General features: G+C 34.1%; 47 protein-coding genes, 2 long non-coding RNA genes, 1 other non-coding gene and 1 pseudogene across 64 annotated transcripts in view; 24 read left to right on the forward strand and 27 right to left on the reverse strand.

Moving 5' to 3' along the window:
* Window positions 1–1,147: 1,147 nt before the first annotated feature.
* On the reverse strand, window positions 1,148–3,949 carry LOC108860322 (endoglucanase 16-like). Its single transcript, XM_018634223.2, has 8 exons — window positions 3,562–3,949; window positions 3,279–3,491; window positions 2,860–3,060; window positions 2,698–2,775; window positions 2,448–2,597; window positions 2,254–2,362; window positions 2,010–2,173; window positions 1,148–1,735 (listed from the first exon to the last, which is right to left on the reverse strand). Exons 1-8 carry the CDS (start codon window positions 3,781–3,783, stop codon window positions 1,412–1,414), a joined length of 1,461 nt encoding a protein of 486 aa, XP_018489725.1. The 5' UTR covers window positions 3,784–3,949; the 3' UTR covers window positions 1,148–1,411.
* Window positions 3,950–8,508: 4,559 nt separating this feature from the next.
* Window positions 8,509–9,430, forward strand: LOC108860055 (protein OXIDATIVE STRESS 3 LIKE 2). Its single transcript, XM_018633963.2, has 2 exons — window positions 8,509–8,836; window positions 8,916–9,430. Exons 1-2 carry the CDS (start codon window positions 8,652–8,654, stop codon window positions 9,274–9,276), a joined length of 546 nt encoding a protein of 181 aa, XP_018489465.2. The 5' UTR covers window positions 8,509–8,651; the 3' UTR covers window positions 9,277–9,430.
* A 3,240-nt stretch (window positions 9,431–12,670) lies between these two features.
* Window positions 12,671–13,614, forward strand: LOC108862813 (calmodulin). Its single transcript, XM_018637061.2, has 2 exons — window positions 12,671–12,833; window positions 13,136–13,614. Exons 1-2 carry the CDS (start codon window positions 12,758–12,760, stop codon window positions 13,507–13,509), a joined length of 450 nt encoding a protein of 149 aa, XP_018492563.1. The 5' UTR covers window positions 12,671–12,757; the 3' UTR covers window positions 13,510–13,614.
* A 1,996-nt stretch (window positions 13,615–15,610) lies between these two features.
* On the reverse strand, window positions 15,611–21,662 carry LOC108862812 (uncharacterized). Its single transcript, XM_057011068.1, has 16 exons — window positions 21,456–21,662; window positions 21,306–21,373; window positions 20,975–21,130; window positions 20,632–20,799; window positions 19,996–20,146; window positions 19,516–19,595; window positions 18,957–19,229; window positions 18,690–18,833; window positions 17,956–18,087; window positions 17,450–17,548; window positions 17,254–17,316; window positions 16,815–17,019; window positions 16,591–16,709; window positions 16,412–16,480; window positions 16,183–16,281; window positions 15,611–16,021 (listed from the first exon to the last, which is right to left on the reverse strand). The coding sequence occupies exons 1-16, from the start codon at window positions 21,565–21,567 to the stop codon at window positions 15,794–15,796; spliced, it is 2,166 nt and encodes a 721-aa protein (XP_056867048.1). The 5' UTR covers window positions 21,568–21,662; the 3' UTR covers window positions 15,611–15,793.
* A 4,915-nt stretch (window positions 21,663–26,577) lies between these two features.
* LOC108861733 (uncharacterized) lies at window positions 26,578–32,699 on the forward strand. The gene is made up of 14 exons (XM_018635669.2): window positions 26,578–26,851; window positions 27,037–27,702; window positions 27,928–28,125; window positions 28,212–28,523; window positions 28,975–29,099; window positions 29,177–30,289; window positions 30,433–30,574; window positions 30,670–30,826; window positions 30,907–31,070; window positions 31,230–31,312; window positions 31,625–31,724; window positions 31,956–32,017; window positions 32,128–32,278; window positions 32,391–32,699. The coding sequence occupies exons 1-14, from the start codon at window positions 26,699–26,701 to the stop codon at window positions 32,565–32,567; spliced, it is 3,603 nt and encodes a 1,200-aa protein (XP_018491171.1). The 5' UTR covers window positions 26,578–26,698; the 3' UTR covers window positions 32,568–32,699.
* Window positions 32,700–33,050: 351 nt separating this feature from the next.
* On the forward strand, window positions 33,051–38,165 carry LOC108861735 (indole-3-acetaldehyde oxidase-like). Its single transcript, XM_056986012.1, is given in 12 exon segments — window positions 33,051–33,406; window positions 33,488–33,520; window positions 33,523–34,721; window positions 34,724–35,311; window positions 35,534–35,743; window positions 35,820–36,038; window positions 36,116–37,072; window positions 37,149–37,244; window positions 37,328–37,351; window positions 37,353–37,430; window positions 37,544–37,733; window positions 37,837–38,165. Coding segments are annotated over 12 exon segments (3,954 nt in total). The 5' UTR covers window positions 33,051–33,273; the 3' UTR covers window positions 38,064–38,165.
* A 128-nt stretch (window positions 38,166–38,293) lies between these two features.
* On the reverse strand, window positions 38,294–39,441 carry LOC108861734 (protein FATTY ACID EXPORT 2, chloroplastic). Its single transcript, XM_018635670.2, has 3 exons — window positions 38,969–39,441; window positions 38,705–38,839; window positions 38,294–38,595 (listed from the first exon to the last, which is right to left on the reverse strand). The coding sequence occupies exons 1-3, from the start codon at window positions 39,363–39,365 to the stop codon at window positions 38,456–38,458; spliced, it is 672 nt and encodes a 223-aa protein (XP_018491172.1). The 5' UTR covers window positions 39,366–39,441; the 3' UTR covers window positions 38,294–38,455.
* Window positions 39,442–40,408: 967 nt separating this feature from the next.
* On the forward strand, window positions 40,409–50,362 carry LOC108861523 (brefeldin A-inhibited guanine nucleotide-exchange protein 5). 3 transcript variants are annotated; one of them, XM_018635402.2, is made up of 33 exons: window positions 40,409–40,561; window positions 40,656–40,779; window positions 40,983–41,236; window positions 41,357–41,478; window positions 41,553–41,611; window positions 41,727–41,784; window positions 41,861–41,945; window positions 42,048–42,242; window positions 42,634–42,692; window positions 42,900–42,969; window positions 43,055–43,123; window positions 43,465–43,587; window positions 43,667–43,720; window positions 43,810–43,898; window positions 43,996–44,092; window positions 44,188–44,286; window positions 44,424–44,618; window positions 44,695–44,805; window positions 44,877–45,061; window positions 45,212–45,832; window positions 45,973–46,390; window positions 46,722–46,961; window positions 47,072–47,195; window positions 47,301–47,449; window positions 47,666–48,022; window positions 48,221–48,387; window positions 48,464–48,699; window positions 48,790–48,956; window positions 49,077–49,190; window positions 49,290–49,426; window positions 49,511–49,769; window positions 49,871–49,966; window positions 50,062–50,362. In XM_018635402.2, the coding sequence occupies exons 2-33, from the start codon at window positions 40,677–40,679 to the stop codon at window positions 50,125–50,127; spliced, it is 5,178 nt and encodes a 1,725-aa protein (XP_018490904.1). In that variant the 5' UTR covers window positions 40,409–40,561; window positions 40,656–40,676; the 3' UTR covers window positions 50,128–50,362. The 3 variants fall into 3 exon arrangements, with proteins under 3 accessions (XP_018490904.1, XP_018490905.1, XP_056842017.1); XM_018635403.2 differs by having other exon boundaries at window positions 40,436–40,779; window positions 49,080–49,190; XM_056986037.1 differs by having other exon boundaries at window positions 40,437–40,779.
* A 757-nt stretch (window positions 50,363–51,119) lies between these two features.
* Window positions 51,120–52,958, reverse strand: LOC108861524 (uncharacterized). 2 transcript variants are annotated; one of them, XM_018635404.2, is made up of 3 exons: window positions 52,859–52,958; window positions 51,517–52,723; window positions 51,120–51,433 (listed from the first exon to the last, which is right to left on the reverse strand). In XM_018635404.2, exons 2-3 carry the CDS (start codon window positions 52,700–52,702, stop codon window positions 51,249–51,251), a joined length of 1,371 nt encoding a protein of 456 aa, XP_018490906.1. In that variant the 5' UTR covers window positions 52,703–52,723; window positions 52,859–52,958; the 3' UTR covers window positions 51,120–51,248. The 2 variants fall into 2 exon arrangements, with proteins under 2 accessions (XP_018490906.1, XP_056842018.1); XM_056986038.1 differs by having other exon boundaries at window positions 51,517–52,905.
* A 2,557-nt stretch (window positions 52,959–55,515) lies between these two features.
* LOC108805411 (kinesin-like protein KIN-7B) lies at window positions 55,516–60,284 on the reverse strand. The gene is made up of 15 exons (XM_018577451.2): window positions 60,127–60,284; window positions 59,568–59,815; window positions 59,386–59,475; window positions 59,203–59,303; window positions 59,006–59,119; window positions 58,836–58,917; window positions 58,553–58,620; window positions 58,380–58,439; window positions 58,181–58,305; window positions 57,881–58,079; window positions 57,571–57,708; window positions 57,393–57,479; window positions 56,480–57,304; window positions 56,098–56,387; window positions 55,516–56,025 (listed from the first exon to the last, which is right to left on the reverse strand). The coding sequence occupies exons 2-15, from the start codon at window positions 59,794–59,796 to the stop codon at window positions 55,695–55,697; spliced, it is 2,739 nt and encodes a 912-aa protein (XP_018432953.1). The 5' UTR covers window positions 59,797–59,815; window positions 60,127–60,284; the 3' UTR covers window positions 55,516–55,694.
* A 410-nt stretch (window positions 60,285–60,694) lies between these two features.
* On the forward strand, window positions 60,695–61,579 carry LOC108860399 (SKP1-like protein 13). The gene has a single exon (XM_018634282.2). It carries the CDS (start codon window positions 60,747–60,749, stop codon window positions 61,326–61,328), a length of 582 nt encoding a protein of 193 aa, XP_018489784.2. The 5' UTR covers window positions 60,695–60,746; the 3' UTR covers window positions 61,329–61,579.
* A 1,000-nt stretch (window positions 61,580–62,579) lies between these two features.
* LOC108857272 (peroxiredoxin Q, chloroplastic) lies at window positions 62,580–63,997 on the forward strand. Its single transcript, XM_018631231.2, has 4 exons — window positions 62,580–62,903; window positions 63,247–63,384; window positions 63,464–63,553; window positions 63,635–63,997. Exons 1-4 carry the CDS (start codon window positions 62,688–62,690, stop codon window positions 63,851–63,853), a joined length of 663 nt encoding a protein of 220 aa, XP_018486733.1. The 5' UTR covers window positions 62,580–62,687; the 3' UTR covers window positions 63,854–63,997.
* A 334-nt stretch (window positions 63,998–64,331) lies between these two features.
* LOC108860878 (pollen receptor-like kinase 3) lies at window positions 64,332–67,063 on the reverse strand. The gene is made up of 2 exons (XM_018634729.2): window positions 65,538–67,063; window positions 64,332–65,145 (listed from the first exon to the last, which is right to left on the reverse strand). The coding sequence occupies exons 1-2, from the start codon at window positions 66,877–66,879 to the stop codon at window positions 64,577–64,579; spliced, it is 1,911 nt and encodes a 636-aa protein (XP_018490231.2). The 5' UTR covers window positions 66,880–67,063; the 3' UTR covers window positions 64,332–64,576.
* A 1,314-nt stretch (window positions 67,064–68,377) lies between these two features.
* Window positions 68,378–70,583, forward strand: LOC108805330 (uncharacterized). Its single transcript, XM_018577346.2, has 3 exons — window positions 68,378–69,223; window positions 69,723–69,891; window positions 70,045–70,583. Exons 1-3 carry the CDS (start codon window positions 68,453–68,455, stop codon window positions 70,503–70,505), a joined length of 1,401 nt encoding a protein of 466 aa, XP_018432848.2. The 5' UTR covers window positions 68,378–68,452; the 3' UTR covers window positions 70,506–70,583.
* Window positions 70,584–71,104: 521 nt separating this feature from the next.
* LOC108860894 (uncharacterized) lies at window positions 71,105–71,966 on the forward strand. Its single transcript, XM_057011052.1, has 2 exons — window positions 71,105–71,360; window positions 71,637–71,966. The coding sequence occupies exons 1-2, from the start codon at window positions 71,247–71,249 to the stop codon at window positions 71,793–71,795; spliced, it is 273 nt and encodes a 90-aa protein (XP_056867032.1). The 5' UTR covers window positions 71,105–71,246; the 3' UTR covers window positions 71,796–71,966.
* Window positions 71,967–78,980: 7,014 nt separating this feature from the next.
* Window positions 78,981–80,634, reverse strand: LOC130512521 (uncharacterized). Of its 3 annotated transcripts, none has more exons than XR_008946061.1 (5): window positions 80,501–80,634; window positions 80,332–80,413; window positions 80,143–80,218; window positions 79,370–79,823; window positions 78,981–79,298 (listed from the first exon to the last, which is right to left on the reverse strand). It is a non-coding gene; the product is annotated as an uncharacterized LOC130512521 (long non-coding RNA). The 3 variants fall into 3 exon arrangements; XR_008946059.1 differs by adding an exon at window positions 79,952–79,982 and having other exon boundaries at window positions 80,332–80,634; XR_008946058.1 differs by having other exon boundaries at window positions 80,332–80,634.
* A 2,353-nt stretch (window positions 80,635–82,987) lies between these two features.
* Window positions 82,988–86,139, forward strand: LOC108856186 (heterogeneous nuclear ribonucleoprotein Q). Of its 3 annotated transcripts, none has more exons than XM_018629932.2 (9): window positions 82,988–83,124; window positions 83,865–84,204; window positions 84,279–84,395; window positions 84,501–84,641; window positions 84,722–84,901; window positions 84,992–85,199; window positions 85,292–85,470; window positions 85,561–85,646; window positions 85,745–86,139. In XM_018629932.2, the coding sequence occupies exons 2-9, from the start codon at window positions 83,878–83,880 to the stop codon at window positions 85,890–85,892; spliced, it is 1,386 nt and encodes a 461-aa protein (XP_018485434.1). In that variant the 5' UTR covers window positions 82,988–83,124; window positions 83,865–83,877; the 3' UTR covers window positions 85,893–86,139. The 3 variants fall into 3 exon arrangements, with proteins under 3 accessions (XP_018485434.1, XP_056842319.1, XP_018485433.1); XM_056986339.1 differs by having other exon boundaries at window positions 83,009–83,124; window positions 83,449–84,204; XM_018629931.2 differs by lacking the exon at window positions 82,988–83,124 and having other exon boundaries at window positions 83,147–84,204.
* Window positions 86,140–91,619: 5,480 nt separating this feature from the next.
* On the forward strand, window positions 91,620–93,031 carry LOC108856742 (uncharacterized). The gene has a single exon (XM_018630614.2). It carries the CDS (start codon window positions 91,747–91,749, stop codon window positions 92,524–92,526), a length of 780 nt encoding a protein of 259 aa, XP_018486116.1. The 5' UTR covers window positions 91,620–91,746; the 3' UTR covers window positions 92,527–93,031.
* A 7,447-nt stretch (window positions 93,032–100,478) lies between these two features.
* LOC108857763 (alpha carbonic anhydrase 1, chloroplastic) lies at window positions 100,479–103,254 on the reverse strand. Of its 2 annotated transcripts, none has more exons than XM_018631776.2 (6): window positions 103,147–103,254; window positions 102,932–103,044; window positions 102,232–102,553; window positions 101,704–101,806; window positions 101,403–101,585; window positions 100,479–100,689 (listed from the first exon to the last, which is right to left on the reverse strand). In XM_018631776.2, the coding sequence occupies exons 2-6, from the start codon at window positions 102,999–103,001 to the stop codon at window positions 100,522–100,524; spliced, it is 846 nt and encodes a 281-aa protein (XP_018487278.1). In that variant the 5' UTR covers window positions 103,002–103,044; window positions 103,147–103,254; the 3' UTR covers window positions 100,479–100,521. The 2 variants fall into 2 exon arrangements, with proteins under 2 accessions (XP_018487278.1, XP_018487279.1); XM_018631777.2 differs by having other exon boundaries at window positions 102,932–103,047; window positions 103,147–103,176.
* A 2,552-nt stretch (window positions 103,255–105,806) lies between these two features.
* On the reverse strand, window positions 105,807–107,328 carry LOC108859375 (cytochrome b-c1 complex subunit 9, mitochondrial). The gene is made up of 3 exons (XM_018633274.2): window positions 107,102–107,328; window positions 106,789–106,836; window positions 105,807–106,034 (listed from the first exon to the last, which is right to left on the reverse strand). The coding sequence occupies exons 1-3, from the start codon at window positions 107,192–107,194 to the stop codon at window positions 105,984–105,986; spliced, it is 192 nt and encodes a 63-aa protein (XP_018488776.1). The 5' UTR covers window positions 107,195–107,328; the 3' UTR covers window positions 105,807–105,983.
* A 2,272-nt stretch (window positions 107,329–109,600) lies between these two features.
* On the reverse strand, window positions 109,601–110,311 carry LOC108859571 (protein BIC1). Its single transcript, XM_018633480.2, has one exon. The coding sequence runs from the start codon at window positions 110,121–110,123 to the stop codon at window positions 109,704–109,706; it is 420 nt and encodes a 139-aa protein (XP_018488982.1). The 5' UTR covers window positions 110,124–110,311; the 3' UTR covers window positions 109,601–109,703.
* A 2,791-nt stretch (window positions 110,312–113,102) lies between these two features.
* Window positions 113,103–115,869, reverse strand: LOC108863591 (cell division protein FtsZ homolog 2-2, chloroplastic). 2 transcript variants are annotated; one of them, XM_018638066.2, is made up of 8 exons: window positions 115,648–115,869; window positions 114,771–115,406; window positions 114,405–114,704; window positions 114,224–114,314; window positions 113,795–113,919; window positions 113,602–113,694; window positions 113,469–113,534; window positions 113,103–113,396 (listed from the first exon to the last, which is right to left on the reverse strand). In XM_018638066.2, the coding sequence occupies exons 2-8, from the start codon at window positions 115,377–115,379 to the stop codon at window positions 113,259–113,261; spliced, it is 1,422 nt and encodes a 473-aa protein (XP_018493568.1). In that variant the 5' UTR covers window positions 115,380–115,406; window positions 115,648–115,869; the 3' UTR covers window positions 113,103–113,258. The 2 variants fall into 2 exon arrangements, with proteins under 2 accessions (XP_018493568.1, XP_018493567.1); XM_018638065.2 differs by having other exon boundaries at window positions 115,621–115,869.
* Window positions 115,870–118,984: 3,115 nt separating this feature from the next.
* On the reverse strand, window positions 118,985–120,328 carry LOC108860483 (protein LITTLE ZIPPER 3). The gene is made up of 2 exons (XM_018634354.2): window positions 119,590–120,328; window positions 118,985–119,473 (listed from the first exon to the last, which is right to left on the reverse strand). Exons 1-2 carry the CDS (start codon window positions 119,596–119,598, stop codon window positions 119,243–119,245), a joined length of 240 nt encoding a protein of 79 aa, XP_018489856.1. The 5' UTR covers window positions 119,599–120,328; the 3' UTR covers window positions 118,985–119,242.
* A 3,411-nt stretch (window positions 120,329–123,739) lies between these two features.
* Window positions 123,740–125,578, reverse strand: LOC108860720 (uncharacterized). 2 transcript variants are annotated; one of them, XR_008946309.1, is made up of 4 exons: window positions 125,013–125,578; window positions 124,511–124,625; window positions 124,264–124,375; window positions 123,740–124,165 (listed from the first exon to the last, which is right to left on the reverse strand). It is a non-coding gene; the product is annotated as an uncharacterized LOC108860720 (long non-coding RNA). The 2 variants fall into 2 exon arrangements; XR_001950739.2 differs by having other exon boundaries at window positions 123,740–124,375; window positions 125,013–125,571.
* A 3,269-nt stretch (window positions 125,579–128,847) lies between these two features.
* On the reverse strand, window positions 128,848–132,028 carry LOC130512724 (probable purple acid phosphatase 20). Its single transcript, XM_057010992.1, has 6 exons — window positions 131,691–132,028; window positions 130,590–130,887; window positions 130,012–130,255; window positions 129,394–129,724; window positions 129,240–129,328; window positions 128,848–129,142 (listed from the first exon to the last, which is right to left on the reverse strand). The coding sequence occupies exons 1-6, from the start codon at window positions 131,823–131,825 to the stop codon at window positions 128,959–128,961; spliced, it is 1,281 nt and encodes a 426-aa protein (XP_056866972.1). The 5' UTR covers window positions 131,826–132,028; the 3' UTR covers window positions 128,848–128,958.
* A 7,790-nt stretch (window positions 132,029–139,818) lies between these two features.
* LOC108805207 (zinc finger A20 and AN1 domain-containing stress-associated protein 6) lies at window positions 139,819–141,025 on the forward strand. 2 transcript variants are annotated; one of them, XM_018577179.2, is made up of 2 exons: window positions 139,819–139,979; window positions 140,248–141,025. In XM_018577179.2, exon 2 carries the CDS (start codon window positions 140,288–140,290, stop codon window positions 140,816–140,818), a length of 531 nt encoding a protein of 176 aa, XP_018432681.1. In that variant the 5' UTR covers window positions 139,819–139,979; window positions 140,248–140,287; the 3' UTR covers window positions 140,819–141,025. The 2 variants fall into 2 exon arrangements, with proteins under 2 accessions (XP_018432681.1, XP_018432682.1); XM_018577180.2 differs by lacking the exon at window positions 139,819–139,979 and adding an exon at window positions 139,986–140,172.
* Window positions 141,026–141,714: 689 nt separating this feature from the next.
* LOC108858567 (uncharacterized) lies at window positions 141,715–142,260 on the forward strand. The gene has a single exon (XM_018632478.2). The coding sequence runs from the start codon at window positions 141,715–141,717 to the stop codon at window positions 142,258–142,260; it is 546 nt and encodes a 181-aa protein (XP_018487980.2).
* Window positions 142,261–147,327: 5,067 nt separating this feature from the next.
* LOC108859613 (purple acid phosphatase 22) lies at window positions 147,328–150,751 on the reverse strand. Its single transcript, XM_018633524.2, has 6 exons — window positions 150,473–150,751; window positions 149,610–149,901; window positions 148,537–148,931; window positions 147,993–148,166; window positions 147,829–147,917; window positions 147,328–147,746 (listed from the first exon to the last, which is right to left on the reverse strand). Exons 1-6 carry the CDS (start codon window positions 150,617–150,619, stop codon window positions 147,539–147,541), a joined length of 1,305 nt encoding a protein of 434 aa, XP_018489026.1. The 5' UTR covers window positions 150,620–150,751; the 3' UTR covers window positions 147,328–147,538.
* A 9,618-nt stretch (window positions 150,752–160,369) lies between these two features.
* On the forward strand, window positions 160,370–164,329 carry LOC108862987 (vacuolar-sorting receptor 1). Its single transcript, XM_056986697.1, has 12 exons — window positions 160,370–160,780; window positions 161,483–162,175; window positions 162,279–162,367; window positions 162,460–162,529; window positions 162,622–162,705; window positions 162,831–162,907; window positions 163,017–163,098; window positions 163,253–163,335; window positions 163,417–163,483; window positions 163,580–163,708; window positions 163,790–163,902; window positions 163,988–164,329. The coding sequence occupies exons 1-12, from the start codon at window positions 160,483–160,485 to the stop codon at window positions 164,078–164,080; spliced, it is 1,878 nt and encodes a 625-aa protein (XP_056842677.1). The 5' UTR covers window positions 160,370–160,482; the 3' UTR covers window positions 164,081–164,329.
* Window positions 164,232–165,415, reverse strand: LOC108862988 (mediator of RNA polymerase II transcription subunit 28). The gene is made up of 3 exons (XM_018637273.2): window positions 165,128–165,415; window positions 164,588–164,703; window positions 164,232–164,502 (listed from the first exon to the last, which is right to left on the reverse strand). The coding sequence occupies exons 1-3, from the start codon at window positions 165,345–165,347 to the stop codon at window positions 164,368–164,370; spliced, it is 471 nt and encodes a 156-aa protein (XP_018492775.1). The 5' UTR covers window positions 165,348–165,415; the 3' UTR covers window positions 164,232–164,367.
* A 336-nt stretch (window positions 165,416–165,751) lies between these two features.
* On the reverse strand, window positions 165,752–168,697 carry LOC108863493 (monodehydroascorbate reductase 1, peroxisomal). The gene is made up of 10 exons (XM_018637936.2): window positions 168,539–168,697; window positions 168,040–168,111; window positions 167,911–167,962; window positions 167,738–167,818; window positions 167,440–167,558; window positions 167,132–167,351; window positions 166,926–167,044; window positions 166,575–166,700; window positions 166,352–166,492; window positions 165,752–166,241 (listed from the first exon to the last, which is right to left on the reverse strand). The coding sequence occupies exons 1-10, from the start codon at window positions 168,587–168,589 to the stop codon at window positions 165,918–165,920; spliced, it is 1,305 nt and encodes a 434-aa protein (XP_018493438.1). The 5' UTR covers window positions 168,590–168,697; the 3' UTR covers window positions 165,752–165,917.
* An 11,480-nt stretch (window positions 168,698–180,177) lies between these two features.
* Window positions 180,178–184,297, forward strand: LOC108862243 (serine/threonine-protein kinase KIPK1). Its single transcript, XM_018636310.2, has 3 exons — window positions 180,178–180,382; window positions 181,063–182,779; window positions 183,310–184,297. The coding sequence occupies exons 2-3, from the start codon at window positions 181,140–181,142 to the stop codon at window positions 184,163–184,165; spliced, it is 2,496 nt and encodes an 831-aa protein (XP_018491812.1). The 5' UTR covers window positions 180,178–180,382; window positions 181,063–181,139; the 3' UTR covers window positions 184,166–184,297.
* Window positions 184,298–184,490: 193 nt separating this feature from the next.
* Window positions 184,491–185,452, forward strand: LOC108862245 (uncharacterized). Its single transcript, XM_018636312.2, has 4 exons — window positions 184,491–184,790; window positions 184,874–184,984; window positions 185,069–185,149; window positions 185,217–185,452. Exons 1-4 carry the CDS (start codon window positions 184,566–184,568, stop codon window positions 185,289–185,291), a joined length of 492 nt encoding a protein of 163 aa, XP_018491814.1. The 5' UTR covers window positions 184,491–184,565; the 3' UTR covers window positions 185,292–185,452.
* A 7-nt stretch (window positions 185,453–185,459) lies between these two features.
* LOC108862244 (growth-regulating factor 4) lies at window positions 185,460–188,173 on the reverse strand. Its single transcript, XM_018636311.2, has 4 exons — window positions 187,760–188,173; window positions 187,491–187,685; window positions 186,869–187,181; window positions 185,460–186,157 (listed from the first exon to the last, which is right to left on the reverse strand). Exons 1-4 carry the CDS (start codon window positions 187,974–187,976, stop codon window positions 185,734–185,736), a joined length of 1,149 nt encoding a protein of 382 aa, XP_018491813.1. The 5' UTR covers window positions 187,977–188,173; the 3' UTR covers window positions 185,460–185,733.
* A 19,154-nt stretch (window positions 188,174–207,327) lies between these two features.
* Window positions 207,328–209,240, forward strand: LOC108838557 (NADP-dependent malic enzyme 2-like; annotated as a pseudogene).
* Window positions 209,241–213,559: 4,319 nt separating this feature from the next.
* Window positions 213,560–215,790, forward strand: LOC108857838 (uncharacterized). 2 transcript variants are annotated; one of them, XM_018631861.2, is made up of 4 exons: window positions 213,560–214,585; window positions 214,923–215,033; window positions 215,190–215,270; window positions 215,377–215,790. In XM_018631861.2, the coding sequence occupies exons 1-4, from the start codon at window positions 214,361–214,363 to the stop codon at window positions 215,455–215,457; spliced, it is 498 nt and encodes a 165-aa protein (XP_018487363.1). In that variant the 5' UTR covers window positions 213,560–214,360; the 3' UTR covers window positions 215,458–215,790. The 2 variants fall into 2 exon arrangements, with proteins under 2 accessions (XP_018487363.1, XP_018487364.1); XM_018631862.2 differs by having other exon boundaries at window positions 213,563–214,585; window positions 215,386–215,790.
* Window positions 215,791–216,390: 600 nt separating this feature from the next.
* Window positions 216,391–218,383, reverse strand: LOC108863280 (fructose-bisphosphate aldolase 8, cytosolic). Its single transcript, XM_056985963.1, is given in 4 exon segments — window positions 216,391–217,397; window positions 217,643–217,714; window positions 217,717–217,869; window positions 218,230–218,383. Coding segments are annotated over 4 exon segments (1,074 nt in total). The 5' UTR covers window positions 218,258–218,383; the 3' UTR covers window positions 216,391–216,576.
* A 9,943-nt stretch (window positions 218,384–228,326) lies between these two features.
* Window positions 228,327–231,337, forward strand: LOC108860530 (bifunctional enolase 2/transcriptional activator-like). Its single transcript, XM_018634395.2, has 15 exons — window positions 228,327–228,435; window positions 228,697–228,760; window positions 228,921–228,985; window positions 229,080–229,127; window positions 229,224–229,310; window positions 229,400–229,480; window positions 229,567–229,668; window positions 229,747–229,827; window positions 229,948–230,085; window positions 230,178–230,255; window positions 230,365–230,559; window positions 230,649–230,699; window positions 230,782–230,922; window positions 231,016–231,072; window positions 231,166–231,337. Exons 1-15 carry the CDS (start codon window positions 228,370–228,372, stop codon window positions 231,244–231,246), a joined length of 1,335 nt encoding a protein of 444 aa, XP_018489897.1. The 5' UTR covers window positions 228,327–228,369; the 3' UTR covers window positions 231,247–231,337.
* Window positions 231,338–231,741: 404 nt separating this feature from the next.
* TRNAL-UAA (transfer RNA leucine (anticodon UAA)) lies at window positions 231,742–231,826 on the reverse strand. Its single transcript has one exon. It is a non-coding gene; the product is annotated as a tRNA-Leu (tRNA).
* A 185-nt stretch (window positions 231,827–232,011) lies between these two features.
* LOC108860539 (CBS domain-containing protein CBSCBSPB3) lies at window positions 232,012–234,225 on the reverse strand. 3 transcript variants are annotated; one of them, XM_057010454.1, is made up of 2 exons: window positions 234,087–234,218; window positions 232,012–233,780 (listed from the first exon to the last, which is right to left on the reverse strand). In XM_057010454.1, exon 2 carries the CDS (start codon window positions 233,768–233,770, stop codon window positions 232,154–232,156), a length of 1,617 nt encoding a protein of 538 aa, XP_056866434.1. In that variant the 5' UTR covers window positions 233,771–233,780; window positions 234,087–234,218; the 3' UTR covers window positions 232,012–232,153. The 3 variants fall into 3 exon arrangements, with proteins under 3 accessions (XP_056866434.1, XP_056866433.1, XP_018489905.1); XM_057010453.1 differs by having other exon boundaries at window positions 232,012–233,786; XM_018634403.2 differs by having other exon boundaries at window positions 232,014–233,800; window positions 234,087–234,225.
* A 1,547-nt stretch (window positions 234,226–235,772) lies between these two features.
* On the forward strand, window positions 235,773–236,682 carry LOC108856360 (peroxiredoxin-2E, chloroplastic). Its single transcript, XM_018630140.2, has one exon. The coding sequence runs from the start codon at window positions 235,865–235,867 to the stop codon at window positions 236,558–236,560; it is 696 nt and encodes a 231-aa protein (XP_018485642.1). The 5' UTR covers window positions 235,773–235,864; the 3' UTR covers window positions 236,561–236,682.
* A 693-nt stretch (window positions 236,683–237,375) lies between these two features.
* On the forward strand, window positions 237,376–241,103 carry LOC108805101 (pyruvate kinase 1, cytosolic). The gene is made up of 16 exons (XM_018577066.2): window positions 237,376–237,562; window positions 237,657–237,753; window positions 237,835–237,932; window positions 238,040–238,195; window positions 238,296–238,373; window positions 238,494–238,625; window positions 238,721–238,801; window positions 238,932–239,003; window positions 239,092–239,181; window positions 239,280–239,424; window positions 239,512–239,600; window positions 239,701–239,796; window positions 239,908–239,975; window positions 240,077–240,176; window positions 240,386–240,445; window positions 240,678–241,103. The coding sequence occupies exons 1-16, from the start codon at window positions 237,494–237,496 to the stop codon at window positions 240,828–240,830; spliced, it is 1,584 nt and encodes a 527-aa protein (XP_018432568.1). The 5' UTR covers window positions 237,376–237,493; the 3' UTR covers window positions 240,831–241,103.
* Window positions 241,104–245,691: 4,588 nt separating this feature from the next.
* On the forward strand, window positions 245,692–247,596 carry LOC108856535 (F-box protein PP2-A15). Its single transcript, XM_018630363.2, has 3 exons — window positions 245,692–246,269; window positions 246,350–246,468; window positions 246,914–247,596. Exons 1-3 carry the CDS (start codon window positions 245,937–245,939, stop codon window positions 247,383–247,385), a joined length of 924 nt encoding a protein of 307 aa, XP_018485865.2. The 5' UTR covers window positions 245,692–245,936; the 3' UTR covers window positions 247,386–247,596.
* Window positions 247,441–250,597, reverse strand: LOC108856536 (probable carbohydrate esterase At4g34215). The gene is made up of 2 exons (XM_018630364.2): window positions 249,791–250,597; window positions 247,441–247,976 (listed from the first exon to the last, which is right to left on the reverse strand). Exons 1-2 carry the CDS (start codon window positions 250,394–250,396, stop codon window positions 247,725–247,727), a joined length of 858 nt encoding a protein of 285 aa, XP_018485866.1. The 5' UTR covers window positions 250,397–250,597; the 3' UTR covers window positions 247,441–247,724.
* A 5,103-nt stretch (window positions 250,598–255,700) lies between these two features.
* LOC130512912 (60S ribosomal protein L24-2-like) lies at window positions 255,701–257,091 on the reverse strand. The gene is made up of 5 exons (XM_057011393.1): window positions 256,974–257,091; window positions 256,571–256,646; window positions 256,376–256,477; window positions 256,123–256,271; window positions 255,701–256,015 (listed from the first exon to the last, which is right to left on the reverse strand). Exons 1-5 carry the CDS (start codon window positions 256,982–256,984, stop codon window positions 255,865–255,867), a joined length of 489 nt encoding a protein of 162 aa, XP_056867373.1. The 5' UTR covers window positions 256,985–257,091; the 3' UTR covers window positions 255,701–255,864.
* Window positions 257,092–257,327: 236 nt separating this feature from the next.
* Window positions 257,328–259,541, forward strand: LOC108832246 (uncharacterized). The gene is made up of 4 exons (XM_018605741.2): window positions 257,328–257,787; window positions 257,920–258,744; window positions 258,812–258,859; window positions 258,946–259,541. The coding sequence occupies exons 1-4, from the start codon at window positions 257,590–257,592 to the stop codon at window positions 259,351–259,353; spliced, it is 1,479 nt and encodes a 492-aa protein (XP_018461243.2). The 5' UTR covers window positions 257,328–257,589; the 3' UTR covers window positions 259,354–259,541.
* Window positions 259,542–260,978: 1,437 nt separating this feature from the next.
* Window positions 260,979–263,514, forward strand: LOC108832245 (nicotinate N-methyltransferase 1). The gene is made up of 3 exons (XM_018605740.2): window positions 260,979–261,793; window positions 261,927–261,991; window positions 263,093–263,514. Exons 1-3 carry the CDS (start codon window positions 261,073–261,075, stop codon window positions 263,390–263,392), a joined length of 1,086 nt encoding a protein of 361 aa, XP_018461242.2. The 5' UTR covers window positions 260,979–261,072; the 3' UTR covers window positions 263,393–263,514.
* A 49-nt stretch (window positions 263,515–263,563) lies between these two features.
* Window positions 263,564–265,356, reverse strand: LOC108857321 (UDP-glycosyltransferase 73D1). The gene has a single exon (XM_018631295.2). It carries the CDS (start codon window positions 265,222–265,224, stop codon window positions 263,710–263,712), a length of 1,515 nt encoding a protein of 504 aa, XP_018486797.1. The 5' UTR covers window positions 265,225–265,356; the 3' UTR covers window positions 263,564–263,709.
* Window positions 265,357–268,674: 3,318 nt separating this feature from the next.
* On the reverse strand, window positions 268,675–270,316 carry LOC108832249 (UDP-glycosyltransferase 73D1-like). The gene has a single exon (XM_018605743.2). The coding sequence runs from the start codon at window positions 270,247–270,249 to the stop codon at window positions 268,747–268,749; it is 1,503 nt and encodes a 500-aa protein (XP_018461245.2). The 5' UTR covers window positions 270,250–270,316; the 3' UTR covers window positions 268,675–268,746.
* An 814-nt stretch (window positions 270,317–271,130) lies between these two features.
* On the reverse strand, window positions 271,131–272,714 carry LOC130494943 (uncharacterized). Its single transcript, XM_056985799.1, is given in 5 exon segments — window positions 271,131–271,151; window positions 272,110–272,307; window positions 272,310–272,465; window positions 272,467–272,595; window positions 272,664–272,714. Coding segments are annotated over 5 exon segments (555 nt in total).
* Window positions 272,715–273,725: 1,011 nt separating this feature from the next.
* Window positions 273,726–273,787, reverse strand: part of LOC108861354 (UDP-glycosyltransferase 73C7) — a 1,860-nt gene continuing 1,798 nt past the window's right edge. Inside the window, exon 1 of the mRNA XM_018635193.2 lies at window positions 273,726–273,787. This exon is cut by the window's right edge and continues 1,798 nt beyond it. The gene's annotated coding sequence lies outside the window, so the exon portion shown is untranslated.

The raw sequence follows: 273,787 nt of genomic DNA on the forward strand, positions 1-273,787 counted from the left end.
AAAATTCACTTTGAAATTATGTAATAATTATTTTTTAAAAACTAAACTTCGTAATGTAAAAAAACATAAGTTTTATATCAAATTTTGTATTACAATAAAAAACACAATTCGCGCTTGGAAAGTGTTATTTTTACATACGAAAGACAGTTTTGATATTGTTTTTTAAACACAAAATTGAATTATACAAACTCGATACTACATAAACTAAACAATATAGAATACATTTTAAAAATAAAACCCCGTGCGGGTGCGCATGGCCTTTGCGAAAATCGTAGATATGTTTATATAATATATAAATATATTATGTTACAAATATTTTCATATAAATAATACCCCAATGTAAGTTTTATATGATAAATGTTGAAAATACAAAATATATAGCACTATATATTTTAAATAATATATTAAAAATCTACTTTACGTTATCATAAAGTTTAAAAATCAAATTTAATAATTAAACACGTTACTTATTTAAATACATTAGTACACACTGTTATTTATCAAAATTTTATATTAATACACATTACAATGATTCATGGTATAACATTTAGTACAAACAAAAATTAAAAAAAATTGATTCCCGCTCGGTCGAGCGGGTCACGATCTAGTTGAATATTATGAAACATATATTCGCTGAGGTTTGTACCGAATTTGGTGATCTTCGTTACCAACCACTGAGTGATATAATATTTATAAGGTTAAAAGATAAATTAATGATCATGTGAAGTATTTTTCTATACTCGCTTCTCATGATTCCCTTGTGAATTGTGAACCGTGACTTGACTTGGTTGTTGCGTGGTGGCCTGTGACAGATTAAAAGCACGAGACACGGAGGAACAAGTTCAATACCTATGACGTAATTTGTCGATCAAGAGCACGACGACGATGATGGAATTTGTAGTTCTAATTACTTTCAAATTAATAATTTATATAACCAACAAATAAGACTTGGTTGGCAGATTCACCTCCACCACACATCTGGCAACGATCATCTGTTTACTTAGATATAACTATTAATTAACATTTTTCTTACTAAGCATATATGTTAGATAATTATTTGACCACATATTTGAAAATTCCATAGAGACTGCATTGAAATTAATATCAGAACGTTGTTCTTGTAATCTTGTTACAAAACAAAAGAAAGTCCAAAAAATATTCGTGAAATGGTATGAATTTACCATTCCAGCTATTCATTAATTTCACTTAATTATTGTTTTATCATCAGGGCATATTATTATACCCATGACAATTTTATATTTTCGGGAAACCATATTTCCAGAAATCTACCTACAAAGGTAAAAAGAATGAAAATAGATTCACAATAAATAGCCACAGGCGTATGCAAATATATTAGGCAGAGGAAACCTAGAATAATAATACTTTTGTATCAAATGTGGTATATATGACTTTAAGCCGTGGCGGCGAGCTTAGCGAGAACACCCACGGCGATAGAGTTGATGTAAGTGCAAGGCTCCGTGTAAGCGGAGGTCCACCTGAAATCTTGGAAATTGTCTTGACGGTCGGGTCCTCCCACGATGGCTCCTGTCAGCTCGTTAGCGTTAGGCACGTTCTTGTTGAACCATTTCACAAAGCTCACTGGGCAGCTTAATGGCTCGTTGCCTTCAGCCACTGGCACCGACGCTCCTCTGTGGTGGGCTTGCATTGGCGGGTTTGGTCCGAACCCAACCATGTACGATCGTCCTCTTGGGTTATGCCCTAATATGTAGTCAATCTGAAACGTGCAAAAGGCATAAAGAGATTCAGGCCATTTCTATTGTTTCGTGCGAACTACAAGCATTTCCTTGCATCTACGTATATATATATTATCACTTCGTAAGTGAAAAAAAAACATTTGAAATTTCCAGTTCCCAAATCGTGAGGTAGTGCCTCGTATAGTGCTCTTTCGTATAACTCTTCATACAAACTATGATTGTTACTTGTTAGGAAAGAAAAGAAAAACGAAGGAGAGGGTAAAGAATATCTAAAAGAAAGAAAAAAAACGTTACTTGTTTTTTCGCGAAAGCCATGAGATTTGTAGAATCAAATTGTTTGCTTCCGCAAGTGATCTTTTGGTTGTGTTTCTGGAGAATATCGGCGTAGGCCGAGAACAAGAAGGCTGTGCCCGTGACATATTGAGTGTTCGCTCCATCCCTCAAGTGAATCATACCACCTATTATTAATCAAGAAGATCACGTTGTGAATCAAAATATAAATATGTTTCTAATGTATGTTAATATATGTAGGCAGGACCTGGGGTAGTGAAGACTTGGTGGTACTGACTCTCCGGGAGATTTGAGCAGATGAAACTATCAGCTTGTTGTTTGTATATGTCAAGTCCTTTTGCGCCTTCGAATATCAGCTGCATGTATATACATAAATACCCATATTTATGCATGAACATGTTTCACCAAAAAAATAAAACTTTAACTGTGGCCATGTGTTACCTCGAGAATGATCATCTGCGCACCGGCGTATTTGAGATCCCAGCTAAACTCAGCGACATAAGCACTTATGGCTTCAAATTTGAGATAGCTAAGGTATACCTCAACCCTTGTTGCTTTGTATAGCCATGTTGCCGCCCATAGTAACTCGTCCTTCAGATTTGTGCCAAAATTGATAAATTACAGTGTGAACAAAAACATATTAAAAAGAGAGAGAGAGTTGATATTTGGAAGTTAGAGTTTTGAGATTTACATTGTAACCGGAGTTAGAACAGTAGAAAGGGCATGCTCCATCGTATGTACCCTTGTGGCTCTTGGCTAGCTTGAAGAGCTACATATTGAAATATTTATCAATCTTTAATTGATTTATTAATATATATATGTGTGAAAATATGTATATATTGATAAGCTATACCAATTTGGCTCTGTTGAGGAGCTGGCGGGAGTAGGCGTGGTCGATTTGGCGGAAAACGATGGAGGAAGCAGCCATTGCAGCGGCAGTTTCGGCCGCGATTTCTGTGCCAGGATCTTTATCACTTATCTCCAACACCGTCCTTGGCGTTTGCATGTTCTCAGGCCTAGCCCAACACTTGTGATCCGCGTTTGGATCACCAACCTATATGATCATATATTCATAGGGCACAATTATACCTAGGAAATGAGCACTTTCATCTTTCTTTTTTTCTTTTTCCGAAAAAAACTTTCACTTTCATCTTTCTTGCATGATGCAAATTGATGAAAACGTAAAACAATGTTTGATATCTCTTAGAATCATATTTAAAAAATTAGGTTTAAAATGTTTACGAGTTTCTTAAATACATAATTGGTTCGGACCTGAACATAGAGGTGGTTCTCGCGAGAAGCACATTTGAGGAGATAATCCGTTCCCCAACGGATTGCGGCACGAGCGTTTTCGAGCTCTCCAGCGGCTTGGAGTTCTTTTTCATACTTAATGACGGACCAAGCCAGCGTTGTGATCGTGAACGCCATTGGAAGACCATATTTCACATTGTCTCCTGCGTCATAGTACCCTCCCGTCAAATCCACCTATAAGGATACACTCATATTATTAGTTTATGTTGGGTATGAATCTAATAAATATAGCACAAAAACTTACATTTGCGAGTTTGCCATCATCAAGAGCAGAATCACCTCTCCACGGAACCCTATTGTTAGGAGGAAGTTTGCCTGATCTTTGAGCCTCCAAGAAGATTAGGGATTTGGTTAGAGCTTCTTTGTAATTAATAATTGTACCATTCACACACACAATGCTTATGAGACCCAACAATATGGCCATAATCACAACATTTCCTCTTCCATTATCCCCATGACTACCCATATTTTCAAAAGTTACTTTTTGTAATAAAAATGGAAACTGTTTCTCATATATAAGAAGTGATCACAGAAAAAAAACACAGAATCTTTTTCTCTTTTTGTAAATTTATTTTTAACAGCAACAAAAAAACGAAAAGAAATTGCAGTCTTTTCGCTTTTCTTGTATTTCTTTATTTATTTATTTTTCGTATGCTTCTTCTACCTCAGGTTTTATATTAGATTTCAGATTGCGCAATGATTAGGGACTCAAAATAGAATCTCTTTGAAAGTTAAGTATAGATTTACCAATCTTTACTTAGGTATTCAAATCCATTGGTCACTATTTTGTGTTTTTTGCTTTGTTTTCTTTTCTAATTTTTATAATCCTAAAAAAAGTTTTCGGATTGTTCTTTTGCCTCAATTAATTTATAATCATACATTAATCCTCCATTACTCGTCACAGAGACTACATCACTCCGTATATTATCCCTTCTTGGTGAAATGATTATCTTAAATTAAATTTCTATTAGAGGATATATAAAAATAGAGGCAGATTATTTGTCAATGAGTATAAATTAGTTTCTACATAATTAAAAAAAAGAAACAGAACATTGAAAATAGGCTGAACGCTTTAAATCAAGAATGGTTTTATTTATCCAACACAAAAGAAGATACTAAACGTGACCTCTCCAAACAGAAGAATTGGTGATAAAGGTCTCTTTATTTTTAAAAGTTGTTATATTTGGCTAACTCGAGATGGAAGAGACCAAAAAAACTTCTGGAATTCGATTTGATGATTGAGTTGGATTTAGAGATTGATGGGCTGATGAGAAGAGAGCATGTGGAATTTAATAGCATCGCCAAATCAATTAAGTGAAAACTCAAAATTTGTACGATCTCCGAAACGAAATGATGGGGTCAAAATCTTATGACTGAGAGAATGTAAAAACAAAAATTATATTTGCTCAAAAAAAAAAAAAGAAAAAAAAAACAAAAATTATGAACTAACCCTTATAAATCTGAGTTAGCCATTTCGTTTAATAAAAACCTGAATGGATGTTTATATCTTTAGTTTATTTTAATTTTTCAAATAAATTGTTTTATATTTTGAAAAAGCAGATCACTCGAATTTGGTGAAACCCGATAAAAATAAGGTTGTTTCTCTTTTCGAAAAAACTATCATAATCATATGATTGTTGGTTATTATTTTATATTTTGGTATAACTTGATATGAATAATTCAAAATATAGTTCAACTATGTACAAAAAAACAACATATGTTCTATTTCAAATATGTACTAATAAATCATAAATGTGTTATGAATATTTGACATCTTCTTAGCAAATAAATTCATAAAGGTTACATAGAGTCTTATTCTTAGATCATTTATATTATACTTTTATAGTTAGTTTGTAAATCTTAACCACATTATTGTGAAACAAACAAATAACATACTTTTACATGTGTAGCATATGGTATATTACTATATGTAGTTATACTAAATATAGCTTAACTTCCTAATTTCAAACCTACAACCATGGATTTTTTAAGTTAAATTAAAGTGAAACTAATTGTAAATTTGAACTGTCAAAATAACAACTAAAATTCTGGGGTACAACTATTTGAAAGTTTCATTGACACATAGTTAAAGGAGTGATTCCTATTCATTTTAGAGAAATTGCACCCCATACATTAAAACTAGTATTTTTAATCAAAAGAAACACTAATTTAAGAACCAACTAGTATCACTTGTAAAACACACATAACAATGATTTCTAGTAAATAACTATATACTATGGGAAGTGTATAATCTTTCACCAATTTATTTTTAGCCTTTACTTTTCTATAACTATGGATTTTTTTTTAAATTATACAAACCAAAATAATGACTTTATATATTGTATATAAAACATTGTCATATCTATTTTTTTTTTGAAAAACTCATAGTTACTTTATAAATTCATTTAGAAAATTTATAATATCACTTATAAATATTTATATAACAAAAATTATTCTCAAACATCGATGATGATAATGAAATGAATAATTATATATTTAATTGAATGTGCTCAACTTTCTAGCATATAAATTATATGTTTCATATTTTTGTATATAAATATTCATAGAAACAACATAATGATGTAAACTGAATAAACTATGAATAATATTTAATTGTTGTGATATGTTAACATAAATTAAAAGTACTAAGGAGATCAATATTACCCCAGTTAGTTTAAAAATCATAAGCCTCAATATTTGATAAAATGTAAAATTAATTATTCTAAAAGTAAAATGAAACATATATGACTATTTTTATAATTTTCAATAAAAATATAAAAATATTACTATATATTAAAATAGAAATCACTTTATAGACATGTTGCCTATAGGTGAAATTTCAGAAAATTGTCTTAATTGATTGGATAATCACTTATATCTATATTAATCAAAATGAAAAAATAGTTAAAGAACCAAATAATATCACTTGCCAAACATTAAAAAAAAAGTTTTATAGTAAATATAAAACTATGGAATATGTATAATACTTCATCAATTCCTTTTTGATAATTACTTGTTTATACGCTAAAGAAATTTCTTTTAAACAATTTATAGAAACCGACATAATAAATTGATATTTTGTTTATAAGACATTGTAATATATATTAATTTTAAGAAAAAAACTTATAAGTAACTTATAGAATAATTTATAAATTTAAATATTTTCTACTTTGTTTATCAGGATTTATAAATTCATTTATAAGGAGAGAAAAATCATATAACATGACTAATATATCATTTTAGGGGTCTAAGTTTCATTAAATTTATGAAAATTATATATCATTTATAAAGGGTATATATTTTATTTTTAAAATTAAATAAGTAATATGAATATTAATTCACTTATAAGAATTTAAATTATATCATTTTATTTAATTGGTCAAGTTATGGTGTTGGTGAGACTACAACACACCTATTCTTGTATGAATTATTTATGAATTCATCAGTAATTAAACCCACAACATTGAGTAAGTTATTTTTAATATATAAAAACAATTAAAAGTAATATATTTTAATATGAATATCAGTGACATATCTTAGAGTATTTCATGTGTAGTAATAACATTCAATATATTTGATATTTATGGAATACCGACTATAGTTAAAATAATTACTCAAAGCTTAAAATTTTTATAAAATGAAAAGGTTCAATTTCTATCATTAATTTCTATATTTATAATATTAAATATATACGCTATAATATAACCCAAATTTTTATTTCAAATACCATCAATAATATGAAATGGAATAATACGATTATATATGTAAACGGTTTTGCCCAACTTTATATTTTCATATCTTTTTGTATATAAATATTCATAGAAACAACATAGTGACACAAATTGAATAAACTATGAATAATGTTTACTTGTTGTAATATTTTGACATAAATTAGAAGTACTAAAGATATCAAATTTAACCCCAATTATTTTTAAAATCACAAGCCTTAATATTATTATTATATAACATATACACTTAATTAATTGAAAAAATAAGATGAAACATATATGACTATTTTTTTATATTTCAGTACAAAATATAATAAAAATATCTTCTATATAGAAAAGAGAAGTGACTTAAGTGACTTTTCTCTTTATCACTAATATATGAAGTTAAAAAGACTTATATTAATTTGATTGGATGATGATTTATTTTAATCTTAAAAAAAACTAATTAAAAACCCAAAAATATCACTTGCCACCACCCAGAACAAAATGATTTATACTAACTATATTAAGAACTATGGAAAGTGTATAATTTTGATCAACTCCTTTTAGCAATCACTTATTTATAAGCTATAATTTTTGTAAACAAAATTGTAGAAACCGACATAATGACTTTATATTTTATATGACTATTTTATAACATTTTAATATATATTAGTTCTTAGAAAAACTCATAAGTAATTTATAAAATTTAAAATATTACTTAAAACTCTTTAAACTAATTTTATAAGGATTTAGAATTCATTTAGAAGGAATAACATATCATGTAAAAGGACTAATATATCATCTTAAGGTCTAAAACATATTAAATTTTATAAAAGGTTTAAAGTTTATATTTTCATATATTTTTGTAAATAAATATTCAGAGAAACAACATAATGGTGTAAACTAAATAATATTTACTTGTTGTGATATTTTAAGTTTTAACACTAATTAAAAGTACTAAGGATACAACTTTTAACCCTAGTTAGTTTAAATACTATTAGCCTCTATATTATAAAACATATATACTTTATTATTTTTAAAAACTAAAATAAACATATTTGATAATTTTGCTATAAATGTCAATACAAAATGTTATTTAAATTTATAAGTAACTGTACTTATTCATTTTGAAAATAATGAAACAATTAAATATATAAAATTTAATTTTCAAAATATATAACAAAAACAATTATACATAACTCTTACAAGTAGAGCTATTTTCTTAGAATATATGCATTTTTGTAAAATATTTATAGTCGCGTAATCATTTGTAAATAACTAGTATATATATATAAAAACTTTGGGAAATATTTATAAAATACACAAGCATTTTTTCTAGTGGGCCACATAGATCCCCTGTAAATAAAATGTGCATAAATTTTTATGGGGAATGCATATAGTAAGGCAAGGAAGGAGTGAGCTGGCTGAGGATAAGGGCAACAAAATATATTTCAATTCTTATCTTCTTCTCCTTTGTAATAATCATAAGATTTTTATTTCTTTATTTTCCCACAAAGGAAACCAAATAAACAGAGCACAGAGTCTTTGACCAGAAAAAAAAACAGAGCACACCCATATATATATATTAAAGACATTCAACGTTTCTCTGAAAGTATTCATTCTGATGGAGCTTGATAGCGGCCGCGGCGTGGAAAATAACATCAAGGAGAAGTTTGGTTCCTCATCGACTTCTTCTTCTTATTCCATCGGCGTGAACAGCGACGATGAAAGCGGGGACAATGAAGCTGAGTCTCCTTACAAGGGTCCTCTTGATATGATGGAATCTCTCGAAGAGGTTTTACCAATGAGGTTTGAGTTTTTGTCTGATTCTTTGATGTCTGAATATTAAAAACAAAAAATATCTGACTTGTGAAAACAAACAAAGCAGGAGAGGCATATCGAAGTTCTACAAGGGAAAATCAAAGTCTTTCAGGAGCTTAACGGAAACTGAATCCTCTCCGATGAAAGATTTAGGGACACCAGAGAACCTTTACAGTCGCCGTCGGAGAAACCTTCTCAGTCACCGGCTTTGTAGCCGAGGTGGGATCTCGAAGAAACCCGTCAAGACTGCTGCCTTTACGGTGGTCTCTTTCTCCGGCGATGATTCGCCTAAAGCCCCTCCTCTTTCGAAGAGAAATCTCCAGCCGTTGCAGAGCAAAGAGTGTTCTGGTAATTGTGTTCCCGTTGTTGTTTCGCCGCGTTGCTTCCAGTCGGTGGCGAATAGAGACATCCATAATATTATTTGTTAGAATATTTACTATATCGATTTTGGCTAAGTGAGTTTTGATTTGAAATAAAAAAAAATTGTTACAGTTTAATTGGTCAATGACTTTTATTTTTAGTTATTGTAAACAAGTTTTAAAAAGTAATCTGGAAAATCATTGGTCCACTAATTTGACTAAATATTCATTAATGCTTTTTACACTCAGATTTTGAATTCAAATATTAGAAAATGTCAAATTAAGAAAATTATGGAAAAATAGATTATAAGAGATCTCCAGCTTGATGTAAAATATAATGTCAAACATGAATCTTAATTAAAACGGTTTGGAATGGTGCGTGTATGAATTCTTACAAAATGGTAAAACTGTTATTTTGTCAAATGACACCAATATTTATTATCAGCAAATACACATTGGTTACTTTGTATCAAACTTATGAAAACTTTGCAACTAAGAATTACTTTGAATCAGAGTTAAATGTGTTGATAAGTATGATAATGCTTTGATTATAAAATGATTTAAAATAAACTTTCTGATTCAGTGATCATGTGTTTGTTAATTATTTGATCAAAATTCATATAAAATAAATATTTTAGAGATTTGTGTTTCAAACTTTTTTTAGAGATCTATTAGATTAATATCATTGAATCATCACTTGATCTCATGTTATTTTAAATAGAATATTTAAATTATAAAATTTCAAACTATTTTTAGTTAAAAAAAAACTATTTTGAGTTAAGATTATCTTTTATATTTCTAATTATTATTCAAAATTTATGGCATTGTATCCATTAAAATTTGGAAAAAAGTTTTTAAAAGATGCCAAAAACTATTGTTAGATTTTTGTTAAAATAAGCATTTATAATTCAAATAAAAATAAAATATTGAAAGATATTATAACTAAATTATATAATACTTGTTAAACTTTTTAAAGAATGGTCCAAATAAAAACACCACATATGAAATAACGTAATTTTTGTTTTAATAGTATATATTAGGTGGTTGTCTGGAAATTCACAAATTTAAACTAATAATTATAATTATAATTATAATTAATTTTGAGTCAGTTTCACGGCTCACTCTCGATCTCTCCAGCTCATACATTTCTTATTTGATCCAGAGCCGGTCCTAAGTGTAACAAGGCTCGAAGCAAAAAAAGATGATGGTCACCTTCTAAAAAAGTGAAAAATCTATTATATTAAAATAGAAGTCACGATTTCATTTCATATGTGATATTTTAAGTTGACTATTATTTAGAAGATTTATAAAATACACATAACTTAACTATAATATCTTCAATTCTATTTAAAATAAAAATAAATATTAATTTAAGAAAATTCTAACAAAATCTTTGAAAAATCTTTGAAGAATATTTTCAAAATTTATTTTCAAAAATTGATTAATTTAAATTTTAGTTGTCATAAAATATAATCAGAAATTAAATTTAATTTAGTTTTGATTTAAAAAGATTTTGTTGGAAAGCAATATCCATTTCTGTTTAATTATATAACATGTATAAAAAATTAACTTATTTTAAAATTTTATATATACAATAATCTATTATATAAACTGAAAAAACAAAACAAATTACTAAAAAAATCTAGCACTTTGAATTACGTGTCGGGATCATAATAAATTAAATACAAAATAATTCTAAAGTACGCCATTTCTAACGAATCTATCATTTTAATTAAAACTATTATATTGAACTAAATATGATAAAATTATTTTAAATTGATAATTTAGTATTTTTTGTTTTCATAAATATAAAACATTTATCCTAAACATATAATATGTTGGTAGAATGGTTTAACATTAATAAACTATATAATACATGTATAAAAAATTAACTTTTCTTAAACTTTTATATACATATAATAATTTTTATATAAACTGAATAAGCAAAACAAATTTCTCAAAAAAATCTAGCACTTTGAATTACGTGTCGGGATCATAATAAATTAAATATAAAATAATTCTCAAGTATGTCATTTTTAATCATCAAAATCAAATTTTAATAGGAAAACTTAAATACATAATAAGAAGCAACATATATATATATATATGATCATTTGAAATAATTAGTTAATTAACAGCATAAAACTATAAAATTATTGCAGTTGAAATAGTGATTTATACATTTAAATATATGAATAATCTTAAAAATATATATTAATTAAATATAACAAATATATATATAAACATGAAAACAAATACACGCACGATTGTATGGGTCAAAATCTAGTTTTATATATTAAAATATAAGCCATGACTTATTTCATGTGTGATTTTTTAAATTTGGACGACTCCTTAAAAAGTTGTTTCAATTAATTTGTGTATAAATATTTAAATTAAATTAGTTATTCTAAAACAAACAAATCAAATAGACATTCCTATATTTATTCTGAAATTATATATGAATAAAATCTTTTCATATCTTTTTATTTACAATATAAATAAATATTCTATTTTTCATTAGAATAGACCTTTTAAATATTTAAGTAATTTCGTGTTTATTTAAAATAAATGTATATTTCATTTTTCACTTAATGTTTTTAATGTTTAGTTAATGGCGTTTTTATTTTAAAATCAAATTTATATTTCATTTTAACTAAACAAACTTTTAAAATATCTAATTATTTTTTAATTATAACTAAACTCATGTACAATTTTATATAAAACTGTGATATTATTTAATATAATATTTTCAATAAAAATATATTTAACCAATAAGATTTTTATTTTAGAATTTTGTATCGCATGATTTAAAATATGTTATCACTAAAAATTTAAAACAAATAAATTAAATTATTGCATGTGAACTATAAAATTGTTGTGTTTTAAAATGTTATACTATATAATTATTAACATGATAAATAGTACGATTAGTTATATAAAATGATAATTATATATGTAAAAATAAAATGATTATCCATATAATAGCGCGGGTCAAGATCTTGTATGTATTAAAGCAACTCAAACCCATATTGCTCAGATGAAACCACTTTCTAGAGTTTATACCACTATACTAAAGCAGGTTTTAAGAAAAGTGTAGCAAAAAAAATTGTTTATAAATAAATCGGCAGAAAGCATGAGTTTTATTGGCTTGACTCAAAAACGGATTCTAATTTGATCATACGATTATTGAGTCCAATGGTATCATATGCAAAGAGTTTTTTTAGAAATTTAATTTGAATTTTCTAAAAGGTAAAAGATAGTAGTTTTCCAAATCTCCGCTAAATATAGATTGTTAATTTTATATTTAGCTTAAAACCAGTAAAAAACGAAGAATTTTGAAAAAGTTGGAGGCTGTAAAAAAACTGAATGAAAATAACAGAAACAAAGAAAATAAAGAAAAGAAACCATAAAAAAGAAGTTGGGAGGGTAGGATCGTCAACTCAAAAATAGAATCGATCGCTCATTTATAAACAACAATTCACTCACCAGTCACCACGCGAATAGGGAATCGAAGAAGAAACAAACAAACAAACAAACAAAAGAAGAAAAAATGGCAGATCAGCTAACCGATGACCAGATCTCCGAGTTTAAGGAAGCCTTCAGCCTTTTCGACAAGGACGGAGATGGTCTCTCTCTCTAATCTCTCATCCTTATTTTCTATTCAGTCTGTGTGTTCTGTTTCATGTGATTCCATGAAGATCTACTTTTTCGATTCGCCCTGTCTTTAATTGCTTTATGTCTGATTTCAATTCTGAACCAACTAACTTTCTGTCGGATCTTCGCGAATTGTATCATTCAGATTTTGATTTTTTTTAGATGCTTTCACCCAAAAAAAGAGACTTTTTATATGAATCCGAAATCAATCTTTTTTTTTCTTACATTATTGCGATCGTGACATATGATCTTGGGTGTTTGGTTCTTCTTTCAGGCTGCATCACGACAAAGGAGCTGGGGACAGTCATGAGATCGCTTGGTCAGAACCCGACAGAAGCCGAGCTCCAGGACATGATCAACGAGGTTGACGCGGACGGCAACGGAACGATTGATTTCCCCGAGTTCTTGAACCTGATGGCCCGCAAGATGAAAGACACTGACTCCGAGGAAGAGCTCAAGGAAGCCTTCAGGGTCTTCGACAAGGACCAGAACGGTTTCATCTCCGCCGCTGAGCTCCGCCACGTCATGACTAACCTCGGTGAGAAGCTCACTGACGAGGAAGTCGATGAGATGGTCCGTGAGGCTGACGTCGATGGTGATGGCCAGATCAACTATGATGAGTTCGTCAAAGTTATGATGGCTAAGTGAGATTCTTCTTTTTTTACAGACTTTGCTTCCTTTGTGTTTTGTTTTTCTTGATTCTGACCTTCGTTTTGCTTTGCTTTTTATTATTTATTTGGGTGGTTACTCTGATTCGTTTTTTTTTTGTTTGAGACCTTTCCTACCGTGCCTCGCTGAGATCTTTACCATACACAAACGGGTGTTCAAAAAAAAAAAATCATACACAAACAAAAACCACTTCAAGTTCAACGCTTAACACAACATTCTTTACCAAAAACCTTTACCGCCTCTAAATAACATTTGTGATTTTCAAAAATTCACTTAAAAGGTATCATTGATATGTTATAGCATTGACCCTAAGATCTTTTAAAGACATTCTAAAAAAACTTTGTAACAAAAAGTGAGAACTTTTTTAAAATAATAATATTCATTAAACAAAAAACTTTATCATAGAACAAAATTTACTCTATAATAAAATTATTTTATTTTAGAGAAAATAACAGAGGAAAAATAGAATGCTATTAGAGATGGTATAAGAATGCTATTTTGAATTCGTTTTCTTCTGTGTGATTTTGAGGGCATTTCTTATATTTTAAACGAAAACCAAACTTTTTTTTTTGGCATCGAAAACCAAACAATTTATGTGTTTGTTAACATTTTTTCTTTACACTAAGGTAAGCTGTTTTAAATTTTTATTGCACAAAGATTTGATATTTGGTTTTGTGATGAGATAAAAGTGTTGACCGTTCCTAAATATCATGTCTTATCTTTTCGGTTTTCTTCCCTACGTTAATTATCTGTAAGTTTTTACTCTTTTTAACAATTATTTAAATTTTGTTTATATTATATAAATAATTAAATTATTTTGTAGGTTTTATGTTCGTATTTGAAGTATTTTTCCAACTTTTATATTACTTTATGGTAAATGAAGTTTTGGTATATAGAAGTTTAAATTTTCAATGAAATAATAAAATTATACTTGTAAAATATTTTAATAAATTTCACATCTAAACTACTCCATCCGTTGTAAAAATAAAAACTACTTGTTCTCAAAGAAAACAATATATAAAAAAAAACAGAAGACTACTATCCTAGTCATTGACTCGCAACCTTTTCCCTACTACTGATACCATCCTAAGTCCGTTGTAAAATATTTTAAATCTGTTCTGTGTTTTGTTTTGAGAAATTTCTTTGGATAAATTTTTAGTTTATATTTATAAAATAGTTTTCAAAGAGGAAAATGACAAAAGAAATTTTATCAAATGATAAACATCCATTATACTTTTAGGGTTAAAATTTTTAAAATTATAGTTTAGAGTTAAAGAGTTGGATTTTGGGATATGGTTTCAAATTTTTTTTTTCAAATAAATATTAAAAATTCAAACTAAAAAAGCTATTTTGGTCATTTTATTTTTTAATGCTATTTGTGAAAATTTTAAAAATAGCTATTTGAGAAAAGTGCTTTTTTGTTTTCCTTGTGTAAATACTCTATTTATTTTCTGGTTTATTTTTTTTTCATTTCTAAACCTTAAAAACAATGAGGAGACCAACTACGTACTCTTTTCCATTGTTTCTTGTTCTCAGCAAACTTCGGAAATTCGCAAGTAACAAGATAGAGAAGAGGGAGAAGAGGGAGAAGAAGAAGAAGAAACCAAAGAAGAAGAAGACAAAGAATGCAAAACAAAATGAGAAAGAAATGATCAGACCGGATCCCGAGTCAAACTGCATTCCTGTTCGTAGCTGTATGCCTCGCTTCTGCTACCGCCCTTCTTTCAGCTCAATTCGATAGTACTCGTAGCTGCAGCAGCTCAAGAGATATAACCTGAAACAAAGAGGAGTTGGGAAAAAATGTTGTGTGTCTTATTTATCTTGCTCTCGAAAGATATATGGTAGGCTAGTGAGTGGTTAAGCTGTTTGGCTTTGTGCCGACCGACATCAGAGAACAATTTCTGGTGTAGTGAGTTACCGCTTCGAAGCTCAGCTGGTTAATGCATTCTCGTTTGAGTAATGGATTTAGGTTTTGCTAAGATGAACGACGATTCATAAACGCTTATTCGAGCTTTTCTTAACTCACTGCTTAGAACATTCGTTGTACCAATTCACAAATCGTCACAAACACATCACAAAAAATTATAGTGAAAATTTTTATATCAAAGTTTTTATAATATAAATAATAATATTGTAACCAAATTTTAGAAAGCAACAAAATTTTACAAGAATAGTAAAATATAGGGATGGTATCATATAACCTTTAGAGAAAAGGGAAAAAAAACACATGATTCGAAATCTAAATAGGGTAAGATAGAGATATTCATGATCGACGAACAACAGCAGTGGCGAAATGAGGATGATGGATGAACTCAAAGGAGACCTTAAGAGAACGGTCTTGACAGAGGAGGTTTACAGCAATAATATTGTGTTCCGCTACTTGTTCTAATCCAACTACTTCTGCCAATTTATCAGGGTCGTTCGCGTAACCCACCTTTATCTCTTTAGCCATCTTTTGTGCGTCTCGGAAGCACTCATACACAGGCAGGTACTGCAGTAAACAAAAGTAATGGATACAACTTTTCAATTCATTTACCCAACCATATATACACGTTCGTTACTAAGAGACTTCATTATTGTCTTACAAAATCATATTTCAACTTCCAATGAGATTTGACTATAAAAAAGAAAGGTTGTAAAGATTAAACTTACATCGAGACGAGCATGACAAGTGGATTCAGAGAATGATTCATATGCATCATATTTGGGAAGCGAAGCCTTCTGGAGAAGTCCAAAATGCTGAACAAATTTCTGCAAGACAAGGCAAATGGAAAGGAACTCGACTGTCATACACGGGAAGACATAGAAACCACACATCTATTACAGAAGCTGAAAGTCTGCATATTAAACCTATGCAACAGAAAACAGATTTACGCTTTACCTCATTCTCGGTATTAAAAGGTCCTTGACTCTTTAAAACCATTCCTTCATTTCTTAAAGCAGCAATCATCTATGATTTACGAACGAAGTTTTGTCAGGTTGGGAAGAAAAAATGTATCTGATGACATTTTAATCAAACGAGCATGAAAGCAAGAGATTGAAAAGAAAAGAAAAAGGTACCACTGTGAGCCCTTGTGCAAGGCTAGTCTGACACTTGAGAAGTAATACCCATAGACTAATCCTATCTTCCCGAGCCATATCCCTAGAATAATCCTCCTTCTTCTTTGCCTTCCGTTCCTCTGATCCAAGTGAAGACGCGTACGTGAGTTAACAAAGACATACAAAATACAGTATCCAATTACGCCAAGGATACAAAAGGGAAAAAAGAATGTACGAATGCTTACCACTGTGAACAATAATTAAGACCCTGAAGTGTGCTTTTTCAGCAAGCTTCCAGAGTATAATGTACATATACCAGTATACCATACAATATTCACTTGGAGAGTAGAGCTCTAGATCAAACCCCAGCACAAGAAAGCGAAGTGCCACCCAGTGAATTTGCTCCTCTAACCAACCATAAATATGATTTAAAATGAGCAGAGACTTATCCTGAAAGGTACAAAAAATTATGCACGTTAACACAATATTCCATCTCTACTTTTCACTAGCCAAACAAAACTCAAAAGGAGAAAAGCAAGAAATTTAGAGGTTAGGCTACTCGTTAGTTTCTGCTAAAAACAAAAGTGTAATAGTAACCCTCATCTGCCAAAGCAAGAAATTTAGAAATAGGTGTTTGATTCAATGGACCTGTCATCGATGGCACAGTAATGGTAGTTAACATACCCCGTTTTTCGGAGTTCGCGGTGTTGTAACTTGCTGCATCATATGACCAACAGTGATCCCCATCTGCCAAATACAGGACCAGAAATGAATTGAGATGTTAACACAAAAACCTAAATCAGTAGGCAAACAATTTTTAGCAAAAACACTAAGAGACAAAAACGTTATACTGTGATTTCCTAATCGTAAATGGTATAACCTGCACGTTGAATACGCTCCAGTCGTTTAAGATTTTCCCAAGCTTACGCCTCTGCCATGGGGTATTAGCACATAGTATCTTAAGCAGATTAATCATCAACTGCACATCAAAATCAGAACAGGGATCAAACAGAGCTTTCTATGTTAGAAACCAGTTGATTATTTCATCCATTCGTTACATCTTTCCAGAGGCTACCAAAAAATTTAAGGTCAGGCATTATGGCCAAAGTTTCCACAAAAACCAATAGTCTATATTTATTTACATAAGAAAATTTTAGGGTTTTATGAAGTTTTTAAACCCTTTTCCAAAGTAATTTGCTATCCATTTTTTCTCAAACAACTGAATAACTACCAAGAAATCAGAGTCCAACGCTGACTTTAGACAGAGTGCCTCATTAGGAAACTAAAAAGTCACCTCATACTACTTTGTAGGTGAACAAGTGAATCCTTTTTCACATTTTCTATACAATGTAAGTGCCTCCACATTATTTTTTAATTACTATTTACCTGATTAAGTTGAAGAATGTGCTCATTCAAATGAAGTCCATGGTTCTTTGTGACGTCCAATGCAAGAGATCTTGCGCAAATAGTCAAAAAGGTATCACGGCCATAAAGTTTCCCATCTTGCACAAGGAGAAGCTGTAGAACAAAATCTTTTATTTGAGTATAAAAATAAAGGCATCACGCTAGCTTAGCACGTAATTTATTTTACGAGTATTGCTTACATCATAAAAAAAAACAGACTACCGTATCAGTGCTCAGCGGAAATTACAAGTCCAGAATCAACCACAGTTATGTATATCAGATCTTAATCTTATAAGGTCACCATAGGGAAGTCAGAAGGGAATGCCAGGAGAAGATTCAACAGGTCTCTTGGGGAAGGGGACTTTAGTTGGAAAAGAAGGCTCCCTAGAGTTGTATATTCTCAAGCGATTCTAGGTTCATGGAATTTGGAAATCTACTTTACAAAATACTGAGATTACTGGCATATCTACATGGTTCAATCATTAAACTCTTACTCAGAAAATGAGATCTTAAAACAAAAGACCTGCGAGGCAAGGAAAGGGGCAAAAGAGACAATACAGGAATACGCAAACATAACTCAAAGGATGTATGTGAACAGCTTCAGTGCGATCACAGCCACAATATTTGCGCAAAACATTAAAATGTGAATGCATTGGTATAGGAAGGCGAAAGCATAGAGCTGCGAGACATTTATGTAATAAGTTATATATCAGCACCTGAAGATGAGCTCTAGCAACCAAATCAGGACGAGATTTTTGAAACTGAACCACAAACTGCAAGACGGCATCTAAATCTGGTTCCAATTTGAATGCACAGATCTGATCCAGATTGTGAAGAAGTTTCACATAATAGTCGATAGCCTGGAGAACAAAAAAGGTGTAAGAAAGATGTTATCAAACAAAACTTATTCTAGCCTCTCTCCTACATATATATATTTACACACACAATATATATTATGCATAAGAGAATTTGGATGTCCCAACCTTTTTCCAAGAAAGAAGTTTAATGGCACGTGGTGGAGTTGGAGCTGATAATCGTTTGTTTAAAGTAGGCTCAAATCCAATTGGGTGACGACCCGATCCAGTTGTACTTTCTTCCATCTCGTTTTTGCCATTTTCGACAGTCTCTGAACCTAGAAATTCCACAGAGCTCAGAACAGACTCTAGCTCCGCTATGCAATACGCTATGTGTTTCCTTGCCAATTCTAGGCCTCGTCCTTGTGGTCTTCTCATGCAATTAAGAGCGTGTAGAAAATGCTGAAAGTTATTGAGAAAAAGTTAAGAGGACTAGCAATGCAACAACTCCATTACAGCTCTAATAAGACATAAAAGACAGTTACGGAAACAAAATAACAAAGTCGTAACATGTTTGACAAGTATTTCTAACCATAAATGAAACAGACTTTATCATAAAACGAACAGAATCGGTACTATACTATACACTAGTTAATATAACCTCCAAATGTTAAATTGAGAAAATCTGTAGATAACAAATAAAAAGTAACAAAACTTATCAAAGAAGTAATTAAATAAAGCATGAGACCTTACGAAAACGTATCCTGCATAACAGAGCTTTGCAAAAGCTCTCTTCCAATTGCGGATTAGTTTGTAGAGGTTCCAGTTCTGTATCATTCGACATACAAGAAAAAGAACATCATTGGCCTATCTTCGTGCTGTTATGAAGTTGTTACAATTAATTAAACAAAGGATCATATAACTCCAGAGATGGTAATTTTCCAATAGAAACGCTCAGCAGACTTTACATATATCATTACTCAGTAGAAGACTCAAAATAATCATATATAGGCCAGAGAGGACATGTTGTTATATGTTTAGGGAGCAGTTGCACAATATCTAGTTCCAATTCACGATACTTTCTCCAAATCCAAATCCACCATCATACATTATCAACAGCATATCAAGGAAAAGAAGAAATGAAAGACTCTTCAATTCCATCATATGAATACTCTCTTCACATCTCTATGCAAAATAAAAAAGAAAGTAATGGAAAGCAAGAAAGTACCGTCCAACACTCTCCTCTTTGATGATGTAGCCTTACAAGCACGCAGCTGACGACAGATTGTTTCTTCGACCGCATTTAAGAGTAACAAGCCCTTCGCATCTTCATCTCCACTAAAAGGAAGACCATATGTCATGGTAAAAAGATCCTCTTCCTGTTATCAAACAGGCAACAGGTGAATCATTCAGTGTAAAAATTCATGACAGCAGGAGCAGATGTTTAGTCAAGAGGAGATAGTTCAATGCGAAAACTTAGAAAATATAACAAAATAATCTTAACTAGCTTTTATATGCCTTTACCAACGCAATGGTGAAATTTTTTATATCTATACAAGTTGTAGCATCTTAGGCTAGACTAAACGAATGTAACGACTTAATTAGAAGAGGAGAGTGAAGTGAATCCAGTGTTCATCTCCCGTGTCTCCAAGCAGGGAAATATGGCTTCTAAACTATAGTGGAGGAGCATTAACATTTTAACATAGATAAGCAAGCTTAAGTATATTGAGAAAAATAAAATTCAGAAAGGGTATGCAACAGTTATTTCTTCAAACAATTGAACACAAACTACACCACTAATGAAAAAGCGGGACATTAGCAACGGACGAAAAGAAAACAATAATAAAGAGGGGCAACATTTTACTTCGTTAGTACGTGCATCTGAAACAACAGAAACAAGAGCCCTGCAAGTTGCTCGGATGACTCTACAAAAGGAATGCAACAGAGCATGTGAAGATGTCCTCTCAGGTCTCAGAACATAGATGCATGAAAACACAGTTTGTGCCAATGAATGACCCATGTGCCACGTTGCCTGCGAAAAGAGTAGAAAGTTCATAATGAAGTGACAAGCGATCAACCAAAAACTAAAATGCAAATAAAGAAACTCCAAGTCGGAGGTATTAGCTACAACGACCTCCTTGTCACAGGTTTAAGCTATTACAAATGTATCAAACAACTAACAGTATAATATAAATAGAGAAAAATACCTCGCAAGCCAAGAGATGGTCCATAATGTCAATGATGCACTGCACATCAACGGTCCGATCAGAACTGATAGGGACGGGCGCGAAACCACTTTCGATGGCTTCGTCAATCGAATAAAATGTAGACACCATACCAGAATCCATCTTCGGGTCCATTATCTAGTAGATGAAATCAGTTAGACAGTGCACATATGGAGCTATTAAGTAACAGTATATATATATATATATGCATTTTCTAGGATGCTTTAAAAACTAGTGGCATTAGGTTTCAATCTCAAGTGAAGAAAAAAAAGACTATCAATGAGTTGTAGAAATAAAAGAAGAGCAGAGGAACCTCCAAGGCAGACATAGCAGCAAAAAGATTGAAATTATCTCCATGAATGAGCTCGCCCTCTTGGAGATCTGAGGCATGAAGAGAAAAGAAAATAGTGCACAGAGTCTAACCCAAAGAATCGAGAGAGAGAGAGAGAGAGAGAGAGAGTACCATTGCAAGCGGCGGAAAGGAGAGGCGATACATGGGCCCAGACAGAGTTATCGCCGGAGCTTGTAGGATCGTGATCAATCGATGACGATTCAGCTTCGGTCACTGGTTGCATCGCTAACTCGGCAAATCGCCTTGTGGGTATCGGGGGCTGAACACTTGCCTGAGCAGTTTAGGGCAATTTCCCGGCAGGTTACTACTATACGGTCGGGAACAGTACAATATCATTTAACTTGGGTTTATTGGGCTTTCGTGTTTACTCATACCTTAGCTAGTTTAAGTCCATTTAGATTACATATAGTGTGTGATATTCCTTCATTTATATACTAACCGGTGACCATAAAAAAATAATGGGAACAACTAGGAAATGAACTAAGAAGAAAAAAATAATAGGAATATTGTTCTCTATTGTTCCTTTCCGGATTTCATAAGGAATATATTTATTCTGTGATTCCTTAAATTAAAAGGAATGAGAAAGAATATTGAAAAAAAATATTCCTTATAAATGGTGTCAAATTTAAAGAATGAAGAGGAATTAATTATTCTCATTCCTTATAAATAGTATCAAGTTTAAGAAATAAAAAGGAATTAGATATTCCCACTCATTCCTTTGGTCACCAGTTAGAGCTATGTTCTAAATCATCTCCACAGTGTGTTATTTGGTCAATGTTTGGGAGATACGATACAATCGTAAAAGGTAATCACTTTGTATCGATTTTTCTTTTCTAAAAAGTTTTTTTTTCTTTATAACCGTGAAGATCCAGAGATCGAGGTAAACCTACTAGTTCCACGAAGTCCACAATACTTCATCTATTCCTGCAATTTAACGCTAACTTTGATGACTTTACGAAATTTCAAAGCCGAATCTGTATTAGGGTTGTATTAGGGGTGAAACTCCTTCAAAATCATTAGTCCACCAAGCATGTAGTTTCTAAAAAGTGTTTTTGAATCATGCATTATTGTTATTGTCGTGAGTGCAAGAGAATTATATATGATTCATATAATTATTTTTCGTGATTTGATGTAAATAACATTCGTATATTCATGTTGTCGTTTTAAAATAAAAATTGAGTATGCTTTTAATATTTATAAGTCGTTTCAGGTTTGAAAAAACTTTAGTAAAGGTCGCTCCAGAGACCTATCAATTTGAAACGAACATAGGAATCTCGGGTCACACCAAAACACATGCTTTCATCTGGTATATTTACTTATTATCTATTATAAATCTGCAAAATTTTATTGTTTTCTTTTTCTATATACATTTAGAAAAGTTGTAATAGATTGATCGCCAATTTGTCGTCCAAATTAATTACCATATTCATGAATTACCAATAAACTTAAGAAAATCCATGGAAAATCAAAATTTATGTATTTATTTATCTGTAAAGAAAACATAATTAGTGATATATTTCTTTTTTTTTGATCAAATTAGTGATATATTTCTGACAACCATTTTTGGTAAGAATAATTTAATTTAACAATCACTTTGCCATGTGTAGCAGGGGCATAATATTAATACTAATAACAGTCAATAATTTACTTTACACAATATACTAGCACGTAGTTGATTATAATGATTTGTTTTAATGTGAAAATTATGAAGTGTTGCTTATTAAAATTTGTGAATACTTTTACCAAAAAGAAAAGTGAAATACTAAGCAAGACACACGGTAACTTGTTTATTCCATCCACCTACAAAATGATTTATATACACATCTACCAAGAACCCAAACTAAAGCAAAAGGCAACAATCAATAAATAGAAAAAAGAGTGAAGGCGTTAGCGGCCGTTTTCAACATTGTTGCCCTTGTTGGTCCTGATAAACTCGATACAGTCGGCCACGGCTTCATTGTGATATGTGTCGGTTGAGTTATAGTACTTTTGGGAGTTTACTGTAATCGGCTTACGACGGCGAGGAGTAGGATTGGATGTGGCAGAGATCATGATGATGCGGAGAACGGCTTCGCGGAAACGGTCTAGGAGAGTCAAGGGAGTGACACTAATGTTCCGGTCACCCGCCGTGGTTCTTGATGACCTAGTTTTTACACGAGGGACACAAAATCCGCCGCCGGAGTTCTTCTTCATCTAAATAAAGAGAATTGATTATGAAGATGTGTTGTCGATGTGTGTCGTCCTCTTCAGCTGGCGCTCATGTGGGGTTTTATTTATACACGATACTCTAATGATGGAAAAGAGAGAGAGTGGCGCAGTTTTATATCATCGAATAGTTTTGTATTCGGCTTATTTGTTTTTCTTATCCAAAGTTCCAATATAAAAAAAAATTCTAATGCCGGTTAATTTCAAAATTCAAATATTGGTGAATGGTAACATTTAATGTGAGTGTGTCTATTTATTGTAACATGGTCGGGGCATTTTAAGACCACATGTCGTTGGCAATGCAAACAGCCTATTTAACGCAATTTTTGTTAGGTGTCTCATATTTCCTTTCTTGGTAGACGCAACGTAGTTATACATAGGTATGGATTGAATGGGCAGAAGAAGAATTGGTCTATGAATGGATTTACAAATTACAACACGGGACAGAGTTGAAAGGAGTTGTCTTAAGGCGCTGCTACATAATAAATAGAGAATGCAGGAGTTTGTCTTTACTGACGTCTGTTCTCATGGTTTTCCACATGGTCTCACATGTGCAAATTCTCATCGAAATATATATATGTGGAGAGAAGAAAATAATTATATATACTTTTTCTTTTTAAAGAAATAATTATTTATACATAAACACAACATATTTATACATTTTAATTGAGCCGACTCACCGGCCAATACCAATTTTGAAAGAGATATTACTATTTACTGCTCCCTCTGTCTCAATTTATGTGATGTTTTAGATTATTTCACATAGATTAAGAAAACACATATTTTTATGTAGTTTATCTTAGTAACATAAAAATACGTTAAATAAAACTATTTTAACCAATAATAAAAATGTACAGTATTTTATAATTGGTCATAAAATTTAAATCATATTAATTTCTACCTAGATTAGTGAGAACATCACTTAAAATGAGACAAAATAAAAATCCTAAAACATCACTTAAAATGGGACGGAAGGAGTAATTGATATATAAATGATTTTCTTAATTGTGTGATGTTTTGTGTCGAAAAGTACAGCTCAGAGATATCCAAAATATAAAAAGATTCGTTTTGTATTTTATTTGGAATTGACCATGTACAGTGGTTTGTACCAAAGAGTTTCGTCTCTATCGAAATGGATCGATGAATCTATTAGACTCAATTTGGCAGACATACGAGGTGCAATAACCTATAGTTAATTACTTATGTAGTCTCCGTTTATTAAAAGTATTATTTTAATATATTTTTTTTTTGGTAAAAAAAATATTATTTTGAAATTTTAGTAATTTATACTTAATTTCAGCTTAATAGTGATGACTAAACTGGTTTTATAAATAATTTATTTATCTCAAATACCATTATTCAAATAAATGTAATTTAATAGAACATAAATATATATCAATCATTTTTTAATTTATGTGAAAATATCAAAATAATACTATCTATGAAACATATAAAGTAATATATTGTATTAGGATAATCAATTCCAAAATGCTTCACAATTAATTGATTGGTTATATCTCGACAAAAGCTGAATTTTTCTCCCAGACATAAGTCGTCTTTTTTTATTAACCTAAATTAAACTGATTCTCCACCTTTTATAGACCAAGCTAATGTTTAAATAACCATTTACGATTTTAGAAAAATACTTTAAAATTGATAGTTTTTGTATGTAATTCAAAAATTAGAATTCTTTATATGATTTTTGACATGGATTAAAAGTCATGTGCGAAAAATCCAGAAATCTATTTTCCTTTTGTTTTTGTAATTTTTGGCATAGTTCAAAAGTTCATGTACGAAAAATCGGAAAACAATTAGTTCATAGCAGTTGACACTCCTTTCTTCTATGTGGATCCTTCTCTAGGATTGTTGACGAGTCTTGCAAAGCATGTATGGTAAGCAGTGTCGTGCCAGCAATTTTAGCTACCATAAGCGAATTAAAATAAAATATCTAAATTCAGTTATAAATATAATCGTAAATGGTCATATAGTAGAAAAAATTAAAAGCTAAATTACGAAGCAAAAAAAAAAACCAATGAAAAAAAATAAAATAAATTACGAAGCAAACTAGATTTTATTTTTCAAAAAAAAACGAATAAACTATTAAATTTAATTTTTACCAGCTCTATTAAAATAAATAAAACAAGCAGAGTATTAATATTTTATGTGATAGAAATTTTATGTATAACGATGTTTATTTATTTTATTGTATTTTGATAGCTAAAATGAGTATATATAGTTTTGGTTGATTAAGTATGAAAACCATAAGTTTACATTGTCTTCTTTATTTTAACTATATTGTAAAACCTTTAGGCATTTATTTTATATATTTTTAACTGAGCTTAAATAGATGAAACTAGAAAAATATGTCCTTAATAATTTCTAAAAAATGATGCCATAAGCCACTGTTTCAAAATCTAGCACTGAGGCACGGCTCTGATGGTAAGCCTTTGGTATCCTTCGGGCAACCTCCTTTGCTCACTCCAGATACTAAAAGGCTCAAAAGAAAAAAACAAGTCTTCAGGATATTAAGCAAGAAAGAAACATGCTAGAAAAAGTTACATAAAGGATCATAAGACGAATTACATTGCGATATATGTTCAGAGCTTCCAGATCAGTCACAGCGGGCAACTCCTTGGCAGTTGGCAGCACTCTTCAACTGGTCGAACAAGTCCACACGTGATTCACTGTTGTTGTTCATAAAAGAAATAGTGTTGGGGAGACTGAAAATTCTATTGCACTAGTCTTCTCTTTAGAGCTGGTTTTACATTCTTATCGTGAACCGTACATAGTGGCTCCTTCCTTTGTGATAGAAAAAAACCCTGATTTTCGGCGAGGTAGACAGGTTCTCCAAAATCCAGCTTGTGAAGTCTCAAGAGGTAACTTGCCTTTTTTTTAAACTTGAAAAATAAGGCAAAATAGTAGCCCCAAAAAAGGCAAAATGAAAAAAAAAAGAAAGAAATATATGACCAAAAAATAAAAATAAAAATAAAAATAAAAAAGGAAATAAATCTGCTTTTCATTTGAGATATACAGTACCACCAAATGAGTAATCGACTCGAAAGCTACTATAGAATTTGAATACTTTCCGGACCAACTGATTGATTTACAAATCTGCTGATTGTTTCTCTCCTCCATCGTGATTCTCAATAATGGCGGTGGCCACGAGCCTCGCTTCGCTTCTGGAGAAGCTCAAAGTCGAGGAGCCGTACCTTCCACCAAGGAACTGGGAATCCTTACATTCCCAGACCCGCCGACTTCCTCCTCCATCTCGTGCCTCTCCTCCCTCTTCTTCCTCTGTCTCTGTAAGTTTACGATTCACGCTTTTCATGTGTGGAAGCAGGAACTCGCTTTTAGCTCTTGAGTGGCTAGGATCGGAAACCTAATAGGGGATTTTGGGGAAAAAAAAACAATCCATCTTATTGATTTGAGTTTACGTAAGATAATGCGGCTAGTAATTGAGACTGCTTCTCCTTTCCACTTGTAATAGGAATCAAGCTTGGTTAGGCTGGCGTTGAATGCTCTGCAAGGTGTTGAGTCTTCTCTTATCAGCATACAGAAGCTCTCTTCTCTATTATGCTCTGAGCCAGCTGATAGGACCACACACCACATACCAAGCCTTTGGCATCGCTTGTCCAGCACCGACGCATTGGGGCAGATTCTTAGAAACATTGGCTGCTTTGGTTCTTTGGTCTTTCTTCTCCATAGTTTTGTAAGCCATTTCACGAGCTTGAATCTGGAAGTTGAGGGAAAGGGGAGCTGTAAACAGGGGAACAGATATACTCTTGTTAATCAGGCTTTTGCTATTGCTGTGAGAAAGGTCCTAGAAGGCTATATATCTGGTCTGGATACGCTATGTGCATCGGTAGAACTGAGGCGTTCTTCTAACATCGTGGACGGCTCTAACCGTGGTCCCTCTTCGCTTGGCTGCCTTACCAACGTAGTTCACCCAAATGTAACATTGTTGGAAGTTTTTCTACATACTAGAGAGTTACGAACACAGATTGAAGCTCTTTCCAACATATGTGGCTTGTATGATATATCCCTATCTTATTGTGGCTCTCCTTGGGAATGCCTGATTACTGAAGCAACCGCACGATTTCATGGGTTCTACAGAGGAAGTCACCTGCTTACTTACTTATATTCACAGCTTAAGGTTAGGCTAAGTTATATTACTCATTTAGTAACTCCTGGATTACATGTTTTAAAGAAACTTGGAAGAATATTAATGCATGGCATTTAAATAATTATTTGCACCTTGTGATGTAGACCAATTTATTTGGTGCTTACAGGTCCTAGTTATGCTTACAAACTATTCGTACTAAACAATTTATACCAACTTTTTTTTCTGACTGACTTTTCCCGACAATTTGTGTTGTAGGTTGCTGATCCTGCTCATAGTGCTATGCTCAAGTTTTTGTTCCTGAAAACATGTGAGCCATATTGCGAGTTTATAAGATCTTGGATTTATAAGGCAGAACTTAACGATCCTCATAAAGAGTTCATTGTGGAATGTGTCATTGAATCGACATCTTTATCTTGGAATAGGCCTGGCATCTCCCCATTGAAGAGGGCCAGGGTAATACTCTGTTCTCTTTTTCTGCATCGTTGATTTTAGTATCATTTATCCACTGATAGCATATTGCTTCTATTTCTGCACGCTAGGAGCAAGAAGGAGGGCTTGTTCCATGTTTCTTGGATGGCTTCTTGGAACCTATACTAAGGGCTGGTCAACAGCTCCAAGTAATTACAAAACTTCTTGAATTGTGCAATCTTTCTGCATCTGGACTCAGAAATTATGCAGATCTTCTTCCCTGTTGGACGCATTATTCTTCCTCTAGTCTAGTGTACCCATCTCCAATAATTTTCAGCAAATTGCATATAGAAGTGATGATACAGAAAAGAGACGATTACTACAGAAGAATGCAAGAAAAACTTTGTGACCTTTCAAAAAAGTTTGAACTGTTCCTTGGGCAGGTATCGTGCTTCTTTTGATTTTTGTTTACTTGATATTATTTTCGAATATATGGTCTTTTTGGTTTATGTTTCTTATGATACTCTCTCATTGCTATTCTAGCTCTGACTTTAGTCGTTTTGTTGGCCATACGTGGTTTTACTCTAGTGAAAATAAGTTTCCCTTGGTAATCATTTTTATCTTACTAATAGCTCAGTTTTCTTCTTTCTAATGTGGTGTAGTTCTTTATTCCGGAAATCATGAGTATTGTATATCCCGAACAAGATCAACTATTTACTTTCTATCCTACATTATAAATCTATCAGATGATTTAAAAAACACACCATTGTAGAAGCGTCTCATTAACGTCAGTGTTACCCTCATGCTAGCGTCAGTTCTGTTTGCAAAGCTATCGGTAAACTATTTCTGCAAGATTTTTTTCAGTTTTATCTTGTATTGACATTTGAAATTTAGGTTCCTGGAGCAACATTTTTGCCAATTTCCTTTGGAGACGGAGAAAGACCTGGGAAAAGTTCTGTTAGTTTCACACTGGATGAGAGTCTACTAGTTCCTTCAACAGTTGCAATGGACTTGACCAGGTGATTTTCCTGATTATACATATCATTTACTCCCAGCCTCCTGAACGTGAATTGATGGCATTTTCTTGTGATTTTAGGGACCAGAGTGGTTCAGAGTCTGATGACCAGAAAACAGAAGACAGATGGTTTTCAGAGATAGATGCGTCATGCTCATCTGAATGTTCATCGACTAGGGACTTTTCTGAAGCATCTGATGTTGGAATGCTTGATTTTCAAAGTACATTAGTGGGGCCTTTACCAAATTATTTATCAGCTCTACGTTTTTCTGTTGCCTCTGATGGGAAATGTGATGAGAATCTGGCTCAGCATGGTGAGTCGGGTTATATAGACAATACTTTTGTGACGAAAGGGGAGAAAGCAGATACTCATCGCCAGTGGATGGATAATGAGCCAGAAGAGTCAACTGAAGCATGTGAGGTTGATAAATTTAGAGGGCCTCTTTCTATTAAGTCATGGCCCCTCGGCGGATTACCTAGAAATCCATTTAGTGTTGACAAACACGCGGAAGATGACATAGAATATCCTCCAACTGATTCTGGAGATAAGATGGAACAGAGGGACTCAATGAATACTGACGAAAGGACGCTTTTATTAGACAACATTCCCACCGGCAGTAGTCGTCTAAAACAGGAGATAAAGCATGACTTGCTGGAAAACTGTTCCTCATCAAAATTATTTATGTTGAAAGAAACAAAGGTAAACTACCCGTACGAGGTGCTTAGTATGAATCCTATGCTGAGATGTGATTTCCTGCGCAAGAATGGAAACATAAACAGAAGGGACCAGGCAAATTTTTTGCCTTGGTTTGACTTTTCTGCGGTGGATAACCCTTCCAAGACATGTCTAGCCCGGATACCTGTAGGATTCCCTGTTGATTTTCCCTTGGAATCTCACAGTTCTCAGACTGATAGAAAGAGTTATTTCCATGCCAACCAAGAATGTGGCATAGATAGGCCTGATGTTGAAGATCCAAAAGTTTCTTGCAGTCATTTATCTTCAGGTTTGAAAGGTCCCGCTGAAGAAAATAAGTCAAATGCATCTGGGGGAAGTAGATGGGAGGGTATGCTTCTCAGATCAAATAACCCTGAAACTAGTGCACTTAGTGATTGCAGACAGAGCTCCTCTGGCACATTTGAATTACCACTAGATTTTGTTATAGACAAGTGTTTACTGCAGGAAATACTTCTTCAGTATCCTTCTCGATTCTTTCATTTGCTATTAGATATACGTATTTAAGTTTATCATTCGGCTGTAATTTCCTTTTCTAGGGGTGTTTTCTCACGAAAACATGTCATGACTATTCACGTATCACTTTTCCCTTAACAAAGAACAGATATAACTTCGTCAGTAAGCTAGCTATCAAGTTGCTGGAAGAAGGATTTGGCTTGAAAGAACATCTGCTAGCTCTACGTAGATATCATTTTATGGAGCTAGCAGATTGGGCAGATGTGTTTGTAGTGTCCCTTTGGCATCATGTAAGTAATGCTGTCAATCTATTTTGTTGTGATGATTCTTTTTCAATATCAACAGATAATGCTTATGTATATTTCCCTTCATTTGGATTCCTCAGAAATGGCTTGTTACGGAGGCAGATAAGAGAATTGCAGAAATCCAAGGGTTTCTAGAATCATCAATACAAAGATCATCATGTGAACGAGACACTTGTAAAGACAGGTTATTTTTGTACAAAAAACAAGACACAATGCATCTCCGGCCATCAACCATTGGTATGGTCTTCCACATCGCGAACTTATTAATTATGTCTGTTGGATTGTTGATCTGATTCTCTGATGTGTGCAATCTGCAGGAGTTCGTTCTTTTGATTTCCTAGGGTTGGGGTATCGAGTTGACTGGCCGATCAGTATAATTTTAACATGTGATGCGCTGAAAGCATATGCTGATGTATTCAGCTTTCTGGTTCAAGTGAAACTAGCAGCCTATGCATTAACTGACGTCTGGTGTTCACTGAAGGTAAAGGTTCAGCTTTGTTGATTCACTGCTTGTGACATATCACCTCTTTACGTAACATTTGCTGCAGTTTTTTTAAATTCTTCATTTCTATTGTCCTGCCTGATATATCTTGTAGTCTTCTGGGATTTGATGCCGCAGTGACTGTAATGTCTTTTTTAGGATGTACGACACACGATGCATGAGAATAAAGAGGGGATAGCGAAGCAAGAACTCCGGTGGTTAAACATATTGATGAAACTAAGGTAAATTTAAATAGAAAATCTTCATATTTAACATAATTTATTGGTGAACTCGTTGAGCGAAGTATCTATGAGGCAATGCGACTGCATGAGCTTAGGTATTGTAATCATATTTCGTCCGGCGCATGGCCGTTTATAAGAGCAACAGAAAACATTGATCCCAATCCATGCAATATAGGTGGAAAATGCTAAATGCCGTTTGATAAATGTTTTTGTATTGTTTATTCATCTCTGTGCTTGTATGATAACACAAAGCATTTTTTAGATAATGGATGTTCTCCGGGGTATCTTTGACGTCTTTATTCTCTGTGTCAGGCATCAGGTCAACCATTTTGTATCAACACTACAACAATATGTGCATTCGGAATTGTCTCACGTATCATGGTCCAAGTTCCTTCATTCCCTGAAGAATAAGGTCTGGGCTCTACACTCTATTTTGGTCAAAGTATAAAATATGCTTCTCTTATGGCCTGCTGAAATCTTATGTTACCTGAAAGGAAGATTCTTTGTTTGATTGTTGAGTTAGAGCGCATCAAAGCGAACTTCTGTATGATTTTCTTGTAAATCCAGTGGCGGGTTTTTTCACTTGAACTGGTATCCTGCATCATAAGAATTAAACATGACACGTACTCTGTTTTCTTTTCAGGTGAAGGATATGATGGATCTTGAGTCTGTGCATATGGTTTATCTAAGTGAAGCTCTGCGCATGTAAGTCTTGTAATCTATCGGTTTTCAGAAGAAGCCATAATTCATTTGCAGAAGCAAAAAAAAAAAAACATTTGCGTCTGATCTGATTATACAACATACACATATGCCAGATGTTTCCTATCTGACGAAACCCTAGTCGTATCAGACGTCATAGAGAACATATTACAGTGCGCACTGGACTTCCGGTCTTGTCTTCCCCGAGGCACAGGTCGAGTTCCAAACGATTCATGGACAAAGACGTTAGGCATAGACACATGTCAGGTAAAAGAAGAAGCTACCAAATTCTTTTTTTTTTGGTTGTTGTTGCTATTGTTGTTGCGAGAGGAGCGTTGTGTTTTTTTATTTTAAATATTTTATTCAAAACATGAAACAGGTGATGATGGTGAAGCAGAAGTTTGAGAAAGAGATGAAGGATCTGTATATGTGTCACCGGAGATCACCAAAACATGGGATGTTTGGGCTCTCTCGCTTCTGGGATTGCCTCAACTTCAACCTTTACTATTCAGAGATCCTTCATGACTCTAGTAACATCTTCCCTCTTATTCCTTAGAAATCCAATATCTGATATTCTTCTCTTGTAACTTGTGTGAATTCTCTTGAGTTTTAATTCGCACAATTAAGTATCAAATTAGTTCTCTTGCTAATGGTCTTCTTTTAAAAAAAAATATTTAAGTTTCTCCTAGCCGTTAAAAAAGTCGTTTTGATACTACTCTCGTTCGCTTAACTGTCACCTCCATATCTTTTTGTGCTTTGATTTCAACACACTTTTCACACAGAGAATCACACACTTTTCACACACAGAATCATTGTGCTTCTCTATTATTACTAAAGCTGTTCTTTTTTTGTATTGTTTAATCAATAAAGTTGTTTTTCCCCCGTTACTTTGAAAAGGTATTCATATATGATATGATTGCTCTTTGCGTTGTAGCCCATAAAAAACCTTAAAAGATCAAAAATCAATCATAATTTTATGGTAGGAAGGCATCTATTTGCAACGTGTGATAAGATAAGCTATTACATTTTTGGTTAAAGATTTGTACATATACATATTGTTTCCTTTAGTTGGGGATTAAACCATTTGGAAACGTAACACAAGTGTAGGAAAATATAATATAGGAAAAGTCAAAATAGACTCAATTTAGTGGTGAAAGCGATTGTCCTGAAAGATCTGAGAGTCGGTAAGATATCTCTTTTAGACGTGGACAAAACAGGAGTCAGACTAAGTATGAACCATAAGTGAGAGAGAGAGAGAGAGAATGAGCTTGGTTTTCGCCATTAATGGACAACGGTTCGAGCTTGCCCTCTCCTCCGTGGACCCTTCAACAACTCTGTTAGAGTTCCTCCGCTACCAGACTCCTTTCAAGAGCGTCAAGCTCAGCTGCGGCGAAGGTCAGTAACTAACTACTTCATTACCCTTTTCGTCTTCCTTCTTTCACAACACTTCTTCTTCTTGTCTGCTTTTTTTTAAAGGAGGATGTGGTGCTTGTGTTGTTCTCCTCTCCAAAACGATCCCATCCTCAAAAAAGTGGAAGATTTCACAGTCACCTCTTGCCTCACACTCCTCTGCACCATAAACCGTTGCAGCGTCACAACATCAGAAGGACTTGGAAACAGCAGAGACGGTTTCCACACCATCCACGATCGCTTTTCCGGTTTCCACGCCTCTCAGTGTGGTTTCTGCACGCCCGGAATGTCTGTTTCTCTCTTCTCTGTTCTCTTAGACTCTCAATCTTCCTCCTCCTCTTCCTCTGAGTTCACAGCTGTCGAAGCAGAGAAAGCTGTCTCCGGGAACTTGTGCCGGTGTACCGGATACCGTCCGATCGTCGACGCTTGCAAGAGCTTTGCTTCTGATGTAGACATCGAGGATCTCGGTTTCAACTCTTTCTGTAAGAAGACTAGTTTGCCACGGTTTGATAGCGAGGACCGTGTCTGTACATTTCCAGAGTTTCTCAAGGAGGATGAGAGTAAGTCTATTGACTCTGGAACGGCGCTTAGATGGTGCAGCCCGGCGAGTGTCGAGGAGCTTCGAATTATACTTAAAGTTTGTAAGGCTAATGGTGATCATGTAGTACTAGTTGCGGGTAATACTAGTACAGGATACTACAAGGATGAAAAAGAGCGGGATTACGATAATAAATACGTGGATCTTACTCGAATAGCCGAGATGAGAAACATAAGAGAAAGTCACGATCGGGTTGAGATAGGAGCTGCGGCGACGATATCTAAAGTGATCGCTGCTCTAAAAGAGATCAATAATAAGCACAAAATGTTTGGGAAGCTCGCTTCTCATATGGAGAAGATCGCCGCCAGGTTTGTCAGGAACTCTGCTAGCGTTGGAGGAAATCTTGTTATCGCTCAGAGGAAAGGCTTTCCTTCCGACATGGCCACTATACTTCTTGCAGCTGGCGCATCGGTTAACATCATGAGCTCTTCGTCGAGAGGAGGAGGATGCGAGAAGGTGACACTTGAACAGTTTCTCCAGGGACCTCCTCTCGATGCTTATGATCTGGTTCTGAGTATCGAAATACCGTTTTGGCATCGTCGTCGTGAAGCAAACTCTGGAGAGTTGGTGTTTGAAACCTACAGAGCATCGCCTCGTCCGCAGGGAAGCGCTCTGGCTTACTTGAACGCTGCTTTCTTAGCTGAAGTGAAGGATGATAAAAAAGTGATTAGCTGTAGACTGGCTTTCGGAGCTTTCGGAGCTTACGAGCTTACACCTAATGGCGTAAGGAAGTTGAGGATTTCCTCTCCGGTAAAGTAATCACTTACAACGTTCTGTATCAAGCTATTACCTTACTTGGCAACATCGTTAAGCCACAAGAGGGTACAAGCAATCCTGCTTATAGATCAAGCTTAGCTCCAGGCTTTCTTTTCAACTTCTTTCACTCTTTACTAATAACAGCAGAGAAACATGTGTACCACCACATGGATCAGCCGATGTTGTCTTCTTCACAGCGTCTTCCTCCCATAGACAAAGAATTTTATCCGGTTGGTGATCCTGCTACTAAATCAGGAGCTTCACTTCAAGCTTCTGGGGAGGCTGTTTATGTGGATGATATTCCAGCGCCCACGAACTGCCTCTACGGAGCTTTCATCTACAGCACAAAGCCATCCGCAAAGATAAAAGGTATTCGTTTCAAGGAAAACTCGGTACCTGATGGAGTTGTTGCAGTCATTTCTTGCAAGGATGTTCCTAAAAGTGGAAAGAATGTCGGTTTTAAGTTTGCATCTTTCACTGAGCCCTTATTCGCGGATGAGTTCACCGTTCATGTTGGCCAATGTATCGCACTCGTGGTAAGTCTAATGGTCAATGATGAACACTATAGATAATTTATTAAAGATTCCAACTAAATTTTTTCTTTTTTTTTTTTACAAATTTAGAGGTTTAAATTTTCTTTTTTTTTTTTGTTTTTGGTTAAGACCAGTATTTCATTAGGCTTTGCGCAGAACTGGCCGTCCTGGCTTTAAGTTATGTTCCATCATCACTAGCATCAAAAAACATAAAAAAAATTGAAGGTTGCGGATACGCAGAGACATGCGGATACTGCAGCTAGTCTTGCGGTAGTTGATTACGAAACAAAGGATTTGGAACCACCCATCTTGTCAGTGGAAGAGGCTGTTAAGAAATCTAGCATGTTTGAGATTTATCCTTTCTTATACCCACAACAAGTTGGAGACACATCAAAAGGAATGTCTGAAGCTGATCATCGAATTCTCAGCTCCCAAGTATGCATTGTGATTCTAGTCTAGCTCTCACTCTTTCTCTCTCTCTCCATCACATTTTTTTTGTAATATGAAACAGATAAGACTTGGGTCGCAATACTTCTTCTACATGGAGACACAAACAGCTCTAGCAGTGCCAGATGAAGACAACTCCATTGTAGTGTATAGTTCATGTCAGATCCCTCAGTACGTACACTCCACGGTCGCTTCTTGCCTAGGCATCCCTGAAAACAAGGTCCGCGTCATAACAAGACGTGTCGGTGGAGGTTTTGGAGGCAAAGCTGTCAAATCAATGCCGGTTAGTTTTCATGTGTCATCTCATAAAAGTAGTACCAATAAATAATTTAATAATTTTTTTTTTTTGCATTGTATCAGGTTGCAGCAGCATGTGCTGTTGCTGCTAACAAACTGCAGCGTCCTGTGCGGACATACGTAAACCGTAAGACGGATATGATCATGACTGGTGGGAGGCATCCAATGCAGATAACCTACAGCGTTGGTTTCAAATCCACAGGGAAGATCACAGCTTTGGAGCTAGAGATACTCATTGACGCAGGAGCCACTCTAGGCTTAAGCATGTTGATGCCGTCGAATATCATAGGGGCGCTGAAGAAGTACAACTGGGGAGCCTTATCTTTCGATATCAAACTCTGCAAAACGAACCTCGTGAGCAAAGCAATCATGAGAGCGCCAGGGGATGTTCAGGGCACGTATATCGCCGAAGCCGTGATCGAAAACGTAGCATCTAGCCTCTCCTTGGAGGCAGATACCGTAAGAAAGATTAATCTCCATACGTACGAGAGCTTGGCTCTCTTCTACAAGAATGCTGCTGGGGAGCCAGACGAGTATACTCTGTCTTCCATGTGGGATAAGCTGGGCGTGTCTTCCAAGTTCGAAGAGCGGGTTTCGATTGTGGGAGAGTTCAACGGGTCTAACATATGGAGAAAACGAGGGATATCTCGAGTACCGATCATTTATCCGGTTTCGATGTTTGCAACTCCAGGGAGAGTAAGCGTTTTGAGCGATGGAACGGTAGTTGTTGAGGTCGGTGGGATCGAGCTGGGACAAGGGTTATGGACAAAGGTGAAGCAGATGACTAGCTATGCTCTCGGTTCGCTCAAATGCGATGGAGCTGAAGAGATACTGGAGAAGATAAGAGTTGTACAGTCAGATACGTTAAGTATGGTCCAAGGAAACTATACAGGAGGTAGCACAACATCCGAGGGAAGCTGCGCAGCTGTTCGTCTCTGCTGCGAAACCTTGGTCAAGAGATTGAAACCTCTGATGGAGAAATCGGGTGGTCCCATCAGCTGGAATAAATTGATTTCTCAGGTTTTTTAAAGAGACTCACTGATTGCTTCTTGATTTTTTTTTCTTTCATTAATTATTCTTTTATGTACAAACGCAGGCCTATGCTCAGTCAGTGAGCTTATCAGCTAGTGACTTGTATACTCCAGAAGAAACTCCCACAAAGTACCTTAACTATGGTGTTGCAGTTAGCGAGGTAAGCTTCTTTCTCTCTTTTGTGTATTCTCCCAGAGAAATCGAGTAACTTTTGGTAATATTAATTATCAATCAAATATATAGGTTGAGGTAGACCTTGTGACCGGACAGACAGACCACGGTTCTACAGACAGATATCTTATATGACTCCGGAAAAAGCCTCAATCCGGCTGTCGATTTAGGACAGGTGAATTATTATAATAATAATAGTAGAGCACACAAACACATACACACTGATGATATTCTTCTTCCCTTACAATTGTGATGGTTTTTTTTATTTTTTTTTAATTCGGTCTTCAGATTGAAGGAGCTTTTGTGCAAGGACTTGGTTTTTTCATGCTTGAAGAGTACTTAACCGATTCAGAAGGACTGCTTATGACGGACAGCACATGGACATACAAGATACCGACTGTAGATACCATCCCAAGACAGTTCAACGTCGAGATGCTGAACAGTGGACGCCATGAAAAGCGTGTACTCTCTTCTAAAGGTCCGTAGTTTTTACACACACAAAAAATTAAAAAAAAAACATTTTCAGATATTTAGGAATCAACTTTTCAATCATATAGTTTTTTTTTTGTATGTAAATACAGCTTCAGGAGAGCCTCCTTTGCTACTGGCAGCTTCGGTGCACTGCGCTACAAGAGAGGCGATTAAAGAAGCGCGGAAACAGCTAAGGATGTGGAAGGGTGAGAATGGTCCGAGTTTAATGTTTCAGTTGCCAGTTCCAGCTTCAATGCCCGTTGTCAAGGAGCTATGTGGTTTAGACGTCGTTGAAAGCCATTTGGAGTGGAAATCCCTAGTTAACTCGAGTTTATGAGTTAACAGAAAATCTTTATATGCTTAAGACTAGGTGTTTCGATATAATTATCTTATACTTAATATACATAGCGTTACTAATTCAAACACCAGTTGATTGTTATGCTTTCAAAGAACGACTAAAATCACAAAGACATAACAATTTATAAGGTTCTTGTCGATTGTTTAGCAAAATGGGAGATCAAGCGAGTGGCGTCTACTACCTAACAGTATATAACACCACTGCCAACAAATTATAAGGTTCTTTTCTTATTTCTGGTACGGTTCAAACAAAACAAAGCATAAAGCTGTTTTTACATAAGAACGAAAAAAAACAGTCTCCAATTTAAGCCCGAGAAAACGTTTAGACACAACTGCAAAGCTAAGTGATGCTGCTGCTGCTGCTGCTGCTGCTTAGTGAAGGCTGCGCATGATGCCATGAATGTATCCTCCGGTCATAATGAAAGACATGAAGGACACGACTCCAGCCGGAAATATCTTCTTGGAACCCATGTACCGAGTTCCCATCACCCACGTTAATGCACCCGCCATCACTTTTTTGTTTAACAAAACACAATTCTCAGGCGTTATTATGAGAGAATATAGTTTTTTTTCATTCATAGAGAAAAAAAGTAAAAAAAAAAACCTCTGTTCTTTCCTTACCTACACCAATGGTTGAAGCAAGAACAGGTTTAGTAGGGAGCTCACGGAAGACAAAGAGCAGAACAGCAGCTGAAACTCCACCCGCAATCGCTGATTTCTGGCTTCCGCTCTTCACATAACCCATCAGCCCACCAACTGTTACATATTGAATCATCACTTTTAGAGGTAAAGCATAACGGATTGAATACATTTCTCAATAAGTCAACTTCATAGTTTAGATAAGCCAAATTCAAAAAAACAGAAACCCTAAAAAGCGAATCTGACCTCCGACAAGGAAGGCGTAACCGAGAGTCAACTTCTGCGACATGGACAAAGGCGTCTTCCCACCACTCTCCTCTTTCTCCTCATTATCATCGCCGCCTCCCCCGCCGCCGCCGAACTTGTCCCCTCCGATTCCACCATCACTTCCTCCTCCGCCGATCGCAGGTTCAACTTCAACAGATTTGGCTCCCGAATCTACTGCGCATCTAACCGTAATAGTCTTGGCACCGAAGGGGAGTCTTTGGTGACGACCGGATTTGAACGCTAGAGGATGGAAACCTTTGGAGTTAGTGAAGGCGAGACTTTGGATCGGTGAAGAAGCAGAAGGGGTGAGGAGGAGCCTGGGTCTCACGTTAAGGAGAGAAGACTGTGCCGGCGAACTCAGTAGCAACTCCGCCATTTTCTTCGTTTTGACAACTAAATAATTTGCCAAACAAAGTCAAAAGAGATGGCGATCGATTCTGAAATGGTGCGACTCAAGGAAGAAGAACAGATACACTTTTTGGGCTGATTACTCACTCTCTTCGTCACAATTTCCTCAGGCTCTTGCATTTGGGCCAACAATAATGGGCCTTAAAGGTAAAGCTACGCACTATTCAGTATGACCCACCATATATAGATTTGACAGCATGGTCGTTCCTTAGTATAAGAAAATTACTCCATGTGCACATAAAAATAACTAAAATTCAGTATCTGACCAAAAACACCCCTCTTTCTCTTCCTATATCTTTCTAATCTCTCACTGAAAATCACTAAAAATCTAATTACTCCTTTTTTTTTGTTTTTTTTTTGGCAAATAGGCCCTAGATTATAACACATTTGTTGTTGTTATTTTCTTAAACATTACATTTTATTAAGTTTGGACTTTTAGTTTAGAGTTTTCAATGGTTTAAATAACAAGCATCATATTTTAATACATCTAGTGATAAAAATATAAATTATCAACATATTTTACTAGTAACTAGTTACTGCTTTAAAATAATTTATTATATTTATGTAAACTATAAACACATCAAATTAAAAAAAAATTAAAAACTTAAAATAAAATATGAAAAACAAAAATTAAAATCTAAAAACACTTATGTGTTAACTATTTTCAGGTTTTAACAATCAAAATATTTTGATATATTTTAGTGGTGATTTCTAAATATTTTAATAGTTTTTGTATACTTTAAATAAATCAGTAGTTTTTAGAAAACTAAAAATATAGCACAACCAAAATATAAAAAATAAAATATTCAAAAGTCAAAACCAATATCTGTAAATTAAAAACCAAAATCTAAAACTTTAAAATCAAAAAGGTAAAAGTAAAAACTACTAGTAAAAAGTTAAAGCCTAAGTTTTTTTTTTTTTTTGTAACCATAGCCTAAGTTATATAAAACAAAAGAAAAATCTGACAGAGAAACCGGAATAAATAAAGCTTGAAAATTCCGGTTCAAATGGGCGTGACATCGTTTCGACGAGTAAGACATTTCCTTCCTGTTATTTAAAAGGAAAAAAACGAGAAAATAGATCTAGCTAGTGGCTCGTTTCGCTGCTTCAGATCTCTCTTCCTCTTCGGTCAATGGAATAAATCAAAACAACCAGAGAGCACAGGCATTTTCTCTCTCCAGAGAGAGATTCAATTCCCTCGACGATCTACTTCTATTTCTATTTCGTTCGATCGATCGAAGTGTTTGATTGTTTTTAGGGGGAATTTCGCGAATAAGATATGGCGGCAGGTGGATTCGTGACCCGAGCATTCGAGACGATGCTCAAGGAATCTGGAGGCAAGAAGTTTCCTGATCTCCAGAAAGCCATTCAAGCGTATCAAGGTTCAGATCTCCCTCTCTCATCTGCTAGTTGTTAGGCCTTAGATCAACTTTGTATCTGTGAACGCGCTATGCGAATTAGGTTGCTTAGTTCTACGGTAGGATAAGGAGAAGTCTGCTTAGGTGTCAATTGATCTTTATACTTCCTTTGAACTTCCGATATTTTTTGCTAACTAGTTTAGCTCCCATTTTGTGATTTTTTACAGATGGTTCCAAGGTTGTTACACAGCCTCCTGCATCCTCGAGCGTAGATGAAGGTGACGGTGCAAAAACTGGAGGAGAAGCAGATCAACCGAGTGGTGAAGTGGCCGAGTCAAAAAGCGGGACTATCAACATTTCCTTAGCAAATGCTGGACACACATTAGGCGGAGCTGAAGTGGAGCTTGTTCTGAAGCCTCTACGCCTTGCATTTGAGACGAAGAACTTGAAGATTTTTGATGCTGCTTTGGACTGTCTTCATGTATGCCTTTTTTTTTCTTTCTTATTTCTTTAAAATTTGCTTTTCTAAGATTCCTGTAAGTCTGTTATGTATCTCCTCCAGTCCTTCTATTGATGTTCTGTAAATGTTTGTTGCAAGCAGAAACTCATTGCCTACGATCATTTGGAGGGGGATCCGGGTTTGGATGGCGGGAAGAATTCTGCACCTTTCACCGACATTCTAAACATGGTTTGCGGCTGTATTGATAATTCATCACCAGATAGGTATGTGCCCTCTGTGTTTCCAAAACTTCTTGAGATTGTCCACACCAGTTCTTAAAGCTGAAAATTTTGTGCAGCACTGTACTTCAAGTGCTGAAGGTTCTTCTTACAGCTGTTGCTTCAGGAAAGTTCAAAGGTAAGCCCCTGATGTAGAAAGCTATGTTTTGTAACTCTTAGATGGCTGAACCGGTTTCGTATTTATTGTTCTTGCAATATCAAATTAGATTTCTTATAATATGTTTTGATCGCAGTACACGGGGAACCATTGCTGGGAGTTATTCGAGTTTGCTATAATATTGCTCTAAACAGGTATACTTTCTCTCCTTTTATCAGAGTTTTTTTCATCACTCCAGTTGTAATCTCTAAATGCAGTTTTTACATGTAGCAAGAGCCCAATAAACCAAGCAACGTCTAAAGCAATGTTGACTCAGATGATAAGCATTGTATTCCGGAGAATGGAAACTGACATTGTAAGGAATTTGAATTTCTCAGTGTGGCGTTTGTTTTATTGATTGCGTAAAAACAAAGTAGCTGTTGTATGGATGCGCTGATAATTGAATGTACAATTTTAGGTGTCCACATCATCTTCAGCGTCTCAGGAAGAACATGCTTCAGGCGACCGTTCAAACCTTAAAACTGAAGAAATTATTGCAGCTGACCAAAGTGAGAAAGAAATGACATTAGGAGATGCACTCACTCAAGCAAAAGACACAACTCTGGCTTCTGTTGAAGAGTTGCAGACCCTTGTGGGCGGTGCTGATATTAAGGTTGGTCTTGAGCTTATATCTCAAACTTTTCTCAGTTGCCGTGGTGCTTTACAGTTTCCAGAAAAAGGATTATTAAAAAAGGTTATAAATATAAATTCCTAGTAAAAGAGAAATGCATATATTTTGTAGCGTTTCTTTTATAGACCGACGTCGTATACTCGTTGTTTCGTTTGGATAAGTAGAGATATTTGGTAGTCATTTGTCTTCGCACGCCCCGCTCATTATATAGTTCTGTGACGTATGCATCTCGTATGCTCTATAGAATCTCCTGACTGAATTTTGTAAGAAATATAATTTTGTGAGTCTGGAAGAAGTTCTCGAAGATTGTTTCTTCAGTCTTGTATATTGTTGTTGGCTTCTGCGGAGATGAAGCTCTTAATTCTTTGATCAGGGTTTAGAAGCCGCCCTTGACAAAGCTGTGCATCTTGAAGATGGCAAGAAGATAAAACGGTACTGTTCATACCACTCTGCAGAATATCTGAATTTAAGTTTTTCCTAAACAAGTTAACGCACATGCCTGTCTTACACCTATAATCTTACTTATGACTGAACATACTTTATGCCCATACTTACCTGTTACGATTAGGAAATAATGGGTTCGGCTTGTTTGCTTTGTAAAAGGCATGTCTTCTTATTCGATTCATTTTAATTCCGTAGGGGCATCGAGCTAGAGAGCATGAGTATTGGACAGCGTGATGCATTGCTAGTTTTCCGCACCCTTTGCAAGGTTGGATTTTTGAGGGTTCCATTTCTCTATCTTTGACTAGCTATATGTGGTGCTTCTGTGACATATTTTCCAAGTTTTGTATCAGATGGGCATGAAAGAAGATAGTGATGAAGTCACAACCAAGACCCGTATATTGTCTCTTGAACTTCTTCAGGTAAACTTAGTTACATCATATGAACTTTTATTATTGTATAGTCAAATAGAGCTGTAATACATGATTGTTCTTACTTCTTACTATGAACTGTCTGTTGCATTCTGCCTAAATATCTGAGACATGCCTTGTGTTCTAGGTTGTATTTACACTCATAACAGTTACTGTCCATCTTCATAACTTTAATGTTGTGCAAGGCCTATATTCACCGCTTTGCTTACGCTGAGCTTCAGAAAACATAGAAGGATTGATGACATTGTTACTAATGTTGCAATTCTCTGAAGGTTCTTTTTGTTTGTTAGTTTGACCATCTTTTCTGCAACATATACGTTTGCAATATGCAGGGTATGCTAGAAGGAGTTAGTCATTCGTTTACGAAGAACTTTCACTTTATTGATTCAGTGAAAGCGTACCTCTCATATGCATTGTTGCGAGCTTCAGTTTCTCAGTCTTCCGTCATATTTCAGGTTTGATTTTCCAATTCTTGTAGATCTTTGAGGATTCACTTTAGAATGTTGTATCTAACTAGAATTTATCTTCTGACAGTATGCATCTGGTATATTCTCCGTGCTTTTGCTTCGGTTCAGAGATAGTTTAAAAGTAAGCATCTGATGTCTCCTGTTTAAAATTTCTTCTTTGCGATGATTGTTACCTTTTACCACATTTCTGATCCTAAATCTCATTTTTAGGGTGAAATTGGTATCTTTTTCCCCATCATCGTCTTACGATCATTAGATAGCTCAGAGTGTCCCAATGACCAAAAGATGGGTGTTCTTAGGTAAAATGTTATTCTGCTCTGTATTATCTGTTAAACCAATATACTATCACTTTTTCTGTGAATTTGACCAATTTTTTTTGTGTTTTGTTTTTCGCAGGATGCTTGAAAAAGTCTGTAAAGATCCTCAGATGCTTGTTGATGTTTATGTAAACTACGATTGTGATCTAGAGGCCCCGAACTTGTTTGAACGCATGGTGTGTTCCATTTTCTTCTTGTTTATATAACTACTGTATGTCAGCAATGTGACTAATAGCTAGGGCTCACATTGCATCTTTTTCCTTTCTTCTAGGTAACAACGCTCTCCAAAATTGCTCAAGGGACTCAAAGTACTGATCCCAATCCTGCCGTTGCTTCGCAAACAGCTTCAGTTAAAGGTTCTTCCCTTCAGGTAGGCGTCATGTCACGTTTGCTATACCTGCACCCATAAATAAATTTCTAAATTGCTATTAGTTTGTTTATTTGATCTGGTTCCTTGTGAAGTATTGGATAATCAATTAGGAGAACCTTTTTCTTAAAATTTTCCAGTGCCTGGTGAACGTTCTTAAATCACTTGTTGATTGGGAGAGAATAAGGAGAGAGGCAGAAAATAGTACAAGACATGTAAACGAGGACTCTGATTCTGCTGGGGAGCCAATTGAAACCAAAAGTAGGGAAGATGTGCCAAGCAACTTTGAGAAGGCTAAAGCTCATAAATCCACAATGGAGGCTGCTATCTCCGAGGTTATTATTGTTTAACATCCTGATGGTTGTCACTATAATAATGACATTGCTAACGCATTGGTAATGATTTTTGCAGTTCAACAGGAATTCTGTGAAGGGTATAGAATATCTAATAGCAAACAAGTTGGTCGAAAGGAATCCTGCTTCAGTTGCTCAGTTTCTAAGAAGTACTTCGAGTTTAAAAAAGGTGCGACAGTCGTATTGTGCAGAATTTATGTTCCGTATTTATAGGTGGGGTATAACCATTCTTATGTGTAGGTCATGATTGGCGATTACCTGGGCCAACACGAGGAGTTTCCTCTTGCTGTTATGCATGCATATGTTGATTCAATGAAATTTTCAGAAATGAAGTTTCATACAGCTATTCGTGAATTTCTCAAAGGTTTCAGACTTCCAGGAGAAGCTCAAAAAATTGATCGCATTATGGAAAAGTTTGCAGAGAGGTAATGATATGTTCTCCTTAGATCGTCTTTTGAGTTAAATACAAATATTAAGCTTTTATTTATTACTTGATTTGAAAATCTATATTTGTCTATTTATCTTTTTTCCCCATTGGTAGCTAACATTTTCTTTCCACTGTTTTCTTTGAGTAGATATTGCGCAGACAATCCGGGTCTTTTCAAGAATGCAGATACTGCCTATGTTCTAGCCTATGCAGTTATCATGTTAAATACAGATGCGCATAATCCAATGGTTTGGCCTAAAATGTCAAAATCTGATTTTATACGTATGAATGCTACAACTGATCCCGAAGATTGTGCTCCAACTGAACTTCTGGAAGAGATATATGATTCTATTGTAAAAGAAGAGATAAAACTCAAAGATGATGACAGCAGCATAAGGAAAATCAACAGTCAAAGGCCAGGAGGAGAAGGTGGTCTTGTCAGTATTCTTAATCTGGGTTTGCCAAAACGAATATCAGCAGCCGATGCTAAGTCTGAGACTGAGGATATTGTTAGGAAAACACAGGAAATTTTCAGAAAGGATGGAGTGAAAAGAGGAGTCTTCCACACTGTAGAGCAAGTGGACATAATAAGGCCCATGGTTGAAGCTGTTGGGTGGCCTCTGCTTGCTGCTTTCTCCGTTACAATGGAAGTAGGTGATAACAAACCAAGAATTCTTCTCTGCATGGAAGGATTTAAAGCTGGCATACATATTGCTTTTGTTCTTGGAATGGATACAATGCGCTATGCCTTTCTAACATCGCTTGTCAGGTAAACCTGCAACGCTTATTTCATACTGCCTTTTATGTTTTAGTGTGGAGTATTTATTTAGGTTTCGTTGTGTATTGGCTATTTATGTAAACTACAGAAATCTGTGGCATATTGATTATTTTTCGCCAAACTGTCCATAGGTTTACGTTCTTGCATGCTCCAAAAGAAATGCGGAGCAAAAATGTTGAAGCATTAAGGATATTACTGGCTCTGTGTGACTCAGAACCTGATACCCTTCAAGATACCTGGAATGCAGTTTTAGAATGTGTTTCTCGGCTTGAATTCATTGTTTCTACTCCTGGGATTACTGCAACAGTAATGCATGGATCAAACCAGATATCCAGGGATGGGGTTGTTCAATCATTGAAGGAATTAGCTGGGAGACCGGCTGAACAAGTTTTTGTAAACAGTGTGAAGCTGCCCAGCGAATCTGTTGTGGAATTCTTTACTGCTCTATGTGGTGTTTCAGCGGAAGAACTGAAACAGTCTCCTGCCCGGGTTTTCAGCTTGCAGAAGCTCGTTGAGATCAGTTATTACAATATAGCTCGTATTCGAATGGTACTCTTCTGATAGTCTTCTAATCTTCTAAGTGCATGGTTACATATGATAGGTGACAACACATACCGAATCCTTGCACCTCATGCAATGTATACGCTAAGAATAAGCAGCCTTAACCATAACATAATCAGAAAGTCAAGTGGGAAATATGTTAATGTTGCTCTCTGTTCTGTTTTGGTGTCTGTTATAAAACTGTTTTCCGACTCCCTTGTCTAAGTAATGTTGAAGTGCTGTTAGATTTTGTGTCTCTCGTTTAAGTAATGTTGAAGTGCTGATAGATTATGTATCTTAGGCTATATGACATAATTTGTGTTTGCTTTTCACATACCAGGTCTGGGCAAGAATATGGTCTGTCCTTGCTGATCATTTCGTATCCGCTGGTAGCCATCATGATGAAAAGATTGCAATGTATGCCATAGATTCTCTTAGACAGCTCGGGATGAAGTATTTGGAACGTGCTGAGCTCACCAATTTCACCTTTCAAAATGATATTCTCAAACCGTTCGTTATTATCATGCGGAATACTCAAAGTCAGACCATAAGGAGTTTAATTGTTGACTGCATCGTTCAGGTTGCTTGCTGGTCTTTGCTAATTTGAATATTAATATGTTTCCTTTGTTTTTGTTACTCAGTTGTATGCAGCCATATTTTCATCACCTAATCAATCTTTTTTTCTTTTAGATGATCAAATCTAAAGTTGGAAGTATAAAATCGGGATGGAGGAGTGTTTTTATGATATTTACAGCAGCTGCAGATGACGATGTTGAATCCATAGTTGAAAAATCATTTGAGAATGTGGAGCAAGGTAACAAACTGTCCATCAAACTCTTGAAATTTTATCATAGTTTTAGTGTATTTTCTCATTCCATTGTTTGGATAGACGTTTTTGTAACCACTAGTTTGTTTGCAGTTATTCTGGAACACTTTGACCAGGTGATCGGTGACTGCTTCATGGATTGCGTCAACTGTCTCATCCGGTTTGCCAATAACAAAGCTTCAGACCGGATAAGCCTGAAAGCTATTGCCCTTCTCAGAATATGCGAGGATCGGCTTGCAGAGGTATGATTTCAAGTTAAATGTAGCTTGACATTTCAGCATTTAACTCTTCAGTTATAACTTTACTCTTATATCCCACACTCCTTTCTGTTCGTATCTACTTTTTGCTCTGTCTTTAAATTCCCGCACATTTCTCGGTCTTCAGATTTCCTCACTTTCTTGTAAGTTCTCCCTCTGGAACTACATTTACTCATTTGGCTAGCGTGTGATGATTCTTAGGGACTTATACCGGGTGGTGTTCTCAAGCCCGTCGATACCAATGAGGATGAAGCTTTTGATGTGACAGAGCATTACTGGTATCCGATGCTTGCTGGTTTATCTGATCTCACATCAGATTTTAGACCTGAAGTTAGAAACTGCGCACTGGAGGTGTTGTTTGATTTGCTGAATGAAAGAGGCAAAAAGTTCTCCACGCCTTTCTGGGAAAGCATCTTCCATCGCATCTTGTTTCCAATTTTCGATCATGTGAGTCATGCTGGAAAGGAAGGTTTAATATCGTCGGGGGATGTTCAATTTCGTGAAACAAGCATTCATTCCCTTCAGCTCCTCTGCAATCTCTTTAATACATTCTACAAGGTACTGATGAAGATTTTTAATTTGTTCTCTCTGTCCGCATCCAATCCATTGTTTCTCAATTAATTTTCACACCTGCTGCAGTATATGTCATGTTTATCACACGAAACCGTACAGAAAATGTTTCTTCTTGACATGCAAAGTTAGAACATATTATTGTGTGCTGCGAATTTGACCATTGGATTTTCACCTTTGGAGCAGGAAGTTTGTTTTATGCTGCCACCACTTTTAAGCTTGCTCCTTGACTGTGCGAAGAAATCAGATCAGACGGTTGTTTCAATTTCTTTAGGAGCACTGGTTCACCTCATAGAGGTTGGAGGCCACCAATTTAGTGAGGGCGACTGGGATATGCTCTTGAAAAGCATAAGGTCACCCATCTTTCATCACCAAAAAGTTCATCTACAAATGTTGCTATCTAACTTTTTTTTTTCTTTCGGTTTCTAGAGATGCATCATACACAACTCAACCGCTGGAGCTATTAAATGATTTGGGTTTTGACAATCCGAATAAGAACCTGGTTGTGACAGGAGATATAGAGGCTGATGCCACTGCTTCTCCACGAGTTGATCATAATAATCCGGATAATAATGGGAAAGGCTCCCCCCAGGCATCTCCAAGGGTTGGTACTCCTGGAGCTTCCCAAGAATCTGTAAAACAGTTCAAGGATGATAATTCTGAAGGTTTCCTCTTTAAACATTTTAGAATAGTTGAAAGACAATTGAATTTTGTGTAACGCCATGTTTTTTTGACTTTGATGTTCCCTCGTGAAGGTCGTCCTTCGTCATCTGGAAGGTCACAAAAAGAAGGGGATGATCCGAGTATCCAGCGGACTCAGACTTTTGGCCAGAGATTCATGGACAATCTCTTTCTCAGGAATCTCACATCTCAACCAAAGAGCTCTGCTGCAGAGGTGTCTGTACCCTCTTCTCCACATAAGGTAATTAATTATGCACGAGCACACACCCTGGCTGGCTTGTCATACATACTTCTCTCGTTTCGCCGAGTAAATATGATAAATAGAGGAATACTCATCAATAATTACTACTTCCTCCTGCAGCAGGTGGATCCTGCAGAGCCCGACAACAGAGAAGAAGAGAGCCCAGCTCTTGGAACTATTAGAGGCAAATGCATCACACAATTACTACTACTTGGTGCTATCAACAGTATCCAGGTATTAAGATGTCTTCTCTATTTATAGCTATATACTGTATGGTCTTAGGGCACAAACTCTTAACATTGCATCTTTCTGTGTTTGATGTTAATTCTGCAGAAAAAATACTGGAGTAATTTGAAAACAGCACAGAAGATAGCCATCATGGACATCTTATTCTCTTTCATAGAATTTGCTGCTTCCTACAATTCATATTCTAACCTCAGAACCCGAATGAATCACATTTCCGCGGAAAGGTTAGAGGAACAAAACAAAGCCTTTGGACTGAGTTATATAGTTTAAGACATTATTCATCTTCCAACAATTCGTTTATACTACAGGCCACCTCTAAACCTTCTCCGACAAGAGCTAGAAGGAACCAACATATATATGGATGTCTTACATAAGACAACAACTGGGCTTGGGGATGCTGCATCCGATGACACTGAAGATAAACTCGAAGGTGCAGCTGAAGAAAAGCTGGTGTCCTTCTGTGAACAAGTGCTGAAAGAAACATCTGATCTCCAGTCCTCTTTGGGGGAGTCTACCAACATGGATGTTCACCGGGTACTTGAGCTACGTTCTCCCGTGATTGTCAAGGTAATAAATTAATAAATATAATAATAATAATAATACATCGCTAAGATTATATATAAAATAAAATAAACTAAGGATAATTTGCTGATGTCATCTTGTTCCAGGTTCTGGAAGGAATGTGCTTCATGAACAACAAAATATTCAGGAAACACATGAGAGAGTTCTACCCTCTCCTCACGAGGCTTGTCTGCTGTGAACAGGCAAGTTCCACCTTTAATTAAACATGTTCTAGTTTCATCTATAGACAAACGTTATTATAACCGGTAGAGTTTTTAATTTTATTTTCTGTTTGCAGATGGACATACGAGGTGCATTAGCCAACCTTTTCACAGCACAATTGAAGCCACTTTTACAACAGTAAATGATCGAAGCCTGTGAATTGTGACAAAGCATACTTGCTTCCCACAGTTTGGGTCATTGTTTTTTTTCCCTCTCTTTTCGACATTGGAGTGGTTCTTCTCTTGATCAGAGATGATGCTTGTTCCTGACATATCGATTAATCTGTACTTAGACCCTATCAGCTGTTTTTGAGATTCTTATGCACGTCAAACTTTAAAACCTTGAGAACTTTTATTATATTTTGGGTTCACTCTTAATTTTCTATTACTGTTAGACACCTGCCCGCTTACGTATCCGTTACACTTTTTTCTTTCGCTTCTTAGACATTGTGTTTCCGTTGCTATCTTTCCTTCTCGATTTCAATTTTTTCTGTCGCTTGGACCAGGACCAGTTCTTAATCTAATAATGTCTAAGAAGCGAAAGAAAAAAAGTATGACCTTTTCTAAGACACTATGAGACATATTTACTTGAGTATTGAGTATGCCCGTGATGATGTAGATGGAGAATGTTGCTTAATATGTCGCCGGTTACATTAAGAACCACTCAACTCTATATATTCTTTCACGTCAGGATGGATGTTAGTTAATAAGCTTTCTTGCTTGTGGTTGAAGAAGTAGCACCACAGGTGACTGGGTGAACTGTGGATCGTGTGGAGAGTGGGCTCAATTCGGATGTGACAGAAAGCCTGGCCTCGGTGCCTTCAAGGAAAGCAAACAAACAAGCCACTCAATGGCCTGTGTGGTATGTACTGATTAATGATTATTATTGTGACAGGATTATGCGAAAGCGGACGGGTTGGAACATGTGTGCCCAAACTGTAGAGTCTTTCTAATTAGAGGCAGAAGACCTCTAATGGCTCGCTTGTCCCTTAGCTTCACGTTTCTTCTTTCTTTGTACCTTTTCTTTTTCTATAAAAAAAAATGACATCTCCTCCTCTGCAAGATTTTTTTTTGCAATGCAAGGTTTTTTCTTTCTTCTTTTCATTCTAGTTATCATAAATATAAATTTGTTGAATGAAAGACGGTAAACAATCCTTAATTTAAATTAAAACAAATACTAAAATTTCATAAGTTCTAGAAAGAAATAATTGCTATGTACATGTACAATAAAAAGTTTTTACCACACTGAGTTGTTTGAAACTGACTACTGACGCAAACCTGCGTAGAGGTCTTTGAGAGCAGAGTACAATGGTTGAGCCGCTTTGGGTTGATCAACCATCCCAAGTAGAATGTCTGAGGTGCTTAGATACGGATCACCATAGAACTTCACATTCATGTCCCTTCTCGTCATCACCACATTCCCTTCAAGCGATACTCCCACAAATGCCCCTGATAACAAAAATCATTCAAAATTCTCCTCTAATATATAAATCCAAAAAATACTTATAAGATTGAGATGGACAATTAACAACCTTTGCTACGGCTGTAAGTATAGCAGAGGCCAGAGCCTCTATCGCCAGCTCGGAGGTCAGCCTCCAAGACTCTCCCTACGGGTCCAGCCGCCGCGCTGCACCCCGCGCCTAGAGAGAAATGCATCCTGCTGCAGAACGTCTTCACAGCTTTCAAGTCATGCAGCACTATTATAAAATCCATCAGCTCCCCTCCAACCTGAGCGCCCCATCCAAGCCCCACCGAAAGCAGGGCGGACGGAGCCGACCAGGACCCGTCTGATCTCCTCGAGACGACCAGACCGGTCCCGACACTGTACGACACGAAAGCCCCAGCTTTAGCGACGGTTAGGATAGCCAAACCCTTAGCTCGACCGAGAAGCGCATGAGGTATGGACTTCTCAGGGTCCGATCTAGCCACGTGGCAGTAACCTCTCAACGTATTGGCCGCCTTGTAGATCTCGTCTTCCATGGATAAACCAACGGGCAGATTCAACCACCCTCTCGCACACGTCCAATCAACAACGTCGTGCTTGGCGACTTGCACGGCGTTGCTGATGGAGTTGATGAGGAGACCCTGGAGAGGATCGAGCCTCTCGTAGCAGGAGTCGCAGACCCGCTGGGGGCTCCGTTGGCGGAACCTCGCGGGCATGAGGCACCTCCCTCGGGAGCAGTTTTTGCAGAAAATCCCACCGCAGAAGCGGCAGTGGTGCCTGCCGCGGGTGAGGGGGGTGAAGGGGAGGGAGCAGTGCATGCAGGTGGTGGTGGAGCTGTCGGGGAGCCAGTGGGGAGGCTCGGCTTCGAGGAGGTCCTTGTAGACGCTGTAGTTGGGCTCGAGGAGTGGCGGGGCGCTTGGTATGTAGACGGAGGAGCCGAGGAAAGAGACGTTGGAAGATGAAGAAGAGGATTGAGTTTTCTCATCGAGGGGCTTGTTACTACCGGTGACGATCGCGATCAAACCGGTTAAGACGTTTTTCAAGTTGACGTCTACTTTTTGTTGAACGGTTTCAGGTGAGTCGAATCCGTCATCGACGTAATCTTCTTCTTCTTCTGAGTGGTCGTGGATGATGGGGTAACTAGGCTTTGTTTTGGTTGGGATTGAATCAAGAGTGGACGAATCTTCTTCATAGCCATAGCCATATCCATCATCATCATCATCTTCATACTTGAAATTGATCTTGTCTTTAACTTTTCCATTAAAAGTAGCCATATATATGATGAAATCGAAAATCTGCAAAAAGGGATTTATATAGAGAGATGGGAAACACACAAACAAAAGTTTTTTTTTCGATTAGCTCAAAGAACCCTAGCTAGCTTTGATTTCAATTAAACAAGGAAAATCAACGGATCGATAAGAGGAAGAAACCTGTGCTTTTGATCACGATACAAGCAAATCACGTTACCACCTATCAATTATCGGATTAAACAAGATAACCAAGTCTTCTAGGGTATTATTCTTATATTGGTGGGCCCAGGAGGCTTTACGTGTTCCTCTTTCTTTTTTTTTTCTTTTGAAAGGCCTCGATATTCGGGTCCTCGGATCGGGTTCGGATCTTTCGGATCCTAGAAATTTAGACCTATATATATATTTAAAAAATTTCGAGTCAGATTCGGATCGATAAAGATTTATAATTCCAATACCCGTAAAATATTCGTAATTTTCAGATGTATTTCAGGTTCGGATATTTAAAACTCCAAAAAGACCCAAGTATCCAAGTTGGACTCGAAAACTCGAAAGAAACCCGAAAATTCGAAAAATAGCCGAAGAACTGCAAAAAAAAACCGAAAAAATATTCGTATAACCGAAAATTAGCCAGGAATCAGGTCCGAAACCCAAAAGATATCCAAAATTTTACCTGAATAGCCGAATTATATTTTCTGAAAATCTAAAATCTTACCCAAAACCTGAAATTATACCTAAATACCAGAATCCGAAACTTAAAAAAATATCAAAACACCAAAATATACAATTACCCAAATATACCTAATATATACAATAATTTTCATACCCGATCAGATCTCAGGTAGGAACCAGACCCAAACCGAAACCCACAGATCCGGAAAAAAAACAAATAAGTAGTTAGCATGGATTCGGACCCAGGTCTGAATCTGTATTTTCGGATTGGTTTCGAATCGTGTCTTTGGATCCGAATAAAATACCTAAACCTACTTTCAATGTTGTCATTTTTTTATTATCAAAAATCTTTAGCTAAGTTCTAGAGAAATTAGGTATAATAACAAAAAACACACACAAATTAACTTAACTAACCTTGTGTATAAAAAAAACAAAACCTTCATTTCTCTTCTACTTTCTTTTCTTAATTCTCTTTATTTTCTCTCTACAAATCAAATTTTTATTTATTTTTAGTAATTTGACATAACTGCACGACTATTGTCATTCATAAACTCTTTCTTAAAATGTAATGAACTCTGATGAATCTAGAAAACCTAGAAAAAATGAGCTTCGTCACTTAATCAAAATTTAATTATATGTATTATGTTTCTTCATTTTTAATTCTTTATAACTAAAAGATATTGTTTTCATACAACAACATTATATATATATGAAAATAAATCTTTTATTTTTAAAAGTACTTTGAATAATATTCTTTTTTAGATAATAAAATAATATATATAGAAATTATTTTTGTCTTTCTATTTAGTTTTAAAAAAATTGCCTAATTTTTATTACATCAGTTTTACTGACTTATCTAGTTAAATAAATTTATAATATATCTTTTGACTAATTTTTATTATATTAATATAATCAATAGCATGATCTAATAAATAAATGTAACTATTAATTAATAACGATTTTAACCAACTAGGTTTTAATGCACGAATTTACAGATAAAATTATTTGTAACTAATAATATAAATAGATTGTATTGTATTGAAATTTTAAAATAATGAAATTGTGTAACTAGAAAAAAGTAAAACTCCTTATTTACACTAGAGGAGAGAGAGGAAAGAGAAAGTAGATCTCTATCTTGGGTCCGGCGCACGGCCGCCGCATGAGCGCGTGCTGTCGTCGGAACCCGTCGTCTGTTAGAAAATAGCATCCGTCCGTTGTTTTCTCTCCGCCTCCTCCGTCGTCCGCCTTGTGTGAGTTCTGAGCAGTTTCCACTCGCTGTGGCTCTGTTTTTGGAGTTAAGAAGCGGCCGTGAAGAGGTTAAGGTGCGGTGGAAGCGTTCCGTCAGCTTGATTTTATCTCCGGGAGATGGAGGCTCCTATAGCTCCGTCGACACCGGTCCTGGTCTCCGGGTGGTGGAAGCTCTTTCAGTTTCACCATTGTCGGCTCTTGTCTCCGTAAACCGAAGGCTATAACAGATTCGCATTGTCAGCTTTTAGTTTTTTTCTTTTTAGTTTCAGGTGTTTGGGTGTGGTTCCGATTAGAGATCGCGTTGTTCTCGTTTGTCCTTCTAGGATTTGATTAGTTGTTAAAACGGGTGAGATCTCCTTTTCGAAGATGATATCCGACAAGAAGACAAAGGATGAAGTTCAGAGTTGGTATCGTCGGAGTTTATGCGGGTGAAGAGCTCCGACGGAAAGAGGTTATTACGGCGGCGTTTAGAGATGGGGTAGGTCAAGTGAGGCGGTGGTGTTGACTTTCGAGCCGACCATGCAGATGCATCCACGTGTACATCCGCGTGCCTCCTTGACGCGAGCTTCGATTTTCGTCGGCCGGGTTTGGTGTTAGGCTTTTGGGCCTTTTAGTTGGTGTGAGGAGTGGCTTTGGGCTTTTGGATTCTGGTGTATTCTTGTTTGTAGGACTCGTTTGTAATCTGGGCTTGGCCCAATTTAATCTATAAAACATTTTGATGGAAAAAAAAAACTAGAAAAAAGTGGCAAGGTAACACTGTTTGTAACAGAGAGAGTATATCCATCACTTATCTCATTCATCTCGAGCCCTAAACAGGTCCAAAGTAGGCCATTTTATATATCAGCTTACAAATTTGTGTTTAGCAGTGATTTTGCTATGCTCGTGACTGAACTTGAAAACTAAAAAATCAGACAGACATCTTGCTCCCAAACTCACATTGACTTGATAATTTCAAGGTAAACGATCTATTATCAGGAATGAAAATGAAATAAGTTTCAACGTTTAGCTTCAAAAGACTCGGAGAATCTAAAGTATCTACAGAAGGAAAAAAAAGGAAGAATCTTAAGACGTGTTGAGAAGTGAGAACTACGAGTTGGCCTTAGAGATGCAAGAAACTTGAAATGAAGTTCCAACCCATCATCCATGTCTTCTTATCCGCAGGAGAAGCAAAGTTGAGCTCAAACATTTCTTTCCTTATGTTCTCCCCCGAGTCACAGAACCCCACAAGCTTCGCCACTATCTCTGCGCTCTCTTTCACGTGCTCCGTGTTGTGTGGATCTGTCCACAGTTTATTGATCAACTGTTGCCTCCTCTGTTTACCCACAGGCGCTACGTCCCACTTCAGGTACAGCATCTCTCTTTCCTCTGCTCCTAGCTTCGTGTTTACCCGTTTTGCCAAATACTCTCTCTCTTGCTTCAATGCTCTTATACTGCGCCACCAGCGTATGATTCTCAACTCAGTCCAGAAAATACAAAAAAAAAAAAGAGGAACTACGCGTTACCTTGATGCTACGTAGCTTGCTGGTTCATCGCCGAGCAATGCTGGACTTGCGTTTCCCAACTCGGCCAGGTGCTGCTCGAGCCACGTCAGCCTGCGGAGCTCTACTTCCATGTAGATTTGATCAGCTGGGTCTCCTTTGAACAGCATGTAGAACTGCGTCCTGTGAATGATTGAGATGTGGCAAAGATGCCATAACATTATGATTTGCTTTCTCTGCTCTTCAAAACACAAGGGCCCTTCCGTTTGAGATTCATCGGACTCAGCTGTCTCGTTTCCCTCCAGTTCTATCACCTAAGGACAAACTCACACATAAAAATATATATATGAAAAAGCTTCCTCCTCCGAGTTACTGATTTGCAGTTCACGAGTTTATAGAAACTGACCTGGCAAAGAAGAAGCTGCTTCTGGTATTGAAGCTTCGCCACACGTTCTTTCAATCCATTAACATAATCTTTGATGTTACGTATATTTTCTTCCGCAGCATTCTTAAACATACGCTTCATTCTCTTAACATCGACTGAATTAGCTTGTCGTGATGATGATGATACAGGGGTTCCTCCTTCCTTTGAGGGGGTTCGAATATCCCTATCCCTAGCGGAAACGACATTGCTCTCAGGAGCCTTGTTTTCAGTCCCCGAAGACGAAAGAGGTGAGCATGGTGCCCGGATCATATGCTGTAAGTTTGGACTATTACTTAATCCAAAGGGAAGAACTCTCTTCTTTTTCATCTGGGTCCTGAACTCCGGAGTCTCTTCATCTGTCTGGTAAGACGACGCAAGCGTGTCAATGAATTTCTGAACACGCTCAATCTTCTTCTCCATAGCTGCAATTTCTTCAGAGTTGAGCCGGTTTATCTCTTCTTTCAAGCTGGCCTTATCACCAACTACAGTTTCCTCCGGTATAAGGTTGCTCTTCTGCATGTCACGGATCTCTGAGAGCATTTTCGCAAATTTCTCTGCAGCTTGTTGATCACCCAGTTTGTGAGATGTCACTTCTTTGTGAATAAGATCTAGCGCTTGGTTTGCTTCCTCGCCTAACTTCTTCTGATTTTTCTCAAACAAACGGATCTCTTGGGCTAGCGCTGTTCGATCCGCTGATGTTAGAGACTGCCTCGCATTATCTTTTCTACGACTTGTTCTGCGGCTTTTAGGAAAAGATTTGCTTGGAGTGGACTCCTCCTGAGCATCGTAGGAAAGACACCTTGCTACCTGAGAAAAAGGTATTTGACCCCTGCAATCAATTATACAGGCATCTCCCAGTGAAATTTTGGTATCTCATATATATCCGTGCGCATACCTTCTGCTCCTTTCCTTTTCTTTCTAGTTCAAGCTGAGATTGTGCAATGTCTCTCTGACGCTTTAACTCTTTCATCTCCGTTTCCATCTGCAATTAGATTAACATGAATAAATAATCACTTTTAAGTTTCCTTTTTTTTTCACACTAAAGCACCATTTAACAACGTCTGGGTCTCTACCTGTTGGATTTTTATCTCTCTCTCAACTAACAGAGACTTTAAGCAGGTAGATGAACTAGACTCTGGGATTCTTAACTCTGATTCGAGTTTTGCTACTTTTTGCTGCAGATGTTTCAACATTAATTTTTCTGAGACCACCTAGAACCCAAAAACAAAAAGAAAAATCAGCTAGAATCAAATCTCAGAAATGAATACCAATAGAAGGGTACGTTTGCTGTCAAGAACAAGCAAAAGCATTTTTTATTTAATGAAGTATATGATCAGGCACTATAGACGTTTGTAGCCAGAGGAGTAAAGATAACTGACATACCATGTTTACTTTAGCGCAGTTTTTGACTTCCTTTGCACTGGACGCAAAAGAAAGCGTCTTTTTCGTCTGCTCAACGTGGCTCAGGGCTGGACTAATGGTGCATATTATTGCAGTTCTCGAATTCCCACCAAGTGAATTTTGCAGAATCCTTGTAAGCTTCGAGTTTCTATATGGTATGTGATCATTTTTTTTTCCAGAACTACATCCAAATAATAACAATAACAAAAATGAATGTGTTACATCAAGTTGAAAGATAGTTTAGATGTGCCCAAAGACAATCATGTGTTAATAATTTCTTACCTCAGCTTTCTAATAACTGTCGTAAGTGTCAGTAAGCTTCGGTTAATATGATTCCCCTCCTTAAATCTTAGACCATCTGCGTTTGTTTGAGAAGCACGTTCGCTTCCAGCAAGATCAACAAGATTCTGCACCAATTAGAGTGTCTTAGTATCTTAGATGGCAAGTGAAGCTTTAGCCAAAACATAATAAAGTGGCGTACCAAAGTTGCCATGAAAGACTGCACACGGCCTGCTATTTCCCTTAGACTGCTCTGAATGGTCTGAATATCAAAAGCAGAGAACATGAGATAATGTTATCCACCTCTACCTTATCCATGTTTAAAACATAAGGGAATAGATTGTTAATTCTATCATGCATGAGGATAAATCATACCAGCCGAATAATCTGATGAGATCTTGAACTTTTGTCGTTCAGAGCAGTTTCACCTACTTGCCTTTGACCTGAAAAAAGCAAATGCTAAATCACATAACAAGAAAGTAAATGAAGATACCACGTCTGATTGAAGAGAAAATGTGTCATATATTATGCATGCTATCAAAAGAGTTCGAAGCATTGAGTTACTCCGTTAATCTATCACTAATTTGTGTTGCTCTACCAAAGGTGTACGCACCAAGAATTGAGAACAAAAGTGATACTATTGATAGGAAGGATTTACCTTCACAAATGCCAATTAAGTGCTGTAAATGTTGCCTGCTTTCAACCACTTCCTCAACCAGATTTTCTACAATGGTTCCTTTCTGCAAGATAGACAACATTCTCAATCAAGCCAAGATAATGAATGCGTGTTTCAGCATTCAATGTAGTGGTTTCCGACCCTTTACATACCTCAGGATCATCTAACAGTCTAAGGGGCCCAGTATCACGATTCAAAAGGTCAACCACAGTCTCGTTATAGATCTCCAAAGCTGATACTTTCAAGACAAAGCTCCTTTCTTGAGTCTGCATAGATTTGAGTAGATCTATATCAGTTGGTAAACAAACAAAACCAAAAGGGATAGGGACCTTAAAATTTGATCACTCACTTTACTTATATGCTCGTATATATCTTTAACTACACTGTCGGTGACCCCTCTCATTGTAAAGGTCTTTCCACTGCTGGTCTGACCATATGCAAAAATGGTTGCTGCGATAAATATAGAAAAAACAATTCACATCTCTAAGCTTTTATCAAAAAGGGAAGATATCCGATTATCTGCTTAATTTACCGTTGGTTCCTGCTAAAGCAGAAAGTGCGACATCCCTTGAACCACCTTCATAAACCTCCTGAGTTGCACAGGTGGGCTCATATACTTTGTCTATAAAAAAAGTCAAGGAAGAGAAGATAATGATCAACAGACTTATATACAAACAAGGAAAGGAAGCGAGAGAGATTCTTATGAAATATTACCATATGAATATTTCGCTGAACCTCTCTCAGGATTGGGGTTTTTAAAAGCAATGGTGTGATCATCTGGACAATCCCAAGCAATGAGGTCATATTTGGCATGCTCCCTCGAGTTCAATGGTCTCATCCGTACAGTGACGAGTATATTCTCCTCTGTGACTCTGGAGCCGCCAGGTGTAGACGGATTGGCCCTGTTTATCTTGCTTGCGGGCGTCCTCGGCAGGCCCATCATTTTCTTCTACACACTTTAACTAAAACCAAAGCGATGATGTTACTATACAATGATTAGGCCAACCTTATCCCCAATCACATAATCAAGAAGCTTATCAATCTAATATACATTTTCAGTTTGGTAAGATGACGTCATCACCGATTAACTCAGATCAAATTAGGAAACTTACAAGCAAGGCCTAGATGTAGCGAATCTACAATACAATATTTTCCCTAGAAATCGTTTGAGTTCTTCGTCACTAACTGTCAAGAAAGCCTAAAATAGAAACCCTATGAACTTATAATCAATCAATCACCTGAAAGGAAAGAATCTGTACAATCAATCACTTACGGAATGCAAATGCGGCGGTGGCGGAAGAGAGGAGAATCTTTGGAGACTGAGAAACTGGATCGACGATCGGAGAAGAAGAAGAAGACGAAGTTTAGGGATTTGCAGAGGAGGAGGAGAGGAAAGATATGTGTAACGGAAACTATTTCTTTCTTTTATTTTTGTCTTTTTCCTCCTGAAAATTGTTTTGAACTGAACGGTCGAGATCTATCAGAGTTCTTCGCGTGCCACGTGTACGATTGTGGCTTCACATTTTACAGAGCGCCCTTTTTTTCTTTCTTGTGCACAATAGATATTTTATTAACCTTTAAAATAACCGAACTTTGTATGATTATGATGGTAAAGATATATCTATGTGATGATGATAATGATTATGGTATCAATTCATTCGGTTCATATAGTAACTGATTTGGTGCTGAGCAAATGTGTACGTTCTATAGAATCTCGGCTAGGTTTCTCAGTCAATTATTTTTGTTTTAATTAATAAAAGTTATTTGAAGAATGTTTCAGTGAAATTATGTAATCCAACGATATAATTGACCCCTCATTAATTAATAGATAAATATTTTTGTAAACTTGATGCGCTTCTACTAAACGCCTATAAATACACCAAAGAGATATGCATGGGGCTGTCACGTTCATTATATTCACCACCGTTACCATTCATTCGCTCTCTCTCAGTTCTTTCATCACCACAACGCAGCAAAAGCACGACGACGATGGAGAAGGAGAAGAAGATGATCACGTTGAAGAGCTCCGACGATGAATCCTTTGAAGTCGATGAAGCGGTCGTACTTCAGTCTCCGTGCTTGACGAATGTTGTTGAAGATTGCGACGATCCCGTATACAAGATTAAGGAAGTCACAGGGAAGATCCTCGCGAAGGTGATCGAATACTGCAAGAACCACGTCGCCGTCGTCAACAGTGCCGATTCTTCCTCTTCCTCCTCTGGTGATGATGCTCTCAAGAAGTGGGACGCTGAGTTCATCAAGGAGATGGATCTGTCCACGGTCTATGATCTCCTCATGGCTGCGAACTACCTAAACATCAAAGGTCTAATTGATCTCGCTTGCCAGAGAGTCGCTGATGAGATCGCAGCATGCAAAGACCATAAGGAGATTCGCGCAAAGCTCGGCATCGTGAGTGACTACACAGCAGAGGAAGAAGCAGAGGTTCTCAAGGAGAACGAGTGGGCTTTTGATTGAGTGGAGCGGGTTAAATACGAACCCTAACTAGTTTTTCTTTGTTTTGGTGCGTGTGTGTGTGTTTTCGAATCTTTAGATCGGATATTAGATGAACATTTGCTTTCTTGATTTGGTTTTTGTGAATGTGAACCTTTCTTGACGCTTAAGCAAGATTGAGGATGATGATGATAAACTGCATGTATCTATCTAGAAGAAGTTCTGTACATGTGAAGAAGCCTTGCGTTTTAAGAAATCTTTCTTTCAGCTCTCTATCGATTTAAAGTACTTTTGTCATTGGCTTTCCTATGCACAAACTCAAAACTTGTATAGCTCTCTGCAACTAAATAGAACTAGATTTGTTCTCACTAATATGACGTGTGACTCTTCTTCTGGTGCTGGATAAGTTTGAATCCTCAGATAAGAACATTCTTTAATCTGCAGAACGTAAAAAGGCAAGAAAAGGGCATTTCAAAACTCTAAAACACACACAAAAGTATATGATGATTATAATGTGTACATATGTAGAAGAAGGTTGTTTTATACATTAGAAGACTGCTCGAGTTCAAAAATCTTGTGTCAATGATCCTTCTCTTCTACTCACTCACTCTTTCTAATTCTGATACCAAATGATCCATATCTCTTGTACCTGAAGAATCTTTGACATGTAGTTTCCAAACATCTTGTGTAATGCTTTCCATTAAACCTTAGAAGCTACAACAAGTGATCATGAGTAGAGCTTTTGTTCAGAACGAACAACTAGACCGGAAAATTATGCTTTGGAATACTGACAGTAGTCCACATGGCTGTCTTCCTCCTCCAATAGGAACAAAGTAGTTAAGTGAATATGTACTTGGAGCAATGCTTCAGAATGTGGGGGAGGGAGACCCAGCTACCAACATCATGAAGATCAGACAAGATATCATTGAGGGAGATTCATTGTCTAGGAGTTCAAGAAGCAGCAAAGTAGTCTTGAAGAGATCCAAAAAGCGACCAGTTATCAATCCAGAAGCGATAATTCGCTCCATCTACTTGACAATATTCACTCTATAAGCGACAATGCATTCCAATATTTAGATGGTTTTTAATTTGCATCTGATCAGTTGTCAATCTAGAAGCGACAATTCACTCTAATTTGCATTGCTTCCGTAGCATATGGTTTTTAATTTGCATAAGAGCCCATAAAATTTTTAACCCATCAAATTGACCAAAAAAAATAAGAGCCCATCAAGAAAACGACATAACTTTGGAAACGCAGTGACGACGTGTTACCACAGGCACCAATCTTTCCCTATCTTCATCATCTTCTTCCATTTCACAATTACTTGAAGGAAGTGCGTGAAGCTAGTGGCAGACGTCATTGATAGAGAGAACAAAACAGACATGGCTTCTTCTTCTTCTTGTTCTACATTTTTAACTTTCTCTAGTCAGGCCACACTGCACTCTCTTCATCACAGAAACACCATTCTCACCAAAACCCAGTTTCCAGTTCCCACAAAGTCATCAGAATCTAACTTCTTTGGTCTCAGACTCTCTCCCTCCACCTCTCTCTCTCCCCTCTATTCTCCTTGTTCTTTCAAAAGCTCAATCTCTGCGAAGGTACATTCACGAATCTTCCCATTTCCTATTGATAGATGTTTTGTTTGGCTGTAACTAGGTAACGAGTTCTGTGAATTAAGTTATTATTTTCGAAAAATTATATACATAAGTTTCTTGAGTTATGTTACATCTCGGTTTAGGTGTTGCATGATTAAATAATTAGCGCGCGATGGTCAGAAACATGAAGGTCTCAAATGTATACAAAATTTTGAGATTTATGTGCTAATATGTATCGAAATCTTTTTTTTTTGGTTACGGAAGTAAGATTCTTGAGGAAACATACAATGTAAAAATTGAGTTTAAGCACATATTCATCAAATGACCAATTATTATTCGTAAGCAGGTTAACAAGGGGCAGACTGCACCAGACTTCACACTAAAGGATCAAAACGGAAAGCCGGTGAGCCTGAAGAAGTATAAAGGGAAGCCTGTTGTTCTATATTTTTACCCTGCAGATGAAACCCCTGGCTGCACCAAGCAGGTCTTTTTCTTTTGCTTTTAGTTTCATTCTGCTTCGGCTTTTTTGGTGATTAATGGTTTACTTTTTTTGGGTACAATAGGCTTGTGCTTTCAGAGACTCTTATGAGAAATTCAAGAAGGCCGGCGCAGAGGTCATTGGCATAAGTGGTGATGATTCTGCTTCTCACAAGGTAACAACATTTTTGATTTCTGAATCTAAAACCGGCCATTTCATTCTCGGAATTTTTAAAAAAGAAAAAAAACATTTGCAGGCTTTTGCAAGCAAATACAAGCTTCCATACACATTGTTGAGTGACGAAGGGAATAAGGTGAGGAAAGATTGGGGAGTGCCTGGAGATCTGTTTGGGGCATTGCCAGGGAGGCAGACTTATGTTCTTGACAAAAACGGTGTCGTTCAGCTCATCTACAACAACCAGTTCCAGCCTGAGAAACACATTGATGAGACCTTGAAGTTCCTCAAAGCTGCTTGATCCTTGTCTTCTTCCTCTTCTGGATCTTTACAAAACAACAACTCATGACCTTCCTTTATTGTTCTCATTGCTGTTTTCCCAATGACTCCAATTCAAAACACCAAATTTGATAATAAAACAAAACATAAGAGTTTAATTTCACAATTTTTTTTCTAAATTACACTTAGTCTTCTAAATTTTTCTAATTTTAATGTGATTTTTTCTTTATATTTTAGCTAAAAATATAAAGGTCGGTATCCCGCTCAAAAGCATAAGTAATATCTTCCTGAATTATTTGTTCGTAACATATATTCTGAAATATGAAAGAATACTATTCTATATTTTCACTAAGTTAATTGTGATTTTCTCTTGTATTACAATTATTTATTATAGTAGATCAAATATATAAAACTTCTTTTAAAATGTGTATACATTCAAACCGGCATTGGTAAAAGTTCTTTGTATAGAACACAAAACAGGGATTTATAACCAACAAACTTCCTTGAAAAATAAACGACTCTAACAAAGAAAAAGGGGAAAAAGTTCTATGAAACAAATAAAAAGGAAGAAAAAGGTGGGCATTCTCTCTTGACCTCTTCCTAATGAACACACAAAATATGATTTTTGTGGTTAAGAACAAAATGATCTTCACTCCTATTTATACAACATACCTTGCCTCTTACGTTTGTTCATCTAAAGATTCCGAAGGCTTTTTATAACTCTCTCTCTCTTTAAAAAGTCTCGTCAAATCGTTACTCGTTCTATCCTCTTAACAATTTCTTTCAAGTTTTCCCTCTCATCTGGATTACTTGCGATACAAGCAGCGCCGATCCGCACCAATTCCACCATCTGTTGCAACGAATCAGCACTACTCGATATCTCCGGATCAATAAGCTCTTCTTCTTTACCCTGCGCAACCGAAGACTGCACCCATTCGATGATATCCGTCCCGCCTTTACCGTTGCTTAGGTACTGCGAAGGGAACTTCCCGGTCATGACCTCTAAGAGGACGACTCCGAGGCAGTACACATCAGATTTCGGCGAAACCTGCTGGCTTTGAGCGAACTCGGGGGATTTAAAAGCGAACAACGCCTGCGAGGCGCTGTCGGGCTGAAGAAGCGGGAGGAACGCGTAATCGCTGATCAGTGGCTCGTAGGTTTCGCTTAGTAGAACGTTACTGGACTTGAGGTTTCCATGGGGGAGTTCGTAGGATGCGAACTCTTCGTGCAAGAACTGCATCCCTAGTGCAACTCCTTGTATAATCTTTAGCCTTGTTGACCAAGTTAGCTCGGAATGAATAGTCCCTCTATCTCCTGATAATTGAGAAACAGATTCCAACTAATGGATCAATATTATAACCTTATTATAACCTCATTAGTAATTATATATATGCGCATTCGCGTGGACTATTAAGTTTTTTGCTAAATTTTTAATTTATTTAATATACTAAAAAGTATTTTATATTTTTATTTATAATTTAATCTATTTTTTTCTTTATAAAATTGTTATGATTCATTTTTCTTAACTATATATCTTTATTTACACAAGTTTGCAAAACTTACTATACACATATGAAATATTAGTTTTATATATAGATATACACATTTTATATACTAAACAAAATGCAAAGTAGCATTCTCAAAAAAAAAAAAAGTATGCATCTAAAATCAATTGAAAAATAAAATAAAATAAAAAGAAACAGTACCGTGCAAAACGTAGAGGAGGCTGCTTTTAGGCATGTATTCGGAGACGACAAGCTTCTCTTCGCGACGGTAATGATAAGCCAAAGGGGTAAGAACGTTAGGATGTCGTAGTTTCCCCAAACGTCGTAGCTCGACATCGAACGCATCGCGTGGCAGCTTGTTCATATCCCTAATCCGCTTTACAACCACGGATAATCCGTTGGCCATGGCGGCCTTATAGGCCGACCCGAGGCTACCGTTGCCTAGCACCTCGGCCGCAGCCTTCATGAGATCGGGCAAACCAAAGGATCCTTTCTCGCTGTTCACCATTATAATGTCTCCCATGCCTCCTCCTCCTCCTCCTCCTCCACCACCTTTCGTTGAACCTTTTTTAGAGGATCCGTCCGCGTTACTACTACTACTCCGCTTCTTACTGCTTCCCTCGGCAGGCTTCTTCACCGAGACCGGCATGCGCACTTCCACGCTCTCGTTGTCGCTTAGGTGGTCCTTGCTGAGCATCCTGAACTCGGGCTGCCTCTTCTTATTCCATCTCGTTATAATCGCCACCAGGATCAAGAATATCAAGAGGAAAAGAATGACCATGAAGACGGCTTTCCCGGCCCCGTCCACGTCGTTAGGGTCTTTTCCTAACGTTTGTTGGTTACCATCGCATTTGGTATCCAGCGGCTGTCCGCAAAGCTTCTGGTTCCCTTGGAAGTTCATCTTCGCGATATTTCTTTCTGCTATGCTCTTCGGGATCTCTCCCTCCAGGTTGTTGTTTGAGAGGTCTAGGGATTTAAGACTCTTGTTACCATCCGAAAGCAAAGGTATCTCGCCTGAGAACTGGTTGCCTTGCAGGTGAAGCTCCTCGAGGCCCGTGAGTTGCATCACGGACGCGGGGATTTTCCCGGTGAACTCGTTGTGGTCTAGAAACACGCGCTTGAGCTGTGTCATATCCTTGAAGAAATCATCAGCGATCTCTCCGGAGAAGGTGTTGTTTGACAGCAAGAGCGATCTCAGGCCGCGGAGCTTGAAGAAAGGAGGGAGTGGGCCCGAGAGAAGGTTATTGTCGAGCCTGACTGTCCTCAGGTTTGGGAGATCCTTTAGATCGTCTATGTGGATGGTCCCGGAGAGACCGAGCTTGGTGACGTGGATGCCGGAGACTGTTTGACCCTTTTGGCAGTAGATCCCAAACCATTTGCCGTTGCAAGGGTCGGTTCCAGTTCTCCATGAATTCAGGTCCCCTTTGGTTATATTCACCGAGGTTTTGAACCGCATTAGCGGCTCAGACTCGCTGACGTGTTGCAGAGAAGGGGTGAAGGAGAAACAGAGGAGGAGGAGGCAAAGAAATAGAACAGCAGTCATGGGTTAAAGCTGTTCTTTGTTGTTGTTGTTGTTGTTTTGCTTTTTCTAAGAGTTTTATCACAAAGATGATGTATGGAGGTGCTGTGTCTTCTTCGTCTATGAATGTTGTTTTGCTTTGGATTGTGTTTATTGTTCAAAACGTTAGACATTGTTTTTGAGTGTTCATAAGAAAAAAGAGAGACATTTTTTCTTGTCTCAGGGAGTTTTTTTTTCTTGTCTGCTCTTGTCTTAGGGAGTTAGCTGGCAAAGTTTAGGTTTGTCCTTACCAAAATAGCTTTCTAAATTAAAGATGGTTCTTCTTTTTTAATTAAAAGGAATTTAAGATCCCAGAGACTTTCTTGGAGAATTTCTTACGACCATGGGTTCTAAAGGTTTTACCTCGTTCCCACCACAATTCTCGGGTGTCTATTTGTGCGTCATCAATCAGTTTATATATGATTTTATTTTGTCAATACTTACTAAATTGCGATGTGGGACTCTGAGAACCATCCACAAAACATATGTTAGGTAAACATATAACTTGCGAATTAATAATATATGGTGATTGTGCTTCTATAGTGTCACTATTGCATTTGTCCAAACCAGTTCAGTGGCGGAGCCACATAGTTCAAGGATGAGATAAATGCCCCATATGGTTTTTAAAAATTACATGTAAATTTTTGGTATTGTTCTTCACTATTAGCAGTTATATACATAATTCTTTAAACAATTTTGACAATGTCTCCCATAACATTTATCTCTGCATCGGCCACCGCCTCAAACCACAAATATTTGTAATATGCCTTGCTTTGTAGCTCGCCCGGTCTGTGATAGTATTACTAATGCAACATGGTACGTGTTCGATGCTCGAGCAAGGCACATGAGATAGAGGTTGGGAGATAAACACACACAACGACGACTACAGCTTGTCATATTTGAGGTATTCTTTTTTCTTTCCTTTTTTTGGCTCAACATCAAACTATTTCATTAATCTATAGTTTGATATAAAATTTTTGACCACACCAGTTTTACCACACGTACAACAATACAACTTAGTAACATCTTCGAACACTGCTAAGTGATCCCTCACTCAGTGCGTGACCAACCACAACCTCACCGAGAACAGCTTAGGAAACTCCAAATAGTCTGGAAGTAAGGTGTTGTAATCTTGTAAGGGAGCCATAGAACAGCTCGACAGAACCCGTGACCATAGGCTCACGCGATCCTTGAACTAGTGAATGTCGCTCTGAAAGTCGGGTTGATGTATTCTAAAATACTTCTTTTTCTTTTTGCTCAAAAAACAATAATCAAATATTTGTAATATAAGGAAATAGCAATGTGTAAACTGGGAAATGCAAAATCATTTTTAAAAAAAATTGCAAAATCATTCAAATACAGTATGTAATTGCTAAACCGGTAAAACACAATACAGTATGTAATTGCTAAACCGGTAAAACACTGAACCGGAATAAAGGAAAAGGTACGTGACAGTATCTTCCCATATTAGCCAACAAACAGACTCACTCGAGAAACAAAACAAAATCACTTTAGAATTCCTCAAAAGCGAAAACACAATCTCTCTCTCTCTTCCACAATGAGCCATCCGAAACGGGTACCCGAATCCACAACCCGACCCGTCGGAGGCACCGAGTACAGCTGGTGCAGAGCCATCGACGGCGGCACAGGCATCGCCGTCATAGCTCTCTCACTCTCCCGGACCCCGAAACTCGAAAATCTCCAAAACACCCTCAACAAACTCCAGATTCGCCATCCCACCCTCCGCTCCACCTTCCGCTTCGACGCCTCCGCCAACTCCTTCTCCCTCGCAACCTCCCCCGGCTCCCGCGTCGAAATCCACCCCTTCGACTCATCCTCGACGGCTCAGATCGTCCGAGACAGCGACGATCCGCACAGGATCATCCTCGAGCACGAGCTGAACAAGAACGCGTGGATCGATCCCCACCGTTGGATTAACGGCGAGTGCGGCGTCTTCTTCGTTAGTCTCTACGATCTGGACGACGGCGGGGAGGAGAGAGTGCTGACGCTTCGGCTGCACACGGGGGCGTGCGATCGGACTTCGGCGGTTACGCTTCTGAGAGAGTTCATGAGAGAGACGACGGCTGATGAGGGACACGTGGAGGAGGAGGAGGAGGAGGAGGTTGGGTTAGGTAAGGCGATCGAGGAGATGGTTCCGAGTGGGAAAGGGGATAAACCGTTTTGGGCGCGTGGGATCGACGTGCTGGGTTACTCGTTGAACGCGGTCCGGTTTTCGAATTTGAGTTTCGTGGACGCTGAGGATTCTAACCGGAGATCCCAGGTGGTTAGGATGAAACTGGAAAGTGATCAGACTCTTAAACTTGTGGCTGTAAGTCTCTCTTCCCTTCAAGCAACTTCTATAATTGCGTGCGCACAATTTGTTTACTATTATTCCGTATTTAGTATAATAGATACTTTACTATTAATATATAAAAATAAAGTTTTTGGCTTTTAAAACTAATATAAAACATAATTGAAAAAACTTAATATTATAGATAAAAATCATCTCTATATATGAACATTGATCTCATATTATATAGATGCTCAAGATGACAAAATCTAAAATAGATAAAAGTTTTACTTTTAGTGGAAAATTCAAAAATTGTATAATTTTTTAGATAATATTATGAGTTTCCACATTTATTATTATGTTCAGTTTCATTTACATAGAGGAAGAAGAAGAAAACATAAATTGGGATAGTGACAAGGAAGTTGTTAATGTTTGAAAAATATTTCATATGACATCACACTATATGGATACTTTGATTTTGCAACACAAAATAGGAGTAAGAGGATGTTGGTGAAACATTGAATCACGTTGTTTGCAGGGATGCAAGGCAAGAGGGATCAAGCTGTGGGCTGCAATAGCAGCAGCAGCGATGATCTCTGCGTATTCTTCAAAGAACTTACCGCAATACCAAGGAGAGAAATACGCAGTGGTGACTCTCTCAGACTGTCGTCCCATTCTTGAACCCCCTCTTACTCCTAATGACTTTGGTAAAGCCCATTTCTTTATATATAATATATTAGGGATGATGAGGTGTTGCCATGAGCCAATGCCTTGAACGTTTCAGGCTTACTAGTTATTATAATGCATGATAGTTTTCTTTAATCCAGCTTGATGATACGTGTTTTGTTCTTGTTCTTAAGGTTTCTACCACTCAGGGATCCTTCACACACACGACATAACAGGAGAGGAAAAGCTCTGGGACTTGGCCAAGAGATGCTACGACTCGTTCACGTCGGCAAAGAACTCAAACAAGCATTTCACGGACATGTCAGATCTCAATTTCCTAATGTGCAAGGCCATAGAGAACCCTAACCTCACTCCTTCATCCTCTCTGAGAACCGCTCTCATCTCCATATTCGAAGATCCAGTGACAGACGAGTATTCAGAACAAGCATTGGCCTCCGCAGGAGTGAAGGATTACATAGGATGCGCGTCTATCCACGGTGTTGGACCGTCTGTTGCGGTTTTCGACTCGCTTAGAGATGGAAAACTAGACTGTTCGTTTGTGTATCCTTCGCCGTTGCATTCGAGAGAGCAGATGGATGAGCTGATTCAACATATGAAAGCTATTCTTTTGGAAGGATCTGTTTCTTCCTTTTGATTTGTTCCAAAACTCTCTGTTACGTCACGTCCAAAGAAAGAGATGGTCTCTCTAATAAATAAAAAAATCGTGCTGATAGTTCCCGTTTCTCAAATTTACCAGTAACACATTAAAAGAAAAAACATATCATTACAATCTTCTTGGTAGTCGCTTCCGCAAATCATGACTTCTAATTTGTAAAGACTGTTGCTAAGTGAAATAAACTACTCATATGTTGTATTGATGCATTCATTCACTTCCTCAATAGCTCTTGAAAGAGTTTTCCTTCTCTGAAAGAACTTATCGTGAGTTGTAATTCGTTTTATCCGTTGAAATGTCAAAGACTAACCTGTCTTCCAAGTGAACCAAAAGGTTTCTTGGATTAACTTATCTGTCTCTCTTATCTTTATTATGTTAAAAATATATTTTGTTTAGGGTTAGAAAAATAAGGTGAAAGTCATAAATCTTTTGAGAAACAAACATGGGAAGATAGAAATAGTTGCACTATTTTATTTTAGTGGAATCAACGAGCTTGGCGGATAATAATTTACAAAGAGCGGTAAAAAAGGCTTATGGAATGGCTGAAAGAGATCCATAGCGCAACACAACAAACCTCAAACTATTTTTAGAAGAGCAAGACTTTGCCGCAGATCCAAACTTAATTTACTTGCCTAGCAACCTTCATTTTGCATTGTGCTCGAAGCATTAATTCTCTTACGGAAAGAAAAAAGAATCAAAACATAAAAAAAGTGAAGTGTGAAAATGGCAACGGATGGGACCACTTTTCCAGAAGGCGACGCAGAAGCAGAACTCAATCCTGGACAGAACAAGAGTTTTGAAGTAGATCCTGTTTCTTCAGAGATCGCTTCAGATAAGGTATAATTATGTCTTCTGTACGTTTTATGCATATGGTACCGTATCTACGAGATAAACACTTTATTACAAATGAAATGGGAGAATAGCTAGCTAATTAGATGAAATAAGATTTGCTTATTTCTGTTTGATTTCTTTAGTTTCTGACACGAATCTTAATCTGAAAAGGTTATTGAAATCAAAAACAACATACTAATGAATGGGTTAATCACCTCATTACACAAATCCATGCACACATGAGTTTGTATTAACATCCTTTTATGTTTTGTGTGTTAAAAGATGGCGGAAAAGATACAACAAAACTTGGAAAGGAAGGAAAACGCAAAGGCCAGGAGAGACGCAACACAAGCGCTGAAGAAGACGATTATCATATCAGCCGTGATCGTTGCCGTAGCTGGAGCCGCCTTCGCCATCACCAAAAAACTCAAAGAGAAATGATTTTGATTACATAATTTAACTTCAGTTTTCCTCTTTAATATGTAACTACTATTACCTTTTCAGAAAACTAAGAAAATACGTCTATTATTATATACCTATATTTTTTGTCAAATGTAATTTTGTAAGAATAATAATGCAATGGACTATTAATTAATATTTATTTAGTTTCTTTGAAACGATCACTATTTTTTTTTTTGGGTTGATGCGTTAGTGAATGTTAATAAAGTTGATATAATATTTCTGTAAATTCTAATTTAGAATTCGACTTTATAATAAACTATGCCAACATCATAGCTAGGTATGTAGTTCTCTTGGTGAAAACTGACAAGTTAAATTTTGGGAACTACATATATAAGTCTGAGTCTTGCTTTAAAGCTTTTGTGATGAACAACTTGGCAGCTAAAATCTCCACATAAGCCAGTGTTGTGACTGTAACACCCGCAACAACCAACAAGGAATGCATTGTCGTATGCTGAGTGCTGAACCGTGTACACATGCACCCTATTATTGTGTCCCAGTTGCTTTCAGTCCAGACCGGATCAAACATCCCCATAGAATCCGATTTGTTTTAGGGAAGAATCTTCCAAGCTCCATTGTCATGCTTCAACCGGGTTGAGTATGCTGAAACGTACCCGTCACAACTAGGACTTCATATGTGTTAGGCCATAGAGATCTGATAGGATTACCTTGTTGCTCTCTGGTTTGATGCACACTTGGTCGGTTTTGCTAGAGGTTCCTTTAGGAAAAACCGAAGTTGTGTTTCTTTTTTGGACATATGTTTTTTCAGCCAGAATCATATGTTTGTGTCTTTTACCAAAATTGGACTACACAACGATTGGACAAGGATCTTCGGATTCAGCATTTAAGCAGAATGCTTAAATTTTATTAAGATGATCAACAAATCCGGGGATTGATCAGTATTTAAGACATAGATAGAATATATTTATGCTACTGGAGAATCGTATGAGAGTTGCATCTTATATCTTATCTCTTAAATCCATTTTGTGCTAGTTTTCTTGTTTTTTCTTTGACAGCGAAAAAGTGTTCCAAGTTAAAAAGATCTTTATAAAAAGATTGCGTAGTCTTAACTAATGAATCAATACTTGCATTTGAGTCTAAGGTATGTAAAAAATCTTGAAAGATTGAAGTCTTCTCTGTAACGCTGATATCTCATTCAGCTCTGTTGAGAAGTTTGACAACACATGTGATTCTTCAATCATAGAGATAAAGTATTTACAGTTCGATCCAAAATTCTAGCAAGTAGAATGATCCATCATGCTTTTTATCGCCCAACCAAATATTTCTAGCTCTGAATGCAAGGATGAGATTCTTTTCTTCTTTTTTTTCTTGGTTTTTGGTGCACATTATTTGGATTTGCTCAGATGTATCTTTCCATACCAAACTGCACCCACTATAGTGTGATCTAAAAATCCATAAACCATTCAACATCAAAATGTCTTGTAAGCATATATCTTGTGGAACCATTTTGTCTAGTGTTACATCTTTGTTGTGGCTGCTCTATTTTCCTCGAACCAACCTTTGCATTCTCATTCCACATGTTTAATTAGTTCTAATGAGTTTCTTCTAGTGAGTTTCTATCAATCTCTCTGAATAACTTGTCATTCTAAACAGAAATATCAAACTATTCACGTATAAAACTTATATTTTGTTCTGGATTTTGAATATTTTTTATACCAGAAAAGGTGATCCAAATTGGTATAAACACTAGAAACAAAATATATGTCAAAATTGGAAGGTGTAGACGAAAAAACCTATAATTGTAAAGTTAACAGAGTTTTATAAATATCTAGAGTTACAAATTTTTCAGATTCAAAGGTAGCATGTGTAAATATTCTTGTTAAAAAGGCTAGAAACACAATTTTTTTTTTGGTAAATCACACTCTTTGTTTAGATAATTCATCATGTAGTTTTCTTAAATGACCATAACTTTTCTTTTTGTAAATTAAAATTATTTTATATTTATTTTATTATAATATATTTGATTATTTTTATGAAAGTTTTAAATATAACTGACTAAAAGAATTTCTGTCAAAACATAAGATAACAATGTTGATTAAATTTTTAATTTTAATATCTAAATAAATTTGTTAACTTTTCTTATTGTTTAGAAATAATTTGAAACTCACATATAAACTGTTTTTAATAATATATATTTTATACAAATGGTTTACTCTTGCCATTCACTTTTCTTTTTGTAAATTCATGGAAAATCAAAGGTGACTCAGTAGAAAACAGTAAGCTATAAGTAGGAAACAATGGCACAAAATATTATGGCACAAAATATTATTATTTTTTCTGTCAAGTTGTTTTTAATTAATAAACGGGCCAAGCCCAGTACACTAAACCCAATATAGAAAAAGAAAAAAGCCCACAAACGTCCAGCGGGCTACACCAAAATAAATAAAATCGGCCCACTGGCCCAAACCAATAAACCATCTAAACCGGCCATCATCGATCGGTCGATGTCTCAAGGAAGCTTGCCACGTGGGTGAATCCTCACCGTCAGAACGCAAAGCATTGCCCTAGCCTCGACTTGATCGTCACCGCCTTGATACGACGCCGGAACACCAACACCGTCACACTACGTTCGTCGGAGCTTAGAAACCTAAGAGCCTCCACCGAACCCAACTCTTTCTCTCGATTCACTGTCTTCACGCCGGATATCTTCATCGAACCATCGCGATTTCCACCGGCTCTGCACTGCGTCAAACCTAGACAAGCGAGATACGAACCATCACTTTCCTCCCTCGAAAGTCACCACCGTCACCGGCACTCATCCTCATCTGCGGAGAGTCGAAACGCCGTGACCCAATCTACCACCTTTACGGCAAAAGAAACGCGCTTGAAACTAAACTAAAAAGAAGCCTTAACCCAATCAAACTCCGGGTTCCTAAACGGCAGCGTAGACCTTTGTGAGCTTCTATTCTCCGTGACCAAGAGCCGGCAAAGGCGAAGCCGGAAGAGACTCCCCTTTCCGGAAACTAGAGACGGCGTCGGTGGATCTGAGTGAGCCTCCACCCCCCGCAAAAAACTGGAGACGATGGAACTAGATTAGCCCCCATCTCCCGGACCACACCAACTACACATGTAAGCCACTCCCTCTCCACCGGAGACCTCCAAGCGGATGCGTCGTTACTCCAATACCGAGGCCACCGACAGCGATGGTGACGAAATCAGAACTCGGACAAGGCGAACCATGGAAGAACGGCAAAGAGGAGGTAAGACGGAATCATCTGACGGAAGAGAAAGGATTCTGACGGTGACACGGCCGCTCACGCGCCGGCCAAACCGTCGGTCCCCTATCTCCCTTTATCTCTCTTTCTTTTTCTCTCTCGGTTTATTTGGTGTGTTCCTTATGGCACAAAATATTATATTTTAGATACTTTCATAAAAGCCGGGTCAGCCTTAGTCTAGTGGCTAAGTGGCATCCAAGGCACCGGGGTTCGACTCCACCTTCAGGGGTTCCTGGGTGTGAGATTTTCCCAAGTGGCAAAAAAAAAAAAAAAAAGATACTTTCATAAAAAGAAAAATTATGTAATTACATTATATTTTAGTAATTTTTTAATTTTCTTACTAACATTTAACTAAATTATTCATATAAATTTGTGCGTAGTATGAGTTAGAAATCTAGTATATGTGTTTAAAAATAGATTAACAAAACAAGATGTGTCTACAAATTGTAAAAAAAAAAACGAATTGGGAATTCAATATGTGGTGTCAGCTAAGATTGACAATATGAAAAATTAGTTACTTTAATTAATAGAAGATAGTTGTTTTGATGACTAAAACATATAATACACCTAAGTTTACAAAAATCAATTGATATATATACTTAATTAAGAAATTACCAATGTGACTTTCTAACAAATTCCCAAAAACAGGTAAAACTATTTCTACTATAAAAATCATCTTGATCAATCAAATATTATCACCAGGACTCGTGTTTCACACTACAATAAACAAATAAAAAGGTTACACTTCAAAAATTTGCGTTGTTATAATACTTACAGTATGGCAATTCAAGTGTCAAAGAAAATTTACAGTGCTTTCATTATTGTAAATTTACTTACAATTTTGTTTTCAGCACATGTATATGATTCTATCGAGATAAAAGCATGCATAAAAAATTGTATCGTAAATAAATGCATGCGAGGATCAACAAAAGCGACTGCAGCAAAATGTTACATACCTTGCAAGATAATGTGTGATCCAAAGAAGAATGGGCAAGCCATTGCCAATCCTTACGTTTATAATACTCCTCTAGTGAGATTCTGCCTAAACTTTGGCTGGATATTCAATAAAGCATGCCAAAAAGCTTGAAAGTAATAAAAAAATCACTGCATGAGTTTTATATCTATATTTTGTATTTTTAATCAATTATAATTATTGTATGTCTTTTTTTGTTACAAAAGTATGTAAGAATAAATCTATAAAGATATCTCAAATCCATGTGTTTTACAAATTTTGACATAGTTCTTATATTTCAATTGTTTAAGAATTTTGTGGAGTCTTGAGTACTTTGAGGTAAGTTGGCAAAAAGTACAAAGAACAACCAAAAATATATTATTGGCAGATTTAGAACCAATGTCTCAGGCCAGTTGAAATACTTTATAACCATCATCAAATGATTAAAAAGTTATGACAACTTTACTAAAAAAATTTCTTTTTTTGAAGAATGTTAAATTTATTCATTTACTAAAGATATTTTATAGATACTTAGAAGATAGCAAGTACATCATGAAATTGTGTGAAGACAAAATAACTCAAGACCAGTTAAGATGATTTGCTACAACTCCAAAGGCTCATTCCTTGCCTAAAGAGAAAATATATTTGTGTTACAAACCATTTCGTACAAAGCTGAACTTAAAGCTTATATTATACCATTTTCAATAGATTTTTTTTTTAAAAAATACTATAAGAGAGTTGGATTATATTCGAACGATACTCTAGTTCATAACGGAAAATAAATGCTGATCAAATGATTAAATGGACTATTCTATTAGTAAATATACCTGTTTTATTGTATTATAAAGTGAAAATATAGTAGTGTTGAAATATTTTTACCTTAAACTCTATAGTGAAAAGATAGAATTAGAGTAAAGATGCTCTTAGTTCTGGATGTTGTGAAATTACAGATTATGTGTTAAACTCGACCTAATATATGCTGATTTTTGATAAAAAAAACAATTATAAAATGTGTAAACCAAGTTTAAATGGTGATGATTGCTTGGACTCTTTTTTAAGATTTAAGATTTAATTATTTTTTAAAAGCTAACCATAACCAATTATGATGTAGTTTTATTTTATAAGTTAACTATGATAGGCTCGTCCTACGGACGGGATATACTTTACTTGTGATTTACGTTTTTATATTTTATATGATTTTATGATTTGTTTTTAGGTTTTCATTTGCAAAAGATATGTATAATAATGATTTTTGTAGTTTAAAAACTTTTAAATCATGAGAGATATTATATTCATTTTACTTGGCGTTTGATGTTCGTTTATTTTTCTAACTTGTTTTTTATTTGTTGTCAAATATATTTTATGACGTGGTACTATTTTTGTTATTATCTTTCTTTTTGCTATGTTTTTATAATGAGAACACTTTTTTATATCATCTTCGTATATGTCTAATTAAAATTATTTATTATTTATTTTTATAAGTCTTGTTAGAAATTAGAAGTTTGTGTTTTCATGATAGTAATGGTATACATTTTCTTAAATGTTTGCCCAATTTTTTTATTTATAGTAAGTAGATTTTTTTTATTGTTGTGGTTAGATTTAATACTCAAAACATTAATTATTATATATTTTGTATATATTAAAAGTACTTGTAGTTTTATTTCTTTTAAATATTTTATTTTAAATTAATAATTAAATAATTTAACATGAATATATAATTCACTATGATAGGAAATTATTTGTTTAAAAAAGAATCAAAACATAATATTAATTATCAATATCTAAAGAATATATGAGTGAATATTTATATGTTATTATATTTTAAGACCAAATAAAAATATTATCCCAATAACTTATTAGGTTTTAAATAAAATTCACCCGTTAAATTTTAGACTATTTTTAAATAATGGCTTCCTTATATATAACTAATTTATTATATGTTTTGAGAAATTTATTATATTTTTATTAAATAATTTTGTCTAATTTATTAGACTATCATTTATTGATAATAAGAATAACCTGCCCAACAGACGGGTAAATTAATGTATAAATAAATTAAAATATAAATTTTAAATTCATTATCAACTAAAATTAATTTTCATAATTTTGTCAAGACAAACTTGTCTATTTATTTGATAAATTATAAACTTAATTAATTACAAAAATCATTAAATATAATTATTATTATTTTAATAGTTTGTTCCAATATATAGTCAAATTAAAAAGTCAAATAAATATGAAAAACAGCTCTCTTAGCTTCATCATTTAAAATATGGAAATGTTCCTTTTTTTGTTCAAAGGAAATGTTCCTTTTGATTAGATTTGTCCAAAGCATTCAGTCAATTTGATATTTAATAATTTTCTTTTTATTTTATCTTCTTAGTATTATTTTTTCTTGCTTAAATCTTCTTAGTATATGAAGTTGGTGTTTATCGAGCACTTACCCAAAGCCATTTGAGCTGTTTTTATTAAAAACAATTGGTGTTTATCGAACACTTATCCAAAGCCGAGCCATTTGAGTTGTTTTTATTAAAAACAATTGGTGTTTATCGAACACTTATCCAAAGCCGATCAAGTTGTTTCTGTCCTCTGTATATTTAAATGTTTTGATGTTTACAAATGTCTTCCATTAGGAACTGAGTAGATTAACTTTGGGTTTATTTGTAAAATAACTAAGAAAAGAAAAGAAAGTTAGTTTTGTTGAGAGAAGTTAGAGAGAGATAGTAAGAGAAAAGAGGATAAATGGTGTAATTTTAGTTAGATTATGAATTATTACTTTTTTGTTAGTTATACCACCACCTAATTTCCCATTAACTTTCCAGTCAGTTTCAGTTCAAATAAAAAAGAAGAGGTGTTTGGCAACTAACAAAAGAATCTGATAACACCAAAAGAGTAAAGATGCTACATTACTCTTTTTTTTTTGTAAAACAGATCTCTACATAACTCAAAATATCGTTGATGTGTTGGAGCGCATGCGTATAAGGTAATAGTCAAAACGAATACAAACAAAGAGACAGCAGAACAAACTGTGTAGCTGTAATAAACGATACGGCATGATGCAATCCCACTTCCAGGCAGATCATCTCCAAAAAAAAAAATCTAGAAGTCTCTTCCGTGTTTGAACCACAAACGAAAACCGAGAAAAACAGTGGGAATTCTCAGAACTGGAGAAGCTTCTTGAAGAAATCAACAGTAAGGTAATTGTACTTCTCCATGTTCACCAGCTGCAATGTTGCTATCTTCGCTCCTATTCTTTTTTCCAACGACGCTATGGCCGCGTTTGTCACCTCAGTCTGTCTATAACAATGGACCAAAGTAAATTAATTGTTGGAGATAGTATATATTGCTAACTGAGACAGAGAGCGTACCACCGTATCAATCACAGACTTGTGAACCCAATCCTTCAAAAAGATCGCATGAGCGTAGAAATATTTAACCACACAAAGGAAAAAAAGGACACATGTTTTTGGATGGACACAATAGAATACTCAATGGACGATAGTAACCTTGCTAAGGAGCAATCAAGTGAGGATGGTAACCATTGTCTCAGTGACCATCTAGGGGATACTCCTAAAATAAATTGGAACTACCGAAGATCTTAGCAGCACTGATTTATATAAGTTAAAGACAATATAAATTTTAGAAACTGATTGGTTTACTGAATTATAAACCATATATTTTGAAATTTAAAGCAATAAGGTGAGAAACCTTTTTTATCAACACTTCACCTGGTCAATCAAATCTGGATTTGTAACACCCCAACCTTTGTTTCTAAATGTGTCACAAACATCCTCACATGAATGGGCAGCAGTCATGCTCTTCCTGCAAGGAAAAACAACATAGGTCACATGAAAGTAGGAAAGCAAGATTGAAAACACACCATCAAGTATTCTGAAAGGATAAGTCATGTTTATGCTACGAAAGCAAGATCCATTATATTTTGCAGCTACCTATAGTTTCTCTCCTTGTTCAAGGTCAGGTCTGCATAAATCAAAGACATTCCATAGGGAATTACATGGTCTAAGTAATGGAATAAGTGAAAGACGCATCTGAGATTCAAGCAAAGAGTATGTCCAACACATTGCACTGCAATAGAGGTATGAGATTTTCTTTAAAATGTAAATGGTGCACTGACGTTTACCTTGTTCTCGTAGTCAATTAAACCCGAAACAGCAAGTGTTTCACATTCTTGCTAAGGTTCGTAATACTTCAGATAGCTGAGCAAATAACATTCAAATAGAAAAATAAATAAGTCTCTGTTTTAAATTCTACCAAAAAGAAGACTCTGATGTAAAACCAACGAAAGAAACAAACTTGAAGAGAATCTTACATGGGTTTAGGGTTTAGGTGTAGATACACCGCCTCGCAGAGGGGTAACTCACATTCAATGTCAGATCGTGATTAGTGCATGTCTATGGAGTTAAGAAGGCGATAAAGGAGATGAATCAGTAACTCGTCAGTTGATTAGAACAAAAAACTAAACAACGCTATTAACAGACCCACAAAGATACTCTCTTTTTTTTAGCAATCCCAAGATACTCTTCATGTTGATTTGAGCCATTCAATCTCTAGAAACTCCATTGTTGATGTCAGATAACATATAAGTATATATCGTCGTTGTCAGAGTCGAAGAGAAGAATGCACCCTAAATTTCATGTGAAGCTGATAAGACAATAAGCGTTTTTCGATATTGGGCTCAAATGCTTGAGTAAAACAAAAAGCCCACAAAACAGTAGCCTACAGATTCTAAAGCACACTCACGCAAACAAAACGCACCGTCTCGACTAAAAGGACACATGTCAAGTTCATATTTCACTATTTGATGAGGTGGCAAGAGGAAAAGAGAATAATATTCTTCTTTTTATAGTATAAAAAGTCTTGCTACATCACTTATAAGTTATAACTAGGTGACTGGTCTGCAATCTGTGCGGAGGGATAGATGCGGACAGATAGAGGCGGATGTTTTTAATAAAGGTGCAAATTATGTACAAATAAAAACACAAGGTTAAGATATCTAATAAGGAAAATAAGCCAAGCTTGAAGTCACCTTTTGAGACCAGAACCTTTTGGGATACCAGAAATCCATTTTGATGTTTAACAAAAAAATTATTTATGTGCATGGCGTAGAAAAACACCTAGTATTATTGTAATCCTAAAATATTTTTCGGGAACTTCACTTGGAGAATCATCAATTTTTGCAAGAAAAATTGTTGATAGAAATTATTTTTGAAACAATATGTGCAGTGTGATTATTTAATAATCACCAACAGCTGTGTACACTTTGAATAACTCTATGACCATAGCATCACTCTTAGTTATATCGTTTCAAATTTTTTGATGAACTGTTCACCAACTGAAACATGAATTTTTGTCTCCTGATTGAACATTTAAAAGTTATGAGTTAAAAATAAATAAATGATAAGAGCAGCGTCAAAACAGAATAAATAGTTATGAAGCATTATTACAATTGTAAATATTAGTTGATTACAATAAAAATAAAAGATGATTCCGAGTTGCAAAAAAATAGTAATATCATTACTTCTTTATGAACAAAAATCATTTCAATGATGTTTCATGATTCTTTGATATAATTTCTACATAAGCGAATATGTTATCAATTTAAAGAAAGATATTAATTTTTTAAAAGATATTAAAACTATTTTTCATAAAGTGGTATGCAATTAGTATGATATCAAGTAATCTATATTCGAGATAAGGTAAATTATTAATATCACCAATTAACTAATTAGAATCATTAATGTAAATTACATAAAAGCAATGTAATAAATATGACATCAACTTGCAGGTAATCTGTATTCAAAATAATATAAGTTATTAATGTTTGATATTATTTAAAAATAAACGAGAAAAAGAATTCCGACCAATGAAATTATAAGAATTTTTTTCAAAGTGTCTGTATGAGTGACATGTTAGTAAAAGTCACTAAGTGACTTCTCGATTACATAAGGGGATGAGATTCCAAAATAAGTTTTATAAATTAATTTATAAGCATGCATAAGTGACTTACAACCTCTTATAATAATTTAAAACATATGATAAGCCAATATAAATAATTTTATAAATGTATTTATAATTTTTGTAAATGATTTATAAAGCATGTATGAACTTTATTAGATGTAAATATTTATAATAATAATTTATATACAAATATAATGCTTTATATAAGAATATAAAAGCATTATATTTGTATAAACTCTTTTTAGTTTACTATTTAATTTTATATATTTTATAAATATCTAAATTGATCAACATTATTATTTTTTGACAATTTCAACGATTAGTTAACATATCTTTTCTTTTTGATAATTTCACAATTTCAACGATTAGTTATTATTTTTTGACAATTTCAACGATTAGTTGTATTAATTTGCTATAAACTTATCTTATCTTTTCTTTTCAGATCTAAAATAAATAAAAATTGAGAACCATCGATCAATAAAATTATTAATGATTTATAAAACATGTGAGGATTTTATACAATTCAAAAATTTTCGTTTTTATATTATATAGTGTATAAATATTATAAATAAGAAATCAAACATTATTAATCTTTCCATAATTTGAAAAATTAGTTACCATAAATTTTTATTTGTAATATTCTTTATATTATTTCTGCAAGTGATATTAAATTATCTTAGACTTACAATAAATTTTTAGATCAAATTAAAATAAGTAAAAATTATAAAATCAACGACCAATCAAATTATAACAATTTTCTGAAACCTCACCAAAGATTGACACGTAAGCAAAAGTCACTATTCTCATTTAATGTATAGGAAGATTTTATTATTATTATTGGTTCATGTTTTACCCTTTTATTTAAACAGTTATTAGAATGCTTTAGAAATTATAATATTTTCCTACATCAAAATAACATACACCTACAACAATAAAAACTATAGACTAAAAATAGCTGTATTTTATATTAAAAAAAAAGAAGACAAAAAACAAAGGGTTAACTATTTGCAACAGGCCGAGCTGCTGCGCTGAACAAACACTTGCTCTTCCTCCCTCCGCTCCCTAACAATTCTTTAAAATTAGGGTTTTCTTTCCGGCAGCCTTCTCTCTCTCTCTCCTCTATTTTTCCTCTCTAGCCTTCCAGGTACTCTCTCTCTCCATCTTCTTTTGCCTTGTTTCATCTCATTGCGCCTCAAAGTCGTATTCTTTCGTGAATCTTTTGGTTTGGGGGAATCCGATTATTGAAAAAATGGGATCTGGAGCTCATCTTATCTGAAACTTAAAAAAAAAGTGATTCTCTTTCATTGTCTACCCAATGATTGCTATATAGCTTAATCAGCATCACTGTTGGTTTTTTTTTTTAATTTCACTTTCTCCTGTTTGTTTGTCTGATTGATAATCCTAGAGAAACCAAACATATTATGTGGTGTCTTTCATGTCAATATCTGAGTAGATTTGTACTTAACAGGTTATAGATTTAAAAAAAAATCTGTCACTTGAACAATGTGTGTTGGGATTCCTAAACATGGAGCTGGTGGAGCTTCTCTTAAGTGCTAATAATATAATTTTAAGCATCTCTTTTTGACCCCATTGCCCAAGTTATTACCTTTTCTTTCCGCTTTCAGTTTTCATTCATACCTTTTTTTTTTGGGGTCTCATAAGCATTTCATCACCCTCTTCTGTATTGGTCTCTCTTTCTCTCTTACTCTGTTGTTTGTGTAACTTCTTTGGCATATTCCTTCTTTTTTTAGCCGTTATTGATGGCAGAGTCTCTTGTTTCTCTTTTTCTTTCATCTTCTTATTGTTTCTTTTTCAAACCTTTTATTCCCCCTATTCTGTTCTCTCTCCCCCCCTACACATGCTTCTGTGTCTCTTCTTCCACAGTTGCATTCTCACCATGTCGAGGACTAGGACTGCTGCTTCAGAGGCTCGTGATTCGATGGACTCTGAGGAAAGAGTAGACCTCGATCCCGAGGAGACTCTCGAGGAGGAATATGAGTACGAAGAAGTCGAAGAAGAGGAGGAGGTTGAAGAAGAGGTGGAAGTTGAAGTTGAAGTGGATGATGACGAGGAAGAAGAAGAAGAAGAAGAAGAGAAGAAAAAGCATGATGAGCTTCTAGCTCTTCCTCCTCATGGCTCTGAGGTTTATCTTGGTGGGATTCCTACTGATTCTACTGAAGGGGACTTGAAGGGTTTCTGTGAGTCCATTGGCGAAGTTACTGAGGTAATGTCTTTTTTTTTTTACATAATACTCAAAAGGCTGTGTGTTAATTTTATCTGGTTGTTGATGGTTAACAGGTTAGGATAATGAGGGAAAAGGAGTCTGGTGATGGAAAGGGGTATGCTTTTGTAACTTTCAGAAACAAGGACTTAGCTTTTGAAGCAATCGATCATCTTAATAACACTGAGTTCAAGGTAAAAACTCTTCCCCCACTCACAGTTCAGTGAATAAAGCTTGTGTCTTGAAGTTAGTCTTCTGTTGGTAACTTCTGTTTACTTTTTTTTGGTAATTTTAAATAGGGTAAAAGGATAAAATGTTCCACGACCCAAGCAAAGCACCGGCTCTTTCTTGGTAACGTTCCTAGAAGCTGGACAGAGTCAGACATTAGGAAAACAGCTAGTGGAGTTGGTCCTGGCGTTCAAAATGTCGAACTCCCTAAGGTTTTGCCTCCTTCTTCCCCAAATGTTTAGTACGTAAACATACACACCTTACTTATTTACTGAATCACTTTCCATCACAGGATCCACAAAATATTGGGCGGAATCGTGGATATGCCTTCATAGAGTATTACAACCATGCATGTGCTGAATACTCAAAACAAAAGATGTCAGATCCGAGTTTTAAGCTTGATGATAATGCCCCAACTGTTAACTGGGCTGAGTCAAGGAATGGAGGAGGAGGAGACTCTTCTGCTACGCAGGTATTAATAGAAGCAGCTACAGTTTATCTAACAACAAATTAAGTGATCTTCTTACTATTAGTATTATATTGTGTGGAATTGATGATGCAGGTCAAGGCATTGTACATCAAGAACTTGCCTAGAGATATAACACAAGAGCGTCTAAAGGCATTATTCGAACATCATGGGAAGATCCTGAAAGTGGTCATACCACCAGCTAAACCAGGGAAGGAAGACAGTAGATATGGTTTTGTGCACTATGCGGAGAGGACAAGTGTCATGAAAGCTTTGAAAAACACTGAACGATATGAGATTGATGGTACATTCATAATCTATCTTTTCTTTCTTCCTCTTCTTGTATATTCTCTCTTCCGTCCGTTAATGTGTATGCTCGTGTTATTAATTCTACAGGTCACACGTTGGATTGTACTCTTGCAAAGCCTCAAGCAGATCAAAAGGCGAATACAACAACATCACAGAACATGCAGAACTCACTATTGCAGCCAAACTATCCTCCTCTTCTTGGTTATGGCATGGCTCCCAGTCCCTTCGGTGCTCTTGGTGGATTTGGCGCTCCTGCTTACCCACAAGTGAGTTTCTCATTAGTTCACATTTCTTTTTCTTTACCTTACTAAAAGGCTTTCTTCCTGAGTCTTAACTTCTGTGTGGGGATTGTGCAGCCGTTAATGCATGCGGGAGGTCACGCAGCTGGTGGGATGGCGATGATGCCGATCATGTTACCTGATGGAAGAATCGGCTACGTCTTGTAAGTCTCTGTTTCTATACACATGTGTGTAGTGTGATCTCATGCGTTATGCTGTAAGACGCATTGAGTACTGATATGATGTGTTTGACCATGATTAGACAACAGCCTGGACTAGCAGCAATGCCACAACCTCCACCAAGGCATTCACCACCGTATAGGGGAAGCGGTTCGAGCAGTAGCAGCAGTGGCAGCAAAAGAAGTAGCAGCGACAATGGTAGAGGACGAAGCCGTTACAATCCTTATTAGTTGGTTTCATCGTTCTCTTTTCTTTATTTGGAAAAAAAAACATTTCCAGTCAACTCCCCCCCCAAAACAAAAGTCAGTTTTAATTTTTAAGCATCATGTTTTTTTCCTCTTCTTTCTGTTACATGTGGTTTTGTAATATTATTTGTTTATTTATGTTTTCATCTTTTTTTTTTCCAATTGTTTATGTATGATCCAAAGCTTACTTTGGTAGTCGGTATGAATGAAAAATCGCCATCACTGTCTTCAAGATTATTTTCAGAAGATTAAACGTAATGAATATGGTTTTACTTTACATGACACAGTTCGGTTGGTATGTTTAGTTCTTGTCTATTTAGTTTTGGTTATATGAAGCACTCGTGATCCCTCTTTTTTTTTATCAACAAGGAATAGTGTTTGTCGTTGTTTCTCTATGTAGATGGCATGATTCTTATATATGGACAGTGATGAAAGTTCTAACTAAAAGTTTCTTCCATCTCTTGGTAACAAGTTCAGAAGGAAATATATGGATCATACGAGCTACTTTTTGTCATTCAAACTCAGTTTTACACTCACTTATCTATTTTTAAATCAAGAAAAACATGAAATAGATATGCCCAAAGGTGCATGGATGCTAGATAATGGTCCTATGCATTCACCATTACCCATTCAGCTCGTTCAGAGTACCTCATCCATATTACCTCTTTTCAGACCCTACCTATTTTATAATACTTTCAACAAAAATATCTCACGCGCAAAAGACCTGATATATAGTTTACCATCAATTTTGTTTATCTAAATATGCATGTTTTCTTATATCATACTTTCTCTCTTAAAATGGCACTTCTCTATCTAAAACTTAAAAAGGCAAACTGACCGTGGGGCTCTACGTCTCTTGAGATTTAGACTCAACACTTAGAGCATAGATCGACATTAACTAGATAAGATGTTGAGGAATTATGAGATCCACTAGTAGCTTATGTATATCCGGACTACAATATCATTAGGGATGTCAAACAGGTTGATCCGTCCCGTCCCGTCCCGTACCGCAGCGGGCTCATCTCTTTGCGGGTCACGGCGGATCAGGCCCGCGCGGGCTGTGGTCTCCAAAAGGTCATCCCAAGCCCGTACCGCAAATTGCACACTCCTTTACAGGCTGTCCCGTGCGACATACGTTAATGTAATATATCCGATCATGCTTGACACTGCAGGCCGCTCCAGAACACTTCCTGATGCTGCATGCTGCTCTAAGATGCCTCAGGCTGCTCCCCTACATAACCAAGTTCACATAATTAATATACATGAAATGTCTACAATGAAAATTCTTCAAAATTTGTAATATATTATGCATATTTTCTCTATTAAAAGTGCATATAGAACATGAGATGATTATATATATATATATATATATATATATATATATATATATATATGAAGTCATAACCAAACAAAAAGTGCATGTAAAAATGAGATGTTAATGTATATTCTATTCTATTGATGTAACAAGATAACAATGATAAGTAACGAGAGAACATGAAGAATAAAATACATATCGAAGAAGGCTCTAATCAGTAACAAGACTAACTCTTTCAGCTGAACGACATCATTGTTATAGAATTAAATAGCTTAGTCGATCAAGGCTCTAACCATAGCTTATTCTCGTTACCGCTTTGATCAGAGCTTAGTCTTGTTCATGTTATCTTAACCAAATAAAATAGTTATAGTTAATTTTGTCACACTCAAACATATTTACATACCAATTAAAGATAATTTCAGAATATGTTTTTCATTAGCTTATAACTCTTAAGTTCATAACCAATTTTTTAGTTTTAATGAATAAAAACTAAATATAATCAAACACCAAAACTAAGCTGCTAATCCCAAAATTAATTAAAAACACCAAACTAAAACACTAATGGAGCTCAAAACATCATCGTCGGAGCTCGAATCATCATTGCTGAAGCTTTTTTCTTTTTTCAGAGGAAAGTCATATAAACTACCTTTTTCACTCTTTTTTTTTTGAAGTAAAACAAGAATTGAAGAGGAAAAAAATACGGGTCTTTGTAATCCCGCAGACCCACATCGTCCCGTCCCGCAAAAGACCCAGTCCCGCAAAAACCCGTCCCGCAAAGCCCGCTAATTTGCGGGTATGTAAAATCTCGGCCCAATCCCGTCCCGCGACAGTTTTTTACGGGCCAAACCCGCGGTCCAGGTCCATGATTGACATCTCTAAATATCATTCAGAACTGGGACAAGACAATCAACTTTCTTATGGTCATCAATCAAAGCAGAGTACATGTCTCTCGTTGACATGGCCATGAAATGGTCATGGATCTCCTTTTTAGTCGTGATGTTTGTTGGGATTCACCAAGAAATACCTGCAAATCTAGTTCTTCACAATAAACAGAACACTTTAGACTCATTTTGCACTATGCTCAAGAGAAAGTTTTGTTTTGGTCTTCTAGTGATCAAACATGTTCTTATTACACAACAATTAGACGATATATTCACTAAGTCGTTACTTTAAGCCATTTCATATTTTTTCACTTTACACAACAAACTAATTAAGTTATTTTTTTGTCTTCTAGCGACTTTTGTTACAGCACAAAAACTGGAAAAGTTAAATAGAGATTTAGAGGAAAGAGATATTCGTATCGTGGATACCTTAATCAAAGAGAACAGATGAGACTTTTCCGCCTTTTGCATTGCCCATTTAGTTCCATTTAATTGAGAGAAAATAGGGAAAACATATACTATAAGGGGGTATTTGATTGGGTCTTCCAACGCTGGCGAGCTCTGCTCCCTCCCAATTTCACTTTAACACCTTGATAGTCCGATCTTGGTACTCTCGCTAAAGTTTGTTGACATTTCGCCCTCTCTTTGGATAAAGGAAGATTCTGATATTCATAGCATACTTCGGGGATCTGAACGGCTTCCCCTCAAATGTGAGCCATTTAAGTCATTTTAAAAGAGTCTTCGATATCTCATACAAGATTTCTGCCTAAACGTACTTTTTGTTTTCAAATCCAAGAAGAGACAATAATGGAGTAGTTTTCCTTTTGTCAATATCACATCCGATACTGGTCCTATCGGCCTCTCTGAGATTAAAATAGCCCTGACTTCTGCCAATAAGAAAAGTGAATCAAAGCTATGGTTGAGAGCTCCAGTTCTTTCCAGATTAGATTATAGCTAGGATTTCCGTGCTTGTTTAGTATTGCTTTGGCTTTGCTGTCCATAGTTTGCTGGCGCTGAAGCTACCAAAACTAAAAGAAAATAAATAAATGAAGGAAGAAGGATTAGAAAGACTATCAAGGCATAGGCTGACTACAATACAAGTCATGAACGATAGCAAAGCCAAGCAGTCAACGCATCTCCTCAATGTTTGATTCTACTTTATATTGTAACATTTCTGTGAATGCTATTGCATTCGAGTTATAGAACAGTTTATCACGCATCCTTAGCATCTATATACATAATTATGATTGTCCGAAACCATAAGTCTAGGTATTTTCGCATATATTCTCACAACCAGCTTATTACTTGTTTTCTGCTGTTTAGTGCTTATTTATTATTGATTGCCTAGTTTAATCTTTGTGTGCACATGCTCCCAAGGAATTCAATCATTAAATACTACAACTGAATATTTTATTTGAAAGAGAAAGTTCTCTAGGGAAATTTTGAATGATATCAAGATACCAGAGGAAGAGAGCTTCATATTTCCGAGTAGCTTGTGTACTTTTAAAACACTTGAAATTTTGAAGCTCATTAATCAGATTGAGAGAGTTTATGATACTTGTCTACTTACCCAATATATATATATATATATATATCCCACACACATGGACAAAGGATACACTTTGTAAAATGTAAGAACTATGTCAATAAATTTAACACATGGATTTGGGATATCTTTGTAGAGTTATTCTTAAATACTTTTGTAACATAAAAAAGATATACAATAATTTTAACTGATTAAAAATACAAAATATAGATATAAAATTTGTGAAATGAAAAAAAAATGCTTTTAAGCTTTGTTGCAAGTATCATTGAATATCCAGCCAAAGTTTATGCAGAATCTCACAAGAGGAGTATTATAAATGTTAGGATTGGCAATTGCAAGCCCATCCTTCTTTGGATCACACATTATCTTGCAAGGTGTGTAACATTTCGCTGGAGTCGCTCTTTTTGATCCTTGCATGCATTTATTTCTGATACAATTTTTTATGCATGCCTTTATCTCGATAGAATCATATACATGTGCTGAAAACAAAATTGTAAGTAAATTTACAATAATGAAAGCATTGTAAATTTTCTTTGATGCTTGAATTGCCATTTTGTAAGTACTACAACAACGCAAAATTTTAAAGTGTAACTTTTTTGTCTGCTTATTGTAGTGTGAAACGAGAGATTCTTTGAGAATGTTTGATTGATCAAGATGATTTTTATAGTAGAAACAGTTTTACCTGTTTTGGGGAATCTGTTAGAAAGTCACAATGTTAATTTCTTAATTAAGTAAATGTATCAATTGATTTTCTGTAAGCTTAAATGTATTGTTTGTTTTAATCATCACAACAACTATATTCTATTATTTTAAAGTAACTAATTTTCCATATTGTCAATCTTAGCTTACACACCACATATTTAATTCCTTTTTTTACATTATATAGATACATCTTGTTTGAAAATAATATTTTTAAACACATAATACTAGATTTTTAATTCAGGCTACATGCAAGTTCATATTAATAGTTTAGTTTAAAGTTAGTCATTGTTTCCTACTCATGCTTTTTTTTACTGAGTAACCTCATTCTTTGATTATCCACAAATGTTCTAAAAATATATATATATACTTTAAAATGTTTGATAATAGTAAGCCACTTGTGTAAAACACATATAATTAAAAATAGCTTATTTGTGAGTTTCAAATTATTTTTAATCAATTAAAAGTACTTAACGAATTTATTTACATATTAAAAATTAAAATTTTAATCAACATTGTTATCTTATGTTTCGACAGAAATTCTTTTAGTCAGTTACATTCACAACTTTCATAAAAACTAATCAAATAAGTTATAAAAACAAATATAATATGAGGGTAATCTACAAAAAAGTAATTTAAACAAATTGCATGATGAATTCACTTACATCTTTAATATGTTAAAATAATGAATATGCATTTATCAGTATGATACTATACTATCTAAATATGTTAATTAACAGACTTAAAACAATAAAATTTGAAACTTCTAATATTTAGAAAGGAAATAGCGAGATACAAAAAATGCTATCTAAGAGATTTATGGTTTATTGTTAGCAATTAGCAACTATGAAAAATTGTCAGTTTTTTAAAAGTTTTTTTACTTATAAGTTTTTGGAGAGAAGATCGAAATTTTTTTAGAGATTTTTATTGAAATTCCAGTTTTTTTTACCTTTATTCTATTTATGTATTATATTCAAATTATTTTAATGTTTTCCTTAATGATGTTTGAGTAGTTTCCTTTGTTAGATTTAGGGTTTAAGATGAATTACTGAAAGATTAATATTCTTGAGAGATTTTTGGTATATGTTTTCGACTTTATCTAAAAATGTCATCTTAGTATATTGTACATTATATGTTTCTTTTTGTCATTTTCGAAGATTAATATCTTTCGCATTTATCCTACTTGTGATATTTTAGCTGAGAAAACACTCCGGACTTTAGTGAGTGAAAGTCAACCACCTATTGTAATCAGAGAAAGAAAATATAATAAACATTAAAAAAAGAAATCAAATAAATCGGCAAATATAAAAGAGGCTACTGGTTCAATTGTAAGGAACCCAATTTTGTATTATCTCCTCTCTTCCTTGAAACTCTCATCACCGTCTCTGTTTCGCTCTAATGCCCCAAGTCAATCTTGAAACCTCGGTTCCTTCAGCTCACGACCCGATGATCCGACCCGTTCCCATCTCCGTCCCGAGTCCAGTCGATTTTCCACCCGAGTCTTACTCCGTATCCAAAGAAGCAGAGCTCGAGTGGTTCAACGAGAACGCCTTCTTCGAGCGGAAAGGATCACAGAGAGGAATCTCATCTTCTGCTCAGAATGTTCACAACTCAAACTCTCAGAGGGTTTCTTCTCTCAAATCCAAGACGTCGTCGATCATCAGACTGCCGAAACCGCAGAAGACGTGTTTCAACGAAGTGACGAAGCAGAGGAGAAACTGCAGAATCGCGAGGACTCTGATGATACCGAAGCGGATCGGGTCGCGGTTGAAGTCGGAGCCTTCTTCCCCGAAGGTCTCTTGCATTGGTAGGGTGAGGTCAAAACGCGACCGGAGCCGCAGAATTCAGAGACAGAGATCCGGTCGAACCGATTCGTTTAAGGATAATAAACCGGTTCCGGTCAAGAAACCCGGGTTTCTCGCGACCTTCAGAGCCATCTTCAGAACCGGAGGTGGTTGCAAAAGCCTCACCGCGACTGGAGCACACGCGCCGCAGAGGGAGGTCGCTGTTCCGGCGAGAAGGTCCAGCGATATCAGAGAACGGCTTCCGCCGGGAGATGTCGGGAAATCTTCTCCGCCTAGGAAATCTCTCGGCCGTGAGGAACCGGTATTACCCGGTTTAGGAGGAGTTACGCGGTTTAAATCGGGGAGAAGACCGGATTTGTTGGTAGAAGTTTGACGTTGCCGTGACTTGCGGCGTTTACAGCGTGGACAGGTGAGAATCGGTGGGGCCCGTTCCCGCGTTTCAAGCTTATTACGGAGTAAACAAGGATGGTGATTGGGTTGTTGGCTGTTCGTGTGCTTTTATGGGGCCCATAAGCGTGTGTTATTCAGAAAGTCGTTAGCGTTGACGTGGCAACCGGTTTAACTGAACACGGCATAGATAGAGAACACGGCGCACTTTTGATTTGATATCTTGCGTTCAAACCTAACTTCCACCGTTTTGTATATCTTACTAATATTATATTGTGCCCCTTTTTTCTTCTTAAGACTTTTGATTTTGATTAGTTTTGCTTTTTTTGGGGGGCCTTTTGGTGGTACATAGGTGTTGTCATTTGTTTGTGTATATGTGTTTTTTTGTAGAATTGGTCAATAAATATAGGTGTTGTCATTTATTTGTGTATATGTGTTTTCTTGTAGAATTGGTCAATAAATATATAAAATACTTCATGAGTAAACGGTCACTACTCTGTTTTCTACGAATGAGCTTGTCCTCAAATGAAGTCAGTTAAATAGTGCTATAATACCAGAAAAATAAACATCATAAAAATTCAAAACAATGAAAGTGAATAGTGGGAGCCATAAACATTTTCAAAAAAAATTGACGTGTTCAAGTCCTGCAAAGAGACGAGTTAAGTAAAATTAATCGCTAGTGTCTTTTTATGTATTTAAATTTGTATCTTACTGAAAAGAGAAATTTGTATCTTATTGTTTGTTTCGTTTTCAAGAAAAGACAGGACATTCTTAGCCATCTTTTTTTCCTCTAAAGAGTTGTATCTTAGCCATCTTTGATTCTATAATATAAAGTTATAAACAATAACAATTAATTTGGAAAAGTCAGTCCTTTGAACTGGCATTTTAAAATTGGTCTTGCCTACATAATGGTGTATTTGGACAATTAATACGAGGTTTGATAGTTGTAAGTTTTTGTTCATTTCCTGGGGGGATTAGTAATTGTTTAATTTTAGCTGCCTTTTGTGTTTTTCTTCAAATGTATTGCTAGTTCTATTTATAAATTTCACAGAAACTATATAGATTAGCTTTTACATATTTAGCATTCAGCAAACTACTTGTAGTAAGTATTCTTAATACTCGTTTTCCAACTGTACTTCTAAATAAAGGTGTTCAGAAAGTTTAGCAGGGATCACAATTTCTTGTCGTTGCTGACTTTTGGCCTCATGCGTCTTTGTTGTTATATTCGTCGGTGAGGAATTTTTGTTTTTATCAACGCGTCGCCATTGCTTCTCTCGTCATCGTGTTGGTTTTACGGTTAAACTTTTACCATTTAAAATATAATTACCACTGCTTTACTCGTCATTCGCCAATGAGATTAAGGGATCGAAGTTCCAGGTTCAATGTCTATATTAATGTGATGTGATATACTCGGTTACAAATTAGCTTTCCAATTTGAGACCGACGTGAGAATGGTTCCATACTCAAAGACTTTGACTGGCAAATATGTTGAAACAGAGAAGTTTTGACAGCTTTAAATAACCAATTACACAATTAAATGCTTTCTATATGTTCGGACGACATTTCACAAACTAAATACAACAATTGAACTATGACATCTATAACTTTTTAACATAGTTTATTTTAACAACTATGACCCCGATCGAAGATTAAGTCCAGTGAGACTTATAAAAGGAGATTATGGAGGAAAAAATGTTTGGCTGCAAATAAGAGAGGTCCACAGATTTTTATAACATATATTTTTCCTCTTATAACAAAGCTTTGTAATATACACATAATACATAGTATAGTTTTAATTCTAGTTACGAGAATTGTTGTTTGTTTGGAGTTGGCAGGAAAGACAGTGACAATAAATATCTCTCCTTTTCAATTTACTCCTAGAAACAATTATTTCTAACCAATATTGAAACAATCCCCTTTTACATTTGTTCTCTCCATCATGATTCCTGATCCAGTTGCAATAGTTAAGATACATGTTTCTTTTCCAATATACAATAATAATACTAAAAAAACATTCCAAATGTATCAGCTTACAAGAGATATACTCCATTTGTACAATTTTAAGTGGTGTTGAAGGTTTTTATAGAAAGATTAAGAAAATATAAATTTCTACTCAATTTATTTTGGTTACACAAAATTGCATTAAATAAAATCAGTTTGACTAATAAAAAATATGTAGTATTTTGTAATTGGTTGTAAATTTCAATTGACATTAAATCTTATCTAGAAATATGAGAGCATCATTTATTATGACGTAGGATAATCATAGTATTCATAATATATTGTTTTCTAGAAGTTTTCCTTTTATTTGGTTTTCCTTTTATTTGGTATTTTCCTTTTTATGTTTTAGACTATCTCTATATAAGAGAGTCTTAGGTAATCTGTTTTAGACATTCTTTTTAATTTTATCAATAGAAGTTTCAAACTTTTATCTTTTCTGGTGGATTCCAGAGCTTTATAATTCAAGTTCTTGCTTGAGAGCTTGATTTTAACCTAAGGATTAGTGTTTGCTAAACCTTTGTGATTTCCGACTGTGTCAAGTGGTATCAGAACAAGGTCTTCTCCTTCTCTTTTCGAAGCTTGATCAGCCATGGGTGATCAACCAGTAACCAGAGCCGACTTCGAGGGTTTTGCAGAAGGATTAAGGGAGGCAACTACAAATCTCACTGCTGTAACTGCTCAATTGGCAAATCTGGTAATATCGTTAAATAATCAGGTTGCGGCTTATCCCAATCAGGTTAATAACGTCGGTCAAAGAGGTGGAGAAAGAATTCGGGGTCAGCAAGGTAGAAACAATCGTGATGTTGTTGTTGATAATTCTAGTTCAGATGAAGGATCATAAGAAGAACTAGCTGAAGAATACCAACAAAACAATCATGATTATCGGGTGAAGGCCGATATTCCATTGTTCTATGGAACTATGGGAGTGGAGGAGTTCCTTGATTGGCAAATTAATGTTGATCGATTCTTTGATGTCATGGGTGTTCCTGGGAGTAAACAAGTTAAGATGGTAACAGTCAGATTGAAGAAGACGGCTGCAGTATGGTGGGATAAACTCGTTGTCCAAAGGCAGAGACAAAGGAGAGGACCAGTAAGGACCTGGCGTCGAATGAAGCAATTAATGCTGGAGCGATTCTTACCGGAAGATTATGAACAAATTCTTTACAAGATGTATCTCGATTGTGTTCAAGGAAATAGAACGGTGACTGAATACACCGCTGAATTCTTGCGTTTCTCTGAACGCAATGAGTTAGGCGAAACAGAGAATCAAAAGGTGGCTAGGTACATCAGCGGTTTAAAAGGTTCTCTCCAAGGAAAGATGGGTTTACAAACCGTATAGACCGTGCATGAAGCTTCCAGTCTAGCGATGAAAGCTGAGCTAATGGAGAAGTCATCACGAGGATTTTCAACATTTAGAAGAAACACGGCTCAGACCAGTTTTGAGCCCACGAGTGAGAAAGAAAAGAGCGTAGCCAATAAAGACTCCAACCCGGGAAACAAATGAGCTAGTAGCTCTAATGCTGTACAACATAACAAAACACCAGCTCAGAGACATAACAATTCTTATGCTAAGCCTTCTCTTGACAAGTGTTTCCGTTGCCAAGGACATGGTCATAAATCCAATGTCTGTCCTAGTCGGAAAACAGTCGCTATAATAGAAGAGGAAGATGAAGAGGATGAAGAGGATTTCGCTGGGAATAAAGAATATGAGGGAGCTGAATTCGCTGAAGAAGAATCCGGAGAGAGGATAAACCTTGTACTGCAACGAGTCTTGTTGTCATCTAAAGAAGAAGGCCAACGTAAGAATTTGTTTAGAACACATTGTTCTATTCAAAACAAGGTGTGTAATGTGATTGTGGATAATGGAAGTTCAGAAAATTTAGTTTCTCAGAAGCTGGTGGAATATCTTAAGTTACCCACGACCCGTCATGAGAAGCCGTACGGCCTTGGTTGGGTAAAGAGAGGATCACAAGTTCGAGTTAGCATGACTTGCAAAGTTCTCATATCTATAGGTAAACACTATAAGGAGGAGATCACTTGTGACGTCCTTGACATGGATGTTTGTCACATTCTTCTTGGTCGACCTTGGCAGTATGATAATGATATCACATACCGAGGTCGAGACAATGTGATAATGTTTACGTGGGGCAATCATAAAATAGCCATGGCACCTGTTAAGGATTTCTGTAACAGTGCAAAGGAAAAGAAGTCAAGCTTCTTGGTTATGACACATGACGACAAGGTGCTTGATGGGGATGTTCAGGAAGCATAATGTTTTTATCCTTTAGTGGTTAAAGGGGTGGTGAGCGCCGTAACAGAGGAGGCGTCTACTCCACGTGAAGTGTTAGAAATTCTAGACGATTTCAAAGAGTTGATTGCGGAAGAACTTCCTAATGATCTACCTCCCATGAGAGATATTCAGCACCATATTGACTTGATTCCAGGATCTAGTCTACCGAATCTTCCCCACTACCGTATGAGCCCGAAGGAGAATGAGATTTTAAGAGAACAGATTGAAGATTTGCTGAGAAAATGATTTATTCGTGAGAGCATGAGTCCATGTTCTGTACCGGTTCTTCTAGTTCCTAAGAAAGGTAACCAGTGGCGGATGTGTGTTGATAGTAGAGCCATTAACAAGATAACCATTAAGTATCGATTCCCTATACCTCAGTTGGAAGATATGCTTGATGAGTTGTCAGGTTCTAAGGTGTTTTCAAAGATATATCTTCGGAGTGGTTATCATCAAATTCGAATCAGGCCGGGAGATGAGTGGAAGACTGCTTTTAAGAGTAAAGATGGATTATATGAATGGATGGTGATGCCTTTTGGGTTGTCAAATGCTCCTAGCACTTTCATGAGATTAATGAACCAGATTCTCCGCCCTTTCATTGGTTCTTTTGTGGTGGTTTACTTTGATGATATTTTGATATACAGCAAAACCAAAGACGAGCATATGGAGCATCTGAAACAGGTTTTGCAGGTGTTACAAGAAAACCAATTGTACATCAATCTTAAAAAATGTACGTTCAGCACCAACAAGCTGTTATTTCTTGGATTCATCGTTGGTGAAGAAGGGATTCAGGTTGATGAGGACAAAGTGAGCGCCATAAGGGATTGGCCCGTTCCTAAGTCAGTTACTGAGGTACGCAGTTTTCATGGTCTAGCTACTTTCTACAGGAGGTTTGTTAGAGATTTTAGTACCATTACGGCGCCTCTCACTGAGTGTTTGAAGAAAAGGAAGTTTCACTGGGGATCCAAACAAGAAGAAAGTTTTGCTTTAATCAAAGAGAAGCTTTGTACGGCACCAGTACTAGCCCTGCCCGATTTTGACAAAGTGTTTCAAGTGGAATTCGACGCTAGTGGTGTGGGAATAGGTGCTGTCTTATCGCAAGAAAAGCGCCCGATAGCTTTCTTTAGTGAAAAATTAAGTGAAGCTCGCCAAAAGTGCAGTACGTATGATCAAGAGTTCTATGCGGTTTTTCGAGCTCTACGACAATGGGAGCATTACTTGGTTGAGAGAGAGTTTGTTCTATTTACGGACCACCAAGCTCTAAAGTATCTTCACAGCCAGAAAGTGATAAATAAGATGCATGCTCGTTGGGTAAGTTTTCTGCAAAAGTTTCCTTTCATTATTCAGCATAAGTCTGGAACACTTAACAAGGTGGCGGATGCCTTGAGTAGAAGAGCTTTCTTACTCACTATCTTAGCACAAGAGGTTGTGGGTTTCGAGTCTTTGAAGGAGTTGTATGAACGCGATGCTGAATTCGAGGAATTGTGGGGTAAATGTAATGGGAAGCATCCTTCATCAGATTTTCACATACGAGATGGCTATCTTTTTAAAGGAGACAGGCTGTGCATTCCTTGCTCGTCACTACGAGAAAAGTTGATTCGAGATTTGCATGGTGGCGGCCTTAGTGGTCATTTGGGAAGAGACAAGACCATTGCTAGCTTGGAAGCAAGGTTTTATTGGCCACATTTAAGGAGAGATGCGGGTGCCATAGTTAAAAGGTGTTATGTCTGTCAGGTTTCTAAAGGACAATCTCAGATCACTGGTCTTTATATGCCTTTACCGATCCCAGATGATATCTGGCAAGATTTGTCCATAGATTTTGTGCTAGGCTTACCTCGTACACAGCGAGGCGTTAATTCTGTGTTTGTGGTCGTTGATAGGTTCTCCAAGATGTCGCATTTCATCGCCTGCAAGAAGACCGCAGATGCCTCTAACATCGCCAAGTTGTTTTTTCGGGAAGTAGTACGTCTTCATGGGGTTCCTAAGACAATAATTTCAGACAGAGATACCAAGTTTCTCAGTCACTTCTGAATTACACTTTGGAGGATGTTTGGAACCAGTTTGAAACGAAGTTCTACAGCTCGCCCACATACTGATGGGAAAACCGAAGTAACAAACGGAACTTTGGGGAATATGATTCGAAGTGTTTGTGGAGATAAACTGAAACAGTGGGATCTAGCTTTACCTCAAGTGGAGTTTGCTTACAACAGTGCTGTGCATTCATCTACAGGGAAATCACCTTTTTCTTTGGTCTATACTTCTATTCCGAAGCATGTGGTCGATTTGGTTAAGTTGCCTAAAGCTTCAGGAGTTAGTATCTCAGCTGAGGCTATGGCAGAAGATATTTTAGCAACTAAAGAAGCCGTTCGAGCGAATTTAGAAGCAACTGGTCAAAAGAATAAAGAAGCAGCAGACAAGCATAGAAGAGTCAAGGTTTTCAAAGAAGGAGATGAAGTGATGGTGTTTCTACGGAAAGAAGGATTCCCGGTTTGCACATATCGCAAACTACAGCCTCGCAAATATGGGCCATTCAAGATTTTGCGGAAGATAAATGATAATGCTTATGTGGTAGCACTTCCAGAAGATATGAACATTTTAATACATTCAATGTGGCTGACATCTATGAGTACCATGCTGATGGTGTTCTTTATCAAGAAAAGAACTCGGGGTCGAGTTCTTTTGAGGTGGAGGAGACTGACGTAGGAGAATCATAGTATTCATAATCTATTGTTTTCTAGAAATTTTCCTTTTATTTGGTTTTCCTTTTATTTGGTATTTTCCTTTTTATGTTTTAGACTATCTCTATATAAGAGAGTTTTAGGTAATCTGTTTTAGACGTTATTATTAATTTTATCAATAGAAGTTTCAAACTTTTATCTTTTCTGGTGGATTCCAGAGCTTTATAATTCAAGTTCTTGCTTGAGAGCTTGATTTTAACCTAAGGATTAGTGTTTGCTAAACCTTTGTGATTTCCGACTGCATCATATTATGTATGACATCTACACATAGTTTTCTATAAAAAGTAAGATATATATATTTAAAGTATTGCTCGAAAATATATAGCCACATCATATGATTCTAGCTAGACATGTCTACATTTTTTATGTAAATTAATTAAATTCGACAACAAAATATATTTTCTACAAATGCAACGTTTTAGAAAGGACGGCATGACCTTGAGGGAAGACGGTAGAGAGCTTTACATTCTTGTGTATGCTAGACCATCAATGGTTAAACAGATGCATACATCGCGATCAATAGAGATCAACTTGGCTTGGATCATTAAACTGGTCAGTAGATAACGAGGATAGATGCCTTGACGTTTTCAAGTCAAAACGTGTTATAACACTTTGTGGGAACTTATGTTCGTAACTGTAGTTATCAATAAAAATATTAAAAATGTGGATCCAAATGAATTAGGTGCGACATTACTTTTTTTTAACACGTTTTTTTTGGAACACGCTGTATAACCCATTACTAAATGAGATATTTAGTTGATGCACGTAATTTTCAGCGTAGCATAGAGCTCTCAACACCACATTATCAAATTTGGAAATCGAAGATCAAGTACAGCAAACAACAGATTAGTACCACATACAATTATTTTTTTTCATTACGATTTTACAAAACCAGTTTTTTGGGGGGGGGGGGGCTAATTAGGTTCTGAACAAATCGATATGCAAAAATAGTTTAATTGGGATCTTTCTTTTTGTTTCCGGTTTCCTTTTTGGTGACGCGCTCGTGGAACATCTCAACTCGCCGGCCGTTTAGGGGTTGACAAGGTCTTGCATTTTTCTTGTAAGAAATGTCCAATGGAGATCGTAGTAGTTCTACTTGTTCCTTTGACATTGACCTCACCTGCATTAAATTTATCATACACGGAAATTAGAAATCAAGAACCAAGATGTCACATTAATTTGGACCGTTTCCATGCAAAAAATGTCAAATGAACATGAAAGTAGTATAGCTAGGTCAAAAAAAAACAATAGTAGCTAGTTATCCATCACATACATTGAAGCCGTCTATTTTGTTCTAACGTATATAATAAGTTTGACATAAACACATAAAAGCAGGGACTTGTCACACATAAAAGCATGGACTGTGGAACCCTCAAGACACTCGAGCCGGTTAGAAATGGTCAATACTATATAGATGATTTTGGATGAGAATTGAAACTTGGAATTTTACGTATACTATACGCTCTAAAATTCTACGTATATTAAATTATTTATATTTAGTCGGTAGTCTTGATATATATTAAAAACAAATACAACATAAAAGGTGGTAATTTAGGGAGCTTTTGAAAAGTAGATATAGTTCAGAAAATTTACTTTAGAATATGGATTACTATATTCTCACCCAAAAAATCATTCAAATAGAGTGTAGTATTAGAATTTTTTTTATAGAATATCAGTTTAAATAAACCACTTTTATGCATAATCACAAGGTTTTCTTGGTAACTACGTGGTCGTCACACACTAAAATATTACCAACCAAACGAATATCATTTTAAAACCTTTTTAACCCGAAAGGCTCCTAATTACAATAAATGTACGTGTCCAAAAGGTTACCTTGCCAAGAATGGTCCAAGATACGTTTTCGGAACAAGGAGGAGTGGTGAGTGAGCCATAGTATCTGAAGTACTTTCGAGTCTTACGTTCGATATGTCTTGTGTTTATTTTTCCAACTTCCACTTGTGCTGTTTGGTTCCCTTTGAGCCTCTCATCCTTTAGCTTCATTAATTTATCCTTCATCTAATCATGATTTTACTTATATTGTTATTAGCATCATACATGTAAGAAAACCAATATATCAGTCACGTCAACAGTTGTATACATAATATACATATACCTAATACCTCAAAAAATATACCTGAGAGAGGAAAGGCTCTTCACTGCCGATTTTGAAGAGGCTTGCTACCACAGCAAAGCTTCCATCTTTTGCTTGGTGTACCATGTGTAGTTCAGCTGCATATCTACGTTATTTTCCCTTTTATTTATTACTTTTCTTAAACACCATTTCTTAATAAACAAACCAAAAGATAGCACAATCCCAACTCCAAAAAAAAAGGAAAAAAAAACGGTATTAACAAAATAAGACACAGTTCACATGGGCCTCACAGGTCGTACTAATTCACGAGAAACATTTACTCTATGGGCTAGACTGAAACTGGGATTTTTTAACTTCAAACAATTTCGGACATTTCAGAAAGGTTGAGTGACAAGTTGGTGGCATATAATACTAGATCATCTGAAGTCCAGCCTAGCTAATTCGGTAAATAATCAAATAAAAAGGTGTGGGTTGTTTTATGTGTCACAGACCATGATAAAGTGAATAATGATTATAATATATATATATATATATATAATAAAGAATAATCAAAAAGGAATTGAGGCTTACTGGACACCATGGAGATGATGTTCGGAAGGAGTATGCCAATGCATTTGCAGTAAGGTATAGTTCTTATCGTTTATTACCACATCTCCTGCTCCTTCCGCAAAGAACATGGCGACATTGCAGACGTGGTTCACGAGTGTTGCATTTGTGGTGTAGTAATCGCGGTGAAGCGGTTCTAATGTGCTGTTGTAAAAGGTTTGTCCCCTTTGGATATCAATTGGAGATTGCAATTTACCGACCGAGCATTCAGTGTAGTGAGGGTTTAAGTGTCCCCATTGTTTTGGTCCATTTCTACCTCCATATCCAAACCCTATTCCTTGTGTCTCTGCTCATATAAATCACCAATGTTTGTAGTGTTAAGAAGTTATATTCACTACTTCACGTAACTAGTTGAGGATGAAACCTCCGAAGAATTATTTTTTTTACAATTCTATGATCAATTAATGTCTTTACTATTTTTAAGCATAACACATCTACCTAATCCTGACTCAAAACTTAAAACCCACATAACTTTGTTAAAATTTCTAATTTTTTTTTGTTAAAGTTTCTAATTTTTTTTACCCATTGTAAATAAGCTTATATACATGTGCATGCATGATCATATATATGTGTATATAAAAACGTAAATATCATTATATTCTAATAATTATTAATTAAATGCGTGTATATAGTTAGAGGGAGAAAAAAAAGAGTTTAGCATTACGAGCATTCGCAGCGACAGTACAGAGGGGGGCCATGGCGAAGATGCAGAGCTTAATAATCAGCATCACCATCTTCTTCTTGATCTTGTGTGTTTAATTCCTGTTTTGTTGGAATCTGCTAAAAAACGGGAGGAAAAGGGTTTGCGTTAAAAAAAAGATTCAGAGAGGACAAATATTCCAAATCTGGAAACTGGTTAATGAGATTTCAAAGTTAAACCTGTGGAGATAGCAAAATGTTTTATTAGCTTTACTTCATGCCTGACACGAGCGAGACTGCTTCTGCTATTTATAGCCCTCTCTTCAAACCAGTCCTGCTTCAAACATTAGTTTTTTTTTTCCTTTCAAAAAGAAGCAATAAAGAAATAAAATTGAAAAGATAAAAAGTACCTAAAATCAAAACAAATGTTGTCCAAGTGATTTTATGTGGTTATATATTCGTTAAAGAGAGCATTCGGGTTGAGGAGTCATGATAAGCATAATATGTTTTACATCGTGTAGATAAAAATAAGGAAACTTTTGTATTTGGTCAGCAGTAGAAATAGTAATTGTGTCGTGAAACTATTATACATGAAAATATGTAGTCAACTTTTTGGCCAAAAAAAAAAAGAAATATATGGTCAACTTTTGAGTTCAGTGTAAGATTAGTAACAATAGAAAGGTAGAATAAAACATTCAACAGTTGAAGTAATAGTGAGTATGGTAAAAATTAAAAATCATGATGTAGATTATTTAGTGTTAAAAACTAATGATGATAAAATAATGATAAAATAGAGACCATCAACGCCATAATGTCACATTATAATTTTTTTTTTTTTTGATATTTACGTATCAACTTGAATATTTAAAATCCATTATTTCACTAGAAACTAAATGATTTATTTTTATTTTATATGACAATCTGTTATTTTGTTTTTCTATAAACAGAGAGTAAATTTATTTAAGTTGGACGTAGAAAAACAATAGTAAAATATGGATACTCTCTGGTCTCCATATATACATAAGTCAATAAATATTAAGTCTCATATATTGTAGAATTTCTAAGAATTATTCGATAATTTAATAAACACGATAAATTAATTTAAAAAAATTCGTCGCAAATTGAATTGATGTAAAATATGACATATTTCTAAAATCACAAACCAGTGATTAATATATATATAAACAAAGTAATTTGTTGTTTATTTTAAAATAAATAAATTTCATCTCTGTTTTTCATTTAAATATTTTGATGTTACTTTATTTAAGTACACAAAATGTATTTGTATTCTATCAACATATTCGATATATATTAAATAAATCAAATAATAATATAAAATAGATAACTTTAAATTTATAAATTTTTAACTAATATAAAAAAATTTGAAAAAAATATTTTGTTTGTTTTCAAATGATAAATATTGAAAAATAGAACTTTAAGAAAGCATTTTTAAATTAATAACTATACAAATTGATAAATGTTCATAATCCTAATATTATTAATTTATAAATAAATTATTGTATATTGAACGGGTTAAAACACGACAGTGGATTTAAGCACATTCTTTTCTTAGGTCGATCTCTCATCTCTTCAACTATGTACACACAAAAATTTTACTTTCATTAGAGAAAAACAAACAAACATGTAGCACAAAAATAGTGTTATTTTAGGATCATATCAAAATGTGTTTTTCATCACCTTTTAGCAAACTTGAGCATGGAATTTTTTATTTTTTGAACTTAATTTCATAAGTATGGAATTTTTGTTGTCTTTACAATTAAATTTTTACAATTATTAATAATTTTACCGTGTGTATTAAAAGTTGCACATCAAAGTTATTATTCCTTATACTTATTTTTCTCTTTTGTTTCATGGATCGGATGCGAAGATAATTTAGTGGGAAGTTTTCATAAAAGTTTATTTTCTTTTGCAAAGGCCTAGAGAGTAGAGTCTTAGACTATATTGTGCTTTCAGTTTTAATATTATACAAAATTGTCAATCTTAAATTTAAAAAATAAATGATTGTCTATCTTTTCGGTGTATGCATAATATCTTTACGTATAATCCACAGATGGTGCATAGCCGGAAAAAAAAATCCACAGATGGTGCCTGCCTCATAAAAACCCACCTCTCATTTTTCTTTCCCCCCACTTCTTATCAAGAGATTTTTTCACTATTCCCATCTCCTTAGTATAATTTATATACTATTCCCACTACGTATATGATTATTTGAGCCAAAACAAAGGATGATTATTTAAAAAGAAAAAGTGAAACATGTGATGTGATGATCAGGTAGGGGCATCACTCAACGGAATCAAGACAAAACGTCTTCGGGAATATTCATTTGTCCATACTCCAACTCCGAGAACATAACATTTTCACGATCTCCGATCTCTGGTCTCTTGTCGCAACAAAACAAAACGCATTATGCGAACCCGCAAGTTGATAAATTCCACTTCGAACATATGAAACTTTTCTTATACATTGGAATAATATGCTTGGTTCAGAGTGTTTTGTTGTATAACAACTCAGTTAAGCTCACTTTCTGATTTGAATCCGGTTTATGACATGTTGGTGGCATTATTACAAACCAATAACGCATGTGTGTTTATCTTGAAGGTAGACGCATGGCTTTACAAAGTAGTGCGCAAATTATATGATTTATGATAAAGAGGTGGTCAAAATCTAATCTTGAATGCTTTTTCCCCACAACTTTAAGATCTCTGCACGAAATGGAACCAATGTGGCTTTGTCGGTTTAGTTCCCACTTACTCTACAAAATGCAAGAACGATGATGCTCTATCGACGACAGTGACTCCTCTGGCTATTCTTTAAAGAAGACTTATAACCAATAACCTTTTCTTATCTCGGATCCAACAAAGTAAATGGAGCGAGAACACTTTTGAAATAAAAGGTTTAATTATTGCACAATGCAAAAAAAATAACATTTAGTTAACCAGAATCAAATAGCAGCTTTAGGTGAAAGTATATGAAAATCATCATCCAAATGACTTATTCAACAAAGAAAGAAAGAGGCTTTGCAAGTGCAAAACAACAACAACAATAAAGGAGAATTCTCATTCTTCAATAGGCCTTTGACCCAACACAGAGATGTCTTCATACCGTTTCTGCATCATGACAACAATATCATGTTATGTCTTCATACTAGTCGACAGATGCTCATGCCATTACTTATTGAACAACCAAGCAAGACATAAAAGAAAATATACATCGGAAATCTAAATTAAACTGGGATCAATCAGCTAGTTTAGAACTCTAAAATAAGCACAACAAAACAGAGGTAACAAAAGATGATTACTGGTATATCATAATCTTTGTTTCATAATGTACGATGTTATGCCTAAAAGCACAAAGTTTAAGAAACTCATTTTTCAATAAAAACATCATTAAAACCCCTACATTAAAAATGATTCAACCAATCATAAAAAGGACTATAAAACGTAGTTTGTTGAATAGTCTTTATTAAAGTAAACCTAGAAATCTCAAAATATCTTCACATTTTGAAAGACCAAAAAACCTTCTAAAACATCTAATGAAAAGGAGAGAGTATTCTGATGGTGAAAATGAAATAAAAGAGTATAAACAGAGATGTGGTAATAATCATTACATAACAAAGTTGGCTAATACAAAGAATGAAGAAGTAGCTACAATCTAGACTCTAGTTCAAAAGACAAAGTTGTCAAGTTTAAAGTATTAACCCAAAATGCAAGAGAACACGAAAATGGAACAAGTAGTACTCACTCTTTCATCAACCGATCAATCAAAAAACTCATCATTCGATTGCATAAAAACAGGAACAAGCATCACAAAATCACAGCAACACAATAGATAGACAGAGTCAAAAAAAAAAAAATAACATACCCCAACATTTTTGCTTTCCCAGAGCCTATGAACACCGTAATCCACAGCCTGTAACACCATATAAACATTTCATATAAGAAAATGATCCCTTTTATATATAAACACCAAAAAAAAAAAAACTTTCTAACAGTGTCGTCTTAAAATTAAAAATCTCTAGCAGCTTATCTATCTATCTATTGTAGACGGCTCAATTCTATATCCGATGCCAAAGATTGTAACTTTACAGAAAATCTGAGATTTTGTTCCAATCCCAAAACAGATCCAAAAGCTAAGAAGAAGGCAATATTGAAAAAAGGGTTTAGGATCTCTGTACCCGTTCGCCGAAGAAAGCGCCGGCGATGATGAAGGAGACGTAGACGGAGTTACGGCGCATGACGACTCTGTAAAATCCCTCGAGAAGTGCCATGATTAATCAAATCAACCCTTTTTGTTTGTTTCAGTTCAGGTAAGATATCTGATCTCGTATGAGTCGGTTCTGGCGATTAGGGTTGAAAACGCGAGCAGATCTACAAACAATGATGAAAGACGACGAGATTTTCGCGACTAATCAGAGAAGGAATCTTCTACCTTTGACTCTTTCGTATCTGGAAGGGCCAAGTGGGCCTCCGTAGCTTAGCCCAGTAGTTCGGCCCATTAATTTGTTTACTCAAAATCCGAAGGGTTGCCACGGCCTATTTAAAAATTTTGGGGTTTTTTTTTAATTGTTTGATAATTTAGGTATTTCAGGTCTTAATTCATGGGATGAATGGTTCGTTAGGCACTTTTTTTTTTTTTTTTGGTCAAATCGTTAGGCACTTCTTCATCATGTAAATCATATACTGTTAAGGGTTGATGTAGTGAGGACAGAGAAACTAGCGCAGAAAGTAAAATAGACACAAAGTTTGTTAACGGGTTCGTTTCCTACATCCCCGGGACCTCGTCCAGATTTCATTGATTTAGAACAAGGAGCAACCTACAATTGCTATATGGTACAACACACACGAGTGTCTACCACTCTTTTCTAAGGAGCAATCTACAAAGATTAGAAATACAACAGATCCCATCCGGACACGCCAGAGCACACTGTCTTCTACAGCTGCAATCTTCACAGACCTCTTCAATGAAACCTCCTTTGCTAAACTCCCCCTGAGTCTAGACTTCAATGTTCCACTTCTCGGAAGTACTTCACCAAGTACGTCAGCACCCAACGCACACCAATGACACAAAACTCTTGATCCTCCAAGCACACACACAGTTCACCATGAGCTATACACGATGGCTAACTCCATCACACAAAGCGTCAACACCAATGACACCAAACTAAGTCCACATCAGACTCCATCGACAACTACTACAGACACTGCTTCGACACCAAGCAGATACACCAATATACAATGAGATCCTCTCTCTCTTCAATGAGGTCTTGCTTTTTCATGAGGCACGTCCCTCCTTATATAGCAGACCATTACTTGTTCTTTACGTCTTCAACTTGCTCTCCAAGTCTTCCACTTGCTCCCCAAGTCTTTACAATACACATAAGGTAACTTTCAATTTACCTTAATGGAAAACTTCATCTTCAAGTAAACTCCCTTTTACTTTATGGAAAACGTCCATATGTCTTCAAGCACATATCTTCTTTCCTTTTCCAAGCTCATCAAGTTCACGCACATCACAAAACTTAATCTACCATTCAGTTTCATCTTCATGAGACACGTCTGTAGTACCTCCTGTAGTACTTCACGAACTAATACAGAACATCTTAGAAATCTGCATCTTCATTAAGAGATTGGTCTAGCACAAGATCCACTAGGATGCTAGTCGTCTAGACCCAAAATCAGGTTTCTCATATAAAAAAGCTGACCCTATTACCTGATAAAATCGTACTTGTATAAAACGGAATCATCATATATTTTGTTAAAAAGCCAGTCAAATCATATAGAAACGCCATCTTAGATTGACGATTATCCCACAGTTGGAGATTGTTAAACCAGTTACCACCACAAATCGTCTTGGACAACATATCGCCCTTTTGAGTACTTTGTTTCAAGTAATATAATAGTTTGGTATGGGGGAAATATCATAAAAGATCTTTGTTTCAAGTAATATAATAGTTTGGACGACCTATCGCCCTTTTGAGTACTTTGTTTCAAGTAATAGTTTGGTATGGGGGAAATATCATAAAAGATCTTTCAGCAATACCCATACTTTCACATAAGAAAGTCTCTCATTACGTTTATATATAGGCGTTCCTTGATCTTTAACTAACTGAACATGATTTCTTCTTACTAAGTACGCTTGCCTCTTTAGTCATTTTGTCACATGTCTAAATCACTACGCAGAGAGAGGACAATAATATAAAAAGATAAATGGCTTATAAGAAGTTAGGAACATGGTTGGGTATGTTTCAGAACATGCTTATAAAAACATTGGGAAAATGGGCAAGTGTCACATTCATAATTTGATCTTTTGACAAAATTGCTGATCCAAAATAAGTCTTGTTCAAGGTTTGAACACATACTTGAAATGAATCACCAATCAAATAAGCAGAATAAGAAAATACAGCAACTGGGTTCTAAATTTTGTAACGGAGCTTTAACCAAGAAAACCCGAAATATCTCACGCGTTTTGCAGATGGTATTTTGATTTTTTTTTCCCTAATTTCCGAAATGAATATATGGATTATATAGATATGTCTATCCGTAACGGTATGTATCACAACTATCATACAAATCATATAATATATGCTCTTTACCCAGCCAGCTCTACCAATATAAGAAATAAAAACACAAAAGCAATGTTGGCAATGTTCTATATAATTATTGGTAAAAATGAAAAAAAAAAAAGAAGACTCTATATATCAACAATATAACAATAGCGTCTTACATAATTTTTTGAGGAACAAGAACCACATTTATATATGATATTTATATAAAAATTCAGCGTGAGATCAAGCAACGATTATGTAACCCACGAGAAGCTGAAGCAGCTCGCCTAGCTCCCTCTACGAGAGCTGCACGTGCCGACGAGATTCCGGCAGGGACTAGACACGTGTCAAACGTTGAGCAGTCGATCCAATCCTTAAGAAGATCTTCTTGTCCCCATATGTCCGGTATCCAAACATTTCCGGCGACCTCTCTCCGGTGCTTCTTTAGCTTTTCTCTCCCAGTGACGTCAACTCTCTCTTCTTCTTGATTCTGCTTCGGTTTCTCTTCGGGCAAAGCTTGATCTTCTTTCTTGTCGGTAACAGAAGAAGCTTCATTGGGCGAACTTGGATCTTGTTGGGTTTGGTCGGAAGGGGGTTGAGATGGATCGACCGGGTGGGCCATTGGAGACGTCGTATCGTCGATGATGTTCATCACGATCTAACAAAAGTGAAGCAGATTCAGATTCTTGGGAGAAGCAAAAGGTTTTTCTGAAGAAAGATGTGTGTGTGTTTGAGATTCGGAGTTGATAATATGTATATTATGTAGGGTTGTGTAAACAAAGAAACAATCGGGTGGGAGTATGGGTTACACGTCGACGTAAGTTTATTGCTTGGTGAAATTTCTCTTTTGTTCGCTTTTGCATTTTGTATGGTAAGTGACAACTTTACGTGTCTTTTTAGATGGGATTGCTTTGGCTCTTAATTTTTGGGATTTAAATAAATAAATAAATAAATAAATAAATAAATAATCACTCTGATTATTAAAATTTCTTGATTAGATATTTCTATTAAATATGTATTTCCCTTAAATTTTGATTTTTTGCATGTGATCGAGTCCTTTTTTGGTAAAATGTTAACATGTGATCAAGTTTTGACAATGGGGGTTAAGTAGTTTCTTAGGCGAGTCTCTAGATTAGTTAGAGTAACCCTCGGAAGAGATTCAAGAGGAGAAGGCACTATATATATTTTATATAAATTGTGTACATGTTTTATCGATATTCCTCATAAGAACATAGTATTTTTTGTCACCAGCAGAACATAGGATATCATCATATATCTGTTTACATTTTAAACATATTTATTTACCCTTTTCTGGTCAAGGCATATTAATTTACCTTCAAAATGGAATATATGTAAAGAGATTCAAGTTCTCAACTGTTAATATTTCTGGGGTCACGACAGAATATAAGAAAGCATTCAAAGGGGTTGGATTTTTTTGGGAGCAACATGAGGCCTATGTTGATTTACGATTTATTCCAATGAAATATATTTAGGTGGGGATACGTTGGAATTTAATGATCCTGATAATGAAACAAAGAAAAATCTTTGAGTTTCCAAACGTTTAATCAATTATAAAGATGAAGTATTTATATTCACTCAAACAAAACAATATTTACATTATGATTGACATAATAAAGAGGTCACGATTTGAAAGTACATTCTCATGTGTCGGTATACGGAATTTCATTTGTCTCTTTGATAACTTTACTGCCCTCTCCAAGTATATGTTTCTAACCGAGAGAGCTCAGTAATAGTAAGGATACATTATAGTGATTAATTTGATATTGTCCATACTCTTTACATTTTGGTTATAGCTCAAGCTGGACTATAAAGTAACATATGAAATGTGTTGTATCTTTCTACAGAAAGCAAATACGTACCCGCATATAATACATGTGTGTGAGTGTGTCCATATGCCATATATATGTGACTGTCTGATGTAGATGTATAGTTTATTGGGATGGAATATTATGCGTCGTGACTCGATAGGGAGATCGATGGAAGGATATAATTAGTGCAGACGTTAACATTTAACCATACTTTGAAGTTTGATTGTATATGGTCCTCTCGCTTCGATATTTTTATAGTACAGTACGCAGACGTTTGAAAACAAAACAAAATATGTAGACGTACGCGTGATGTGAAAAATAAACAAATGAATATAAACAAAAATTTGAAATATAAACAAATAAATAAGTAAATAACCAAACTACTAGAGGTTGTGTAATTTTGTATTTGATCAAACATTCATTTATACATATTGAAAACTAAATTCATGAACATGTGTGATGACCAAAACATTCATTTATACATTTTCACCCATAGAAGGCGACCTCTTGAAACAAGTGTGACAGAGACTGAGACTTATAATACCATATGCCAATAAACATCTATTACTATTTTGTAATATAATCAACAATAAAACCATTTCTGTGACCTATTTAATGAATCACCAAGACACGCAACGCACCAGCTCTTGAGGCATGGATTATGCATCTAAGTACTCTAATAAACAAAATTAGATATCTTTATTTGTTAAACCTTTGGTTCAGCGACAGGTTTTGTGATCATTGACATGTTTCAGCAATCAAATTGCTGGCCTAGTGACATCAGTGGAGGCACACCTCTTCTTGCCTAGGTCGAAAAGTATTGGATCTGAAATCTGATTTAAGTTTGTTTTTTAATATGATATTCTCCACATAGCTGATGCGCGTTAAGTAGAAAACAAGAAATCGTTTAAGTTTGAATTCATATATTTATTCACTATATGTTTGATTTTTCTTAACTTTAGTTACATATAATATAATCATCCCACTGGTGGCATGTTACAGGTTCGGAACCAAACAAGAATATATATATATGATTATGAAGAAAACAATAAAATCTTTTATTCTTCTAAGTTTGCTTCACATACTTCTGTCTATACCTTCAGGTTCGTGTCATAGAGGCTAGACTCTATTAATATGTCCCACATCGTCTAGGATTAAGTTCCTTCGACAATATGTGTATGGAAAATCTTCCATTTTTGAATTAGATTTTGGATGTGAATTAGGTCTATCACCAATATGGAATCAAAGTTCATAGTAAAAAACCAGACTTCCCACATAAACAGTTTCCTACCTATGTGTAACATGTACAAGTGGACCATATTGAAGTGATATATCCGAGATATTGAATTGTAACTTGTACACATAGACCATATTGAAGAGGTATATCCGAAATATTGAAGCTATCTTTTGGGGTATGAGTTAAGTCCATCATTAATAGACTCCACAGTGTAGGTAAGTCCCTCGCACAGAAAACAATTTAAGTAACATATTATGACTCGTGTGTTAAAAGGTGTTCGGATATCTGCAAAACCTTCCCCATCATGTGGAGGAGATTCTCAGGGAAGCGATCAAGTTTCGGGACAAAGAGATTAACCTTGTAAAACCATTCAAAGACCTCCTCCTAGGTGCTCGTAACCTCTCTTGTTTACCATGTTAAGTAAATAAACAAATAACCACACTACAAGTTATGTAGTTTTATATTTGATCAAACATTCATACATTAAAGGACCATGAAATACTATGGATATGTACGAAGCAGAGGTTTAGAGTTTTTTTCAAACATTTTCACCCAAAGAAACCTCTTGAAACAAGTGTAACAGAGACTGAGGTTTATAATACCATATGTCAATAAACATTTTATTGTTATTGTGTGATATAGTCAACAATAAAACACCATTTCTAACACCTATTGATGAATAATCACCAAGCGAGGCAATTACTTATACGAGATGAGGTAATTAGAGGCGAGGATAGCGAGAGCGGCCTTTCTTCTTCAAGAACTCTGGGATCTCTATGGAACTGCCTTCACTGAAAGATGTAGAAGAAGGACGTCTTGTTGTTACTCCCATTGATGATGATGCATCTGCTTGTGTCGCCTGCGATTTTCATATAAAGACTTGTTGTAAGAACTTGTGTTGTATGTCAAAGAGAGACGAGGGCGAATATACCTGAAGTGGCCTCCCTTCTCCTTCTTCTTGCCGTTTGAAGCCCGTTGCTATTAGGGTAATGCTTACCTAACAAGAAGAATAAAAAAATCAGCAATTTGTATAAATCTAAGAGCTCATATTGTGAGAGACTTACTTGACCACTGAAGGATGGATCAACCACAGCGCCAAATATAAGATTTGCTGTTGGATCAACAAGGTCATATATCACTTCCGCAGCTGCATTTACCTACATAATCAACAAAAACCATTATAAAAATTTCATGAACTCAGGCAAAACACAGGAGTTGTCTAGGGAAGAAAATAGACTGTAAAGGTTAGAGATTGACCTCGAACAAGGTTAAGTCAGTTCCACCAGTTATGTTCCAAACAATTCCAGTGGCTCTCTCAATGCCAATATCTAACAATGGTGACTGGATTGCATTTAATGCAGCATCTCTTGCTCGAGTCTTTCCTGCTCAAAACAAACAGTATACAATGATGCAACCAGAACATTAACTTTTAAACTTTTCTTTAATACATTACAATGTACATGGAGTGTCATATGGTACAATGTACATGGAGTGTCATATGGTAAGTTTCAGCATAACAAAACATTATTACACTGGTTCCTTCATCACGTTACAGAAAACCAAATCTACAGTCCGGTTAACCTAACTCAACCTGTAATACCAATTCTCAGTAACACCTTAGCAGTTTAGTTAACAAACATATGCATATAACTTCTCAGATAGAGCTAAAGAACACTCCACTCTTACCTGTTGCAGTTCCTATTCCCATCAATGAAGAACCTGCATTCGCCATTATAGCCCTCACATCCGCAAAATCCACATTAACCAATCCAGGAATCTGCAACGCAAGTAACCAAAAAAAAAATTATAAAACATTTTCCTGTAGACAAATGGACTCAACACTGAGACAAAACAAAGCCATATATACCGTAATGATATCAGAGATTCCCCGAACTCCTTGACGAAGTATATCATCAGCCAGATTAAACGCTTCTGTAACCGGAGTAGACATAGAGACCGCCGTGAGCAACTTGTCGTTTGGTATAACAATGAGAGTATCAACATTATCCCTGAGCGCTGCAATCCCTTCCTGAGCTTGAACCGTTCTCCTCCTTCCCTCAAATGAGAAAGGCGTCGTCACGATACCAACCGTTAATATACCCATTGCCTTGGCCACACCTGCTATTATCGGCGCCCCTCCCGTTCCAGTCCCACCTCCCATTCCAGCCTATAGAAACAATAGTTTAATTAAAAGAATACACAAAGAAGAAAGTGATAAAGAGTTACAACATACCGTGACAAAAACCATATCAGAACCGTAAAGTGCTTCTTCGATAGCTTCTTTGCTTTCTCTAGCAGCGTTCATTCCAATCTCCGGATTACCTCCAGCACCTAACCCTCTAGTCAGCTCCTTACCAATCTGCAACCTCTTCTCCGGAAAAACAGGAGACATCCTCATGGCTTGAATGTCGGTGTTCACAATCCAAAACTCCACGCCGACCATCTCGCTCTGTATCATCCGGTTCACAGCGTTGGAGCCACCGCCTCCGACGCCGATGACTTTGATCCTCGCCTCGTTGTAGTTACCAGGAGGAGACGAGTCGCCGAGATCCTCGGAGACTGAGGAAGAGGAAGAGTTTTTTCTCGGGTTGAGCATTGATATCTCGGGGTGGAGGTTCAGGAAAGGGTCTTGTTGGGATTGTATGTGGTTGGGAGTGTGGGAGTTGGAAGCGGACCAAGGCTCGGATCTCTGAGCTGAGACGAGACGGTTTCTTTTGCCTTGTGCCGTTCTGAAGCAGCTCACCCTGCTGCTGCCGACTTCTGGCGTTACGCTCTTTCTAAGAAGAGTGAGCACTCGAGAGTCGGGAGGGGGAGAGAAACAGGGAGAAACACAAGTCGCCATTTTGAGACCACGGAACGGAACAAAACCCTGTTCAAGTGAAACAGCAAAGAAGTCAACTTTCAAGTCCTAAGAAGATAATTAAAAAACCCCATTTTTTAACCTAAACAAGAGCATAAGGAGTAAGCAATGCTTTTCAATTAGAGTCCTGGAGAGAATCAATTTGACGAATTTTTGCGCGAATTAAACGAAATTGAGGAGATGGGTTTCTTCAGAACTGTGCGAGGAAAACAAAAGGTAAGACCTTTGGATGGTGGAAGAGGAAGAGAACCTGGGAGTTAGCAGTAGCAGCAGTAACAGAGGATTTTGAGATACAGAGGAAGAGAATATGAGAGAGGAGGAAGAAACAAAAAGAAAGGGAGGGGTTTTGGAGTTTTCTGGGCTTCGAATCTCTTTCTCAATCACATACGATAAAAGTGGATTGTGATCTTGATTTCGCTCTACTTACACTCAGTAAACTCATCTCTTAAAGTTTGGCTAATGAGAAAAACGTTGACGACGACGGCAAGGGGGATGAAGTTAAAAAAAAAACTTGAAGGTTTAAGAGATATGGGCTTTAAAAGCCCATATGATATTTTGGGTCTTATTAGACTAAACAAGTGGTGATACTTAAAGCCCATGTGATCTTTCTGTTTGGTGTAAGTCGAGTATATTTAAGGTTTCTAGTGGAACTTGCAAGTCAGTTTTGAGAACATTTCACAATTTTGTGTTGTTGTTTCATGTATTTCAAACTTGTAAACATTTGTAGGATTCTTTTCTTCTCATATACAGACGCATAAATGGAAAGGTAAAGGCATAAATGCTAGGCCAAAACTCATCATTGTATCATCTGATCAACTTAAGCAACTTAGCAGTTCTAACGTGTTGCCCAAAAAAAAAGCAGTTCTAACATTTACGTCTGTAGTTCCACGAAACCTGAACAACATAAATATATTTTGAAGCCGACGTAAATGTTGTTCAGGTTTATGTGAAGACTCCAAGTCATCTATGCAACCTCTGCTCCGAGTTCAGATACCACATCTAGCCGCATCTATGTTGCGGAGACGCTGATGTATAATAAGGCTTTTAAAGCTTTTTTTTTGTTTTCGACTATCTCTCATCCCTTGTTTGAACATTTCAAGGGCTTTTGTTTTAGCTTATTTACTTTGATGGTTTGTAAACTTTACCTCCATGCGTGGAGACTAACTTTTTACCACATTCACGGAGTAATCTGCGAGTTAATTTTCTGATATGTAATCCTAACTATATTTTATGCTCGTTAATTAATCTTCTCAATGATGTTTTGCAAATTCGCCTCGGAAGAATAACGTTAGAGAGGAACAAATGAAAAATATAATTGCATAGGTTGAGGTTCAAAGATAATACAGTATATACTAAATATCGTTACTCAAACCCTATGTCATATATTGTCCATATAAAATCTAGGTCTCATAGATAAAAGAGAGAAGAATAATGATTACAGAAGTTGAAAACTGGAAGTTCATAATTAATTCTGACGTCATATACTGGTGCCTTGCATGGTCTTCCAAAGAGATTTTGGGTAATCATAAATCGGACATCTCTAAAATTGAGATTTCAAAGTTGACTTTGAGTTTGCCCTGTTGATTCATCTTGGCCAATTATATAACATGATGGTTCTTGATATAATTTTCATACCCACACTTGAGTTCGATGTGACATCTTCCTTATTTCTCTTGTTATTTTTGTCCAAGACATTTTGATATGCAAGAACATTGTGCATGTGCCCGAAATTGTATTTACTTTTATCAGTTTTAAACGTGGAGAGTTTTATGAAGATCTTATTATCAATATGAAAAAGGTTTTAAAAAGTGTTGAAGTATTGAAAAGAAAATGCGAAGAATAAAAAACAGAAAGTTAAATCTGATGAGTTGTTGTAGGAGTAGAGGAATACAAAAAGTCAATAAGACCAGAACTTGAGTAACGTTTTCAAACAAAAATGAATAGTCGTTTGACTAATTATTTGTCGCTTGATGACGTCCAGAATCCGAATGAAAAGCTCCTTGTCACATCTTTTGCACAGAGCCGCTTGCATATTATATAAAATAAAAAACTTTTTTTTGAACACCTATATAAAAATAAAAAACTATTATATACTTTTTGTGGTAAAACATCTACGGTGAATTGTTGGGCATGTTATAAGACTCTTACCATGGAAAAAATGTTTACTTTAATGTTAATTTGTAACTAAATCAGCTGGTTTGAGAAGATAAATCATCAGTATTGTCCTAATTGATTTTTTATTATCTAGTATTGTTGCTGAAGATGAATGATTTACGTATAGAAATGTGATGTATATTATGACAAACAGCTTGTTTGAATCTAAACCCATAGAATAATTGAAATCTTTAGATGCACATTGCTTAATTGTGAAATCCTTTCAATATAGGATGTTAGAAAATCTCAAACCATTTTATATTTGTCTATAATAATATTTAGATTTAAAATTATTCTAATTCGTTCTAAAATAAAGATGTTATTTATATTTATAAAGGAGAAGTAGCAACCTTTGATCTTTAATTTTAAGTTATATATCTAAATTTTTATTTTTATAGGAATTGTTGAAGTAAATTTTGTTTGTATGATGGAGTTTCTCTAATTTATGAAATATAACAAATATTAAAATTATATTATTTTGTTCTAATAAAGATGTTATTTATATTTATAAAGGAGAAGTAGCAACATTTGATCTTTTAATTTTAAATTATATATTTAAAATTTTATTTTTATAGGAATGTGTTGAAGTTAATTTTGTCTGTATGATGGAGCTTCTCTAATTTATGAAGCATAACAAATATTAAAAATTATATTGTGAGTTGCAATTTTTGTCACTTGACTTGAATTGTTACAACACAGTGTAGAGGTGTAGTCTACACTAGTATTATAAGTTGTTGTTTCTTCTTCATATTTTCTTAAAAAAATATTTAGAAAGTTAACTACTAAAAACTTGTTGACATGTCATCATTATATTTTCATCATTACTATATTCTCATAATAAGAAGATAATATGTTTTCAAATAGTTAAGGTATAATATCAAAGTTAATAGCATAAATAATTTCATTTACCTTGTTATGAATTGAACATGTCACTATATATATATTAATAAAATTAAATTAGTAACGTAATTATAAATATCACAAATTTCACATCAACTTAAAACAAATATATATATATATATATATATATATATATATATATATATATATATATATATATATATATTTCTGTTAAAAAATTAGTGTATTTTATAAATTTAAAACCAAAAGATACGGATGAAATGTTAAAACTTAATGGATAATTAATTTTGAATTTTACTCGAATTAATATTACTTGAATTCATTAATCAGTATAAAGATAAGTCTAATCAAGTAATCAAATCTAGTGAAATGTTTTATGAGTTTGACAAAATGGTTAAATATTTTGTTTGAGCGTATTTTATGTCAATTAAGGTTTTACATCTCAAAGGTACCAAGGTTCAATTCATAACAAGGTAAATCAATGGGTAGTTATAGACTTAACATGATATTTGATAAGTAGAGCAAAGGTACCGCGTTAGTGCAAAGAATAAACAATGTCCTAGAAACCCAAATCCCACACAAGAAAGCAAAGATCTTTATTAGTTAACATAGAAAATAGAAACAAAAAACACGAGTGAGAAGACTAACAGAGAGACACTGTCGTCTTGTAGTAAAACAGAAACTTCTTTTCATAACAAACTACTGGATACTACTACTACCATCTTCCCTACATTACACCAAATAACAAAACAAAACAACAACAACAACAACAGATCCTTCGGTTGATCTTTTCTTCTACCAATGCCTGATCTTTGCTTCTTGATTTTAATTCAGGATTTTCCAGAAGCAGAGCTTGATGGACAGAAATTGTTGTCATTGTTTGAACCATTAGGATTCTTCTTGGGTTTGGAGAGTTTCTGTTTGAGCTGAAACAAAAGCTGTTGATTCTCTTGATTCAAAAGCTCAGCTTCCTTCCTTAGCCTCTCGTTTTCTTTCATTATGTAACAGTTCTCCACATACAGCTTCGAGTTCAGCCTCTCCATTGCTTGATTTCTTTCTTTCTTCAAGAACAAGAACAAAAACAAAACTATTGTCAGGAATAAAAGACAAAGAGAGTAATAGTAACAAACATCAAAGCTAGCTTGTGTTATGATTATCGCTCATATTAAATCATTACATAACACATGGGTTGTGCAGCTTCACACGTCGGATGTGAGTTACACTAGGGAATATTTTTTTGTCGCATATATTTGGTTCTCGTCCATAAAATGTGAACTTGTTTTTCTTCTTTTAAGAAATCAATGATCAAAGAGAGAAGAGCATGATTATATTTCGTATGGAGGATAAAAAGATAAAGCCAAGAAAAGAAAAATGAAAAAGAGATAAAAACAAGTAATCATGATGATATGCAGTAATTACAAATGTCTTAACGTCTATGCTTTTTTGTAGTGGCATAAAGTAATGATTGTATTTGAAACGCAACCAAGCGAGAAAAAACAGAATAAGCAACGAAACCAAAATCGTCATCGTATAAATACAAATTTTATAGGAAATGGAACGTATTTTGAATCATCAAAAAGATAAGAAAAAACATACTTGTTAATAGAGAAGAAAGAAAGGGTCTAACATTTTTAAAAGAATAGAGATTAAATTTTCCATTACTGAGGGAAAAATAATACAAAGTTTAAATAAAGAAAGAAAAAAAATGGATCTGTTTTCATGTTGCTTGCTCTCTACGTGTGACGTTACTACATAGTTTCTTGACCTAATTAACGTATACGCCGGCAAAACGAATAAAAACAGAGCAAGAAAAGAAAAACAGAACAAGGAAACAGAGAGTAGACACATAGCGAAAAGGAAACAGAGCATACAGAAAGAGAGTACTACCATTTGCTGGCAAAGCTTCTAGAAGATACTAAAAGAGAGATAGGAGAAAGGTTTAACCTTTTGGGCAGGAGTGTTGCGAGGCAGAAGAGAGAGAGAGATGGGTACGTGTGTGTTTTGTGTGTAATAAGAAAGGTAGAGGGACAAAGAGAACAAAGTGAGGCACTGTCTGTTATATAGATCCCCAAAAGCTAGAGAGAGAAGGTTATTTATATCTCTCTCCTGACAAAATAATAATGTACTGTGTTGTGTTTATCCATAGATGGCGGCCGCAAGAAGAGATAGAGAGAGAGAGATGTGTGCATATTGCGCCATGTGAATGATGATGATTTATTAAAGAGCAAGAAGTTGGAGAGGTGTTTCCTGCTTCTCTTGCTCTCTTTTCGAAATTGATCTCTAGGGCTATTTTAGTAACTTCCAAAGATCACTCTTCAAGCATTTTAGGCTTTTCATCGTACTATCCTCTAAACGGAAGAAGACTCGCTACAAGGAAACTAGTTCGAACTCCCAAGAGTGTTTGTGTAGTATGGTGTATGGATGAGGTGGTGGGGAAGGGTAATTTTGTCATTCAGAATGAAGGAGTTAGCTATGTAGTAGAAACCCATCAACGACATCTATAAAAGATTCGCAATGATGGTAAAGACTGGTTCGGACCATCATCCTTCATGATTCAGTTTTAACCGTTTTGAAACTTTTAAAATGTTCTATTTTCTCTTCTTATTTCCCGGTTTGCTCAATATTGGATTATAGAATATTACACTCAACCATGATTACATTACAAATGATTTAGTACATACTTACATAAAAATTAGGACCTTCATTACCGTATAATTTTGTGGTTTGAAAAAAAATTCTAAGATTCTGGAAGGTAGCTTTGGAAAGTAAAACATAGATAGCAGTAATTCTCAGAACTGTGCATATATTTTAGTTATATTTTTAGACAACTGTAATGTAAAACGTTGCAAAACATAACAAACTTTTGTAAATGTCTAATGTCTTCTACCAACATGCGCATTGGCAGCTCCATTACATTCCAAAATCTTCTTCTTACTTATCTAAAATTTAGCATGAACTTATCTCATTATTTTGATTGTTTGTACCTTCTTTGGTTGTTTCAGCATTCCTTAGTATGATGGGAGAAACAAATAATGAATAAGAAAGAAGAGTGTTTCGGTTCTGGAAAGCTTTACAGAACAAGTTGTATAACTACTAGAATAACCGAAATGGTTTATGGTTGGATAGTTGATCCGTGCCTCCAAAAACTATGAATCATTAGATTATCACATATAGTTCTTCTTCACCAATCAACTTTCATATATCTTAACATTTGAAATATTCGATATGTTTACCAACAATATATATACGTTGCTTAACATTTTACCAAAAAAAATATATATATATACATTGTCAAAAAAATTACACCAATATACCAAATATGTGGATGTTTAGTCAAAAAAAATATGTGGATGTATTTGGTTGAGAATAATATTAGAACATAGTTAAAAGAATTCGTATCTCTTTTGTATAATTTTTTTTTTGGCATCTTGTATAATTTTATTTAATTATTACATTCCCGATTGTTACAATTAACCTTTTTATAATTTTACTTCTTTAATCCATGCATGTCTCCTCAATTAAGGTTTAAATTTGTTGATATTAGACAGCATGTAAGCAATATAATAGTTGGTGTTAGACCATCTCTAATCCATCTTTATATTTTTTAAAAAATAGAGAAACTCTATTATAGAGATAATTTTGTTCATTTGCTCAAAAAAATAGTTTTGTTCTAATATATACCTCTATAATAGAGTTTTTCTATTTATATAGAAAAGTATAGAGAATTTCTATTTTTATATACAGAGATAAAAAGTAAAAAAATTCTATATTTTTTTTTTAAAATAGATACATGCGTTGGAACGAATCCACCTTTATAATATAGATCTTTATTTTAGAGGAAAATATAGAGATATATATTGGAGATGATCTTTAACTTTTTTTAACAAAATTGGTCTTACCTTTAAAACAAAATAGTTTAATAAATATTTTTTTGAGGGGGGGGGGGGACGATTTTGAACAAAGGATTATATTTAACTAGGGTCGGCCCGCCCTGTGGGCGGGATGTAAATTAAAATTTAATTGAAACGGTTATAGTGTATATAATATATATTTTTATTATGTAAAATTATATATATCAGTTAGATTTTTACATGTTATTGTAACAGCAGACGAATAAGTCATGCTTTATGGGACATTTTTTATTTTATAGGTGGATTTATATCTTATATTTGTAATGATTTGATCGATCATTAGCATTATTAGCGTTTTCATGTTCAAAACCTGAGGTTTATGTGGTTGGTTAACATTTATTTAGGTAATTGTTAGTATGTAAATAAAAAAAAGTGTAAGGAAAAAGATATAAAATTTGGTTTTAAAAAATTAACAATTTGTACGAACAATAAATTAAATTATTTTTTTTATTTTACCAAAAACTAATTTCATAAATATATAATTGTAATAAATTGTTTAAAAAAATAATTCTAGAAATTTATAAAATTACATAGTTATAAATTATTTATTTTTGGAGCTTTTACAGGACTTAACTAAAAATGATTTGCGGTGGACAGAAAATTCTGAAATAGATCGACTAAAAATTATAATTTAGTATAGTGTATTGTCCGATTTAATGATTAAACAAAAACTGGGTTTTAAAATGTTTTGTTTCAAAAGAACTTGCTCAGTGTCAAATAAAATCATTTACTCACCCTTGGACCAAATGGTTTTTCATTATCAGCATATGTATAGATTTAAGATGTCTCAGTGTTTTTGAAATTTAGGCCAAAAACAAAATTTCTCGGTATTGCACATGATAATTTACAATATGTAACATATTGTCACAATGCTATCACATAAGGACGAACCAGCTCTTAATCTTGGTCCAGCTCTAAGTAGTGTGGAACACTTACCACCTATTCTCAGGAAGATAAGAGCTCAAGGACCTATTTTAATCTTTGGAAACTGAGTAATAATGTACTTCGCAACCAGCAGTACATCACCCATGAAGCTTTGTTTAAAAAGATAGATCAAGACATCCACAACATCATCTCGTCACTATCCACATGAAGAATTTTAGGAACATTCTGGACCTTTGGCTTCGATAAGGAAAATAGATGCTTTATCTTTGCCAGAAGCTTATAAGCTGTCTTCAGGAAATAGTTTATAAGTCAAACCTTCTTTCTTAAATGACTAAAACAGTTTCAGAAAATAATAAGAACGAACGTTTACCAACGTCTTGTGCTGTATTACTTTTAAATTTTGAAGGTATTACTTTCATTTAGTTATTTACTCAGACAACCGAATCTTTTTTTTCAGAAAACCCCATCTGAATGATGTAATTCCATTACGGCGAACTACTTTCAACTGTCACCAAAAAGAAAAGAAAAAGTATGAGAAATGATTAGTACATTTTCAAAATCATAGTTTACAAATATGTTTACCCAGTGTGATGTTTTAGATATAGGATCAAGCAGCATGAAAGAATTACATATACATAGAAAACTTTAAACAAAAATCGTTAACATTGAAAATGAAACTTGTGATTGTGCGGTCACATGCACGTCGGATCGCCCGGATAATGGCTTTGACAGCTTCGTCTTGGCCAATAACTTGTGAGGAGGCTCTGCTCAATATTGGGAAAGACAGCTCAATTTATCAGACAATACTTTTTCTGCCAGTATTACTGTCTAGGTGGTGATCATGCGTTTGACGTTGGATTCAGTGACATCAGGTCTCCTTCCCCAGATTTAGTCTCAGCTTTGCTCACTTCTTTGCCTTTGGATGAAATAGCAGCTATCCCATGCCTAAGTTCTAATCTGGTCATAGTGAGATTCATCTTGTTGGAGAAGAACTCATGGAATAGTAAACACTTATCTTGGGTTTATAGACAGTAAGAGAAACTCAAAGACAACACCTTCCCAGAGTCTTGGCCTCCCAAAGCTTCATTCTTCTCCTTAGTCGTATGTCTGAGTTGCTTTTCAAGCTGTCTAGCTTCCTCAGGGATCAAAACAAACTAAACTTCCTCTCTAAATTAACCCAAATAGAAAGAAAAATACATTTTCTGATAAGAACAGAGGAAAACATAAAACGAAAGAAACATAGAAAACATAGAACATTAAGATATACGTCGAAATAACAATAAAAGATAGGAATAAACTCACATTATAGTTTCTGTTGGCATCTTACATGTGAGAGCTCTATATTCTTCATCTTTCGTGACAGTAAAACTTTACGAACTACCACTCTCATAATAATACTCGATACTTCTCCTTTAAGCTGCATAATAAAAATAGACATATGCCCATTATATATCTTCACTGTTTAATTCATAACACAACATTTTTCTGAGATTAATTTAAATTGAAAGGAAGCGACTCTAGTTTAAAACCATATACATCAATGTCGTGATCAATACCATGATAGATTCCCGTCAAACCCTTATAAGAAGAATATTCATATTTGAATCTATGTTTATTTATCTGCAGTGTTTTAATTATTACAAAAACCTAAGTTAATGGGCCTTGACCACAAAACACATATTAGTTAAATCTATGGATTGGCAACAGCTCCAGAACACCATGAACTCTAATCTTAAAGTTATATATAAATGATAAATCCTGAAGGGAAAGGGAGGCGTTTGTTTTTCAACATCAAAAGAGGTACCTGATCGTCAAGAAGAATCATTTCGACCTCCATAAGCTCTCCGCTTCTATTCACATTCTTGGCATCCCAAAATCTGAGCAGACAGCGGTGGTGCTACAGCGACCATTGAATTCATCAAGGAGGAGAGATAAGCTAGCCACTCTACTAAAAAAAGTTTTTACTGTTGTGAGAAAAATCAAAACAATTGTGTTTACTGGATTAAGGCAATAAGGCATATCTTTTTACACATGGAGATTCACCGACTGGAAGGAAGGGTAGATACATGGAATGAGGGATCGTGGTAAAAGTGGGATTAAGCACTTAAGATGATCACTAATGACGACGATTGATTGCATCATGTAACGCTTCGAATTTCTCTTCTCAGGCGTAATCCAATCTAAAGAAGACGAACAGATTATGCCACGGAGATCAGCCGTAAAGCTCGTCTCCCATTACTTTCAACAAAGTACATGCTCGGTCTGCAAAAGATGAAGATGGCCGTGTCGGCATGTCGAAGAAGAGGAGAGACGAACTCCCGTCATTAGGATTAGGTTACAGACGAACTCTGTTTATTTGGGCCGCATTGGTCAAAGCCCAACAGCTCACATGATTAATGAAGTGCTGCGTTTAGACGGATGGGACACGTGTCACAATGCCATGATTCGAATTAATGACGTGTTATCCTAGGTGGAGGGTCCTGGAGAGAAGGAACTCTACTTTATATAAATAGATATTTTATATTGTTGCCAATACTCAAACTATGAGTATTTCGATTTCTTCGATTCCATATTGACAAATAGCATATAATCAATGAATGATAATTAAGGCCCATATCTATACTAAGTACAATTTGAAATTAACCCTAACTTTTTCATAATATTTACAGTACTATGCCACTGTCTTAAATACCATTTTTTAAAAACATTGCGAAAATTGATTTTGACAGACTTAAACGTGTTATTAAAGTCAATGAAATCCATAACAGCTCCTATATTTAAGCAATTAACACTAACTAATATTACGTTATCAATCTTTACTTAACACATCCTATTTCTAAGCTATTATATTTCCAAATACGATATCAGTTTTTATTAACTCCAATCTATACTATTAAAAGAGAATCATTCTAAAAAAATTTTACTTATGAAAGGTCATTGCACCTTTATTAGTGGTATAATAGTAATTTACTCAATGGTGTTACATATAATTCTAATAAACTGATTCCATGTTACCGAATAAAATAGAATGTGCAGGGCCCACCACTCATAACTAATATACGATGGTGTTTGATGTTAATATTACATCTTCTTTTTTTCTATTGTTACCAAATGCGATTACATATAATATTACGTTTGATAAACGTACGTATAGTATCATTATTTTTTTTTGAAGAAAAAATGTACGTATAGTATCTATAACTTACAATATATACTACTAATGCTATATCAACATCAATACTATTAAAAATAAAAGGTTTTGTATCATGTTCTTAGATTATTGTTGGGTTGCAATATCAAATTAGAAAAATGTGTCAAACTAATTTTAAAGGTCAACAATTTAACACTATAACTTTTTATTAAATACACACAAATATAACGAGAGAAAGAGAATAAACTTTAGTATTCGGACCATGTATGGACTGATTCTTTAAGATCCTAACCATTTAGACCAACTAGGTATTTGAAAATTTCAGTTCGGATTTAAGTTGATTTTTGGGATCCAGATCGGTGCTGATATATAATTCAAATAACTATAATTTTTGGATGCATGACGATTCTAGGTCAGTTTGGATATTTAGGATCAAAAACTTAAATTACTCGATAAAAAAAAATACATGAAACATATTTTTTTTGAAAACTTAAATATCCGAAAATATTCAAATACCTAAATGACTCAAAAAGTTTACGCGAAGTATGGACAAAATAACTGAAAATATCCAAAATTTTATTCTAATACCTGAAATATATAAGTAAAATTTTGATAGCATCAATTTTTAACTTAAAATATCCATAATACTGAAAATATATCTTAAATACCCAAAATACCTATTATACAAAAATGGATACTTTGGTAATCAATCGGGTCTGAGATAGGATTTGGACAGAACCAAAATCTGCGGGTCCAAAAATATACTCAATAGGTATTTTGTCTTGGGGCTTTGACCCAAACTGAATATGTATTTCCGGTTTCGGATTGGTTTAGGTTCGATTTTATGGGTTCGGATAAAATGCATATAACTAATAGAAAATTACATAAAAATACATAAAAACTTTAAACAAACTAATTAAGTTTAAATAATTTTTTTTCAATATAATATGATTTTCTAACATAATAATGTACAATAATCTCAAATACTAACATTAAGTATATTTTTATTTATAGTCAAATAAACCTGCGCTTTCAAAGCACGGATCAAAATCTAGTATCCTTTAAAACCAATATATTCCACATATCCATTTATAATGAACAAGCTGTATATGGAATTATCAGTTATACGAATATTCCTTCTATTACGCCACAACCCCAACGTAAATCTTTTTAATGTTACAAATCTGAAGTTCTAATCGAACTAACTAAATAAGTTTTTGGTTATAAATGTGTAAAACTATATACTAAAAATTTCATCTAATCCCTATTTATCTGTCTTATCAAGAACTAAAAATGTTGCTACTGAAAAATAATGAAATATTATAAAAATAATAATATATAAACAAACATATGATTTGTTTTAGTTAATTCACCTTTATTTTTAGATATCTATGTTTCATTGCTAACCCAACATGATATATATATATATATATATAAATGTATATATTATATCAAAAATTGATTTAAAATATGCATATATTCAAAAATTATTTTTACTAAAATATTTTCCAATAACCATTATTAAAAAAGTATTTTCAATATATATAAGAAAAATACAACAAAAAAGTTAATTTCATATACCAACTTAAATTATGATTTTTATATTTCACATTAAACTTTAAGAATATAATATATGATTATTTATAATATGGTACATATAAAATACTATTAATTATATGATTATTTATATGATAGATCAATACAATTAGTTATATGATGACATATATATGATACAAATAGTGATTAGGGCTGGGCGTTCAGGTATTCATTCCGGTTAGTTTCAGATCTGTTTAGATTTCGAATTTCCGGGGTAAAAGATTTCAGCCTCATTTATATATTTCAAAATTTCAGTTCAAATTATGACTAGGGTTGGGCGTTGAGGTATCCATTCGGGTTCGTTTCACATCTGTTTGGGGTTTGAGTTTTCGGGATCAAAGATTTCAGCCCCATTCAGATATTTCTAAATTTTAGTTCGAATTATATTCAGATCTTTGCGGGTTCAGTTCGGGTTCGGATAACTAGTTTAAATTATTTTTTAAAATTCATTATATATTTTGAATTTTTTAAAATCTATAAACAAAATAATATATTGGATATAAATCTGAATAACATATAAATTGGTTTGGTTTAAATTTTGGATTAAAATTCAATAATTATTTTAAATATTTTTGGTGTTTTGAGTGTACTTCCACTATGTTAGATATTTATATTTGATTATTTTTATATATTTTCAATTATTTAAACCAGCCTAAAAGTATCATATATATTCTGGATATTTTTATATACATTAAAACTAAAAATAATTAATATATATAAGTATATAAATCTTTTTCGGATACATTTTGATATCCAAAATACTTGAGTTCGAATTGGTTATGGTTTCGGTTGTCTAAATATCAAAATTTTGAATAATTTGGATATTTAATCAATTTCAGTTCGGGTTTGGTATTACTCTTTCGGATCGCGATCGGTTCAACTCGGTTCTTCAGATTTAAATTTTTATCCAACTTTGATATTGACATGAAAAATAAATAGCAATATCTTTTTAAAATATTCGTGCGGGTTAAAATCTAGTTATTAAAATAAAACAACAGACGGTTTAAATCTGACAAGATAAATCGGCTGAGAGGCTGGTTAGCCAAACCGAATCCTTTTCTACCGACACATCATCGTCGTTCCTCTGCCATTTCCATTGTGCATGAGTCGCATTCACCACCACCAATTGACCATGCCCGAAACTTGCTTCTCTAAACAATGATATTGCTGGAGTTGGATCTCGGTAGCTGTATATATATGAGTTATAAACTCATCAAAATCATATAATGTCACTAATGCATAACAGCTTTTTTTTTTAACACAAGCATTTTAGAAAGTTCTTACTTTTTAGCAAGGCCTTCTTTATTTCCTCCATCTCCAATGTTAATATAAACCGGACCACATTTGTCGAATTTATCTTGGTACACCCGGTTCTGTCAACAACAAGAGTTAGCTATACAAATCCCACATAAACAATTAAGAAACCCTTTATACTTACAAAGCGCTCGTATGCATGGACGTGACCGGAGAAAACCAAATCAACACGAGCATTATAAAGAAGAGTTTCCATTGATTGTTTCATATCCACACTCTCTTTCTCTCCTTGGTGGGCTTCGTTTGTGTTGTACCACGGTGCGTGTATCACAGCCATCAACCACGGTGTGGTCTTACGATCGATGCTTTTGAGATCTTTTTCTAACCATTGGTACTGATCCGAGCCAGGCTCGAAATCCGTGTATGACCCCAACATTATAACGTGGACTCCGACAACGTTGAAGGAATAGTACAAGTTCGAGGTCGAGCCACTCTCTTCAAATGGCATCCGCCACCTGCGACAAGTATATACAAATATCAACAAACCTCTTTGTTACAATAATCAACAAATTTTTAAAATTTTATAACCGTATAAACTACTTTTACAAATCTTCATATCGAAATAACTAAATTTAAGACCGCATGCAATTCTATCTTTTAATATATGGATGAACAAATAAACTTCCAGATAACGATTACGAAAATATTTAGCAAAAAGTTTATCACTTTTTATTCATTTTCCGTCCATCATGAAAACTATAAAGTAAATTGGATGGTTGGATTGAAAGAGTTAAAAAAGTACCTATTGTTATAGGCAGTGAAACTTTGACGATGGAGGACAGGAATAAGTTCGACTTCGTGGTTGCCTTGAGTGACCATCCATGGTCTTTTGCTCGCAAGTGGTTGCACCATGCGACCGAAAGTATCCCACACGGGTTGCAAAAGGTCAGCGTACGACAAATCTCCAGGCAAGATAAATACATCATGTTCCCATTTCGATACATGGTCCAATGTTGATTTACTCCATTCAGTTGTACCAAGGTCACCTTTGTTTTTCATCGGTTTTCAAAATCATTAACAAAATAACAATCAAGCTACAAACTAAAGTCACATATTCAAGATATCACTAGACTGTATGTGTTTTATATAAGATTATTGTTTAGTCAGCGTATAAGGCACTAAGCCAATTATTCTTTAAAAAAAGTTAGTTATGACTGCTTTTTTTCTTTTTTCTTTTGTTAGTTATGACTGCTTTGCTGGACGCATAAACCTATTTTTAGAACACTGGTACCATATATGTTAGTATATTAAGTATAATTTATAAAATGAAAATCTAAAGAGCTATATGAGTGAACGAGTACAAAATGGAAAGTGTAGTACCAGCCACAGCGAATTTGACGGGAAATTGAGAAGGAGGGGTCTTGAAGTTGAACTCTTGGGTTGAAGATTGACCTCCACATTTGTAATAATAAACTGTATTGGGTTTTAATGGGCCTACAATCACATCGTTAATTAGGCCCGATCGATAAATCAACAGGTACTGGTACGAGGAGGATGTTCCATTAGCCGAGCCTTCGTATTTTCCAGAGGTTGTGCCGTACACAACAGTCGGCATGGCTGAGTGTTTCGTTATCCATGATATTCTCATTTTGTCCGGCCCAACCAGAGATATATGCACCTTGCAATTTATGAATGCAATTTATGATTTTACGTTTAAGAATCAGCATAATAAATTCAATACTTAGAAGAATAAGAAAATTACGCAGAAGTTAAATAAATTATTAAAAATAACAAAAATCGAGAAGTACAACTACAAACTACAAAGCGTACAAGCAAAACCTATGAGGGACGACTGTCTAACGGACAAAAGACATAAAGTGGGCAAATTTGGTCTGTGTCTTCCTCGGACACATGGTTTCATGAAAATACATCACATGCCCGTGATGGGCACTCACGTGCCCTTTGGTTACTATACTACCATTTGCATTTAAGCTGTTTGTTGACGACTGTGGAGATACATTTTTTATGAGAAACTTATTTATTATTCTCATATTATACGTTCTGTTTTAGGATTCCAGCAAGAATCTAGCGACTAGAGGGTATGTTTCCTTGGCACAGTTAATAGATATAGGTACTAATGTAAGGTATTTTATCAAGAAAAAGCATTTGGTTTGTAGTTTGAATATATCAACAAATGTCTCAATTCATAGTTTCGTAATTAATAAATGTACAAAGTACAGTGTCGGTTCCAACAACATATGTATGAACAGTATATGTATCTTCGCAATAATCGACCCTAATTATGTCAATGCATCGGTTGCACATACTCCATACTGGTAAGAACTAAACGGATCTGAAACTAACACGGATCTAATGTGTGAGAGACAGAATCGAGATTTGTTAGTCAAAATTTCTACTTGTAACGATTTACATGAACGAAACAAAATACATAAATTAAATATAGAGCTTAGTATAAATTACCTGTTCCGGGGACAGAGGATCGTTGCTGGAGGGATGCATCACTATATTTTTCCGAGTGGCCGGCCGATCATACGACGAAACATTTGGGAGTAAAACAACAAGCATTATAGCCACTAAATTCCAAACCTTCACCATTCTGGATTCTGGCGACGGAGAAAGAAAGGAATAGAGAGAGCGATAGAGAGATAATTTCGGTTTGACAGGAACAAGGATATGAGGGACATGAGGCTTTATAGAAATCTCTTACTTACTGTTTTGAATTTTCTTTAATGGGGAGATGTATTTGACCAAAAAAAAGAGAGAACGAAAATTAGTCATGGATTTGTAAAACGTATATGCATTAATTAATTAGATGCCCCCCTCCCAATTCTAATCATCTAATTGAAAAATGTCTTTAAAAGGTAAAAAAAAATTGGGCGTGTGTTTTTTCAAAACAAAATAAATGTCACGATTGTTTTATAAAGTTACATACAGTAAAACCTCTATAAACTAATAAAGTTGGGACTACATCAAAACTATAATTTTTATTAATTTATAGATATTATTAATTTATCGATATACTAATTGAACTAAAAACTCAATTTGAGACTATAAAATTATATTAATTTATAGAGATATTTAGTGTATATTAATTTATCGATTATTAATTTAAAGAGGTTATATTGTATTAGTATAGTTTATCAGACAACCCATACAATTTTAACTTAAAATTTTGCTACTTACGTGCAAATGATTAAATAAATACATTTTTGGAACAAATTATATATATACACCACATATACATATACCTATTTTCCTATATATTAAATTTGAAGTTATCTAAAGATTAATTTTTCCTATTCTGTCGATCACTATTAAGCTATAAAATCTTAAGAAATTGTTATAAACTAAAATCTTAAGAATTTTCCTATTATGTTTAATAATTATAAACTATATATTCTTCTATATATTAAATAAAAAGTCAATTAAATGATGTTTATTTTGTGCCAATCACTCGTGAAAGAAATTGTTATAATTTAATTTGTCAATAATTTTAAATTTTTTATTTATTTTAGTTAGATTAAATAGTACATATAAGTTTAGAATTAACATCACTTGTTAAATAAATATTTATTAACTATAAAATATAATGATAAAATATTTATTTTAAATGCATCTAAATAAAAATTAAATCCAGAAGAAAATAATATCTTTTTCCAAATAATCTAATTTATATTAAAATAATGATTTATTGTTTAATTACAGATAGAGTATTAATGTTTTATCAATTATTTTATATTTATAAATTATATAATATAATTAAGAAATTATTTATATAGAGATGAAAATAATAATCTATATTTTACATAAAAATTTATTCATATATAAGTATATGATAACTATTAATGTATTATATAGTTCATACATGTTTTACATAATTCATAAGGATATTAAAATATTTATAATATTAAATATCATGGATTACAAAATCATTTCAAGATTTTAAAATTATTTATAAGAACTTATAAATTTGTAGGAGAAATATATAAAATTTGGATAACAATAAGAAATATGCAATAGAATTTTTTTATGTATTTAATTAAAAATAAAGTTATTCATATAATTACATATCAATATAATTGTGTGATTATTGCAATGCACACCCAGTAATATATAGGTTAGTTGATCAGTATATAAGTTTTGAAGATTGGATAGATTATATTCAACGGAACCTGCGAAAACTTTGCGATTATAAAGTGTTTTGTGTTTAAGTAAAAAGACAATAGTATAGTAGGATTCTAAAATATTTTTTTTGTTGAATGATTATATTGTTTGGCAAAAAAAAAATGACTGTAAGAGAAATAAAAAGAGATCAAAGAAGACAAATACAAAAAAAACAAATACGAAGAAGATATAATAGATGTCGGAGAAATTAAGTCTGAGTGAAGAAAAGATAAACACCTCTAAAATATGATAATTGCATATGTAATTTCACCGCATTTGTTATTAATAAATACTTATCAGTTATTTTGTGTCAATCTTATGAAAACTTTGTAATTGAGAAATGATTTGCATAATTTGATGAGGTAATAGATAAGATAATGTCATGATTATAAAATGCTTCAGAATAGACTTGTTGGTTCACTGTTCGTATGTTTGTTAATCATCTGATCATAATTATGTAAAATATTTATCGATTTAAACTAATATTATTGAATTATCGTTAAATTTCATATTTATAAAAATACAATACTTACAATATATTTTCAAACTATTTTGAATTGAAATCACATTCTTGAATTTCTAGATATTATTCAAAATTTATAGCATTGTATGCATATTTTCATACAATATTTATATGGATGGCAAATTCGCAGACACCAACCCAGTTACCAATTATTTATATTAAAATAAATTAAATCTAAATATCTTAGTTCTGGCACCAGTTATATAAGTAAAATAATATATGATTATTTATTTGGAAAAAGAAAACATGTTGGAGAGACAAGATTGTTACTGAATCAAAATTTTACTGAATATTACTATAAGAGGAATACAATATGGATCAAAACAATTCTCTTGACAGTCAAGGTTTCCTTTAAATAATAAATCACAACTATGTGTAACTGAAATTTTTATATGTATATATATAATAATCCATCACGCTTATAAATCAGGGAAACTTATAAAGTGTCAGTTTAATCTATTCTATGATTTAGAATAATGCTACACAAATATTTTATAAATCTTTTAGTTTGAATAATAAAATATTGAACTTCTTATTTGGAAATTATTAACATTTAGTTTTTGAAAACCCCCAGATTTTATGCTAATAATTATCTATTATAGTTAGTTTTACTTTATATTATATATAAACTTAATAATTATCTTATTATAGTTAGTTTTATTTTATATATTATATATAAAGTTAATATTGCAAGAAAATAACTGTTCATTACTTAGTTTTACAAGTTTTAGTTGTTGTTTCTTTCAAAAGCAAATACACTTTTTAATATGGGAATTTTGGATTTTGTCAGTAAAGTTGAGTGTGATCCAGTTCTTACATTCTCTCCACCGAAAATTTTATATTTCACAATACTAATCACATGTTATTAGTTCATATTAAAATTTTAATTGTGCCAAAAATAACTAAAATGTGTGAGAAAGAAAATCACATATATCTTGTTTTTTCAAATACAAGCCCAACATATATTGGAATATTGATGAATCATACCTGAACAAGGTCCAAGAAATATATGTCCAAAAATTAACAAGGTAGAGATAATCGTATAGTGACTATAGTCGAGGGATCAGGAACCTCATCCAGTCGGTTAGAACTTGAGATTAATACTTTTCATACTTTCTGGAAAGAGACTCCCAATACAGTGGTCACTTTACGTATTGCATGAGGTCTGTGGAAGCTACAAGTTCGATTCCAAATTGTTACATCTACTGCAAGAAAAGAAAAACATCAAATGATCGAAATGACGAATTTGTATTTAGGTAATCTTTACAAGAGCCAAACTTGTAATAGCATGATAACGTTCAGATTCTTAGCAAAAAAAAAGAAGAAGATAATATTCAGATATCGATCGGGATTAATTATTCACACTTCACAATCACAAGCATATCCTAAAGGAATGAAAAAATACATTAAAGAATCAACCTAGATTAAAAAGGAGTCAATATAAGAATTACCTTCAACAAAAAAAAAATCCCTTCAACGATGTAAGTGATAGATAATAAGGAAACTCCTTATATTAGAAATATAGTATATTACAAATTTATACTCGAACGTTGTAATCTCCCCGTATATTCCTAATATAAGGAGTTTCCTTATTATCTATCAGTTAGGATCTCCACACTTCTCACGTATCGTCGTCAGCAACGTCTCTCGTTCTTTCACCTCATATATCTCATCGCATGCTGGCTCTCGATCAGGATACCCAGCGATCATCATTGATGGCTGCTGCTCCTGCACAATGATCTATGTGTCCTTCCTCTGCCACGTGACGGTAGTTCACCAGAAGTATCATGGCTGCAATCACTGTGCAGTATCAAGAGATCTTCTCTACTACTACCATGGAAGCAGAATGGCAATATATAGTTCTTAGGTTATATACTAAATTTGATTATAACATGTTTATAATTGGTATTTTTGGTGATTATACGAAAAGGTTTCGTGGATATATATTTAAAGACGTGTATGGATAAAAAAGAAGAAGATGTGTATGGATTAAGATAATCGATGATGATGGTGTCGGTGTTGGAGTTGGTGTGAATATTAGCGGGAGATGAGACGGTTGATGGTTTTCCATTCAATGAATTAATTAGCGAACTGTATTCAACCCATAATACATAAGAAACTCGACTACAAATTTAGATAAGTTGAAATCGTTATTAATCATAATTGATTTTCAACCTCTTTCTTAGATAGGCTTTTATCTAAGATAATCCACAAAATACGAAAACTATAAGTATATGTTTTATTCCACTGGATATAGGGGATAAAAGGTTTCTAAAAAACGTATATATGACATCATGTTTTCAAATCTATGTGCGAACTTTATATTATTTGATTTCACATAATGAAATGATATCACAAGCATATCATAAAGTTCATAGTATGAAAACACTCTTTTTGTCCAACTAAAAGATATGCTTTGTTGCCGATAACTGCGTGTTGTTATGTTCCTTGCTAGTAATCAGCTGGGTCGACACGGAACGAATATCTAGAATTTTAAGAATATCCGTTATCCGATACGTCCATACGAATAATCGATTTTTGATCCGTAATCTTTTGGATATTCGGTATTACGGATATTTGGAAAATTAGTATATTTTACCGGATATCTGATTCGATCCCTCGATCCGGTAAAAGTAATAAAAAATCTAAAAAGTATTAAATGATAAAGAATTTCTTTAATATAAAATAATAATATTAAATTACAAATTATTTAAAAACCACACTTTAAAAAAACTAGTGACCAAATAATTAATTTAGTGGGTAAAATAACTAAAAATCTATATAGAGATATAAATTTTATATAATTTTATATATACATGTATATACATATATACATTACGGATTATATTATAATGAATATTTGTGATTTGTTTCTTATTTGACAGATATTGAATTTTAGTATTTATTTCAATTCATAAAATTACAGATATTCAGATTTTTCGGATGGAACGAAACGAATAAAGGATCACATCAATTTCACCAATATTTTGACCACACCTATGATCAGCTGCTTAAAATCTGTGGTTAAAGATATTTAAATAAAATATATATAAAGATAAGGGAGAGAGAAGAGAGTACTCTTAAGGATAAAGGTAAAGGCTGGACTTCCATTTTGGCTCCGCTTCCACCCTGTCTTACTTCTCAAATCTTTTTCATTTTACGCACATTTTTTGTAGTTCTCCTATTACATTAAAATGATTATATAATTAGCATCAGTGTCAGTTAAAAAGAACGAGCCATGTTTGAAAAAGGAAAAATCGCATTTTAAACACTCGGAGTGTCACTTTCTATCACTTTAAACACTGAACTTTTTTGGCTAGCACTTTAAACCTTTAAAATGATATTTTTAGCATAACAAACCTCCAACGACGTTTTCCTATTCATATGTGACCGGTATTGTTCATTTAACAGGTAAAAAATTAATAAAATTAATAAAAAATAATAAAAATACATAAAATTCGAACAAAATTAAAAAAATTGGAAAAAGTCGAAACAAATTTCAAAAAATCTAAAAGTTCAAAAATACAAAAATTAAAATTAAAATTTAAAAATAAATTAAATATTTAAAAATAAGATCTAAAACTAAAGTATCAAATTTTAAAATTAAAATAAAATTTTAAAAACTTTAAAAATTCAAAAAAAAAACAAAAATAAGAACTAAAATTAAAAATTCAAACTTAAAAAAACTAAAACTATAAATATTTAACCCAAAAATTAATCAAAATAATAAAAATACATAAAAATTTTGAATAAAATTGGAAAAAATTGCAAAAAATTCAAAACAAAGTAAAAAAAAATAATCTAAAAGTTCAAAAATGAGCAATGCACTCTCCTGATCATAAGCATATGAACCTTGTTGTTGTTGCTGTTATGATTCTTGTTCATTGCCCCTTTCATGATCAGAATGATTTCTTCATGATTTTGTTCAGTCCCTAGAGTAGGTACAGCTCTATGGTTGCCTTCTTCTCATTTGATAAATTGATTCCAAGATTCTCCAAAATAATTTTCAGCTTGTTGGCATTATCTGATGCCTGAGATAGATCCTTGAACTCATCCCAATTCTTCTCAGTATAGATACATTTTTCTTACATAAACTTCACATCCCTAGAGAAAAGTACTTTCTTTGTTTGAGAATGATATCACTTGTATCCTTTCTGTGTTGGAGAATAGCTTATGAAGATACACTTCATGTTCTTTGCTTTTAGCTTATTCCTATGATGCTCAATTGCTTCAAATTTGAAATTTTATATTTAGTTTTTATATTTTTGAACTTTTGGATTTTTTTTGAACTTTATTTTGATTTTTTTTGCAATTTTATTCAAATTTTTATTCTTTTTTATTATTTATATTATTTTTTTCTGTTAAATATTTACAATTTTAGTTTTTAAGTTTGAATTTTAAATTTTAGATCTTATTTTTGATTTTTTAGAACTTTTAAAGTTTTAAAAATTTATTTTAGTTTTTAAATTTGATATTTTAAATTTAGATCTTATTTTTGAATTTTTAGAAATTTTAATATTTTATTTTATTTTAAAATTTGAAATTTTTTATTTTTATATTTTTGAACTTTTAGATTTTTTTTTGAACTTTGTTTTGATTTTTTTGCAATTTCCAGTTTTGTTCGAATTTTTATGAATTTTTATATATTTTAATATTTTTAATTATTTTAATTATTTTTTTACCTGTAAAATGAACAGTACCGGTCACATATGAATAGGAAAATGTCAATGACGGTTTGTTATGTTAAAAATGTCACTTTGAAGGTTTAAAGTGCTAGCAAAAAAACTTCAGTGTTTAAAGTGTTAGAAAGTGACACTCTCAGTGTTTAAAATGCGATTTTTCCTTTGAAAAAATATTCTACATACGATGAGTTAAAGCAATTTCATAATCAATGTTTTTGAATTTTTATTGTTTTGTTTAAGAAAACTGCTTCTTCTTCTTTGTTACTAAAAATATTATTTTATTATATTTTTATGAGTTTCCATCTTTTTTTATTGTTATCAGGTTCGTTATTTTCATCTTACTTTTTTAGGATTTACATTTTCCTCTAGTAACATTTCTTTTATTCAGTATTCTTGAATTCCATGCTGGCTTGGCTTGCATCATGCACATATACTTTCACCACGTAAAAGCGTGGCGACAAATTATTGAACCCCCACTAATAAACATTCCTAACACTATCTTAGGATACTTAATTATAAACCAACCCAATCAAAGGATTGCGTGCATCATTTCGCCTACCCTTCAAGCATCAAATTGATCAATTATTAGAGGTTTTATATGTATTTTTTTTTAATTGGACCGTCCAAATGTTTTCTAAAAAGTCTCTGATAAGTTGTAGAAACGAGTGGTAAATTTGATACCAAGTTGACATAAAGAAGAAAGATCCCAAGTGGTTCTTCCAAGGTATCAACACGTTACAATTTATTAATATCGCACACGGTGTAAAGTTTGACCCATCTAATGAGTTTTATTTCTGGTAAGGAAAAGGACTTTACTTTTGTAGGAAAAAACATTCAACCATAAAATTAAATGAAAATGCTATATGAATCAATAAGTGACACCACCATGACGACATTTAATCGCTAGTATAAAATACTGTAGTAATAATTATTCCCCTATTTATAAAAACAGATGTTCTTAAGATAATTGTATTTATGTGTTTCTAATAGTTAATAATATTAAATTACAAAAACAAAGTTATTTAATTACTACCCCATTCCAAAGTTATTTAAAGATAATGATAAAATACAATTAACTTGTAATAATATATAAAAACATTATTTTTATTGTTTAGAAAAAGTTAGGGTAATTTGACAAAAAAAAAAGAAAAAGTTAGGGTAATATAAAATTAATATACGAATGGAATGAAATACCGTTATCTTTCTATTTAAATTTCCAGCAGCGTTGTCTCTGTTTTCGCCGTTGTTTCCTTTCCTCTTTCTCTCTCCTTTTGCTCTGCATATATTGTCCCCCTTCCCGATTCAATCGTTTCTAGCAAAAAAAAAAATAAAAATAAAAATATAAGTGAATCATCTTTCTTCATCATCTCTCAAGAACAGGTAAACACAACCTCTCTCATCCGCTCCTTCCTTTTCTCCCCTCTTCTCTGTATTTTTTGCCTTTTTAATAAACTCTCCTTCTCTTCTCTTCTTTTCCATTTCTATTCGTCTTATTACCAAGAAAGCGGAGGAAAATTTTCTGAATTTTTCTTCGCTTTTTATTACCGATCTTCTGTTTTATTACAAGACTCTGGTCCGTGTTTTGTTCTTCCTTTTATTAATTCTGCAAATTAATTATCTTTTAATCGACTTTTGTTTTTTTTTCCAGATTTTCGACGAGCTTGATCGATTAAAAATTCTCAAGATCTATGGCGGAAGAGCATCGATGTCAGACGCCGGAAGGCCACCGTCTCTGCGCTAACAACTGCGGCTTCCTCGGAAGCTCCGCCACCATGAATCTCTGCTCCAATTGCTACGGCGATCTCTGTCTCAAGCAGCAGCAACAAGCCTCCATGAAAACCACCGTCGAATCATCTCTCTCCGCCGTATCTCCCCCGTCTTCGGCGGAGATCGCTTCCGTCTCTTCTCCGGCGATCTCACCTCTCGTTCAAAATCCATCAGCTGAACTGGATGTAACGACGAAGAACGCTCCGGTGACGGTGACTCCGCCGCGGCTGACGACGACGGAGGAGAAGCAGCTGAAACGGCCGAATCGTTGCACGACGTGCAGGAAACGGGTCGGGTTGACCGGATTCAAGTGCCGGTGCGGGACGACTTACTGCGGGGTCCACAGGTACCCCGAGGTCCATGGATGCACCTTCGACTTCAAATCGGCCGGTCGTGAAGAGATCGCGAAGGCGAACCCGTTGGTCAAAGCGGCGAAGCTTCAGAAGATTTGATCCGAGCCGTTCGATGCATTGACTTTTCTGTCTTCATTTAAACGCGTCCGTCTCAGAGTAACCATGATGGTATCTCAGCCGTTCATCATGGGTCATTATGTAAAAGATATGTATTATCAACGGACACGTGTCACGTGACGCTTTCATCATGTTCCCAATTAATTTTCTTTTCCCTATAAAGAAATAAGATTATTCGCGTTAGCTTTTCTTCTCGGGTAAATTATGTGGCTTTTGCGTGTACTGAATTATTCTTTTTTTCTGGTCATCTAAAATTTGTATTTAAGTTAATGAGTTCGGCCGTTCGGGTTACAAGGCAGGTCCGTCCTTCTATACAGAGAAGGAAAATCTATTCAGACAAGCATACTTACAATTATTAATTTCGAAACTAAAAGCTGATAATCTTACGAAGCCTAAAAGGCTTATAGGTTCTTATGTTAGTGCTATGCGCCTATATAGATGTGGAATATATTAAACACACGAATTTTGATTCCACTTTGAATATTTGATAGTATAGAAAGTTATCACCAGTGAAAAGAAAAAAATTATACGTATAACAATCAAATTTCCAATACAATCTTTAATAGTATACAAAATGTCTGATTAATAGATTATGTAACGTTAAAAAACTATGAATTGAACCCGAGAAAGGCGAAGATAGCTTGGAAAGATGTATGTAAGCCGAAGGAGGAAAGAGGCCTGGACTTAAAATCTCTTGAAGAAGCAAACAATGTTAGCTGTTTGAAGTTGATATGGAGAATCTTGTCTGCAAAAGCTTCATTGTGGGTTCAATGGATTCACAAATACATGCGGAAGGGATCTTTTTGGTCTACACAAGAAAGTAGTTCTCTTGGTTCATGCCTTCATGGATGTGGAAGAAACTCCTCAAACAGAGACCAATGGCGGCTTCTCTTAACAAAATTGAAATCCAGAGCGGCGCATCTGCATCGTTTTGGTATGATGATTGGTCGAGTTTGGGGAGGCTCACCGATATTGTGGGCAATGGAGGATGTATGGCTATGGGTATCCACAAGTACGACACAGTGGAAAGAGCAATACAAGTTCATAGAAGGAGGAGACATAGAACTGATGTGTTGAATAAGATAGAGGAGGAGATTCACAAATTGCGCACTAAAGGTCTCACAAGTGCAGAGGACATCAATCTCTGGAAGTGTAGAGAAAACACATACTTGCCAAAGTTCAGCACGTCTCAAACCTGGAGGATCACTCGCACGGTTCACACGACTGTTGCTTGGTACAAGAGTGTATGGTTTGCGAAAGCAACACCAAAGTACTCTTTTCTGACTTGGCTCGCTGTCCATGACAGACTTGCAACTGGGGAGAGGATGAAGAGATGGAATGCAGCGACAGATGCAACTTGCCCTCTCTGTCAGGAACCTAACGAATCGAGAAGCCACCTTTTTTTTCTGGTGTTCTTACTCTGAGACCATCTGGAGAGGATTAGTGGCGAGGATCTTGGGTTCCGATTACACAGCTCGGTGGGAGAATATCTTGGAGATCCTGCAAAACTCAACAAGAGACAAAACTGCTTTGTTTCTTATTCGATACGCCTTTCAGATTACTATCCATTCAGTATGGAGAGAGCGCAATGGTAAGAAGCACGGTGAAGCCCCCACGAGTACGACACTATTGAGAAATCTCATTGAAAAACAGATTCGAAACAAACTCTCCGTCATTGGAAGAGACAAGAACACAAAGTTCGAAGGAGCCATGGTGATATGGTTTGCTTCGCGAGCATCCGACTCTTGATGTAATAAGATCATTTTATTTGCTACTCATAGCATCTCATTGATGCAAAAAAGACACACATTGTAAAAAAGTTTTTTTTGTTTCGAATAAATTTAATATTCATTCAAAAAAAAACTATGTATCTTAATAGTTTTTTCATAAAAAATGTTTGAAATATTTGTCATTTGTGTTCTTTTTATATACGTAAAGATTATGGTTTCGAATTTGGACCTACAATCACACTTCATATTTCACATCCAAATAGAGTTTAGTGTAAGAAATGTTCCAATTTTACTCCATTTTCATTTTGCAATGATAGAATCATATTTTTAATTTTTGTTTATTATTTATTTTTTACTCTAAAATAAAATAAAATTGACGAAGAACCAATTATCTTTTTTTAATATATAATTTTACATAGGAAATATTGTTAGATACAAGTTTGTGACCGACTTTTTTTTTTGATCAAACAAGTTTTCGACTTTTTTGTTAAAGAGGTAAAAAAAATTATTAAGGCAAAGCTGACTGGTTTGGATCGTGCTGCCATCACGCACACTGCTCTAGCTCCTTCTCAGGCTACCTCCACTTCACAGACTTATTTATACTTTTGGTTCCGCTACTTTGACGTCTGATTGCTTCCTCACCGCCGGCCATACACCTTTGTCTCTGCTTGCTTCACAATAGTTTTTTTTATTATCAGCCTAACCCAAATTCTATTGTCTTTAAATTTCTTTCAAATCCTTGTATTCGAAAACAATATCTCATTTGGAGGAAAAGAAGATGATGAATAAAGGAAGTACTTGCAAAAAAAAAAAAATTTGTGACCTGCTCCTTTGAAAGGGAATGCATACAAAGTAGGTCAGTAAAGCTTATTTAACCTGTTAATTTAATATTTAGGGGATGTATTCAATTTAACATTTGATGTGATTTGATTTTTAATGGAATTTTAGATGATTTTAATAAGTTGCAGAGATTTAGGTGACTTTTATTAAACTACTCTAGAATATCACCTAAAACAATGGAATTTGAGTTTTAATTTTTTAAACTAAAAAACTCCACCCAAACACCCTAAAATCACCTCAAAACTTTAAAATCCCACAACTTAAAATATTTTCAATAACAGTGGATTTCAGAGTACTTTACGAAATGTCAAATTCAATAACAGTGGATTTTAAATGAGTTTTTAAAATTCATGTTTTAATAACAGTGGATTTGTTATTTTAATACAAATCACCTGAAATTCTCGGTTAAATACACCCCCCTTGAGTTGGAAATATTAATTTTTATGGTCTATCATTTATTCCAAAAAAAACTACAATAAAATTAGATAGATCGATAATATACTTCGGTTAATGTATTCATTTGAATAGTTTTCTGAAAAAAAACACAAAACCATATTCTAGGCAAAATATATAAATTAGATGAATAATGGGCGGTGGCGACATACGATAAAGAGAAGCCCTTCTCGACTGTCACCGTCACCGTCACGGATAGTTATGTTTCATTGGTCCACATGGGTCGGCTTTGTTGTTGTATATCGGCTGCTGCATCAGCAATAATTTGCAATCAATAAAGTAAAAGAATCAAATCATTTGCACATAAACATAAAGTAAGAGAATCATCTTTTATTTTAATTTAAATAACTAAAAATGTTTAAATAATATCAAATATGGAAAACTGAAAAATTCATATATAACGAACTGATCTTAAAAGTAGGAGTTATTTTCTTTATAGAATTGGATTTTCAGTTGTTTAGTTTTTTTTTTTAACGTTGATTTATTATGATATTACAATTATTAGAAACATTATATAGACGATTCGACAACCGACAATACTATCTGTCTTATGAAGATCTACGCCTAACTGCATCATCTGAGCCGTTCTATGAAGATCCACGCTTGACCAGATTTACTTGCACCATGCTGAAGATCTCTTGTAATCCTTCATTCCATAATCGCATAATTGCATGTAATCCTTCCTTCCATAATTTGCATAGTTGCCCAATAAATCGCGCTCTCTCCGAGACTTGAAATCTGGATTTGAAAAAATCTACAATAAATTGCATAGTCTGTGAGTCGAACCCCAAACCTGGGTGTAGAAGCCTTTAGACCTTAACCATTAGGCTAAGGTGTTTCCACCAGTTGTTTAGCTTTTAGTGGTTGATTTAAGCATATATTCTGAGTAATGTTGCTTTATAATCCGAATCATGATCAGCTTGGGACCAAACGGAGAGAGGGGAAGAAGAGAATAAAGCTAACTTAGCTAATTAGTAAGAGACCAGATATTTTTATCTTCTTTTAGGACTTGTTAAGATGGAGATGAAGGAAACAAAATATGTGATGAATTGATTAAGTATTGAACCGATATGTCTTAGGTTTTGTTTGTACAACTCGACAAGTCATTTTTTCGTTTTTTTTGGAGTTTTGCTTGCAGCTTTCTTCATCTTCCTATCGTGTAACGAAACAAAATTCGAAAAGAACAACAGTACAAAGCCAATGCTTGAGTTGTTAAGGTTTTTATAATCTTATAAACGGGGCTGTGCCCGAATACAAACTCATCAAGCCAGAATGTGCTCATGCTTGAGAGCCAAGAAGTATAAAATTTATATTAAGATAAATTTTCTAAATAATCAAGTAACTTGAGATAGTTCATGAAGCTTTTGTATGATTTATTTCTGTCAACACGGATTCGAATATTAAGTGTTACTTTATTAATTTTATTTTAACGATCCAATTTTTTTTCTCATAGACCAACAAATATCAGGCACGGCGCTGCTTATAAAGAGCTTGGCACACACAAAAATAAAGTAACGAAGAAGTGTTTAATTTGGTCAAGGCTATGAAAATAGGACACACACTTTCAACTAAAATACCTAAATGAAAGAACATTTAGTAACATTGTCAAGGCAGCATGCGTGCTTAGATGTCATGCTGCTTAGATGATAACTCTTTTTATTAAAATAATAAAAAAGTGGTGAGAAAGTAATACACCAAAGCAGGAGAAATGGTGAGTGTAATTTGATCATTCTTGGATTTTTGGTTACCACTTCACTAGTTTAAAACCAAAAATACTTACGAACGGTCTTAATAACTAATAAACTAGATTTTGACCCGTCCTTAAAAGAGCGGGTAAATTCTTTTGTTTTAAATTTAATTTTTTTTAAATTTGTTTTTTCTGATTATATTTGTATTTTTGTAATCATATTTGTGTATAAATTTAGATCAAAATATATTGTAATTTAAAAATTGATCCGGTATATACACGGTTAAGGCTGAGTTGCGGGTCGAACTCTCCCGCTGACCCGCCAACCCGCAGATTTTTAACTTTGTTTTGGTTAAAAATATGATCCGCACAACCTGCAAACAAATAGTATTGTACATGCATCTGCTCCGCTTAATTTTGTGGTTATCCGTGGATTATATACATATTTTAAAAATCATTATTTAATTTAATTACTATAAAAGTATATTTATAATAAAAAATTTATACATGACTTAAATTTTAAATTATTATTTTTAAATTCGTGTATTTAAAAAAGTATTTACTTTTTTAATTTTTATTTTTCTTAAATAATTTGCGGGTCGATGGGTAGCTGCGATCCAAAATCCACCAACTCATACTAAGCCCGCATAAAAAAACTCATAACCCGCATCCGCAAATCAATTTTTCAAATAGTTGGACGAAAAATAATTAGTTAGTGAAAGAATTCAATAATTTTTTTAAGTAATTTTTTTTGGTAGTGATTCCCTTTTAATAGTATAGATGAGGTACCATATTGTTTTATATTAATTTCACACCATCATTCGATACAAAAAAATATATATAAACATCAGTAATAGAAACAATGGTTTATGCAAATCTTTCTTACGCACATATTTAAAATGTTAGAAGTCAACGGTTTAGATTATAGTAATATTTAAAGTCAATAACAGTAATAAGCTTTATTTAAATGAAGGAGAATCTTATTAAGTTGCTATAAAATAAGTTAGTTATAAGATTTTGTTATATGTAATAGGTTGGACTAAAAAAATGAAAGGGTCCAGAACAATTTGTATAAGTCGACTTTTCAAGACTGCTTCCCTTTTAACAGTATAGATTTGTAATGATCAATACTATTACCGCCTTAATATAGATAATTTATTTTTTGGTTAACAAAGTAAAATATATTCTAACAATCAACTTCCTTTAAAATGATTTTGAATTAATCAGTAAATTGTTAATCAAGTAAATGAATATAAATAGCATATCAATAATATATTCTTTTTGGTTTCAAATTGATTGTTATAACCTATGCAATATCAACATTAAAATTTTGAATTTAGCAACCACCATCGTTTTTTAGTGGGATTCAACAGACATGGCTTTGTTTTGGAATTTATCATTTACATTCTCGTATTGGAATTAATAAGTGACGTGGCGGTAAGAAGTGTTTTAATATATTTTACTATGAATTATTCGGACTGTATCAAATTATATTGAATTTAAATTAGATTATTTAAATTAGTTAGACTATAAAACAGTTAGAAAAATATTAAGTAAGACCAAATTATTGTTAGTTAATGAAAGGGTGCAATAACCTTAAATAAGTAGATTTTTCAGAATGTTCATGTTTTAATAGTATAGATTCAAAGGAACCAAAGAATTAGCGAGCAAGATAAGTCCTGTTTACATCATACATCCATCTATCTTACAAACTAACAATGTTAGAAACCTAAAACATAAGCAGGCAATACATGAACAGAATCTCCAAATAAAATCCCAAATTCAAAATATAAAATGCCTAATAAGAATGTGATTTTATAACAAAATGAAATGTTTTTTTTTTTTGAGAAAGGGCATAACAAAATGAATGTTTGTAGTTATTCTTTTTTTTTTGAATACTAAGAGGTTTGGGGCCAAAGTCCTTAATTCCCCAAGCCCTTTTTGCAGTTATTATTTCTTGTGTGTGTGTAAAATGTCTGATTGTATGATGATTTAGAGTTCATCATGGGATTGACTTGAAGGCCAACATGACGATAACGCACTAAGACTCTCGAGCCAGACTTCATCAGCAAGAACTGTGTTGGAGTCATTGTTTCTATGCCACGACCAATGTGCTCGTTTTTCATCTATAACCTTCAATCTACCATGTCCAAAACTTGGTTCGCGGAATACCGATAAAGGCGAAGGAGGCTTCTTAAACCTGTAATTCGAGTGACAAAAAAATATAGAAATTTAAAACAATATGAGACTAAGTTTAGATTTAATTATAGAAGGTCACGTACGATGTAGCAAGGCCTTCTCGGTTGCCCCCGTCACCGATGGTTATGTATATAGGTCCACATTGATCAACCTTGTTGTTATATACCCGCTTCTGCATCAAGCACAATTCTCCTTTAATATAAGTTATATAATTATCTTTATTTGAAAAATGAAGATGAGTACTTACGAAACGTTCGTAGGCATGAACATGACCGGCAAAAACGACATCGACACGAGCATTAAAGAGCAAAGACTCCATGGCTTCCCTCATGCTCTCTCCCTCACCTTCATGCGCTTCGTTCGTGTTGTACCAAGGCGCGTGCAGCAACACTATCACCCACGGTGTCATTTTCCGGTCAACCTTTTAAAATGATATTAAAATAAAAATTAACAAAAAAATATAATTCTTAAGAATTGATAGAAAAGCTTGAAATGATGAGACTTTAGGCAATGTTTTCTTTTCGCCAGTTTATAAAATATGCTATTCTTTTATTTTACAAACATATTAAAAATAAAATAAAATTATATATATATATGCGAATTTCTACCGAATATAATCTTAATTAAATTAGTATGATTTGAATTTAAGATTCATCAGCGTTGGTTAAATAATAAATTAACCTGAAATTAGATAAACTATTTAGATCAAAATATAACTTTTGAAAAGATGTTTTTGTTAAAGAGATGAAATGATTGTGATGAACTAAACATTGCATAATATCCCAACTAACCTTTGCTAAATCAGCTTGGAGCCACTGGTACTGATCGGATTCACTGTCAAAGTCGGTGTAAGAACCGAGCATAATCGTGTGGATACCGGCGACATCAAAAGAGTAGTAAAGGTTGGATTCAGAGAGGCTCTCGGTGTAAGGCATGAGCCACCGGGAATTGTATGACTTGAAGGTTGTGTGTTCAATGATTGGGAAGAATTCAATCTCGTGGTTTCCCTGAGTAACCATCCAAGGACGCTTACTAGCAAGTGGCTCCACCAGGCGGCCAAAGGAGTCCCAAAGTGGCTGGTTAGTGTCGGCGTAGGAGAGGTCGCCGGGAAGTAGAAAAACGTCATAATCTTGGCTTTTTATCTGAGCTAGTGTTGCTGCTGTCCACTCGGTTTGGCCTAGGTCGCCTTCAATTTGACATAAAAACCAGTATTTCATAAACACATGAACATTGGTCTTAACCGGTATGAACAGAAACACAACGTATATAATAAGACTAATAGAGGGTGAAAGTAGATCAACCGCAGTCCAAACCCAATCGTCATGGATGTAGTGTTTTCTAAGTTGTAGATTCAACTCATCCAAAAAGAAAAATCTATGAATTTCATGTCTTTTATACATGGACATGAATATCTACGAAAAGTTATATGTTTATATAGCTCAATTTTAAATTATGTATATTAATATCAATTATAGATTACAAAAGTTTTCTATTGATTAATACGTAAAACAAACTGGTTTGATGGATATACCATTAACCCATATTTTGGAACTAAGCCAATTCTTGCACATGTAAAGCTTTTGACACCCCCTAAAACATACATAGCCGACGTACAAACGTGCGACTTTTAAAAGCAATCGAACCGAAAAAGCTGTGGGCGTGCCTAACATACACCCTCTTGCACGGTTTCGTGTTATTACGTGAAGCTCATAAATTTGAATTTGTAAAAATTTAGTCAAAACACTTTTAAAAGAAGAAGAAAAAGAGTTTCATATCTACCGGTTTAACTATCGTTTGTCCAATTAATATCTCCATTTCCAGAATAATCTATAGAAAACATAAAAAATGAGATTAGGGAATGTACCGACTATGGCGAACTCGACAGGAAAAGATGAGGGAGGAGTCTTGAAAGAAAATTCAGGACCGTTGCAGCCGCACTTGTAATAGTAAGTGGTGTTGGGTTCTAGAGGTCCGATCTTGACGTGGTGGATCTTGCCCGAACTGTAGAAGAAGTATTTGTAAGAAGTGGATTCTCCTGTGTTTTTTCTATCGTACTTTCCCGGTTGCGTACCGTATTCCACCACCGATTCTACCTTCTTGTCTTCCGTTATGTATGTTACTCTCATGTGGTCCATACCCGCCAGTGATACGTGCACCTTTAATTGTTCAAATATTCAACACCAACACAAGCCTTTAGAAACAAGATTTCAAATGGAAAATTTTATGTCATCAATAAAAGCAGGAAATATAGAAAAAACGTTTTGAATATTTTCTGTAAGTAGTATGCACTAATAAGTATGATCTTGTATCAAACAAAGGTGGAACCTATTCAGACGACGGTAAAGTCAACAATGAAATCGGGGTCTATGTCATAAAATCTAGTAGAATACTGAGAATGTGAAATGTTGCAAAAGAATATGTGATATATTAATTAAGACAAGACAAGAACATAAACATAACACCGAAAATAAGTAACATCTTGTCTCGCACAAAGTTGAGATCCAATAAAAGGGAAATAGATAATGTAGATTAGTAAAAATAAAATATGCAATGACAAATTCAACTGCATAATGGGGTTTGTACCTTGATAATTACTAAAATATATTTGTGATGTTTGAAGAACATAACAAAGGTGAGGATGAAAAATCTTAGGAATTGCTAACAAATATAATGTTTTGAACAAAACATTATAAAAAGCTGTTGAGAAAGAGAGTTTAATCAAAGAACCTGTTGTGGATCAGATTTGGAGCGGTCATGAGGGACAAAGACAATGGGACGAGGGGGCTCGCGGCTGAGTTCCGGTACATCGGCTTGAGACAAGAACGGACAAAGGAACAAAAGATTCAAACTAAAAAAGAGAGCAAAAACGTTCATCTTATTGTCTAAAGAGTTAAAGTTTGGTGAAGAAGAATGGATTGTTATTGAAGAGATAGGTGAATGAATTCAGGTGTGTTACTACTTTATACATCTCTTTAGCCATCGCGTCAAGTTACTTCATTTCCTTTTATAAGTCTTTTTATAAATCATATATACGTTTTGTTAGTTTTGCTTGCAGCTTCCTTTATCTTTCCATCAGTTAACGAAAAAATAGTTAGAAAGTCAATGCCTAATAGTTTAATTATGAGGTTTCCGTAACCTTAATGAACTACACCTAAGAGCATAATTATCCCTCATACCTAGGGATGGTGTATTGGGTTACCCAGCCCAACCCAACCCTATAAAATATAAACCCAACCCTATTCTAACCCAACCCAACATTAACCCTAATAGTCTATGCATGAAGGGGTTGGGTTAGGGTTACCCATTGTATAAAATCTTGTAAAACAAAAGCAAATAATATTAACATGATTAACACTGTTTAGCTATTTTGAGAATTTTGACGGAAAATGAGATTTTGCAAATTCAACAAAAAAGACAAAATTTTGTGTTTTTGGCAGAAAACCTTAATTTTTTGATTTGGACAGAAAAATTCAATTTCCAGGTTTTGGTGAAAAAACTTATTTTCTGGTTTTGGCGGGAAAATTCATTATTGTGGTATTGACGAGAAAACTCAATTTCTCGGTTTTGGCAGAAAACAAAAATTTCTAAATTTTGACGGAAAAATTCGATTCCCCAGTTTTAGCGGAAAACTCGATTTCCCGGTTTTGGTTGGAAAACTCGATTTTCCGGTTTTGGCGGGAAACTTCGATTTCTCGGTTTTAGCGGGAAACCTCGATTTCTCGGTTTTCTCGGGAAAACTCGATTTCTCGGTTTTTAGGAAAAAAAAACCGATTTCTCGTTTTTCTCGGAAAATCGATTTCTTGGTTTTCTCGGGAAATCGATTTCTCGGTTTTCTCGGGAAAACTCGGGAAAACTTGATTTCTCGGTTTTGGCAGAAAACCCCGACTTCTCGGTTTTTGCGGGAAACCCCAATTTCTTGGTTTTCTCGGGAAAACTAGATTTTTCGGTATTCTTGGGAAAAACCCTATTTCTCGGTTTTCTCGAGAAAACCCGATTTCTCGGTTTTGGCGGGAAACCCCGATTTCTCATTTTTCTCGGGAAAACCGATTTTTCGGTTTTCTCTAAAAACAAGATTTCTCGGTTTTCTTGAAAAACCATGATTTCTCGGGAAAACTCGATTTCTCGGTTTCGGCGGGATAACTCGTTTTCTTGATTTTGGCGGGAAACCCTAATTTCTCGGTTTGGCAGAAACCCTGGTTTCTTGTTTCTGGCGGGAAAATTCAATTTCTTGATTTCTCGATTTTGACAGAAAAATTCGATTTCCCAATTTTGGCTTGAAAACACGATTTTTCGGGTTTCTCGGTTTTGGTGAGAAAACTTAATTTATCAATTTTGGCGGGAAAAACCAGTTTTACGGTTTATGCGGAAAAACTCTATTTTGTGGTTTTTGGTGGGAAAACTCGATTTTGTGGTTTTTTCGGAAAAACTTGATTTTTCCGATTTTGGCGAAAAAACCGATTTGGCAAAATAATTTTTTTTTTGTGATTTTGACGGAAAAAATCATTTCTGAAATTTTTATAGAAACTTTTTTAGCAATTTTAACGAAAAATCAAAAAAAAAAAATTGAGGGTTTGACCCTACAACAAAACATTGTTCTATAACAAAAAATACCTAATAGGGTTAACCCTGTTAAAACTCTTTATTTCCTTAGCCCAGCCCTAAAGTGTCCCTAAACATTTTATGAATAATACATTTGGGTTAGGGTTCTTAAATTATTGAATGGGCTGGGTCAACCCTAAATCTCATAACCCTATATAACATCCCTACTCATACCCATTTGGGTTTTTTTTTTTTTAAATTTTCCTTTTGTTTAAAAAAAAAAATTAAAACAAACCAATCGCGGGCCGCCACGTGTCGTGGAATCCGCGAAACTGCCCAGAAAATGTTTCCTCGCGAGACCACTTCTTCTCCTTTCTTCTTCTTGGTTCCCACCCTTTGTGGTCTCTCTCCCCCCCCCCCCTTTTTTTTTTGTGATTTTGACGGAAAAAAATCATTTCTGAAATTTTATAGAAACTTTTTTAGCAATTTTAACGAAAATCAAAAAAAAAAAATTGAGGGTTTGACCCTACAACAAAACATTGTTCTATAACAAAAAATACCTAATAGGGTTAACCCTGTTAAAACTCTTTATTTCCTTAGCCCAGCCCTAAAGTGTCCCTAAACATTTTATGAATAATACATTTGGGTTAGGGTTCTTAAATTATTGAATGGGCTGGGTCAGCCCTAAATCTCATAACCCTATATAACATCCCTACTCATACCCATTTGGGTTTTTTTTTTTTTTTAATTTTCCTTTTGTTTAAAAAAAAAAATTAAAACAAACCAATCGCGGGCCGCCACGTGTCGTGGGATCCGCGAAACTGCCCAGAAAATGTTTCCTCGCGAGACCACTTCTTCTCCTTTCTTCTTCTTGGTTCCCACCCTTTGTGGTCCCTCCCCCCCCCCCCCCCCCCCACCAAGATCCCCCTCCAACATACCCCAATAAATATGCTCTAAAGAAGTAATAAAGAATGAGAAAATTAAGATAACAATTTAAATATTCCCTTTAAATACAGTATCGTCCAGAACTCCATATATTCGTACGTATGAAAAACGTATCGACAGTAGCAAATTATTCTGTAACATATCGCTAAGACCGTAATTAATTAACCAAAATCTTTACTGTGAACAATTAACATATGTTTTGTGCTTAATTATATAACATTGAAGAGAAAAATGTATCAATTAGGATGTACGATCGAGTTTAAAGTGATGATTACCTTTAACAACAAAATATAAGATGAAAACAATACTATCTAGTTATATATTGATATAATAATACAAGAGAGAGAAAAATGAAGAAAGGGGACCATGTTCAAGTTCCTAACGTCGACTGGTGAGTGATAGAGTAAGAAGCCTCAAGACCGCACACATATACGAGCGATTTGGTTCCATTAAGCATAAATGGTTGTACTAGTAGACTTCACTATAATGTTCTTTTTATTTTCATTTGTATCTTGCCGACATCAAACCTTAATTTGCTGGATATCCGTGTCTGAACACGGCACACAAATATGTTTCGTAACTAACGGCGAGAATATTTACACGAAGTGATACGAGCACGTGTCAAACAATGAACAAGAGGAGAAAGAGTAAAACAAGTAATCTGATCTGATGGACCGTGAGAAGATGTAGAACGTGAATTATGTCATGTGGCCACGTTGCTTAGTTATATGGTACAAAAGGATATGCTTTAAGGATCTTTCCCAAGTCCAAATCAAAAATATGAATAAACTGATCCGTGTGTTACGTATTATAGATAAGCCGTGTACGGACGCTGGAATCAAAAATAGCATATTCCATTGTCTCACACCTCAATCCATTTCTATAAGTCTTTGACTTATACTATTCAATTACACTATTTTCATATTTTCTGTGATGCAATGGTTCATCTGGGTTGGGCAATCTGAAAGTTTATAGGCCCATTGAACTCTCTATGACCCAAGCGAATAATATAAAAGAGATGTTACAAGCCCAATACTGTCTATGTGAAATTCGATGCGTATATACCAATTTTTTTTGGACAACCGATGCGTATACCAATTTAGTTGTGGAATTAAATCAGATCTTGACCCGCCCAACCGGACGGGTATTTATTTTATGTTTTAGTTTTTTATTTATAAATGATATATTTGTAATATTTAAACATAAATTTAGATTGAAAATTAACATTGATAGTTATAATAAAAATTAAACGTTTAAAAAAATATTTTGATATAAATTTTAAATTCCTAATTAAAAATATAGAGATGGATCATAATTTTTTCCAATTCCAAAATCTTAGCATTCTTAATAACAAATAAAATAATTTATAAATACATAAATTATATAAACATATTTGAAATTAAAATAAATTTGTTAAAAAAAAAATCTTACGCCATTGTTGTTTATTTCTATAGTTTGACCCGCGGCCGTATAAATATTTGCTTTCACTTCAATTTTTTTCTTTGTTCTAATGATAATATATATATGTGTGTGTGTGTGTAAATTAATATGTATTACATAATTGTTAGTTTTAAAACAATTTTTTTATTTATTATTTAAATAATTATATTATGTGATTTTAATTGTCTATTATATCACAGTGTATCATATAAAATCTAATATTTATAACTAATTGGACCTATATTATAAAAGTGTTATACTAACAATTTATAAATAAAATATTTATATTTTATTTATATGATATATAAATTGATTTTGATGTGTGATTTTATTTTATTATTTTTATTAATAAATATTGAAAAATATTAAATGTTAACAAAAAATCTATAAGGAAATTTATTTTGGTTAAGATTCATTCTATTAAAGAAACCTATTATTTAAATTAGGAAATGACATTAAATACTTAAATCTATCATTTAAATAAAGAAAAGACAAAATTCTCTACTATTTTGTTACCAAACAAAATTTAATTTTTTTAAAGACTCATATCCTTATTACCAAACAAAAACTTAAAGTACTTCTACTTAATAAGATAGATGTGTGTTATCTCCTAGACATTATTTGCGAAGTGATTTGCCACATGTCTTCTCTACAATCATTTTCACAAAAAAAATGTGACGTGGCTATTAAGATTGATGACATGTCATATGGTTAAATATGACATGGACACTTACATTTAATGCTGATATATATTTTGGAAATCTTTTTAGAATATGACAATAACTCATATATTACATTTAATATTGATTTATATTTTTGGTAAATTTTGTAAAATATGGTAATAACTCATAAATCATCATTATAATAAATATATTCAAATATGATATTTTTAATATCGAAATATTATATATAATTTTACTTTTATAATTATAAATTTTTTATTATCTAATTTTTTAAAAATTTTCTGAATTTAAAAAAAAAATCGTAATATCATCAGTTTCTTTTAGATATCTATAAATTATGTAAATATTATTTAGTTTTAATTTTTGATAACTATAAATTATGTAAATATTATTTAGTTTTAATTTTGATAACTATACAATTTTATATGATTTTTAGTAATTTTGTAAAAGTTGATTTAATACATTTAACCAGATGAAATAAATAATTTTTCTTATCTAAGATTTTGACTTTATATATATACATATATATTCTTAAATATATTTAAAATAAAAAAAAATATATTTTCTCTTAATTTTATGCTTAATTAATGATATTTATATTAATTATCAGTCAAAAGAATAAAATATATAATATTAATAAATTACATCTTAAAATATAAAATTTAACTTTTAAAAAATTCATCACTACACATGGTGCAGGAAAACACCTAGATTAATATTGTGACATGACTACTAAAATTGATGACATGTCTTATAGATTAATATGACATGGACAATTATAATGTTAATTTATATTTTTGGTAAACTTTTAAAATATGGTAATAACTCATATATTATATTTATTGTCGATTTATATTTTTGGACTTTTTAAAAATATGTTAATAACTCATAAATCATCATTAAAATATATATATATATATTCAATTATGGCATTTCAAATTTCGAAATATCATTTAAATTAAAATATTTCAAAAATATATACATATTTTTAGAAAATTATAAAAAATCAAATTAAATCGTAAAATCATTAGTTTCTTATATATATCTACAGATTTTATAAATATTGTTTAATTTTATATTTTGACAATTATGCAATTTTACATATTTATTTAATATATTAATTAAAATAAATAGATAGAAAAATCTGCCTAAGATTATAATTTTAAATATATACATGCACATTCTTAAATATAATTCAAATAAATAAAATTGATTTTATCTTAATTTTAATGTTCAGTTAAATCAAATTTATATTAAAATATTGATAAAAAAAAGAAAATTTTAATATTAATAAAAAATTAAATATAATTTATATTTATCTATTAAAATATATTTTAATTTTTTTTTTACTGCACATGGTGCAGGAAAACACCTAGTCAAGCTTTAAAAGAAACTAATCAAACGATCAAGTCAATGAAAGTAAATAGGTCCGTCTAACATGTGCAGTGATAAACTTTTAAAATTTAAAATTATATTTAAAATTGAAATGTATAATATTATAAATTTATTATTTTGACCAATATTTAATATAAATTTGATTTAACTAATCAAAAAATTAAGAGAGATTTAAAAAAAAATTAAGAATATATATGTATATATATTTAAAATTATAATGTTAGAATATATTTCTTTTGGTTAAATATATTAAATCAAATTATATAAAATTACTAAAAATTCATATAAATTTTGTATAGTTATCAAAAACTAAAACTAAACAGTATTTTTAAAATTTGTAAATATCTAAAAAAACTAATGATATTGCGACTAAAGATTTATAATTTTTATAAAGATTTATAATTTTTATAAAGATTTATAATTTTATAAACTTTAATAATAAAAATTTATAGTTATAAAAAAATTAAATAATATTTCAAAATTTATAATATCATAGTTGAATATATTTATTTTAGTGATGATTTATGAGTTATTACCATATTCTAAAAAGTGTATCAAAAATATAAATCGATACTAAATGTAATGTATAAGTTATTACCATATTCTGTAAATTTTACCAAAAATATATATCAGCATTAAATGTAATTGTCCATGTTATATTTTGTTATTAGCCATGTCATCAATTATAATATGACATATCATATTATTTAGTGAAAGTGATTGTAAAAATAACATGTGACAAATCATTTCTCAAATAATGCATAGGGGATAACTTCAAACAAAAATCATTATAGTGAAAAATAAAATATTCAAAACTGAAAAAAAAAAAACAAAAACAATAACTGGTAAACTAAGCAGCAATTTAGTTAGTCTTAACTCTAAAAAGCATGTTGAACCCAAAAAAATTCTAAAAAGGATCTCATGTTTTGAACATTATGCTTGGGGAACATTTTATCTTCCAACGTCATGTCGGGTTAGAACCTTAGTCCTTGACCGTGTTAGCTATGGGTTTGTTTGTTCGATGTCCTCCTATTGTGGTGCCCCGGAGTCGTTGCCAGCCACCTCCGTTGAAGCCATCCTGAGCCACCCTCGGATGTGTGCCATCCGAACTTTCCTCTTTTGCTATTCTCTCGGTTCCTCCTAGTAATTGAGAAGTGGTTGTCTCTTGTTCTAGTACTATTATTATTTTCAGTGTTCATCTTTAGTGGTTTGATTGGATTTAATCATTAGTTCTTAGAGGTTCTTTTAAATTTTTTTGCGGCCTCTAAGAACAGAATAGCTAAACAGCAGATTCTGGTAGTAACCAAATTCTTATTCTGGTAATAATATTTACATTCTTAGCAAAAAAATAACATAGTGAGAAGATGTATAGATATGAGATTTTTAAAATAATATGCTTGTGGAACATTTCAAAACATATAACTATATATACACTCAATGCTACCAAATTTAGCAAAAAAATAATAATACACTATGGTTCAGCTGGACTGTGTTGACCAGAGGCGGACGTAGTAAGGGACGTACGGGATCACGTGACCCCGTCTCATTCTTCAAGCAATTAAGGTTAATCAAATGACAGTGCCCCCATCTAGTTATAAAAATGCAGTGAAAATTTTTATATGCTCCCGATTAAATATAGTTCTAGATCCGCCCCTGGTGTTGACTATTTTTTTTACTACAGTTAGAAATGATACTAACTAGTACCTTTCTAAGTCTTTGAGAGACTCGTAAACCAGTTTTGTGGGGGACTATGCATCTATGGATTTTACTGATACACAGTAGGCAATGAACCATTGGTTGGACATGAACACAATGAGGAAAGGTCAAGTTTTTGTATGGACATATACACGTACCGCTCAGGGAAACTGCGGTCGCTGCAACTATGCTGGAACTTACAACGAGAGGAAATGTCAGTAAATGTGGTCAATCTTCTCATAGTTGGTGAGTAAAAACTATCATGTTCTTCGTCTTTGCTCTTATTCACATGATTGATATATTAACGGTATTGAATCCCGAAGAAAAATCCAACCTTATGATCCACTAGAACATGATCTCCAAATCACTTATATTTTTACATCTCTTACTCTATTCCTTGTATAATAGATATTGCTATATTTTGAAAGAAATATTATCCCTCTATTTTTTTACTCTATAAAATATATTTCTTCCTATAGAGTTATTCTATTTTAAAGATAAAATAGCAAAATATATTAGAAATAGTTAAAAAAAAATTATAATTCATGTAATTAAGGTTATAGACTTGTTTTTTTTTGTCAACTGTTATAGACTTGTATACATACTTATTTATGTGTTCTAGTGAAGACAACTTTGCTACCGTACGTAAAAGGTAGCTCCTTCTCATTTGATGAATATTATCTATAATCAATGTAGTTCTTACGATAATTTAGCTCTGATATCATGATATGAGATTCAAAACAAGAGTAAATTTAATCATATGAGTTTTATTGATAGAACATTACCCTAGTTACATGTGTTATAAAAAAACTTCTAATGAATTATAAGGTTGGACTTTTTTTTGGAGTTCAATAAACTGGTTCTATCTTCTTCTTTTTTACATGGTACCATATGCCTCGTTCATGGCTAAAGCCATATGGGAGAACCTTCTAGTTGTGTTTGAGGTGACCCAAATGGGATCTCTCTTATTTGAAGAACAAACAAATTATGCTCTTCCTAAATCGGCTCTTTTGGCAATATATCTACTAGTGGTGTGCTTCTTCTCTGAAAACATTTAAGGTTATGTGCAGTGCAGTGGTTACAAATATATGCAGCTATGTACATAATACAAATTCAGTGGCTACTACTAGCATTTTTTGGAATTATATATGAGTATCCTGATCCAACGGAAATGGTCCATACTAATCATGAGTTATCCACGTATTGGTCCCATATCCTTAGCGATATTAAAACGTTAATTTTCTAGTGGACGGGACTCGAACTCTAGTGATTTCACTGTACTAAACTTTTCCTTCATAATAATCACCACTAAACCACAAGTTATGGTTTACTACTAGCATTTACCCTGCTTATGAACACTATTTCAATTTATTGTGTATCAAACTTAAAAGTTCTGTCCGAATAATATACTTGATTAATCCTCTATCTTAATTCATTTTTCTGGTTCATTTCAAACGTCTTTGTTCTCACCAAGTACGTATTTCTTTTACTGTTTTGTTAATTTTGTTTAATACCTCAGATCGTGAAAGATTATGATCATCAAAAATATAAACCACCACAATATTATAAGTAATGGGTAAGAAATGTACTTAAAAGAAAATCTAGATATGGGCTCCGTATACACTGACTTGAGTCTGTAGACTCTGTACTAATGTCTAAAGAGTATTCTATTTCAGTACAGGTTGGATATACTAAAGATCTTAATTACAAGATAACAACAACACACACGTGTTTCCCGTTTTACTATTCATAACTAATTTTAAAACTCATCTTTGTTATCTACATTTACGGAAACGACAAAGAAGAACCGTTCCATTAACCCCTCCATGCTTCCCATCATTTAATTAATTAATTACTAAATTAACTCTAAACATTTCATGTAAATCTAATCCTAATATATTTATTATTACATTACATAAACCTTCCTCTTCTTTCCTTAACTCAGAAGCCTTCTCTCCTCTCTCCTAAAGACCAAACAAAAACCACTGTTCTGATCTCGGATCTCTCTGTAATCTAGGGTTTCAGATCTTACTTCAAACCATGAATCAGGAGAAGCTAGGGTTTTTCAGTGCCTCGTTTCTTCTGATCTTGAGCCTAGCCCTCGGTAGATTCGTCGTGGAGAAGAACAACCTCAAAGTCACGTCGCCCGATTCGATCAAGGGTATTTACGAATGTGCCATCGGGAACTTCGGAGTTCCTCAGTACGGCGGCACACTGGTGGGAACCGTCGTGTATCCCAAATCGAATCAGAAGGCTTGTAAAAGCTTCAGCGATTTCGATATATCCTTCAAGTCGAAGGCTGGTCGCTTACCCACTTTTGTTCTCATCGATCGTGGAGGTTCGGTTTGTTTCCCCTTAATTGGATTTGCTCAATTAGGTTTATAGTAAGTAGTATCTGAAAAAGATTGAATTTTTAGGTTATAGTATTAGGGTCTAGGGATAGTAAAAGATTCTCTTTTTTTTTTGCTTATGGTATGTGAAAAATGTTCAATTTTTGGTTGTAGTATTAGGAAAAGCTTCAATTTTTTAATTTTTGCTTATAGTATGTGGTAAATGTTCAATTTTTTGCTTATAGTGTTTGGAAAATATGCAATTTTGGTTTATACTATCTGGAAAAGATTCAGGTTTTGTTTATAATATGTGGAGAAGATTCAGTTTTGGTTATAACATATGGAAAAAAATCTAATTTTGGCTATAATATTTGGAAAAGGTTCAATTTTTTTTGGTTATAGCATTTGAAAAAGATTCAATTTTTGGTTATAGTATTTGAAAAAGGTTCAATTTTTGGGTTATAGCATTTGAAAAGATTCAGTTTTTCGTTATAGTATTTGAAAAATATTCAATCTTCCGTTTAGAATGTGAAAAGATTCTATTTTTGGTTATTGTATCTGGAAAATTTTCAATTTTGGTTATAATATTTGAAAAAAAAAAATCATTTTTCATTATAGCATTTGAAAAAGATTCAATTTTTTTGTTTAGTATTTTGGGGGAAAATATTCAATTTTATGGAACTGAATGTTTGTTTTTATTGTGAACACAGACTGTTTCTTCACTTTGAAAGCATGGATAGCTCAACAAGCTGGAGCAGCAGCGATTCTTGTAGCTGACAACAAAGCCGAGCCATTGATTACAATGGACACACCTGAAGAAGACAAATCCGATGCAGATTATCTCCAAAACATCACCATTCCATCTGCTCTCATCACCAAGTCCTTGGGAGACAGTTTAAAGTCTGCTCTCTCCGGTGGCGACATGGTGAACATGAAGCTGGACTGGACCGAGTCTGTTCCGCACCCTGACGAGCGTGTGGAATACGAGCTCTGGACTAACAGCAACGACCAGTGTGGGAAGAAGTGTGACACTCAGATCGAGTTTCTCAAGAACTTCAAAGGAGCTGCTCAGATTCTCGAGAAAGGAGGGCATACACAGTTCACTCCGCACTACATCACCTGGTACTGCCCCGAGGCTTTTACGCTGAGTAAGCAGTGCAAGTCTCAGTGTATCAACCATGGAAGGTACTGTGCGCCTGATCCTGAGCAGGATTTTACTAAAGGGTATGATGGGAAGGATGTTGTGGTTCAGAATCTACGCCAGGCTTGTGTTTATAGAGTGTTGAATGAGACTGGCAAGCCTTGGGTTTGGTGGGACTATGTGACTGACTTCGCCATCAGGTGTCCGATGAAGGATAATAAGTACACTAAGGAGTGTGCAGACGAGATTATCAAGTCCCTTGGTGAGTATATTGCTTCATGACCCTATGGTCTTTGCTCCTGTGATGTTAACTATCAGCTTGTAGTGGCTAATTCTGGATTCTCTTTCTGTTACTGTGCATTTAGACATTGATCTCAAGAAGGTGGACAAGTGTATCGGAGACCCTAACGCAGATGTGGAGAACCCTATTCTTAAAGCAGAGCAGGAGTCCCAGGTTTGTCTTTCTGTTACCAGCTGGCTCTAATCTTTTCTACTAGATCTCTTGTTTCACATTAACCATGTATTCTTGAAATGTGTATGTTTCAGGTTGGCAAAGGTTCTCGTGGAGACGTGACTATACTCCCAACTCTTGTAGTGAACAACAGACAATACAGAGGTACTGAAAGAACAGCTAACTTGTCATCTCACTTCCTCTGTTTAATTTTTTTTTTTTGCTAACTCAAGTATCTATCTATCATGGGCTTTTAGGTAAACTGGAGAAAGGGGCAGTGCTGAAAGCTATGTGTTCAGGTTTTCAAGAGTCAACAGAACCAGCTATATGTCTAACTGAAGGTTCCATCTCCATGACATTCACTATTCATTTTATGATATCTCATTTCTTGTAAAGTTTTGGTGACATTTGAGTGAGGACATCGTCTTGAGTTAAGTTTCTGTTTTTTCTCTTTTTTCTATTGCAGATTTAAATACTAACGAATGTTTGGAAAACAATGGTGGGTGCTGGCAAGACAGAGCTTCCAACTTGACTGCATGCCGGGTACCATTTGGCCTTTGCTGTTTTTATTTCTTTTCCAGGTTTTGTTTTTTTTGTTGTTGTTGCTACTAAGACTGATTACTCTTTGTTTGATCTTAATTGGGCATTTTAGGATACATATAGGGGAAGATTGTGTGAGTGCCCTACTGTTCAAGGTGTTAAATTTACTGGTGACGGTTACACTCACTGCAGAGGTATATTAGTTTATCTCCTTGTAGCTTGAAATACTTTTTTTTGTGTGGAATAGAACACAAACTCTGGCATGGTGATTCTATCTATTTCCTATGTATTGCATGCTCTCAGTTCTCAACGTTTTTTTCCTTTTTTTTTCTTTTCTTTTCGTGGCAGCCTCTGGAGCTTTGCATTGTGGTATCAACAATGGAGGATGCTGGAGAGAAACCCGAGGCAGCTACACTTACTCTGCTTGCGTAGTAAGTATTTGTTGTTCTTTATCAAATCTCTAGTTCTTGAGCAATCATCTTCTTAACCATTGTTGAAATGGAAATTTTCAGGATGATCATTCAAATGGTTGCAAATGCCCACTTGGGTTCAAGGGCGATGGAGTAAAGAGCTGTGAAGGTATTTGGTTGAGGAAGTTTTTAGTAGCACTAATATTCATGCGGTCTACTTTGCATATAGAACTAAACGGTATTATTTTGATTGATTGTGTGGTAGATGTGGACGAGTGCAAAGAGAAAAAGGTTTGCCAGTGCGCAGACTGTAAATGTAAAAACACATGGGGAAGTTATGAATGCAGCTGCAAGAATGGTTTGCTCTACATGCGTGAACACGACACTTGTATAGGTAGAGAGATCTTCCTTCCTCTTAAGCCCCATACTTAATGCAGAGCCATTGATCAAAGCTTGATGCTTTTGAATGTGTTAGGTTCAAGCAAAGTTGGAACTACAAAGCTCAGCTGGAGCTTTTTGTGGTTTCTTATAATCGGAGTGGGTGTTGCAGGTCTTGCCGGATATGCTGTCTACAAATACAGGATCAGGGTATGTTTCCCTCGTTATCATAATGTATACATATTGAAGATTAGCCATCTAGGTAGATTAGTTGAGTAACAAAACAATTGTGCAGACTTACATGGATGCGGAGATAAGAGGCATCATGGCACAGTACATGCCATTGGAGAGCCAACCCACCCCTAGTGGTCCTCATATGGATATATGAGTGAAGTTGTCAACATAAACCAAGTGACTCTCTTTCCACGGGAAGCTTCTTCTGTGTTTCTTCCATGTAAATGAATCTAATAGACTTGAGAGAAGCCACACAAAAACAATAATAATTTAAGTGTATCTGCGCTTTTTGTAAGGGATGTGGATTTGCAGATGGGAATCACTCTTTTGTCTGCATTACTATTGCAATGTAAAATAAAGACATAAAATGGGATGAATAAATAAGTAGGAGAGTTTGCATCTATATATGCTACTGAAACAAAATAAACATTGCTTGATGTGTTATACTTTCTCCAGCTCCACTCTGTGTTTCTCAATCTGTTCTTTCACTAGCTTCTGTGATTCTTGGATAAGCCTCGAGTGCTTCTTTATAAGCTCCTCTTTTGTCTTGAGCTCTTCCTCCATGACTGCAATCTCCTGTTAAGCAACAGACCAGAAACTGATTTGAGACAAATATGTGTTTGGAGTTAACTCTCACATTGGTGAGTTGTTAGAAACTAACCTTCCTAAGACTTTCAGCTCTTGTGGGGGCGTGATCTTCTCGCTTCAATCCCATGAAATAAAGCTGGAGCTTCTTAGCAGCTTCCATGAAATCTCTGGCGTGACGTTCAACATCAACTGCAATGAAAGGAAATAAAAGACATTAAAACACATCATCGTTGATCAACAGGCAAGCTAGAATATTTTTTTTAAAAATGCTTCAGGTTATGATCGATAATTAAGTAGAGATCATAAGTTAAGCAAGTGAAGTAAAAATGATATTCTCTAGTAGAAAGAAACAGACAACTTTCAAACTATCAACCACCAGACAAGAAGCCATTGCCTTTCTTACAGCCAAGAATAACTCCAGACTTAAAACGATTTACGGACCTTACGGTAATAGTACTAAACCAAACACTAGAGGGGGAACTGGGATTGATTTTAATAAAGAAAGTCAACTATTATACTAAAACTTGAATGACTTCTCAAAGGCTGAGACTTTGAGAATGGTGAAAAAGAGATGGTTCAAAGACAAGATCAAGAGATAAGAAAAGGGACTGACTTTGATGAGAAGGATGAGGAGAGCGGTCGATGGCTTGAAGCTCTCTAGCTGGCAAACATGGGAGCAGTGCTGCTTCCAAAGCCGTGACGCAACCCATTATGTCCTCTATCTCGTGGTTCTGATTGTTCGATGGCGTCTCCGGTGATCTGATTCCCGGAAGACGGTCAGACGGCGACGGAGAAGGGTCAGAAGATGGCGGCGGTTGTGGCTGATAGTCCATCGCTCCGATCTCTATCGCTCTCTGGGGTTAATTGCCCTTTGTTGGTTTGGTTTTAAGTGAAGTGGATCCGGGGAACAAGTGTTTTACCAAGTGGGCTTTTTATTGGGTCTAGTTCTCGTATTCTCAATTGTTCGGACAAAAGTTCAGTTTGTTCACCAAAAAAAAAACAATTTTGCTTGGATAACAGTTCAGCCACTCTTGAGTTTTCCCCAAAATACCTCAATACACACAGTTTTGGTTTCGCGACTTCTTTCTTGTGAAAGAGATGGCTTTTAGCTTTTACAAAAGCTGTACATACATGATCTGTATTGCAGTATGTGTAAGTGTCCCACCAACAAGCTTATGAATATGCTTCACATCTCTCATTATAAAGTCTAATAAATAACGGTTTTAATCATCACAAGTGAACCATGTCCAAAGATAAAAAGCTATTTAATGATACTGTTTACCAATAGCCAATCAGGTCTCATTCAATAACACAACTTATTTCAGCATACGTCCGTGCTAAACACATTGCTTTTATTGTAACAGAATATAAAAAAGGATGGTTAAACTCTCCATTTTTTCTCCTCAAATCTTAGCGGCGAAGGAGATACCTTGTTTGGTAAGATCGTCGAGGCTCTCTGCAGCAGGTCTAGCTTTAGCCACTTTAGCCAAAGCTTTGTTCTCATCACCACTCCCTCCTTCCATGAATGCTCCGACCACTTTACCATCTTTAACCCAATACGCTCCAAATCTTGGTTTTGGGTTTGATGGATTGCTGTCTCCGAACAAGACTGAGTCTCCTACGTTGTCTCCATAGAACTGCCATGAGAGATCAAACGAGCGCGAGTAGAAGTATGGAAGGTAGTCGTATTCCTCCACCGCACCGCCTCCTTCAGCCGCTTTGATCGCCTGTAATAATGTATCACATATATGAGGACTTTTTTATAAACGGGCTCTTAAGATAATAAATGTAGCGTTTGAAACAACACCAGGCTTTGTTGTATTCATCGTATATTTACCTTAACAGCTTGCTCTGCGGATTTGCGAGAATGGTCAACATGCTCGACCCTTCTCATGTCTCCATACATTTTCAAGGGGAAAGTGGCAACGTCACCAACAGCGTAAACATCAGGAACACTTGTTTTGAAGAATGCATCGGTCTGCGTTAAGAGGTGAAAAAAGATCCAAATCAGAAATGGTACGGGAGAACAAGAAAGAGACGCATACAAACAGATAGTTTACCTTAATTCCACCTTTGTCTTCTTCGACCTGTCCCTTGAATAAGGCTGTCAATGGTTTCGCACCAACTCCAACTATCACAATGTCGGCTTCTAGTGACCTTCCATCCTTGAGTTGAACTTCATTCACCTGGAGAGGAGAAGAACAAGTGAGAGACATTTGTACCGAGACAGTTTGGAAAAGCTAATTAATTAAATGAACCAAAATGTGCTTATCAACTGACTGGTTTTACTATCTTAACCCCCACAATATCTGGAACCATAGTCGATTTCAATTAGTACAAAACCAAGAGAACTGAAACTGAAGTGTTAAACTCAATTGTCAGCTCTTATAGCTAATGATTATTTGGTTTACCTCTCCATTTGGATGTGCAGTGAACCCAGATGCCACTGTTCCTTTAATGATCTTCACTCCCTTGTTTGTATAGTAAGTCTCATAGAAAGCAGCAATGTCTGCGGTGAAAAGCCTAGGCACTGCGTGAACATTTTTATGTCATGAGAAACTAAGCAATGCATATGATATAAATAACTGATTTGCAAAAAGATAAGGGATCGACTTACTGCACCAAGGTTCAGGGAAAACCATAGTGACATCAAAATTGTTGATCCTCAAAGCTGCACTAAGCTCAAGACCAATGTAGCCTCCGCCAACAACTACAGCCTTTCCACCTTTCTTTGCTTTGATTGCTTCAACCACTTTGTCAGCATCATCAATCTCCCTCAGATAGAGGATGTTCTTTGAGTCAGCACCTTTCACACCAAAGTCAGTCAATCTGAGAACCTGCAAGGAAATAAAAAGAGATATTTTTTTATCAGATAATCTTTAAGAAGGTTGATGATGCGGGAAATGCAAGGATATGGGTCTTTACAGTAGAACCAGTTGCAATGATGAGAGTTTCATATTTGAAAACATCTCCAGCTGCGCTGACAAGACTCTTGGCAGCAAGATCTGCTTTCACTATTTCTGTGCTTAGTATCAACTCAATCCCTGCAGACACAAAGAACAACCAAAATGATAGATTAATTTAGTTCTATTACCACAATCACTTAAGCTTAGCTGGCAGAGAAGTGTAACGTCGATAAATTCATTGGGATCATAACGAGTGGGACTAGGTAGATGAGCAGAGGGCATTGATAGTGTGGAAGTGCAGAGAGAGAGTTCATTACCTTTCTGTTTGTATGATTCAGGAAGCAGTTTTTCTCCACCACTACCAACACAGCAATGGAAACCTGGAAGTCTAGCCGCCCCTGCAACAGAAACAAGATTAAAAGTCGCTCCGGAAACACAAATTCCAAAACTAATCATTGTAGCAAGTAAAACACCAGAACAATCGTCTTACCTTCAGGAAACAAATATCCCTTGCTAAGAGCAGGACGTTCATAAGGAGCCACCTAACACCAAAGTACATAGGGATCATAGTTTACAAGACAACACACTGGCATCATTAATAAAAGTTTCCAAAGCTTACCGCCTCTTTGGAGATAACCGCCAATTCTCCTGGTTTAACCCCTTGACTAGCAAACTCCTTAGCTGCGTATCCCTACAACAACAACAAAAAAAAAAACTCAAGATCAGAGATGAAATTGCTTCCTGTATGTGTATGTGCAATTGGAACTATCTTAATTTTACAGTAGACGATGATCATGTACTAACATACGATTGATCTGATCTCAAACCAAGTGTAACAATCTAAAGAGAATCACGAGGTATACGTATATTCATAATAACACCATTCTTCCGTTACGAAAGAGCCGAAAGCTAGAATAATAGATCGATCAACATGCGATTGCTCGATTTCAATATTATGTCTCAACGATCGGATCGAATCGAATCAGTCACCGATCGGACGTTCAAAATTACGATTTAATAACCTAACCGAGTATAACGAGCTACGAGAATTGTGGTGTTTTGCGAAAACAAATCGAAACAATCTCTTTGTGATATTAAGAGAGGGGAGAGAAACTCACGGCTGAAACGCCGCCGCCGAGGATGATGTACTTGAAGCTCTTCTCCGCCATTTTTTATCCGATCGATCTTCACAAGTTTGTTATCTTGTCGCTGAAGTTGGTTTGTGTGAAAATGCTGGTGAGGAAAATAGCGTAAGGCTAATATTTGAGGCGAGTGTCATTGGCTTATAACTTAACTAAAACTCGGCCGTTGATTGGAGGATGAAGATTGTTTCATACACGTGGCGAGATAATCGCCGTTGGATTTTTCAAACGTCGTGATCCATCGTATAACTGGAAAGGAAATAAAATAATTTAGGGGATTATGGATTTGTTTCTTTTTATTTATTTAAGTCAAAAATAGTTGGTGGGATTGGAAAAGTCACAAATGTGCCACGTTACTGGATAAGTCATGAGGTAAGTATGATGGGTTTGAAGCTTATTGGGTTGATATTTTTGGACATAAGGCCCATAAGAACAAATTCAAGAAAGTAGTGCAATTGTGATGACTCGTGATAATTATTTTTACAAACCTCACATTTACACACAAATACATGCCTGAAATAGCGTGATTTAGACCAGGGTTCTAATTTCCTATATAAAGTTTACAAAGAGTGAGCAGTTTATATATAACATGTAAACAGTAATGGGTTAGAATGTCTATTAGTATTGCGATTAATCACATTCAAGTTCTTGCTTTCTGATGGATTAAAATTGGCCCCTAATACTATATGGATGGAATAAACAATAATACTACTTGTGAAGAATATAAATGATTGGAACTAGAAGAGGATTATCTAATTATATATAAATAAATTGTAACCAATTATTTTATATATATAGGTTTTTTTATCATACCGTTCATAAATAATGCACTTGTTTAAGGAACTAATTATATATCTTTCACATTCTCATCCCAAAACAGTAGGTACAATAACCCATATGTTCGAATTGTTTTTCTTTATAGTTTTACTGTTTTCTCTTTTGAATTCAAAATACATATAATTGAGAAGTCTGATAAATAAATGGAAGCAGAAAATTTGGTGGAGTTGATTAGATGCATACGGAGACAAAAACGTCAAGCAAGCCTTTCATGGGGGGTGTGGCTTGTCGACACAGACACGTGAAACCAATACTGGCTGCCTTATTCTCTAGCTTGTTCCCTTTAGAAAAAATATTTTTATTTTACCAAAACTAATTTGATTTTTCCTCTATTATTTTTATACATATCATCTTCCTAGGATTCTCATCTCTGAGATCTAATAGCTCCCATCGATATTGTTTTGTTTAATATTCATCAATACAAATAAAACTCGAATCATTTGTTGTTCTGGTTCGCCGTCCACGCAATAATTATCAACATCCATACGTAAATTACACTATTTTTTTATTTTAGTAGTCGTGATTCTAAGCTAAAGTCCATGCTAATCTTAGTAACATGTAAATGAATCCATTTAAACGTCTTCAATAACAGGAAGAGGATTTTAATCATAGTCGTCTCCTGCTCACATAATAAAATCATTTTAACCATTTAACTACCATAAGTTATAGACTTCCTCCGTTTCAGATGACACGTTATTGTAAAGGAAAATTTTCGTTTCAAAATAATTATAGTTTTATGATTTTAGTGCAAAATTTATTAATAATTTTTTTTATTGGTTAAAATATGGTTAATTGAATGGATAATAATATTTTTATTTCGCAAATGTACAAAAATAAATATTTTTTAATATATGTGTATAAACCTAAAACGACAAATAAAGTAAAACGGAAGAAAACTATAAACTGAAAAATTTAATTTGCATTGAAATAAGGGAAAATGTAACGATCATAGAAGGTAAACCTTCAAGAATTATTAAGAATATGTGGGGTTTCTCATGGTTGATTTGTTCTAGATGCTTGTTTTCCATTAACTTCATTAGGCATGTTTATGTGAGTTTTGCATAAGATAGGATACATATGTGAGCTTATACATCTTGAATTATTTACTAGTGAGAGAAGCCAATTGTGTAAACAGGATGAATCAATCTAAATCATTATCCTTTCTGTTTTAAAATAGATAATATTTTAAAATATTATTTTGTTTTAATTTATATGAAAATTTAAAATTTAAAATTTAAAATTTAACTTTAACTTACTTAAAACTGTTTAACCAATTAGATTTTACAGTATGTTTTATAATTGGTTCAATGATTTTAAATTATATCTTTCAAATACTTTTTAAAAACTATATAATTGTTTTAATTTATATGCACTAAGACAAAAATATCAAATATTATGAAACGGAGGAAATATTTAAATCTCGTACTTATTGTTCTTTGAAAATTTCAAGTCATAGCTAGAGTTAGGAGATTAATAGATTATGACTTTTACCTAGTTAGACCATATAAAGTGTGGTTACTTAAAATCTTAGATGCATACATCCTTATGACTTTATATACTTGATCATCTATACTATATATCTTATCAGTAGATATAGTTCCAAGTTATTTCACATCACACTTATTTTTTTCTCAATGCGGTCACCCTTCTTTGTAAAACCTCACATAACATTTGTCTATATTGTTATCTCCTCTTTCCCTGCGAGTTAACATGATTTTGTTTAGCTTTTACTAACTCTTTACCACGCTTCTATTTATAAGTTAATTAGTTTATCATATAGATAATTATATAATTTATAGTACTAGTCTATTATATATATCTTTCATATTTGATTGATACCAAAACATTGGGGTGATATAGCTATGCAAGTTTAGGGATGGTAGATTTGAAATTTGTTTCTTTCCATATCTATTCTATTAATTCTTCAACATGTCCAATTGATTAAAGGTTGTGTCCAACATAAAATATAATGCATCTAAATAATTATCTAGATATATTATGTAATTACCTTTATTAAAAAAATTCTAACTTCTACGTTGGTTTCCTAAAGCTGTAACTTCTACCTATATGTTACGTAATATGCGGTTATTTTTTTCTTTTGGGATCCATCAGAATAAATTCAGTTCCAGTAATTATTATTATTCATAAAATAATTTTGTAATGCTTCTAAGATGTATCTATTCTATTAATTCTTCAACATGTCCAATTGATTAAAGGTTGTGTCCAACATAAAATATAATGCATCTAAATAATTATCTAGATATATTATGTAATTACCTTTATTAAAAAATTCTAACTTCTACGTTGGTTTCCTAAAGCTGTAACTTCTACCTATATGTTACGTAATATGCGGTTATTTTTTTCTTTTGGGATCCATCAGAATAAATTCAGTTCCAGTAATTATTATTATTCATAAAATAATTTTGTAATGCTTCTAAGATGTATCTATTCTATTAATTCTTCAACATGTCCAATTGATTAAAGGTTGTGTCCAACATAAAATATAATGCATCTAAATAATTATCTAGATATATTATGTAATTACCTTTATTAAAAAAATTCTAACTTCTACGTTGGTTTCCTAAAGCTGTAACTTCTACCTATATGTTACGTAATATGCGGTTATTTTTTTCTTTTGGGATCCATCAGAATAAATTCAGTTCCAGTAATTAATATTATTCATAAAATAATTTTGTAATGCTTCTAAGATGTATTCTATTAATTCTTCAACATGTCCAATTGATTAAAGGTTGTGTCCAACATAAAATATAATGCATCTAAATAATTATCTAGATATATTATGTAATTACCTTTATTAAAAAAATTCTAACTTCTACGTTGGTTTCCTAAAGCTGTAACTTCTACCTATATGTTACGTAATATGCGGTTATTTTTTTCTTTTGGGATCCATCAGAATAAATTCAGTTCCAGTAATTAATATTATTCATAAAATAATTTTGTAATGCTTCTAAGATGTATTCTATTAATTCTTCAACATGTCCAATTGATTAAAGGTTGTGTCCAACATAAAATATAATGCATCTAAATAATTATCTAGATATATTATGTAATTACCTTTATTAAAAAAATTCTAACTTCTACGTTGGTTTCCTAAAGCTGTAACTTCTACCTATATGTTACGTAATATGCGGTTATTTTTTTCTTTTGGGATCCATCAGAATAAATTCAGTTCCAGTAATTATTATTATTCATAAAATAATTTTGTAATGCTTCTAAGATGTATGCATATTTTGTAAAGTCACCATTTAATTCCAAAATATTAGTGGTTCACTACTTATTACAAACTGTGGACAACCTTACGTAGTTCAATAAATAAAAATTATATCATTTGGAAACAATAATATTGATACTTTACATTAATAAATATTATGTCCACTATAAAAATTAATGGAAATGAACTGTGGTTTAATTAAGATAATATAATACAATTTAGATTCTGATCAACATTTCAAAGAGTGAGTATATTTTTTGTTTTACATTTTCTAGAAATTCAATTTTTATATTTGTATCTTTTTAATCATATTTGTGTTTTTCTTTGTAATCATATTTGTGTAGAATATTTTTCTTAACTGATTAGTAAAAAGTTTTAATAATTTTATAAAATAGTTGGACTATTAATAGGTCATTTATCTAATTTAATAATATAGTTTATAAATATATCAGTATTAAAAAGTAATTTTTTAAAATTTAGAAATTTTTTAAAATTTAAATTATTTATATTTCATTTCACATAAAATATAATTTAAACATTTTCTACAACAAATTAGAGTTACGCTATATAATTCAAATACAACTAGATTCTGATCCGCTCTTAAAAGGGCGGGTATATTTTTGTTTTATATTTAAAAATTTTTTTTTATATTGGTGTGTTTTAATCGTATCTGTGTTTTTTGTATAATATTTCTTCTAAATAGTTAATAGTTTTTAATCTATTTTATTAAATAGTTGGACCACACCTATATCAATAGGTCATGTTCATGTTTTAAGATCCGCGGGTATAAGTTTTGTTATGTTTGGTATAGGTCAATAGGTCATGTTCATATGTTCACCTATACCAATAGGAGATAAAAATACTTATGTTGGACATGACTTTTATCAATTAATAATTATCTAAATATCTAATTAAAACATTGAAATTAAATTTTAAATTTATAAAAAAATAACAATTTAAATAAAATTGAATTATATCAATCACCTATAGGTTCAACATGCACCCTCTGGTTTTAACGGTTTTTGTGGGTTTTATCAAAATTTTAGTTGATGAATATCTCTTGAAATCCAAACCGGATTACATATTGAATCACTAGATCTATAGATTTGAAAACATATCCGAATTTTTCTGTTTCAAAATAGACAAAATCTTTACGAATTTACATAATTTTTGTAAAATTATTAATGAAATTTTACATCATAAAATATATGGTGCTTTCAAGTGTGGGTCGAAAAATTGTTTATGTTATTAATATTTGAACACAAATATTTTAAGTTGTTGATATTGTAATATTTATTATTAATAAATTAAGAAGTTTAATTATATGATGAGATTTTGATTTAAGTCTATTCAGAATTCAAATTTTTGTTTCAATTCATATTTTATGGGTTTTAGTTTGGGTTTGACTATCCGTTTAAATCATATAAAATTTTATAAACTAAAATATATAAATTTCAAATTAAAAATAAAAAAAGAACAAATCACATATAAATTTTGTAATACATGAACAAGTATCTAAATTTAACATAAAATTACTTATGTTTAAATCTTTGGTTAACAACCCAATAAATGTGACATATTGGATCCATCTATATATTTCATTTATTTAAAAGACTATTATATCAAATTAAATTAGTAACAAACACAAATATGATTATAAAATAAATCAAATACAAACAAATAATTTTTCAAAAAAAGATTAAAACAAAAAATATACCCGCCCTTTGAAGGGCGGGTCAAAATCTAGTCTATTCTATTAATTCTTCAACATGTCCAATTGATATGAGTTGTGTCCAACTATTATTAGTTTTAGTTTAAAGATAAATCAAAATGTATATATCATTCATTACGGTTTCTCTTACGTAACCGTTTGATCCTCCTATTACAATTAATATGATACGTTTTCTTTTGATCGTGGATATATATAATGTGCTTAGTGGCCGCTATATTTTTTTTGATAATTTCCAATATAACCGCATATTCATGTAACCCTAATATAGTTATAACCGTTCGTTATTAAAGCGGGTGGGATTACATTTACTACTTAAGATCGTCGAGTCAATATTGTTTATATATAATTTATTAGCTATTAACCTATTACGTCTTCATGTAACAACAAAGTGTTTATATAATATATATTTGATAAAGAGTTACTTAACGTATTTAATAAATATATGTATACCGGAAGCTATAGAACCAAGATGAACAAAAAATATTTATATACATGTACCACACCAAATCATCTGTAAGGTATATAATTATATTTTAATGAAAAACATATATTTTTTTCTATTTAATTACTATTTGATTACTAAACAAATAAAATGTAAAATAAAATGTATTAATATATAATTGCATAAACAAATATCAATTAGGTAGTTTATGTTGATTTCAATAATCTATTCTATTAATTCTCCTGTATGACCAATTGATATATGTATAGTCCATTTCTTTTTTAATAATACACACTACTTTATTTCCTCAATTATCGAGACCCACTTCTATAAAAAATAGTTAGATATAGCGGCAGTTATGCTTTTTTAAAAAGTCACTAGACATATAAATCATGTTTGATTCAACGATATGCCACTGTACCTGAATTATCGGACGTGGATATACCTAAATTATTAGATCCACAGAAGAGTTTTATGATTATATATAATTTTATATACCAAATATATATCACATACCTAAGTTAACAGACCCACAAAATAATTTTATGATTATATTTTTTATATACAAAAATTATATTTGCCCAAAACACACATATCTGATACAAAATATATATATAATAACAAAAAAGCATACGTTTAGAAATGCAATTTCAAAAAAATATACAAAACAAAACATATACCCGCCCTCTTAGGACAGGTCAAAATCTAGTACACAATTAGTTCCGTTCCATCAATCGTTTTTTTTTAAAAGATGCAAACATTAAACCATCCATTTCAAAGAAGCGGGTTGATAAATTATTTCTATAGGCGCGTACATGTGTTTTGCTTAAATAATATAATGTTTTGATGAAATGGTTAGATTAATTTGTTGAGTAAGAAATTAGAAGCGGGCGTAGTGCATGTGATGCTCTAATTTGTGTTAGTTAATGTATAAAAATGTAATTTTGGGAATAAAAAAGCAAGAGGGAAGAGATCAGTTTACAAAAAAAAAAGAGGGAAGAGATTAAAGGCGCAGAAAGAGGAATCCTAGGTTTAAGGGTTGTCAAGGGCCTATGAAGTCTATTAGTACATGATTACTCAAAAAAAAAAGAGTATATGATTACTCCATGTTCCAACTATGATTTAGGCTTTTTGCTATATTCAAAAATACAGTGTTATACTCATCTCGATCGTAGTATAACCAACTTATAGACTGAAACGAGTTAATAAATTAACTTATTTGCTGGCAGAAGTTGGTGTTAAAGTTTTAGTAGTATAACTAGATTCTTACCCGCTCTTTGAAAGGGCGGGTACATTTTTATTTTATTTTTTGTAAAAAAATTAACCTTTATAGTTTTGTTATTTTTTAATAATTATATCTGTGTTTAATATTTTAATATAACTTTTTGTAACGATATTAAGTATGTTAGGTTGCATAACTATACACTTATGCCATCTATATTTAGAAATTATTTTTTTAAATTTATTTCTAAAGTTTGTAACATATTTTATTTACTTAATAGTTACCTAACATAATTATTAAGAATATTCGTACCCACAAAAATGAATCGTAGTCGACCCGAAAATCAAAGTTTCATTATCTATTATATCTGGTATATACATTCAGATGGTTTTTAAAGTGTTATATCCGAAAACCAATATCAAATCTAACCTGAATCGAAAACCTGACAACTTTTTTTGAAAAATGTTTGATTTTTTAAAATATATTTTGTTATATATATGTGTGTGTGTGTGTAAATGAGTTAATATGATCTTTACTAACTTTAAGTAAAATTACATTTAATAATTATTTTTAATCGAATACCCTATTTAAAATTCATAAAATATAATTTTTATGAAAATTTTATGAATAACACTTCTATAATAATATCAGCTGATCATTTTCCTAATTTTATAAACCCGTTATATTTTTTTTACATATGTTTTCAGAAATTTATTTTTATATTTGTATCTTTCTTTGTAATCATATATAACTTTTTGATAATCATATTTTGTTTTTATTTGTATTCATATTTTAAAATGATTAGTAAGAAGTTTTGATAATTATATTGGATTTATCATATTGCATAAATATACATTTGTGGCAAATTCATTTAATACAACAATGCTCCCTGAATGTTTTTGTTTATTAAATAAATACTCAAAAAATAAAAAATGAAGATGATTATGTTTGGTGAATTGGGTAGGTAACGGTATTTAAGATGATTACATTATTTTTTTTGAGCAAGATGATTATTAAGTTATTATCTCCCACTATTTGCATCTTTATTTAATTTTTGTTTATATTTTATTAAATAAGATATATATCAGTTACAAAAAGTAGCCACCGATAATTAGGCAATATGAGTGGTGGTTACATCCACAATCTATATTTCAGTTTAGATGCAGTTATACTAAAAAGTATGTATCATTAAAATTTTAAATTGGATCTAACCCATATTAACTGGTCATGTTGAAGAATTAATAGAATAGATTTTCAAAATATTTAATCTTACAGTTAGTAGTTTATTTGATTCTTCTTAATATCTTTTTCATCTCCACTTAACGAGATCCGAAGAAATACTATGACCCGTTGACCGCCATTGTACAGAGGCAGTCAATCCCCCCCCCCCCCCCATCTAAAATATAATGAGCCAAATTATTACCACGTACGTTGCTTTCTTAATACATCTTTGTCTATATACAAATATACGTATAATGCAATGTTATAACTTCTAACCCTTTACATTATAATTTACATAGTATGTATATTCATAACACTTCTAAATATTTTACCTTTTGTATTTCATAAATATATAACTATATAGATTATATATAAGTATGTGCATTGTATAAGAAATAAGTACTTCACTTGAAATCCGAATTAAACATATATAAATAAAAGGTTTGGGAATAAATGGTCAAATCATAAACTGGAAAAACATTCTACAAAGAAGAACAAAAATTAGTTAGCCCTCAAATCGTCCAATATGCAAATGTTTTTTTTTCTAACACTCCAATATGCTAATATATATATTTTTACTTGCCACTTAATTTTATTTACCATTATTATAGAAAACCTGATTGAGCATGCAGTCATATTATTCTTCTATTTATATGCGAGTCGTTCTACGTTGTTTCTTTACATATTTTTGTCTGCTTAGCATATCTTTCGCTAATCATTAATGTTTCCCTTGTTAGTAACAGGCGTAGTTCTTAATTGTATGTTCGGTACTTTTATCTACTGTTTGAACTTTGAAGTCGTATTGTGAATTCGAAAGACAAATAAAACAGGGGTTTTCTAGAAATATTATATATTCGAAATAGAAAATAGAGATAACGTTTTTTTTCTTTCTTTAAACTAAGATGTTGTAAAGGATTTTCAAAATAAACTGCGCACTGGTGTACCTCTCTTGTTCTGACAATATCGTTCCAATATCATTTTATATATTCACTACTGATTTATTTATTTTTTTGCTAATTTAAAAAAAAATTCTGACCATTCTTAATTTCTTACCAACCAGTTGTTCGCAGTAGATTGAGACATACGAGGGAAGAAAGTAGTTATTTCATCTGCAATTATTTTCTTTGGAGTGTTTTACAATTTAATCTGTACAATGTTTTTCTTAATTATTTTTATGAAAAGAATGTTTTTAGTTATTTATATGAAAATTCAATAATATTTATATATCACGTCTACATAATAGTATAAAACGTAGCGTATTCTACAAATTAAATTAAAATTCCAAGATGGGTGCTAAGTATTGGATAATTTTGCGTGTTATTACTATCTTATTACTAATTTGGAAAAATATTTGTAGGATTGTGGATGTAAACAGACTCTGAAAATGTAGCGGGGTGGTTGACAAAGAACTCTAATGATCTAAATAAAATTCAACTGGAGATCAGTTTTGAGGAAAAAAAATAAAAATGAAAATCAGCATTATACACAAGTTTTAGAAATGAGTGTAGTCTAGACTGGGCAGATTCAGCTAGCCACTGATTCAAGAAATAATGTGCAAAAATCGTTTGCAAATTTTTACTGTGGTCAAATGTGTGATGATAGTCCTACCAAAAAAAATGTGTGATGATAGTGGAAGTAAATTTATTGTACCATCCAAAAATTTCCCGAGGTGAATTATTTGATATGACTAGGGCTCTCACTGGTAACCACAATAGGAATAAAATGAATAGGAAAAAAAGAATAAAAATGAATAAAATAAAAAGAAAAGTCATTCCTCTCCTAATTTGATAAAGAATAATTGTAGTCTTTTATTCCTTAAATCTTAAGGAATGTTAAAGAATTATATGTAACAAATATTCTTTGTAAATGGTGTAAATTGTAAGGAATGTTTAGGAATTAGCTATTCTCATATATTTCCTTGGTCACTATTTGGAGCCTAGATGACATTGATATATACTCCAATATAAATGGGGCTAATAAGACAAGTAGTAAATGCTACAATTCACGTTTTATTTGGGTGTATAACACAATTCTTCTATAAGAGAAACAACGTATATGTAATATGATGTAAGTTTTGAAGTTCGGGTAAAATATTTTCGAATGTAGATTTTTAATATTGGAATAATGATAAATATCTCTCTTGAAATAATGAAATGGAAGGTAAATAAAATGGAATATTATTGTGACGCATATAATATGAAAGACTCGCAAACATATGCTATGGACCCCACCATCTATCTTATTAAAACAGAAACATTCTGGTGGACCTAACATTTATTTTGTAAGTTTTTAAATTAAATACATCTTTATACTTTATAGTTAAACCTACATTAAATCACTAATGTTACTTTCTTTATACTATTATCCATGTTTCCAAACAATATACTTATTTCTTTGTACTACTATCAATGTTTCCAAACAATATATTTTTATACTACTATCAATGTTTCCAGACAATACAATAATTAATCTTAGTTATTTTATATCTATCATTTTCTCTTTAGAATTTTGTAGAAACATCATAATTTCATAAATTACAAAATAATGAACTTTAAAATTTAGATTATAAGATTACAAATTATGAAACTATTACAATTTAAATCCAATTAGATTACATATCGGTCATCCATCAGTTCAATCGGTTAGTCTCGAGGTTTAGTGATTTTTTTTAATATGAATATTTTAAAAATCAAAATTGAATTGTCAGATCTCCGGATTAACGGGTATAATCACAATCGGGTTGAATTTAAAAATACTGATTTAAATGTAAAAATATTTTAAATACACACTCTTTAAAAATTACCAAAATATTTGTTAAGTTATTAGTGAAATTTTTTATCGTAAAATACTCCGCGCTTCCAAAGCGCGGATCAAAATCTAGTGTGTTTTTTACAACTTGATCACATCTCTTAACGCTATTCACCCAACAAAGAAAGCAAAAAATTACGCCAAAACCCTCCCCAGAAATTAAGAAGAAGAAAAAAAAGGCACTTTTACTTTCTCCTCCTTCTTCTCCTCCTCTACTTCTCTCTGGATTCTCTTCACAAGCCAAGTCCATTTAGGGTTTTATCCGAGCTCCAAATCCACTCCACTTCTAGAGTTTATCAGCAAAAAGCTTAGCTCTTTCCATCTGGGTAAAAAATCTCCTTCCTTATTTTTTTTCTTTTTTTTGATATCTTTGCCCGTACGCCTTCATTTGCACCTTTTCTTCTTCTCCAAATCTCTTTCATTGCTTTATGTTTTACATGAGATTTGTGCACCGTATTCTAGAGGGTGTGGGTTGGTTTCTCTGATTTTCTTTTTTTTTTTCTGAGCTTTCGTTTTCTCTGTGTTCTCACTGGCCTTTGTGCATTTGAAATTTTTTTTATTTAAAAGAAGTAATAAAATTTAATTGGATTAAATCGAATCCTCACTCCTTGCTTCAGCTACATGTTTTTTTTTTGTTTCTTACATGTTCGTTGTTTCCTAATATGTATTCAAGTTTCATGAGATCTGAGAGTTATTTTATCTTACATGGCTCAAAGCTTTCACTTTTGGAACACGGTTTGATTTTGCTGTAAATTATTTGTTCGGTTTCTCTTCACATTTACTTTCCATAAACTCATAATTTTTCTATTAGAGTTTTGCCTTTAAAAAAAATGTCTTCTTTTTCTCTGTTTTTAAGTTAATCGTTAATCTCTCTCTGGTCTGGTCTGTACTTGTGTAGGGTTCATGAACTATAATGACCTAAACCTACTTTAGATCTGTTTTTCTTTTGTTCTTTTCATAATGACCTGACCTACTAGTTTTCTTTTTGCTTATTGTTCTGTTTCAGGTAACTATGGAACAGATCAAATAGAAGATGAATAACTCTGCACCGGTTTGAGTATACTGTGGAAAAAAAAAGTTGCAATGGGTTCGTGTGAAATTGTGGAAGAGAAAGACGAAGAAGTTAGATTAGCAAAAGTACATTCAGGGAGATCTTCTCTGGGACGTTCATCAAGCAAAGATTCAGAGCGGAAGCAGCAGCAGCGAGAGTATCACGGTTCTCTCGAGTATGACATCGACAAGCTTTTTCAGTCTATACCCGTGAAACCACCGACGAGGAGGCTACAACTGACTTCTTCTTTCCTCGAGACGAGCGCGAGTGCTGGTCCTAGCAGGACCACAAGCCCTTCAAAGAGAAGCGCTGCTATGAAGAAACCGTTGTTGGGGTCGCCTAGAGTCCTTGGGGGTCTCTCAGACTCGCTTTCTTTGAAGCAGGCTCTCAGGGACCGTTGCATTTCCAAGGCCTCGGAGATGGCTGCTCAGAAACGCTTGTCGAAATCCGCAGCCGCTTCTCCCAGGGTCTCCGAAGCTGACAGGATCAAGAGTCTGTATAATCATCAGTCTACCAGACTCGGTCCTGCGGACAAGGGTAAAGGAACCTTGGTTGACGAGACGTCTTTGACGCCGGTGAACAAAGATATACCGAGCACTTCGAGGAGCGTGTCTCAACGGTCTGAAGAGCCTTCAACTCAAGGTGGAGACTATGAGACGGAGTTAGATGAAAAGGTTGTCTCTACTTCTGCGGAAGATGATGTGCAAGAAGAAGTAGACAAACATGTTACCACCTCGCTGCCTTCTGATTCAAGCAAGAAAGACAACGCAGCAGAGCTTGAAAAGAAAACTCTCTCAACCACTCTGGAGTTAGAACAGACAGTGAAGGTAAATGATGCACCGGAGAAAAGCAAAAGGGTGACAAGAATGATTCCACGTCCCAAGAACCATCCCAAGAAGAAGATTCTGGTTAAGAAGAAGTTAAAAATCGGAATAGTTTCAACCAAAAAGGAAGAAGAAGAAGAAACCGGTAAACTCCTCTGCCAAAGATGCCACTGTTCGTTGAAAAGCACCAGCATCAACAACAACCAACCTCCCTCCTATACTCCTGAGGTTTGTTCAGACAGTTTGAGCTCTGTTTCAAACAATGTTAGCCAAACCTCCGAAGCCGAGATCGTCATCACGAAACAGAACGTTTCCTCTAGCAACGACAGCGGCAACAAATTCGAATTCTCCTTAAGCTCAAAAGACAGTCTCGGCGACGACTACAGCAGGAGCACGAGCATGAGCGAGGAGAGCAATCTCAGCAGCAGCAGCAGGTTTAGCTGCGGGAACAAGCCTCACATGTCGATGGATGTGAGATGGGAAGCGATCAAGCACGTCAAGGTACAATCTAGCGGCGGCTCTTTGGGGTTAAGACACTTCAACCTTTTGAAGAAACTCGGCTGCGGAGATATAGGAACGGTCTATCTCGCTGAGCTGATCGGTACGAACTGTTTGTTCGCCATAAAGGTGATGGACAACGAGTTCTTGGCGAGGAGGAAGAAGAGTCCGAGGGCGCAGGCGGAACGTGAGATACTTAAAATGTTGGACCATCCTTTTCTGCCTACGCTGTACGCTCAGTTTACTTCGGATAACTTGTCTTGTCTTGTCATGGAGTATTGTCCTGGAGGAGATCTTCATGTTCTTAGGCAGAAGCAGCTTGGTCGATGTTTCCCTGAACCAGCAGCGAGGTAAAGATTATTACGTTTGTTAAAATTGCGCTATCAACATCATTGGTTTTGTTTAGGCATGCTGGTTCAGATACTTATTCTGTTCGGTTTAAGGTTAGTTCGGTTCAACATAAATTTTACTGAATTAACCCGAAATAAATTTTGGTTTTGAAAATTCTATCGAACTTTTTGATTTCGGTTAGATTTTGGTTTAATTTTGTTAAAATTTAGGATAAAATCGCTAAATTTCGGTTAAATCCGGTTAGTTCGGTTCGGTATTCGATTAGTTCGGTTTTTGAAAACCCTACTGAAGTTTTTGATTTCGGTTAGATTTTGCCATTTTGGTTTAATTTTGTTAAAATTTAGGATAAGTTCGTTTAATTTCAGTTAAATTCGGTTAGTTCGGTTTGGTTATTTTTTTAAAGAAGAAAACCTATTGCCGAACCGAAAACCGATTTTTTTTTTAAAATCTACCGAACCGAACTTCAGGTTCAAAATCTCAGGCCTAGTTTATGGTTAAATTGATGATGATATATAAATTTGTATAACAGGTTCTATGTTGCGGAGATCCTTCTTGCACTGGAGTACTTACACATGCTCGGTATCATATACCGAGACCTGAAGCCGGAGAACATTCTAGTCCGTGAAGACGGACACATCATGCTCACAGACTTCGACCTCTCGCTCCGATGCGCAGTGAACCCAACTCTTCTCACCTCATCTTCCTCTCCTCCTGATCCCGCTAGAATGTCAGGTCCATACAACACATCCAACTGCATACAACCCTTCTGCGTCAACGAACGATCTTGCCACCAGGTTTCTTGTTTCAGTCCAAGACTCTCCTCAAACCAACAACAACAACAACAACACTTGAAGAGATCATCATCATCATCATTGCATTTGCTACCTCAGCTCGTGGCCGAGCCAACGGAGGCAAGATCCAACTCCTTCGTGGGAACACACGAGTACTTGGCTCCCGAGATCATCAGAGGAGAAGGACACGGCGCCGCGGTCGACTGGTGGACGTTCGGTGTTCTCCTCTACGAGCTTCTATACGGGAAAACGCCTTTCAAAGGCTACAACAACGACCAGACGTTAGCCAACGTTGTCTTGGAGAGCCTCAAGTTTCCTGACACCCCGCTGGTGAGCTTCCAGGCGAAGGATTTGATCAGAGGGCTTCTGGTTAAAGAGCCGGAGAACCGGTTCGGGTCGGAGAAAGGCTCTGCGGAGATCAAAAGACATCCTTTCTTTGAAGGGCTGAACTGGGCTCTTATCCGTTGCGCAACACCGCCTGAGCTTCCGGATTGCTACAACGACTACTTCGGACAGGGTTCACCTGGAGGCAATGATGATAGGTATCTTGAGTGTAAAGCCATAGGTGATCATCTTGAGTTCGAGTTGTTTTGAAGTTAAAAAGTTTTCTTTAAGCTTAAGACAAGAGAAATGTATTCATAGTAAAACGTTGTTGTAATCTATATATATCTTGTATTATGTAAAGTGTAGCCTCTTCTGAGATATATAATCTCATTATGTTCCCTTCTTTAACTTGCAATCACTAAAGGGTAAAAGAAGAAAAGCTAAAAAGGACATGTTTTTATCATCATTCAGCTTGGGCTCCACGTCTTAACTTTTACTTTTTGGCGGGATTGCTTGTTTTGATTTTTGGAATGGTGTGAAGCAAAAGCAAAGAAAACTTGGTTTCACAAGTTTAAATTGAAGCAAAAGCAAAAGACCACTTTAAAAAGTACATATATAGATGTTGGGAGAGATATGTTGTAGTAGTAACTAATAATAACAAGAAAGAATTATGAGTATCAAGAACTCAGGAGCTGCTGCTGCAGTCAACAACACCAACGGTAAGCTTCCAATGGAGGAGAAGGACGAAGAAGAAGAGATATGGAAAGTGGCGGTGTCGAGGTTTCAAGCGCGAGAAGAAGAGATCGAGAGGAAGAAGATGACTGTTAAGGAGAAAGTCCAACAGAGGCTTGGTTTTGCTGAGGAAGCTACAAGATGCTTGACTCAAACATTGGAAGTAAGTGTACATTAAAAAAAAAGCCTTTTTCCTGTTCAGACAAGAAGAAGTTGATAATGTTGTTAACTAAAAAATTAAAACAGGAGCTGGAGATTATGGGAGATCCTATGAGAAAAGAAGTTGGAATGGTGAGGAAGAAAATCGACATGGCGAACCGAGATATCAAATCTTTAGCTCAAAGCTGTCAGAAGAAGGTTTCTTCACACATTTTCATTCTTTACAATAAACAGTTATGTTCTAAAACTTTATGTTTTAACAGAAGAGAATGATCTATACAGGAGAAGGAATACAAAGAGACATTAGAAGCTTTCAACGAAAAGAACAAAGAGAAAACTCACCTTGTTTCCATGTTAATGGAGGTATATAGTCTTAAACCCTATTCATAGCAGATCTAATGTATGTTGATGACTTCTTTTCTTTTGGCAGCTACTGGCTGAAAGCGAAAGAGTAAGGATGAAGAAACTGGAGGAGATCAACAAGACTGTTGGAGCCTTGCAATGAGAAAGAAAGAAAAAGAATTGGATGTTGCATTTTAAAAGAGTTTTAAATTTGTTTTGAGGTTTTTTTGTTGTATTAGATTCTTTTCAAGTCATCTCTATTAAAAGTGAACTACCATGTAACATATTATGTACCTCAATGAAAATGCAACCATATTAAAAGGATCTGAAATAGCTAATCCAACTTACATATTACCAACATCTAAACCAAGAAACTTCTCAGGTACTGACTTATGACATACTTATCACCAACATACTTAAACTTCAGACATAAATTTCTGCATAGGAAAGAAAGAAAGAAAACAGTTCCAAAGCAGGCAAATTAGGCCTAACAACATCACCGGTACAAAAACAATTCAGAGAAGAACCATAATGAAGAAAGTGCAGATGCAGAGGCAGCTAAAAGAGGACTTGATTTGTTTTTTTTTGTTTTTTCAACACTTTCTTCAGTGAAAGACTTGAGTTGAGATTCCCATTTGTTGAAGAACACTTGACGTTGAAGAGGCTGACCTCAAGGCTTCAGCCAATGGCCCACCCATATTGTTGTGGTTCCCTCCACTGCTCCACCAATTCATGCTTTGCTGTTGCTCCCTCTCATTTTTGTTTCTCATGTTTGCTTCTTCTTCTTCTTCATTTCCTGTGGAAAGCTTTAAGGAAACGTCTGAGGAAGGGTTACCGGGCATGGAGATGGAAAGATGACAAGTCGATGAGCTCATTGGACTTGAGGTATAGTCAGTTGATCGTGGCCAATCATCAAAGAAAGGTCTCAGGATGTGACCATCATCTGATCTTCCATTGCTGAAGCCACTGTGAACTCCATATGGCCTCTTGTTGTTGTTGTTGCTTTCTTGTTTAATGTCTGAAGAACAACTGTGAGAGAAAAAAAAAACTCATGATCTTTAATAATTAGAACAAGACATTACCATTGTCAAAATGAGATCTAAAAAAAGGTTTTTAACTTTTTCTCTATCTAAGTAGAGATTAAAGACTGATTTAATTCAATAAGCTAGTCCTACTAATTGCACACAGGTTTCCTCTATCAAGGAGTAAAGACTGGTTAGAGAAATAAATAAAACAATAATTTAAGTTGTTTTTTTCCTGAAATATGTTTTTAGGGGAAGTGGTTGCAGAATCTAAGAGCTTTTGTTGTTCTTCTATGCAGGTTTGGTCAGCTTTCACTGAGACCCTACCATCTCATTATTTTCAAATACATATAAGTATACTCTCTCTTTCTATTTCTGATTGAAAAGTTAGATTCCATCTATCACACATCCAACTCTTATCATTATCTCTCAACAAAAGAAGAATATGTTTATTTTTATTTTCACAAAAATGATGATAAGGCTCTCTGTCACCCAATTGCCAACATTACCCCTTTCCTCACAGCATCACTTCACAGTGGAATAACTATTCCCATATCCCAAACAACAATGTTCTTACTAGTCTCAACACATTCAAACAAAAGCTATGTATTAAAAGCATAGTCATTAGTATTCTGTTATTATGCAAAACACTTGTCTCAGGTCTCAAAAACTCTAGACCAAAGCTAATAATATTAAACAGAGTGTCATTCTTGTGTACCTTTGGTGATTGTTAAGGTGGAGATGTTGAGATGAATGATGTGATGAGCCAGATGAGAAGAAGAGTTTGTTTGGTCCATGACCAAGTTCCTCGCCTAAGACAAAGGAAGATGGTGCGTTTGTGGCTGCAGCGTTTGTGGTGGCTGTTTTGGCGGTGGTTTCCACAGGCTTTCTTGAACGGTTTCTACCACGGTGGATGTGGCGGTCGCAATACTTGTGACCGCCTACAACATCCCTCGAACATCTCCATTTCTTCCCATCCGTTCTCTTGCACCTCCCTGGCTCAGGATCCATTGCTCCTCTCCCCCAGTACCCTGTGTGTTCATTAGTAAAATATGTTGTTACTAACGACCAACAAAAAATCTCACTCAAGGCAGTGATTAAGAATGTTTCATAAACCCAACTTGTTATGTTCTTTTATGTTGCTCATAGATATTATAGAAAGGTTTAAAGTCCTTGCAGGATTGAAAAGTAGCCTTAGAAAATGTATATACTTTTATTGTTTAAATGAGTCTATGTATTGGAAGTTTTATATAGATCTTGAAAGATTTTTTTAATGGAATTAGAAGGATAAACAAGAAAGAGAGAGTTGACAAAAAAACACAAGAAAGAGAGAGTCTCACAAGAAGCTTGGTGATGAGGGAAGTTATGTGGCAGAGGATGCTGAAGGAAGTTCAAAGGAGATTGATGGAAGAGACTTTTCTTGATGGGTAAGAGGAGCTCTTGAGGAACAGAAGCACCAGCCAACATGTATCTGTAGATCAGTGCTTGTAACTCAAGTTCTTGCCACTGTGCCCAGCTAAAGAAGTTTCCCATCTCTTCAAATTTAACATACAAGAAATCAGTCACAGCTTCAAGCCCTTTACAAAAAAAAAAAACAGGAAACACTTACTGAGATGCCTCGTAGAGGAAGAGGAAGAATCAGGAGTGAAACATGAGAATGAGGAAGAAGAGGTGGGTTCAGGGACAAAGAGAGGTAGAGCAGCATCAGAAGTTGCAGTTTGAGACTGAATCTGATCAAAGAAAAAGTTAGACATCTTAGTTGCAGAACCTTGTTCTTCTGACTCATTCTGCTGCTGACTTCTCCATTGCTTCAGTTGTAAGTCCATAGGAAGAGAGAGAGAGAGAGACAGAGAAAGAGAGAGACAAATGTGTTGGTTGCTTTTGGGATAATTTTTTCCCCACTTTTTTGTGTCTTAGAGAGTGTGGCTTAATAAGCAAAGACAACCACAACAAAAGGCTTTGGCTTGTGACCCTATCAAAAAGAAAAGAGCTTCTTCTCTTTGTTCTTTGCAGGTAGTTTTGCTAGAGCAAGCTAGTGAAAGATGAAAAGAGTTTTTATTAAGGAACTTGATAGAGAGAAAAAGACTACGAGACAAGACAGTTGAGCGGAAAAACAAAATTTAGAGTAAAGAGTGTAATTTTATATAATATCTGAATGTGTTTTTGAATTAAAAACGGTTTCTTTATTTACTATAAAATTTAGTAAATCAGAAAACACAAAAAGAAAGCACTGCAAGATGCTTGCAGATGGAGATATAGTATTGCCTGCAGTGTTTATGTTTCACTGCCTTGGAAATATCACTTCCTTTTATATCTCATTTTAATATTCCATATTAAGTAGTAGCTTAAAGAGAAAAGAGAAGCCTATTGTTTATTTAAGATACTGTAATTAAAGATCCATTCAATGTGATGTAACGTAACCTCCAATTTATGCAGATGTCATTTGTTTCAGAGATTGTGTTACAAATGTATTAGATTCTGAACATAATCACTTTGGATTTGACTAACTCCACGGTCAGCTGATGTGCAGTATTTGACTCTGTAGACTGCATTTGGAGAGAGCTGCAATATATATATGAGATATTCTGATCTCTGGATTTATAATATTATTAGATGTAAGCTGACTAACTACGATTTTCTATTTACAATAAACTAAATTTATTATAAGGTTATAAGTATGTCACTATTTTAGAATTTATACTGGTCTATTGTGTTTACCTACCATATCACTATCTAGCATTTTTTGTGGTCTAATTAAGTATGTTTGTCTTATTTTGTTTCTTTCATGCAATATGTAGATTTGAATTTGAGTAGTGACATAAACGCTAAATACATACACAATACCAGTCATAACTTTGTATAATATTTGGCTAATAAACTATTTAATTAATTAGCTCTAATTTGTAACCGTCATTACTTTACCATATATTGCATTACTGTTATTTATAAAATAATACTGTATGTAACGTCTATGCATTTGGATGCTTTGTCATTAAGTTTGTTTTATACGGTGAAACTGAATATTATTATTGTGTATTTTCTTCTTTTTTTTGTAGAACTTGGTCACTGGTCAGCACTAAGTGTGTGGTGGAATGATGGCGACTGGTTTGGTTTTACAGGTTACAATTTTCGTCTAGGAAGACACTTAACGTGTTAGAAACACATTACCAGTACTTGTTTATGGATTTGCAACGATTATAACTCTAGATCCATTTTTTCTGAAATTATAAAAGGAAAAAATACGGTTCGCTAGTATATCTAAATATCGATAACAGGGGATACTATATATTACCAGAATAGGCCAAGTAAACTGAGACCAAATTTATTAAAACGAAGTAAGAAACATTCATTTATATCTTCAGTTGGCTGAATAAATACAAAAAAAAAACATTCATTAATTTCAAAGTATCTTTATTTGGTGGTGCCACAATAGTATTATTATGTATTTTTGAGGTAAGGAAAAAAAGAATTAAATATGAGCAAAGGACGATAACGATATTTCATAAAGGAGTGACTAGTGAGCCCAAGCTGAAGAGAAAGCTTCCTAACATTCATTCCCACCAGCTTCGGCGGCATTTATATGCACTATTCCGAAATAACCTAAACTAGTTGCGTTTCTAGACGGGACCGGCTATAAAATATAGTCAATTATATCATTATCATGGTCCATGTTTTACGTTTGATATTACATTTTGTATACTTTCTTTGTGTGTGTATGTGGACTCATCATACATATCTTTGATAAAATATGGACTATAGAGTCACGTGCATTATTACACCACTTCTTGGCACTTGTTATGTCTTCACTACAAGGAACAACAAAACAAAAACCACAGTGGATATGAAATTTGAAACAAAAGAGCTTGATGAAAACGAACAAATCATAGAATAATTTTGTATTATCAAACTACTAGACTACATTCTTATTTGTAGTTAAATGTTCTATGATATTGTCTGAGAATCATCGAGAAAATTTGAGTGGACGAAGGTTGGGTCACGTGCTAAAATCAAGACCAGTGAGATGAAAAGAGGGCCCGGCCCAAAACTACTCCACCTACTTGATTTGAAAATCAAAGCGGAGCTTGAAAACGAAATCAGCTTTAACGAGGAGCCCTAGTTTCCGACGAGGGCGCAGACATTGGGTCCCATTGTATAATGTGAGACCAAATCATCAATTATGGGGAGTGTGGCTTTTTGTAATTTACTTTTCTACCCACGAAAGCTACCCTCTATTTACGCACTTTGCCTGCTATTTACGTTCGTTTATTATGGGCCGGGCCATGTGTTGTTTCTACTGGTAGATTCTTTTCGATAATGTTATTCGAAATTTTTTATTTTTTTTGTAACGCAAGTTATTCGAAATTTCATAAAAAACTAAATATAATCTATAATCAACGTCTTTACGAGTAAAGACGAAAGAATCCACAAGAGAATCGGCTGTTGTTTCCAATCAGATTGTCACCATTGTCTATCAGAATTGGTCATTTTGGTTGTACTAAAAGACAATTACTAACCAAAAATTCAGAAAACCCAATTATGAATTATATTGATTATGTTCATTGATTGTCCCTGTTTGAATCAACACAAAGATTTTAACTATAGGGTCTATTTAGTTATCCATTGACAAAGAAGTTCTGAGGTCACATGTCCATGAGAAGACAAATACGTTTCTTGGGACACTCTGTCAAAAACTTTAATTTAGTACTATTTCTATCAGGAATAAAACGTATATATTACAGCTCAAGAGCCAAGCTAAGTCAACGTGGGCCTAAAAGACAATCAACGCCAGCACGCGAGGCCTCACGTGATACCACATGCATGCCTAATTATATATCTATATGTTCTCTTTGAGGGTTCAATCTCTTCATCTGGGACGACCAGGGATGCGGTCATTACGCAGTTTTAAGCATGTATTATATGATTACCGACTCTCATTCCAAAAGAAAAAAAAGAGAGTTAAATACGTTACTAATTTTTTTATTTTTGTTTTGGTGAAAATGATTACTATGATACCTTTTGCCAATGAAGGGTCTACCTTCGTTGTAACCCAAAAAGATCATTTCAGCTGATGATAATTACAATTTAGAGAAAAAAAACTCAGATAATATGTTTCAAGATCATTGTTATAAATACAGTCTAACCTTAATTATTTTGTAAGCGTCCATAAGCTATAAACCTTTTGTTTGGTTCTGGCATCGTTAATTAGCAGTTTAGCATAACAGATGATGGCATTAATTTGTATGTGAAAGAAATGAGGTTGATTCACTGAGAAGTGAATGAATATATTTTGGTTGTTAATATTCCCTCTGTTTTATAATAAGTATCGTTTAACATTTTTTACATATATTAAAAAACTGTTAAATTTTATATTTTATCTTTATTTAATATAATTTTTGTTTAATTTTATTAATTAGTGAAAAATAAAAAATAAGGATAAAATTTGAAACTTTAATTTTGTTGAATATGTGAAATGATCATTCTTTTTTGTAACTTAGAAATGATCATTCTTTTATATTTATAATAAATAATAAGTTTTGTGTAATTGACTAAATAAATTCTTCTACATATTCTGCATCTAGCATTAATGTTCCATTAGTCGTGCTTCTCTTTGTGCTGATCCCATTCATTTTGCTACTTTGGACTTCGGAGGAATGTAAAGATTGACTATCATATGAAATAGGAAACCTTTAAAATCTCCTTTTAAGACACATTTTTCTTTTTTTTACATGATAGGACACATTTCGTTGGGGAAGACACTTTCCTATGAAAGAGAAAGTTTTTGTGGATACTTTTGCCCTTAAAAAATCGGTTCACGTGTTCGACTTCTTAGACAACTAACCACAATTGAAAGTTGGTTTATGGAAAAGTGGGAATAATTGTGGCCACACAATTGAAATTTAAAATGAAAACCTATGAATTTATGGGCTTTTGTTTATGGCCGTTTGATTGAAAAGCAAAACAAGATCAAAGGTTAAGACTTTTTTCAACATATTTATTTTGTCATTATCTCATATTATAATATATAAAATCAATAAAATATATATATATATATATATATATATATTAGAAAAAGTTCTATATTTTGAGATCCATATAAAGATATATTTATTTTAACATTTTAAAATTGAATTAAATGAACAAACTTTCGTGGACATATATTGTGGACAGTCTAATTTTAAAGAACGAGTTGTGGATGTGGATGGTATAACTTTTTAAAAAATCAGTTGTGGACGTCGTTGTTAAAAAATTGAGTTATAGATGGTGTGTATCAAATAACATCCACAAACAAAACTTGAGTGCATTACATATTTGTGACCACATTTGTAGATGAAAATGTTATGAGCAGAAAAAAATTGTCGACACATCTTGTGGATAGGGGGAAAAGGATTGCTGAGTAATCAGCAAAAATGTGAGGTGTGGATGTGGTTATCATCTAAATAAAAAAAAACATTTTGCACATTTTAAGAATCTTGGATGAAAGAGAGAATAACCAAAACGTGAGGGACCACAATTGCAAAAAACTGAAAATTAGCCATTGTTGCTCTTGCTATCGAGCATGACCCAGCTCTGGTTAGAATTGTTTTTTTTGGTAACAAGGGGAAGTTTAGATAAAGTGTTCCAGTAGTAGTAAATGATCCATTGTAATATTTGAAAAATAAAAAGTGACCTGAGAAGTAATTGTTTCAACCTTTAATTGTTTAGTGGATCCGATAATATCAAATGATTATATTTTGTAGGCTTTTCACTCCTTTCTAGTTTCTCAAAAAGAATTATAAAGCCCATCATAAACTTACGAGCCACTCAAGAGGAAACATTCTACTGTTTAGTGGACTTATCTCTCAATATATCAACAATCGGTTAGAGTTATTCTTGTGGCCTTTCAATCTTTTCTAGTTTCCCAAAAAGAAATCTAGATTTTTTGTATGATTTAATATAAAATTAAACACTGTTTTCAGTTTGCAGGTCATCCGTTGTTCTATCAACAATCGGTTAAAGTTATTCTTGTGGCCTTTCAATCTTTTCTAGTTTCCCAAAAAGAAATCTAGATTTTTCATTTTTGTATGATTTGATATAAAATTAAACACTGTTTTCAGTTTGCAGGTTATCCGTTGTTCTATCAGTATTATTTCTTTGTTGTAAAAAAAAATTGTCAACATGGTTGATTAGATTTTTGTCGAAAGACGGTCATATATCGAATTACCAAATAAATTAGTCATGTTTTATAGTTAATCGAATGACAAAGTAAAACATATATACAGTTAACATGCTCTATCCCTCGCGGCAAGGCTATTCCTCGTGGATCTGCCTTTAGGCCCACTGTTTGATGGACCCTACCATGTAATCTCTTAATCGGGGCCGTCTATTTCTTTGAATGTTACAAATACAGTTCACGTTTGGTCCCCTACCGCCACCGGTTTCTTCGTTGTAGCACTTATCAATCATCGTGCCTTTGTTTTAGGAAATCATTTTTGTGACAACTTTTATGATGGATATTGGGACTAGTTTTATTTTACTACAATGTATGAAACATTCCAAATTCCAATAAAGTAATTTTATAGACCACTCACACTAAATCCATGAAAATACATATTGTATGTTACGAAGTGAAACACACTCATTTTTAATTGCAAGCAATTTATCCTGAGTATAAAACTGATATCTGTTGCTAAAAAAAACTGATATCTTATATGCCACAACACCCTCAAACCATCCTAAATCTTCATACAGAGGAGACAAGCCACGCTCAAGGCCAGAACACTCTCCTAATACAAATATGTCTTTTCCCTCACTAACTGACTACCACACCACTGACCTTAACTTCACATAAGCTCAACGACGAGGGAAGCTACCACGTCTAATACTAGCACGGATTTTACGGTTAGTTCCTCTCGTTATTAAGCAAAAAAACTCTATCTTAAGGAAATTGCATATAGTATACACAAAAAAACAAAATTTATTAACTAACTAAAAACACCCTTTCTCTCCTGCTTTCTCTTCTTATCTCTCTCTCTATTCTCTCTCCCAAAATCTAATTAAAATTTTTTTTTGGTTATTAAGCAAAAAAAACCTATCTTATATCAATGTTCCAAAACTTTAAAAAACAAACACTGCATATGAGTTTTCTTTGCAACTCCTTAACTACCTAACATTGCAAAATAACAGTTGACAAAAAGACATAATCCTAATCTAAATAGAAGAATATGGTATGCCTTTCAACCTCCACATACTTGCTGATTAGCTTCAGTATACTTGACTTTGTATCAGTAACAACCATAAATGTTTTCTCTTATAACTATTTCTTTTGAGAGAGCTCGATATCGCTTTAGTATGAGATATGCATGCATGTCTTCCGTGATTTCCTTTCAAGTTCGAAAGACTATTGTTTCCAAAGGCAAAATAACACATAACCTAGCTTCATACATAACAATATCATATGTTTGAGGATCAATTACCATTAGTTTACTAACCAACCACATACGAATTTCAAACGACCAAACTTATTAGGTCCATGTTCTGTTTGTGTTCCTCCCCCCCCCCCCCCCCCCCACTATGTTATCAGCCCCACTCGTTAATATGAGATGGTTCATTCTGCAATATTATAAAACAAGTCAGTTTTGTAGGCATAGAAATAGATTTTCTAACCTACTCAATTCTTTTTTTCTTCTAAAAAGTTTCAAAATTTTGATAACTTTTTTGTTTGCAAAAATGTGGTGAAAATCATATGCATTTGCCATCTTCACAGATTCCAAAAGCCAACCTAAAATGTATGCATCATACTCGTGAACTCTATGAAAGTCTTTTTCAATAAAACTCTATGAATGTAGCTTTTGCAAATAATTTATATGTGTAACCTTTATACAAGTAGTTTTTGCAATAGACGATTCAAAACTGCTGAAGATGGTACATGGATCATTAAAACAATATGTTTGTAGTCATTTTAGAAATGTAAGAAGTTTAATATATGTACATATTATCTCATTTATTCCATCCCCAAACAATACAGTTATGTATAAGCCAACATAGAATACTCGTATACAACTGTGATATATTTGTTCACATAGATTCTCAAAAACCGTTTTAATTGTTTGAGTCGTTTTAGATTCTTTGTATTGTTGATAAAAAAGAAGAAAAATACCTCATATATTGTTCCCCGGATAATACACCAGTCTTGAAAGTAGAATCGGTTTATTCATTATTGTCTTCTATTGTTTGGTTGGAAGGCCATCACTTCTCCAGCCAAACTTGGAACATACCAGTGTACCAATTACCACATAAAGGAACTTACAACTCACGATCTCATCAAAAATATTTGGCGGTGATAAGCTACATATTAGGACATTTCCAACCCCGGATTTGTGGGTTCATTGGCAAGTCCTTTAACTAAATACACCAAAGTTATTTAACGATTTTAGCTTGCAAATCTACATTTTAATATTTCTGTGATGTCAACTGATTCCACAATTCTGTATGTGGATCCACCACTAAGTAGAGTTGAAACATTTTTACTTCATAATCAATTTTATTTTATTTTAGAGAAAAATGAAGTTTTATACTAGTGAAGATACTCTTAGACGGTGCAACATAGAACAAGAGACAATTAAATGTAAGGGAAGGTGGTAATTAAGAGCTGGAAAGAAGTTGATACTACTGGCCGAATGATTTGGTGAGCGGCCTCCGCTTCCTGTCTTTATGTCAACAACATAATCACTATTTACAACTCCTTTAGGTTATTCTCCACTCCGGCTTTTGCTTTACAGCGGTCATAGTTTCAAAGAGAGTTTTCATTTAAAATTCGATATCGCCAAGTGGCAAGTGACAACATATTCCCATATTAAATAGATAAAAACAATTTTTGCATTTACTAACATTCAATGATACACAGTCGAAGATAAACACAATAAATGATTCCTGAAATTGACCGGTAACATATTAATGTCAACAACCAGAAGACAAAATTAATAGATAGAATCTTTGTATGATAAAGAGAAATCGACGAGAAAGATGTTAAGAATACAATTTTATTTTCCAATCATTTAGCAAGAAAAAAGATCTAAAATATTTTATGATTTAGAAAAAGAATTTCTCATTCTCAGCGATTCTTATCTTGTTTGGAGTTGTTAAGCTCATAAGCTGGATACACTGATTAAGGAGGCTGTCGAAATATTCAAACCTGAAAAACCGAATTCAAATCAAAAAAGTTATATCAAACTCAAATTAAAATTAATAAAATATCCAGACAGATATAAATTTTAGTATATGAAAGACCAAACTCAAATCCATTCCAAACTGGAAAAATACATTTACACATTTATATACTTAAATTTATAAATTATTTTTAGATTTAATATTTAAAATCCAAAATGTTCACAATTATCCAAATATTAGATAACTAAAAGTAAATATTTAAAAATATTCAAAATTACTCAAAACACCAAAACATCAAAAGATATTAAATATCTTTTGATTTATATAAAACAAACTAATTCTCTGTCTTAATGTTCAAAATTTAACATACACTATTTTTATAATGTATGTTATCTTTATTTTCAATTTTAAATTTTTTAAGGTATATTGAAAAAATGTTTACATAATTTAAATGAATATCTAAACACAAATCTAGTATGCAAAATTTGAACCGAATACAAAACAAAATTTATAAATATTCAATGAGATTTAAATCTTTAATTTTAAAAACCCAAAAACTATGCAGACCCAAACAGAACTAGAACTAATAGCCAAATGTTCTCTCTACTAATTAACAAAGACAATTTAATCATCAAATTAGACTAACCTAAAGGAGTTGTAAATAGTGTAAAAAGTTAAAACGATAGATTTAATAAAATTTGTAAACATCGGATGTTTAATTGTATGATTGGTACTGTACAGTGAAACCTCTATAAATTAATAATGTTAGGACTACACCAAAACTATATTTTGTATTAATTTATAGAGATTATTAATTTATCGAGATACTAATTGAACCAAAAATCCAATTTGGGACTATGAAATTATATTAATTTATAGAGATATTAATCTATCGATTATTAATTTAAAGATGTTATACTGTACTTTTATTTTAGTATCTATTTAATCTATTAAAACTGAAGTACATTTAGTAATTAACCTTAATTTTTCCTAAATAATTATAGTTTGTGCCATTAGATTTAAAATAAATAATTAATTCAAATTACAATTACTAAAATCTACATATATGATTTATTAGTTTCCAAAATAAAATATTCAAAAATGTTACCTACAGGCTACATCCACGCAAGACTAAAAAAAAAAGTATCAAGCAATACAATTCATCAAGTCGTACTAATAAATCCAATAATTCCTAAACTCACTCGCATTCAATTCTTTCCCAATTACAAGGAACCAAGCGTCACCAAAAATATATCCATTAACTAAAAAAATTGGAATAGTCTTCAAATCAATACTTGGAAATCACGTTTACCTAAAATTTGTTGTAAAATATCCCGATTTTTATGATGATTAAACCAAACAAGGAATGTGTAGTTAATAATTCAAAACTGTTTATGCCTATATCCATTGATTCTTCTGATCACAACTAACAAAATATTTACTTAATATCTATAATTTAAAAATATTATGTGTCTATAATAATCATAAACAAAATTTAAACTTTATATATATATTTTAAATAAAAATAATAATTTAAAGTTGATTTATATCAAAAACTAATTCAAAATATACATATTTTCAAAAATTTATTTTTACTAAAATATTTTTCAATAACCATTATTAAATTTTTTTTCAATATATATATAATAACAATATAATACAAAGCCAAATTTCATATACCAACTTAAACTATGATTTTTTATATTTCACATTAAATGTTTAAAATATAATATATGTGATTATTTATATGATAGTACGTATAAAACACTATTAATTATATGTTTATTCTGTTTTTAAAGGAAAAAATAGATTGTGAATTAGAGGTGAGCTTTCGGGTACCTATTCGTATTTGGTTCAAGTCTATTTGGGTTTCGGATTTTCTGAGTCAAAGATTTTAGTCTCATTCGGATATTTCTAAATTTTAGTTCGGATTCGATTCAGATTTTTTCGGGTTTAAATAACCCATTTAAATTATTTTACAAATTCATTATATACTTTAAATTACTCAAAATATATAAACAAAATAATATGTTACATATAAATTTGAATAACATATATCAGAATACATAAACTTAATGTATAAATGGTTTAATTTAAATATTGAGACAATTGGGTGAATATACCATTTACACACCAAAATTAAATAAATACCCATTTGTATCAAAAACCCTTGTTTTCTGTAGTTTTTTTGCTATATTCTTCCAGAAATACCCCTACATGAAGACACTTCATATGAAAATTCATAAACACATGGTCACAACTGAACACTTTTGTCATCTCTCTTTATCTCTCTTCGTATTTTCTTCTCCATAATGTCTCTTTTTCTTTTTCACATCTATGTTTCCAGAAAAAACTCAAAATAAAAAAGAAACAAAATCTCTTGTTTTGTCTTCACAGTCTCCTAACAATTTTGAGCTTCAACAGCGGCAAAACGAGTACGATTGTATTGGGCATCAAAACTCAACAATAATTTATCGAATTGGAAGAAAAGTTTTACAATTTCAGCAAAAGATTCACATATACCGATGAAAGACTTCGAAAGACGCAAAAAAATTGGAACAAAGCTGTGTTTGAAAATAGAACAATGTACAAGCTAGATTCTAAGGTTCGAGTAAAAAAAATAGTTATCTTCTAATGTTAAATTGTACTCCCTCCGTTTCATATTAAGTGTCGTTTTAGAGAATTTTTTTCGTTGCAAAATAAGTGTCGTTTTAGAGTTTCAATGCAAAATTTATTAATTTTATTCTCCATTCTATTTTTCTATTGGTTGAATTGTATCGGTAATGATGTTTTTATATTGAAAATATGCAAAATTAAATGCTTTCTTAATCCGTGTGCACAAGTCTAAAACGACACTTATAATGAAACAGAGGGAGTAAGTAATACTTTAGAGTGTATTCATAGTAGGTAACATATACATTATTGGTTAATGTTATTGTTTGATTGTAAAACATTTTGTTAGAGTCCATATTTTAGAGATATATGGTTTGATGCATTGTGTATCAACTGATACATTATTTGATATATAGTTTGATACATTGTATATTAGCTGATAATTATTTTGTTAACAGGTTATATTTATGTGTAGGTGTTAAAGAAATTAATAACATACATGATAGTGAATATTCATTATTTTGTTATCAAAACAATGTATCAACTAACGAAAACATGTATCACGTAACAATCCATGTATCATCTAACAAACATTGTATCAAATAATATATCATGTAACAAACTATGTAGCAGCTAAAGAAGACCATATATCAATCAATATATCATGTAACAAAATCATGTATCAGCTAATATCTTTGTTCTGAAATTCGCTAGGCACTACGCGTGCGGCACACACGGGCCTAGCGATTTATTGTAAAAGCGGGAAAAAATCGGAGAGTACGCGGGGAGGAATTTTTGTATTTTTATACGTATAAATACCATATTTTATACATATGAATTAATATTTTAAGTTGTAGTAGCTATATATCTATAGTTTCATATTCTATAAATATAAATTAACATTTTCTTATGTATAAAATCAATTTTCACAACTAACATCTCTTTTAAAAATATTATGTGGTGTAGCGATTTAAGATTGCTTTTACATTGTAGAGATAATGGGTTCCTCAAAATTATAGCGATGTATTTTTTTATGATTTTTTATTTAAGCCAAAATAGAGGGCAATATAGTATTTTGATTCATCATCTTCCTAAGCCATAGTTCTGTAAATTTTTATGTTTGCCGTCAGCCATTGTTTTTAGATGAAGCATCTGCATCAATTTCTTTTGACAATTCTTACAATCAATTAGTGCTTTTTCTACCCAGACACATGAGACACAGCGATGTGATATAAGAAAACTTGTTCAATGTTTTTTATTTTTTCCAATCTCAGATTGTTTCAATGGATCCTATTGAGACAAACAATGACAGAGATACGGAGGGACCGGCCGTTGAGGAGAAATTAAACTGGATGGGACCACCGCTTGGAAACGGAGATGGCGACGGACTACGCGGGTTAAAGCAATTAAACGCCCGAGTTTCCTTATTCAACGCTCACAGCGGAAATTAGGCGTGTTACTGTTTGAAACAACCGAATCAGTGATAATCGCCACGTTCACCATCCGTTGAGCGCAAATGCGGCCGTATAATCGTCAACTCGCCCGCGTTTTAGAACAAGGGCTAATATATCATGTATTGACTAACAATGACTATTTTGTAACAACTTAACTAATTTTATCAATTAGCAAAATTCTGATAGTGATATCTAACAAAACAATTATCCTAGATGGTGATATAAAAATAAGATCAACTAAACTTATATAATGTCAATCGGCCTCGACGTTAATCTGAAATAGCTGCAGTGGCTTTTTCTATGTGTTTTTGTAAAAGAAAATTGGATCACTTTCCTTATTAAACTTCCGTTTATGATCGGGATCAATCTCGGAGGATTCTAGCAACGTCTTGGTGATCGCAAGCTCTTCCATCCTAAAACTGAAATTATTATGGATCTCTCTACAATGACTGAACTGAAGAAAAAGGTTCTCAATGAATGACAAATTTGCAGAGGAGTGTAGTAGAGAAGAAGGAAACAAAGATGGAAAGGAAAGAGACGATGAATACGGAGAAAAAGAAAGATGATAATATAAAATATATAATGTGGAGTCTATGCTAATAATATATCAGTAGGGTTAGAATTGGGATTTTGAAAATCGAATAGTGGATCGGGTAGATAGCTAATTTTGTTTCTTTTGGTGTATATGACACCTAATTTCTCTTAAATAGAATATTTGGGTAGAGAATCAATAATTATCTAAGTATTTTTGGTGTTTTTAGTATATTATAACTATTTTAGATATTTATATTTGACTATTTATATATATTTTCAATTATCTAAACCAACTTAAAAGTACCATATGTATTCTGGATTTTTTATATTCTTTAAATCTTAAAAAATAATATATATATATATATATATAAGTATATAATTTTTTTTCAAATACATTTGGGTATCCGAAATACTTCGGTTCGGATCAGATTTAGTTTAAGTTATCTAAATACCAAAATTTTGAATAATTTGAATATTTATCAATTTCAGTTCGGGTTGGTACTTCTTTTTAGATCGGTTCGATTTTTTGGATTTTTGTCCAATTCTAATATTAACATTAAAAACAAATAGCAATACATTTTATAAAAAGATACACCCGCACGGGCGTGCGGATCAAAATCTAGTATATACTATTAAAGCAGAATCCCTAATAGGATTATGCCACTGATTTAAAAGTTATTTACAAGTGAATGCCATTCCTTTATTTAGATTTTTTCAATTATTTTTGCCAACTATTAATCAACCAATTATGATATCCAGTTCAACCATTTACGGAAGGCCCATCGAATTAAATTATGACAACAAAACTCAAGCTCCATAAAATTATAAATCTAACCCCTATATACGTTAATTTTGATTTACTCACATTAATGAGATTTTTGAATTGGGTTAATTTGCTCAAAACCAAAGAACAGTTATGAAATTAGCTCAGTACCAAGTACAGTAAAACATATGGTTTTATTGGCATTAGGGGTGATATATAATGACGAAAGTAACCTTAGAAGTTGTTGATAAAACTTGTAGCCTATAGGGAAGTACATCTAATAGCTGGGGGAGAAGGATTTTATTAGATTTGCCGTATCTTGTAAAGATTTAGTTTAGATTTAGCTATTTTCTAGATAAATTAAAGTTGTACAGTGCCTTGTGAAGTTTAATAGAGAGAAAATACTAAGACAATTTCTTCTAATCTCTGAAGGGGGAGGGGGTTATTACAACCGACGCCGCCATCCTAGCCATGTCCAAAAAGTAAATTGGATTTACTAGTCATGGAGGAGGTGCTTTTTAAACTGTTTTGCTAAAGTTTACACTTAAGTTTGAGTATGCTTGTTTTTTGCTTCAGTTTGAAGCATTAGATTAATAGTTTGTTTTGTCATTTAGAATGTCTCTGACTTTGTCTAATATTTAAATAGATTTGTTTTTCCTGTTCAATTTTCTGCAATATTAACACAAAGATCTTAAAGTGATGAGATTTGAATGAATAAAGAGGCAAAAAACTGGTAACAAAGCCTCTGTACGTACTCTGGTGTCGAAATGTGAAGAAGAAGAAGAAGAGGTTGCGTCATGGGCGATAGTGCAGACTTGTTAGCTGGCCAATATTTTGGTTGTTCCAGCTACAAAAAGAAGAGCGATGGTTTCCAGACGTATTAGCCGGCTAATATTTTGGTTGCTCCAGCTACAAAAAGAAGAGCGATGGTTACGTCATGGGAGGTAGTGCAGACGTATTAGCCGGCCAATATTTTGGTTGCTCCAGCTACAATATATATTAACTGAATAAACCATGTATAGTTATCAACATTTTATATGAGACATGATATCCGACTTAGCCGTTTAAGAATGCATCTCAGTAGAAATGGGGAATGTGGATGTGGAGAGCTAACTATGACAAAGCTGACATTAGGATGTAGAGATATGGGGAACATGGAAAAAGAAAGCAGCTGCGAAGGGGAATGACACATATTGTATTGGATTGTTAAGCTATATTTTCATAACCGGCTAACCTCGCATTTTTCACTTAGCGGTAAAGTTATTACGTATGCTTTAGCTGGATAATTTTGTAATTGTTGTCACCTGTAAATATTAGGAAATTGGTTTGACCTTAAATTACGGGTACGTCTAATGTTTCAACAATGTCAAGCAGAGAGAGTGGACAACATCTAAAACATAAATCCTAAACCCTAAACCGTAAACCCTAAACACAAAATGCTAAACCCTAAACCTAATATGCACCCCGGAACCCAAAGGGTCAAGAGTAAACACTAAAATCTTAGCACTTACCCCCATAAACATATTAATTGAATGAAAATATAAATTATTATACTCTAAATCATGTACTCTTATTCACAACCGTCCCCCAATTGCTGAACGTCAGTATAAACAAGTTATACAGAAAAATTATTTATAAAACAGTCAGGTATTTTCATCACCGGCTAACCTTGCATTTTTCACTTAGCGGTAAAGTTATTATGTACGATAGGTTGTCAATTTTGTTGTTAAATGTGTAACTTGTTTGATAGCTTGTTAACGGTAATGAGAAACCAAACTTTTGAATAAAAACATTTAGTATGCTACTTGTCATAGCATTTTTCTCCTTTCTAGTGACTTCATTACTTTATCTTGCAATTTCTTTTCCTTTTTGGTGTGGTTATTTAAAGGGACCCTTATTTGAACCCTTATATTAACATACTTATGCTCAATCCTACCTCTAAACCTACTATAGGTACATATGTTTGTTGGTACATATGAAATTGTTGGACAGCTAATATAATACTTACACCATTTAGAAAATGGATTACTCGAGATAACACTCTAAATTTCCTAACTAGTAAATTATGTAACTGTCTATTATTTTTTCGTTTGTGACAGTGCATCAAAAAGTTATTGTAGCCGTCTAACAAAACTTACAATACAGTTTCTTTATTTATAACACATATATTTGTTGTAAATGTCAAATGGTTGGACAGTTAATATCATATATACACGGTTAAAAAATGAGTTTACTTGGAATAAAAATTGATTTGCTGGTAGTGTCAGGTTATTAGACAGTTAATATAATATTTATATGGTCAACAAATAAGTTATTTTAGATAAACAAGTTTGAATTATGGTATATCACATTCTTTGGTACCATAAGAATCGAAATCATAATTATGATATATGAAATGAACATACAAATAATGTATATGTACATATATTCGTTGGTACATATCAAATTGTTGGACATCTAATATAATACATACACCTTTAGAAAATGGATTACTTGAGATAACACATTAAGTATCCTGACTAATAAATTATTTAACCGTCTATTATTTTTTGGTTAGTGACAGTGCATCAAAAATTATTGTAGCCGTCTAACACAACTTACAGTTATAACACATGTAAATGAAATGATTTTCGTCTATTTACTGGTTCTTTTAACTGGCTTTGACATCTACGTAAGATAATAGCTGGTTAAAATTTATATTGTCTCGAAAATATATGTAAATGTCTATCCAACAAAAATAACATCTAACAGTTTCTTCCACCATGAGCACTTTACTCATAACCACCATCAAAACACAACATCCTCGCACTGCATCGCAATATTGTTCTTTCTGACAAAACCATGTACTCCAAAACAAGAAAGCTCGACCGATCTGTGTTGGGATCGAACTAGAGATTTCATTACCAGACATATTTAAAGTGACGAAGTAAAGAACTTAAAAGCAGATTTGAGAAGGAACCATACCAGAAATATCGTTTCCTGAGAAGGAACCATAGCAGATTTGTGGTACGGCGTGACCCTAACTCCGATAGGTTCATTCCCTAAAACGAAAATCCAATCTAGGATACAGAGAGGGGGGGCTGATTGATCGTCAGACTCCATTTTTTAGTGAGGTTTCTGTGGAAAAGGGTTTTCTGAAATCAATTAGGGGATAATGAGAACAGAGAGCGAGTCTATGGAGAGAAGGAAATGAGGATTATGTCGGAACCCGATAGACACTATGCTTTAGCGAAGAGGATTTTGTAAATCCTTTTTCATATATTTAGATTTTCTTTCTGACAAAATCTTAAATTCTGTACTTCATATCTTTTTTTTCGATTTTGTATACTCAAACATAATAAAAACCGTAGGGGCAGCAGAGTCTTTCGTTATTAGTGAACAGTATCCTTAAATGTGTGTTTTGGTCTTCAGCTAAATAACGAAGATTCCTTTGGTACACATCCAAATTTCTCTTCATATATTTACAAATACAAAGTTCTGAACATATAATAACATATTAACATTCACCCCGACAAAGTTTATTTTATGTTATATATTTTTAGTGAATTGATATTACTCACAACAAAGAAGTTTAACCGTAACATCAAACTCCAAGCCCTAAAACATAAACCATATACCATGTATTTAGTCAAAAATCATCACATCTGTTTAAATTCTATAAATATAAAATAGTTCTTGGAAAACATTAATTTTTTTTAAAGATACGATTTTATGATTGATTTTGAATTTTAGGTATTTTGTAACAGTATTTCGATGGAACATATTTCAATTGGGAAGAGATGATATAATTTCTATTAATTAATATTTTCCATTTAGTGTTAAATTTTATCCTATTTTAAAGATGGTAACAAAACGTTAGAATTTTTTTTTCCAAATTATACGAGATATACTTTCATGGTAACTGTATTATCTTTCTAAAAAACTTAATATTAGGAAATAGGAAGGTTTGGTTAACATTCACGATCTTGAATATGAATATATTAAATTTGCATTCCGAAGATATAGTACATTCCTTAATTTATAGTAACCTATTATTCCTAGAAATAACTTGTGTAACACTAAATTAATCATTAATTACTTGATATTTGTCTTTAACTTTCAAAATATTGCTATCCACCAAATATAGGAACTTTAATAACTTTTACTATTTTATGGGATACGAATATCTTGATTAGATTAAAAATAAATATTTCAAATCCTAATTGTTTAAAAATCCACGCGTAGTAAAACATATATTGAAAATCCTAATTATTAAAAATGATTAAAATGCGAATATTAGATCCCATCAATTTTTTATAAGCATAGTAAAATATTTCAAATCCTAATTATTTAAAATGATTAAAATGTGAATATTAGATCCCATCATTTTTTATAAATATTTCAAATATTAATTATTTAAAAATCCACGCATGGTAAAATATATATTGCAATGCCTAAAGATTTAAATGAAGGCTTATACAAATAACACAACCATAAATAATACAAATAATCAAAAGAATATATTTCTACTCTAATTTTATTTAAATTTAGTTTTATATGAATATGAACAATATGATTAATTTTATAAATTATATTACGTTGATTTCAATTTATAAAATAATGGAGAAAAAATTGCCTATATTATTTAATTTGAAATTTTAAAATAGAAATCATCACTAATAGTATAGATTCCGCAATTTAAAAACTTATTCCCCAAGCAATTTCAATGCTAATATATTGGCTTATAAGAACTGATATTGTACGATCCTCTGATATATGGTAACTGAATTTAGTTGACTTAATTTTATCTTTCTGGGTCCAGTAATACAATGCAAATAGATAATTTTAACTATTTTCCCTTAAGCTCAAATTTTTGTATTTCTGTTGGATCTATCAAAAGTTCATATTGTTTAACACAATGTTAGTTTTTTTTTTCTCGACATCATCCCCCTATACATTAAAAGAGAAGTCACTTTAGTGATTTTTGCTTAGGTGTCATTCATAGAGAGCTTCTAGGATTAATTCTCTTAATCTTATTGGTTGAATTTTTGATAATTTCTTTTTCATTTATTTTTTTTCATCGCAGAAACATTGCCAAATTTGAATCCATATAATAAATTATTGCATTAATATAGTATAGTTGATCGAATCAAACATTACCATTTTTTATCGGTTATAATTAATACGGTCTTAATAATTACATACTTTATGAGCAAGACATTCATATTAGAAATTTGGAAATCATATTAGAAATTTGGAAATCATATTAGAGTTTTGGAAACAAGTTTCAAACGAATCAATAAAACTTGAAGGCACCACTCAAATAAGGCTAATACACTATAATATTAATACGTACTGTTTGTATGTTTAACAATGAAATCTTTCAAAGTCACTGTATGAAAGATACCACCTCCAACGCCGGATCTGTTATCGGCGACATCCTCGCAGGGTAACTCAGGATTTAGCTACCTTGGATCAGCTCGTCACTCCTTCGGTTACCTCAGTCGCTAGGTCAGTCATCACTCTGTTTATTTGAACTTTGTGGTCTATGAGGATCGCTTGCTTTTAGGTTTTCCTCTGTTTCTAACGAACCTCAGTTAAGTTAGTTTACTAAACTTGGGAACCAAGAAAACTATGTGAATTATTAAAGCTGATGTTTCTTTTTGATCAAGTAACTTATTGTGGGAAATGAAACTCTGTTTCAGTGGCTACTCGTTGATACGTGACCCAAGATACAACAAGGGACTTGCGTTCACTGATAAAGAGAGAGATGCTCATTACTTAACTGGTCTTCTTCCCCCTGTTGTCATTAGCCAGGAAGTTCAGGTGAGATTTAATATACAAAAATAACTCACTTTTTTTTTGTGTTAACTTGTTGTTTTGATTAGGAGAGGAAGCTGATACACAATCTCCGCCAGTACACTGTTCCTCTACAGCGTTACATGGCCCTCATGGATCTTAAGGTGATTCATTGTTCCCTCATGTTTACTATTAGTAGAGAATATGGATTTGTAGCTCATGTAACTGAAATGTTTTGCAGGAAAAGAACAAGAGGTTGTTCTATAAGCTTTTGATTGACAACGTGGAGGAGTTGCTTCCAATGTATAATATATTGTGCCCTAGAAACTGGTTACTAATTATCATTTTTATCGCAGTGCCTTCCAATCACTATAGATGTGGGTACAAACAACCAGAAGTTGCTGGATGATGAATTCTAGATTGGCCTTAAACAGAAAAGGGCAACTGGACAGGTTCTTTACCATTCTCTCTTCCCTATTGTTTTTTTTTATTTTGCTTTCCTACAATGGTTTCTTAACAGAAACTGAAAAGTTTGTTTTTGGCGTTTGTGATTCAGGAGTATTCAGACTTTCTGCACGAGTTCATGTGCGATGTGAAGCAGAACTATGGAGAGAAAGTGTTGGTACAGGTGAGAGAGCCATATATATGATGGATTCTGCTCAGAGATATTATTTTCTTAAAGATGTCCTGATATATACTCTTTTTATTTTTCAGTTTGAAGATTTTGCAAACCACAATGCGTTTGACCTTCTGTCTAAGTACATGGATACTCATCTTGTTCTGTTTGTTACTTTTTGGTTTTGAGGTGTCAGCTATCAAGAACTTGTGTCTTGTGTTGCAGGGTACTGCATCCGTGGTGCTTGCTGGGCTTATTGCCGCTCAGAAGGTGCTTGGTAAAAGCCTTGCTGACCATACCTTCTTGTTCTTGGGTGCCGGAGAGGTGAGACCAGGAAGCATTATACTCTCTATAAGCTTATCATCTATATATCTTGCATATATGTTTTGCTGATTGATAACGTTGGTTCTGTGTAGGCTGGAACTGGTATTGCTGAGTTAATGAGCTATTAAAATTTCGAAAGAGGTTAGTAGCTCTTTAAAAGTTGCTCTGTTCTCTGGCTTAGAATAAGTGATTAATCATCTCTCTTTTGTTTTGTAGACGGGAGCTCCCATCGAGGAGACCAGCAAGAAGATTTGGCTCATGGACTCCAAGGTATATTGTTTGCCAGCCAACAAGAACTGTCTCATCCTCTTTAACTTTAACCTTTCTTGATCTCTTATGTTTCTCCCCAGATTCACTTTCCGTCGAGAAGATTCAGATCGTTTCTACAGAAATGGATTGGCAAGGACAGAAACTAGCGGAGCAGTTGATGCAGATCCTGCTCTTGAGAGATCTTCTTGAGAGATCCTTGCTCTAAACCCTATTCACAAGAAGATCCCTGTTCTTGTCCACAATGGTAAAATCATTATTGAGTCTCAAGTGATTCTTGAATACATATATGAGACTTGGAAACATAATCCACTTCTCCCTCAGGATCCTTACGAGAGATCTAAGGCTCGGTTCTTGGCTAAACTCGTCGATGAGCAGGTATACGCTCTTGGTTTTTAAACTATCCAAACTTACAAAAATCTCAATATTTTAATAAGCTAATGATATTTTTAATAGGGTCATAGAATTAATCTGTTACTAAACTATTGTTTATTTTTCTTGGACACTGTAGATTTTAACCGCAGGGTTTGTATCAATGGCAAGAGCTGATGAGAAAGGAAGAGAAGTTCTTGCCGAGCAGACAAGAGAACTGATTATGAATCTTGAGAATGAACTTGTGGGAAAAGATTTCTTCAGTGGTAAGACTGTCGGATTCTTGGACTTAGTCGCCGGAAGTGTGATCCTGTTTTGTTTGGAGAGAGGTTGGGAAGGAATTGGACTGGAAGTGATCTCAGAGGAGAAGTTTCCCAGAGTACAAGAGATGGGTGAAGAATCTTGAGAAGATTGAGTTTGTCAAGGATTGTATTCCTCCAAGAGAGGAACATGTTTAACACATGAATGGGAGAGAGAATCAGATCAGCTTAAACGTATCAAGACAAGAATCAGCTTAAAATGAGCTTCTTTCCCATCTTATATTCACATTTTGATTGTTTGTTTTCTAATTAAAATATTTATGTTTGTGATTTTTTGCAGGTTTTCGAACTACCAATAAGTATCAGCACTAAGTAAGATACAACTTTGTGGTAAAATAATAGTGATTCTCTTCAGATTAGTAACCTAGACTATTCAAATAGTACTAATGGACGAGAGTAAACTGTCACCATGGTCGCGGGAAAAATGCCCTTACTTGACCACATGATGGCTGCATTGTTTTCTTCTAGATTGTGTAGTGACCTTACGAATTTAAAACTCACTATAGTTATGCCAAACAGCTGAAAATGGAATGTGTTAATGTGTACCTTGATATTAGGTGTTTCACACTTGCTTGAACAATGGTTACCAATAAGAGAAGATTTCATGTAAAAAAAGTCACCGGACATCTACAATTAAACAATTGAAATAATTTACCGACAAGACAAGTTAAAAGTGCATAACACACAACAAACTGCATGAAGAAAACTACATGAAAATACTATTAGGAGGATATTTTCATAATAAATAACAAAACAGTTCAAAGAAAAATATTAAAGTCATATTGTAATTAAATGATTTACAATAAATATGATATAAACTTGTGCAATTAAATCATATTCAAAATAAGGTAAGTTTTTAAAAACGAATTAACAAATTAGAAACATTAAGGTAAATTGCATTAAAACGATGTGATAACTATGATTACTTGCACAAGTAATCTGTGTTTAAAATAAATTAGGTTATTAATAAACTAAAAACATTAAAGTAAATTACATTTAAACTATCATTAATTCATCAATAAACTTGCGCAAGTAATCATAAATAAATAAAGTTATTTTACGCAAACTAACTAATTAGAAACATCAAGGTAAATTCCTTTTTTAATATCCATATATATATATATATATATAATGAAGATAATAGTTTTGGGATTTTCTAAATCTCAAATCAGCAAACACATTTAATGCAATATCACATGTATATAGTTCCTAATAAATGACATAAAAAACAAGAAATTTACTTAATAAACATATGTTTTAACGTGGTGGTAAAATAACTTTCTTTATTTATGATTTTTAAGCTATAATCAACATTACAAAAAAGCTTTATATTTCTTAAGGATGATAAAATGCATGCATTGCACAATGATGTGGTAACTATCATTATATATACCAAAGTAATTTTAAAAAACTGTACATTAGTTGGCAAACTATGATTAGTTGGTAATTCACCCAACAAAAATTCATGGTAAAATGTTAAACTAGAAAACACATTCCCATATAAATCAAAATTGTGGTAGTGAAAAGATAATCGATGAATTAAAAAAACGTTAACATTTTATATTTTCAAAAAAAAAAAGATTTACGATGAGGGAGGGAGGAGAGAGAGAGAGAGAGAGAGAGAGAGAGAGAGAGAGAGATTTAGTGTTTCGGGTATACCTAAGGATTTACAGTTTAGTGTTTATGATTTATCCAAGGGTTTAGGGATATATACAAGAATTTTGGATTTAGTGTTTGGATTTTTACACAAGGGTTTAAGCTTTATCCAAGGGTTTAGGGTATAGTGTTTATACATTTACTCTTTTGTGACGGTTTTAAAATTGTTAAAAAAAATCATCTTTTGGTAGCTACTAATATTTTTCATTTATTTTAAAAACTTAATACAAATTATTATTATTTTATTTATTATCTTTAAAAAAGTTGTACATTAAATTGGCAAACTATGATTAGTTGGTAATTCACCCAAGAAAAATTCATGATAAAATATTAAACTAGGAAACATTCTCATATAAATCAAAATTGTGGTAGTTAAAAGATAATCAGTGAATTAAAAGAATTACATTTTTATAATTTTCAAAAAAAAAAGTTTATGATGAGGGAGAGAGAGAGAGAGAGAGAGAGAGAGAGAGAGAGAGAGAGAGAGAGAGAGAGAGAGATTTAGTGTTTTGGGTATACCCAAGAGTTTACAGTTTAGTGTTTAGGATTTATCCAAGGGTTTAGGGTATATCCAAGAATTTAGAGTTTAGTGTTTGGATTTTTACCCAAGGGTTTAAGCTTTGTCCAAGGGTTTAGGGTATAGTGCTTAATGTTTATGATTTACTCTTTTATGAGGGTTTTAATTTTTTTAAAAAAAATTCATCTTTTGGCAGATACTAATATTTTTCATTTATTTTAAAAACTTAACACAAATTATTATTATTTTATTTATTATCTTTAAAAAAGCTGTTACATTAAATTGACAAACTATGATTAGTTGGTAATTCACCCAAGAAAAATTCATGATAAAATATTAAACTAGGAAACATTCTCATATAAATCAAAATTGTGGTAGTTAAAAGATAATCAGTGAATTAAAAGAATTACATTTTTATATTTTTCAAAAAAAAAATTTACGATGAGGAGAGAGAGAGAGAGAGAGAGAGAGAGAGAGAGAGAGAGAGAGAGAGAGAGAGAGAGAGAGAGAGAGAGAGAGAGAAAGAGAGAGAGATTTAGTGTTTTGGGTATACCCAATGGTTTACAGTTTAGTGTTTAAGATTTATCCAAGAGTTTAGGGTATATCCAAGAATTTAGAGTTTAGTGTTTGGATTTTTACCCAGGGGTTTAAGCTTTGTCCAAGGGTTTAGGGTATAGTGTTTAATGTTTATGATTTACTCTTTTATGACGGTTTTAATTTTTTTTTAAAAAATTCATCTTTTGGCAGTTACTAATATTTTTCATTTATCTTTAAAACTTAACATAAATTATTATTATTTTATTTATTATCTTTAAAAAAGTTGTACATTAATTGGCAAACTATGATTAGTTGGTAATTCTTTATCGAGAATTGTACTTCATACTTTATAGAATTTATGGATAATATTTTCAATTTTATTATCTTTTCTTTTAATATGTCTACATAAATTTTACGAGTCAAATTTATGCATAAAATAATTTTCACCTAAAATAAATAATTTACAACATATATACCATCCAATTCTAATTAGTGATAATGTAAAATATACTACTTCTCTAACTATACACTATTAATTCCAGATTTAGAAAAAAAGTTATCTTCTTAAACACATAAATTATGTTGGGACATTGCAATTATATATACACACAATAACTACCTCTTGATACCGAAGTTACTTTATTCCATCTCGTTCTTTTAAAATATTGACTACCATCATTTTTACTGTGTCTGATGCTTTATCCCAACGACAGTGGTCTTATGATATAAAATCTGTTACTTCCAAACCGGAGCACTATTTTATCCGTAATTTGAAAATGTACAATGCCCGCACAGGGTGCGGGCCGGTCACCTAGTACAATGTTAAATCTGAAATTATAAATAAAATCACTTTATTTGTTTTCACCGAATCATCTGTTCTTTTATGCATTTGATTTCAATTAAAGCACATATCCCGAATTTTTCATATACTTTTGTCTCTTTATTTTTTTTGTATAGTTGTGTTCTTCATTCTTATTTATATACTTGTGTTATTCTGTCATCATTTTTATCGTCTCTCCTTTTTCATTTCCAATTTTTTCAGTTCTTAAATTATAATTCTTTGTTTCTATTTTTGACAATCGACTGATGAAACTTTTACATTGAAAAGTATAAAATATCTACTATATATTTCCAAACAAATCTCACCGAATTTCTCATCATCAAAATAGAATTAAATAAAAAAAAAATTTCAAGTTATTTCATCAAAATATTTATCAACTACAAAACGGATTAAATAAACATACATATATGGACTAACAAAGAGTTAATAATTTTATAAAACAAAAACAATCCCGCGCTTTTTAAAGCGCGGGTCAAAATCTAGTTCACTTTGTGGGTGATTGGTTGGGTTGTAAGAAGTGGCTTTAGCTTTAATTTTTGTATACAACCCTAAATATCATCAATCATTCTTTATATTAATTTTTATAGGTACAACCAAAAAAGTAAAGTTACAGCAAAAAAGAATAAAAAAATGGCTTTAAAAATCTTGTTTTCTAATGCTCCATTTTTTTTTTAGCTGTAGCAAATTTTAAAGCTACATCTCTTAAAGTTAAATCAAAATATTTTACAAATTTTAAAGCTACATCTCTTAAATCTAAATCAAAATATTCTACTGACTAAAATCTAAAGTAAATTTTTTACATTTATAGCTCAACCAATCACCCCATTATTTTCTAAGCATAATATGGAAATATAATGTTTTCCTTAAGAAAAAAGTGAAGAATTATATTTTGCTTTTCTATTTGATAGCATGAAAAGTGTTCTCCTTAAGCTATTATAAATGAAAAAGTAATGTATACAGTACCTTTTTTCTAAAACTGTTTTTCTAATGTATACAGTATTTCGTATTAATATTTCAAATTTAGAAAAATCCGTATTAGTATCTATGTATATAATCGCAAATATCTAGCTTATCTAAACGACCAGATATTTAAGGATTAGATCAACTGATCAAGGCTATTTATCATCTAATATTACGGCTAAGATCCCACCACTTTGATATTAAAAACGTTTAGTTAGAAAAACTTTTTTTTTGGAACTTAACGGATACGTAAAACAAAAGAGAAAGCAAACAAAATATAAAAGAGTGAGAAGAAGAGGACAGAGAGAAGAGACCTTCAAAAACTCAATTACAAAAGGCTGTTGCTTCGATTCAACCCCCAACAAGTAAAAATAGGTTCAATCGAAGAACCCCACCGGAGTTCCACAGAGGAACTGCATCAGTCCCGTTCTTGCTGCGGCTTGAGGAAGAAGAAGAAGAAGAGTAGCAATAACACTAACAACCACAAGGAAGAAGAAGAAGAGAAACCGAAGATGCAGAGTAGAGATCCTGCTCAGCCTCAGAACCAGCACATGGTGAGCTTCAGCTTCAGCAGTCAGATGTCTAGAGAAGAGGAGGAGATGGCTCGTTCTGCTCTCTCTGCGTTTAGGGCTAAAGAGGATGAGATCGAGAAGAGGAAAATGGAGGTTCGTGAACGGGTCAAGACTCAGCTTGGTCGTGTCGAGGAAGAAACCAGACGTCTCGCCAACATCCGCGAGGTTTGTTTGATTCTTGTCATTTTTTTTTCTTTTCAAAAACAGAGCAACGATCCTCTGTTTCCAACTCTGTCTCTGGTAGATACTCTGTTTTATTTAGTTAACTAACTCGTAAATGACTTATTTATTGGCTAATTAAAATCAAGATCTTATATTTGTAAGCTAATGGGTTTGCATGTACTCTATTTGTTGAACAAATAACCAAGTTTTTGTAAGTTAAAAGCTAAGATTAAACTTGCAAAGCAGCTCTATGATCTGAACATGAACATTATTAGCTTCTTCTTCTTGTTGGGTTACAAGTCAAGGATTTTGACTTTTGTTGAAATGATGATTGTTTCAGGAGCTTGAGTCTATGGCAGATCCAATGAGGAAGGAAGTTTCTTGGGTGCGTAAGAAGATCGATAGCGTCAACAAAGAACTCAAACCATTAGGCGCAACAGTTCAAAAGAAGGTAAAACATATCTTTCACGAGTAAAAAAAAGTTTTGGTCTTTACCAAACTCAAACTCAAAAATGGGACTATAAAATGTCAGCTCAATAGGTTTGGGTATGATATATATATATTTTTAATGTGGGTTGTTATGATGTTTGTGGATGACATGAAACAGGAAAGGGAGTACAAAGAAGCATTGGATACATTCAATGAGAAGAATCGTGAGAAAGTTCAGTTGCTCACCAAGCTAATGGAGGTTAGTTTTGAATTCTCGGTTTTAATTTCACTGAAGCAAAAGGAGTTGAACACATACACTAACCGGTGTTGGTTTGTTTGTTTATTCTAAATTTCTCCCTGGGGAGGTGGGACAGTTGGTTGGAGAAAGCGAGAAGCTGAGGATGAAGAAGCTTGAGGAGCTTAGCATGAACATAGAAACCGAGTGATTCTCTATCTCACAGACATAAGACCAACCAGCGAAGAACTAATCTTATGGCTTATTAGGGTTATGTACTTATGTTATGGCTCTATTTGATGTGTTTTTTTATTTGTCTTTTGTTTTTAAGTGTTTTTAGTTTTCCAAAATGGTTTGTGGGTTGATTTGTAGAACTATGATGGGTGTTTATGTTTTTTGATTAACCATATTAGGGACGGCAAATGGGAGATAATGCTGAATGCTAAATGGTTTGTAAGTTTGAATTACTTTTTTTTTCTTGTTCATTTTCAAATATTATTTTATTTATTTCAGTTTTTAGCTTTATTTTAATTTCGTTTCCCCCAACTAATTTCTTAGCTTTTTCACTTTTTTTGGAAAAGTAGCCCCTCGCCAACGAGCCTATGCTTTTGAAACTGAAACTGAAACTGAAACAAACTGACTTCCTGTCAAAGTCGTGGTGGTCTTGCTTGACTCACAATAGACGCAATAATAATAACAAAGTGGGGTTTGAACATTTCCCACCAACTCAAATGTTCAACATATTAAAATAACATCACTACATACATGATCTTTAGTAGGAACCCAACCCACACAGCTAATCAACAACATCCCTTTTACTTTGAATTAAATAGTAGATAGAATCATTTAATCGAAGTGGAACGATAGAAATATTCGTTCCCACAAACAAAGCAATGTGCTAATATATGTAGACTAACAAACTATTTGGTCGAATATGATCTGGAAAGCAAATGCTTTTATGTGATCTGGTGGAGAACACCATTAGATGTTGTTCTGATTACAGGTATTGCTATGTATATATGTTTGCCTTCGAATAGAGAAATCACTAAATGTCTCTTGGTAACACCTTCGGAGTAATAATGTTCATATATTCTTGACCACCGATTAAAGAATGTATTCGCAGATGAAAGGAAGAGCACAAAAGTTCAACAGAAATAACCTCAAATGGTCTTTTTATTTGGGCGTTTTTAAACCACTCATCATTCTAAAATTGAACACGCAACAGAAATCAAAACACAAATCGAAAAGCCGATAATGTCAAAGCAAAATGTAGAAGAAGCCCATAGAAATATATCGAGGGTGTTTAATGAGGACGTCACAGACGATTCTCTCAGTACTTGTAGTCCTTCACGTGAAGGCTCTCCGCGGCACCATCACCAAGCTTAGCATCACCTTTGTACGTTCCGAGTGTGGCTTCAGAGTTAGCCTTGCACCTCACATACAACGCCTCCTGAGCAGCCTTAACATTCTCCTCTTTACCTGCCCATGTCTTCAAAGTGCTCTGTTGCAACGCACGTCCGAACGAGAAAGACAACGACCATGGCTTCTTGGTCTTCAACTGGTTCATCGCGTTCAAGTTCTTGGTCGCCTCCTCCTCGCTCTGTCCACCAGACAAGAACACGATGGCTGGAACAGCTGCTGGTACCGTTCTCTGAAGAGCACGGACGGTGTGCTCAGCGATAACCTCTGGCGCAACCTTGGCACTGTCGGATCCAGGAGTGACCATGTTAGGCTTCAAGAGAGTTCCCTCGAGCAAAACGTGGTGGTCGCTAAGAGCCTTGTAGCAAGCTGCGAGGACACGCTCGGTGACGGCAGCACACTTGTGGATGTCATGGGATCCGTCGACAAGGATCTCAGGCTCAACGATTGGTACAAGACCGTTCTCCTGGCAGATAACAGCGTATCTAGCCAATCCGTAAGCGTTCTCGTGGATGGAAAGCTCTGATGGCTCGTTCTCCCCGATCTTGAGAACCGCACGCCACTTGGCGAAACGGGCACCGGCTTCGTAGTACTTCTTGCAACGCTCACCGAGACCGTCGAGACCCTGAGTGGTGGTCTCACCGTTGGTTCCAGCTAGCTCGACGGTACCCTTGTCGACTTTGATACCTGGGAGGACTCCTCCTTCCTTCAAGATATCAACGAAAAGCTTGCCTGTGTTGAAACAAAAACAATCAGAAACCTCTACAAACGCATACACACACAAACAGAGACAAACTGTAAAAGAGATATAGTTAGAGGACTTAATTGTAATTAGTAAACTCTGTCATCTCTATTACTCTATATATTCTGTAAATGTCAAGATCACAGAGTTTACTAATTAATTACAATTAAGTCCTCTGACTATATCTCTATACGAACACATACACATAAACAGAGAGAGATTTGATTTGACATACCATCGGAGCTCTTTTGGTAAAGAGTCTCCTCGAAGAGGATGACACCGCTGAGGCAAGGGAGAGCACCAGGGCGGTGAAGAGAAGCTCACGGAGAGCACGTCTGTTGGTCTCAACGTTCTCGACGTTGATGCTAGCGAGACGCTTTCCGATGGTACCGGTGGATTCGTCGGCGGCGAGAATACCTTTTCCAGGTGTGCCGATGTAGGCAGCGTTGGCGATCAGCTCATCTGCGAAAAGATTCAAAAACAGAAACAACGCATAAACAAATAACGAACGATATAAAAACTATCAGATCGCGAATACAGCTGATTAGATCCGATGATTTAAGAGTGAAGATAACAGATCGGTCAGTGTACACCTTATGAACAGTGATTCGGATCTAAACTAGTTTTGGTTTAATTCAACTCATAAAAACAAACCAAGGCTAAGCATGTAATCCAGATCTAGACGGTTAACCTAACGCTAACACTATCCAAACAACAGATCTAAGGCCGCCTATACGAAAACTACGCTAACGAATCGAATAGGTGTGGGTATAAGCAGATTCGAATGAGGATATATAGAGAAAGAGAGAGAGAGATCTTTACCGGCGAATTTGCTGGTGAAGGCAGACATGGTTTTTTGACGGAAAGATCGAGAAAGTTTTTGAGAAAGAAGGCAGACGAGAGAGATGGGATGGAAGCAAAGTGGACCAGAGGGTCTGTTATTTATAGATGCGGGGGAGAGTGTATTGGTTGGTGAAAAAGTAAAATTTAAGGGTTAGATCTGTGACATGTTCTCCAAGCAATATTTTTCAGCCGTTGGATCTCACGTGGTTTTATTATGGCAGTTTCTCTCTAATCTCGGTTTTACCCCTTAGTAATGTGAAATATAGAGGAGGGTAGTTTTGGTATCTTGTCGTGTTGATTACGGAAAAGCACGACTTCGGCCGCACCAGCGGTTCAAACGTCCTCAGGCTCAACCTTCAATCGAATTATAGTAGTTTAATTTTAGTTTAGACACAAATCTTTTGCATTTAGACAGTTTTGACTATGAAATTCCATAGAATATTCTTACTAGAACTATTTTGTTTACTGAAAAATGCGACTTTGATATCTCCCAACATAGAAAATTATGATCTGGTGTGTACTGCGACTCTTCAGACCCACGACTCAAGCAAAAAAACTTAATGAGCCGGTCTGTTTCATATATGTATATGAGATTTTGTTTCTTCAATTAATTATAGAAGTATAACTTTTGTTTAAACACATAAATCTTTTGCATTTAGAAAGTTTTGACTACGAAATTCCATAGAATATTCTTATTAAAACTATTTTGTTTATTGAAAAATGCGACTTTGATATCTCCCAACATAGAAAATTATGATCTGGTGTGTACTGCGACTCTTCAGACCCCACGACTCAAGCAAAAAACTTAATGAGCCGGTCTGTTTCATATATGTATATGAGATTTTGTTTCTTCAATTAATTATAGAAGTATAACTTTTGTTTAAACACATAAATCTTTTGCATTTAGAAAGTTTTGACTACGAAATTCCATAGAATATTCTTATTAAAACTATTTTGTTTATTGAAAAATGCGACTTTGATATCTCCCAACATAGAAAATTATGATCTGGTGTGTACTGCGACTCTTCAGACCCACGATTCACTAATCCATCTGTCTTTTGCTTCCGAACGACAAGACGTAAGAGTAATAAAATTTCTACGATTTAATAAAATTGAAATACAGTATGCTGATAAATTCAAAGAAATCTTAAGCTACTAAATGATAAGAGTGTTTGAGAAACGGATGTAAAATAATAAGATGTGAAATGTAGTTTGTAAGACAGAAAATTTATTATCTATACTATATAAAAGTATCATTTTGAAACTTTAGGAAACGTCTACATCAACGTTAAAAATTCTCCAAAAGATGTCTCACTACTATTATTTTTTTTAAAGAATATAATATAAGAAATATTATATTAAAATGTCTATAATATATTATTACTATTTTATATTTAAAAGTTGAATAAATAAATTCGAAAATTAGAATATAAATAAATACAATATAAGATATGGTAGCATTACATTTTTTACATTTAGTTTACATTTTTATTATTTCCAAAAAAACTAAACGTAATATTTCCAAAAGATACCACCTGACATTATTAAAAATAATAATAAGTAAATATAAAATATAGAGAAAATGAATAATAATTAAATATAAAATATAAGAAATATAAATATTACATAAACATCTATCGTAATATTAAAATTTGATATAAAAGAAATAAAATTAGAATAAGTACATACACAAGATAAAATAAAAAATAAGTAAATTTTCAATATAAGAAATAGAAAAACTACATCAAACATATATCTGAAAATATGTAGTAAAATAAATAACAGTTAAATATGAATATAAGAAATAGACATATTACATTACCATCTATCATAATATTAAAATTTGATATAAAAGCAAAACAACTAGAATAAGTAAATATACAATATAAGAAAAAGTAAAAACAAGTAAATATACAATATAAAAAATGTAAAAACTACATTACACACCTATCTTAAAAAATTAACGATTTTACATTTTTATTATTTCCAAATATTTTTATAAGTAAATATACAATATAATAAAATAAGCATACATATAAAGCAAAAAAATTAGAATAAGTAAATATACAATATAAGAAAAATAAAAAATAAGTAATTAATATAAAATTAAGAAATAAAAATATTACATTAAACATCTATCGTAAATAGAATATTACGATTTGATATAAAATGCCAAACAATTAGAATAAGTAAATACCCAATATAAGAAAAATAAATAATAATTAAATAAACAATATAAGAAATGAAATACTACATTAACATCTATCTGAACATGTATAGTTGTTACACTTTTATTATTTCTAAATATTTTATAAGTAAATAAATATTATAAGAAAAACAAGCATATAATATAAGAAATATAAATACTACATCAAACATATATCATAATATTATCATTTGATATAAAAGGAAGAAAATTAGAATAAGTAAATACACAATATAAGAAAAAAATAAACAATAAGTAAATATACAAAATTAAAAATCAATACAATTAAAACAACAGCTCTTTTTTTGAGATATCCATGATCTTCAAAGTATTTACAGGACTGCCAATACTTATTAATTTAAAATTATATTTATTTAAACAAAACAAAAAAAATTCCTAAAACTACTCCACATGAAAACAATATAATTAAAAGAGAAGATCTTTTTTTTGAAAAAAAAATATCCTTGATTTGTTTTCTTTAAATAACTAAATATCAATATATCATAAATTTTAATTCCCTAACTAACTAGATGTCATGTGTATATGACTTTATTCATATCTATTGTATGTACGAGTAACAAAAATTTTCTTTTTGAAAAGAAGTAACAATTTTTTTTATTTGGACGTAAATTTTTCAATTTACTTATATTATTTTTAGTTACTCTTTGTTTCTTAAATAAGGACAAACGTATTGCCTATGATTAATTTATACATCAAACAAAATAGTTAAGTTAGGAAAAGGAATACAATAATCGAGTAGTACAATAAAAAATAAAGTATCTAATAGTATTTTCACTTTATATTATAATCTTTGCTATAAGATAAAAATATTTGAATGAATAAATATTAATCAAATACGATTATAAAATATGAAATAAAACAAACTATAGTATAACAAGTTTTTTGTTTGATATATTCTTAAATTATAGAACTCATGTCTAAAGTGTATTGTATTAAATATATAATATAAGTATTGTTTTTAAAAGTAAATCCATAACTTATACTAAGATATTTTTTAAAAAATCTTGTGCAATATATCTTTCCAAAAATACTTGAATGTTATAGATAAAATAGTTATATATTTATGATTTAAAGCAATCATTTTATTTTAAAATTTCACAATATATATACATATATTATTTTACGCATCATCTAATCTATTAATTTAGGGATTGGTTTTTATCTACTACTTATAGTTGTCATTTAGATTTGGGCTCTTTCATAGTTGTTACTAGAATATATCAAGCCTCCTTTAAAATGCAACCTACCAACTTAAATTAAACCAAATCTTAACCGACATAGATAAATTAGACTTAACCAATAACATCTTTAAAATATTTTTGGTTATCTCTTAATATTATTAGATCATACAAAACTGAACCACTCTTAAATCAACAAGTTCCAAGTCATTCCACACATAAGAGAAAAAATGTCTGACTCACAAATTATAACACCATTCAATTATATATACATTTAATAAAATATTATATATATGTCAGATATATATATATATATATATAAATATTACACAAAAATATAAATAATATTATATACACATATATTAAAATTAAAATTTGAAAAATCAATTTCCGCCCTCCAGGGCGGGTCAAAATCTAGTTTCTATTAAGTCTTTAGGGCTTGGCAAAAAAACAAAAAAAAAAAAATCCAATCTGAAAAAAGTAGTATAGAATCCGAACCAGAACTGGTTAAATATCTGAATGAGTTCAAAAGGTTATATTTAGGCAACTAGAACTAAAGCCGACCATACTGAAATATTTATAGTATCCGAATATATATATATTATATATATATATATATATAATATATATATATAAGAATTCTATTTTATTCTTAAATATATTAGTTACTTTAAGAATTAGTATCCAAAAAAAATTCAAAATAGAAGATATTTTGAAATTGTCCAAAATATTTGAAAATATATAATAATAGTTAAAAGTAAATATCTAAAATTGTTATACAATATCTAATGATTCTCTATACAAATTGAAGCCATACCAATTTTATATTAAGTTTATGTATTTAATATTTTTACTTTTAGAATTAAAAAAATTTACAATCTATATGAATTTCAAAATTATAAAATAGTTTAAACGGGTTATCCGAAACCGAACTAATCCCGCAAAAATTTGAACCGAACCCTAACCGAAATTATAAATACTGAATAGGGCTAAAATTTTAAATCTCGAAAACCAAACCGAACTCGAGTAATCAAATAGCCACTCTCCATATCATTCATTCATGTATATACATCTTTTACAAACATCATTTACATATTCATCTCAGATATCTTTTAGTTTAATGATAAAGATTTTTTTTCAAATGTCACTATAGTTTTCATTAAATAAAAATTAGAATTATATTTCGAAAAATTAGATCCCGCGCTTTCAAAGCGCGGATCAAAATCTAGTTTACATTAAACTTCTATCGTAAAGAGAAATAGAAATATTACATAAAATATAGTAAAAGCTTCTTCTATACAAAAAAAATATGTTTGGATAAGTTCACATTTGTGTTACAAAAAAAATGATAAGTTCACATGCAAATAGTAAAGAATCAACTTACATGAAATATTTCACATATGGTGTCATCACTCATAGTTTATTCATCTCTAGGTATAAGTGTCTTGCACATTCTCTAGAAAAATGTAAATATACAAAAAAAATATACTCATCATTCAATTTTGTAGTTATAACATTTACAAAGGAAATATAGAGTAGAGACTGCATTTTGAAAAAAAAAATAAAAAAAAAATATTGTTTCCAAACTAGTAAAATGGAGAGAATAGCTAGTGAAAAATATGGATTTTTTACCATGCACATGACTGTTTCAGTCTTCTCCTTTCAGCTCAACACACAAATGAGCAAGAATCATTCTTTCCTAAAAACAAAAAGAAAAGAAAACATAACGAGTTACAACTTTCTGGAATGATAATAAATATTATTGAATAATAACTAAGAAACCAAATCCAGATATATCATAAATAAACACATCAGCCATAAAAACATACAAGCAATGGTAAGACACAACCAAATCTTTCATCATAAAAAATTGCAACACAAGGAGTGAGAGACACAACCATCTATCATAAATAAACACATCATCCATAAACACAGCCGCGATTAATATTATAAGTTAAAGAGTATACTATATTGATCTTTAAGATGTACACTGAGCAAGATCTTGAAAGTAACAAATAGTGGTGTTGCCAAGACATAATGAAAAGGACCCCATTGCCAAAAACTGGAACTTTAAAAGTTACAAAATAACATGATGCTAACAAAGAGCAAATGTGATAATCACAAAAGATTCATAGGTGGAACACACAGCGAAATCTACCACGAAAAATCACGGCACAAAACTGTTACAAGAGAATAAATATAAAAATGAAAAAACAAAGCCAAATGATGATAAAAACTTCTACTTTAGACATCGCTAAACACACAAGGATCCAATTTTTATAGTTGTACATCAACTGATTCATATAATTATCCTATTTTTAGCTATACAAAAGAGAAGTCAAGGCAACAATTACGAAAAGAAAAGAAAGAAACTGATCACCATGATTGAAAAAGAACATGAACAAACTAGAGAGTGAGAAGAAGGGTGAAGGAGAAGAGCAAATTATGCGCTGAAACCGATTCTCTACACCAATATTTCCTTACCCTTAAGTCTCTAATTCAATCAGAGAGACTCTTTTTGACACATCTCACAATTCAAAATTTGACTGTATGAAATTGGCGATTTTTTCGCGGAAAATTTCAAGAAGCAAACACATAACATAAGAGGAGAGAAATTATCTGTTATAAAAAAAGTTTTTCAAGTCATCGACAGAGAGTGACTTTCCATGAAAAATGAAAATGATGGCAAACTTAGTTTATGATAATATCATTTTACTTTTTGCATGTGATTGTGTATAAAAGTGAAAAACAAATTCGAAAAACTAAATTAGATTTATATTAAGGATACAACTATTAGTCATATGTTCTTTGTTAAAAATAATCGAAGTGACATAATGTTAAAAACTAAATTAGAACAAACTTTAAAAACATAATTCTATTTTTGATTTGTAATTTGATTTGTAAAATAATAGATAATTTTTACGTGATAAAAATATAAAATTAATTTACGGACACGATTCGTTTCCGTCGACGTGGAGATGAGATTATGATCTGGTTTATGTTTTTGGTTATTGACACTTGATTTGTTTAGGTTAATGTGGATAAGAGATTGAGTGGTTTTTAATTGACATTTGATTTGGTTAATTTGAGAACCAATTTTTAAAAACAAAAACAAAATGATAGGAAAAAAATATTTTTAGTCAAAAGAAAAAAACATATATAATATCAAATGTTCTGATTATATAATATAAAGTTCCGTTGGAAAATATTTATTAGATCCCATAAAAAATTAGAAATAAAAGTTCAAATATATACAAAACTTTTCAAAGGTTAAACTATCACAAAAAAATACAAACAAAAAATTCAACTATCACTAAAATGTTTACATCAATGTAAAATAAATTAATTTCAAACTCAAATAATATTCAAATTCTTTATTATGCATACTATAAATATAAAATATTCATAAATTCACAAAAATATATAGTTCATAATACAACTTCCAACGAAATAATTGTATACAAAATATTTGAAAAATCAATATGTCTCGGGCGTAGCCCGGGTTAATCTCTAGTATAAAATTAAAGGAAACAAAATCTACCAATGAATTAATGATTTAGTTTTATAAACCTTTTTCCATTTCTTAATAAATTCCGTTCTAGTCTGACAAAAAACTTTTGATGGCAAAAGAAAAAATAGGAGAGAGAAAAACAAATACGTTTGCCTTTTGGTATGCATCAATATTCACTTATTCAGCTTGATCAAAAAGAAAAATTCACTTATTCAGCATCAATATGTCATTGGCTCCTCGCATGACACACACGAGATTTATTCCATGCATCTCAACCAAACCTATAGATTGGCCTACCCAGCCAAAATGTTCAGACTCACTACTGATATGGGATAAGGCCCAACGTAAAGACCCTTAAAATGCAAAGCCACCTTAAGCCGCGTGACCAGTTTTACGAGGGAGGTGATGATAAGGATTTAGACCTTAGTATCACACATTCCATGTGATGGAAAAAAAATCAATCTTCTATACGTATATATATATATATTCAAAGCATCCAAAACTCAGACTAGTTGTGTAGAATGTTTTGAAGGTTATGGTGGGCGTGGTTTGGAATAGAGAAGGATTCAAAAGAAAAAATAATAAAAAGAGGCTTCATAAACAGAGATGTCCACATAGAACAACAAAGATATTTGAAAAGGAAATATGCCAATGGAATATGCATTAACCGTTGAATTGGTTGGCAGTTGCGATCTTCACCTGTCCTTTTTTTCTTGGGCTAACCTGTCCTTAAGGTTATGTTTTTTACATATTACATGCACAAACCATAGCCAGTCCTGAAATTCCTATTCAAACTACAAATACATGATTAACTATCTTTAAAAAAAATACATCCATAATATTAAAGACTAGTATATCTCCCGTGCTAAAGCACGGATCAATTTACTGTTTCAAAAATGATTTTTGCCATAAGTTTTTTTTTTTGAACACTATTTTGCCATAAGTTTAAATGAAAATAATTATCATTTTAAAATATTATATGAACATTGTCACATAATATTAGACTGTTTACATTAAAAGAAAGCCGTTAAAAATATAAAGCAATAATGATATATATATATATATATATATATTTGTAGTATTTTCAAAAAGTACATAAGAAATTATACACCTAAATATATTTTAAAATAATTTATTTGATCCACTAACTTTAGTCAATGATTTGATTGCATAACTATAAATACTTGATTTAACTAAATATAAAGTTGGATGTATTGAATCTATAAATTTACTATTTTTATTTTATTTATAGCTTAAAATAACAATTTTATTAATATTTCATGGTTAATTACCTTTTTTGAAAACACACACAATTAAATAAAATAAACCTAAGTTACTTCTTTTGATAGTTTGTTAAAATTTAAGATTAAAATTACAAATTTAGTTTAGTTTGAACCACAAAATTTTGGCTTGAGGTCTTCATGTAGTTGATTAGACTTACAAATTAATTCAAACAAACATAAAACTCCTCCAAAGTTGCGCACTATTAGTTCTTACGTGTACACATTATATTATTGACCCATGTATCTCCTTAGCAAGTTACACCATATACCTTTTTTATACAGAGTTGTAATTACCTGGTAGCTCGGTAAAGAGGATGATATACCATAAGGCTTAAGCCCCATGGACTCCATGAATTAAGTAGATGATTGACATACCATAGAGTATGACCTGATTGCACCAGAATCAGATGAATGAACATGATCAGTGGAAATAATAAAATTGAATCTGATCATTCTGATAGAAACTATAACCTTCTTCTTTGATCCAAGCTACCTTTACTGCCACTATATTCCAGAAGAGGCATGCTATTAACCCTACATAGTTAAATAGTTTATTCTGTTAATATTTGACTTGACTCTTCACAGATCCAGTATTTGTTGCAGAGGTCTATAAACCTAAAGTACTTCTTTCTCATATATGTCTACAGAAAACTGAAATAATTTGAAAACTGAACGATACAAATATATATATATATATTTTTTACTTTGTTTTTGACAAAAAAGTTCATATGAACTCATTAAACACACCTCCTTTAATACTTTCAAATTCTGCATACCCTGCAGCAAAATCTTTAAGAGGATAAAAATGATTAATAACAATATTTTGTTATATTATAGTGATAGTTATAAAATGATTAGTTATAAATGAAATAATCTAAATGTAAATGTAAATGTAAAACATTCTAGTGATAGTTTGTTATGGGGATAAAAAATGATTAGTTTGTTATGTTAAAATGAAACATTTTATACTAGTTATAGTTTGTTATGTTAAAATGATAGTTTAAGGGGATAAACATTTTAGTGGTATTATAAAATGAAATAATTTAAATGTAAATGTAAAACATTCTAAAATTAATAACAATATTTTGTTATTTTACTTATTATTAAATTTATGCATATATATAAATCACAATAACACTAAACCCATTTCATATTTTGTTATCATCTTTTATACACTATTTTAATAATCCTTTTATTATATACTTTAAATGATTACATTTAGTATGCTGATATTTACAACAACAAAACATTCTAAAAGGAGCCCCCACCATCCCATTCAAAAGTTTCACTCAAATGTGGTTGAAACCGGCTCTTAACACACACCTCTTGCGGTCCCAGTTGTATACATTCGACCGTTACCTTGTCATAAACATTTATTCAAATTTATTCTATACAACAAATCAACCTCTCTGTTCGTGGAATGACGTGATAATTGGCTAACGTAGAATTGCTATTAGAAACTTTAAGCTTGATTGTGTGGTACCGAAATAAATATCCCATTATTACATCATTGGGTTATTTTTTGTTCATCTTAATTGCTAAAAATCTATGTGAATCTAATAGCACACACAGATCGAACTAATGTATATATTTCCTTAGTTATTAGTATATTACTTGTTCCAGAGTCTACGTGACTCTCCAAGGTAGGTCGAATTTGCTACCGGGCAAGGAGCAGCGCGAAACAGGAGGAAACCTCTTGTCCATCTGCAAAAGTCGTGCAACACAACATATTTTTATAATCGGACGGCTATCATTAGATCACAGTATTTATAATCCGACGTCTGCAATTTAAACTGAACACTATATATATATATATATAATATATATATATATATCAGCTAGAGCCTAAGCTAGACTCATCACATTTTTGTGTAAAGTGCTTTCTGCTGCAAAACACTCTCTTCTAATCTGAGACTATATATGGCTACTATCACTTCTGTTAAAGCTAGACAGATCTTCGACAGCCGTGGAAACCCCACAGTCGAGGTTTATTTTCTTATATATGTTTACATGACCGATTTTATGCACAACTGTATTAAACATTTCTCTTGATTCCCAAATTTTTACAACTATTACTTCACAAGGTTTTCAAATTGTCGATTTTTAACTAAAATTAATGTAAAAATGTTTGTGTTCCCCTAAATCTCAGGCCTAGTGTAGTTTACATTGTTAATTCATGATTGATCTCTTTGGGTGGTGATTTGAAAACAGAAAGAGGACTAGTTAATGTCTTGATAATGTGTATAGGTCGATGTCCACACATCCACCGGTGTTAAGGTCACAGCTTCCATTCCTAGTGGAGCTTCCACTGGTATGTTGCTTTATTTTGTTTCTTTGTAGATAAGTCTATATGTCTGTCTACAACCATTAGCCTATGTTATTCAGACATCAATGTTTGGTTAGATTAATCAGGCTTAGTGGATTAATTTTTTTGGTCTGTTTAACTTATTATTATTGTAAATATGCTATAGGAATTTATGAGGCAGTTGAGCTAAGGGATGGAGGATCTGACTACCTTGGAAAAGGTGTCTCAAAGGTGAGTATGTCTCTTAGAGTCGTGATTATGAACTAGTTTTTCCAACAGACCAAAAGTGTCTGATCGTGACATGTTTTCTTATTGATGTCTATAGGCTGTTAGAAATGTTAACTCAATCATTGGCCCAGCCTTAATTGGCAAGGTGACAAACTTGTTAAACCCTCTCTCCATCAACTCTTTCTAGACGTTATATGGATGACTTAGTTTAAAAGGTTTGTGTATTTGTTCTTGTCTGCAGGACCCAACTCAGCAGACTGCTATTGACAACTTCATGGTTCATCAACTTGATGGCACTCAAAATGAATGGGGCTGGTGCAAACAAAAGGTGTTTATTAATTATACTTCTTCTTTGTGTATATATTTGAGCATGTGAGATGATTTTTAACTAGCTTGCTTTTTATTTTTTGTTCATAGCTTGGAGCCAATGCTATTGGTTCTGTGTCTCTTGCTGTTTGCAAAGCTGGTGCTGTTGTCAGTAAAATTCCTCTCTACAAGGTTTAATGATCTTGCAATTGTATTAAGTTATAACTCTGTCTCTTGTAGCTTCTCTAACGATTTACTCTCTTATCATCTTGTTGCAGCACATTGCTAATCTTGCTGGTAACCCCAAGGTAGTGCTACCAGTTCCTGCTTTCAATGTCATCAACGGTGGATCCCATGCTGGAAACAAGCTTGCAATGCAGGTATGAACAAGTTCGATTTTATTTCATTTACATAAACCAATACTCTAGTTATATAATATGCAACCTGTGTTTGCATAGGAGTTCATGATTCTCCCTATTGGAGCATCATCTTTCAAGGAAGCCATGCAAATGGGTGTGGAAGTCTACCACACCTTGAAGGTAAATCTTGATTCATTTTGAATTAACATGTAACCTCACACAATTCCTTTTATGTGTCATTCTTTTTTAACACTTTTCATTAACACATTTTATGTGACTTATTCACGTGTGATATTTCAGTCTGTGATTAAGAAGAAGTACGGACAGGATGCAACAAACGTTGGTGATGAAGGTGGCTTTGCACCAAACATTCAGGAGAACAAGGAAGGTCTCGAACTTCTCAAGACTGCCATCGATAAGGCCGGATACACTGGCAAGGTCTGTATTGTACCCATTATACTTTACAACTGTCCCCTTGTAACCAAAGCTTAAGAAGTAAAACTAAAAGGTTTTGGTCATAACTTTCATAGGTTGTCATTGGAATGGATGTGGCTGCATCCGAGTTCTACACATCAGACAAGACCTACGACTTGAACTTTAAAGAAGAGGTAAAGTAGTCTTGTTTTCCTTAGGAGTACTCCTAAACTTTCTTGAAAAAAAAAAATCAAAGAACAATGCACTAATTGTCTATCTCCTGACTTATTTGTGTATTTTCAGAACAACGATGGCTCGCAAAAGATTTCTGGAGATGCTCTCAAGGACTTGTACAAGTCATTCCTTGCAGAGTACCCAATTTTATCCATTGAAGACCCATTTGACGAAGACGACTGGGAGCACTATGCTAAGATAACCCGCGAGGTGGGCGAGAAGTATCAGATTGTAGGTGATGATCTGTTGGTCACCAACCCCAAGGTCTGCTACCACAACTAATCGAATTGTTTTTTACTTTGCACCTTAGAAAGTGCTTATAGTATATACATCTAACACTCTTTCTTGAGCAGAGAGTTGAGAAGGCAATCAAAGAAAAGTCCTGCAATGCTCTTCTTTTGAAGGTAACATCCTCAGCTCACCTTATTTTGAAACCTTTGAAAACTGTGTTTAGTAAAATCATGTGTTGAATGAATGAACAAACAGGTTAACCAAATAGGATCTGTAACCGAGAGTATTGAGGCGGTTAAGATGGCAAAGAGAGCTGGTTGGGGAGTGATGGCTAGCCACCGTAGTGGAGAGACCGAGGACACCTTCCTTGCTGACTTATCTGTTGGTTTGTCTACCGTAAGTCACCCTCCCCATTACAATAACATGTTGGAATCTGTTCTTAAATAAATATATTGAAGTCTAGTGTGTATTGTTGTTATATCACAACAGGGTCAGATCAAGACCGGGGCTCCATGCAGATCAGAGCGTCTTGCCAAATACAATCAGGTTTAGTGTACAAATGATGATTTTTCTGTCTGATTTATATATGATCACAAAGTATTATTCATCAGACTGATCCATGTTTAATGTTTGTTAAAGCTATTGAGAATTGAGGAGGAGCTTGGAGCAGAGGCAGTGTATGCAGGAGTCAACTTCCGCAAGCCTGTGAAGCCATACTAATGAGAGAATCAAATGGAGCTGAGAGTTTGATGATGTGAAGATTTGAGTTTTTGTTTTTGAAATAAAGAGAGTTGTTTTCATGTGATGTACCAGCGGCTACACCCACTTAAACCACTCGGCAAACCTGCACTTTTTATTTGCAATCAGCCTTAAAAAGTATATCATTAGTATACTTTGGCATTATGTGTTTGTTCTCTTATTTATAGTAAAAATCTTTGTGGAGATTGTTCTTTCTTTCTTGGTTTTGTTGAAACTTGAATATGAAATCAACTTACACAACAAGAACTAAAAACCAAAAACTGTATAAACAATCAAGGCCTGAGTTACTTAGCATTGAATCAAAAAGTATATCAATGGTATTTTGGCATTTTGTTATCTTATTCAATAACATATTTGTGGAGACTGTGTCAACAGACACAACAAAACTGAATCCCATGTCAAGTCCGTGTCTCTCACTCTTTCTTACATGACAGAGTCTAAAATACAAAATAAAAATGCAGGCTGTGGGGTTCGAGAACCCACGCGCACTTATGTGCAGAAGAACTTAAGTCTTCCACCTTAACCTCTCGGGCAAACCTGCACTTCTGTAATTTAATCTAAAGTTCTCATATAAAACCTCATCTATTTGTCTTGATTCAAAATCATAACAACAGTAACAACCTTCTCTGCATTGTGGTTTCTTTGTTGGTTCACAACAGTTCCTGTGTAAGTAACAACACTATAACACAGCAATTGCAGTACAACAACATTCTCTGGTTTTATTTCTCGGTTTAAGATGTTTTACATGAATATATAGGTTTTTATTTTGCATCAGCAAAACATGTAAACCCAAACTGACATCAAAGACAGTTTTGTATGTATAAAAACTTGCACAATAAAGAAAAAGAGTTATTGCTTCATCATAGAATCATGTCTTCGAGCGTTTCAAGTAAACAACTACAGCTACGCTCGTTATCACAACAGCTCCTGTAACCACCACACCACCACGCCACGTAACCCACCCGCCTCCCTTTCCATCCAGAGAACTGAGTTGACCCGTTTCCGACCTCAAGCACCTCGTTGTTGTTGTTGTCTCGGTGAAGTCCAGATGCAGCCTCAACACCTTCAGTCCTGTAGACCTAGCAAGAGCAACCGCACCAACCAAATCACTATCCGACGTAATCAACACCTTATCGCCTTCATCATCCTCGTACACAATCTGAGGCCGCTGCTCCGCCACATCATCAACACCTATTCTTTGCATCACAACACCCATCAGCTCCTCAAGGCTTTCACCACCGCAACTAAACCGATGCACACGTCCCTTGAGATCTCCGACTTTGAAACAAAACGAGTTCCCTCCTAGCTCCAGAGAATGGTAAGAAGCGAGCTTCGTCGACGACCCAATCATCCCCGACGTTTCGCTACGAGCGTCCGAATCATCATGATCAACAACCGGGTCTAACGCAAGAGCCGAGTCCCAAAACTTCTGCATCACGTTCACAGCTCCGGAGCTGTTCTCGACCATCGAGATAGCCGCGTGAGTGATCTGCAACACGTCGACGCAAGCCGAAACCGAACCGTCTCTGTCCAACACGGGAAGATGCAAGAACTTCCCGTCGTGCATCGTGTGCAGCGCGTCGAGAATCGTCGTCTCCAACGACACGCATTCAGGACTCGGCGTCATAACTTTCTCCACAAGAATCGCTTCAGGAGACAAGTTCTGCGCTACGACTCTCATTAGAATATCCTTCGAAGTCAGTATCCCCTGGATCTTGCTCCCCGTGGAGATGATCACAGAGTTAACGCGCAGATCACGCATCCTCTTCGCGGCCACGTAGACAGAGTCAGACGGTAAGACGAGCACGACTTTGGAGCTATCGGTGATGATAGTCGACAAGGAAGGCTTAAACATCCCTTCCCTAACCGTCTCGATGAAACCGTACCCACCAGCACCAGCACCAGCCGTAGCAGCGGCTAAAGCGCTGCCTTGCTCCGCGGCTTTCTCCATCCTCGAGATAGCATCGTAGAGACACTTCGTGATGTCTAGCAGACCGATGAGTTCGCAGTTCTCCACGACGGGCAAGTGTCTGAACCCGCCTTGAACCATCTTCTGAAGAGCTTCCAAGGCTAAGCAGTCAGAGGTGACGAAGTCAGGGTTCTTTGACATGACTCTAGAGACGGGAGTCTGGTCTGGTTTCAACCCTTGGGCGATGACTCTCGTAGCGATGTCTTTGTCGGTGCAGATACCGCAGAGGAGGGAGTTTGAGTTGGTCAGGAGAATGGCGCCGACGCGACGAGATGCCATTCTCCGGCACGCGTCGTAGACGGTGGTTCCTTCGGGGACGGTGATGGCTTTTGATAAGCGAAGGTTCTTGACTGTTCTCTCGAGGTTGGAGGGAGGTTGAGGAGGTGAGTTTGGTACGTTGTTGACGAAGCTTCCGTGCTCTGATTGGTCTGGTTTCTTGGAAGGTGGTGGTGGTGGTGGGTGTCCTCTCCTCATCCTCCCTGATGTTGAAGAAGTCGCCGTCGCTTGAGTGCTCATACCGATCGATCTAAGGCTTGCAAGAAGAATCTGAAAATATCAAATCAAATGCAGAAATCTGAATAAACAATCCGATACAATGAATATGATCAATCCGATGAACATGCATATATAAGCAATGGAATCAGGTCCAAAGAGGATTTATGTAAAATGATGATGATGATGATGATGATGATGAAAAAATGATAAAACTTGACACCCAAGAATTCGATTAGGGTTAGGGTCGAAAGAGAAGAATCTGGGATTTATGTTGAAATGATGATGAAAAAAGAATGAAAACTTGAGATACAAGAAATCGATTAAGGTTAGGGTTTACCTTTGCTGGAGAACTTGTCGTCGTCTCTATGGTTTGTTGTTCCACGGCTTTCAGCAATGGTCTTAAGCCATTTTTATCATGTTCCCCGGCGTATGTGAGGAGGTGGTCTTCTTCTCCTTCTTATTTAATTTAGTCAAACTATATTAAATCAGATAATTAAGAAATCAAGATCAACTCTAAGGATGTATTTCCGTAAAAAGAAGAGAAAAAATTCAGTGAAATTAAGTTTTGCATGTGGCATGGATTAGCCGGAAAATGGTCAAATAATAATACAAAAACATTAATTGACAAAAATTATTCTACGTGTGGCTTGTGCAAGCATGTTATAGGTTGCTTCTAGCCATTTGACCCCATGTCACTTGATATAATTACCGTAAAAACTCTATCAATTAATTTAAATATTTTAAAATTATATATTATAAATAAAATAATCAGTTTTATGTTGACAGAAAATCAGTTTTATAATATACGGTTCAATTTATATATTGAAAAATATTATTTTACATATCAAATATATGTATCATTAAATATAAATGTTTTAATAGAATAATAATAAAGCATATTGCAATGATAAAAATAAATATAGGTACTAAGAAAAACAAATGATAGAATATTTTATATATAAAAATTATTTTAGTATTAAATTTTGTGTTTATTAATTTATCAAATATTAGTTAAAAATTATATATCATAACCTAATTCATGATCAACACAATAATTAGTTTAGGGATTTTTTTTGTGAAATTCAGAGTAGAAGGACTGAATTGCAATTGTTCTCTAATTATAAAAGCGAATTTAGGGATGGGAAAATTAACAGAATTAAAAATGAATCTGATCCGATCTAAATAATTAAATACCATATATGATATTGAAAAGAAAAAAGAGAAATTCTCAAAGATAATTTTTTAAAAGTTTTTTTAACTAAAAACTACAAAAATGATCGAAAATATTTCATTAAAAAACAAATACACATTTATATTCTTAGAATTATTAATTTTAGATTTAGGATTTATAGTAAAAGGTGAAGTTGGTTTTGGGGATAGGACTATAATTTTACAACATATATAAATACTAATTTGAAAAAATAGTTTCAAAAAATGCATTTTCGAGTTTAATAAAAATATGAAAAACAGATTTGAAAAAGTAAAAAAATAAGAAAAATAAATAAATTTGAAAACATATAATTTGAAACTATAAAAAATACTATTTTATTTTTATTTCGATTATTTGTGTAATTTATATATCTATAAAGCAAGAGGTAAAATATATTTGTATCTTTAATAAAATTTATTTTGATCATATAAATTTTTTTATAGGTTCTTTTGATGACAAAAATTAAAAAGAACTATTTAATTGCCCACAAAATCTATAGACTTTTTTTTCATTTTGATCGTAGAATTAAAAACAACTACAACACTTATATTGGTTTAAAGAAATTATGAATAAATTATTTTCTTTTAACTTATAACTTAAATTCTACTGCAACAACATCTATAATCATAAACCAAAAAACCAGCGATCTTTGACCAAAAGAAAAATAAAAAATCAGCGATCTTAATTTTAAAGCAAAAACATCCTAATAAGCACATATTCTCTGTTAACACTAAGCCCATTTAAGTACAGTAGGCCCAATAACGACGGAGCCTTCTAGGTTCAATCCTTGTCTACTCCTCATCCCGAAAAGTCACAATCCTGAGACGACACCCACAGACCAAACACACACACACAACATTACATTTGAACCACTAAACACACTTATCTATCACACACACAAACACATGGCGACTTCCTTTTCCGTCTCCAGACTCCTCTCTTCCTCCGCCATCTCCGTCGCCAAACCGTTACTCTCCCCAACCCCATCCTTCGCCGCGCCAATCTCCTTCACCCGCTCTCTCGCTCCAAACCTCTCCCTCAAACTCCACACCCGCCGCACCTCCATCGCCGCCGCCAGATCCTCCTCCTCAACAACAACCATCTCCGCCTCCATATCCGTCGGAGACAAACTCCCAGACTCCACCCTCTCCTACCTCGACCCCGCCACCGGCGACGTCAAAACGGTCACCGTCTCCTCCCTAACCGCCGGCAAAAAGACCATCCTCTTCGCCGTCCCGGGCGCCTTCACCCCGACCTGCTCGCAGAAACACGTCCCCGGATTCGTCTCCAAGGCCGGAGAGCTCAGATCCAAAGGCGTCGACGTCATCGCGTGCGTCTCGGTGAACGACGCGTTCGTGATGGAGGCGTGGAGGAAGGATCTCGGGATTAATGATGAGGTGATGCTGTTGTCGGACGGGAACGGAGAGTTCACGGGGAAGCTCGGCGTGGAGCTGGATTTGAGGGATAAGCCTGTGGGGCTCGGGGTTAGGTCGAGGAGGTACGCGATTCTGGCGGAGGATGGGGTTGTGAAGGTGCTGAATCTCGAGGAAGGAGGCGCTTTCACCAACTCTAGTGCTGAGGATATGCTTAAAGCTCTTTGATTCCCGATCCTGTTTTCTCTTTGTGTGTTTTTTTTTTGAATTTTCCTGAAGCTTTTCAGATTCTATGTATCCATCCATCATCGGATCTGTAACGGAATAAAACATAGGGAATCGTTTTTGTTTGTCAACACGGTCGGAAGTGTTTTTTTTTGCCTTGTTGTTTGTTTCGAATTGTTGACTACTTTGGGTTACTCTTTTTGGCATTTTTTTTAATTTGATTGATAAGTGCCATTTTAGTCAGATACCAAGAGTCCCACTATGTCTCTGTATGCACCAAAACGTTGTGCTGACGTTCTCTGAACATGAACAGTTTAGCTTTGTTTAATGTAATACACGGTACACCCACAGAGAAAATAGACCTGATTTCAACTCTTTCAATATTTTGGTCTGTGGACACTGGAGATACCCAAAAGTCTTTTGACTTTGGGCAATGACGTTAGGTTGATACATACTTGGTCTAGTTGCTTCCCGTAGAAATCAGCTATGCATATCCCATATTAATTTCCCTTTCTTTTAATCAGATCCATCACGTTCTGTATCGAAATTCTCAGTTATCATTATGGGAGAGCATAGCAACATTCTCGGATATTTGAGAGTGAGAGAGAAAGAGTTTGTGTTTCTTTGCAACCAAAGTTTCAGTACAAAAGACGAAACGATCACATGGTAGGGGTTAACAGTCGTTAAATAAAATGTGCGGGTAAAATCTACATTAAATTGAAAACATTTGGATTTAAAAGAAAAGAAAAAAAAGGAGCGAACTACGACTTTGTTTCTTTTTCTTTTCTTTTAATAACGGAAGATTCGACAGTCGATCTCAATCACATATCACATAAAGTAAATCAAACCAAACCAAACCTCACACACCTTTCTTCTCTTCTCTCCCCGCTCGCCGTCGTCGATCATCTGAGATCTCTTCACTACCCAATACCAAAGATGCATTCGAGCCATCTCCTTCTCGAGGAGCCGATCAGGATGGCTTCTATCCTCGAGCCATCCAAATCTGTAAACAACCATTCACTCATATTTGTTCTTATTTTTATTTCATTTGTAAAGAGTATCTCTGATCTCTCTTTTGATGTATTTTTTTCTTACGCAGAGTTTCTTTCCGGCATTAACTAAGATCGTCGGAACTCTCGGTCCTAAATCCAGATCCGTTGAGACACTCTCCGGCTGTCTCAAATCTGGCATGTCTGGTAATCATACAACCGACACAGTTTTTGACCAACACGATTCGTGTTCTTGATATTTCTCAATAACACTTTTGCAATCTGCAGTGGCTCGATTTGATTTCTCTTCGGGAGACGCTGAGTATCATCAAGAGACGCTTGATAATCTCAAAATCGCTGTTAAGAGCACTAAGAAGCTTTGTGCTGTATGTTCTCTATCTTTTGGTGAAGTGAATCATTTGATTTTGATCTTTGCAATATGCTTTAGTTGAGAGGTGTGTTTTCTTTTTCTTTTTTTTTTTGGGTTACTTAGGTTATGCTTGATACGGTGGGACCTGAGCTTCAAGTTATCAACAAGTCTGAGAAAGCTATTACTCTTAAAGCTGATGGTCTTGTTACTTTGACTCCCAATCAAGACCAAGAAGCCTCTTCTGAAGTCCTTCCCATTAACTTCACTGGCCTTGCCAAGGTTCCTTCTCTATGAAACGAGATGATGTTATCATTGGTGTTAGTGTTTTTCACTTGTGTGGCTGTGTTGTGATTAGAGTTGGGTTTTTGTTGGTTTTCAGGCGGTGAAGAAAGGAGACACTATCTTTGTCGGGCAGTACCTGTTCACTGGTAGTGAAACAACTTCAGTTTGGCTCGAGGTAATAATAATAACAAAGCTTACAAATGGGATCTTTAGTGGCTTCTCTGTGAAGTTTAGATATTTCAAAAAAATTATTATGTGTTGTGAGAGAGACTAACCTACCAAACGGAACCTTCAGGTTGATGAAGTTAAAGGAGATGACGTCATCTGCCTTTCGAGGAATGCTGCTACCCTCGCTGGTTCTATGTTCACGTTGCACGCCTCTCAAGTTCACATCGATATGCCTACTCTTTCGGAGAAAGATAAAGAGGTCATTGTTACTGTGATTGCTTTTGTTCCTTTTTTCCCCTACAGATTGTTGGCTTTTAGTTAAATATTTTTTTTTTATTTGGTTGTCATCTTAAGGTTATAAGCACATGGGGAGTTCAAAACAAAATCGATTTTCTCTCATTGTCCTATTGTCGACATGCAGAGGATGTTCGCCAGGTCTGTGTTCTTTTTACTCTACTCGATCGTCACTGGCTGTGTATTACTTCTTTGTGTATGCACTATTAAAGTATGAGCTTCTCTTATGTACTTCTTTGAACAATAACCACTTATTGTTTCATAAACACAGACCCGAGAAATGCTTAAAAAGTTGGGTGACCTCTCTCAGACACAAATATTTGCCAAGATTGAGAATGTAGAGGTAACTATTGACTTTTTTTTTCCTTTATCATATATGTCTCTGTAACTTTTCCTAAAGAGAAGGCTAATGATGATTTATTTAATTTTAGGGACTAACCCACTTTGATGAGATTCTACAAGAAGCTGATGGAATTATTCTTTCTCGTGGGAACTTAGGTATTGATCTACCCCCGGAGAAGGTATGTTGTTGGTTTGTTCATTCAAATTGTTTTTTCTTTCTTTTCCCGAAACTCTTTTTTTTGTAATTTACATTGGTGGGTTCGTCTTGCTTGTGCAGGTGTTTTTGTTTCAAAAGGCGGCTCTTTACAAGTGCAACATGGCTGGAAAGCCAGCCGTTCTTACCCGTGTTGTTGATAGTATGACTGATAACTTACGACCAACTCGTGCTGAGGCAACGGATGTTGCTAATGCTGTTTTAGATGGTATGTTTTATCTTTCAATATGCTTCTAACGTTTTAGCAGAAGGTAATAGTTTTTTTTTTTTTAATTTCTATTTACTCTTCCTGCAGGAAGTGATGCAATTCTTCTCGGTGCTGAGACCCTTCGCGGTCTGTACCCTGTCGAGACCATATCAACTGTCGGAAGGATCTGTGCTGAGGTAAGCTTTATGACATGTTTCTTTAGTGTCATTTCGTTGCCTGCTGTGTCTTCATCGGTTTTGCTTTTACACATCTTTTTTTTTTTAAAACTTCTCTTAGGCAGAGAAGGTTTTCAATCAAGATTTGTACTTCAAGAAGACTGTCAAGTATGTTGGAGAGCCGATGAGTCACCTTGAATCTATTGCTTCTTCAGCTGTAAGTTTCTTGTCTTCTATGTTGGGGATGTGTTGCAGAAACATAAGAAAGTTTTGGTTTTAAGACCTCATCACAGTTTATAATCTTTAGCTTAATTTTACATTTGATCAGGTAAGGGCAGCAATCAAGGTTAAGGCATCAGTCATTATATGCTTTACCTCTTCTGGAAGAGCAGCCAGGTTCATAGCATTCTTTTACTTAAAAACTTTTTTTTTTGTTTCTGTTTGTTCTTATTTATAGTTGTCTAATGAATCGTTATTTCGTTTGATTTTCCGGGCAGGTTGATTGCCAAATACAGGCCAACAATGCCGGTTATTTCTGTAGTCATTCCCCGAGTTAAGACAAATCAGCTGAAATGGAGCTTTAGTGGAGCCTTTGAGGTATGTGTCCCTCCTCATCTCTCTAAACTCTGGAAACCACATCCATGTCACATATATGTATCAGAAAAGAGACTCACCTAATGTGTAATATCAGACTTCTAGGAAGTTTTTCTTTTTATACTATAGTCACATATATGTAAATGCATGTGATGGTTTTAAGGTTATTAACCCTGTGGGACTCTCTCTCTCTGTCTCCCTCTCTTTGTCAGGCTAGGCAGTCACTTATTGTCAGAGGCCTCTTCCCCATGCTCGCTGACCCTCGTCACCCTGTAAGTCTTGTTCTCTTTTTCATATTATCTTCTTCTACTGGATAAACAAACAAGTCTCAAATGTGGTACACTCTTTAAGAACAGGGCTTATGTAAATCTTGAGAGTTTGATGTTCTAATTGAACCAAAATGGCGGTTTCACTCAAACAAGTCTTTTAAGAGTTTTAGTTGGAACTTTTTTTTGTGTTCAGAGTCCAACATATGTAAAAAAATTGTGATGTTTATTGTTGCAGGCGGAATCAACAAGTGCGACGAACGAGTCGGTCCTGAAAGTTGCGTTGGACCACGGGAAGCAAGCAGGAGTGATCAAATCGCATGACAGAGTAGTGGTGTGTCAGAAAGTTGGTGATGCATCTGTGGTGAAGATCATCGAGCTAGAAGATTGATAAAAAAAAAGGGAGGAAAACAGTTTGCTATTAATCTGTTTTTGCTTCGATCCAGTTCTCTGCTGTGAGTATTCAGGAGATTTGATGTCTCTGATGATTCCCGATTTTTCTTGGCTATACATTTAGTTGCCTTCAGATTTAAGCAACGGTCAAAAAAAGTACACAATGTCTAGCAATCTATTCAATAAGCTTGTAACATCCCTATGTTTTTGTATGTTACTAAAATATTCACGTTAAAGAATCGAAGACCTAGAGTCTCGTCTGAGTCCAAAAGATTGAATTATTGGTTTTTGATTATAATAAAATGTTTCGTGACAAAAAATAATGTTTTTAGATGCAGGAATACTTAAATCTTTTCACAGATTTTATAAACAAACTTTCGGTCTACGATTTTCCGATTAAGCAAAAACTAATAATAATACCAAGGTTTTTTATTTTATTTACCATGGTAATCAAGATCTTCGATTCATAAGCTTACACAACCAAATATTACGGTTTAAGTTGTAATTTATTCTTGATCATTTAAATATTACGGTTTTCAAACCCTTCTTTTTTTGAATAGAAATGTAAAAAAATATTCAGAACGAAAAAGAAGTATTTTGTGTTTCAAAACCCTTCTTTTTTGAATAGAATGTAAAAATTTATTCAGAATAAGAAAAAAAAGTACTTTGTGTTTCAAAACCCTTCTTATTTAAACGGGAAACAAGATCAAACAACACGTATGGTACCCCGTATGGTACCATGCCATTGCGGCATTGCCATTTGCCATACATATAAACTTCCAAACAAGTACTATATATTAATCGTCTTACATCACCCAAACAGTCCAATTGTTTTGCATCGATTATTTTTTAGTTCTTCTTAATTAATGTGTATAGTCACTTTCAACTAATAGTTGGCTTTGCATGCTAAACACCGGGGGACCACCATTTTGTGGTAGCCTGGACATTTAGTCGGGATTTTTTCTTCCTTGTCTAGAAAAACATAGTCATTCACGCTCCATCATGAGTTACGATTCACACTTTTTCATTGAATTTTCTTTGATTCTTTTTATTCTCGAACTCTCCTATCAGATGATCGTGTCGGAATGATAACGATGCTTCCAAACTTTACAACAACTCGTTGTAAATTCTTATCAAATCAAACGGTCTCAGTCTCCAACTCTACATCCCAATATTAACCACGTGGAGTAAATAGATATCACAAAACTAAAAAAGGACCCTACCTCAAGACATTAATTAATTGAAACTACCCTTAATCCTTATGTCTAAACTACTAAAGAGAATAGTTCTCAAGAAACCGCTTACGAAACTTCATCTGCTTTGATAAACAGAGGTGATCCAGTAATCTTTACTGTACATTTACTAGTAGACTAGATTCTGATCCGCTCTTAAAAAGGGCGGGTATATTTTTTGTTTTAAATTTAGTTTTTATATATGTGTCTTTTTGTGATTATATTCGTATGTTTCTTTGTAATCATATTTGTGTATAAATCAAAATATATATTATTAAATAACGGAAATTTAAAAATTGATCCGGTATACGTTCGGTTAAGGATGGGTTGCGGATCGAACCCGGCCCGCTGACCCGCTAATCCGCAGGTTTCAGTTTTGTTCTGATCAAAAAATCTGACCCGTATAAACCGCAAACAAATAATTTTGTACCCGCTCCGCTTAATTTTGCGGTTATCTGCGAGTTGTATTTTTTTAAACAATAACTCTTTAATATAATAATTGTAAAGATATATCAAAATATATTTATAATAAACCTTTTATCTATTATCAAAATTCATATACAGTTATATATTTTGATTTGAATAAAATAATATTTGAAACTTAAATAAGATATATGGTTTGAAAGTTGAGGTCGGATCATAATTTTAGTTTCTTTTTTTCGTTTTGGTCAAAACAATACAATAATTTAAATATGTAATTTCAATGCCAATCAAAAGGATTTATCATTGTCCACGTTCCCGTTATTTTCTCATGATGGAATATTATTTATGAAAATGTAACATCAGTATTTATATTTTGAAACATCACATGTATTCTCATTCCTAAATAAGAATGTGGTTGAACGTTCTGTTTGAAAATATGTATATTTAGTTTGGGTTCGAAGAAACTACATATAATATATAAGCTTTATACGTATATCCATTTATTAAATTTGAGTTTGTAAAAAGAAAAAAGTTTGGATTTGTACAAATTGCATATAACTTATAGATCTTGTACAACTATTTGTTATGTATATTCGTTTAGTTAGTTACGTGAACATAAATCTATGAATTTTAATAGCATAAATATAAATTTAAAAATTTTGACCTATGATAATAATATAAATCTATTTAGACCTGTTAACCTATTAAACTAATTGGTCTCGTGATCCGGAAAAGATCTTTTAGTTTTTATTTTTGTTTTTTTCATTAATGGCATAATCGTTATTAAATCTTCTTCTTCCTAAAGACATCTTTTTAAGTTTCCTGCAATTTTCTCTAAGATTATCATCCAAGTGTCTTCAACAACAACTATAACTTATGACGATTTGTTATAATCTACTTGTTAGCTTTGACCCAAGTTTCCTGAAAAATTTAGATGAAACGTTTGTTGATAAAAAAAAAAGATGAAAGATTTGTTAGCTTTGTATGAGAAATCTATACTATTAAAGTACAAGCACATTTGGATTTTTACTCTGTTTATCCCTATTAAAGAGACTTTCTTTTGTATTCATTAATGACATTTTGGACATTTTACATTGGTTTTTTTTTAATTGTTTTTGGTTTGTCATTAACCACCGGTTTCCTAATTCAATTTTGGTATGTGATTATTCCGTGTTTGATACTGCATCATTTTAATATTTTTCCAACCGGACATGTTTGAAACTACATCGTTTTTTCTCAAACTATTTAATGGTTTGGTTTTAAACCGCTTTTTCCTAAATATAATCCCAACTATCTAACAAAAATTATTTATAAAAAATAAAAAATGTTTACTATTAAAGTACAAGCACATTTGGATTTTTACTATGTTTACCCCTATTAAAGAGGCTTTCTTTTGTATTCATTAATGATATTTTGGACATTTTACATTGATTTCTTTTTAATTGTTTTTGGTTTGTCATAACCACCGGTTTCCTAATTCAATTTTGGTATGTGATTATTCCGTGTTTGATACTGCATCATTTTAATATTTTCCAACCGGACATGTTTGAAACTGCATCGTTTTTTCTCAAACTATTTAATGGTTTGGTTTTAAACCGCTTTTTCCTAAATATAATCCCAACTATCTAACAAAAATTATTTATAAAAAATAAAAATTGTTTATTGGTTCAACCAGTGGTTCAACAAGTAACTGGATTTCGATTTTAGTAGTTTTATTGGATTTTTAAATTTTGTTTTTTTTTTCAAACCCGAACTGAATTTATCTTTGATACCCCGGTAATCCGTTCAACCACAGGTCTCAATCGAATTTCAAAACACCGATCAAAACTATAAAACTGTTATATTGATTTATATTTAAAATATCTAATTCAAAATTAAAAACCTAGGAATACATGTATAATATAGTTTTACCGAACATAAATCTGGATATAAAATACATATATGAGACGGATTATATAAATACATATACAACACGGATTATATAAATGTGATTATATAAAATTTTCACCAAACATAAATCCGCGCTTTGAAAGCGCGGGTCAAAATCTAGTAATCACTTATCACGATTGTGTTTTCTAATTATAAAAAAACTGTTAAAAAAATAAAAAACTGTAAAAGAAAGTAAGTGATAGAACATGGATCCCACATATATTGTATGCTCTTGATGAAAATAAGGAAGTTAGTAAGTTACGTACGGTTAAATAATATTCTAGTGCGGTTATATTTACTTTATATTTTAGATGTAGTTATAAAATTTAAAAAGTAGATACAATTTTTATTAATAGGACAAAATGCAGAATTAATAGAATAGATTATTATCAAAAGTTTGAAAGTCTTAAGAAATTATGCTTAGGTTAACTGGCGCCGAGCCTATTAGTACAAATTTGCTAACCACTATATTACATGCGAGTAAATTCTGTCGCAAAAGATTGCTCAAAGGGCTTTGAAATGTACAAGTTGGTAGTGATGTTCTTGCCTATAAATTCAAAGTCAACTAATTGACTAATAGCTGATCAAATTAAAGAAGCTGGCAAGTGCAAAATTGGATCTAAAATTTATGGGACTTAAAATGGTTCTAACTTCTAATGCTAAGTCATTATACAAATATTATTTAACTATTGAAAATTATATATTAATCATTTATAATTTTGTGAACTTAAAAAGAAAGTTGTGTTCAAATATAATAATTATTGAGTATATTAGAACAAAACAATCTATACTGGTCACTAATGGCATAACCAAAGCTTTATAAGAAGGCGTAAAAGATGTGAGGTTAAATCTGGTAAATCTTGTATTTAGAATTCTCCATTGTAAACTCGTTCACATTGCTTGGCCACATTATATCTTATATATGTAAAAATTACGAAAATTATCTACATTATAAAATTAAAAAAAAATCCTAAAACTACTTACGGAGGGAACTTTCAAAAACGGATTTTTATATTTTCAAAAATCAAACATATATTAGATGGCTTTGGAAGAATATTTATGTTGGACTGACATAATAATGTTGTTCAAACAAAAAGAAGAAAAGAAAAGACTGACAATGTCTAACAATAATTTAACAGTCTAGCTTTGCTTTACACCAAATCAAACGGACTTTCCACAAATTTGTTCGGCGCCGCCACGTGGCGACAATACATTTTCGTCGATCTTTTAGCTTTCCCTTCTCCGCTCTTTATTTATTTATTTAATCAGTCCTTTTGATTCAACTAGTCTTAAACATCTTTCCCTCACTTTCCTCGGTCCTCGCCTCTGTTCCAAAGATTTTTCCCCGAGAGAAAATTCACCACAGTGAGAGAGAAAACATCAAAATATATAATCGTCATCGAATAAAAACGCGTATATGAGAGATTGCGTTTACATTTGATATATATATATATTACGAAGCTGTGTTTGTTTGTTATTGCGATTGTGTTTGTTAGTTAGGTCAACTATTAGGAGAGGTTATGGGCTCCTCCTTGTCGAATCTCAACGACGACGGTACGACGACGAATGATGATTATTCATCATCATCCACGGGACCTAACCTCGGCGATATTCCAGAAAGCTGCATCGCCGCCGTGTTCATGCACCTGACTCCGCCGGAGATTTGCAACCTCGCCGGTCTCAGCCGCTCGTTTCGCGGCGCGGCGTCGTCGGATTCCGTGTGGGAGAAGAAGCTCCCTCCGAATTACCAGGCTCTCCTCGATTTGCTGCCGCCGGAGAGGTATCTCGGTCTCTCGAAGAAGGATGTCTTCGCCGTGCTCTCTCGTCCTATCCCCTTTGACGATGATCACAAGGTCTTTCCGAGTTTTTGAAAATTTGAATTGGGGATTAGGGTTTTGATTGGAAGATATGATTTAAGTATTGTTTTTTTTAGGAGCTGTGGATTGATAGAGTAACGGGACGGGTTTGTATGGCGGTTTCGGCGAGAGGGATGGCTATAACTGGGATTGAAGACCGGAGATATTGGAATTGGGTTCCTACTGATGAATCTAGGTATCATCTTAATTCACTTCTTTAAGAAGATTTTGATGTCAAAGATCATTGCTTTTTACATTGTCACTGGACCTGAAGTTTCATGAGCTGTTCAACTAATACAACTTGAAAAGTTTTTGCGTGAGGATTGATGTTTGATTATTTGGCTCTGTTTCTGATTGTGACTCTGCTTTTGTGGTTTTATGAATAGTTATTATAAGACAATTTACTGTTCTTGCATGATCTTCATGATACACCAAAGCAAATGTTTTGAATTTTCTGTGGGAAAGCATGTGAATTGACATTGAGATCGTATTAAGCTTAGCCTTAGCTCATGATAAAGTTTTCCACTTTTGCTCGATACAAACAATGTATCAGTTTGTTTTTTTTCTTCTTTTATGTTTGTGGTTGTGAGGCAGAAGAATGTAAAAATCCTTTTTAAAAAGATTTTTTTTTCATTGAACAGGTTCCATGTTGTAGCCTACTTACAGCAGATTTGGTGGTTTGAAGTTGATGGGACAGTGACATTCCATCTCCCACCTGGTATCTACTCTCTATCATTCAGGATCCATCTAGGGGGATTCGCGAAAAGGTCTGGGAGACGTGTCTGCAACTACGAACACACGCACGGCTGGGATTTGAAGCCGGTAAGGTTTTCCCTTTCGACTTCTGATGGTCAAGAGGCGTCGTGTGAATATTACTTGGATGACGTGAAGAGAGAAGAGGCACACGGGCACCACAAGCGCGGTTTCTGGATCGATTACAAGGTTGGGGAGTTCCTAGTGACTGGATCAGAACCATCTACTGAGATCAAGTGGTCCATGAAACAGATTGACTGCACCCACTCGAAAGGTGGGCTTTGCGTTGATTCAGTTTTCATTAGCCCCATTGGTGATTTGAAAGATTGCAGAACGAAATCTTTTTGTGAAATAGATTGAAGAAAGAAGATTCTTTGAAGGTAATTTCATTTTTCTGGTTGTGCGTTGTATCGAGTTTTGTTTTTTACTTCAGATTCATTTTGTTACATAGTTTAGGCGAGAGAACTCTCTTTGTGCATTCCCATGTTTATAAGGTTGGATCACTATGACTAACCAACCAAAGTTATATGATAAGATTCTGTGTATGACCAATTCTATTCATATTTTGTCTTTGTGCTTTTCTTTTTTAATAATATCCAGTGATAGATGGTATGCAAAAGATATGATCGAATAATTTCAATCTGTATTCTCTAAATATCACAAAGTATCCAAAAAATGTTAATGCAGGTCCAAAAACTACTATAAAAAGAATAGACAAAACAGAACAAGGACAGAGAAGCCAGAGTGTAATTCGGCTGAATTGGGAATGGCCAAGAAAGCCTCAACCATCATCTGACCAAGCCGGACCTGAGAAGACGTAGTCAGATGCAAGCCGTCCGGTTCAAGAGGTAGGCCCTTTGCGTCAACACAATGCACGTTGTCAAGACCTGTCTCCAGTTGTGCTTTTCTTACAGCGTCAAGGTATGGTCCTGCGCCTGTAGCAAGAGCCACCTTTTGTTGTTTATTGTCCAAACCAGCAAAGAGACATAAAAAGATATTAGAAGAATGTATAGTAGCATCAATCATGTGTGTTGACAAAAAAAAAGTATCAATCATGTACAGTATTATTTGGAAAATAGCAAAAAGTCAAATTGAAAAACATTGCAGCTGGACAGGTACAATACAATTGCTACAGCCTGGATTAGTACAATGAAAATTCACTAAACAATACCAGAAGATAACTAAAAATAAATCCTGAATAGAATAGTGGCATGCATTTAATAAATCAAATCCCTATTTCAAATTTGTGAAAAAAAAATAACATCGAAGCCACCATTTGTTTTTCTAACTAATTAAGAGGGGTTATTGGTAGAAGAATTCTTGAGGAGTTGTAAAATTTATAGATTCTATTATTATTGGCAAAAGAATTTCTGAAATCTTAGTAAAATCTATTGTTATTGGGGTAAGGATTTGTAAATTCAATTCAAAATCCTTCATTATTGGAAAAGTTTACATATCATTGATTTAGCAACTCCATTAAAATCTATTGTTATAGGGATGTAAATTTTCTTTTTTTTATTCATGAGACTCAACTTTAGAAATACCATGTATATCAATAAGATTTTCAAAATCTATGAAATAAAAACAGTCATATACAAACACATAACAAAATAACTACAAAACTATATGAAAGCTGATGGAACATAAAATAATCCAACACAAAGAGCATATATTTTTTTTAGTAATTAACCAAAGTTACGAAACTAAGAAGTATTGAAAAAAGTACATATCATTAACATGTGTTCTATTGTAAATTAAAAAAGTATGTGAAAATTTTGAAAACTCATAAATCTTGGATTTCTTATAAAATTCCCGAGAACAAAATACTTCAAATTTTCATAAGCAAAATAGTTGAAGAAGTTTTAATCCAACACTAGTATAGCATATATTATTGTTATTCTCTTTCCATTTGTTTTACCACCATTAATTTCTTACTTTATAAAAACTAAAGACAATCAATGAAATTCTTTTAGAATCTGCTCGGCTTGGTTCAAACTAAACACAACTATTTGTTCAGTCTTCTTAACTTTTAAAATTTGCTAAACTTTTAGAATCATCAAATTCTATAGAAATTCTTGTACCAATAACCCCCCCCCCCCCAAAGTTTTTTTATCACAATGATTTCTCAATATTATTCTCCAATACAAAAAGTGTTATGACAAAAATGATTAAGTTCAACTTTCCACAACATTGTAAAGTTTTGTGAAGTCTTGTAACTATTCTGCTTTTAGTACGTGTTACCAGTCACAAGTCTGCTGTATTAGTAATCATAACTTCGATGCAATGTTGCAATAAGAGCATTTCCAATGAAAATTATTGAATAATACTTTTTAACATCTGATATATATGTATTAGTTTTAAAGATGCATCAAGCATCATAACAACTAAGTCACTCTGAGACAAAGAATTCTCAAATGAAGATTTATGATAATTTCATTAGATACCATGAAAACAAATGTTCTTGTCTAAGTGGGGCAAATTCTCCTTTGGTATTTAAATATAATTAAATTGTATAAAAGTGCAAAAAATATAAATGTTTAGGATCACAAACTTGATATCCTTTCTAATAAGGTTGCTTCTTTACTTGCTCATGGAGTTTCTATCTTCTTTCTCACAAGTCACAACTAGACTCAGTGTAAGCTTTCTCTTTTCTCTTTACACTACTTTCTTAACATGTATGACTCAAAGTCATGGCCATGTACTTGCTATCTTACATTCAAATAGGTTACCTCTATTTAAAAAAAGAACACTTTGGTGCAACGTACCTGAATAATAGGAAGATTTGGATGTTGTAGATCATTTCGTAGATCACTAAAAAACTGGACTAGTCTCTTCTTATAAACCGAAGCATCGACCATATCCACCGTATCCGACTCACCCTGATACCACAAAACCGCCTGGTACGACCCACCTCCACTAGCCACCATTGCAGCTTTAGCCCTCCTCACCGTCTCCTCGTACAAAAACTGACCCTTTTGCCATTGGCTTAGTTTAGTCCCACCGATAGAGCACGGAACCAAACCCACATAACCAAAACGGTTAACCACCCGGTTAGCAAATGGCATCCCCGGTCCAACACCATTAGTCTTGTTAACGTCTATATCAGCATGGAGTGGCTCGTCGGCTTCTTCCCACTCGAGCTTGGCTGTGAGACGGAGGATCGAAGGGTTTGATCTACATTCCCGTGGGATAACGCCGTCCCACACGGTGATGTTCTTGGCGGTGTCGTTATAAACGCCGCCTCGACCCGCCATGTTGCTTTGACCGGCTAATATGAAAATGCTGATGTTTCTTGGGATGGTTTGTGATTGGATTTGTAGAGAAGATAGACTAAGCAAGATGATGAAGAGGAAGAATATCATATTGTTCATTGTGTTTTTGGTAGTTGGAGGAGGTCTGGATCGAGATCCAAATAAGAGTCGAAGTAAGTGCAAGAGAGAATAATAATGTTGTATTCTTCTTATTGTTTTGTCTCTTTCTTCTTGTTAAATCAGAACTCTTCTTATACACTCTTTTTCCCTTTACACACAAAGAAGAATCATTTGTTCGATACTTTTTCATGCACAACTTGAATTTTTATAATGAAACTGATTTTGTACTCGATACCTACACCTATAAAGATGACTTAGAACTTTGATTATTTAATAGCGTAGCATAACGGTAAAATGTGACATAATATATTAATATATATATTCATAAGAAAATCATGTAATCTCCGCTATAACCAAGAAGAATCATTCCAATGTGAAACCTTAAACCGAGATTTCCGTTATAAAAAAAAATGAAAAATAATCTTTTAGAAGCTAACTATTTTTTTAGCATGTTTTTTAAAATATTTGTTAGCATGTTCATGGAAAAATATCACATAACCAACTATCTTAACCAAAACTAAACCGAAAAGTAACCAATAAAAACTAAGAAATAAGTTCATTCGTTGAAAAAGTTGATCCGTACTGAAACCTTCTAATCATCTAAGTGGAAGTTATGATTATAACAGAGAGAAACTTATGCTTTATGTCTTTAACTTCATCGACTTAACTCAGTCTTAATGGGAACATGTACGAATGATCGATGATTCACTTGTTTTGGTTTCTGTCAGATCTGTGGTATTTCCAAGACATTGTACGTGTCTTTATGAAGAAAAAAACAATAAACAAAAAAACAAGGAAACGATGGTGATGAGTGGATATGCAAGACGGCATGGGGAAAGTAATGATGTGTTCTTCACTTTTATAATTAGACTAGAGATATTACTTCAATGAATAAAAAGAAATCTAATGAGCTTTTCTTCGGTGAATAAAGGGTTCACATGAACAGTGGAGAAAGCATTAGTTTGGGTTGGCATTTTTTTTTTTTTTTTGTCGACAGCCCATCTAGGTAAGATCAAGTGGTGGCAGACGAACTGATCCTCCGAGGAACATCTCCGTCTGTCCTAGTCTGATCTATATAGGAAGATCCTCCGAGTTTGGGTTGGCATTTTAGGGTGCAATATGTACATTCCGTAAAATGTTCACCAGTCAAAATAATAAAAAAAATTATTACATTTTATTCCATATTAGGCCTGGGCATATTATCCAAAACCCGAACCCGAACCCGACCCGAAAAAATGAGATCGGTTCGGTTAAATATTTTTTGAAATACCCGATCGGTTTTGATTTGTCGATATATCGGTTATCGGGGTCGGTTCGGTTTAATCCAATATCCGAAATGTAACCCGAAATAACCGAAATATATATACATATGCTGGTATAAATATACTTGTATAATAAATAATATAAATATATATTCGATAATATCAAAAGGTCGAACACGCGTACGGCGTATCATAAATAATTTAGGTTTCCCAGTTCATCTCTGTTCACGCGAGGCGATTCACGCGAGGCGATTCCTCGTCTTCTTAATCTAGAAAAAACCTAATCGAGTATAAATCTAAGATCGAAGAGAGTTATGTTTGCAACCCGAAATTGGGAATTCTCTCCATCTCCACCATCTGCCATTTCTCAAAATAAATCTGAGGTTTGTTTAATTCTTCATCTTATTTTGTCTTGTGATTGAAAGGTTTCAATGTTTCGTGATGTTGATAATTGATTATAGACCATTGTGTAGCTTGTGTAGTTGTATACTTCTCGTTTGTGTATTTGATTATAGACCGTTGTGTAGTTTGTGTAGTTGTAGACCTCTCGTTTGTCTAGTTGACAGAGTATTGTTTCATTTTACTTGTCTGATAATAGTTCCATTTAACTTGTTTCAGATGGATTCTTCATCAACTCCAAACCGTGTTTCATTTGAGAACAGCAAAGATGTTGAAGACGAAGAAGACCAAGAATTGCCTACTCCGGATAGTAGAGACAAACGTAAAGATTCTTCTGGTGGCAGTGGAGAAATGTTCAATGCTACGAAAGCTCCTAGGATTCTTCCGCCAAGGTCCAAAATCTGGAACCATTTCACAAGGACAAAGAACAACCGTGACAAATGCATTTGTCATTACTGCAAGAAGAGGTTCTGTTGCAAATCAAAATCGGGAACATCAAACTTGCTGAAGCATATCAGCATATGCAAACAGTACTTTGCGTTTTCAGACGGCCAGAGCTCAAGTCAGCAAATCATAACTGAAGAAGGAGAGGTGATGACTGCAAAGGTCAGTGAAGAAACTTACAGAGAAGCAACCAGGGAGATGATGGTGATAGGAGAGTTACCATTGTGCTGGGTAGAAGGTGTGGCTTGGAAACACTTTTGCAACAAGGTATGTAACAATTTAGTAATTTCAATTTTGGAATAGTCCTCACTTTGCTTATATAATATTTTCTTATCTCTGCAGATGCAATTAGACAAACCTGTGTCAAGGAGGACATCAACAAGGGAAATTGTTAAGATGTACTTCCAGAGGAAGCTTGCTATGAAGAAGTGGTTTGTAGCAAACAAGCAAAGAGTATCTCTGACCACTGATATTTGGGAGGCAAAAATAACTAGTAAGTAGTTTCTTAAATCGTAAATTATTAAGTTAAATTAGTATCAGTACTGATACTATTTTTTTTATTCTATACAGAGGTAAGTTACATGGTGGTTACTGCGCATTACGTTGATGATTTTTGGCGACTGAGGAAGCTTATCATAGGATTCAAACATGTCAGTGATCACAAAGGTCAGACAATTTCTAAGGTCCTTTTAGATGTCTTGGCTGATTGGGGAATTGAGAAAATATTCTGCATAACTGTTGACAATGCAACTGCTAATTCATCCGCATTGAGGAGATTTCACACTCAGTTCTCTTCAGTTTCTGATGATGCATTAGTTTTAGATGGGGAATTCTTGCATATGAGATGTTGTGCACACATCATTAACCTGATTGTGAAGGACGGATTGTCTGATGCGATTGAGAGTGTGGATGCAGTTCGTAATGCTGTAGTGTATGTTAGAGGTTCAGGAAATAGGTTGATATCCTTTGAGCAGAAAGTAGAATCTGGTAGAATAACTAGGGGAAGCTTGCCTTTAGATGTTACTACTAGGTGGAACTCCACTTACTTGATGTTGAGTACAGCCCTGAAGTTTAGAGTAGCGTTTGATAAGATGGAGGAAGAGGATAAACTCTACAATGATTATTTTCTGGAGATGGATAACGGAATTAAGAGAGCTGGACCTCCTCAATACACTGACTGGAAAGCAATAGAGAGGCTAGGTCGGTTCTTGGTGATCTTCTACAACTCCACACTGGTCGTGTCTGCATCAACAACAGTCAATGCTTACAAGTGTTATGAGGAGATTGTCAACATAGCCACCAACCTAATGGCGTTAAGTCAGAGCAGAGATCACCAGCTGAAGAGTAAGGCTGCAGAGATGTTCCAAAAGTTTGACAAGTACTGGGATGGAATGAAGAACATCAACAAGATGTTAATTGTGGCTACCGTTTTTGATCCAACAAAGAAGATGGTGCTTGCGAGCTTGTGTTTTGATGAGCTCTATGGGAAGGACAGTTTGGAAGGGAAAGCAATGTATGATTCGGTGATGAGTATTGTGCGCAGTTTATTTAATGAGTATGGTAAAAGATATGCGAAGACAGCTGGTGGGAAGCCTGATGAAGCAAAAAATAGCAACAGTCGATCCAATTCTTGTAGTCGAGAGCTGAGCATGGTTAGTATGGATGTGGATGATGATGGTTTAGGTTACAGGAGAATCGACCGAAGGTACAAGGAGATGCTTAATGAGATTGGAGTCAAAGACAATAGGGACGAGCTAGATATATACTTGAAAGAAGGAGTTGAGAATCCAGATTTGCTGCCTGGTGTCGAGTATGATGTCCTCTCGTTTTGGAAGCGAAACTGTACCAAGTTCCCGATTCTCTCACAGATTGCAAAGGATGTTCTTGCACTGCAGGTTTCTTCTGTTGCATCTGAGAGTGCTTTCAGTACTGGTGGAAGGATCATAAGCCCATCTCGAAGCTGTCTTACTCACTTCATGGTTGAGGTATTGATGTGTACTGAACAATGGCTTAAGCAAGATATTCACTGCGAGTCAAGAGTGCTTACTAATGCACAGATCCTTGAAGACATTGAAGAACAGGAAAAGATTGAGAGAGGTATGTCATCTTATATCTTACAAGTTCTAACATTTTAGCTTTTTATTTTTTTTGTATTGATTTGTTTTGTTCTGTCTTTGCATCAGAATATGCTATATGACATCAAGAGCCTCATCACTTCTAAGGTATCGCACAAAAAAAAACCTTTAGTTTACAATGATTTGCTTCTGTTTTAGTTTCATTTGGCTTAATTTTCACAATTTTCTTTGGCAGGAGTCATCATGATTGTCAAGTACTCCTAAGCTCAAGATTGTTCCAAACTTCCAATGTCCCTCACTTTGTTGTTTGTCAGTTCTATTTGTTGCTTTCTTTTTGTTATTTCAGTTTCAAAACCTTGTCGGGTGATGCTATTTTCAGTTTCAAAACATTCTCGGATGATGCTATTTTCAGTTTCAGATGTGTTGTTGTTTCATTATGTCGGATGTTGTTATTTTCAGTCTTAAAAACTTTGTACTCAACTCTGTTTCACTTTCAAGAGTAATTTTCAATTATGCATTCTTGTTTCTTATAATTTTTTTTTTGTTTTTTGAATTTTACTTCAGTTAAACCCGAACCGATCCAAAAAAACCCGAACCAAAATGATATATGGTTATTTTATGGGTTTTAGATTGTATTACAAAACCGATCCGAACCCGAGAAGTTATATCCGATCCCGGACCGTAGTAAGAAAATATCTAGAATGGGACCTATAGGGTATTATTTTTTAGAACCGAAATCCGAAAAACCCGACCCGAACGCCAACGGGTACCCGAACGCCCAGGCCTATTCCATATCATTCTAGAAAAAGTATTCATTTGAAAATTATTCAACATCAAAAAGATTCTTTGAATAAGTGGAATGCTGATCCATTTCCAGTTACATAACTAAGGTACAGGAGAAAGAAGCACAGAGTGATGAATCTTCGACAGCCCTCAAGATTTAATTTCTAAATAAGGATCTTAACAGAATCCTACTAACATCTTGGAAAGACTTCAGATAGATTATCCGTCTATGTTGTCCCCAGGAGTCGCGGTTTCTAAAATTTTCTTAGAAATCAAGTAAACAAACGACTATAGTGATAAGGTCATTGAGCCAAGAGTGTAGTGAAATGAAGAAGTTCATAGGAAAACAAAATTCTCAAGTCTTGAGATTATAAGAGTTGCTTAAAAGTAAGAGACAAACGCAAATAACAAAAGGTTTACGTTCTGCGGGATATTCTGAAATCAACATAAACTAAAAATAGTAGCACACTAGCAGAGAAACACAAGAGTGAAAAGCAAGGGTTCTTCAGCGTTTGCCACCACCACCTCCCAACTTAGGACCTCCCTTGGCAGCAGCCTTGGGGATCTTAGCCTGAATCTTCTGTTGCTTTGAAGCAAACTCAGCCTTCTTTGCCTTCTTCTCATCCTTTGTCTTCTTGATTCTCTCCTTGATATCACTGTTAGGATCATCACAATTCACTTCAGTCAAAATCACAACTTTTTCTGAAATCTAAATAGTTGGCTATAACTGAATAAATCGAAAAATCAGTAAAAAAAAACTAACCGAAGAGCAGCTTCTCTTGCAGCATCACGGACTTCAGGCTTCTCAGCTCTCTTCTTCTGAATCACTTCCAAGGTAGCACCAACAATAGACCTTGAGTAGGGCTTCTTGGTAGCACGTCTCCTCTTCTTCACAGCTTCTTGAGCTGCATCCTACAAACGATTCATAATTTTCAAACAGGGCAAAACTTTAATAATCCAACGCAGGCTCTTACAAAAACAAAACAAAACCAAACAAATAGAGTTTTTTTTTTTACCTTCTTGTGCTGCTTTCTGTACATGGTAGTCCAACAAAGCTTGGAAGGCTTCAGTTTGTTATGAAAGTAATGCTTACACTTTGAGTTGATGAACAAGAACACCTTATAGAACCATGGAAACGATAAAAAGGAGATTAGAGACTATAACATTAAGATGATCAGTAGTAAGCGAGAAAGATTAATAAAAAAAAATACCTGAGAGTCAGATCGGATGAATCTGATTCCCCTTCCTGGGTAAATCTTGTGGCCACTGAAACGACAAAGCTCCGTCCTGCAGACAACCAAAGACAATCAACATAATGAGACATAGCATCGGTTCTCAGACAAGCACGATTGAAATGATTCTTAAAATGCCAAACAGAGATCTGTAAGTTATCGAACAAACATATAGGCAGATGGATTATAACATAATGACATTACACACCAAAGAGCAGAACAAGATCCAGTTACAACAGAACGTACACTCATCCTCGTACAAGAAACAACACTAAATCGATCCATACCGATAGTGAAAACATGAATCATCATTACACTAAGCTAATTCGATTAGATAAACAGTAGTCAATAATGGAGGGAGAGATTTGGGAGATTTAATTACTTGAGAACCATGGTTGCTGCTGGCTGCTGGAGATGCTCCTCTGCTTCCTCCTGTTACTACTACTCGAAAACCCTAATCCAATCGATATCCTTTTATAGGAGGCTACAACGAGAGTGTACTGCAAAAAGCCATTTTCGTATATATAAGCATCGTATCTTCATTTCGGTAGCCCACATACTATATAGCCCATTAGATCCTCAGCCCATTATGTTTTATAACACGGTATAATGATAACGTCATCATCTCGTCAATCATTTCGTTTCTTAATTTTGGTAGCTCACACAAATATAGCCCATAGCAATTTCAGCCCATTACGTTTTAACGCATTATAACGATGACGTCGGCATCTCCTCAATCATTTCTTTCCCTTTAACCGCCGGTAGAAGGAACCGGTAGCGGGAGCGTCAAAACGGTGACGTGTCGTAAAGGTAGATGGAAAGTTTGAAGAAGTAGCTAAACTCCTCCTCCTCGTCCTGCACAAGCTTCCAGAAGAAAATAAAATCAAAGCGAGAGAGAGAGAGAAAGAGAGATCCACAAATTTGGATTCGGTCATCGCGCCGGAGAGAGTAGCTCAGACTAAGAAAGATAGTTTTCTGCGGCTAGATCGGTTCGAATTATGGAGGCGGAGAAGTGGAGCAGCGACGGTGGCGGCGAATACACTTCGGAGGACGAAGGGACTGAGGATTACCGCCGCGGCGGTTACCACGCCGTTCGGATCGGCGACTCCTTCAAGAGCGGCCGGTACGTTGTCCAGAGCAAACTCGGCTGGGGCCATTTCTCCACCGTCTGGCTCTCCTGGGACACTCTATCCTCTGTAACGCACTCGCCAATCTTCACTTTAATCTAATGTCAATATTATTGTTATATAGGCCGTTGTCAGTTAGGGTTTGTTATCTTTAGTGTGATTATTTAACTCAGTATTGAATTTTGATGGGAATGCAAACAGAGATATGTGGCGTTGAAAGTACAAAAGAGTGCACAGCACTATACCGAAGCTGCCATGGACGAGATAACAATATTGCAACAGATCGCTGAGGGAGACGCTGATGATACCAAATGCGTTGTGAAGCTTTTGGATCATTTCAAGCACTCTGGTCCTAACGGTCAGCATGTGTGTATGGTTTTCGAGTACTTGGGAGATAACTTGCTAACGCTTATAAAGTATTCTGACTACCGTGGCTTGCCTATTCCCATGGTTAAGGAGATTTGTTACCACATGTTGGTTGGTTTGGACTACTTGCATAAAGAGCTCTCTATTATACATACCGATCTCAAGCCTGAGAATGTACTGTTGGTATCGAGGATCGATCCGTCTAAGGATCCTAGGAAGTCCGGAGCTCCGCTTGTTATCGCTAGTGGTAAGGAGAAGACTGTTGACTCCAATGGAGACTTTGTCAAGAATAAAAAAAAAGATGTTCGTAGAAGAAAGCCTAGTGGTGCTGCTGAAGAAGACTGTCCTTCTACTTCTACTGCTAATGGCGGGGAGGAAGTGAAGCAAGGAGGTAAGAAAGGGAGTCGATCGAGTAGAAGGCACCTTGTGGAATCTGCTGATCTCAAGTGTAAGCTTGTTGACTTTGGTAACGCGTGTTGGACTTATAAACAGTTCACGAGCGACATTCAGACGAGACAGTATAGGTGTCCGGAAGTGATCCTTGGATCTAAGTATTCTACATCCGCAGATCTCTGGTCATTCGCGTGCATATGTTTTGAACTTGCCACTGGTGATGTACTTTTCGATCCCCATAGTGGAGACAATTATGATAGAGACGAGGTATGCGTGCGTATGTTACTTTTAACATTTATGTATTCAAAGCTAATTGGGTTTGTGTGACTATCAGGACCACTTGGCTTTGATGATGGAGCTTCTTGGAATGATGCCACGCAAGGTAAAATAGAATCATTGCCAGGCTTAACCCTTCAAGGCCGTGTTTGAACTCCAACTTCTTTCTCTGTTGTGTGTGTGTGTTTGCAGATAGCTTTAGGAGGCCGCTATTCCAGAGATTTGTTCAACAGGCATGGTGATCTTCGTCACATCAGAAGACTGCGTTTCTGGCCAATGAACAAAGTCCTTACCGAGAAGTACGAGTTCAGTGAGCAAGATGCAAATGAGCTGAGTGATTTTCTTGTTTCGATTCTTGATTTCGTACCGGAGAAACGACCAACTGCGGCTCAGTGTCTTTTGCATCCTTGGATCAACTCTGTCCCTCGCTCTCTAGAACCGCCTCTCTCACCGGAAGGCAAGCTGGTGGATACAGAGAGAAAGAAGAGAGAGAACGAGGAGCAAGAAGGTGTGGTAGTTAAAATGGGAAACGTTGCAATATCATCCCCAAAATCCAAACCAGGTATGAGCAAGAGCTCCTCTCTTAAACAAGCAATTTGATATTGAGCGAAAGGGGGAAATGCGATATTTAAACCTCGCCACTGTGATAGTGAGAGAGTTCGAGCCAGAACCATCTCAAGTTTCATATGTGCAGAGTGATGTCTTGTTTGTGTACTTTTACGAATCCATATATATTTGACATTCAACATGTATTTTTATTGAATATATCATCTTTTATGAAATCACAATGACTCGGATGCCAATGAAATTAGTAACTTCTTGGTTCATAATATCGATTAGGGTTGGATAATAGCATTAGGTTAAAGAAAGATCACCTATAGACCTTCAAAGTGTAAAAACAGAAGTTGTTTATTACATATCAAGGTAGAAAAAAGACAAACAGACAGAAAGTCGAGCAGAAGCCATTAAACGCAGATTTAGTTTGTTATGTTTTTTCATAGCTTGCCTTTTTCTTCCAACGGTGGCTTTTCCCCGTCCCTGCATCGTCATTCATCCCCGTCCAACCGTCGTTAAAAGATTGACCAGTTATCTGATCAGACGTTTTCAGCAACTTGTCCAGGCCTCGTATCCTTTCACGTCAACCGTCACAGTCCTCTTCCCCGCCTCGCGTATCTCATCACCTTTGGAGGGGGTCGCTCCTGTCAGCTTGCTTTTTATCGCTCCCGCATATTCCCTAAAGCACCCATTATCGTCCCCTTCCCTTCCCTTCTTCACCTCTACAATTGAGGCTGTTTACACTGCTCTCAAAGAAGCTGAGCTTCGTGGCACTAGCGGTCTTTCTCCAGCGCCTAAACGTTGAGCTAGTTCCTCCTGATCAGACCGTTAGCATGACCACTGGAGCAACCATACACACCACCAATGTATGAAGGAAACTGTGGATTATTTCAGTGTTTGTTCTTTTCTAAGAATGATTTGAACTTCTCTGATGCTTGTTTTCATTTATTTATTGAACGGATTGTATATGAAAGTGAGCCCAAGGTAAGCTAAGACGCAGATGAAGTTCGAATCTGTTTTCATCTCTATGTTCTTTATGACTATTGGTTTTGTCGTTACCATCGTGATTCATTGCTACAATCTTTCTGCATTATAGTACTGAATCCTAAAGATCATGTTCTTATAACGTTTCTAATTAACCTAATTCACCAAGAAATGAATTCATCCTAATAGTGTGGCCTCGTACAATGTATGACACATCCCCACAAATAGTGACAAAATACAGATTAAAACAAAAACAGCTCAACTATTTCATATTTTATGTTGTTGTCTAAAAGATGCTCTGTCTCGAAAATCAAACAACTCCATTATTTCATTTCTTTATTTTGTACGTCTTCGAGATATTCGATATGGAAGTCAAGATAATGAACAGTGATGTGAGTCATAATCCGGAGAACTCATCCCGTTTAACTTGTTCAGAGGTGGGTGTGAATCGACTCATTTAAAAAATCTGAATTGGGCGGTGCATGTCGAGTAGATTTTCAAAAGAATTTTTTTAACAAGAGATATTTTCTTTAAAAAAATATAAAATACAAATATTTAATATTATTTCTTTTACTGATAATGCAGATTGAATTTTTGAATTAAAAAAATCACTTAACCCGTGTGGGACATGTTAAGTGGGGCGGCTTTGAACTGCTTCCTAGCTATCTTATCTCACACTTTGCATGAACTCAAAATAAACCCCTTTTCTATAAAAAAACTAGTCCTGTTTGAGAAAGTGGAGTCTCTCTCATTCACCTACCAGAGAGTTAAGAAAACAAAATGGAAGGGGAAAGCTCCGAGAGTAGAAACAAAGCTCGTCTCGCTATTATGGAGCTCGCTAACATGATAAGCGTTCCAATGTCACTTAACGCCGCCGTCAGACTAGGCATCGCCGACGCTATCTGGAACTCCGGATCCAACACTCCTCTCTCCGCCTCCGAGATCCTCCCTCGCCTCCTCCTCCCATCAGGAGGCGGCGACCCCGAGAATCTCCAGCGTATACTTCGTATGCTCACAAGCTACGGCGTCTTCTCCGAGCACCTCAACGACGCCGATGGATCCGTCGTCGTAGTGAGGAAGTACTCTCTCACCGACGTCGGAAAAACGCTCGTCACCGACTCCGATGGTCTCTCCTACGGCGCGTACGTCCTCCAGCACCATCAGGAGGCGATGATGCGAGCATGGCCACTGGTTCACACGGCGGTGGTGGAGCCGGAGACGGAGCCGTACGTCAAAGCAAACGGAGAGGCGGCGTACGTGCAGTATGGGAAATGCGAGGAGATGAACGGTCTCATGCAGAAGGCGATGTCCGGCGTATCGGTGCCGTTCATGAAAGCTATATTGGACGGCTACGATGGTTTTAAATCCGTGGAGCGTTTAGTTGACGTGGGAGGGAGCGCAGGAGATTGTCTACGTATGATCCTTGAGCAGTTTGCTAATGTCCGTGAAGGGATTAACTTTGATTTGCCTGAAGTTGTTGCCAGAGCCCCCAAGATTCCTGGTGAATATATTTATTATTTGCTTTTATTTTCATCATTTTATCAAAAAGAATAAGGTTTACGTTATTTTTGGAAATTGTTATGCTATTTTCAGTTCTTTAATGTATTATATTTTGTTGATATTGTTTGTGTTAGGAGTGACTCACGTGGGTGGGGATATGTTCCAGTCAGTTCCTAGTGGTGACGCCATCTTCATGAAGGTTTGTGGTACCATTTTTGTCACGTGAATACTTACTTTGTAGGTAGATATAAGTCACTACGAACAAATTTGTGCCATGTGTGAACCTGCCAATCTAGGCTGTAATGTGATCATGTTGTAAAATAATTTAAACTATAATATATCTATCATTTTTTTTGCAAAAATATGTATCAAATTTTGTTTTTATGTACCCTTTATTCGAAGGTTTATTTGTGTTATTCTATTTAATTGTCGTACTAGATTTTGACCCGCGCTTTCAAAGCGCGGGTTTATGTTTGGTGAAAATTTTATATAATCACATTTATATAATCCGTCTTGTATATGTATTTATATAATCCGTCTCATATATGTATTTTATATCCAGATTTATGTTCGGTAAAACTATATTATACATGTATTTTTAGGTTTATAATTTTGAATTAGATATTTTAAATATAAATCAATATAACAGTTTTATAGTTTTGATCGGTGTTTTGAAATTCGATTGAGACCTGCGGTTGAACGGATTACCGGTTGATCAAAGATAAATTCAGTTCGGGTTTGAAAAAAAAAAAAATTAAAAATCTAATAAAAACTACTAAAATCGAAATCCAGTTACCGGTTGAACCACTGGTTGAACCAATAAACAATTTTTATTTTTTATAAATAATTTTTGTTAGATAGTTGGGATTATATTTAGGAAAAAGCGGTTTAAAACCAAACCATTAAATAGTTTGAGAAAAAACGATGCAGTTTCAAACATGTCCGATTGGAAAAATATTAAAATGATGCAGTATCAAACACGGAATAATCACATACCAAAATTGAATTAGGAAACCGATGGTTAATGACAAACCAAAAACAATTAAAAAGAAACCAATGCAAAATGTCCAAAATGTCATTAATGAATACAAAAGAAAGTCTCTTTAATAGGGGTAAACAGAGTAAAAATCCAAATGTGCTTGTACTTTAATAGTATAGATATACATGTCTAATATTGGTATACCTTAATTTCTAGAACAATGTGATAAAAAATATGATGTATAGATTGAAGAATACAAACATATTATTTCATATCGGTCCCAATTGAAATCTTGTAATGTTGTGTTATCTGAATGCACAGTGGGTATTAACGACATGGACGGATCAAGAATGCAAGCAGATAATGAAAAATTGCTACAATGCTTTACCGGTTGGAGGAAAGCTAATCGCTTGCGAGCCAGTCTTGCCTAAGGAAACCGATGATAGCCACAGAACCCGAGCCTTGCTAGAAGGCGACATCTTCGTTATGACAATCTATAGGACCAAAGGTAAGCATAGAACTGAAGAAGAGTTTAAAGAACTTGGTCTCTCTGCTGGATTCTCTTCTTTTCAACCTTTCTACATTGATTACTTCTACACCATCCTAGAGTTTCAGAAGTAATGTTAAGCATTTATCATTTTAAATTTCAAAAAAAAACTTCAAAATTATCATACACCTCTTTGATAATCTTTTTTTTTTGTCACTTCACCTCTTTGATAATCTAATGAATAAATTTTCATCAATATGTATGCTTCTTACATTTCTAGAAGCTTTGAAATTATCATTGACCTCTTGTCTCATGAATACATTTTCATCATTATTCATTATGTATGCCAAAAGCTTTATATCACTATTAAAGTAGTAGTTTCATAAAACTAACTTGTTTTAAACAAGTTTAACATATTCGTTTACATTACCATATAGTACCTTAGGATTTTCTATTCGATACTCAATTTCTCCAAGACATCTTGGATAAACAATGAAACGTTAGTACTCGAGGATCCTTTCAATCCCACAGCCTCTCTCGCCATTACTGAAAGTTCTTGAATGCGTTTCCTTCGTCCCAAGAACTCACCATCCTCATTTCCACTTTGGCAATCATCATCCATCAAAAGCTTTATAGCTTTCACAACACTATGTTTCTTGACCGACACTCCAACTCTTTCCTCCTCTCCCCATCTAACAGGAATCTCCACACCAACCCTAACCCCAACCTTCAACACCTCCACTACGAGTTTCTCATTGAGAAACTGTTCAGCGAACATCGGCCATGTGATCATTGGTACACCAAAAGATACCCCTTCGCTCGCCGAGTTCCAACCGCAATGAGTCAAGAACCCTCCGGTCGAACCATGAGAGAGTATCATAGCCTGAGGACTCCAACCCGTTATCACTATCCCTCTACCTTTAACTCTCTCTTCGAACATTTCAAGTTGTAGCCATTCTTTTAGCACATTCATGTGTTTTTCCTCTGTCTTGACCACCCAAATAAAGGGTTTTCCAGATTCTTCTAAGCCTAACCCTAGTTCTATCAATTGACTAGGTATTAGTCTACAGAGGCTTCCTAGACAAACATATAAGACAGACTTCGGTCTCATGGAATCCAGAAACTTCAAGCATGCGGTCTCACTAATCGCCATGTTATAGTTGTTTCCTCTATCGATTAAGTCCATACGATCATTGCATAAAGAAACGGGACCAACGAACCATACCTTCTTCTTTATGGCCTCAGCGTAGGCCTCTGCGTAGCCAGGTTCCAATTCTTGGAAGCTATTAACAATAACTCCAAAGGCTCCTGCTTCAGCTTCACGCATCTTCTCGCGGCGAACGTCATCCGTATTTGCTTTTTTCCTGAACGCACCAGATAACTGAGATCTTGCTATCTCGACCTTATGTGGCATCGCTGGTATTGTAAAAGGCTCCGTGTCTGAAGAAACGGATAGGTGCGGGCTATGAAGGTGGAGGTTGTGGGAGCTTAAAAGATTGAAACAACACATTCCGTGGAACAGAATCCACGGGATATTGAACTTTTTTGCGGTTTCCGACGTCCAGAAAAGGCATTTGTCGGAGATTATGCAGCTTGGAGGGGTTTCTTGTTCCTCAAGAAAACTTTCTAAGGGCTCCTGGAACTCTTCCACAGCGTCATAGAATTTGCGTAAGAGGTCTTTGGAGGGCAAAGTGTCGAGAGTCTCACAATTTTCAGGAAGACCAAACTTTTTGTGGGCAATTGGGAATGTCACCACGTTGATTTGGAGACCTGACTCTGATCTCGCACGTTCGACTGTCTTCGCAACTCTTGAAGCATTTTGAGCGGTTGAAACTATGGTAACGATGTTGCCTTGTCGCGCAAGAATCTTGGAGATATCAACCATCGGGATTAGATGCCCCTGAGCCATGAGAGGGATCAAGATAAAGTGAAGTCTTTTAGGGTTTGAAACCATTTTAGTTTCCATTTTTTTGGGCTTATCAAATGTTTAAAGATAAAGGAGAGATAGCATATAGAGGATACACATACAATCTGCTAATATGTGTATATATATACGTGTGAATGAATCTATAATGGAGTTTATTTAGGATTTTGGGTAAGTCTCCAAAAGCTGAATATATTGACTTTGAATAAGTCATTAAAAACTATTGTTTAGAGCATCTCCATTGGAGAGTCATGAATGAGGTTTACACGGAAATCGGAAAAAATGATTATAATAAACAAAAGCGACGACTTCATCTCCGAATGCTCCTTCCGCATGACCCGAGTTCGTTACTGTTTAGCGGACCCCACATCACATGGCGGCCTGATCAGTTTATTTTTTTTAACGAAAAAAATAATAAAAAATTCAAATTATGAACTCCAACCGGGGTTCATTGATGCGGTTGCTCTTAGAGTACCAATCGCGCATCATCACTGTTTAAAATTTTGATCGACGACAAAAGTGACTAGTCACTATACCGTGACAATGGTGAGCTACTGAGCTACCTTATTTTTATCAAGAAATGTATGAGGAAGCTGAAATCCTTAACTCAGCGACGTATGAACAAACGTACACATACACATACACATTACAATTATAAATGTGAGCTATTTTATCAACAATACAAAAAAATTAAAATTTCACTAACATTTACGAAAAGGTAACTTCGTAAGAACAAAAACAATTTTATAATTATTGATTATGATATCAGTGTAAAAAATACGACAAGGTCAAGCTCCTGGCCAAAGTATGAAGTCAATGAGCGTATCTAAGAAGGTTGTGCGTAAACGTTAAGGTCACTCACTGGGAGGACAGTTGGGGTCTGTTATGGTTTTTGTAAACTTTTGGTTTGTGGTATATGATAAAAGCTTAACAAAATTGATTTTATTATCTATATCTTTAACATGATCATTCATAGAGAATTTCTAAACGTGTTTGAACTAAAGTAGTAGAATAATTGAGGATCTATCAGACAATTCGTGATATCGTACAAGTAAAGTTAAAACAACACCGGAAAAAATCATGCATGTGGTAATTACATAATTAGTAAACAAGATTTTCGAGCTTAAAAGAGTTAATGTACTGCTTGTTGTACAAAACGAAGTTCATGGGCCGAGTGAATGGATGTAGAAGACCTATTAGATACTGACGGTCAGAACGTTACATGTGATATTAAAACCAAATTCTGACAATGTGGAATCTTACATGCTCACACTAAAATGTGTAACGATCTTGGTGGTCAAAGAAAATGTTGTATTTGTTGAGAAAGAGTGAGTTGTAACATCTTGGTTTGTTGGTATATAATGAAAATTTAATAGAATTGATTTGATTATCTATGTTATTAAAGTATATTTACCTTTTCGGTTATACATCTATAACGAATTCTAAATTTAAGTATGTTTGAGCTAAATTAATAGAAGGATTGGTTAATATATTGAGAACTGATTCACGAGTATACGAATAAGACCAAAATACGAAGGAAAATTATGTAGTGATTAGAAGGTCATTAAAGAAAAAATTTTGAATTTCATAAAAATTAGTGCGGTGCCTATTGTATGGAACAAAACCCATGAATCGAGTAAACGGACGTGGAAGACCGATTAACCGTAAATAATCTGGTATTACAGTTTTCCCTGCCTAAAGGTAGATAACTGCTTTGTTCGTCACATATTTAATTTGATTTTCTTTGTGCTGTAGTTCAAGATGAGAGAGATTTGCTAACGAAGATGAAACTAATTTACTTTAGCAATTAATCCCTTGGCCCTTAGGTTATGTGATTGTTATTTTGGCGTAGTTGATGCTCATGGATTTCAAAACATTGATTCAAAACTAAGGCAATAAGACTATATGTCTCAGAAACTGCATGGAAAATGCTGAGTTTACCTATATGTCTAAGAAGTTCTTTTGCCTAGTAGGTACAAAAATAATTTTACGGGCTTAGAAGTTAATAGTTTCAAGTTTCAACAGTAACAAAAAACAATTAACTGATTAAGAGGCTCAAAATTCCCAGACTTCCACCTTCGTCAAGTCAATTTCACATAATAAACAAAGGAAAAGGAATTACTGAAAACTTTAAATAGGAAGCATGTGTTATGCCTGCTCTGCCGTAGAGGTCGGGCAAGATCGTATACGAGTCTATACAAGGAAAGTGATCCAAATGTGACTGTGAGTCGTGATTTATGTAATACTATGCATGGCTATATCTGTTCCCGCCAATTTTGGGTTAGAAAGAACAAGAAAATTGGACTTTTCAACAATACTGGGCCATAATAATTTATTGTAAGAATAATTAATTTATGAGTTTTGGGTTCACCCCCTAAACTAAAACCAAATAGTATTTAATTGTTTCATATTCATTATTTTTGAAAAAAAGAAAAAAATAATAAAAATTTGTCAAGTTATCTAAATACTTTTAAAAAATCTATGAATCACTTTATTTTTGGATTATGAAATGTAACAACTGCATTCATTTTATTGCTACCAGCATAACGTACAAAAGAACATGTATCTTATCCCCCACAAATGAAGACAAGATACATAGGAAATTAGTGTTACGTAAACAAAGACAACTCAATTATTTCATACTTATGTTGTACTCTGAGAGTTTCTGTCTCGAAGTCGAAGGTAATGAACCCATAACATGGTCATGGACTCATGGTGGATCCGTGGATGTTATCTCACAATTTGCATGCACTTAATACGTACCCTTTTCTCAAAAAAAAAAAAAAAACCTAGGCGTGTTTGAGAAGTGAGTAAACCTCTATGCTCTATATCAAAATTTTGTTTTATTTTTCTACAAAATCTATCTACATGTCAAAATATTTAACATTTTTAGATACATTTTTGAAATACTATACCATTTATTCCATTAATTAGAGAGGAAATACTCTCTCACTGACGTCTGAAGAACGCTCGTCAAACGACACTCAGTGGTCCCTCCTACGCCCTCCAACACCATCAGGAAACGTTGATGCGAGCATGGCCACCGAACTCGTGCCTTGCTAGAAGGCGACATCTTTGTCATGACAATTTATAGGACCAAAGGTAATCATAGAACCGAAGAAGAGTTTAAAGCGCCTCCTGGTCTCTCTACTTGACCCTTCTTTTAGACCTTTCTATATTGATTACTTCTACACCGTATTAGAGTTTCAGAAGTAGTGTTAACCATCTATCCTCTTACATGTTTTATAAGCTTCGAAATTATCATATTGTTAAATATCTTATGAATTTTTTTTATGAATATCTATGAATAAAATTTAATCACTATGTATGCTTCTTATATTTCTAGAAGCTTTGAAATTATCATTGACCTCTTATCTCTAACGAATATATGTTCAACAATATGTATGGCAACTAATAATTTTTAGAGCTTCAAATTTATCATAGACCTCTCTGATGATCTCTACTAACGTAACATTTTCGTGATACTAAAATTGCATTTTTTTCATTGTTTAAAAACGAGTTTTTAACATTGTCTTTTACATTAGCATACACTACCTGACTTGTCTATTCGACACTCAATTTCTCTAAGATATCTTGGATAAATAATATAACGTTAGTACTCGAAGATCCTTTCATTTCCACAGCACCTCTCGCATTTACTGCAAGTTCTTGAACGCGTGTCCTTCTTCTCAAGAACTCACCACTTTCATTTCCATCTTCCTCCATCAAAAGCTTTGTAGCTTTCACAACACTATGTTTCTTGACCAACACTCCAACTCTTTCCTCGTCTCCCCATCTCACCGGAATCTCCACCCCAACCCTAACCCCAACCTTCAACACCTCCACTACCAGTTTCTCATTGAGAAACTGTTCAGCGAACATCGGCCATGTGATCATTGGTACACCAAAAGATACCCCTTCGATCACTGAGTTCCAACCGCAATGAGTCAAGAATCCTCCGGTCGAGCCATGTGATAGTATCATAGCCTGAGGACTCCAACTCTTTATCACTATCCCTCTACCTCTAATCCTCTCTTCGAACATTTCACGTTTTAGCCATTCATTTAGCACATTCATGTGTTTTTCCTCGGTCTTGATCACCCAAATAAAGGGCTTTCCTGATTCTTCTAAACCTAACCCCAGTTCTATCAGTTGATTAGGTATTAGTCGACAGAGGCTACCTAGACAAACATATAAGACAGACCTTGGTCTCATCGAATCTAAAAACTTCAAGCATTGAGTCTCACTAATAGCAATGTTACAATTGTTTCCTCTATCGAATAAGTCCATACGATCATTGCATAAAGAAACGGGTCCAACGAACCATACCTTTTTCTTGATGGCCTTAGCATAAGCCTCTGCATAGCCAGGTTCCAATTCCTGGAAGCTATTAACAATAACCCCAAAGGCTTCAGATTCAGATTCGCGCATCTTCTCGCGAACGTCATCCATATTTTCTAATTTCCTGAACGCACCTGGTAACTGAGATCCTGCTATCTCGACCTTATGTGGCATTTCTGGTATAGAGAAAGGCTCTGAGTCTGAAGAAACCGAGAGGTGCGGGCTATGAAGATGTACGTTGTGTGAGCTTAAAAGAGAGAAACAACACATTCCGTGGAACACAATCCTTGGGATCTTGAACCTTTTAGCGGTTTTGGACGTCCAGAAAAGGCATTTGTCAGAGATTATGCAACTCGGAGGGGTTTCTTGTCGCTCAAGGAACCTCTCCAGGGGCTCCTGGATCTTGTCCACAGCGTCGTAGAACTTCCTTAAGAGGGCTTTGGAGGGCAAAGTGTCGAGAGTCTCACAATTTTCGGGAAGACCAAATTCTTTGTAGGCAATTGGGAATGTCACCACGTTGATTTGGAGACCTGACTCTGAATTTGCGCGTTGAACTGTCTTCGCAAATCTTGAAGCATTTTGAGGAGTTGAAACTATGGTGACGATGTTGCCTTGTTTCGCAAGAATCTTGGAGATATCAACCATGGGGATTAGATGCCCTTGAGCCATGAGAGGGATCAAGATAAAGTGAAGTCTTTTGGCTTTTGAAACCATGTTAGTTTCCATTCTTGGGTTTATCAGATGTTTGAAGATAAAGGATGCATAACATATAGAGGATACACACACAATCTGCTGATATGTATATATACATGTGAATGAATCTTCATAATGGAGTTTATTTAGTATTGGGTAAGTCTTCAAAAGCTGTACATATTGACTTTGAATAAGTCATTATAAAAAACTATTGTTTAGAGAACCAACCACGCATCATCGTTGTTTAAAATTATATGACGAAAGTGAGCTAGTCACTGTACCATGACAATGGTGAGCTACCTCATTTTTATCAAGAAATGTATGAGGAAACCGAAATCTCATTTATATAAAAGAAATGAAAATTTCAAAACATTTACGAAAAGGTAACTTCGTAGAAACATTTTTTTAATAATTTTTGATTATGATATTAGTGTAAAAAATACGACAAGGTCAAGCATCTGGCCAAAATATGAAGTCAATGAGCGTATCTGAGAAGGCTGTACATAAACGTAAAAGGTCACTGTGAGGACCGTTGGGGTCAGTTAACCTTTTATGGTTTTGTCCCTGCCTAAAGGTATTTTTTTTTGCTAAAACCCTGCCTAAAGGTTGATAACTGCTCAGTCAACATAGAGAGGATTGCTACATAATATTCTATACATTTTCTTATTCATTTTTAACTAAACCAAATGCTATTTTATTATGTATTCCGTCAATTCTTTTTGTAAATTAACTTTTTAACCTAGTTGAATTTAGAAAGTCGTAAGTATGCGGATGTATTCATCTTCCAGAGTATTTAAATGAGTTTTAAAACATGAATTCAATTAATATCTACGTTAAATGAACAGAACAATAAGACTTAATTTGTACAACAGAAAGATTGAACATAAAACACGTTAGCATCTCATACTCGTCCACTACCCTTGTTTTGCCAGCGCCTATACCAAGAAATTTATATAGTTACTGATAACCAACTCATAATTTTTTTTTTGACTAAAAAAGGGTTAAATCCGGGTCACTATTGAAACCAGACCTAATCTTCGGGAGAGTCGCAACCCGCGGATGGACTCCTTCTCCTGGGCATTCAAATGGGTCTTAAAGCATGGACTCATATCCGCGTTAGGTGAACAGAACAATGTGACTTAGTTTCGCATAGCAGGAGGATCGAACCTGAAACGTGTTAGCTTCCCAGGCCCGTCCACTGCCACTTGACCATAAGGCCCGTTCACCAACTCGTAATTTAATCTCTGTTAAGAACTAAACTCCAGAACATCACGGCAAAAGTTAGTTTCCGGTTATTTTTAGGTTTTTTCTAGTGAGTTTCGTTTGAAAAGGACATTTTGCTTTTGGTTTAAAGGAAAAAAGTACACTTTGAAACGTTCAATTGTGCGTCGGTTGTGAACAAACCACGGTAGACTGGTTCAATCTTATGGAATGTTGACGTACATTTTGCCTTTTTGGTTAACCTTCTCTCAGTTGTTCAAAAAAAAAAGGTTAACCTTCTCTAGAATAATTGTGCGTCGGTGGTTAATCTCAGGGCCAATAGTTAATGCTTTCACGTGGCAAGTAAATTAGTTTTTCTGGTAAAAAAATGTTTTAGCGTATTGCTACTATGTTTTTTCTTTGAAACTATATTGCTATTATGTTTACATGTAACTTTGATTTTTCTTGCATAAGAAATATTGAAATACTCATGTATATGTACCTTTTCATATTTAATTAAGACGAGATCAGTAAAATAGTAATAAACTGGTAAAACAATATGATACATGCTAAACTGAGATTAAATCAAAGAAATATTCAATACATATTTGAATTCTCTCTCCTTTCTCTATCCTTTCTCTCTAAATAAAAAACAAAAGAAAAAAAAAGTTCTTCGCTCCGGCGTTCGGAGACAAGGCCAGCCATTACCTTCACAATCCCTACCTTGACCTCGAAGAGGTCTTCGGCTTGAATGTGGGCTAATTGGATGTCCGAGTATAAGGGATAAGCAAATCGAGCCAGAAGGCGGCGTTCTATCGCCTCCACGCTATCCCCCCCAATCATTTCATCCCTTCTGTCGGGATAGGAGACAGATGGCCCAGCTTCGTCCCCCCTCCGGAAGGGACTGGATTAGCTGGAAGCGCAGGCCCAGCTTCCTGGGGACCCCGCCGATTTACAGAGGGTTCACCCTCTTCCGTTTGGGGTGCCTCGAGACTACGTCGATTGACCGAGGGTTCACTCTCTTCCGTCTGGGACTCCCCTGCCGGGGGGAGAGTCTGAGAATGATTCCTCGAGAACGTCCAGTTCAAACGGATCCTCCTCCCACGTGGAAGAGCTCTCCGCCCCGTTAGGGCCTGTAGAAGGAAGTGCTTCCCGATGCTTTGGAGGCTCTTTGGCTTTCTAGGCATGCTAATCTTTATTTCTTATGCAGGAACTGAAGCTTTTGTTTTTGGTTAAGTCGACATTACAGCCTGTGGTTTCTTGGATGCACTTTGCTTGCTGGCTTCTAGTCGTCTCATCGTTGCATCCTTGGTCTGGTGGTTCTCGAGGCTCCGAATTCTTTGTAAGTCTGTTGTACCTCTCCTATTCGACTTTAGAGTTTAATGTCAGTCAAGAATGCAAGTTAGAGGAGATCATCAGAGACTAGCTACTTCGGCGATGACACGAGAAGAACCGGTATCCGAGGCAACGAGGTAAACCTCACCTTCAAGTGGTCATCATCGTCGGCAGAGAACGGTCAATGGTATTCTACGGATTTCAAAGCGTTCTAGTGAACGTGTCGGTATGGTGGGCGCACGAAACTAGTATCGTTATGATTGATTTGGAAAATTTTGTTCGATTCAAAACTTGTATTCGAGACTTGAATTCCCGGGTAGTTTTAATAAATAGTTTTAATTAAAAAAAAATTAAATCAAAGACATGCATACGAAGTTTCGGATGTTTTAAGAAACTTGTATGCAATATTTCCGAAAACAACAGCTATCACGCTTTTAAAGAAAATCGTTTCAAAGTTATAGGTAAGAATTAATTAGAAGCAATAAAAATAAAACCGTTGGTGCTAGGTTCGATTCCTGATATGGAAAAATTGATATCATTTGGTGAGACGACTATGGACAATGTTTTAAACTCCCTAAGAAACTCAGAAGCAAATTAGTCATCAATATTAATTGGGCATCGACCCAAATATTCCACAAACTTGGAAAAAAATAAAAAATAAAAAAGACAAACAAAATTTAGTATTTTTATTTACTAAATTTATTAAATTAGTTATTAAATTTTTAAAAACCAAATAAATTTTTATTGTTGTAATAAAATATTATTATTTTAGATTTTTATTTATTTCTAATTTTTTATTTATTTTTACGGATTGAATTAGATATCCGATCAAAAATCTAAAATTTTCTAAATATATTAGACACTAAATAGTTAGATGGTCATGGATCAAATCAGATAGATGTAAAATTGGTGCCCATTCGTACCTGCAGCTATATCTGTTCCAACTGATTTTGGGTTAGAAAGAACAAGAAAATTGGACTTCTTCAACAATATTAGGCCTTAATGATATTATAGTAAGAATATTTGATTATTTTCG

This window comes from Raphanus sativus, chromosome 5 (assembly GCF_000801105.2).
Source record: "Raphanus sativus cultivar WK10039 chromosome 5, ASM80110v3, whole genome shotgun sequence".
In the NCBI taxonomy this organism is placed as follows: Eukaryota; Viridiplantae; Streptophyta; class Magnoliopsida; order Brassicales; family Brassicaceae; genus Raphanus; species Raphanus sativus.

What these genes read in the sequence shown, in the direction of transcription:
- LOC108856536 (XM_018630364.2), bottom strand. Translation starts at nt 250,396, where the DNA reads ATGAACAATATGATATTCTTCCTCTTCATCATCTTGCTTAGTCTATCT. An exon ending in CAAATCTTCCTATTATTCAG is followed by an intron (nt 247,977 to 249,790) that starts GTACGTTGCACC and finishes AAACAACAAAAG; the next exon opens with GTGGCTCTTGCTACAGGCGC.
- LOC108860539 (XM_057010454.1), bottom strand. Translation starts at nt 233,770, where the DNA reads ATGAGCACTCAAGCGACGGCGACTTCTTCAACATCAGGGAGGATGAGG.
- LOC130512912 (XM_057011393.1), bottom strand. An exon ending in TCATCCGATCTGACTCTCAG is followed by an intron (nt 256,478 to 256,570) that starts GTATTTTTTTTT and finishes TGGTTCTATAAG; the next exon opens with GTGTTCTTGTTCATCAACTC. An exon ending in ACAGAAAGCAGCACAAGAAG is followed by an intron (nt 256,272 to 256,375) that starts GTAAAAAAAAAA and finishes AATCGTTTGTAG; the next exon opens with GATGCAGCTCAAGAAGCTGT.
- LOC108856186 (XM_056986339.1), top strand. Translation starts at nt 83,839, where the DNA reads ATGCTTCTGTGTCTCTTCTTCCACAGTTGCATTCTCACCATGTCGAGG. An exon ending in TGAACGATATGAGATTGATG is followed by an intron (nt 85,200 to 85,291) that starts GTACATTCATAA and finishes TTAATTCTACAG; the next exon opens with GTCACACGTTGGATTGTACT. An exon ending in GCGCTCCTGCTTACCCACAA is followed by an intron (nt 85,471 to 85,560) that starts GTGAGTTTCTCA and finishes GGGATTGTGCAG; the next exon opens with CCGTTAATGCATGCGGGAGG.
- LOC108861523 (XM_018635402.2), top strand. Translation starts at nt 40,677, where the DNA reads ATGGCGGCAGGTGGATTCGTGACCCGAGCATTCGAGACGATGCTCAAG. An exon ending in GTACTTCGAGTTTAAAAAAG is followed by an intron (nt 44,806 to 44,876) that starts GTGCGACAGTCG and finishes TCTTATGTGTAG; the next exon opens with GTCATGATTGGCGATTACCT. An exon ending in CAAGGATGATAATTCTGAAG is followed by an intron (nt 48,700 to 48,789) that starts GTTTCCTCTTTA and finishes TCCCTCGTGAAG; the next exon opens with GTCGTCCTTCGTCATCTGGA.
- LOC108860399 (XM_018634282.2), top strand. Translation starts at nt 60,747, where the DNA reads ATGGGGCTGTCACGTTCATTATATTCACCACCGTTACCATTCATTCGC.
- LOC108832249 (XM_018605743.2), bottom strand. Translation starts at nt 270,249, where the DNA reads ATGGAAACTAACATGGTTTCAAAAGCCAAAAGACTTCACTTTATCTTG.
- LOC108805101 (XM_018577066.2), top strand. Translation starts at nt 237,494, where the DNA reads ATGCATTCGAGCCATCTCCTTCTCGAGGAGCCGATCAGGATGGCTTCT. An exon ending in ATGCAGAGGATGTTCGCCAG is followed by an intron (nt 238,802 to 238,931) that starts GTCTGTGTTCTT and finishes TCATAAACACAG; the next exon opens with ACCCGAGAAATGCTTAAAAA. An exon ending in AATCTATTGCTTCTTCAGCT is followed by an intron (nt 239,797 to 239,907) that starts GTAAGTTTCTTG and finishes ACATTTGATCAG; the next exon opens with GTAAGGGCAGCAATCAAGGT.
- LOC108860055 (XM_018633963.2), top strand. Translation starts at nt 8,652, where the DNA reads ATGGAGCTTGATAGCGGCCGCGGCGTGGAAAATAACATCAAGGAGAAG. An exon ending in GAAGAGGTTTTACCAATGAG is followed by an intron (nt 8,837 to 8,915) that starts GTTTGAGTTTTT and finishes CAAACAAAGCAG; the next exon opens with GAGAGGCATATCGAAGTTCT.
- LOC108805411 (XM_018577451.2), bottom strand. Translation starts at nt 59,796, where the DNA reads ATGATGGGCCTGCCGAGGACGCCCGCAAGCAAGATAAACAGGGCCAAT. An exon ending in ACAGTTATTAGAAAGCTGAG is followed by an intron (nt 58,080 to 58,180) that starts GTAAGAAATTAT and finishes ATTTGGATGTAG; the next exon opens with TTCTGGAAAAAAAAATGATC. An exon ending in GAAAAGGAAAGGAGCAGAAG is followed by an intron (nt 57,305 to 57,392) that starts GTATGCGCACGG and finishes CCTTTTTCTCAG; the next exon opens with GTAGCAAGGTGTCTTTCCTA.
- LOC108862988 (XM_018637273.2), bottom strand. Translation starts at nt 165,347, where the DNA reads ATGGACTATCAGCCACAACCGCCGCCATCTTCTGACCCTTCTCCGTCG. An exon ending in TCCTCATCCTTCTCATCAAA is followed by an intron (nt 164,704 to 165,127) that starts GTCAGTCCCTTT and finishes CTTTCATTGCAG; the next exon opens with TTGATGTTGAACGTCACGCC. An exon ending in GAGCTGAAAGTCTTAGGAAG is followed by an intron (nt 164,503 to 164,587) that starts GTTAGTTTCTAA and finishes GTTGCTTAACAG; the next exon opens with GAGATTGCAGTCATGGAGGA.
- LOC108860894 (XM_057011052.1), top strand. Translation starts at nt 71,247, where the DNA reads ATGGCAACGGATGGGACCACTTTTCCAGAAGGCGACGCAGAAGCAGAA. An exon ending in CAGAGATCGCTTCAGATAAG is followed by an intron (nt 71,361 to 71,636) that starts GTATAATTATGT and finishes GTGTGTTAAAAG; the next exon opens with ATGGCGGAAAAGATACAACA.
- LOC108857321 (XM_018631295.2), bottom strand. Translation starts at nt 265,224, where the DNA reads ATGGAAACTAAAATGGTTTCAAACCCTAAAAGACTTCACTTTATCTTG.
- LOC108862245 (XM_018636312.2), top strand. Translation starts at nt 184,566, where the DNA reads ATGAGTATCAAGAACTCAGGAGCTGCTGCTGCAGTCAACAACACCAAC. An exon ending in GCTTGACTCAAACATTGGAA is followed by an intron (nt 184,791 to 184,873) that starts GTAAGTGTACAT and finishes AAATTAAAACAG; the next exon opens with GAGCTGGAGATTATGGGAGA. An exon ending in CTCAAAGCTGTCAGAAGAAG is followed by an intron (nt 184,985 to 185,068) that starts GTTTCTTCACAC and finishes TGATCTATACAG; the next exon opens with GAGAAGGAATACAAAGAGAC.
- LOC108857838 (XM_018631861.2), top strand. Translation starts at nt 214,361, where the DNA reads ATGCAGAGTAGAGATCCTGCTCAGCCTCAGAACCAGCACATGGTGAGC. An exon ending in GTCTCGCCAACATCCGCGAG is followed by an intron (nt 214,586 to 214,922) that starts GTTTGTTTGATT and finishes TGATTGTTTCAG; the next exon opens with GAGCTTGAGTCTATGGCAGA. An exon ending in TGCTCACCAAGCTAATGGAG is followed by an intron (nt 215,271 to 215,376) that starts GTTAGTTTTGAA and finishes CTCCCTGGGGAG; the next exon opens with GTGGGACAGTTGGTTGGAGA.
- LOC108857272 (XM_018631231.2), top strand. Translation starts at nt 62,688, where the DNA reads ATGGCTTCTTCTTCTTCTTGTTCTACATTTTTAACTTTCTCTAGTCAG. An exon ending in CCCCTGGCTGCACCAAGCAG is followed by an intron (nt 63,385 to 63,463) that starts GTCTTTTTCTTT and finishes TGGGTACAATAG; the next exon opens with GCTTGTGCTTTCAGAGACTC. An exon ending in ATGATTCTGCTTCTCACAAG is followed by an intron (nt 63,554 to 63,634) that starts GTAACAACATTT and finishes AAACATTTGCAG; the next exon opens with GCTTTTGCAAGCAAATACAA.
- LOC108862987 (XM_056986697.1), top strand. Translation starts at nt 160,483, where the DNA reads ATGAATCAGGAGAAGCTAGGGTTTTTCAGTGCCTCGTTTCTTCTGATC. An exon ending in GAACAACAGACAATACAGAG is followed by an intron (nt 162,530 to 162,621) that starts GTACTGAAAGAA and finishes ATGGGCTTTTAG; the next exon opens with GTAAACTGGAGAAAGGGGCA. An exon ending in AGCTATATGTCTAACTGAAG is followed by an intron (nt 162,706 to 162,830) that starts GTTCCATCTCCA and finishes TTTCTATTGCAG; the next exon opens with ATTTAAATACTAACGAATGT.
- LOC108856535 (XM_018630363.2), top strand. Translation starts at nt 245,937, where the DNA reads ATGGGCTCCTCCTTGTCGAATCTCAACGACGACGGTACGACGACGAAT. An exon ending in CCTTTGACGATGATCACAAG is followed by an intron (nt 246,270 to 246,349) that starts GTCTTTCCGAGT and finishes TGTTTTTTTTAG; the next exon opens with GAGCTGTGGATTGATAGAGT. An exon ending in GTTCCTACTGATGAATCTAG is followed by an intron (nt 246,469 to 246,913) that starts GTATCATCTTAA and finishes TTCATTGAACAG; the next exon opens with GTTCCATGTTGTAGCCTACT.
- LOC108858567 (XM_018632478.2), top strand. Translation starts at nt 141,715, where the DNA reads ATGGCGGCTTCTCTTAACAAAATTGAAATCCAGAGCGGCGCATCTGCA.
- LOC108860878 (XM_018634729.2), bottom strand. Translation starts at nt 66,879, where the DNA reads ATGACTGCTGTTCTATTTCTTTGCCTCCTCCTCCTCTGTTTCTCCTTC. An exon ending in CCTCCTCTACGTTTTGCACG is followed by an intron (nt 65,146 to 65,537) that starts GTACTGTTTCTT and finishes CTCAATTATCAG; the next exon opens with GAGATAGAGGGACTATTCAT.
- LOC108860530 (XM_018634395.2), top strand. Translation starts at nt 228,370, where the DNA reads ATGGCTACTATCACTTCTGTTAAAGCTAGACAGATCTTCGACAGCCGT. An exon ending in GCCCAGCCTTAATTGGCAAG is followed by an intron (nt 229,128 to 229,223) that starts GTGACAAACTTG and finishes TCTTGTCTGCAG; the next exon opens with GACCCAACTCAGCAGACTGC. An exon ending in GTCTTGCCAAATACAATCAG is followed by an intron (nt 231,073 to 231,165) that starts GTTTAGTGTACA and finishes TGTTTGTTAAAG; the next exon opens with CTATTGAGAATTGAGGAGGA.
- LOC108862243 (XM_018636310.2), top strand. Translation starts at nt 181,140, where the DNA reads ATGGGTTCGTGTGAAATTGTGGAAGAGAAAGACGAAGAAGTTAGATTA. An exon ending in TTCCCTGAACCAGCAGCGAG is followed by an intron (nt 182,780 to 183,309) that starts GTAAAGATTATT and finishes TTTGTATAACAG; the next exon opens with GTTCTATGTTGCGGAGATCC.
- LOC108861734 (XM_018635670.2), bottom strand. Translation starts at nt 39,365, where the DNA reads ATGGCGGAGTTGCTACTGAGTTCGCCGGCACAGTCTTCTCTCCTTAAC. An exon ending in TTACGCCTTCCTTGTCGGAG is followed by an intron (nt 38,840 to 38,968) that starts GTCAGATTCGCT and finishes AATATGTAACAG; the next exon opens with TTGGTGGGCTGATGGGTTAT. An exon ending in TGCTTCAACCATTGGTGTAG is followed by an intron (nt 38,596 to 38,704) that starts GTAAGGAAAGAA and finishes TAAACAAAAAAG; the next exon opens with TGATGGCGGGTGCATTAACG.
- LOC108857763 (XM_018631776.2), bottom strand. Translation starts at nt 103,001, where the DNA reads ATGGTGATGCTGATTATTAAGCTCTGCATCTTCGCCATGGCCCCCCTC. An exon ending in TACTGTCGCTGCGAATGCTC is followed by an intron (nt 102,554 to 102,931) that starts GTAATGCTAAAC and finishes TTATATGAGCAG; the next exon opens with AGACACAAGGAATAGGGTTT. An exon ending in CATCATCTCCATGGTGTCCA is followed by an intron (nt 101,807 to 102,231) that starts GTAAGCCTCAAT and finishes AAAATAACGTAG; the next exon opens with ATATGCAGCTGAACTACACA.
- LOC108805330 (XM_018577346.2), top strand. Translation starts at nt 68,453, where the DNA reads ATGAGCCATCCGAAACGGGTACCCGAATCCACAACCCGACCCGTCGGA. An exon ending in AGACTCTTAAACTTGTGGCT is followed by an intron (nt 69,224 to 69,722) that starts GTAAGTCTCTCT and finishes CGTTGTTTGCAG; the next exon opens with GGATGCAAGGCAAGAGGGAT. An exon ending in TCTTACTCCTAATGACTTTG is followed by an intron (nt 69,892 to 70,044) that starts GTAAAGCCCATT and finishes CTTGTTCTTAAG; the next exon opens with GTTTCTACCACTCAGGGATC.
- LOC108862812 (XM_057011068.1), bottom strand. Translation starts at nt 21,567, where the DNA reads ATGCAACCAGTGACCGAAGCTGAATCGTCATCGATTGATCACGATCCT. An exon ending in CTGCTATGTCTGCCTTGGAG is followed by an intron (nt 21,131 to 21,305) that starts GTTCCTCTGCTC and finishes TTCATCTACTAG; the next exon opens with ATAATGGACCCGAAGATGGA. An exon ending in AACTTCTTTCTTGGAAAAAG is followed by an intron (nt 18,834 to 18,956) that starts GTTGGGACATCC and finishes TTTGTTCTCCAG; the next exon opens with GCTATCGACTATTATGTGAA.
- LOC108859571 (XM_018633480.2), bottom strand. Translation starts at nt 110,123, where the DNA reads ATGAACATCATCGACGATACGACGTCTCCAATGGCCCACCCGGTCGAT.
- LOC108856742 (XM_018630614.2), top strand. Translation starts at nt 91,747, where the DNA reads ATGCCCCAAGTCAATCTTGAAACCTCGGTTCCTTCAGCTCACGACCCG.
- LOC108861733 (XM_018635669.2), top strand. Translation starts at nt 26,699, where the DNA reads ATGGCGGTGGCCACGAGCCTCGCTTCGCTTCTGGAGAAGCTCAAAGTC. An exon ending in GTTGCAATGGACTTGACCAG is followed by an intron (nt 29,100 to 29,176) that starts GTGATTTTCCTG and finishes TTGTGATTTTAG; the next exon opens with GGACCAGAGTGGTTCAGAGT. An exon ending in AACATATTGATGAAACTAAG is followed by an intron (nt 31,313 to 31,624) that starts GTAAATTTAAAT and finishes TCTCTGTGTCAG; the next exon opens with GCATCAGGTCAACCATTTTG.
- LOC108856360 (XM_018630140.2), top strand. Translation starts at nt 235,865, where the DNA reads ATGGCGACTTCCTTTTCCGTCTCCAGACTCCTCTCTTCCTCCGCCATC.
- LOC108860322 (XM_018634223.2), bottom strand. Translation starts at nt 3,783, where the DNA reads ATGGGTAGTCATGGGGATAATGGAAGAGGAAATGTTGTGATTATGGCC. An exon ending in AGAACCACCTCTATGTTCAG is followed by an intron (nt 3,061 to 3,278) that starts GTCCGAACCAAT and finishes ATGATCATATAG; the next exon opens with GTTGGTGATCCAAACGCGGA. An exon ending in CGCAGATGATCATTCTCGAG is followed by an intron (nt 2,363 to 2,447) that starts GTAACACATGGC and finishes ATATACATGCAG; the next exon opens with CTGATATTCGAAGGCGCAAA.
- LOC108832245 (XM_018605740.2), top strand. Translation starts at nt 261,073, where the DNA reads ATGGAAGGGGAAAGCTCCGAGAGTAGAAACAAAGCTCGTCTCGCTATT. An exon ending in CAGAGCCCCCAAGATTCCTG is followed by an intron (nt 261,794 to 261,926) that starts GTGAATATATTT and finishes TGTTTGTGTTAG; the next exon opens with GAGTGACTCACGTGGGTGGG. An exon ending in GTGACGCCATCTTCATGAAG is followed by an intron (nt 261,992 to 263,092) that starts GTTTGTGGTACC and finishes CTGAATGCACAG; the next exon opens with TGGGTATTAACGACATGGAC.
- LOC108862813 (XM_018637061.2), top strand. Translation starts at nt 12,758, where the DNA reads ATGGCAGATCAGCTAACCGATGACCAGATCTCCGAGTTTAAGGAAGCC. An exon ending in TTTCGACAAGGACGGAGATG is followed by an intron (nt 12,834 to 13,135) that starts GTCTCTCTCTCT and finishes TTCTTCTTTCAG; the next exon opens with GCTGCATCACGACAAAGGAG.
- LOC108863591 (XM_018638066.2), bottom strand. Translation starts at nt 115,379, where the DNA reads ATGGCGACTTGTGTTTCTCCCTGTTTCTCTCCCCCTCCCGACTCTCGA. An exon ending in GAATCTCTGATATCATTACG is followed by an intron (nt 114,315 to 114,404) that starts GTATATATGGCT and finishes CTTGCGTTGCAG; the next exon opens with ATTCCTGGATTGGTTAATGT. An exon ending in CTGACTTAACCTTGTTCGAG is followed by an intron (nt 113,695 to 113,794) that starts GTCAATCTCTAA and finishes TTGATTATGTAG; the next exon opens with GTAAATGCAGCTGCGGAAGT.
- LOC108861524 (XM_018635404.2), bottom strand. Translation starts at nt 52,702, where the DNA reads ATGGCTACTTTTAATGGAAAAGTTAAAGACAAGATCAATTTCAAGTAT. An exon ending in TACTTACAGCCGTAGCAAAG is followed by an intron (nt 51,434 to 51,516) that starts GTTGTTAATTGT and finishes TTTTGTTATCAG; the next exon opens with GGGCATTTGTGGGAGTATCG.
- LOC130512724 (XM_057010992.1), bottom strand. Translation starts at nt 131,825, where the DNA reads ATGGTGAAGGTTTGGAATTTAGTGGCTATAATGCTTGTTGTTTTACTC. An exon ending in CGTCAAATTCGCTGTGGCTG is followed by an intron (nt 130,256 to 130,589) that starts GTACTACACTTT and finishes TGAAAAACAAAG; the next exon opens with GTGACCTTGGTACAACTGAA. An exon ending in TTCACTGCCTATAACAATAG is followed by an intron (nt 129,725 to 130,011) that starts GTACTTTTTTAA and finishes TACTTGTCGCAG; the next exon opens with GTGGCGGATGCCATTTGAAG.
- LOC108859375 (XM_018633274.2), bottom strand. Translation starts at nt 107,194, where the DNA reads ATGGCACTTCTCGAGGGATTTTACAGAGTCGTCATGCGCCGTAACTCC. An exon ending in GCGCTTTCTTCGGCGAACGG is followed by an intron (nt 106,837 to 107,101) that starts GTACAGAGATCC and finishes ATGGTGTTACAG; the next exon opens with GCTGTGGATTACGGTGTTCA. An exon ending in GGGAAAGCAAAAATGTTGGG is followed by an intron (nt 106,035 to 106,788) that starts GTATGTTATTTT and finishes GTCATGATGCAG; the next exon opens with AAACGGTATGAAGACATCTC.
- LOC108863493 (XM_018637936.2), bottom strand. Translation starts at nt 168,589, where the DNA reads ATGGCGGAGAAGAGCTTCAAGTACATCATCCTCGGCGGCGGCGTTTCA. An exon ending in TGAATCATACAAACAGAAAG is followed by an intron (nt 167,559 to 167,737) that starts GTAATGAACTCT and finishes TTGTGTCTGCAG; the next exon opens with GGATTGAGTTGATACTAAGC. An exon ending in AAGACAAAGGTGGAATTAAG is followed by an intron (nt 166,493 to 166,574) that starts GTAAACTATCTG and finishes CTCTTAACGCAG; the next exon opens with ACCGATGCATTCTTCAAAAC.
- LOC108859613 (XM_018633524.2), bottom strand. Translation starts at nt 150,619, where the DNA reads ATGAACGTTTTTGCTCTCTTTTTTAGTTTGAATCTTTTGTTCCTTTGT. An exon ending in TGTCGAGTTCGCCATAGTCG is followed by an intron (nt 148,932 to 149,609) that starts GTACATTCCCTA and finishes GTCAAATTGAAG; the next exon opens with GCGACCTAGGCCAAACCGAG. An exon ending in CGAGAAGGCCTTGCTACATC is followed by an intron (nt 147,747 to 147,828) that starts GTACGTGACCTT and finishes CTCGAATTACAG; the next exon opens with GTTTAAGAAGCCTCCTTCGC.
- LOC108862244 (XM_018636311.2), bottom strand. Translation starts at nt 187,976, where the DNA reads ATGGACTTACAACTGAAGCAATGGAGAAGTCAGCAGCAGAATGAGTCA. An exon ending in TTCCTCTACGAGGCATCTCA is followed by an intron (nt 187,686 to 187,759) that starts GTAAGTGTTTCC and finishes TTAAATTTGAAG; the next exon opens with AGATGGGAAACTTCTTTAGC. An exon ending in CCCTCATCACCAAGCTTCTT is followed by an intron (nt 187,182 to 187,490) that starts GTGAGACTCTCT and finishes ATGAACACACAG; the next exon opens with GGTACTGGGGGAGAGGAGCA.
- LOC108805207 (XM_018577179.2), top strand. Translation starts at nt 140,288, where the DNA reads ATGGCGGAAGAGCATCGATGTCAGACGCCGGAAGGCCACCGTCTCTGC.
- LOC108832246 (XM_018605741.2), top strand. Translation starts at nt 257,590, where the DNA reads ATGGAGGCGGAGAAGTGGAGCAGCGACGGTGGCGGCGAATACACTTCG. An exon ending in ACAATTATGATAGAGACGAG is followed by an intron (nt 258,745 to 258,811) that starts GTATGCGTGCGT and finishes TGTGACTATCAG; the next exon opens with GACCACTTGGCTTTGATGAT. An exon ending in TTGGAATGATGCCACGCAAG is followed by an intron (nt 258,860 to 258,945) that starts GTAAAATAGAAT and finishes GTGTGTTTGCAG; the next exon opens with ATAGCTTTAGGAGGCCGCTA.